Source organism: Hesperophylax consimilis, chromosome 27 (assembly GCF_061612785.1).
Source record: "Hesperophylax consimilis isolate HC1 chromosome 27, BYU_Hcon_1.0, whole genome shotgun sequence".
NCBI lineage: Eukaryota > Metazoa > Arthropoda > Insecta > Trichoptera > Limnephilidae > Hesperophylax > Hesperophylax consimilis.
The window spans coordinates 3,213,943-3,436,488 of NC_142862.1; the positions used below are offsets into that span (position 1 = coordinate 3,213,943).

The 222,546-nt window shown below is 34.8% G+C and overlaps 4 protein-coding genes and 1 non-coding gene across 8 annotated transcripts; 3 read left to right on the forward strand and 2 right to left on the reverse strand.

Moving 5' to 3' along the window:
• The first annotated feature begins 23,117 nt into the window (after window positions 1-23,117).
• On the forward strand, window positions 23,118-29,472 carry LOC149410475 (uncharacterized). Of its 2 annotated transcripts, none has more exons than XM_089648436.1 (3): window positions 23,118-23,419; window positions 24,171-24,310; window positions 26,027-29,472. In XM_089648436.1, the coding sequence occupies exons 1-3, from the start codon at window positions 23,206-23,208 to the stop codon at window positions 28,964-28,966; spliced, it is 3,294 nt and encodes a 1,097-aa protein (XP_089504562.1). In that variant the 5' UTR covers window positions 23,118-23,205; the 3' UTR covers window positions 28,967-29,472. The 2 variants fall into 2 exon arrangements, with proteins under 2 accessions (XP_089504562.1, XP_089504563.1); XM_089648437.1 differs by having other exon boundaries at window positions 26,030-29,472.
• A 3,899-nt stretch (window positions 29,473-33,371) lies between these two features.
• On the forward strand, window positions 33,372-44,552 carry Ufc1 (Ubiquitin-fold modifier conjugating enzyme 1). The gene is made up of 4 exons (XM_089648123.1): window positions 33,372-33,540; window positions 36,202-36,333; window positions 37,501-37,668; window positions 41,671-44,552. Exons 1-4 carry the CDS (start codon window positions 33,418-33,420, stop codon window positions 41,761-41,763), a joined length of 516 nt encoding a protein of 171 aa, XP_089504249.1. The 5' UTR covers window positions 33,372-33,417; the 3' UTR covers window positions 41,764-44,552.
• Window positions 44,553-50,792: 6,240 nt separating this feature from the next.
• Window positions 50,793-201,433, forward strand: LOC149410477 (uncharacterized). 3 transcript variants are annotated; one of them, XM_089647751.1, is made up of 10 exons: window positions 50,793-51,084; window positions 67,190-67,806; window positions 68,974-69,070; window positions 128,738-128,797; window positions 131,074-131,149; window positions 161,689-161,776; window positions 162,232-163,056; window positions 164,556-164,779; window positions 176,152-176,333; window positions 199,962-201,433. In XM_089647751.1, exons 3-9 carry the CDS (start codon window positions 69,059-69,061, stop codon window positions 176,322-176,324), a joined length of 1,458 nt encoding a protein of 485 aa, XP_089503877.1. In that variant the 5' UTR covers window positions 50,793-51,084; window positions 67,190-67,806; window positions 68,974-69,058; the 3' UTR covers window positions 176,325-176,333; window positions 199,962-201,433. The 3 variants fall into 3 exon arrangements, with proteins under 3 accessions (XP_089503877.1, XP_089503876.1, XP_089503875.1); XM_089647750.1 differs by lacking the exon at window positions 50,793-51,084 and adding an exon at window positions 59,856-60,058 and having other exon boundaries at window positions 68,971-69,070; XM_089647749.1 differs by lacking the exon at window positions 50,793-51,084 and adding an exon at window positions 59,856-60,058.
• On the reverse strand, window positions 116,009-116,081 carry TRNAS-UGA (transfer RNA serine (anticodon UGA)). Its single transcript has one exon. It is a non-coding gene; the product is annotated as a tRNA-Ser (tRNA).
• Window positions 201,434-212,211: 10,778 nt separating the features above from the next.
• LOC149410479 (kanadaptin) lies at window positions 212,212-221,991 on the reverse strand. The gene is made up of 9 exons (XM_089647719.1): window positions 221,584-221,991; window positions 221,161-221,293; window positions 220,360-220,552; window positions 218,910-219,057; window positions 218,201-218,372; window positions 214,198-214,346; window positions 213,784-213,944; window positions 213,304-213,486; window positions 212,212-213,016 (listed from the first exon to the last, which is right to left on the reverse strand). The coding sequence occupies exons 1-9, from the start codon at window positions 221,918-221,920 to the stop codon at window positions 212,450-212,452; spliced, it is 2,043 nt and encodes a 680-aa protein (XP_089503845.1). The 5' UTR covers window positions 221,921-221,991; the 3' UTR covers window positions 212,212-212,449.
• Between the last annotated feature and the right edge of the window lie 555 nt (window positions 221,992-222,546).

Sequence of the window (222,546 nt, forward strand, 5' to 3'; positions counted from 1 at the left end):
TACGGTACCTATATGATATTTTGGTCGAAATATAGCTTACAAATCGAGCCGGTAGAGTCGCTCGGTATTTTGATTAGTTATTTTTTTATCAACGATTTGTAATAATGTAGTAAAAAATTACATAAATTTGTTAATTTACCTTTACTTTAATTTACGGTACCTATATGATATTTTGGTCGAAATATAGCTTACAAATCGAGCCGGTAGAGTCGCTCGGTATTTTGATTAATTATTTTTATTTTGAATCATTAAAATTACTAATCAAGGCCGATAACGCCGCGTCGCGCGAAATATCTCTCCTCGCGGTCTAGAGGCAGAGCGTTCGACACTCGTTATGCAGGACCCGGGTTCGAATCCCATATTTGTATAACTTTTAATTTTTTTATCACATGCTACTTATAAATATGTCAATAGACAGAAAAAAAGAGAGAATGAAATGAAAAGAGAGAGAGAAGATTATTAAAAGTTTCACTTCCGTCGTGCGTAGGCTTGCCACACACTGTATTTTTTTTATTAAATATAGATAGTTTGAGGTTAATTACGGAAAGAGGTATTTTTTAAGCGAAACCGCCCATCTTAATTGAGAGATTATTTCTCGTCTTTGAATTGGGGAGTGGCGCCTTTAAAGTTTATAAATATTAAATTAATTGAACTAGATAATAATTAAATAATAATACTAGATGATTAACTTAAATAATGCAATACGATGTTTATTCAAAACTGAATAGAAATATAATATACTTCGGTAAATAACATTATATATACAAATATCAACACCAAACAGAAAGATGATTGCAAACATTCATAATTTTCTAAAAACTTAGTTAAATAACAACACAAATATCATTAGAATAATAAAGATAATTACAAACTTTGAAATAAAACTTAAATAATGTAATAGTTATAAAAAAAAATTGAAAATAGATGCACTTCTTAGGTAGGTAATAACAGAAGGTAGGTGTTGGTTTTAAATTATTGAATACCAAAGACGGAGCTGGCAATATTGTAAGAAATGGCTGCATGGTAAAATGCAACAATAAACACAATCACATATTATTCCTCCAGGGTATTTTTTTTAATTCCTTTATTTTTCCCAATTTTTACATTAATTACATACAATATTATATAATTCAATACGAATAATGGGAACCCACTAAGGCGCAGCCTGTGCGTGGGTAATATATTTAAGTTATTATATTATTGTACCTAGAAATAAACAAACTGTGGGCATATAAAACAAAAACAAGACTACATTTTGTCTAAGCGGTTTGTATAAAAAGTGTTTACAATAGTGTATAGTGAAGTTATATGTGTTTTTAGTGTAATATATGGTTAATATTTTATGAGAAACATAAATTGATACAAATAGCATAACTATATAAAACAAATAATTTAAATACTAATACTATGATTAACATCGAATCCAAATAATAACACCTGATATTGTAAATAAAGCAAAGTTTCAAACATAATGTATGTAGATTGTACATTCGTATATGCATACAATTATTCATGTTTGTTGCAAACCAGTCAAACTCAAAACAGGAAAATAATTTACTCGTAAGGTATATACTAATATTATAAAAGAGAAAAATGTATTTATTTATTGACGCCCTATTGGGCTTGTACATAACAATTACAAAGTTCATTTTTAACAACAGTATAAAACAAACAATAGAAAATCGAAATAAAATATAATGATTTCTCATACATTATTTACATTTAAAAAGTGGTGGACTAATTTGGCTTTAAATGTATTGAAGTTTAAATTAAATATGTCAGCGACATCACTTAATTCATTGCCCAACCTATGTATTCTTTCTAACACAGTATTCGTAGCGAAGTTATTGTTGTAGAATAAAATATTCCGACTAGTATATTTTGGAGGTATATGTAAAGATAGCAAATTTATAGTGTCAGGGCAGTCTAACCTTGAATGAACAATTTTATATAATAAAAGGAGATCAAATATTTTTCGCCTTTCAGATAATTTCGATAAGTTAAGTTTACAGCGTAAATTGACATAATTGATTTCAATAATAGGAATACCAATTTTGAAATTAATAACCGAATAATAGGATGAAACCGGTAGTGGTAAAATAAAAAAGTGGAAATAAGTTAAAAAATGTTTTATTTTCTATTTTAATAATAAAACGTAAAAATTTATTTTGAATTTTTTCAATTTGTAAACAATGAGAGTTGAAATGAGGACACCAAATGGTTGAATTGTATTCAACCTGACTTCTAACCAGAGACGTGTATAGTAATTTTATATTTTCTATGTTATTAAAGTCTTTTTCGATTTAAAGCGATTCTGAGAATAAATCCAAGCATTTGTAATCCCTTACTGGTAATGCTATTAATGTGATTCAAGAAGCGTAATTTGGAGTCAAAGATAACTCCAAGGTCATTGAATTCAAAAACTCTTATTGAATTGGCATTGTTAATTGAGTAGTCGAATAATAAAGGGGTTTTATGGAAACTGATCGTTTGGCATTTGTTGATATTAAGATGTAATTTGTTTACGATGCACCATTCATAAAGTTTATTTAAGTTCATTTGTAGAGTTAAACAATCAGAAGAATTACCGATCGATTTAAACATCTTTAGATCGTCGGCGAATAGAAGAAAGTGAATATTATCGAAAATTAGTGAAATGTCATTAATAAATAGTAGGAAAAGAATTAGTCCTAGGTGGGAACCTTGGGGGACCCCACTTAAGGCAAAAAAAGTGTAAGAAGTTGTGGAGATAATTTTTACAGATAATTTTCTGTACAATAAGTAACTTCTAAGCCATTCGAGAAAGTTGTCGCTTATTCCCAAGTGTTCTAATTTTTCCATTAAAATGCGATGAGAAACAGTATCAAAGGCTTTGCTAAAGTCCGTATAAATTGTTTCAACTTGAAGACCCTTGGACAGTGCATTAGAAATAAAATTTTCGTAAAGCAATAAGTTAGATGACGTAGATCTGTCTGGCATAAAACCATGTTGAAATGTTGATATAATTGGTTTAATTTGATGCATGATTTTACTTAATATAATCTTTTCTAAAAGTTTAGGTAGTGATGAAATAATACATATGGGTCTATAATTTTCAATTTGACATTTATCTCCTTTTTTAAAAATAGGTGTTATAAAGCTACTTTTCCAAATTTCAGGAAAACAACCTGTAGATAAGGATAAATTGAAAATTATAGTAATAGGAAGAGCTAGAACATGAATACCTACAATTTTTAAGTAATATTGAGGGAATCATATCTGGCCCCGAATTCGACCTGGTATCCGGCTGTTTGATAAAAGTCACAACATCATTTACTATCACATGGATGTTATGCAAGTTGTGTGAGCTTTCGGTAAATTGGGGTTTATCAGATAATATGTTGTTATTGACTTCAACATATACACTCTTGAAGAAATCTGCAAATAAATTTACAATATCGTTTTTGTCATGACCCACTTTTTTCCCCTAAAACATTGTACCGGGAAAGTTAGAGTTATTTTTCCGAAAGGAGCGTAATTCCAAAATTTATTAATATTTGTTAAAATAGAATTTTCAACATTGCTGGTGTATTTCTTGAAACATACTTTCGATTTCCTAGTACAATCTCTACGCAGAATGGAGAATGCGATATAATTATCTAGCGTTCTATTTATTTTATAACGTTTGTGGGAAATTTTTTTATCAATTATTTTATAAGCAATAATTATTAGCCTGAAACACTCATCCACATTGAAAAATCTCCTGATAAAAGATACATGACGCCAACGGGACCTGAACCCGTGTCCTTTCGATTTCCGGTCGACAGCTCTGACCACTGAGCTATGGCGGCTTATCTCTTATCCGCGAAATAATTCAACATATACTAGTGTTTCATTCAATAATTACTGCTTATTACATTTTTTCACCTGAAAACAACCAACTTTATTTTATATGAGAAAGGCATTGTAAGTGCTAACTCTCTCACTAGATGGCGTCGAGACAAATTGTCTACATTTTTTGGTGAAAAATACTAGAACTTGTCAAATATTAATTATTATTTTTTTGGAAAACTAATGTTTAAGACAAGATTTTTTATGCATAGCACAAAGGGTAACAATTATTTTATAAGCAATAATTTTTAGCCTGAAACACTCGTTCACATCACTCATCCTACAAAATAAATAAAAACCAGTTTTGTGCTTGAAATCGAACGTTTCTAGACTCCGTTTATCAAGCGATTTTAATGCCTATTACCTACAATATACGGTATACCAAGAATATATACACATTTTTTGCTTGTAGTTTCCTCTTAAAAAGGTCTACAGAAAAGTCCACTATATTTATTTTATTTATTGGATGATTTGAATAGCGCCGCTTTGGTGAGATATTGCCTTAGGGGCGCACATAGATAGATTTTAATGATTTAGGCGGCCAAAATTATTTTTGGGGTTATTTTAGTTCTAAGTTCAATTAAAATAAAGAAAAGGTATATATTTATAAAAACATACATATATTTGTCAGGTTATAAAGAACAGTAATATATAACAGAGCTAAATTCACTAAAAAATGAATGGAAACAGAATTTAATAAGTTTTCTTTAAATATAAAATTACATTAAAAATCGGTATCTTCAGGTCCAGATATCTCTACTGACTCTGTGTTTGGGTCACCAGGTAATAAAAGTTTAACCGTTTCAGGTAGAAATGCGTTACGTGAAGGTTTTCTTATTTGTCTCAAGCAACTAATGAAGGGATCTGAACTTAACAAAAGCCTATAATATACATCTAAGTTACATTCTTCCCTAGAAAACTTTCTGGCAAAGTTTAGCCGGTACGATCGGAAATGCTTGTTCCGGGCTTCTGCAGCTTCTTCCGATAGCTGTCCAATTGGAAGGAGCCCCGAACTTTTTATGATTTGGCTTCCATGTACCAATATCTTGTGCATAGTTGGCGTCATTGGGTGCCAACCATACTGTTCTACGTACAATTTTGCTGTGTCGTACGCATACTTATCATATTTTTCAGCATCAATTTTATGGCCACTAGAAATAGTTTCTAAAATAACCTTGAATCTGTAAATCAGTTCAAAGTTAATACCTGTGATGGCTGAAGCCAATTCGGGGTTTTCAAAAAACCTCCGGCTTGTGTTGCCATCATTGGTGTTGCCAAATTTGGCCTTTGGCATGTCAATAAGCAAACCGGTTTCATTTCGAAACCTCTCCTGAATTTCCAACTTCTTTTGGGCTTCTAATGCCTTGTCTTCTTCGGTTTTTCTTTCCCTGTATTTTTTTACTGGCAGTTTATACGAAAGGTGTATAATGCTTTCGAAAATGCGGATCCGGGCGTGTAATACTGACAAGCCGAATTCCAAAGCTTGAGGGTTTACACTATTTTTCTTCGATAGATCATTAAAGGTTTTCGAAGTAGCTCCACAGTTGTAGCACTGGGATGTTGACTTTGTGTCTGTGGCTGCGTTACACACCTTCCGTCAATCATAGTCATTTTGAGTTGGTGCCCGAACGAAAACTCCTCTTCATTCAATGTAACAACTGTTTTGTTTAGTTGCTTAATGGACTCCTGCACATATTTTATCTCTTCTTTAGTTATGTCCGTTGTTTCTTTTACAAATCGGAATCGAATCGGACGGCAAAACCTTGACGAAGAAGGAGTTGGATTCTGCCAAACAATTTTACTGCCTTCTTTTCCACAAACAATGTGCAAAGGCACAAAAGAACTCATAAAAATGTTGGCATCGGAATCAGTCTCATTATCGTAAATTTGTTTAAATTTGGATTGCTGAGAACCGTCACAACCCCATTTGCAGATTATCATTAACGACTTCCTTTCTTGTTCGTTAAGCCGGATTATCACATCTTCTAGGTATTTTGATAATCGTGTTACGGTTAGATCCATTAGGCACTGTAGATTACTTTCCGCGCAAGTAGCCGTAATTCTTAGGGATTCTTTCGGCGGATAGCACTCTTGTTTTGCTTTCAAAACAAGATCATAGCAAGGAAAATGTTGTGGATTTGTTGCCCTTACTATCTCATACTGTCGACTCGTAAAATTAGCTTCAACGAACATCTTAAGTGCTTGCAGAGGCGTCAATTGAGGTACCTCATCGTTGTTGGTAACTCTACTGTAGGCTTTTCTATATTTACTAGCCCGTGTTGGGGAGTTCGTAATATCTTTAAGCACTTTCGAGGCGGTCCTATGTCCCGTTGTCTGCAACACAGATGTAGCAGCGTGAACAATAACTTCATCACCTGCGGAGGCCCTTATTTCTTCCGTTTTTCTTCTTTTACTACGCTCACTTAGTTCTCCAAAAGACTTGGGTGGTCGACCTTGCGAGGAGGCTGATTCAATGGGAATCTCGAATGTTCCCTCTAACCATGATTGGTTTATTTTCAGGAAAACATCTTGGTGTTTATTTGCCTTTACCCATCGTTGCTTAATTTGTGATTTTACATCAGAAAATCTTTTTTTAAAGTCTTCTTTAGCCTCTTTGTTGTGCCCATAGCGCATAAGGAGAAAATTCTCATAATAGTCAAGTTTTTCATTTAAAGTTGGTAAATTTTGACTCTGTAGTTGGTCAAATATGTATTGACGAGTCACTACTTTAGTACCCGAGGTAGTAGGTAGACCTGAAACAAATAAAAAACAATTTTAATACAAAATATCGCACACTCAATATTTCCCATATTTGACAAAGAGCCTTTCAAAAGGGCTTAGCTCAAAAAAGCGCGATTTCGCGCGGCTATTTCTTATGGAATTAGTTATTTACATATATGCACTATATAGTATAATGAAAATTAATACAGGGACGGACTCATAAGTACATTAAAAAGGCACTCGAATTTAAATATATTAAAAAAAAAAAAAATTGACAGAGTGATGTTTGTCGTTTTAAAAATGAATGACAGAGAATGTTAATTAAATTTTTCTGTAACGAAAACAAATTGTTCTTACCTGTATTATCGTAATCCATCACAGTTAAAACGGAAATATTAGCTTGAAATGAATAATGCACTTTGGAAAGTAATAAGTTTAGGAGAGCGCCGAGAGCCGACACGTACACACTTGTTCACTATCGAATTCCGACTGATCAAAGTCGACTCCCGCGCTTCCAAGGAGGGGGGAGGGGATGTTATATTGTACATAGAACTGTTGACTCGCCATTTAAATAGATACCTTACCATTATATTGATTTAAAAAAAAATACTTTTGGCCGTCTAAATCATTAAAATCTACGTATGTGGGGCGCTTTACAGTTGATGCAGGTATTACAAAAAATATAAATATTACAAAAATAAAGATAAAGTATAGTATTTTTCTTCTAAGGATAGCCCCCTACATCGCCGGGTACACATCAGCTAGTTAGTGACTCAAAATAGTGTTTATTGTTACATTTATTTATTTATTTATTGCATCTCACTATACATAAAACACTTGTTTTTCTCATAAAAATCAACCTCACTAGCACTGAGCCTGTATCGAGGTTAACAATTTACTTTATAGTGAAGCAAACATAAGAGTAATCACACACATAAATTAATTCTACATACAAACACAAAATATTTCAAAATTAAAGAAAAAAATAAGTATTAGATGTGTTACCAGATGGGTAATTTGACAGTATATTGTAACAATATTTGAACCATAACTAATCATTAATCATTATTCAAAAGAAGAAGCAAAGTAGATAATAAAGACAGATAGGGTGACATTCAGTTTTTAGTAAATGGGACTTATATAAAATCTTATTATTTAAGAAAGGACAAGGATGAAAAAATATTAAGACAGTCTGTCAGTACAAAAATCTTAATAAATTTTTTAAATTTAACTAAGGAATTGGTAGACTTAATATGATTTGGAAGAATATTAAACATAAGTGGTGCCTGATATAAATAATTTCTTTGACCAAAAGAAGTTTTAGTATGCACCGCCACAAAGTTCAATGTAGAGCTAATTCTAGTTGTCCGCATTTGTTGTGTTCTTTCAGCAAATTTAAAATTGATAAAAAATCGACAAAGTATTTGAGTGATATATAGCTGTTTTATACACATAACATTACATTCCTTACATTTAAAAATGTATTTGTTTTAAGTTTTTCTGGCAGGTACTTCGTATAAATCAATGTCAATGATTTCTTTATTATTTAATTTCACAATATAATCACAATGAAGCATGATGTTTTAAAAAGTCCGTTTTATTGTAAAAGCATTAATTTTACAATAGTTCTTGCTTCCTGCTGCTAGCCATTAAAATATTTTCACTAGAATTAATTTATGCATAGTAAATAAATCACTTATATATTAAGCTGTCGATAATGGCTCAACAATTCAATAGATGATGACTATGACTATTGCGAAAATCTGCAATTTTGCCCTTGATTAAACTGCGCAGTAAAATGATCTAATATTTGTTTATTATTCTCTTTTAAACCACTGTAGATCTCAAACATAACCTCAAAAATGACATGCAGAAAAAACACCATATTGTCATGTCAAGGCATAAGTAGGTATTTGCTTATTAGTGTGTGTCATAGACGTCCAAATCAATAGACTTGCCCTGACATGAAATCTGAGAATTATCTCGACTAGCTGGAGGCAAACCACGTGGCCATATTTATGGCACAAGGAGGGTTGGAAAATGCTTTGAAAAAACTATGAAATCAATTGTACATTGACCATGCGCAGAAAAGTAAAGTTCGCTAAAGAAAGGCAAATATATGCATCGCTGTCCATAGTGGAACTTTTCTGTGCAAGATCTGAATGTTTTGTCTTAAACGAACCGCCTGACGTAGCAACGCTAAAATTAAGGGCGGTGGGTAAATAAGAACACATTTGTAAAAGTGTCTAACTAAATAGTGTAACAAAATATTCGATTTTGGAAACAAGCCCAAACTTTTGTTTACCCGATTTTGTGATATGTATGTAGTTAAGTTTTTTAGAAAATAATTAATAGGAATAATAGTAATTCGTTTTACTTTCAAGTGATGATGACAAGGCAATTTATTTCTCTCCTTGATTGGATCGTCTATTATTTTGAATATCCATGGTTCGTTTCTATGATGAAATAACTGCAAAGATAAATAGATAGATGTGGATAGTGGGCATGTCTGTGTGACTGAAGTAAGATTTTTCCCCTTACTAATGATAACATTGATAAAACATTTGCAATTACCAACATTCTTTCTTGAATTGATTATCAAATTGATTGTCACTTCTCGCGTATGTGACGCATGTTTGGGGGCGGTGCCTGGAACGTCACGGTGAGACCCAAACGGTCGCACTAGACATATCCAAGGCCTTTGACCGGGTCTGGCTTCGAGGACTTGTCAACAAATCGCCTTCTTACGGACTTCCCGCATCCCTGTGTACGTGGATTGCTGACTTTTTAAGGGATAGGTCGATTCAGGCGGTTGCTGACGGTTTCACCTCTTCCTCACACTTTATAAATGCTGGCGTCCCACAGGGATCGGTTCTGTCTCCGACTTTGTTTTTGTTGCACATCAATGACCTTTTGACATGTGCACCGATTCATTGTTACGCGGATGACAGTACAGTTCATGATGGCTTTTTGTTTGACAAGCCCCCAAAGGGCACACAAACTCCAACGGCTCGGAGGGCTTTGAAGCAGAGAATGGACGGTTATCTCGAGAGTATTTCCTCCTGAGGTAAAAATAATCTCGTCGAATTTAATGTTTCAAAGACCCAATCCTGTCTGATTACGTCTAAAAGGGATCTAAATGATAATCTAGTCTCCTTCAACGGAAGCAATCTTCCGAACAGGCCTTCCATTGATATGCTTGGTGTAACTATAAGTGACCAGCTCAGGTACGGGGGCTCCATCGAAGCCGGAGTAAAGCTGGCCTCTCAGAAGCTCGGCGTACTGTACAGGGCCCGCAAATACTTTAATAGTACACAACTGCTGACCCTGTACAAATCGCAAGTGCGCCCTACTGTCAAATTTGGCGGCCATCTCTGGTCCGGAGCCCCTAAATACCTGAAAAAAACCCTTGACTCTGTGCAAAAACGGGCGGTCCGTTTTGATAGATTCCCCAATCTTAACAAACGAACTGCAATCTTTAGAGCACAGGCGTCGGGTAGGTATGCTGTCCTTATTCTATCGGTATTACAATGGAAGATGCACTGAGGAACTAGCGTCATTGATCCCTTCCGCACCGGTGCATAGTCGGGATACACGCCAAACGCGCGCCCAACATTTGTACACGGTTGACATTTGTCACATGAGAACGGGTCGCTTCTACGATTCGTTCTTGAGTTCAACAGCTCGGCTGTGGAACGAACTGCCGGCCTCTGTGTTTCCTCCCTCTTACAACATGGGACTCTTCAAGACCCATGTTCACTCCTTCCTCTCCACAAAAAGACCCTCCACACAGCATCCCCAAAGATGACATAGGCCCTGAGGGAAATTATTTTCTTCAGGGCCTCCTGTGTGGAGTTAATATTAAAAAAATGGCTTGTCTGGTGCCTACGAGTCGAAAGGTATTTTGTTAAGTGCAGACATCTGTTTTCTTTCAAATCATTATACACGCTGAAGAGAAAAACCGATAGAACGTTGTTGTGGGGATTTCCGGTTTTCCGAAGTCAGATCAATTTTCGCCTACTTCTTTTTCATGAACGCAATGTCAATTTCATTCACCATTAATAATCAAAGCATTGCTTTGATTGGAGTGCCAATATTAGAAAAAAGGCATTATTGATGTTTTTTTGAAAACAGATTTTTTGTATGAAGATTTTCAGTAAATCTGAAACTGAAATTTCCTGAAAATCTTCATAAAAAAAATTTGTAAAATAAAAATCGTTTTCAGCTGCAACAACATCATCAATTCTATTTTTTGTAATATTAGCACTCTAGTCTACCCAAAAGTCACGAGCCGCCACTGTGCGGAATGCTATGGCTAATTAGTGCCTGAAAACTTCAGCCGTTGTCGTTGTGCTCACTTGTTCAAGATACCACACGGCAGTACAGATATTCTATCACAGCATATATCTTTATTTAGTCTTAAAATCTTAATGACAGGGTAAAATGCCAATCGCCTACCGCACACCGACGGATAATATTTTGTAATAACTTACTTGTTTTATGTAAAACTATGTTTTTGTAAATTGTAACGTCTTACCAGATAAACTTTTTGCGTGTAAACACATTATATCATATTTATGTATACAATTATATCCTATTTATATACCGTATTTATATAATTGTATAAATCCATCCTATGTAGTTTCCCCAGAATAGCTACTTATTTCAGAGAAATGTTTTTTTTTGCTCTCAAAGGTATATAAAAAATATAATGTAATGAAGACATACGAACATATTTTTTTAACTCATAAGTTAGATACACATTTTCAGAACAAAAAATTACATACGTAAAAATGTTTAAAAAGGGTAAGATCAGGAAACCCACAAAGGCACTGCCTGTGAGTGGGTAATTTTAAAAATAATAATAATATTTAACTTTTTGAACCAAAATTATTTATATAAACAGTGTGTCAACATCTAAATCATTCAGCCATAATTTTATTTCTTTTACATAGTATGATATTTTATCAGCCATTTGTATTCGGTTTGGTAGAATATTAAGACCTTATACATATTACGCTATATGGGCTGACACACCATGCTATAATCTTCCTCAGTAGAGGGGGTCAGATCAATTGGATGACTGCCGCGGAATATCATTTCTTTTTATGGGATATGTCTCCTTGACTTATGACAGTCGCGTAATTACGGCGTTTCGTAAATTGTTCTGACCCCTTCTCCTACCGTAGGTAGTAATTTTCAAAGAAAGCCTGGCTAGCAGATTACAGCGCATATCGTCGCCACGCCCACACTTATAGCACATCAACTTTTTAGGCGTGACAGGTCTGTATGGGATTGTATGGCGAGCAATATGGAGTCATATAAAACGCTTTGAACTTATAGCGTAATCGCTATAAGTTCAAAACGTTAAATGTACGCGGACAAATAAAACTGCTACTTGTTTGCATTCACCTGGTACTGATTTGGGGGGTGTAAAAAACATTATTAATCCTTATTTACTTGTGACATCGGTTTTCTTTCAGTAGGTAAGTAACTACCATTGATAAATAATAACACAGTGTCTTCCTCGGGAGTCTTCATTACCGCGGTAATATAGATATTATAGACCACACTTCTAGGAAGTATTTCTCTCCAGTGCATGAAATGCATATATTTTATTGCAAGGCAGCCTTAACCTTGTAAAGGAAGATCAAATAGTATTATAATGTATTATGATTAGGTGCTTACCCGTGACAAATTATTCGCGGAATAATAAACTTAAACAATGTTTAGTGTTTATAGGTAAGAGAAGGTACTTTATACAGTGTAGGTAAGCACTTTAAGCGCGGTCAGATTCTCAATGCCAAACATTTGTTTATTAGTAAATCACAGTACCGAGTAAGTAAGATTAATAAATAGGGAAAATTCATTCAAATAATATCTCAAGTGATTATTATTTGCAACTTGAAACAATAACCTTGTCAAAATGAATTCCTTGATGGGACGAACTCCAAAAAGATGACTTCTCATGAGAGCAAAATAAATGGTGTTCCTTGGTAAACTTTGTACAAAAGTAAAATATATTTTTTGGGATAACTTGATTAGTGGAACCTTGAATTGTAATATTTAATCATTTTTGATAATATTGGCGAGTCTCAAACGAAAATTTGAAACAGTAAAATAAGAATAGGTCGCATCTATGAAATGAACTCAGGACCTGTTCTGTTCCCACAAACAGTTCTCCAACCCGTCGTGGAAGGAGATTTTAGAGTATAAGTTATTTATATCAAATCAGGGATTTATTCAATACTTCGTACGTATTACAAGAGTGGCTTGGATGGTCGACCTAACCAAGAGCTGGCTAAATTAGATCTGCAAACACCATGTTTGTCTGTAAGCAGCCTAACTGGCCCTAGCGACTACTGGCTACTAGCTGCCATCTTGCGGATTTCCAAGCAAGCTCTATGAGTGCATTTGTGAAGCTCTTAGCTAACTCACTTCCCAACTCTGTTCCAGGCTCTGTCTCAGAAAAAATATTATTGCTTATATATAAAAAATTAAACCTTGGATCAACGACAACCTGGTGAAATGTTTACATAAGCGCGATAAACTACATAAACAGGCATCAAACTCGCCGAATAACATAAGGCTCCAAAATTACTACAAAAAATACAGGAATATCTGCCGATCGATAGTAAAACGAACCAAAGAAGAATATTATAGACGAAAAATTGAAGAAAACAAAGAAGACCCGAAGGTATTATGGAACGCTGTAAAGGAAATTAACAACACAAATAGGAAACCAGCAGAACAAATCAAACAAATAAAAGTTAATGATACAATAATAAATAACCAGACTGATATTGCTAACACATTAAATAATTACTTTGCAGACATTGGTCAAACATTAGCCCGAAAACTATTGAATAAAATGAACACTGATGAACATACACTTGCTGACAAATACAACACGATTGCCCCAGATATCAATACATTTAGAATTAAAACATTACAAACCAAAGACATAATACATCATATAAACAAACTGAGAAACGATTGTGCGACTGGACTCGACAAACTTGACACGAAACTTATAAAAGAAATAAAATATCAAATTGCTCTTCCCTTCACATACATCTGTAATCTCAGTATCACTAGCGGTATATTCCCCAGCCATTTTAAAAGTGCAAACATAGTGCCTATTTTTAAATCTGGAGACAAAAATAATCCCACAAACTACAGGCCTATCTCACTTTTAAATGTGCTCACTAAAGTACTCGAAAATCTAGTAAAAATCCAACTTGTAGACTACTTAGACAAACATAAAATCTTATCAGAAAACCAGTATGGTTTTCGAAAGAATATGGGAGCACAAGATGCAATATTAAAAGTAACAGAGACCATTCTAAAAAATGTTGACCAAAAAAAAAGTTGCATTGCGGTATTTCTGGATCTGAGCAAAGCTTTTGATACAGTGTCCCACAAAATCCTCCTTAAAAAACTGGAAAACATAGGTATTAAAAATTCAGCTTATAACTGGTTCAAATCATATATAACTGACCGCAGCCACTCACTAAAAGTAGACAATATAACAAGCCAAAATAGATACATAACTTACGGAGTTCCCCAAGGAAGTACATTAGGACCCATCCTGTTCTTACTATATATAAATTCCTTATGTCAGCTTGACATAAGTGGAGATATTATATGCTTTGCGGATGACACTGTTCTTGTTTTTACTTCGGATTCTTGGACAAGTGTATATAAAAATGCAACTGAAGGAATAAACAAGATTAAATATTGGTTGGACAATAATCTGCTGACACTAAATATAGATAAAACAAAGTACATGACATTTAGCATAGATCCCAGACGACAACCAAGACTCGATGAAAACTTAACCATTCATGACTGCACATCTAAAAACAACTGCCTATGCAACCCATTAACACGAACCCAGGTAATTAAATACTTAGGCATTTACATTGACAACTATTTCAGATGGACAGAACAAATAAATAAAACAGCGGGCAAAGTTAGAAAACTGATATATTTCTTTAAGAACATACGAAACATAATGCAAACGAAGACTCTAAAAACAATATATTACGCACTAGCCCAATCAATTATCACTCACGGTATGATTGGTTGGGGTGGTGCTGCTAAAACTAATATGGACCCTCTTGTCAAAGCGCAAAAAGCCTTAATTAAAGTTATCACAAAAAAACCTTACAGATTCTCGACAATACAGTTATTTAAGGACTTCACCGTACTGAACATACAGCAACTATACATAAAAATTATAACTCTATATTACCAAAAAGACAAACTTAACCATCATACTATACAACACAATTACGAAACAAGAAACAGACATCAACACATGACCCCGAAGATAAATACCACCTATGGACAAAGACATTTTCATAATCTGGCCCCAAAAATTTTCAATTTAATGGAAAAAGATATTAAAGACCTGGCAACAAGTGTAAATATAAGACACAAAATCCACACATGGATAGTCAACAAAGGCATTGTATACTGCGGACAGATAACATCTACAATACCATAAATTGTGGCACTCCACGCCTGAATTTTTCTCTTCTGTTCTCACTCATTTATATGTATTTTCATTATTTCTTATGTTTTTCTTTTTCTTTTTAAAATTCTTTTCTTTCTAATTATTATATATCTTTTTTTATTTATATTTTATGTATATCTTTTTATCTACATCTTTGATTCTATGTAAATTCGCATTATCTAAAATTAAATCAAACTCCCGCCACCTCAGAACAGGCTCAGCCTAGTGAGGTGGATTATACCAAAAAAAATGTATGTTAATTTATTGGTTAATAAATAATAAAAAAATAAAAAATAAATATATCTTGAATCTCTTCAAATTATTGATCCGGTTAAAAACGGAATTGCAGGTCGTTTCCTGATAAACTTTTAGTAAATTCGTAATAATATCAGAACACGTGTTCATGCAGCTGCGAACAACACTTTAATTTTACAGAATAAATTTTTAGCAATTTTAACAGCATTTGGTTTCTAAGAACGGGAAATCTGCCTAGCCAGGAACTAATATCGACCGACAATTCATATTAACACTTGAACTTATTTTTAATATACTTATAAAGTTATTGCAGTTTTATTATTTTGTCATTTTTTGCTATTTTTATAATGTAATAAATAAATAAAAAATAATAATGAGGATTTTTTATAATCTTAAACTAATGTTTATAAGACAAGGTTTTATGCATGGCGTAAAGGAAAACAAATAATTATAAGCAATAATTAGTCGCCTGAAATATCAATACAAATTGAAAATATTTCCCGAGTAAAATTAAATGCCGCCATCGGGAACTGAACCCGTACCTTCTGATGTCCGGTCAGGTGTTCTGAACCACAAAGCTATGTCGGCTTGTTTCCAACGCGCCAAATGATTCAACATGTACTAGTACCTCAATCAACAATTTTTTTCACCTGTAAACAACCATCTTTATTTTTGTAGGAAAGGCTTAAGTTCTGACATCGTGACAATACATTGGTATTTTTCTAAAGGCTTAACAGGAAAACCATCAGTTCATTCGTTGGGGGCCTGCAATCCCGTTTTTAACTGGATTGCGAATGATTTGAATAGATCCTTAATAAATTAGCAATATTTTTTATCAATAATTTTTCTTCTTGCACTGGACCCTATCTCTTTCGGTCATATTTAACTATATCAATCTAGAGAGTGTTTTGGATAAATATATACATCTTTATTTTAATGTTCGACATCTATTGACTTCTCCTTCGAATCCTTTTCTGATGTTTTTGTTTCGAGTTTGAAATTCGCTAATATTTAATGTAAAATGTTAGGTAGATACTAGGTAAGTAGGTGGGGGGTGAGTAACAATTTCTTTTCCCATGGTCCTCATGTATAGGTACTTAAGGTCCCGTAGTAAGCCTTCAAAGTTGGTTTGAAAGGGAGACATGTAAATACGAATGTTGGAGGGAGCTCGCTAATATTCAAAAACGATAACAATTTAGCGAAGATGGTGAAAATATTTAATAAAACACGACTCATTTGAAATAGAGCAAAAATTGGTTGCATTTAAAGATACACCGTGAAGTTTTTCATGCCTGTAACCAAAGATATTAGAAGAACGAGATATGCTATGTTGGCCGCCGGACCGTAGCCGGAGTACTACCTAATTAGGGTACTTTGAACGGTATCGGGACGTGTACGCACAGAAATCTGTTCTATGTATTAGTGCGGATACCTTAGCGTAAGCGAAGGTGTGAAGTAGTATTGGTGAACAAAACCGGCGACACTGGGCAAAACAATTCCACTCAGTACGAACTGCTCATAGCACATCTCGTTCTTCTAATATCTTTGCCTGTAACATATTAAATAACAGAACAAAACGTGTTTCTAATAATTTTCGGAGCTTACTTTGCGATTTTTTTCCATCGAGGAAATTTCATATAATTAACGTTTCGGAATAACAAATGTATAGATTTTATCTTAAAAAATTACATACATTTTTATAGAACTTAAAAACTGAAGAGTCAACGAAAAACTTCTTATAAATCGGTAGAAATTGGGTATGCGGGAGTTTAAGCCAGGATCTCACCGGATCTATTCTTCAATCTATTTCATGAAATATCAATAAAATGAACTGGCTTTTTTCTATGGAATAAAAACGCAAAGTTGAAAAGTCTTCAACTTTTGTTCTATAAATAATTGATCACATATTCCGAGCAATGACCTTACAAATTATAACCGATAAGACATATCAATCAAATGAATGCTGGACATTAAACTCATAAAAGATTAATAAAAAAACCAAACCTCCTAGATCACAAGGTCGGGACAATGAATCAAATCAGCCTCCTAAATTGTATGGGAACCTCCAAAAATGTATTTTCATTATATTTATTAAATTAACTTAAACATTTTTAATGTTTCAGTAAATAAGAATTAATTGAATCGAAAAATTAGAACGAATTTTTTGCAGAATCTCATACAAGTTAGGAGGCTGCTTTGAGTGAGTCTCCCGGCCTTGTGATCAGAATTCTGCAAAGGGGGAGTCCTGGAAAGGCACGAATTCCGGTGTCATTTTTATATAGGACGAAAATAGCCGACGTGCCACTTTACTAAAACTAATGACAAAAGTTGACTAATGTCGCTAATTATTTATGAAAAAAATGCGTTCTGCCAACATTTGTATGAGGAGAAGCACCTTGCAGACCTTGAAGATAACCTCCAAAAGCAGTGTCAAATATCTCACCGGCCACTCGAATGAAACCAATGTCAAAATGTTCCCTCTTTAAGAATAAATATATACAGGGTGTATCGGCACGTACCCGACAAACTTTAATCAGCTATTCCTTAGCACATTTGGAGTAAAAAATGTTATAGGCACTTTGCTGTCCGGTAACATTTTTTTAATAAAAACAAAAAATGATTAAAAAAATCCACACTCCGTCACTGTCATTGGCATTGTTTCTCGTGTTCAACAGCTGTTATTAGCAATTGTGTCGAAAAGCGTGTTCGATCTTTCATACACACTAAATAATAATAGCTAAAAATGAGACGAATGGTGCCATGCCATTTCGTTGTGATCGTAAAAGCGCGCTAATGTAGGTACGTACGTATATTATTCAACGAAACTCGAATAAAATATTGCCAGGTGGGTTTTCAAACTTTGACAAAGGATAAAACAGTGGTGACATGTGGTGAAAATATGAATAGTAATTTTTTTATTAAAAAAAATGTTACCGGACAGCAAAGTGCCCATAACATTTTTTACTCCAAATGTGCTAAGAAATAGCTTGTTAAAGTTTGTCGGGTACGTGCCGATACACCCTGTATATATAATAAGAAGCAAACACATTGTGACTTGACATACTAAATTTAAATGGAAACAAATGCGCCACTAACTTGGTACCTTTTGATTCTAGACTATTTAGCACGCGGTCTGTCTCACTTACATATTTGACTGAAATTTTATATCGCCATCCTACTTGAATTTCGTAATCATAGAAAAATATATTTTTTTAAATTGGGCCTATATTTGGATCACAAAACACGCCCACAAGCATTGAGTTTAATAAAAATAGGTTTACATTGCTTGAAAAATCAATGTAAAATATTGTAAATAATTTTACGTGGGTGGGAGGGTGTGGCGGCTGTCGATGTCGCCCGAATCCTTCCGACCGACTCAACAAACGGAGTTGCCGGTGACCGCCCGCTGCCAAAATCAAGTGCTCCTTAAGTTTTTAACATAAAAAAGCCAAATTACACGACTACTAATTATGCTAAAAACTATTTACCCATTAAAGGTTACACCATGGCTTTTTCTTCCTTTTCCAGAATGATTTGTACAACATCTCAGCGTACGTGTAGGCATTATGCAGAGATCATTGGAGATCCGTAGGTACCCGGCGAGCGCTTGTAACTTGAAACCGACTGGAGTCCGTGTTATCTCTATGATGCCAATTGTTGTTGTTGTCCATATTTCGAACGCTTATTACACTTCACATACAAACCTTAATACCCACAAGGCACTTCTTGCATTATTCTTTATTCTATGTCTTGCACCAAGTCAGTCCAAATGAAAGTGTCTGCCGCTCACCTCAAAATTATGCATAGATTTGCTCGATTTTTGTTTTCCTTACCTACTGACCCAATGTTTTCAATAAATAAAACGCTGTCATAAAAATAATCCAGCCCGGCATTGACCTCCTAACACTATCGCCAAATGGCCGTTAATGATTCTCGGGATTATTTCGAAAACCGTAAAGAGGTGCCAATTTTCTTTGTAAATATTTAAATCAAACATTAAAAATCAGGCATCGTTGCGAAAATAGACAATTTTACTTCGGCGCTGCGGATTTCCTTGATATAATATTGTTTTCCGAGAGACATTATAACATCCGTTTAAAATTACCGTCAATGACATCTAGGAACAACATAATTAACTTGACACTCAATCATTTAAATTAATGAACAAAGTAAAAGATGGGACGCCTCAGAAAGACATGGCACAATCAAATACTTGAGTCAACTCATGGTCGGCACAACAGAAAATTTGTTGCCCTTGGAAAATCCCGGGATGTAATTTTTAATTGAGAAATTTGTTTAGACAGAATCAAAAAATGTTCAAACTCTTATCTCAAATGTAGAATAAGCCCTGTTTGTAGAATAAAGTCTCACGGTCTGGTAAGGAATTGATTAAGCCAAGTGCTTTAAGACCCCACGCAGAAAAGTAATGTTAGCTACGGTTTGCAGCGCAGCCATTGTGAGACTTCACTGTGCAGCTTATGCAGGATCTTATCTCAAATGTAGAATAAGCCTTATTTGTAGAATCCGGTAAGAAATCGACATAAACCAAAACCTCCTAGATCACATGGCTAGGACACTCATTCAGAGCAGCCTCTTAACGTTCATCTTTAAATAGTTTAGTAAGTTTCAAAAAATAAATAAAAAACAGTTTTAGGAGGTTATCATACAAGTTAGGAGGCTGATATAGCGGGTTAAGATGTTTCAGTTTTAGTTGAACTTTTATTCGACCTTGTAGAAAGAAGGTACAAACTGGTTAATATGCTTTGAAGGGTCGAGTTGATCAACTAAAATTGAAACTCGTGAACCGCCATTAACCTTACCGACCCATGGGACGACGGGCTAAAAATATTTGTCTTGTATAATATATCTTAGATAAGTACTTTGTCTCTTGTGTGGATATTAACAAATCATAGGTAAGTACTTTATCGCTTATGTAGATATCAACTTATCGTTGGTAAGTACTTTATCGTTTGTGTGGATGTGAATATACCATAGTTAAGGACTTTATGCTTGTGTGGATGTGAATATATAATAGGTAAGGACTTTAATTGCAAGAATCTTCGAAAAGGTAATCTTAAATTTAACGGAAGACAAACTCAATACAGAAGACTCTCAAATGGGCTTCAAAGCTGGATGCTCTACTGATAAGGCCATATATAGCATGAAACAAACAATATAATACTATAAAGCCAGAAAAACAATGGTGTACGCATGCTTCCTAGACTTAAGCAAAGCCTTTGACAGGATTTGTCATAATGCGTTGTGGAAAAAACTGACCGAACGACAAGTTCTACCACAAATTGTCAATATATTGAGAACATGGTACAACCAACAGGAAAACTTTGTCAGATGGAATGAAAGCCTGTCAGAAGCAGCCAAATTAAAGTGCGGCGTTAGACAAGGAGGCTCAATGTCCCCAGTGCTTTTCAACGTGTATATGGATGAACTTAGTAAAACACTAAATACGACAAGAATCGGATGCCATATTGCCGGGGTATGTATGAACAATATTAGCTATGCAGACGACATGGTCATACTAGCTCCATCGATAAGAGCGATGAGAAAACTTCTGGCAATATGCGAAGCTTACGTTGATAGTCATGGGCTGATGTCATCCCTGCTGATGAAATACTGGTCCCGCTGTCATTCCACCCATACGTCTAGGCGGGGCCAACCTGAAAATTTGCAGCGAAATCAAATATTTGGGGCATGTCATCACCGATGACCTAAATGATAAAAAAAGACATAGAACGTCAAAGAAGAGTACCTACTGAGTGTGCGAGCTAACATGCTTGCCAGAAGATTCAACAAATGCAGTCCTCCGGTGAAGAAGCAACTTTTTCAAACATATTGTATGAGCTTCTACACTAGCGAGCTATGGACGATATACACACAAGGCGTCATGAACACACTCCGAGTACCAGTACAACCACGCATACAGAGCCCTATTTGGCCTCCCCTGGCGATGCAGCGCCTCACAGATGTTCACCGAAGGAAGGGTGCATGGGTTCGCTGCTTTGATGCGCCACAGAATAGCCGGGGCGAGTCAGCGCTACCAGAGATCGGACAACACTCTTGTCCAGGCCGTTGCCCAGTGGTAAGGAGCGCCTCTACACCAGAGATGGAGAATTTCACTCAAGCCACCATAGAGTCCTAATGTGCTCATCAATGTATTCATTTTTTTTATTTATTATTTTTTTATTTCTTTATTAATTTTCTTTTTATGTGTTAACTTAAATGTAAACTTTTATGGCAGGTAGAGCATTGCACACACCGCTCTGTCCAGCTGAAATAAACATTATTATTATTTACGCTTGTGTGGATGTAAATATATTATTGTTAAGAACTTTATCGCCTGTGTGGATATTAACATATCATAGGTAAGTACTTTATCGTTTGTGTGGATGTGAATATATCATAGGTAAGGACTTTACGCTTGTGTGGAAGTGAATATATCATTGGCAAGTACATTATCGCTTGTGTGTATGAAGAGATTATTTTTAATTTTTAAATGTTCAAAACACAAAGGTAGGTAGATACCTACATCATTTTTTTTTTAAATATTACAGTACGTAAAGAGTACGTACGCAAAAGTTATGTTGCTTCCTTTTGATAATATTGGAAGCACGTTAAAATCAAGGAATATTGTAATTGTGCTCCTTGCGAAGCTAAAAGTATATATTTAAAAAAATATTTGCCTCAGGATCATTGCCTTTTAAATTTAATAAAATAAAATAAAATAATTTGTTAAGAAGATTATTATCGTTCCCACAATCAATTCCAATTTTGAAAATCAAAGCCAATCCCAGTAGTAGAGTTCATTGAACCTGAGTTACACAAAGCCACCGAAACACACTACCGAAATTATTACAAGCGCAGAACCGTGAAAAATCACGGGCTAGTCTGAATTACGGACACGTCAGTTTCAATTTGAAAATTACAATAATAATTTTCTGTTCATTATTATATTTTATGTAGGTACTATATCGCTTTTCTGAATTCTTCTTATGTTAATAAGTTGTGTAAAAATTTAAAACAGGTTTAATAATAAGGGGGTCGGTGTGTAATTCTGCTTCTGAACTCTGATTTGTTTTAATTGTGTGCACCGCCATCTAAAATAAAGTGACGAACAAAAAAGTACAACAGTAACAGAAAATTATTATTGTAATTTTTAAATTGAAACTGACGTGTCCGTAATTCAGATTAGCCCGTGATTTTTCACGGTTCTGCGCTTGTACTTCTCCGCCTACATATGGACCTACGAAGCGCTGGACATAGCATTAGTGCGATTTTGTTTGAATGGCACTGAAGCCAAATCAAGGGTGAGGGGAAATTGCCTGGCAGCCATCTTGTATGACAAACTTTTGAACTGATTTGTATGCACAGTCGTGATTAATAAACTATTATTATTTTAAGTTTGTGTTATAATGCAGTTAGAACGGCTTATGTTTTAGGCGGTAGATGATGAGACAAGGAAAAATGAACTAGGTTTTGGCATTTTCCATACATCTTCTCCCTCACCCTGCGGCTTCAAATTGTTCCTTAGCCTACCGCTGCAAAAATAACAACAAAAAAGTCAAAACATTCGTTAGAATTACTTTTGTTTCATAAAAAAATACGCTCACGAATATCATGTGTTAAAGACTATAATTGCTTGCGACTTTTTACAAGCATGGTGAGGTTGTAACTTTATATTATGACACCAAAAAAAGGACCTTGACTCCGATATCTGTCAAAACTTGGGCAGATCTGTCATGGCTGTCTATTTGTCTAATATTATCATGTTTACAATCCGCGTATTTTGATAGTTTAAAACCTAATTACGATCTGTATTAGTTATGTCAAATGCATGCGTAGTGGAGGGCTGTGAGAGCTTACGGCTCAGAGATAAGTACCTCTTCTTTAGATTCCCTTCGGCATTTAATACTGAGGGAACTCCGGACCCGATTTTCACCGAAAGGCGAAAGAGATGGATTCTTGCTGTGAACCGAAGCGATATCTTAGAGGAAGATGTACATAATGAACGGATCTGCTCCAAGCACTTCGTCAGAGGTTTGTTATCTCATTTATTTACAGATATAAAGTGATTGATCATTATTTTAAAGGCGAAATGCGTAATACTATGACAGAAGATAATAATACTAATTATATTTTTATTTATGTTTTGTTTTGTCATCAATATGTATATCATTTATTTTTTATTATATTTATTTTTTTATCATTAATTTATAGGGAAAATAATTCCCCTCAGGGCCTATGTCATCTATGAGGGTGCTGTTTAGAGTATCTTTAATAGGAAAGGAAGGGGAAGAAGTTCTGGGAATGAAAAAGGTTTGAAGGTTGAGTAGGAATCTGGGGGTTAGTGTGATTAGGAGATACAAGGTGATGTTCTGAGAGACCTGCTGGAGAGGTCAAAAGGTCTCCCTCAACCAGTCTCTCCCGATCTGACCTGCCACGCAGTTGTTGAGCAGACGCTTTAGTTTAACCCGAGCATCCCTGCTAAGTCACCTGACGTAGCTAACCACTTACGGTGACCTATGGTAGAGGTGCTCGTTATACAATAAATGATTCCCGTACCCGCCTCCCAAATTGAACCCTGCCAAACCTTAATTGAAAACATAATATTAGAAATTTAGTCTAAAGCCAAATACCAGCCTGGTACGAAGGTGAGTTTCATAAAGCCTAAAAGAGATCTTCAGAGAGAAACTGACCAATAAGTATGCAAATTTATCTCTTTTATCTCTGGAGTTAGTCGATACCAACCATACACCAATTAATAAAGTACCTTTTTATAATATTTCAGGTAAGCCCAGTGACTCTGAGGATGTGACCAATGTAGACTGGGTGCCAAGCCTGAGTATGGGGCCGGGGTTCCCGTGTAATGCAAATGTTCACTCCGAAGACAGCATGGACAGCGTAGATATGGCCATCAATATGAGTGCCGTAAGTTCTAACTTACATTGGATTACGATAATATAGTAAACAACCACACTCCTTGCTACATTGATATTCATACATAACCTTCTGTGGTTCTGACTCTTGAAATGGCCTGACTCAAATATTTGGTACACTTGATTGTGCCTCGTCTTCCTCGGGCGTCCCCAACCTCTTCTACCATTCATATTTGCGTCATATGTTTTCCTGACACTCTTTTCTTCATTCATTTGTTCTTCATGCTCAAACCATCCAAGCCTCCCTTTTTTAATCTTACTCATTATGCTTAGATCAACCTTGCATTCTTTGCAAATCTCCACATTTTTCCTACGGTCACACATGGTTTTACCGCACGATAGCATAAGTAAATATGTCTATGTAAAGTTGATTACAAAATATAAATAAACTGAACTTTGCCGCAAGAACACAACTGGGCTCTTGGCTATTTTGACAAGTTCATCAAGAAGCACTTGGCAGCTAGGACTCCCCAGCGGTTGTAGCGCTGATGATGATGATATAGCACTGTCCATTAAATGTGTACTGTGTGTAAAGGGTTGTGATAATGTAAAGAATGTAGTTGGATAATTACGTTAGTATTTATTGAAAGTACGGTACACTATTAGTTATTACAACACGAATTTTATCAGAAGGGTTTTATGAAGAGCTATGAACTGTCAACTACCAAGGCGGACGTGAGAAACAGGAATGGCTGCCGTCGGCTAGAACTGCCGAGAACGCCGTTTTCGGGTGGCGATCCATAAAAATATGTTTCCATTATTAAAAATATAAATAAATATAAAAATTATCATTTAAAGTTATTTGCCAGTTCTTACCTCTACAATGATAAAGTATGTTGAAACCAGTACCTACTCGGTGTTGATGACAATTCGAAATAACGCCAACGGCTGCTATCGTTAGAGATTATCAACTGTTTGAAATGCAATAAATAATCCTAATAATATTAGGGGATCCATTGGGATTGGAATTGTTATAACGGCTGCCAACGATCTAAGATCCAACGAGCCAACAGCTACTTTACTTGCAACCGGGTGAATTGCTTTGACGCTTAGCGCTATGTAATCAGATAGTAAAACCAACAGAGACTAGTAGGAAGGCGGATAACCAAAATCTCATTACGAACCACGCCAAATATCTTTCACAAAGTATAAACTGTTGCACCAAAGTATAAATTGTTAATATATTTGGTGCCAATACTGCTAAAAACAATAGATACAGTAGAATGCATTGAATCATTTTCTCGTATAGGTAATATCATCGCCGTTTGGGCAAAAGTCACCAAACCACATGCACAAGTTTTTAGATATCTAAATTTGAATATTTGAGAAAAAAATCTTATTTGATAGCTTTTAATTCTTTTCTATTATTATGCGTGTAGATAATACTTTAAAATTATCGATACATAAACTGTAAAACCGCATTTTAAAGTTTGTGTAGCTTCTTTTCCTTTCAAAATTGCAGTATTTGAACATTTATTGCAGTATCTGAAAGTTGTGTGGTTTGGTAACTTTTATTTGTGATAGTGTAAATTTTCGTAAATAGCGTTGGGCGTTGATGGCATAAAGCTATTATTTCCAATGGCTACAGTACTAGTTGATACTACCCTAGTTACTGTTGATCCTGAGAACGTTTGCCTCCTTAACACCTACCTTTAACCATAGTCAGTTCATTGCCATATCTATATATAAAAAGAGCTTATTTTTTCAGAAGGAATACAATCAAGACATCCTCCCTGTGGAATTCATCAAAGAAGAACCTCAAGATTACTCGGACCAGGATGAAAGTGAAATAAACGACAATGCTAAAACAAGGAGTGATCTAAACCACAATTCCCCCCACGACCCCAGCCAAACTATTATAAAAGATGAACCAAAAGATGACAGTGACTACACCCAAAATGAAAACAATGCCGGTGTTTTTAAACCATCACAGATATCAAACAAAGAAAATGAAACCATCAACCCAAGCTTTAAGTCTGCAGACATATCATACAGAGAAAATTTGGCTAACAATCTAGTTCCTAACTCTTCAGAAGAAAACTTAACCCAACATTATGCGCCTCCTGATTTTTTAGAACTCACACAAAAAATTAAAGAAGAATTATTAGAACCACCGGCACCTAATACTGCCGGAGACTCGCAAATTTATGATGATACTTTTAATACCAACGCTTTTAACAACTCTTGCAATAAATCCAACGAGGTTCATATTAAAACTGAATGTGAATCTAGCAATGACGCCATGGATCTTTCCACTGTTAAAAAAGAACCACAATCCCTCATATCACCGCCATATTTTAGCATGATACAACAGTACTTACAAAATGACGGATTTCCCAATGTGCCAATTGAAGTTTCAGATGTTAAACATAAAAAGAAACTATCTAAGAAACGAAAGAATAAGAATCGTGAAGATGATGATCCGACTTACTCCTCGTATAAAACTACGACTGTAAAAAAAATCAAGAGAGACAAGAATGCTAAACCTTACGAATGTCCTCAGTGCGATCTCAAATTCAAAATGAGGTCTTATTTAAAGCGACACCAAATATTACACAATGCCGAGAAACTGTTTGAGTGCGACGAGTGTGAATTTAAAACTAAAATGCAGAGGTATCTAACTCAGCATAAGTTAATCCACGATCAGTCCGATAAGAAGCCGTTTGTTTGTGAGGTTTGCGGGTGTGTTTTGAGTTCTGACCGGTCATTGAAGAAGCATAGACAAGGCCATGCCGGTAATAAACCACATGTTTGTGATATTTGCAATTTTGCTAGTCGTTGTGCGGCGTCGTTGAAATTACATCGCTTAATTCACAGTGGAATAAAGCCGTTTTCTTGTCCGCATGAAGGGTGTGCGTTCACGTGTCGCGAGGCCAAGTATCTCAAGAAGCACGAGCTGGTTCATACCGGAGAGAAGCCTATCTCTTGCGATGAGTGTGATTATACCTGCCGCACGTCCGCTAGTCTCAAAATACACAAGCGAAAACATTCTGGAGAAAAGCCATTTGTTTGCGAAATCTGTGCTTTTGCTTGCCGGGAGATGGTCGTACTTAAAAAACACATGATTGTACATACCGGCGAAAAACCGTTCTCTTGTACTGTTTGTCCTTACGTCTGTAGCAGGATGACTAGATTGAGGAATCACATGCTGCTTCATACAGGAGAGAAACCATTCCAGTGCCCGCAATGTCCGTACGCATGTCGAGACTCCAACCAACTCAAGCAGCACTCCATCATCCACACAGATCTAAAACCCTTTGCATGCGACATCTGCGATTTCGCTTGCAGAAGAAAAAAGGTGTTAAAAAAACATAAACTTACCCACGAAGAACAATACGCACACAAATGTAAAAGATGCAAGTTCAGTTGCGAAGACGAGAATGAATTCAAAGTCCACAATGACACCCACGAGGCGGAGTTAATCTACAAATGTATTTATTGTGATTTTAGAAGTGATGACAACCTTAAACTCGAAAAACATCAATCCCGCCATAAAGAATATAAGCCGCAGGTTTGCGAATATTGCCCTTACACGTGTAAACTACCTTCAAATATGAAACTTCACGTCATGACTCATACCGGTGAAAGGCCTTTCGCTTGCAACTTGTGCAACTACCGATGCACCAGAACCAACTCGCTAAAGAGTCACCAACTTACGCACTGCATGGAAAAGCGACTGTCTTGCGCCGAATGTGGATGTCCAACACGCACTCAAAGTCATCTCGATGTTCATAAAAACCAGCATGATCAAGGAGAACCGTTCAGCTGTGAAGATTGCTCAATCGTCGTTGAAAGCGCCGCTGAAATCATCGAACACACTTTCACACACGTTACTGATAAATTATACGCTTGCGATCAATGTGGCCACTCAACCAAAACAGCATCCGGATTAAAAAATCACAAATTGCAGCACATGGCCGACCGTCCTTTCCCCTGTGAAACGTGCGACTACAGGGGAAAGTCTCGTGCCAATCTCCGAAGACACAGCTACATCCACATAGAAGACAAACTCTACAATTGCGATCAGTGTCCTTTCTCTGCCATGCTACCCAGCAAAATGAGCGAGCATTATCGCATACACACGGGGAATCTCAAATACAAATGTAGCGAATGCGGCTACGCATCAAACCTGAAAGTAAAGCTCGAACGGCATGTTTTAATACACACGGGAGAGCGTCCCTTTTGCTGTGATATCTGCCCGTACACCGGGCGATCGCCGGACACTTTACGCACGCATAAACGTACGCACACGGCTGACAAACCTTTCTCCTGCGAACAGTGTGAATTCACGACGAAACACCGCAAAGATTTAGTCAGTCACAACCTTATTCACACTGGCGAGAAGCCGTATTCATGCAACGAATGCTCATTCAAATGTCGTTTGCTCTCTAAGTTAAACATTCACAAGCGCGGTCATTCGGAAAGCAACACTTTGTCGTGTAAATACTGCGATTTTCAATGCAGTCTGCACTATGTTCTGCGGCAGCATATGATCGAGCATTTGGGCGAGCCGATGAAATGTAATTCGTGTGACTATTCGTGCAGGACACGACGCGCCATGAAGAGACATCTTTTGGCCCACGGCAGAGCTAAAGTTGAATCGTTTGTCCGACCTGATATGGAAGAATTTGAAGAAACATACAGCTAGAATATTGCTACCAAATTATTTAGTATAATGTATGCTTATTTATAGTGATATTATAATGTTTACCAGATATATTGATGGCTGGATCGCCGCCTTCTTTATATATTTATTTATTAAAACTCATTTTTGAGGCTTAAGAATCTATTTCTCATTTGTGATATTTTTTGACAAATTATATTTTTTTTTTACATTTTTCATAAAACGGTTCTAACGGACTTTCACTATTGTAAGCTTAACACCTTAACCCCTTGGACTTAGACAAAATAACATCATGTCATTGAATATTCCAGCTTGACATTTAATTTCAAATAGACTCGCTACTTTTTTAAAATATTCAAAAATGAAGTGCAGCAGATGGACATAATATTATGCAATTAAAATTATTATAATTTTGTATAACACAATCTTTTCTAAAGTTTTTAAAATCGCTTACTGATCATTTATTTTGTAAACTATATAATTTACCACATTATACGAAACTAAAAACACATTTATGGGTAAACGTAACATGAGTTGTAATCAATGCGTTCATAGACTGCGTTAATTTAACTATTTTATGAAAAAACTTACGCCCTCCACGGTCGAGGGGTAATGTTCTCGACTAGCAAGCTGGATGTCGCGGGTTCATTTTCGAGCGTGCGTAATCAAATTAATTTAATTTATTTGTGTTATTTCACAAATACTCCACTTAAAATAATATATAGTATATTTGCGGCATGTTCCAGAGTGAAAGACCACCATTCAGAATTTAAACTTTGCTTGAAATGACTTTGGCCGTGTTTGGTGACAAGATTTGAATAGCCAGGTACTTCGCCACCTTCCTCTTTCCCATCTCCTTCCCCTCCCCGCTACCTTCAGCCTCACAACATACCCCAATTGGAGATGCCATAGTCTCGTTGGCTCCAGAAGGACTCCAGTCAGGATTTTTGTGCGGTTTTAAAAAAACACAATGCTTTCAAGAAAGGCATACAAATAAAATATTGTATCGGTGATTTAATCCGACCAAACCCAAAAATTAACGCCTAAAATATATGAATGCATTGATTTAATGTATGTTACGTTTACCCTTAATTTGACAGACGTATTATAAGGATTATTATCACTTCCCTTTCTTTCATTTTATATTTTAAAAAATGGCAAACATTGTTGCATGTAAATTTTTGTACATCTATTTCTTAAAGAAAATCTGAAAAATCCCGTTATAAATGATATGTTTCTTTTTTTTAGTTTATGCAAATAAATTTTTCATCATGTTTTTGATTTACGTAAAACGGTGCTTTTTGTTCACTGGTTTCAAGGTGTTTTGTTCCCATTTTTCAGTTGCAATTAAATCACTTCATTTTAATAAGATATTTAGTAGTTAATATAATATGTAACCTAATGTGTACAGTAGGATTTTAAATTGATTATTTCTTAAAAGTAATAATAATTATTGTATGGCTGTTATAAAATATGATAAATTTAATGTACAATTAAATAATACAGTCAATAGAATAATAGGGTGTACAAATCCAATGTAATAGAGTGTTATAGGTGTCACAAACGAACATTAGTTGAACCCTTCCTTGTTTGATGTTAATAAAAAATTTACACCGGTTGTTTCTTTCGTTTCATAATTGATTGGAAACAACCTTCTGTTAAAGTAATATAAGGCAGCCGACACACGAGAGACTTAAGTTGCGGCAACTATTTCGTCACAGTCGCCGTCGAGCGCACATGGTGAGCAACTATCTTTTCTCGATTTCGACAACTTACCGACGCGATATTTACCGTACTTAAGTATGGGAGGAAATATAGTAGTATGTGTAAAATTTTAACTCGAAACAGTCTACGAAGACTTTAGATATAATCGTACAGCCGTGGAGAAAGTTGCAGTTGCCAGAAGGCTCAACTGAAAAGTCTCCATGGCAACTACATATACCGTAATGGATTTTTACGCCCGCAACTAAAGTCTCTCGTTTGCGGGGGCTCAAACTCTTTCTATTGAATTCTTTCTTTATTTTATGAATTATAGCATCTATAAACTCTTTTTCTCATCTCTTTCAAAGTGGAAAGTGCAATAAACTAAAGTGTAGTTATTATTATGTATGTCATAATAGTGTGGAAGTAATCATTCTGTATGTTAAAAGTACAAAAATATTGTAGTTAATTAATTATTATTACTGACTTATCGAATGTTTAATTTCTGTTATTGTTGAATGAATTTCTTTGTTACCTGTAATCTTACTCCAGATATTTGTAGCATATTTATTAATTTACGGAAGTTACATCACTAGAATAATAATATACTAGAATCTCAAGTGTTGAATAAAAATTATTATTTAATTTTTGTCTTTTCTTCTTAACCCTTACCACTCCTTTTTCGGGTGCCAGCCGACATCACTATTTGTACGCTACAACTCAGTTGTCGGCTGGCGGCTGACAAGATAAGACGTGCGCGCGCGGTGTATTTTCGTGCGCAAAACTTGACACGTGACATTGTTTCTTGTGATTATTCGATAAAAAACATTTAAATTCACGTTTTCATAAGATTTTGACTGTTTTCCGTTTTTTTTTACTATAAAATAACCTCTGCAAATTCACATAACCTAAAATAGCGGGAACTTGGCGTGACATGGCATCTGAATACCAAGTATTTTCGGAAGATGAATTTTATGAAAGTGACAGTGAGTACAAACCTGTTGCTTGTGATTTTGAAGATCCTAATGATGATAGTGTTAACAGCACAGAAGGAGGACGCGAAACAGTGTGGTTATGTGAGACCTGTTCCAGAAAACCTGGTCTCCAACCAGGAGAATGTTTTAAAAAGTACCATACTATGCAAAAATATAAGTAGTCCATAATGTTTTCTGTTAACTGTTTTTTATTTGAAGAATAAATCATAACGAATGAATTTTTAACAATTTTTTTTGTAACTACCTATCAATAAATTAATATTTTGCCACTATTTAAATTAGAGTTGGCTGACAAAAAATATATTTTTTAAATGGAGTGGTAAGGGTTTATACCTTAGTTCTACCCACCGACGTTAGAAGAGATTTATTATTATTTATCCCGTGAGCAATTAGGCCCTATGGCCTAATGAGCCTATGCCTATTGTGCTATCTCCCATTTTACCTCATTCCTTTAACAGTAATCCGGTCTCTTTAATGAAGTTCATCAGGGTTGTCATTGGATATGTGGCTATGTCTTCTGGTTCTACAATGTGTCTTCCCAGGTATCTTAGCCTTGTTCCCAACAGAGCGGGACATTGGCATCAAAGGTGAATTGGAGTCTCTTCATCCTCTTCACATTTCCTGCATCTGTTGGTGTTTTCCACTCCCAACAACTGCATGTGCCTCCTGAGATGGCAGTATCCTGTTAGTAGTCCTACCAGTTCCCTCAGTGAGTTTCTGTCCATATTGAGTAGTTGTCTAGTTCGCCTTGTGTCTGATCCGTTTATGAGTACTTTGGATTGCCTCATTCCGGGTGCCCTTTCCCATTCCTCCCAGTATCGGGATTTGACCCACCTTTCAATATGTATTTTAGAGTGGCAAGCTGCTACTCCTACAGCCGGCTTGGATCCCTCAAGTGGTGCTTTCGCCCCTTTCTTTGCTAGTCCATCAGCCCACTCATTGCCCTCAATTCCTTTATGTCCTGGTACCCAGATCGGGGTTATTTTATTGATGGTAGAAGAGATAGACTTGCCCTAACTTAAAATCAACGTATCATTTCGATAAGCTGGAGACAAACTGTTTGACCATATTTTTGGCATCGTGAGGGTTCGAGAATGATTTGAATAATCTACGACATCAGTAAACATTGACTGCTGAAGAGCACACATTAAAATAACCGGACCCATCGCTGAAAAGTAAAGTTGGCTAAAGAAAGGTAACGGTTCGCAGCGCAGTCCATTGTGAGACATTTCCACATAGGATCTGAATGTGTGTTTAAGAACGAATCGCCTGGTGTAGCCGACACTATAATTGTGTGCCACCGGTAAAATATAACACATTTGTAAAAGTGTAAAACACGTCCACCGTATTCAGATGGTGGGTCGCTTTTCCTTATTTATGCGACTTACTGGACAATCCAAAAAGTAACTTATAAACATTAAAAATTCTACAAATACATACGCCAGCCGAATTGCCAAGCTGAACCTCAACATATGGGAAAAGAACGAAGCAACCGCAATTGGCGCGAAACGCCGCTTGTAGTTGCTTCGTTCCTTTCCCGTAATTCGTGGCTTGGCTCGCGTTTCGGTTTGCAAATGTATACGTACCACACATTTAAAAGGGTTTGTAATCAAATATTAATTGTAAAGGTAGGTACTCGCCTACCCAAATGCGTTCTTGCTTGCTCAGTGGTACCTAAACGCTATTTTCTATATGGCAACATTTTTATTACACGTCAGTGTCAAACTGTCAAAACGCGATTTCTAAATAAATGTCATTTAGCTCTTTAACGTTTACAATATGGTTGACGAAGGTACTAGAAAGTCTCTGAGCGGAATTCCTCTATTAAAAACAAAAGCCGGACCTCGCGACAAGGACCTATGGGTGAATAGGCTAAAGGAGGAATATCAGGCGCTTATAAAGGTTAGAAATACTGTCATCTATTCAGGTTACTTACAAACTTTTACAAATTGCAACGTTCCTTACTCTATTATGCTGTTTGGCTTTTAGTTTTAAACTGTGTAGCGCTACCTCCTTCTTTTTAGACATAGTTTCAGATAGACCTGCAGAGTCCGATGCAATAGCAGAATCTTAAATCATGCCTAATGCCAATATTGACATAATTTCATCAGTGAAACCCATATTGTCATCAACTTCTAATATTTGCATGAATATGAGAAATTCTTCCTAGTTTGATTACAAAGTTACCAAAACCTTTCTTTAATTCGTATAAATGGGTGATTTGAAGTTTTTAAAAGCTTGATTATAGATTCTTCTCCTAGTTTCCTTTACGAAAAAATAATTAACCTCCACACAGGCTTGTCCTAGAGAGGTTAAAAATTCATTAATTTTCTCCTATTCCGCTTCACTCTTAATACGCAATATTTCACTTTCAAATAAATGGATTTAGCTTTATTAATTCAAAACATGATTTATTATGTCGGGGGAGACGGTAATATACGCACTTTTAATTTTAATTTCGTTTATTAAGTCACTTACGCGATATGTCAATTAGAATGCGGCGCCGCCGAAAGCGACTATGTTCATATCAAGAGTTGGATTATATTCATAATATCGTAATTCATACCTACAAAATATTTCATAGATATTGCTGCCAACCAAAAAAATTAGTATTGCCATATTAAATAAATAATATCATCGTGTATAATTAATCCATATTAATATGTAAGTCAATGTATTATTTATAGCAAATAATCAACAGATAATTAAATAAAATAACCCGAATAACAAACAAATAGAATAAAATGTGATTAAACGTATTCCGTTTAGGTTAGGTTAGGTTAGAACATGGAAAATAGGTATTAGAATTAAATCACAAACCAGTCTATACAAACCTAGCGTAGCCCACATACTATTTGAAAACTGGGATGTAACTCTAAAGGGGACCCGAGCAGGCGTTATTAAAGGGGCATTTTTTGCTATAGAAAATCACAGTTAGATTAGGTTAGGTTATATATATATTAATTTAATATTTTCAAGATTTTATTTTCTTTAACTGAATTAGTTAGTAGGTAGGTACTGTACCTAACCCGCGCACTGGCTAGGTAAATAACTAGTTGTGGTATTTTCGGCAAATGTCACATTATTTTGTTTCTTTGAAATCTCGTGTGACATATCGCGTAAGTGACTTAATAAACGAAATTAAAATTAAAAGTGCTTATTTTTCCGTCTCCCCCGACATAATAAATCATGTTTTGAATTAATAAAGCTAAATCCATTTATTTGAAAGTAAAATATTGCGTATTAAGAGTGAAGCGGAATTCGTAACCTTTACCAAAAATTCTAATGCAAAAAAGATACAATGTAAAGAAACAATAAACAATACTTGATTTCAACTTAATAACTACTTGAAAAACAACTATGGGGGAGGGGAAATAGAAAAACATGCACAAGATAGCTTATTAGGTTCTTAGTTATGGTTAATTTAATAATTTATGCGCTTTTCCTAACCTTTAAACTTAATTTACGACAAAATCAGATGATACAAATAAGAAAAAACATGGTGGTTAGACTTGAAATTTTGTACTTTGAGAAAATGAAACTTTAATGCGTCTTTTACCGTCTCCCACCACAATAAATAGTTGTTTCTTGTAGTAATTGCGTTGAAACCAAATGTATAAGATTTGTTAGTTATAATTAATTTGTATGCGGGTTCGAAAACAAATACTTTTCTTCTGTAGTAGAATAAAACAATGCGGGAATGGCGAAACAGCGCGTTATCTTCAACTATAGTCAGCGTCTAGCGTCATTGATCCCTTCGGCACCGGTGCGTAGTCGGGATACACGCCAAACGCGCGCCCAACATTTGTACACAGTTGACACTTGTCACATGAGAACGGGTCGCTTCTACGATTCGTTCTTAAGTTCAACAGCTCGGCTGTGGAACAAACTGCCGGCCTCTGTGTTTCCTCCCTCCTACAACATGGGACTCTTCAAGACCCATGTTCACTCCTTCCTCTCCAAAAAAGGACCCTCCACACAGCATCCCCAAAGATGACATAGGCCCCGAGGGAAATTATTTTCTTCAGGGCCTCCTGTGTGGAGTAAATATAAAAAAAAAAAAAAAAAAAAAAAACTATATTCTGAAGACAAAAATCTTCTAGTTACTCTTAAATATCGCTGAAAGAGATGGCACACCTCGCTATCGGTATCAGGTATTGAGCCTAGGGTTTCATATGGATGTCTGATGGTTCAAGGCCATGCGTCTGCTTTTATAGGCCATCCGTCCATCATTCGGTAGGTAGCGGGGAGCCGGCCACTGATTAGATGATTTATGATTTGCGTACCCAATCAGAGACCTACGATGACTTCCGTAGGATGCTAAATTAGGTGTCAGCATTACAAGTGTTATTTTTAAAAAAATGCGTTTTAAGTGTGAGGCAGAATTTGGCAACTTTGCCGTTATTTCTTTCTTTGACTCAAAACAGGTATTTGAGTTGTACTCGTTTTAAATCTATGTCAGTCAACAGTTTCTGCCTCTACCTAAAATGCTACTAAATTTGTTTTATATAATATGTTTGACAAAGTTAACATTGAAACAATTGCCTTTTTCCTTTTTTCCAGTATGTCCAGAATAACAAGGAAGCTGACAATGACTGGTTCCGCCTGGAGTCAGACAAAACTGGAACTAAATGGTTTGGAAAGTGCTGGTACATCCAAGATCTACTCAAATATGAGTTTGATGTGGAATTTGATGTGAGTGTATTCTTTAATTTCATATTTTAATAAGTGATAGAATAGTCCGAACACATTCCCAATCCTCTACTAGCTAAGTTTCTCCACCAATGCACAAGCAATATTTTCCAGTTATAATGATGGTAGTATGATGAATTTAGAGATTGTCAGATTATTTATATATATAGGTATGCCAAGATGCAAAACAAGCTTGGGTTGCCATGAGGGGTGTTTCATTTATTCATGAATTTTATTGCAAATAATTCTTATATTAGCTGACATGTACCCGGCATTGCCCGGGAACTTATAAATGGTTTGGGGTAAAGTTTTGAGGTTATGAGGCCTTTTTAAGATATGCAATTCTATAATACATTATTTTGATGTATCTCATAAGCATTAGGTTTAGCCAGCATTGGCGATGTAAGCGCCCGAAAATATTTTTTTTACTACTTGATAGTAAACACGACTTTTATCTACTTTCTATAAACATAATATAAATATATTAAATACATAAACCTTCCGGAAGAAATTCTCTAGATGATAGTGAAAACCCTATCAAAATCCGTTGCGTAGTGTAGAAGAACTAAGCGCACACTTTGTTTTACACTTCTTTTATATATTATCAAAATAATATATCAATAAATAACATATAGTTAATTTTATGAAAACCTCATTATTCATCAACGAACATGGCCTTCGACCAAAGCCCGGAGTTATACTGGCTGACCGCTTCTGACGAGTGGCAATGGACAGCGGGTGGCATGCGTAAATTACCTTACTTCTTCGTACAGTTTTGGTAATAGCGAGAGCGAGTGAGATGGCGCAAATCATCCACAAGGTAGTCACTGTGCGAATAGAATGGCGGAAATAGCTGTGGTATGGTTATAGCGCGCAAAAATATTAAATGTGGCAAGGAATTACTACATAATATATATATTTTTTAAATTGCTTAATTCTAGGTCTTTCGTTTTATTTTTATGGTATATTATGTATTTGTAGGTTTTGTAAGAATACAAAAAATACATAAACCATAAGGTCTTTATTTAATACATGAAAGAAAGTCATTTTGGAGATTTTGGTTACGCCTGTTGACAACAGAAAAGTTTTAAAAAAGGCTTAGAAATATTACATAACTTGTAAAAAGCTTATAAAAATGTAAGTAGCTCTATTACATATGCACTCTTTCAGATTCCGGTAACGTATCCCACCACCGCCCCCGAGATAGCGCTGCCGAGCCTGGACGGCAAGACGGCCAAAATGTACCGTGGTGGCAAGATCTGCCTCACCGACCACTTCAAGCCGCTGTGGGCGCGCAATGTGCCTAAGTTCGGGATAGCGCACGCCATGGCGCTGGGGGTTAGTCTAAACACTCCCTATTATATATATGAAACTAAAAAACGCTTAAGAATAATATGTTTTGTGAATTGGTCAGTACTTAGGCCTAGTGGTTTAATCCTTGTCAAATTTTCCCACATTATTGTAAAATCACATAACTTAATTTTTTCTTTCTAGGGAGCTAAAATACAAAACTTCTTAAAGCACCTTATTGTAAGGGAATGTAAGTTTAAATATCTGAAAGAGACAACCGAGTATGAATTAGCGATGAGTCGTACATGAACGAGCCACACAATTGAGCTAGCTCGTTTGATGAGCTATATTCATATGACTCCTGGTAAACTGTACCATGACAAAATTTTTTTTTTTTTTTATTGGCAATTTTTTTGATACATACAGGTACATATATAATCAGAGATGTGCAAAATGGGTACCCAAAACCATTTGAAATGCAAAATGGAAATGGGTCAAAACTTTTCCATTTGAAAATGCAAAATGCAAAATAGTTTTTAGAAAAGCATTTCAAATATAAAATGCAAAATACCTATTTTCAAAATGCATTGAAAATGCAAAATGGTATCTCAGGTCAAACAATTAATATAATTATAGAATTTTTAAACAATTTTGTCATTTAATAATGGACATCAATGTAGAACAAACATATTACATGATGGTAAATCCAAAAACACCACGACTACAGATTATGAAACCACAAAAAATTTGCGCGGGACTAATGTTGCCAACGTAAAAACATAGAAACTGCTATCTAACATTTAATATTACAGCGTCATGGCCGGGGCCCCATGTTCAGTATTTGAATCAGTATTTTTTGTAATGGTATCACTCAATTGCCAGGGCTCCTACCAAGGAGCAACTTGACAAATGTAAATTATCTCTCATAGCGAGGTTGAGGACCGACTGATATTTGGGGCTTATGAAAAAAAGATGAGTGGAGATAGTAGGAAGAATGTTACAAAAAAGCATTTAAAATGGAAAATGCATTGAGAAAAGCATTTAAAATTCAAAATGCAAAATGGTATTTTGAAAAGCATTTAAAATGCAAAATGGAAAATACCCATTTTGCATTTTGCATTTCCATTTGAAATGGATTTATTTGAAATAAAGCACATCTCTGTATATAATTATACAAAACATAAGACAGTAACAAAAAAAAACCCAAAAATGTGAAGCCTGTGCGTGGGCATTATCTGTTATGTATTCAAAACAGTGGCGGTTACATTATCTATGGTTTAAATGAAAAAATAAAGAAAAAATATATACATAGTCAGATTAATTGAACGGGAACTTTTTTTTTCAGGAGATATTTTATAAAAATTGCACCATTCAAATTATTCATGTATTAATTATTATAACATATTCAGAGACGTGAACGGCGTCTGAAAGTCCGACATTCGTCTGACAGTCGTACGATGGACTTGGACATATGCACCTATACCTAGCATCTTATTTTCCTCATGGTACAAGGCGGCATACCGGTACCAGGAGTCGTACGATCATTCATATGCTTACGCTGGGGAGCTGGGAGCCGTATCAGGGGAGCTATACCGGGGGAGACATCCCGGGGGAGCCGTATCTGTGCTCACGACTCCCATTCAATTAAATCGACTCTTTCAGTCGTACGAAAAATATTGAGCTGGTATCAAATCCCGCTCTTAATAATATGAGTCATTACTCATCGCTAGTATGAAAGAGAGAGCATGTCGTTAATAAAAGAGTATGTCTGTTGTGTTCCATCACCTTTATTACCCTACCTCCAAGAGTGTAACTTATACTAACTGAAAGTATTACAAATTATACCAGTTAAACTCTACCCTCTAGGATTATTCCTATCAACATTAACTTTACTGGGTGTTGATCCCAATATCTCAAGACGAACAATCACCACACTTATGTACATACACATTTTACTACATATTGTGAGTATCCGATACTCATGTCGACTCGCCGTCAACAACTTGTTGCGCACAGTCCCTATATGTCGCTACCGATATCAAGAGACCCACGTCGGATACTCATGTTGTCTCATCGTCAACAACTTGTTGCGCACAGTCCCTATATGTCGCTACCGATATCAAGAGACCCGCGTCGGATACTCATGTTGTCTCATCGTCAACAACTTGTTGCGCACAGTCCCTATATGTCGCTACCGATATCAAGAGACCCGCGTCGGATACTCATGTTGTCTCATCGTCAACAACTTGTTGCGCACAGTCCCTATCTGTCGCTACCGATATCAAGAGACCCGCGTCGGATACTCATGTTGTCTCATCGTCAACAACTTGTTGCGCACAGTCCCTATATGTCGCTACCGATATCAAGAGACCCGCGTCGGATACTCATGTTGTCTCATCGTCAACAACTTGTTGCGCACAGTCCCTATATGTCGCTACCGATATCAAGAGACCCGCGTCGGATACTCATGTTGTCTCATCGTCAACAACTTGTTGCGCACAGTCCCTATATGTCGCTACCGATATCAAGAGACCCGCGTCGGATACTCATGTTGTCTCATCGTCAACAACTTGTTGCGCACAGTCCCTATATGTCGCTACCGATATCAAGAGACCCGCGTCGGATACTCATGTTGTCTCATCGTCAACAACTTGTTGCGCACAGTCCCTATATGTCGCTACCGATATCAAGAGACCCGCGTCGGATACTCATGTTGTCTCATCGTCAACAACTTGTTGCGCACAGTCCCTATATGTCGCTACCGATATCAAGAGACCCGCGTCGGATACTCATGTTGTCTCATCGTCAACAACTTGTTGCGCACAGTCCCTATATGTCGCTACCGATATCAAGAGACCCGCGTCGGATACTCATGTTGTCTCATCGTCAACAACTTGTTGCGCACAGTCTGTACATGTCGCTACTGATATCACAAAACCACACCCGTATCGCCAAGAATCGTTGTAGAATTTTCAAAACGTCAAAACCAGATTGTTTTCATAACCACACTCACAACCAAACAGTCGCTTTAGCTGCCCTTGTTTTTTGACTGTTTTCTTTCTAGCATTCATAGCATCTAGAAAAATAATATAAATGACAATTTAATATTAAATGAGCTGGTACAAATACAATAATAAAGTATGTAGCATATATATTTTTATTCAGTAAACCTAGTTTTAACCGACTTCTAGAAATAGGATTCTTATAAAAAAAATTTGGCTCTTAAAAGAAATCTAAATCGTTGTATCGCTGATATTTGGCTCATTTATTTATGTATTTATTCAATTCAATTTGTACAATTTTACATTTTTTCCATCATCAAAGATAGATCCTGCAATGTTTGGTCGGAGTATTGGCACATTGCTAGTCAATCCAAGGGAGCCTGCTATGCCTCAATACAAAGGACTTTCCCATCAAAACCGTGGTTCCAACAACTCCCCCTTTTCCAAAACAGAAATTTTTTCACTTATTCGAGTGAGGATTGGACATTGTTCCGTTCCTTCCCACCTTTTTAAAATTCATGTCCTTGACTCCCCAGATTGTACATTCTGTGGTCTAGAAGTGGGAACTTTAGATCACATATTTTTTGGTTGTCCCTCTCTAAACAAATATCCTCTCTTCTATCAAGCGTTATCTAAATTGCCTCATCTAATTGAACTCTACTCCAATTTTGATTATAATTTTGAAATTTGCCCATTTAAATAAAATTTTAATTCCTCTTTCATTTCTGCATAATTGTGGTGAAAGCCAGAAATAATGGGAAAAAAAATAATAACATTACAGATTAAGGATCTAAGACGTTATAATTGTACTGTTTAAAGATATGTATTTGCAGTGCCAAAAACTTGTAGGTACGTTATTATAGGATATGAAAAACATGTCGATCTTTTTGATCAACTGCTTTTGGTGAGTTCATTAACAAATTGGTGCAGCTCTCTCTACCTTAAAGGAGGTAATGGTGACGTTCTCGAGAGTGAGACTCGGGTACAAAGAATGACTAATGAATTTGGCGACCACTGTTATTATAATATTACGTGTGTTATTTTCCAGTTGGGTCCCTGGCTAGCTGTGGAGGTGCCCAGCATGCTCGAGAAGGGAGTCATCACTTATCAGGAGAAGGGAGAAGTCGATAAACCTAAATAATACTCTACAATATAGGTATAGGTGTATTTATAGCAACATTTTAAGCAGCTTTTTTATGGAGTTACCATAATATCGATAGTGTTTCGGTAAAACCATTCAAGCCACAATTTTTGGGAATGTTATAAATTGTTATTTTCTGTGGTTTCATATAGATCAATCTTCAAAGTAAACATGGTAAAGTATTTTTTGCTAATTAATACTAAAATCTGAATTTATGCGTACAATTTTTTTAGTTTTGTAAACAAATTGTAAACATTCGTTTGTTCAAAATCCTAAATCTCCAAAAGTTCCACACTGATTGCTTTGAAATTTTGACACAACGTTGCAATCGAATATGCATGTATTTCTATATACCTATATTATATAGATGTCATAGGTGACAAGTAAAAACATGGTTTTTTTTTAAAACAGCGCCAAAACAAGCAACTTTCTGCACAGACAGACTGAGCCATAGCAACACGTGGCGGGGTACAGCGAGTTATAAATAGAATTGTTATATTTTATGTCAACATTTTGAGAAACAAATAACCGCTTTCATATAAACTTGAAGATTTTTAATTAGTTTTACGAATTTGTAAATATTTGTTATTATTGTCTCCTGTAAAGTTTTCATTTTGTGGTTTGAAGGGTTTTACCAAACCACAGTTGATATATTATTATTTATCACAGAGTAAGGTAAAACCCATTTTGTATTGGACAATCATTATAATATTGCTCAGAATCTTCTACAGGCAATTTGAAGAAAAATTATTTCATGAATCCCACAGTCGTTTCTAAACAATATTCAGAATAAAGTTTATAATCTTAGCTTTAATCAATGGAGAGATAATCCGTGATCTATTATTCCAACTTGAAAAGAAAACGGTTCTTACCAATTTACATAAGACCTTTCGATTCCCAGGCTTCATAGATTATTTTGTTCAAGAAAGAATTTTTGATATTTAGAAATATTTGATCAATTTTAACCAGAAGTAAGGAAAATCAAACATAATTCAACAATAAATTACAACACACTTGTATTTGTTTGTCTCTTCAATGGCTATAATGATGTTAGAAAATTGCACATGTGTTTCCTGAACACCAGTTGAAAGAAAATGATATTAATTTCATTAGAATAACTTTTGAATAAAGCCATCAATGTAATATTTAATCATTTAAGAAGAATAAAATAGGATTAATATTAATAAATCTAAACGAAACAATGAAACAAAAAATAACAAGGATAATATTGTTAATAAGGAGCTACAGCAAAAATATTATTGCTTAAAAATATAGATCAACAAATGCAGATTCTGACTATATAAGTTTTATTATATGTATTATTATACGCAGAATTTATAAATCGTCATTCAAATACAAATAAAATACCATTGCATTAAAATACACCGTTTGGTTAGTACAACTGAACAGCTGATTGATCACAACCAGTCTACGTGAGTAATATATCTGTGGTCAATAAAATCCATATCATGATTGCCAGTTTGTGGAGAATTCCCCAAATTGTGTGAATTTTTAAGATTTTTCAAGAATTTGGTTTTTTGCAGCTACATAGTACCTTTTTGTGGGGAAAATGCGGGGATTCTTTGCATTTTTTGATTATGCAACCATTAAAAATAATATTTACTATAATTATGAGAACTCACTAAAATATTTCGTTTTTGTTTACACAAATTTAAAAAAAAGTCTGTTTCTAAAGCCTGAACGAAAGAGAAAATACGAAAATGACTGCAAAATGAAAAATAATGGCTAAAATCAATAGAATTTTGCAGGTAAACGTGTGGGGATTTTGTAGGGAATTTTAAAAACTCTTCATCTCTTGTGGGTATTTTAAAACATACATTGGCAACTCTGGTCCACATTCACATTTGTACTAGTGAAAATGTTATAATGTAGGTTTTTAAACACCGGTAAATTGTTCATCAGGTGCGGTCATGAATGTATTTTTGCACGTTGGTTCAATACAATAACATTAGTGTCGAGATACTAACATTTCACCCAGTGTTCTTTGATGTTAAAAGCAGGTAATCTTAAGAATAAAAAACGTCTCGACTCCCATCGAAAAAAAACATAGGATTTTTGAGACTGGTCATCGGTGACATCACGGGTCATGTTCATATCACGGACTCGATGCATTTTCGGGAAACCCAAAAAAGTATAACTTTGAAATTTATTTTAACTATTATAACTAACTATACAAATAACAATATATTTGGTTATTTAAGTTAGAAAGTTATTATTGATTGCAGATTGAAAATGAAATAGAGATAGACAAAAATGTTGTTAAAAAAAAAATCAGGTCACAGTGGCAAAGTGGTTAGCTGTTAGTGGTTAGCTGTAATCACTGAATAGATAATCCTTGTTAGTGTGATCTATTATACCAATTAAAATGAACAGTTTTCGCCAATTTACATCAGACCTTTGATTCCTAGAGAATTTTGATATTTGATCAATTTTAACCAGAAGTAAGGAGTAGAGGCATTGTCCTGGTAAGAGCAACTGTTACCTTTTTATTTATTGTGTCTTTTTCTGTTTCATGTTCCATTTAGATGTATTAGTATTATCTTCTTCAATAATTAAATATAGGATATTAAGTCACAAAAATATTTCATTTGTAATGCTTGGAGAAAAGAGTGATAATGTATGAATAAAATATTAAAGAGTTTTCAGCATTCTTTCTTTGGTTTTCACGTCTTTTTAAAATAGGTCAATTTTCATTATTTACAAATCTTGAGTTTGATAATAATTGTACATAAATAAAGTTATATGTATTGTGTATTTTTTATAATAAAAATCTGAGTTTGTATGTAACTTTTTTTAAATTTGTGTATTTTTTTATTTGTATTTTTGCCCACTGATAATATAATAATGACCCAATTGCTTTACCCTCATAAAATTATTTTTTTTACAAATGACATTTAATTTTCACAAACTCGACATCTCAAACATTTAAAAATGCGAATCTGAGTAAGTAATTTATTTCAACGTTTTTCCATCTCCGTAGATTTATGAAAATATACTTTATTCCCAATCAAATAACATCATAAATACCACAATATATACAAAATGACAATCTAGTCTCCTTCAATTGAAGCAATCTTCCCAAGATGCCTTCCATTGATATTGTATCAGACGTAATCGTGTGACACACAAGACTGTAAATGGGGCCGGTGATCCCAATCTGTGGAGGCGTGAGATGTCTTCCTTCAGTGGCGTGGAGGGGTAGAGCGGGGCGTCTCTGAAGCCGCTGTAGAGCTGGTCCGATTACTTGTCGCTTGTTCTTGATGCTGATTCCGGGTCTGGTCCGAAGGGGTAGGCAGTCCGTGGTCCAGGGTGAGGCGGGGGTCAGAGTGAAAGAAGGCGAGCAGAGTCAGAAGTCGGAGCGAGGTAGAGGGCAGAGCAGAGAGAGAGGTGTAGAGCTGGTGGTGGTTTCTGGAGATCTGCCCTCTGAGGGGGTGTTTCATGTTTTATAGGCCACCGGCGGCCGCGCGACGCTCACACGGGCCCACTTTCTCTTTGATTCCTGGAATCGAGGGCCGCGTTGTGACGCGATCGCAGTGCGCCACCGGTTCTTTATCGCCTCTCGGCCGGTAATTTAGGGCCCGTGGTCGAACGCGACCACGGCCTTTCTTTGTTCAGGCACGATCCTCAGAATCGCGCCTGTGGAACGTTATGACGGCAAACCATCTTGCACGCCATGACGGCGCACGGCCCTTTGCTTCACGGGCCGTGGCCGAACGTTCCCTCTCGTATAGGCACGATTCTCATAACCGTGCCCGAATTAAATGCTATTATGATATCCACTAGCTCTCCCAGTATACTTCTCTGCCCGTGTCCCCTAGCCAAGCTCCGATGTTTCATTTATTGTTTTTACATTTTACATACATAGGGGGTTTACAGTTTAATTTTACATACATTTACATATTTCAATTTAGAATTTTATTTTATAATTTTAACGTGGGTGACTGCGGCCGAGCCCGGAGCAGTACGTCCGTTACAGATATGCTTGTAACGTGTAACTCAAAGTGACCAGCTCTGCCACGGAGGCTCCATCGGAGCCAGAGTCAAATTAGCCTCTCAGAAGCTGGAGGTTATCCACTGTTTTCCCGCCCTGGTATAAATAACAGATGGTTACTTATACCAGGGTCACAAGGACTTTTTTTTTTGGCTAAACAACTCTACATTTATTATAAAAGATTCTAGACCCCCAATAACCCTGCATAGTGGTTAGGCTGCATGATGACTACAATATACACAAAAACATAATTAACATTAATTAAATATGCATAGGTATAATTAAAATAAAATAATAAATATAATAAAAACACATAAATTTGTTTTTGACCACGATAGTTTTATTTTCACTCTACCGGTTTCGGAAGATCCCTTCCTTCGTCAGGAGAATATTTAGAAACTATCGTGGTCAAAAACAAATTTATGTGTTTTTATTATAAATTATGATGAGCCACAAAGTGAATGCTTTTTACAATTAAAATAAAATAAGCCTACAAATAAAAATGGACAAAACAGCTGCTTAAAGACTAGGCCATCTGTAGAGAGAAAACAAAAAAAGAATTAATCATGTTTTCATTGTAGCAATCTACATTTGAAATATACCAATTTGAACATATACAAATTTTACCGGAGAGTATTCCACCCGTCAACTGGCAGTCCCATCGAGAATGTGCATGGCGATCGGTCTGTCGGTAGATAAAGATCGACTACCGCGCCCCTCCGTCGGTTTACCTGATTATGCCCTGACGAAAAAGTACATGGGAAGGTTGTCAGAAGCAAAACGTACTGTGCAGGGCCCGCAGATACTTTAATAATACACAACCGCTGACCCTGTTCAAATCACAAGTGAGCCCCAATTTGGCAGCCAAATCTGGTTGGAGACCCAAAATACCTGAAAAAACCCTCGACTCTGCAGAAACGGGTGGTTTGTGTGATTTATTTCAGTATCTTAACAAACGGACTGCAATCTTTACAGCAAAGGCGTCAGGTAGGTGTGCTGCTCTTGTTCTACCGGTATTACGATGGAAGATGCTTCGAGGAATTAGCGTCTTTGATTCCTTCGGCACCGGACACCAGTGCATAGTTGGAAAACAGGCCAAACGCGCGCCCAACATATCTACAGGGTTGAGATTTGTCACATGAGAACAGGTTGCATCTACGACTCGTTCTTGATTTGAACAGCTCGGATGTGGAAAGTTTTGCTTGCCTCTGTGTTTTCTCCCTAAAAAGACCCTCCATACAGCATCCCCAAAGATGACATATTCCCGGAAGCATAAATAAACCACCCACCCATGAAGGAAATTATTTTCCTCAGAAACTCCTGTGTGGAGTTAATGGAAAAAAATAAAAGCTTCTTGAACGAATTTTTTCACAACCTTCAGTGTTGCCAATTATTGGAAAAAGGGAACACAACAAATATCAAAATAAAGCTGAATAACATGTGTTTTTGATAGCACTATTTACGTAAACTGGTTTATTTATGCGTAAACAACAATGACAGTCGTCTAACGCCTACGCAAAGGAAACTATCAACATGATTTGATGTAAAATTACGACAATTGGCGTAATAATGTACGATTCGCGTTCACCTTTATTGAGTCGATCTCTTGGGACAAAATGTTTTCAAAACGTCCGACAAAAACACAACGTTTTTTGTTTTCCATCGGCCACGGAAAACTGTTTCTATTTTTGTCGGATGTTGGGTGTTTTGAAAACATTTTGCCGCTAGAGACGCGCCTTTACAATAGTGGGTATTACACGTACGCTTCGGAACGACAGAGCGCCGCGTAGAACAATAAATTTAAAAGTAAGGTAACAGCGGAGTCTATTGTAGGACTTTTCTGCATGGCGGCCTGAAGCGGCGCGCGGTACCGTCGTTCCAAAGCTTACGTGTAAAGTGTAATACCCGCTAATTAATACGAGACACGCGGTCTAGTGTGTAGCGATGTCGCAGAAACCAATCCGTGGGACGAATATTACAATAACAGGACCGGCCCTGTGCGGACACAATTGGAGCAGTCCGTTCCGGGCGCTGACTTGCCAAGGAGTCAAGGCGCTGATAATTCCAAACACCTAACACTTCCCCTTGAGGTGTTTACTTGCGCCATGCGCGCCGTTGGGCCCTGACAATCGGTTTAAATTATTATTAATTTATGCCTGTTGTATACTGCATACTCTCAACGGTACTAAACGTGAACCCGGGAGATCAGCGTTGTTATGTCGAACAATAGACACTCCCTTAGTAAAACATTGATTTCGAAAACATTTGGTCAAAATCTCCCTTTCTCCCTGGAACTATCTATTTCTCTCTAGGTTTTGGTATAAAATACTTAACACTGGCAACACTCGCTCGCTTCCTACCGTATCGGTTTTACCCGAATCGAAGGACACGAGCTGAACCATCACCGTGGAGGGAGTAAATATATGGAAGGCTGGGTAGGTAGGTACATACGGGTAAACGCAGCCGCTACACAACCTGTAACAATTCAAGCAAGAACTGCGCGATAAGAGGTAGGTAGCATCCGGCTTCTCTCGTTTCTGTAAGTCTCGTCGAATGTATCAGTGTAGCAAAAAACTACCGTCGGGTTGAATATCTAAAAAGCCTTTGATATGGTTTGGCACCGGGCACTCGTCGGGAAGTTACCATCGTACGGGATCCAATTAACCCTGCATAGTTGCAATGCGGACTTTGCAGGAAGGAAAGGAAAGGAAGAACAATTCAAACCGTAGTTGTCAGCTCTTCCTCTCCACACCAAATCAATGCGGGGGTACCACAAGGATCTGTGCTGTCGCCGACGGTGTTTTCGTTGCACTACAACGATCTCGTTAAATGTGCACCAATTTATTGCTACGCTGACGACAGCACCATTCACTAGGTTATCTTTTCGACAATACCCCTTTCACTTATGATGTCCGTACAGCTCGGGGAGTTTTAAGGCAAAAAGTTGACCACCACGCCGAGAAGGTTCGTGCTTGGGGTAAGGCCTACCTGTTCAGTTTCAATATCTCATAAACTCAAGCGTGTCTGATTTCGGCAAAGAGGGAGATCAATGACTATCTGGTGCAATTTGATGGAAGCACACTCCCCAATAAAGACTCCATTAAAATGTTTCCAGAGTAAGTATATCAGACCGGTTCAAGTATCGGGGCTCTATAAAAGTCCGAATAAATCTGGTTTCCAGGAAACTGGGCGTCTTGTATAGGGACTAGCAGATTCTTCAATGGTAACAAGCTGCTAACCCTATACAAATCTCAAGTACCTACGCCCAACAATTGAATTTAGAAACCACCTCTAGGCTGGAGCATCACAAAACTTGATAAACCTACTTGATTTTGCGCAAAGGAAGGCGGTTCGTCTGATTGACAATCCATTGTTAACAGAACGATTGCCATCTCTTATGCACATATGCAATGCGGGCATGCTGAGTCTGTTCTAAATGTATTTCAATGGAGCCTGCTCTAAGGGGTTAGCAGCATTGATCCCTGGTGAACCGGTGCACGTGCGTGAAACTCGACGTACACGAGGGAAACATTCGTTCACAGTTGATATTGGCTTCTTTGTGTAGATTGTGGAACGAGCTACCGCATCTGTTTATCCTCATTCATATAATCCGGGCCTCTTTAAGACCCGCAGTAATAAATCCCTTTCTACAGCTCCTACCTTAATCCATCTTACAACGCTCCCCAACCGGGTGGCGCCATAGATCCCCTGCCTATACAATGTACAGACAAGGACGCTATTGTGAGGTGTCACATTTAAAAAAATTATCAATCAAGTAGGTAATGCGTTTATTCTCCCTCAATTTTTTTCTTAGAAAGACAAACATTATCGGATAACGAATAACTGAAAACATTTAATTTGGTTGAAGTGGCCTATCGGGTATAATTTTTACGGTCATTGCTTGGGCTACTACTCCCATCATTAAAAGTGGAAAATTTTGCTTGTGTAATGTTGAAAGACTTGGCAAAGGATCCCGTGACGCCTGGATATGAACCCGACGCTTTGGACTACAGGGCCACCAAGCTCCCAAGCGGTCGAATTATACTTGATGATGATATAATATTATCATTAAGTATGTCAGCCAGGCTAATAAGGAGACCGCAATGCCATTAGTAACGAGTATCTTAATGTGTAATTAATTGAGATTAGCGTCGCAAGCGTTTCACTACTATTACGAGTATTTGGAAGCGATCGGTTCGTCGCATCTGTGATGGGATAGGTGATTGGCAATGGAGGTATTGGCAGCTAGCAGCTATATTCTGACAGCTAGTTAAATACTGTCAGCTAGCAGGTCGCAGCTCGCAGTATCAGTGATCGTGGAAAGGCGATACAAGGCTTCTGGCTAAACAGCAAACAGTAATTCACTTGCGCAAGAGAGCAATGGGGTGAATTGAAATTGGCAGGTGAATATATTTATTATGTAGGTAATAACAATCCTTCATATTAAGAAATGCTACAAAGAACCCTGATAATCACTCTCAGAGTGATGCCTCGCTGAATAATTCATTTCAGCTATAATATTACCGAGACAAGGGAGCCAAGTGCTGTCTCTTTACTCTCGTACTGGGCAGTTTTGGCTTAAATTACTATTTACAATCCAAACATTAATCACGAAAATATTTTGGCCACGAAAATCTCAAGTTATATGTAAATAAATTTAAGTGAACTAACACGTCGTGTCATATTCGATTTTTTTTAAATAAAGATGTGAAAAGAAACATATAAATAAGGTTGGAAACAAAATTTCATTGGTCTATTATTCCAGTTTTATTACAATTCCCGAAAATTGATTTTTTGACGTTTCTGAAGACAGTGTATTTATCAAATTATATGGAAAATAAATTAACGTCGCATATTCGCTCCCAATGCCTTCTATTCACCACACTTTGCGGAGCCTGCCTATAATAGTTGTAGCAACTAGCCACGGACAAACGAACGGAGAAATCTAGCCACAATCAAATTGGATTCAATCATTTTAATCAGTAGCATTTTGCCGCCGCGCGCGGTTGGTCGCCTACAATCGATCGTTGTTTTCTTTCTACTCCATTTACGATTATTTCAAGTTCCCGCGTCACCTTATCTCCATTTTGTTTACATCCAAGTGTCAAAACAAATAATAACATTCGATGCAGTGTGTTCCAAAATAAGATAACCTCATATTATTGCGTTTTACCATCTGACGTTTGCGGGGATTTTTTCGGAGGTTTTTTCATCTTTCAAGGCTGTTGCGTGCAATACTGTTTTGTGATGTATACAAATAATAAATAATTATCGTGTCCACCGTTTTTTGAGCCTGGGATAAAATTAAGGTAAATACTAATTTGTTTGTAAGGTTATATTTTTACGGATGTTGGTGATCATGAACCATGGTTGAGCGGAAATGATGAGTTATTATTAGGTACTGTGTGATTTTTTACGTAAACAAAAATTGGTCGTCGACCCAAAATATAGAATATAAACGAGATTTTGGTAATACATATACCAATCCGATTATCAGGTATTCTCACGAATAACGTTAAAAATGTGTGTAAGAGTTAATGTTAGTTTTTCTGATTATGATTATCGTACAAAAAATTATATAATAAAATATGTAATTTAAGTATTTTCGTTCATAATAATTGATTTGAAAAACGATCTAAAACAGCACATTCCGAAACGGTTCCAACTGACATCCTTGTGACGTAAAAACGCCAATGTCAACGCCGCCGAATTCACGAATAAAAATCGTGTCGTTTTGGCGGCAAATCTAAAATGGCATATTTTAAATTGTTATAGAAAATTTATTCAACATAAAACGAAAAACAAAATACCTTAATTTTTGTAGTTTTTTCGAGGGTAAAAAAAAACAGTGAAAATACCCCGTTACGCTGCAAGCTTAAAGCCTGCTACAGACCACGCTATATTTTCGTGGCTTGGCTTAATTCAGCATATCGTTCGCCAAACATTCCCATTGATGGTGTATAGCTAGCGATATGCTGAAATATGCTAAGCCGTGACACGTATAGCGTAATGTGTCGACTACCTAATACGCATTTTTTTCAAATAACACTTGGTTTCAACTTAATTAGTACAAGAAACAAATATTTACATTGGGGGACATGCGCAGAATAGGTTATAAGGTTCTTAGTTTGAGTTATTTAAATATTTTGTGCTAACCTATTTATATTGAAACGGAACCTTTCGCCAAACGTAACTTATTAGTAACAAAATTCAAAATGGTGGCACGAGATGAAGAAAACTTTGACAATTTGAAATTTTACTGAATCTTTTACCATCTTCCCTATACAGGGTGTATCGGCACGTACCCGACAAACTTTAACCAGCTATTCCTTAGCATATTTGGAGTAAAAAATCTTATGTGCACTTTGCTGTCCGGTAACGTTTTTTTTAATAAAAAATTTACTATTCATATTTTCACCACATGTCACCACTGTTTTATCCTTTGTCAAAGTTTGAAAACCCATCTGGCAAATATTTTATTCGAATTCCGTTGAATAATGCACGTGTGTACCTATATTGGCGCACACTTACAATCACAACGAAATGGCACGGCACCATTCGTCTCATTTTTAACTATTATTATTTAGTGTGTATGAAAGAGCGAAGACGCTTTTTGACACACTTGCTAATAATAACAGCTGTTGAACACGAGAAACAATGCCAATGACAGTGACGGAGTGTGGATTATTTTATAATTTGTTTTTAATGGAAAAAAAATGTTACCGGACAGCAAAGTGCCCATAACATTTTTTACTCCAAATGTGCTAAGGAATAGCTGGTTAAAGTTTGTCGGGTTAGTGCCGATACACCCTGTATACGTTATGTCGTTTTTTGTTGTAAGGAAGCTGAAACGTAGTGTTATTAAACAAATGGCGGAATTCTGCAATTTACGTTTTTAAAATATTAATTGGCATTACTTTTGTTTTGAGTTTTTGTGGGAGGTGAAATATTTTTCGTATGATTTTTAGCACAGTTTAGTAAAGAAGCACTCCCCATTCCATACTCCAAAGGATTTGGTACTAAACGTAAATATTTACGCTGTACTAAAGGAATAGGCTTAGAGCGGAGATAACAAGAAGCCACACTTACATAATCCACTGACGGCTAGAATTATTTTTTTAATGATAAAGTAATGTTTATAAGACAAGGTTTTATGCATAGCACAAAGGATAACCAATTATTATAAGCAATAATTAGTCTCCTGAAATATCAATACAAATTGAAAATATCTTCCGAGTAAAAATAAATGTTCCCGTCGCGTCAGCGGCATTTATTTTTACTCGGGAGATTTAATTTTTAGTTTGTAATTATATTTCAGGCGAAATTTTTTTTTTTATATTAAGGAGGCCCTGAAGAAAATAATTTCCCTCAGGGCCTATGTCATCTTTGGGGATGCTGTGTGGAGGGTCTTTTTGTGGAGAGGAAGGAGTGAACATGGGTCTTGAAGAGTCCCAAGTTGAAGGAGGGAGGAAACACAGAGGCCGGCAGTTCGTTCCACAGCCGAGCTGTTGAACCTAAGAACGAATCGTAGAAGCGATCCGTTCTCATGTGACAAATGTCAACCGTGTACAAAAGTTGGGCGAGCGTTTGGCGTGTATCCCGACTACGCACCGGTGCCCAGAGGCGGATTTGCCCTTAGGCCTATGTAGGCCCTGGCCTAGGGCGGCCAGATATTAGGGGCGGCCAATCGTGACAAAAAAGTCACAGATGATAACAAAAAATTACTTCCTAAGTACCTAAATATTCTACGTACGAAATAGCGATATGCAAGAGCGTGTTCACACACAGCACACAGCGCGCCCCCACGCCCCGCAGCCGCCCTCGCCACACCTATCATGCTCCGTCGCTCGCCCGCTCGCGTATTTCCAATCCCTTCAGTTGCGCTAGTGACTGAACCGCGTTAGGTATTGTTATGCATAATAGCGTGTTCACACACAGAGCTATAGCCTATAATATGCGTGGGGTAGCGTATTTCAGCATATCGCTCGCCGTACATTCCAAATTGGAAAGTATAGCGAGCGCATATTATAGCTCTGTGTGAACACGCTCTTAATCACCTTACAAAAGCTATAATAAATAAAAAAAATCAGAGATTATAAAATAATACAATAATAAGATGTTATTTATGCCAATTATGAACTTTCCACTGATGATAATGAATAATAAAGTGTGACATTATAAAGGTATTTTCTTTAAAAAATAAAAATATATATTTTTAGTTAAAATCTATGAAAAAGGGGGGGGGGGTAGAGGAACGTATGAATAGGATTAAGAGGCAAAGGATTTTTATTTCTTTTAAGCATTGTTCTAAAGTAGCCTACGGAGTTCGGATTTGTGACATCTATGGTCAAAATAGAAAAAACTTTATCTTATCACTTTATAATAAATTTAATTTTATTACTCAATTGACAAAACTAAGCCCGTCTGAAGTCGAAGAAAAGGCAAAATCATTAAAAATGATTTATTCTAGTGATTTAGAAGCCCATTTTTCAGAAGAATGTCTCCATTTTCGTGCTCACTGCAGTGTGAAAAATAAGGATCGAAACAATGCTGTCAGTTTGTTAAAATGTTTTTTTTTTTTATGTGACACCTCACAAGAGTGTCCCTGCCTGTGCGGTGTACAGACAGGGGAACTATGTCACCACCCGGTTGGGCGGCGTTGTGAGGCGGAATAAGGTAGGGGCTATAGGAAGGGATTTGTTGATGCGGGCCTTGAAGAGGCTTGGATTATAGGAGGGAGGAAAAGCAAATGCCGGTAGCTCGTTCCACATACGAGCCGACTTACACAAAAACGAGTCGTAAAAACAGCCCGTTCTCATGAAGCCAACGTCAACCGTGAACGGGTGTTCAGTTCGTGTCCGTCGAGTTTCGCGCACGTGCACCGGTGCATCAAGAATCAATGCTGCTAGCTCCTTGGAGCAGGCTCCATTGAAATACCTGTAGAACAGACACAGCATGCCTACATTGCGTCTATGCATTAGAGAAGGCAATCGGTCTGTTAACAACGGATTGTCAATCAGACGGATCGCTCTCCTTTGCACAGACTCAAGCAGGTTTATCAAGTATTTTGGGGCACCAGCCCAAAGGTGGCTCCCAAATTCAATAGTTGGGTGGACTTGAGACTTGTACAGGGTCAGCAGCTGGTCACTGCTGAAGAATCTCCTAGCCCTGTACAAGACGCCCAACTTTTTGGAGGCCTGATTTACTCGGGCTTCTATGGATCCCCGATACTTGAGCTGGTTTGATATAGTAACTCCAAGCATTTCAATGGAGTCTTTATTGGGGAGAGTGCTCCCATCAAATTGCACCAGACAGTCATTGATCTCCCTCTTTGCCGAAATCAGACACGCTTGGGTTTTTGAGACGTTGAAACTGACCAAGTTGGCCTTACCCCAGGCACGAACCATCTCGAGGTGGTGGTCAATTTTTTGCTTCAAAACTTCCCGAGCTGTTCGGACATCATAGGTGGAAGGGGGCCTGTCAAAAATATAACCCTCGTGAACGGTGCTGTCATCAGCGTAGCAGTGAATTGGTGCACATTCAACGAGATCGTTGATGTGCAATAAAAACAGCGTCGGAGACAGCACAGATCCTTGTGGCACCCCCGCATTGATTTGGTGCGGTGAGGAAGAAGAGCCGTCAACCACGGTTTGAATTGTTCTTCCCCTCAGAAAGTCTGCAATCCAACTATGCAGGGTTGGGTGGATCCCATACGATGGTAACTTCCCGATAAGCGCCCGGTGCCAGACTCTGTCAAAGGCTTTGGAGATATCCAACCCAACGGTTTGAGTTTCACCAAAACGTTCCATGTACCGCCCCCAAATATGCGTCACATATCCGAGTAGATCGCCACACGATCGGTTTCGACGAAATCCATATTGTCGATCGCTTAGGATATTGTTATTCTCGAGATATGTGGCAATTTGTTGTTAACCACCCTTTCTAATACCTTCGAGAGTATGGAAGTGATGGCTATGGGGCGGTAGTTAGAAGGGTCGGAGCGGTCTCCCTTTTTTGGGATTGGGTGGACGATTGCCTTTTTCCAAAGATCTGGCACCTTTCCACCTTTGAGAGAGAGCCTAAATAATTTCGCTAGCACTGGAGTCATTTCTGCAGAACACCTCTTGAGGACCAAGGCAGGTATTCCGTCCGGCCCACTGGCTTTGTCGACTTTCAGCTCGTTCAAGACTCGGAGAACCTCTCTGTTCCGGATCTTCGGTTCCTCCATTTGAAAACCGCAGTGCGGAATGGAAGGGGGAGTCTCTCCGTTATCTTGAAGAGTTGAGTTTTCCGCCAAAATTTTGCCTAATAATTCAGCTTTCTCGCGGGCCGAGTTAGCCAGCCGACCATCAGGCTTGGTCAGAGGTGGGAAAGTGGTTCTGCAGAAATTTCTTCCGATCGAGCTAGCGAGTGACCAGAAAGCACGGCTACCAGTGGGGCAGTCAGCCAGCTTTTTCGCAATTCGAACTGAAGATCTTCAAACCATTTATCCAAACGTGGAAATTGCTCTTCGAATGTGTGTGTGTACTCCCGCCAGTAACTGTTCTGGAGAACGATCATTTTCTTGGTTACGACGTGTAAAAAAATATTTACGCACAATAATGGCGGAGCAAAGCCTGACCAATCTTGCTTTGCTTAACATAGAAGCAGATTTTTCAAGGAAATTGGATTGTGAAGATCTAATTAATGATTTTGCTACACTTAAGTGCAGACGAGAATTGTAACTGCCAGATTTTTGTTTTTAGTTCAGTTTTTTTTATGTTAGATAATGCTTTACGTAAATTTTTTTACCAACGTTTTAATTTGTATTTTAAGTTTAGTTATTATATTCGAATATGTACCTTAAGTTGATTTTTATTTAAAAGAGGTGCTGATTTCTTTTATTTGTTTGGAGACTTAATAATAACTTTTTATCCAGCCCGTATCTGGCAACCCTAATTGTAACTGTGAAACACTTATATATTATTGTATGAGAATAAACCTGAAACTAGTTAAATAAATTAAACCTTAAACTGTTTTAAATGTTTTATTCAAATCCTTGAAACCTTAAAAAGTATTACAAACTAGCAGCTATTATAGTTAACTAAATTTCTGAATCGATTTCGATAAAAAGTTGTCAATAAAGTAAATTCATTACCTATGTATGTAGTCTATAGTCTATATCAGGGGTCTCCAAACAACGGCCCGCCAATGTCATCAATCCGGCCTGCGACAATCGACAATTATACAGTAATTGAACTAGCGAATTTAGCAAGCGTATTTTTTTACATTAATTCCACACAGGAGGCTTTGAGGAAAATATTTTCCCTCACGACCTATGTCATCTTAGGTGATGCTGTGTGGAGGGTCTTTTTAAGGAAGGGAAGGATAGGAAGTTCTGAAAAGGAAAATGTATGAGGGGTGGGTAGGAATCTGGGGATTAGTGTGTCCAGGAGTGACTGACGTATGAATACATCCCTCCAACTGCGGGGCAAGGCGATGGGTCAAGATAGTCCGACTGGAAAGGTCAAAAGGCCTCCCTCACCCAGTCTCTCTCGATCCGGCCCGACCCTAGGAACTTACTGAAAAGTTTGGATACTCCTGGTCAATATGATGGGTACTGAGAAAGGGGCGACTACATGGTCTGGGGCCTAGGGCGGCCAACACTGCAAATCCGCCTCTGCCGGTGCCGAAGGGATCAATGACACTAGTTCCTCAGAGCATCTTCCATTGTAATACCGATAGAACAAGGACAGCATACCTACCTGACGCCTGTGCTCTAAAGATTGCAGTCCGTTTGTTAATATTGGGGAATCTATCAAACGGACCGCCCGTTTCTGCACAGAGTCCAGGGTTTTTTCAGGTATTTTGGGGCTCCGGACCAGAGATGGCTGCCAAATTCGACAGTAGGGCGCACTAAATTATTGCTTAAAATAATTGGTTAGCGGCTAGAATGTTTTATATAATAATATTGTATATCCATCGCTTTTTCCTGCAACCTATTATTATTATTTGCATAACTCCCGTAAGCACTCGGGCCATCGGATAGTAATCAGGGGTTCATTCTCCAATCTCCCGTAATTCACTTATTCCCCTGACAATAGTAGACCATTCTTTTAAATAATGTTTATCAGGGTTCTTGTTGGCTTCAATGTCTTCTGGTTCCACAATGATATTCCCCGGGTAACTGACAATTCAGCATTCTTCCAATTATTGCGGAACAATGGCAAAATAATCGAATTAATGGGCGTTTCTTCATTCTCTTCATATTTCCTAAAACTATTGGTGCATCCCACAACATCTTAGTTAATGTATTTTGTTATCTCTAAATAGTATTAAACAAAACACTATTCTCGTCTGTCTGTTTGTGAGTTTAGTTCTTCTAAACTAAGCAACGGATTTTGATAGGGTGTTCACTATCATTTAAAGAATTTATTCCGAAGGGCTTATATAATATAATACATGCATTTTATATTTAGAAAAAATAGAGAAAAGTCGAGCAACTCCGGGTTCACATCAGCTAGTTTTCTAATAATTTCTTAGTTGATATTTCACTGCCTCATTCTCCTCCCTTCCTTTATTAATTGATTGCTAGATTTTACCCGGGACATATTAGAGAGAAATTACTAGGTACACAAAGAATTTTCCCACGGGATGTAATGTTTTTCTGGGATGAAAAGTATCCTATGTCACTTTCCAGTCTTCCAACTATCGTTTTGCAAAACATCACATCGATAGGTCGCTCCATTGTGACGTGAAAGAAGGACAAACAAACAAACCCACATTCTTGCTTATAATATTAGTTAAGAGGATTATTGTACCCTTTGTCATAATTCAGATATTTCAGGAGTGTATATTTGTAACTAAGTTCTTCCCAGCGAATGGCTACTCACGGTTTCATTGAATCGATGAGGTAGGTACTGCGTTATCTCTTATCACGAGATAAATTATCATTACGACCTTCGGCCCTTGAGATAAAGTTTTTGGATTTTTTTGCACACGTGGGGGGTCTATTTAATGAAAGGACGGGGAGAAAGTTCTGCGAGGAAAAAATATGAAAGGTTGGTAGGAATATGAATATGAATCCAACCCTCCCAGTGTGATGCAGTTGGTGGGCGACGCATCCGCTGCCAAGACCTGGCCAATAGTGAACCGTTTGGGATGATAAAATTCCCTGGGCGGCGGTTCCCATATCCGCCTTCCAAATTTAAATTTGACGTATTCGAAATTTTCGCTGTGCATTTATCTTTCTGCGTAATCTGTATATATTGATGGCGTGTGCGATACAGGTGCCTGGTATATTTTATCTTATCAGATGCGTCACGTCCTTGTGCATTGTAAACCTACAGTATAGCTGGATATATCTATTCTACAAAGGTGGGTCATTATCGCGGCTCAGGGGATTTGTTGCTGATGACGATGACCAATAATATACTTCGAGAAGGTAATAGAAAAAAATTATAATACACAATATTATAAAATGTTTTATGTCCGCATTTTAAATAAGAGGGAATCACGTGACAGTGCAGGCTCTCGTTAAGCTTAATACAAAATTCATCAAATTAATAAAGTGGGGGAATTTATTAACAATTCCATTTTAAAAAGCAATACTTAATTAAAATTCATATTATAAACTGTAGCAAGAATGTAAATTCATTTTCTCTTTGACTTTACACGCAAACTTTAAATAAATAAACATACGTACATTCACCGCAAATGTAAATATATATTTTGTTGAACGCTATTAAATTAAATTTAAATATAATTTAGTCCTTTGTAAAGTAGTAATGTTTGCTGCGAAGCAGACATTTGAGAAGCAGATCTCCGGGTATGTGTTTATTTTTTTTTATAACTGACACTAGTAATACAGTTTCATGTAATATTGAAAGTTTGCAATAAGTTTTCTGTCAAAATAGAAATTGAATTCGCTGCTTTCCGCGCGCAGTAACGATCCGGTGCCTACTTACTGGAATCCGCCCGGAATCCGATAAGCCATGAACAGCGAGCGCGTCACGCAACAGCCGAGCAAGTTTAAAAATAAGCCGTAGTCCATAGACAAAACACAAAATCCAACCTGTCACTGTGTCTGCGCTCACGTCTGACAGCTGCTGAACTTTCATTTCGCAGCTTGCTGCAAATTGTAAACATTTCTACATCGAATAATCGCGTTATAATAACGTAGAAATGATCGTTTTAATACAGTGCGTCGTCGGGTTGGCATAAATCGAAAAATACGCGACGTTTATTGGTTATTACGCGTTGTTTTTGTTGTCTCTTTGTGATGGAAAAGTTCGCGTGTTCGAGGTATGTTGTGTTATGTGGCTGGTTATTAATTTGTTTTGATTTAGCTATGGTGTCGTGTCACTGGCGTCCAGCTATGTTCGACGGCGAATCTTGTCAGGGCTGATAAGTGGCGTGATAGTATTTACGGTGCATGCCTCCGTTAGAAACTGAAATAATTATAATTATTGTGAGATTACAATGACAATGATCACGAGCTAGGTGTGGTTTCCATAAAATCTTTTGTACACAACTTTTATTAGATTCAACTCGATTGTTACCAGGATCGAACAAATTGATGTAGTTAAAAACTGCATGTTTGTATTTACAAACATCACAACTTAAATTACGTTTAATTTAATTGCTTTTTAAAATTTTGCAAAAGATTGTAAACTTTACTTTAAAACTTTTTGGATAATATTTTCACATTAATTATTAGTAACATAAGTATCTAATTGCAGTTATTATCAAATTTAATTCATGTTTTCATACTCACACTTAATGGAAACCGTTATTTTACAGAAAATATACATTTTGTTTTGATATCCCTATACCCAAAAAAATCGTATAATACAATACAATAACCACCATACATAACCTATTATTTTAATGATTACCGATGATGCTTCCCTTAGAATAAATGAATAAAGCTAACAATTGCACATTGAAATAAAATATTAACGCCCATCACAAAAAATAATAGCAATAATTCATACTAATTATGAAATTTTAAAATTTTATGAGATTTTTGAAAGCCGATACCAGAAAAGAGTCACGAAATAAGATAAACATTTCGTTTATCTAATCAACGTTCATACAATAGAAAATTATGTCCACCAAATTAATAGATGATAATATATATGTACGTTTGTAGTTTATAAAAGAAGTTACGACATCATATTATTATAATGTCATTATTTAGTTATTTAGAATATTTTTAAGATAACATCCTGAAGGCTCATTCACGTTTGTTGATATTTACATGAGAGAAATGCTGTCATCGAATAGTTATCTAAAAGGGTTTCCGGAAATCATTGATCTGATTTTAAAATTTCCGGAAATCTTTTTTTTAATGCCAAATTAAGATCTTGAAGGCCAATTCATGTTTGTTGATATTTAAGTGGGAGCAAAGCTATAATCGAGTGGGTTTCGAAAGGGATTTTCGGAAACCATTTATCTAAAACTCTAAAGGAATTTCCGGAAACCATTTATCTAAAACTCTAAAGAGGTTTCCGGAAATCATTTATCAAAAATAATATTTCCAGAAATCCGTTTTTTAAATGCTTTAATAAATTAAGATCCTGGAGACCCATTCACGTCTGTTTATTTATTTATTTATGAACGCCCTTTTACGGGGCTTTTACATGAGGATATTAAGAAATGCATTATTTATTGTACATAACTGAATTGCTTCATTAACAACATTTTATATTTGTTTAAACATAAATTGAAGATGTCCACTGACTTGGTATAATTTTATTGATATATATGTGGGAGCAAAGCTCTAATCGAGTGGGTCACTAAAAGGATTTCCGGAAATCATTTAACTAAAACTCTAAAGGGGTTCTGGAAATCATTTATCTAAAATTAAAATTTCCGGAAATACGTTTTTTAATGCTTTAATAAATTAAGCCTTAGCTTGTCAACAATGCGTTTTCCGATTTTTGCTAATGTAATGTGATATTTTTGAATTTTTATCTCGTTTAAATTATATTTTTTTTTATTTTTTATAGTGAATACCTCACAAGAGTCCCAACTGCTCCCGTCTGGAGCCAGTGAGACTATGGCATCCCCAATTGGGGGATGTTGTGAGGCTGAAAGTATGTGGGGAAGGGAAAGAGGAAGGTGGGGAAGTACCTGGCTATTCAGATCTAGTCACTAAACACGGCTAAAGCCATTTGGAGCAACGTTTCAATTCTGAATGGTGGTCTTACACCAGGGCGATACTGGTAGTATCTTCCACTCTGGATATAATGTAAATAGTATATAATTTCATTCAGTCATTTATTACCTCCAAAGCATTTTGAAACAATAACTACATACTTATCTGACGAGTAATAAATATTTTGAAATTATGAATATAAATACAGTTGCGCGCAGACCTGCGAAAAATCACGGGATATTATAATTTCAATTTTGAAAAAACAATTAAAATTATTTTTACATAAAATGTCATATTATTATACGTAGTTAACTACTCTATCTAAGTTAATCTTGACGCAATCAGTTCAATTTTTTTTTTAATTTACACTTAAATTCAAAGCAAATTTGAGTTTATTGAACCAGATTAATACTAATTTCGAATTTTGCGAGCGCAAACATACGCAGACTGATTTTTTTATATATAAAGATAGACTTGCTGTTAGTACCTGGTTATTCAGATCTGGTCACCAAACACTATTTCAAGCAACGTTTCAATTCTGAATGGTGGTCTTACACCAGGGCGATATTGAGAGTATCTTCCACTCTGGAACGTGCCTCAAAAATATTATATGTCAAATAAAATTTACTTGCGCACGCCGGGATTCGAAACCGCGACCTTCAGTTTACTAGTCGAGAGCTTTACCCCTCGACCACGGCGGCCGTCGCCATTGATTACAAAACATCGACTTTTCTCTAGTTTGTATAAATATAATATTGCATGTATTTTATATAATATAAACCTTCTGGAAGAAATTCTCCATCATAACTCAACACAGTGACAATTCAACACACTTTTAAAAAGTGATATAAAGTCATTAGAAACGATGAAATTTTTTTTTAACCTAACCTACTTAACCCAGTTAATAAAGTCTTTGTTTCATCACTTTCCATGACTCTATATAACTTTTTAAAGATGTGATGAATTATCATTGTGATGATTTATCCGGCTTATAGCGACGTTTCGACGACGAAACGAAAAAAATGTTTCCACTTTTTAAACCTTAAATTAGTCCAATTGGACCTTCAACGCTCTAATGCCGAACGACCGGAACTTCCGAATCCGTACCCCGCGCACTGCTACTCGCGTGATAATACGTCCTTTTCCCTTATGTTTAATTTTTTTCTACACAATGTTATTTTACTAATCATGTACGACTACCATAATATGGGCATGAGCCTAGTATGATAGAAAATCTCAAATATTGTAATTTGTAAAATTAATAACCAACTGCCCGGAGCCGTTGGTACTATGACATCCCTCCTATTAGAGGGTTTGAGTTTGAAGTGTGTTTAGAAAGGGAGGGAAATAGGGAAGAGGAATTTATTTATTTATTTTCAGGAACATAAACAGTCTAATATACAATGGAGGATGGAAAAGAAACGAACCAATTATAAATGTTCACAGATGGTTGAATTTGTAATATACAAAGTATCAAATTGAAAAGCCGAACTAAGTAACAAGTATAAAAATGGATGCAGAACAAATGTAATAAACCTATATTATGCGTTATACAAGAATAAATGTGTTTATAAGTATACAGGACGGATAGAGTGGGAGACAGGTTTTGTCTTGTAGCGGGATGGGGGAGAACTTTAACTGAAATTAAAAAAATAATAATTTAGCAATTTAAAAATAAAAAAGGTACTACAGGGTTTTCCAATAAGAGGTGTTATTTTGATATTCAATCGTAAAAGATCAATGGTTTCGTTGCTTGTGTGGCACGTAGCGCCGTCTTGTTGAAAGTAAAAGTTGTCCAGATCAATACCATCCAATTCCGGCCATAAAAAAATCATTAATAATCTCTCGATAGCGCAATCCATTCACCGTAACTGTTGCTCCAGCCTCATTTTCGAAAAAGTAAGGTCCAATGACTCAGCCGGACCACAAACCGCACCAAACAGTCACACGGTGAGGATAAAGAGGCTTTTCAACAATAACTCTTATGTTTTCCGAGCCCCAGATGCGACAATTTTGCTTGTTGACGAAGCCACCGAGGTGGAAATGGGCCTCATCACTCAAGATGATTTGCATTTGATTCACTCAAGTGAATTTTAATGCGTTGTTGAAGCGTGTATCGTTCCATTTTTATTAATGGCGTAGTTTCTACTTGTCAAATGTCAAAAATGACAGCTTCAAAAGTAACATCTACCGAAATAGCGGGCTATTCAAAATAACACCTCTTATTGGAAAACCCTGTATTAATTTAACCATCGTGATTTTGTGCTATTCATACCTAAAATGCGATACAATGAACTTCTGTAACGATAGTAACTAGCGGTGAATATGTCATCATGTATGTCGGGAATTAGGGGCTATTTTAATATGGGAATTGAACAAGCCGACCGTTACAGATTTAATGGCATTTACATACTAACCAAATGAATTTCATATGTTTATCGTCACCTTCAGATTAGATTTATTGTTCCCTTTATCTTTGAAAAAAACATTAGAGAATGTATTTTCACTGATAAAAAGCATCTCAAGGTTTAGTTGCCGTCAGGTAGTAAATTTATAATTTATTTGAATTTTATTATTTTCATTTTTTATTTCTATTCTCGTACATACAGTTTACAGATGTTTATAGTTTGCATTGATAATAATTATCAATAATACAAAATATAATCAGTTACTGTATGTATTATTTTTTTTAAGGCGATGCCATACGTAGTAATGCAAAATCATGTGTTTTTGGTTTGAAAATTTGGTCGCCTAGAAATGTTTCAGATGCTTTAATTAAATACTGCGAGTAGAATACATCTTGGCCTTTGAAATAATCGAGTATCTTTTAGACAAGTCTTTTTATAAGCTCAGAAAAAAATAATGTATAAGGCCTATGAAAAGTGCTTTAATGTTCAAAATCTCCTACTTATGAACCCATTTTCGGTTATGATTTTATTGTATAATATGGCGAATTAAGTTATTTATAAAATATCGAAAAAAAAAAAATATTTATGCCTGAACATCCACAAAATAAAATAAAAGGCACTATTTGGACATGTTTTTTTCTTGCATAAAACAAAACAGGCGGATAGTGTTAAGCGGGAATTTAAACCTTATCACCATCTACGTAAGGGTTGTTATTGATAGCGGCTCAATTTAAAATATTACACGACATAGTGCATCGCCTTAATGTGAATACCGCACATAACCGAGTCACAACTGCTCCCAACCGTCTGGGGCCAGTGAAACTATGGCATCCCCAATTGGAGTATATTTTGAGGCTGAATGTATGGGGAGGGGAATAGGAAGGTGGGGAAATACCTTGCTATTCAGATCTGGTCACCAAACACGGCTAAAAGCCATTTCATGCAACGTTTCAATTCTGAATGGTGGTTTTACAGCAGGGCGATACTGGGAGTATCTTCCACTCTGGAACGTGCCGCAATTGTTTTAATTATATAAATTGTGAAATAATACAAATTAATCACATTAAATTTACTTGCGCATGCTGGGATTTGAACCCGCGACCTTCGACGTGCTAGTCGAGAGTCTTACCCCTCGACCACGGAGACAGTTTTTACGACATATTATTGCAAATATCCAATATACTATTTTTTAGGTTGTCTGTGACGTGCGTTAGTTACGTGAAATCTGATTCAAAACGCCAACGATTTTTTTTTACATTAGCTCCACACATGAGGCCCTGAGAAAATAATTTTCCTCGTGGCCTATGTCATCTTTGGGGATGATGTGTGGAGGGTCTTTTTAAGAAATTCTGGGAAGGTAACAGGTATGATGGATGTTTAGGAATCTGGGGTTCAGCGTGTTCAGGTGTGACTGACGTATGAATGCATTTCTCCCGTTGTGGTGCAGAACGATGTATAATTGGAACTGATTATTTGAACAATGCAGACGAGCGATAAAGTATGTATCTATAATATAATATATTAAACAGAAAATTATTTTAATTGCCATTTCCAAAATTGGAATTGATTTGAAGAAAATTCAGACTGTTCCGTGATTTTTCTATGGCCTGCGCTAGTATTTTAATAATAATTATTAATATGTAAACTATGTAAATTTAATTAAAAATTATTTTGTCAAAGTATTCCTAGTATGCTCTAGACAGCTATTTAAATACTTTATTTATGTATTTATTTATTTATTAATCTTAAGTTAGCTCACATCTTCGTGTGTGCTAATAGTTTTATAAACATATAAACATGTACATTGTTTGGCAAACATAATCTTTCTTTAAATATTTCAATAAAGTCACAAAAAAGAAACATTAATAATTGAGATAGACATATTTTCTTAATTCATTTTTGAACTTATTAATATTTTCTATCACAGCAATTTCCTTCGGGATTTTTTTATAGAGTTGAATGGCCTGGTACATCAGAGATTTTTGGGTGCTTGTTTTTTTTCTTGTTGGCAATCTAATTTGCTTAGAGTTTCTCGTCCCGTGTCCGTGTATCTCGTTATTGTAATTTATTTTTCTTTTCAGTTCCTTAGACATCATCCCTGTGTTAATTTTATGTATAAAAATAAGTACATTCAAATACACAGTTTGCTTCACCGTCAAAATATTCAGCTCCTTTAACATGTCTCTTATCCGTGTGTATATGTTGCGCTTAAGTATTATTCGCATTGCTTTATTTTGCAGTATTTGCATTTTTTTCATTTTCTCTTTATTGCAGAGAAAAAGAATACTTGAACAGTAATTAAAGTGTGGTGATATAATTATTGTATTGTATATTATCTGGCATGTTTCTTTATTTACTTAGAAATAAACGTATATAAGTGTTTTAATTGTCCCCAAAGTAGGCTAATTTTTTCCTTATTTTGGTAGAATCAATCACAAATGTTCTAATATCATATAATATAGCTAGTATTGCCAAAAAAATCACAACACGCAGAACTCAAAACACCCCGATTCCAGACCAAAAAAAGCCTCGAAAGTGTGACAAAATTTTTATTTTGTTCGATTTTTTTTTCTTCCAAGTATCTATTGTAACTTTTTATTTTATTTAACCGCTCTTAAATTAGTCATTATTCATTATGGATGATTGTTATTATCATGTTACCAATAAACGTGTTGTTAATTTTAAACAACTGATTGTTTATCAGATGTGTAAAATTTAAAACAGTTTAATTAGTAAGGGGGGTAATCATATAACTCCGTATTGATTTTCTGTATAAGGTTAACCGCCGGTTTCAAACTGAATTAATAAATAAATTGTTTTTACTAAATAAATTGTTCTTACTAAATAAATTGTTTTCTTTTACAGATGGTGATGCAGACTCAATCCAACATTAAAAATAATATAAATCAATAAGCAATAATAATAATAAATCAAGCAAAATCAACAATTTATAAAATAATATATATTTTTTTATTAAATATAAAAAATCCGTCCCATCAATTTATTGTGATAAAATCTAAAATCAGTTACAGCGTGTAAAGTATATAAATATGTTCTGTTTAACAAAAAATTGGTCCGAAATGGAAATACATTATAAATTAGCCATTTTCCAATTCGAAAGCAAAGCGTCATGAACGAAGTGTTTCGTTAAAAAACGCACATTGTTTGCTGAACCTAGACTATAAAAATAATATGTGATTTACCTTATAAGCCTATTTTTCGGCCAGTAATAGCACCTAAGTAAGAATTAATGTTTATTTATAATAATAATATTAATAAATTTATGTAAATATAAATATTTATATTGAATCGAGTGCGGTTTGTTGTATATCATGCATTGTTAAGTTTACAAAGTGATTGGTCAGTATTTTGAAGATTTAAAAAATAATTATAATATTATAGTAGAATTTAAAATTCAGTGTTGCAATAATAGAAATAATTTACAAGTTCGACTTCATTATTCGAGAACACCGTTTTTCAAGGTAACTATTATAGAAACTGTTTTTTTTCTCCTACTGCATGTTTTTTAACCATCTTGATAATCTCTCTTACTACGTGATTTTTCTCTGTTACTGCATTGTTCATCTTCTTTCTTCTTGATAATTTTCTCTCTTCAAGTCTCTCCTGCTACATGATCATTAAATTCTCTCTTACCACATGTTGAATGTCTCTCCTACTAGTTATACACTCTCTCTCTCTCTTACTACATGTTTATCTTTTCTCTTCGCGTATCCTACTACATGATTATTAAATTCTCTCTTACCACATGGTGAATATCTCCCACTAGTTATTCACCTTTTATCTTGCTACATGTTCATCTTATCTCCTACTTCATGATATTTAAATTCTCTCTTACTACATATTACTTACTACATTGGTTATCTCTCTCACTAGTGTTTCACCTTCTCTTTTGTTGAATATCCCCCTTATTAGTTTTTTTCAATATATGAATATCCCCTACTACCACCACAGAAAGCGGAAAATGTTGCTTGTGTTGTGATGGAGAACTTAGCCAGCCGCGGAATCGAACATACGACGGTTGGGTGGGACCCAAACGCGATGTCAACTCAACCAACGACCGGTCTAAACCACCTTTCTCTATCCACCGCCTCTCTTGCTACATGTTCATATTCTCTCTTACTACGTAATAATTTGCTTTCTTCGAATCTCTCCTACCTACTACATGACCATTGAATTCTCTCTTACCACACGTTGAATATATCTCTTACTAACTATTCAGCTTCTCTCTTACTACATGTTGAATTTCTCTTGCTGTTTGATCAACTCCCCTTTTACTTATTGGCGTATATTTCGTGTTGATCACATATGTCGTCAGACTGTATCGAATTGAAGGATGGAGATATGTAATTTAATTTAATGATGACCTCCTTGGTCGAGGGGTAAGGCTCTCAACTAGCGATCCGGTGGTTGCGGATTCAAATCCCGGCAAGCTGCAAAATAAATTATATATCAATTTCCATTTCCTTCCCCTCTTCACTACCTTCAACCTCACAACATACCCCAACTGGGAATGTCATAGTCTCACTTGTTGCAGACGGTTGAGAACTGTTTTTTTAAATGTAATATAAATATATTTAGGTATTTCTCTTATATTATGTACTATAAAACATTTGTTTTTATTCCAGCAGCACTCAACATTAGTATAATGTTGTTTGAGGTCCTATATCTGAAGGAGCAGCAAATTTAAGAACAGTTTCCTGCAATTTACACTTCATGGTTTACATGGTGAGTTTAATTCGTTATTATTTAATATGTTAGCCTTTTCTAAAACGTTAACCCCTCCAGCTTTTGAGGGTCATTTATGTCCGGGCGTCCATATTTTATAAATGTATTTTTTTCTTTTTTTCTATCATGAGAAAATGCATATTTTTTTGACGTTAGATGGAGAAATAATAATCTTTTCCAGTTTGCCTCAAATTTTTATACTGGAATCCATGAATAAAATAGTTCAAATGAATAATTCATTTTTCACGCCGCTATCGTAACAGTCGGTTTAACTTTAAAAAATGTTTTTTTATTGTATGAACGAGATTAAAGTGTAGGTACAATTTTCTTAAAAAATCGCCAAACAAAACGAGTGTGTTTTCGAAATATCGAGTTCTCTCTATTTTAAAATGTCTCGATGTTGTATTGTGCCTTTATGCTCCTTGAGAACATCTGGACAAGGTTTCTAAGTGATGAACGGTTATAATTTCTCAATGTTGTATTGTGCCTTTTTGCTCCTTAAGAACATCTGGACAAGGTTACTAAGTGATGAACGGTTATAATTTCTCGATGTTGTATTGTGCCTTTTTGCTCCTTAAGAACATCTGGACAAGGTTACTAAGTGATGAACGGTTATAATTTCTCGATGTTGTATTGTGCCTTTTTGCTCCTTAAGAACATCTGGACAAGGTTACTAAGTGATGAACGGTTATAATTTCTCGATGTTGTATTGTGCCTTTTTGCTCCTTAAGAACATCTGGACAAGGTTACTAAGTGATGAACGGTTATAATTTCTCGATGTTGTATTGTGCCTTTTTGCTCCTTAAGAACATCTGGACAAGGTTTCTAAGTGATGAACGGTTATAATTTCTCGATGTTGTATTGTGCCTTTATGCTCCTTGAGAACATCTGGACAAGGTTTCTAAGTGATGAACGGTTATAATTTCTCGATGTTGTATTGTGCCTTTATGCTCCTTGGTACTAAATGTACAACAAAATCCCACTCTCAATCAAAACTCACAACAACAACAAAAAAACTAATTAAGCATCGCGCCTTTTCTCCGCAGGGGTAGGCAGAGAGGACAACCAAAGGACCGCCAAACAATTCGGTTTTGGCACATTCATATTTCGTCTCATACATACTATTCTAGTATTCTGACTCTTTACATGGCCCGACTCAAGTATCTGATTCACTTGGTCGTGCCATGATTTCCTCGGGCGTCCCCGACTTCTGCTACCATTCACATTTGCATCGTATATTCTCCTTACACTCCTTTCTTCGCTCATTCGCTCTACATGCCCAAACCATCTAAGCGTCCCTTTCTTGATCATACTCATTACACTTAAATCAGCCTTGCACTCTTTGCGGATCTCCACATTTCTCACACGATCATACATGGTTTTACCACACATACGCCTTAAGGGATCTCATTTCTACAGCATTCAGTCTACTTTCAACAATATTATAACATTTGGCAACAAGCATAACAAGCTGGATACAAAACATAGGGATATCAGAAGTAGATAATATACTGACACCAAAATACAGACTGAAACTGAATCCACTCAACTGAACAAAAAAAAACTGTGTAATATATTTATAATTATTCCAGAAAAATGATTATTTAATATATTTATCCATACTACTAAATTTTAATAATATGTAAATGAAATCCTCATCAATGTATTATATATATATATATTTTTTTTTTTTTTTTTTTTTTTTTATTAAAACACAAATAACATTGTTTACATCACTTTATTTCGATACAAAATCTCAACATGTTTCATGAACCAAGTTCACTTCATCAGGAGCACAAGTATACTAAAGTTATAATTAAAATTAGGTCTAGAAAGAAGAGGTAGAAGGAGCGGGGAGGGGTAAGAGTGGGGGAGGGTTATTCAAAGTAGGAATTAAAATGTCATTAGACGGGAAAGACCGGGTAATTGGGAAAATATTTAAAATGGGGTTTATAAAAATTTTTTGTTTATTAATAATATCTGCTTTCATATTCACGTGTTTTCTTATTTCTAGGATTTCAAAATTATTGATTTGAGATACCTTGTAACCAGAATGTAGTATTTTAAAACCTGAATTAATATCGAAAGTATGGTCGTTATTTACTAAATGATCCGCAAATTCTGATTCACAGTTTCCCTTTAAAGCCCTAAGATGTTCTTTAATTCTGATCTCAAAGTTTCTATTAGTTTTTCCTATATAAAAGGAATTACAGTCATTACAGTTGAGTTTATAAACACCTGATTTTTTAGTTTGACTATCAATATCTTTATTATTAAGAATATATTTTTTAATTTGTTATTCGTATAAAACGCCTGTTGAATAGTGAAGGGGATGTTTTTATTTATAATTTTGGAAGTATCATTATCTACAAATAGAATTCTACGCCATTGTTTGTTTGTATCTCTATAAATAGGATAAATATAAAGTTTAAAGAATTTATGTTTAATTTTTTTATTTAGTATTTCATCTATCAATTTATTAGGATAGCCGTTATTAGATGCTATTTGTTTTATGATATTTATTATATTTATTAACAATGTTATTTGTGTTTTAATAAAAAATAAATAATGCCATCACAAAGTGAAAAGCAGTTAAAAGAAGTTTTCTTCGAAAAATTATATATATATATATATACACCTTTCAGAAGAAAATGTCTAAATGTTAGTGAAAACGTTATCAAAATCCGTTGGGAAGTTTAAAAGAACTAAGCTCACAAACAGACAGACGAGGATAGTTACTTTATTTTATACTATTTAGGAATGTGATGAATTTGGAATTTGTTAAATTTGTTATAATCGTAAATATGGTCCAATTCGAACAAAGTTTTAATGGCGGTATAAATATAAATAAACACTCTTTCTAAGCTTTAGTTAACCTTACATTTCAACATTTTAGTTCAGTCAATTATTATTTCTGTCGCAAGCCACCAATCTGAAAAAACTGCAAAACTTATTTCTCGTCTTATTCTGTTATGCATAAGAAAATAATCTGAAATAGGCTGCTGTTATAAAAAAACATGTCTTACTTTTTCCAATTCTCAATTCACTTTTTAATAACTCCTTAACACTCCAACCACCGTATTTATCAAAAATTGTTTTTTTTAGATACATTTAAAATACAATGTATTTTTGTTTATTTATTTATTCACGCCATGAAGGCTTTTACATGTATACAATGTTTAAGGTAAGCTGATAAGGAATATAAAATGATGAGTGTATATTACACAGCATAATAGGATATAGTACGAATAATATAAGCAGGTACAATGCTAGTTATCGTTGAGAGTTGTTGTACCATATCACACAGCTTTCATATCATGCAAATGATATCCTACCAGCGACATTTTTTTTACATTAGCTCAACACATGAGGCACTGACGAAAATAATTCCCCTCAGGGCCTATGTAATCTTTGGGGATGTTGTGTAGAGAGTCTTTTTAGGAAAGGAAGGATAGGAAATTTTGGGAAGGAAAAGGTACGAAAGGGTAGGAATCATTAAAGGACAGTGTGTCCAGGAGTGAAGGATGTGTGAATCCACCCCTCTCAGTGCAGTCTCCCCCGATCCGGCCTTCCACGCAGTTGGTTGGCAGACGCATCCGCCGTCAAGATACTGTAAATAATATTTGTCTTAACTCTAACATTGACATTTTTTCGGATTCACAGTCCAAATTCAAACGTGGCATCATGTCAATAATTTAAACTATTCAATGCGCATACACACACACACACACACACACACACACACACACACACACACCCACCCTCACCCTCACACACACACACACACCCTCACACACACACACACACACACACACACACACACACACACACACACACACACACACACACACACACACACACCTATAAACTACACAAGTAACCTGGTAATTAAGGATTAAACATACCACTTAGCAGACATTACAAGGAAACATATCATAACCTAACATAAACACAACATGAAGTATCTTATTCCTGTATATTGTTTTATCTCTGTAAATCATGTACTGTTTGTTTCTATAATATAAAAAAAAATAAGATCCAAAGGTGACTAATGGCAGAGGTGTTGGTTATCCAATAAATGGTTACCCGGGCGGCGGTACCCATACCCACCTCTCAAATTGCTTCTAACTGCCTCGAGCTGTCCAGATTACTGGCCATTTGCAATTATTGACAATCGCATCAATGACGTAAATTGAAAACGTCTCCAGGCCGCTTTAGTCAAAGTGATTTAGTTTAAATAGATTATGTTTATACATATTATCATTTCGAAATAGACATCTCGATTATGCACATCATTACCGCGAAGGCCACACGAACACGCTCTTACTAACTAGGCCTAGCCTTATTAATCAGAAATGAAGATAAATTAAAATTTTCCACGCGTACGCTCTCCAATGCTGATTTAACACGCCTATATAAAATTTGATTGGACGTTTGATTCGAGCTGAAAAAAAATCCATTACTTACAATAATTTAAACGCGATTAAGGTCATGAAAATGACCGCAGGTACTCGACAATCTAGGTACATTAATAATCCTAAACCATGTACTAACTCGAACCTACTAACTTAGGCAGGCACCAGTAATGTAACGGGTATGTGCTGGTTTAATATAGGAATATACTACTTTTAGTTGTACAAATACAAATGAATTCTGTGTAACGGTGCGCTCGCATTTTTAACCCTTTAGGCCTCTGACATATTTACCGTTATATTTCTTTCAAGATGCTGTCAGAAAATCTGAGAAATTTTTGGTGTATTTTCGCTTCTCAATAAACTCAAAATAAATGGGATATCTCTGAATGTATCCGACAACTAAAAGCTGTTTTTGAAAGATGCTGAAATAATTTTTTTAAATATTAAAATTGCAGATAAGAAAAAAAAACATATATTTTAACATACAAATGTATTCTAAACATTATAGCCACCTCAATTTTTATCATTACATCTAAAAAAAATAAAAAATATCATTTTTTTTCTCAAATTGCGTTCGGAATCTTTGGTTTGATAAAGGTGTACATTTTAATTATTCTGTGGTTAACTTTTTTTTATATAAATATAAAGCTTGCCGTTCTTTCATTATTTTTAACATCGTTTAGTTCATATTTCTAACTATGATGGTAAGGGAGACAAAACGATTTCCGTGAAAACATGTGAATTTGAAAAAAGCCAACAAATTGACTCTACGGGTACCAGCAGTTTGTTTCCAAAACCGAACAAATTACCCTGGGGAGTTAAATTGAAAATAATTGTAGCCTTCCTCTTTGGTGGTTTCCAACCTGAATACCACCTTAATCTATCCATTATGGAATAGCTCGGTATCCAAATTAGGCTTTTTCCTACTGTGTATATAATATCAATAGATAAGCCCTCTCATACCTAATTTCTATCTAAAAATAACACCACCTAGGGGTAATTTCATAATACAACCCCTCATCGAAATCCGATGCCTCGCTTCGAATACCTAGATATAAATGCAAGTTCTTTTAAGTATAAAACAGAGCACAAAGTTGTCACTCAAAACCCGTGTTGTAATTTGTTAATTTTATCGGCCAACAGCAAGCCTGAAAGGTATCGCGTCACAAGATATGGAGATGAACTTATCAACCCAACTTGATGTAAACTTGTTTTACAAGCTTCTAAAAATGTACGCGAAACCAACGAAGATAGTTCATCTTGTGGCAAAAGTGTTGTCGTAATTTGTTGGGTGACGTATTTGTTTTGCCAGAAAGAAATTTATCAATTGTTGCTTTAATCGATATGTCGCCTCAAAGCGATGTGTAATATATGTATATTTTTTAATATTCTTATCACTGATTAAATTGTTGATGATAAACTCCTGAAAAGCGTCTACCTAAAATATTGCTAATTGCGTCAAATTCGTGTTTGAAAAATGAACTTCACAAAGCTAGTCTATTGAGCGTAGAGACGAACTTGCTGGAAGACAAATTTACCGCATGCAGACCAGCAAAAGGTAAAACCAATGCTTCATTCGACTGCTAGACAATGCACTTTCTTTTTGATAGATGTTTTCTTAATCCAATATTTTTGGTTTCGGTGTTAATTTTAAGGTTCACTCACCCTATCTAGATAATACTCTGGTCGATGGTCCTAAGATAGTCTGATTACGTTGCTCTAAACTGAGGACTCATGGAAAATCTCATTGTCACTGGCGTGGGAGGTAAGAGAAGTACTGCAAAATGCAGATGCATTGGAGTGACCAAGTATCAGGTATCAGGAGCGTTAGACCGTGAGGAATGTAGGACTCTGGTTCATCAAGGTAATTGAAGCGGGGGTCACGGATCATTTCTGTATAAATTAATACTTTTTAAATGTTTTCATTACTATGTTTAAGACGAGAAATGAAACTAGATTATTCAGAAGGCTCTGAGCATAGCGAAGTCCTGTTTTGAGTCTATTGTATCGGTGTTTATTTGTATGCCTCTCTTGAAAGAATTGAGTTTTTATACGGAATAAACTATTTATTCATATTCACATTGCGTATGTACGGGCGCAAACAATTAATTCGTCTTAATATTTTAAAGCAGAACTTGCGAAAAGTGTATTTTCATTAAATAACTAGATGAGGTTAATTTAATTATTTTACGTAAATACACTTTTTGCAAGTAATGCTTTAAATTTTTTTTTTCTTTATTCATAAAATATATTTGAATACAGTTTTTACATGTTTTTGACTTCCACACTAGACACATGTCCGTATTATAATGATAATATATATTATATTATAATGTACACGTTCATAGATGGCGGTAATTTAATTATTTTAATCCACTTTTTGCAATTAATGTTTTAAATAATATATATTGTATTATAATATACACGTTTATAGATGGCGGTAATTTAATTATTTTTATTAAAATGCTCCTTTTGCAAGTCATTGCAAATACAATATTGTACCGATGATTCAATCCAGTATTGCATTTGTATACATTTCTTGAAATAATGTTTTTAAACGGACAAAACTATTTATTAATCTGAATAAAATAATGTAAATAACGCCATCTATGAACGAGAAGAGTATAATCGTTACTATCGTTCGACCGTTTTATTTTTCCGTTTCAAATTTTAGTTTGAGAATCGCTGATATTATCTTCAATGATTAAATATTACAATTTGAGGTTTTACACATTAAGTTATTCAAAAAAATAAATAGTTCACTCTTTGCCTTTTCAAATGATGATTGTAAATAACTAGCTTTCGTACCCGGATTTGCCCACGTTTTTTCAGTTAATTCTCCAACACCGACATAGACGAGGTTTTTTGCTGAAGTTTTTTTTTCATTTACCGGAACTTACTTAGTTGAACAGTGTTTTAGAATATTTTAGGTGCACTGTTCGTTCAACATTAAGATACGAAATAGACAAGATTCCAGCCAATTCTTGTCATTTTATTTTATTTTTCTGAAATACCGCATTCAGTCTCAACTGCTCCCAACCGTTGGAGCCAGTGAACTATTGCACCCCCAACTGCGGAATGTTGTGGGTCTGAATTAGTGGGGAGGGGAAGGATAAGGGAGAGAGGAAGGTGGGGGAGTACCTGGCTATTCAGGTCTGGTGGCCAAACACGGCTAAAGCCATTTTAAACAACGTTTCAATTCTGAATGGTGGTATTGCACCAGGGCGATACTGAGAGTATCTTCCACTCTGGAACGTGCCGCAAGAACACTATATATAATTTTAAATGAATAAATTGTGAAATAATACAATTTTATCAAATTAAAATTTACTTGCGCACGCCGGGATTTGAACCCGTAACCTTCGGCTTGCTAGTCGAGAGCCTCACCCCTCGACCACGGAGGGCGTCATTCATATTGGGAATATGACAGGAACTGGCGATTGTCCTTGTGACTTGTTGGGATAGTCATGTTTTACATTCGTCTGTTTATCTGAGAAATCAGACACTTTGAAAGGGTTAGGTTGCTTAAAAAACTTAACAACAATTCCCAAATTGAATATTTTTACACTGTTTAGTTAGATCTTTTTACTAGTGTGTTATGTTTACCCACCTCACTCATTTTAAGTGACGCTACGCCAGGCGGTTCGTTTGAAAACGAACATTCAGATCCTGAATAGAAAAGTCTCACAATTTACTGCGCTGCAAACTTTTGCCTTACTTTACTTTTGTCTTTAGGGTCTGGTTATTTCAATGTGCCCTATTCGGTGGTCAACTTATTGTTTATTGTTTATTGTGGTATTTTAAGTAGGTACATAGTTATCTATGTCCTAATACAATCCTTATATACATATAATTATGGTAACACATTTAAAATGAATCAATCACATATTTTCTTAATTTAATTTTAAATGTTTTTATGTTTTCTTCTGATTTTATTTCTTCTGGTAGCTCTCCAAATATCTTCAACGCTCCGTACATCAATGACTTTTGACTCTGTGTTTTTTTCCTGAAGGGGAGTCTCAATTCATTTCTTTTCCTTGTCTCATGTGTGTGTTTGTTCTGCAATTTATCAATTTTTCTCAGGAATTCACTAGACGTATGACCATTGATTATCTTGTAGATTAAAAATATGGTATTAAAGTAAATAATTTGTTTAAATGACAAGATATTTAACTCCTTCAACATGTTCTTAATTTTTGTGTATCTATTTTTCTTCAATATGGTTCTCATTGCTCTATTTTGTAGAATTGTCATTTGTTTCATTAAACCGTCGTTGGATAAGAATAGAATGCTGCTACAGTAATTTATGTGTGGTACAATAATTGCGTTGTACACATTTTTACTGGAAACTGTGTTAAGGAATCTTCTTATTCTTCCCAACAGTGAGATTTTTTAGGCAATCTTTTTAATAATTTGTTTTGTATTTTGAACAAAAGTTAATTTGGAGTCAATTATTACCCCCAAATATTTCATTTCAAATACTTCTTTCAATACTTCACCGTCTATCAATATGTCTTTTTTTGTTTGCGTTACTCGTTTTCCAATGTTCATGAATTTTGTTTTGTTTACATTCAATTTAAGTTTATTTTTCTTCAGCCATATTGATATATTATGTAGGTCTTCATTGAGATGGTTCATTATGAGTTCATAATCTTCTCCTGTTATATAAATCAGTGCGTCGTCTGCAAATAATCTTATTTTACAATGTTTCAATACTTTCACCATATCATTAATGTACATTATAAAAAGAATAGGTCCGAGAACCGACCCTTGTGGTACTCCCAATGTAATCTTTACTGGTTCGGATATTGTCTCACCCACTTTTGTGGTTTGATATCTATTACTTAAATAATCCTTGAACCATTTCAATGCCTTTCCTTTTATTCCATTTTTAGATAGTTTTTTAATAATTATATCTCTATCTATCGTTTCAAAAGCTCTCTGAAAGTCCAGGAAAACTGCGATCACATATTTATTTTTATCTGAGTCTTGTTTCCAGTCCTCCAGAACTAGATTGAGAGCCATTTCACAAGATTGGTTATTTCTAAATCCACACTGTTCTTCACATAATATATTCCATTTTTCTATAAAATCAACAAGTTGTTTTTTTATTATATGTTCAAGTATTTGTTCATACTTAGGGAGCGTGTTCACTGGTCTATATTCTTCACATTTTTTTGTATTTTTTATTTTCGGTATTGGGATGACTCTTGATATTTTCCATGATTGAGGGAACTTTCCTAAGGTGATAGATTCATTTATAAAATTAAGTAAGTAATTCTCAATGATTGGTAATGATTGAATTATTAATTGTATTGTTATTCCATCAGGACTGGGTTTTGATTTCATTTGTTTCAGAATTACTTTTAATTCCTCCTTTGTTATTTTTTTAATTTCCAATTCTATATTTCTTTCTTCAATTTCATCATGAACATTATAAACAATTTTCGGAATACTCTCGTTAATATTTTCAATACTTTTTATAAAATAATTGTTGAATTTATTGGCTATATTTAACCCATCTGTTCCAGGGGGGAATATTATGTCTTCATATGCAATACTGTTATTTTCATTTTTCAGTAACGATTTTATTGTTTTCCACATTTTCTTCTGATCTCCCCTTTCTTCCTCTATTTTAATTCTGTAGTATTCATTTTTTACACTTTTTAATTGAGTGGTATACCTGTTTCTATAGATTTTGAAGTTTTCCCAGTTGTCCGAGCTCCTCGTTATTTTTGCTATTTTATACAATCTGTCTCTTTCCTTTTGCATGCTTCTAAGTTTATTGTTGTACCATTTATTTTTTGATTGGTTCTTAGTTTGTTTTTCTGGTACAATTTTATCAATTGAATATTTTATATTTTTTATGAGTGTTTCTACCTTCATATCAAAATCTAATTCCATTATTCCATTCCAATTTTGTGCTCTGAGTTGTAATCTAAGTTCTTCTTCGTCATATTTTGCATAGTTCCTGTAAACTTTGGTTTTTATAAAATGTTTTTCCGTATTTCTATTTTGCTCTATAATTTGAATTATGGAGTGATCTGTGATTCTGGGTGAATCTAAAAGATTTACCTGTAGTTCAAATACATTTGTTATCACCAGATCAATTAATGTTACTTATGTTGATTGATGTCGTAGTTTATCCAAAGCATTCTCGAACCCCCCTGGTGCCAAACATACGGTCACGTGGTTTGGCTCCATCTCGACCAAATGATACCCAGATTTCGTGTTAGGGTAAGTCTGTTGATTTGAATATCTATGAGTATTACTTATCTAATAATATATACATGTTATACAAATACATTGATACCTGTTTTTAAATAATTATTAATACTCGTATTAAAAAAAGTCATTGTAAATAGTATTTTATCTATATATATCCACTAGGATGTTTTTCCACCTTCTCAAACTACACGACCTCGAACTATCTATGGGCCACTGGAGAGATGAACCGAAAGGAGTGTAAAGTGAGCGTGTCTGATGTGCCCGAAGTAAGGTCAATCTTTCCTCTTTTGGCATAAATTTATCAAACTTTTCCAAATTTGTATCGAAATTCTTTGTTAATAATAATAATTATTATTACTGTTTATTTCAGCTGAACAGAACGGTGAGTGCAATTCTGCATAATATGTCTTCCATATAAAAGCACACATAATAAAAATTTAAAATAAAATTGAAAATAGGGTGTTTGATGCCCGATTGGCATTTAAAATGGACTGTGTGTAAAGAAAAAAGAGATGTTCAATCGATCTTATTATTACCACAAGAAAATACGAGGAGATAGGAAAGGAAGGTGGTTTCTTGAAAATTCCGCGGGTCAATTATAGTTTATGGGTTTTACCATTCATTTTAGATTTTCACAACATGAACTCTGTAAGCCTCCGCATTCCGTATTTTTTACAACGTATTTATCATGTACACTAAGTTTTTAAGTTCCTAAAAAAATATATATATTATTTTTGAAGATATCTATACACTTGTAAAGCCTAAGCGGTAGTTAGTCTGTACAGAGCTTACTTATTTCATACGGATACAATTAAACCACGAGTATTCCACGGTTTTAAGTTAGACAATTTGGGTTTGGGTATTACGTTATTTGTCGAATCACTAATGTATTTGGATATTTTTTTCTTCAAACATTTTGCAACAATTATTGACGTCATTACTTTGATATAATTTACTCCAATTTTATAATTTTAATTTATATTTAACATATCTATACTAATACCTTTTTGAGGAATTATTTTGTTTGATAGGTGGCAATGTTAGATTACAAATAATACAAAGAGAGGCAGGATGTACAAGGGGCTTAAGAGACAAAAATAAGTACAAGGGGCTTAAGAGGCAAAAAGAGGTACAAGGGACTTAAGAGACAAAAAGAGGTACAAGGGGCTTAAGAGACAAAAGAGGTACAAGGGGCTTAAGATTTTGACGGCCGGCATAGTCCAGTGGTAACGCATTGGACTGCCATTCCGAAGGTCGCGGGTTCGAACCCGGCGTGCGCAAATAAATTTTATTTGATTAATTTGTGTTATTTCACAATTAATTAATTAAAATAATATATAGTATATTTGCGGCACGTTCCAGAGTGGAAGATACTACCAGTATCGCCCTGGTGTAAGACCACCATTCAGAATTGAAACGTTGCTCCAAATGGCTTTAGCCGTGTTTAGTGACTAGATCTGAATAGCCAGGTACTTCCCCACCTTCCTCTTTCCCTTCCCCACTTACCTTCAACCTCACAACATCCCCCAATTGGGGATGCCATAGTCTCACTGGCTCCAGACGGGAGCAGTTGGGACTCTTGTGAGGTATTCACTATAAAAAAAAAAAAAGTGTCAATTCAACACACTTTTTAAAAGTGATATAAAACGGCCTATAACCCAACTTAACGTAACCTATTTAACCTAGTGGGATGCCATAGTCTCACTGGCTCCAGACGGGAGCAGTTGGGACTCTTGTGAGGTATTCACTATAAAAATAAAAATAAAGATACAATAAGCGGTATAGGGACTCATTTCTACCGATTTATAACAAGTCATCTGGTGTAAAGATCACAGTTCTAGGTTTTATATTATGTTCAGTGCTATTATCTATGGGTCGCTAATCAATCATCGATCCAAATCATAATGTTCTGTAAATAAATTTATCTCTGACTCTTATTGCATGGACAAATCATGAATCTAGACAGGTTTCTGACCATAGCACATTTTTTTCACCTGTAAATTAATATAATTATATATCGACATACTTAATTTTATAACCGGAGGCGTCGCTACTATAGATAATGGTGTACTGTAAAATGGGATGACGTTGTGAATTTCAACTTTGAAACTAAATTACTTTTTTTAGAAAATCATTCGTGTCGAAAATTGTATTTCGTATGTTTTGCACATGTTTATTAAACTATTGAAAACATGGCGACAAAGTAAGGCAATAATAAAACTCATACTGCAAGTACCATTCTACACAGACTCAAACAAAATCTTCAAAACTCTAGACTCTAGACATGTCAATAAGACAACTTTACGCCAAAACTGCTCTCCTACATCTCATCCATAATAATCTTCATATTACAAATCAACCGAAAGCCATAATAAAAACCAGGTCATCAACAAATAAAACACTGAACATTCCGATAACACACACCACACACGGACAAAGGCACTTTCAATACTACGCAACCAAACTTTTTAACAGTATGCCCATTACTTTGAAACAATTAATGACTACAAATACATCTACAAACTTTGTCAAAAACATATCGTAGCCTGGATAAAAATCAAGATATTCACTTTATTCAAAAGATTATAATTCCAAACCAAACATAACCAAAATATGATAAGTAAAATTAAATAATATACACGTTCTTCAAGAATTATCCAAAAATACATACACTCGCATATAAATGTGTGTTTTCATGTTTCAATATATGTCTGTGAAAAAAAAAAAAAAAAACTTTCTACTACAACACATAAATACCTGTCACACTTAATCACAAACACGTTAACACCTCAGCACAGGTTCTCCTAGTGAGGTGTTCACGTAACATACAATATCACCCACACACAGTTTTACCTATATCAACCTGTGTTCTTTATTTTTTATACGTTTTTTCTGTACTTTTTTCTCTGTACTACAATATAAACCACTGTAATAATTTGTAAAATGTGTATTCAAGAATAGACATAAATAAATAAAGTCGCCTTTCGAAGTGGGGCGACTTGAGTTTCAATTTATTTGAGTTCCACTTTCATTTTAGTGAATGGCATATCTTGCTAGCTGAAACTCCGCAGATAGACTCGTTGTCGATGTCAATTCATTCTATTCTAGCAATCACGCGTAAACACGCGCACAAGTAAGCATTTATCTGAATTGAATGACATTACAGCAGTTAAAATACGAAAATAATGTAGGTTCCACCCAATTGGGATTTGGCGCAGTTGTTAGCGACGTCGACTCCAGTCATTGTGAAGGAAAGTTTAACCCTTAGTCAAACCAAAAACATTAACATATTATGTATTTCTTTGACATTGACACAGACATATGAATATAATAGACGAGAAGTTAAGGACGAGGGGTTGAAACAAGAGTTGCGGGACGCAGAGAGGAAAGCTGACTGTGATTCGTCAATAAATCAATCTGACAGTAAATAGGCATCTCGCATTATAATATCACCATTTAGTTCTTAAAAGTAAAATCTGCTTTTGAATGAATAGCAATTTTTACATGGGAGCGCAAATTACTCGCCACGTTATGAACAAATTTGCGAAGTCCAAATTCGGCAAAATAAATTTCTTCTATTTTCAGAGTCGAATATTTCGTTTACGTATTTAGTTAAGACACTTTTATAAATGTTCATAATTTACTTCCCAGCAACCAACCAGCTTTGTGTTCAGACGTATCTCGATGTGATAGTATATGTTTCTACAACTGATCCATATTATACGATGTGAATATGCTTAAAATAAAGTAAAATAATGCTTATATATGGAATGTAATACGACAATTGGGTTTATTCTCTTTTTCACATCTATTTTTACAAGTTTTCATATCACAAGTCACCATTTTGCCGTGTTATTTCGTAAAATGAACCGATTATGCCTCGACCATAGTTCGCACAAGAATGATGACGTCACGTTTTCTAAATTCACTTGAGGCAAAGATATTAGAAGAACGAGATGTGCTATGCGCAGTTCGTACTGAGTGGAATTGTTTTGCCGAGTGTCGCCGGTTTTGTTCACCAATACTACTGCACACCTTCGCTTGCGCTAAGGTATCCGCACTAATACATAGAACAGATTTCTGTGCGTACACGTCCCGATACCGTTCAAAGTACCCTAATTAGGTAGTACTCCGGCTACGGTCCGGCGGCCAACATAGCATATCTCGTTCTTCTAATATCTTTGACTTGAGGCCATACGCGAGCACAGCCGGCTCCAATGGAACCGGTATGGGGAGTGGGGAATAGTACGCTTTTAATCACTTAGGGCAGGTCTACTAATATTCATATGTCTATGGACATTGACTACTAGCGGCCCAAGAAATGGCGTAACTAGGTTAAAAATGAAAAATTGATGTATTGACTATAAAAACTTATTATATCAAATATGTAATATTCAATCATAAAAATCAATAGCAATAATTATTCAATACAACACTGGTATTTATTGAATTATTTGGCGGTTAAAAATAAGCCGACGTAGCACAGTGGCTTAGTGCACCTGACCAGCAATTAGAAGGGTGCTGGTTCAATTCCAGTCAGCGGCGTTTATTTTTTCAATTCATATTTGTCTTTCAATTAAATGATTGCTTGTAATAATTTGTAAACCTTATCTTGTAAACATAAGTTTATAATTAATAAAAATATATTATACTTTGATTTATTTATTATGTCGTGTCCTGTTATTTAAATTCATATTTTGCTAATTCGTGCTAGTTTTTCTATTTGTAAAACTTATATTATTTTTCTTATTCTTTTCTCCTATAATATTATTCTATACCTTACGATTGAATTATTTTCTCGTTTTTTTTGTTTTACTATTTTGTAACAAACATAAAAAATTGTACGCATATATGTATGTATATACTTACTTTTATGTTTGTTTTATTTACAATATCAGGTATTATTATTTGGATTCAATGTTAATCGTAGTATTAGTAATAATTTTTATATGGTTATATATATATACAGGGTGTATCGGCATGTACCCGACAAACTTTAACCAGCTATTCCTTAGCACATTTGGAGTAAAAAATGTTATGGGCACTTTGCTATCCGGTAACATTTTTTTTCAATTAAAAACAAAAAATTATAAAAAAATCCACACTCCCGTCACTGTCATTGGCATTGTTTCTCGTGTTCAATAAGCTGTTATTAGCAAGTGTGTCAAAAAGCGTCTTCGCTCTTTCATACACACTAAATAATAATAGTTAAAAATGAGACGAATGGTGCCATGCCATTTCGTTGTGATTGTAAAAGCGCGCCAATGTAGGTACGTACGTATATTATTCAACGAAACTCGAATAAAATATTGCCAGATGGGTTTTCAAACTGTGACAAAGGATAAAACAGTGGTGACATGTGGTGAAAATATGAATGATAAATTTTTTATTAAAAAAAAATGTTACCGGACAGCAAAGTGCCCATAACATTTTTTACTCCAAATGTGCTAAGGAGTAGCTGGTTAAAGTTTGTCGGGTACGTGCCGATACACCCTGTATATTATAGCAACGTATCCTGTTATATTTCTTGTAATAAAGTGTCAATTTCCTTGTAAAATTCCAACAATGCGTTGATAATTAATAAATGAAATGTCAAATGCCCCCCCCCCCGATTAAAAAGTCTCCCCAACATTTTAGCCTGTTAGTTCCAATTTTGGTTTTGTTTCGTGCGGATATAGTCCAATCTACAAACCGGCGAATTCTTCTTCGCAAAAATGTTTTATTTTAAATAATGTTCATTCTGTTCAATCCCAAAGGCACTGAAACTTTCGTGATAGATACTCTCAGCATCGCCCCGGTGAAATACCACCATTCAGAATCGAAATATTGCTTCAAATGGATTAGTCATGTTTGGTGACCAGATCTGAATAGCCAGATACTTTCTAAAGTTCCTCTTTCTTATATCATTCCCCTTCAGCCTTATAACATTTTGGATCCCAATTGGGGATGCCTTAGTCCTATTGGCACTGAAAAGTTGGATGAACTTATCCGGTACTGGCTGACGTGTACCCGGCGTTTGTCGACTTTTCTCTAATTTCAATATTGTATATGTATTTTTTTTAATAACCTTTCTTTTGAAATTCTCTAAACGATAGTGAAAATCCTATCAAACTCCGTTGCATAGTTTAAAAGAACTAAGCGCACAAACAGACAAACGCGAATGGTGACTTTGTTTTATAGTATTTAGAGATTAACGTTTGAAATAAATATTAGTGTATATCATCCCCATTTGAGGAATTTTTTGAGACAGAATGAAGTATGGAATGGAAAGGGAAAGGGGGAGAGGAAGATTAGTAAGATCTAGTCAATAAACTTAACTAAAGTCATTACGATCTTTCGAATTTGATTGTTACTATGTCCAAATTATTACATTTCACTCTGAGAGAGTAAAATTTTCTCGGCGTAAAGAGATCTCGTTTTAACTCGAGCGATTTGCTCTGTCTGTCTGTTAATTTATTTGAGTGTTCCGAGTCCGGTCAATACTTTCAAGATGGTAGCCGTGTTGGATAATACATTTTTTCCTCCGCCAGAGTTCGCATGATCGTTCCGAGAGCTTTAAAATCAGAATTATCAACATTACGCGAGGTCTACTGTTCACAGAACTACTGCTTAAGGCGAAGCTTAATGCCAAATCACTATTTTGATTAATCTTTATAACGAATTGATTTACATTATGAATACCAAAAAACATGCTTTAGATAAATTGAAGGTCTTCCTATCGTTTTGCTTGAGTAGAAAACAAATAAAAAATAAATTACTCAGTAAAAAATATAAATGTTAACTACTAAAAAAATATTTTTTCAATAGAAATGTATGATCGCATAAAGGAAACAACTTTTAAAAAAATACAGTATTGTAGCTAAGATTATCTGTGACAGTTTCCCTTGATTAACTATTTTGCTTTCTTATAAAATTATTTACAAAATAAATAATTACCTTTTTTTGCTTGAAATCTGGACTCCGTTTGTCAAGCGATTTTAATACCTATTACCTACAATATAAGGTATACCAAGAATATACACATTTTTAGCTTGTAGCTTCCTCTTAACATTTCGTCTGTCTGTAAATTTGTTTGTGTGTTCCGTGTCCGGTCAGAGATGGTAGCCGTGTTGGAGAGTACTTTTTACTCCGCTAAAGTTCACATGAGCGTCCTGAGAGTTTTCAAATCGGAATAATAAACCTTAAGCGAGATCTACTAGTTCACAGAACTACAAGTTATGTTATTTATTATTAGACTGCATCCGCGTTGTGTGTAGTTATCTAATTTTATGCACAGTATCGAGTCTAGTTGTTTTTAGATTTTGCGTTTTTTTATTTCCATGTTGGGGGTAAACTTACAAGTTTGGTATAGCTTTACTACTGTCGCTGGGAATATTTATAAATACATTTGAATATTTAAAGCTTGCGCTAGTTCCTTATTGTAGTGAATGAATAAGGTTGTACAGTCAGCTTCGTTGTTTTCTAATTTCCCGAATGAACACAGAACGTGGATAGTTACATAAAGTATTGAAAACTGTATGAAAAATATTGTAATAAATGTACGTAATTAAAAAAATAATCCCACAAAGGCGAAGCCTGAGTGTGGGTATTATATGTATTTTTATCTTATTTCCATGGTTTAAGTGGAGATACAATATCAAATATAAATTTAAGTTATTTTAAAAGAGTTACTGTACAGATGCAATATGCAATACAAGAAACTAAAGCATGAAATATGTAAGAGTTTTAAAATAACACAAAAAATAAGGTAAATACATAGACATATGAATATTAGGTAGACCTGCCCTAAGTGATTAAAAGCGTATTATCCCCACTCCCCATACCGGTTCCATTGAGCCGGCTGGGCTCGCGTACGGCCTCAAGTGATATTTGAAAACGTGACGTCATCATTCTTGTGCGAACTATGGTCGAGGCATCATCGGTTCATTTTACGAAATAACACGGCAAAATGTTTACTTGTACTATGAAAACTGGTAAAAATAGATGCGAAAAAAGAGAATAAACCCAATTGTCGTATTACATTCCATATATAAGCATTATTTTATTTTATTTTAAGCATATTCACATCGTATAATATGAATCAGTTGTTACTATCACATCGAGAAACGTCTGGACGCGAAACACAAAGCTGGTTGGTTGCTGGGAAGTAAATTATGAACATTTATAACAGTGTCTTAACTAAATACTCTGAAACTAACTACGACTCTGAATATAGAAGCTGCCTTACTTTGCCGAATTTGGACTTCGCAAATTTGTTCATAACGTGGCGAGTAATTTGCGCTCCCATGTAAAAATGTCTATTCATTCAAAGCAGATTTTACTTTTAAGAAGTAAATGGTGATATTATAATGCGAGATGCCTATTTACTGTCAGATTGATTTATTGACGAATCACAGTCATCTTCACTCCCTTCGTTCTTCAACAGTTGATTTTACCCCTCGCCTTTATCTTCTCGTCTATTAATTCCTATGTCTGTGGGTAAATACTAGTTTTTAAAGAAGACATCTTAAAAAGTGAATTAGCAGACAAAGCATAACAAATCATAAAATATATCAGCTGTTTTGAATGTATGTGAAATAATAAAAAAATAATCTGTCGGATATAAATGCTACAGATAACTTTGCTAAAACTTATAAGAAAAAAATATTTAGTTCAGTCTTTTTTAGCCAAGATTAGATATAGTTTTTTAAAGATTGAAGGTTTACACACGTGGTCCTTTTAAAGGTTGTACATAAAGAATTATACATTTTTGGAGCAATAAAACTAATATGCCTTTGGGCCAACCTGGTTTTGCAGTGAAGCACAGCATATTCACAAGCGCCACGATTTGTCTTTGGCTGGCACGATTTGAATTGAGTTATAAGTGTTGGCGTTGCGATGATATGCGCTGTGATCTGCTAGCCAGGCGATATTTGAATACGGCAGGAAACAGGGTCAGAACAAATTACGGAGCGCCGTAATTACGCGGCTGTCATCTGTCAAAGTGACAGATACCATACAAAGAAATGATATTCGGCGGCAGTTCTCCAATTGACCTACCCCCTCTCTTGAGGAAGATTATGGCGTAATGTGTCAGCCCAACATATAATACGCACATGCCACGCCCAATTTTTGCGTTTTTATACACAATTATACTAATAACTCACTTGGTACCTGTCCGATTAAATTTCATCATCATCATCACTTTTGGCTCTACAAACCCTGGTGGGTCTTGGCCTCCTCAAGAGTCTTCCTCCACACATCTCGGTCCCGCGCCAGCTCTCTCCAGTTTCGAAGCTCCAAGGTAGACAAATCTTTGAGGACGTTGTCGCTCCATCTTAACCTTGGCCTTCCCAGGCTCCTTCTCCCTATCGGTCTTAAGCTCAGCAGGGACTTTGGTTCTTGATGCTCGGTCATTCTCTCCACATGACCTAGCCACCGAAGTCTTCCCAGTTTTATGAACTTTGTGACGTTTAACTCCTTAGACAGAGTATAGAGCTCATTGTTATAACGTCTGCGCCAAAATCCATTTTCTAGAACCGGTCCGAAGATGCGCCTCAAAATTTTCCTTTCAAAAACGTCCAGTGCTCGCTCATTCTTCTTAGTTAGAACCCACGTCTCGGCTGCGTACGTAAACACTGGTCTAATTAGTGTTTTGTACACTAATATGATTATATCACTAATATGATATAATATGATTAAATTTATTTTTACTTAAATTGTGGGTTAAAATTAGGTTCAGATTAGACTAAAAGAAATTAATCTGTTGCGTAATAGTTATTTTTGCGAATACAGGGTCATTCCTAACCCACCCCCAGAGTTGAGGTAGTATATATTATCTCACAACCTGAGGTACGAGGTCTTATTTCAGTTTCAACTTGTGTTATATTTCATTGAAAAAGAAGATAATACTAATAAACCTTAACGAAATATGAAACAGAACAAGACACAGAAAAATAAACAGATAACGGCCGCAACTAGGAATTGAACCTAGGATCTCTTTTCTTACCGGGACAGGCGTCTTAAACCGCTCGACCATTGGGCAAATCAAATACAAATCTTCTTATTCGATAATACAGGGTTTTCCAATAAGAGGTGATATTTTGATATTCAAAGAAACTTTTCCCGTAAAAGATCAATGGTTTCGTTGCTTGTGTGGCACGTAGTGCCGTCTTGTTGAAAGTAAACGTTGTCCAGATCAATACCATCCAATTCCGGCCATAAAAAATGATTAATCATCTCTCGATAGCGCAATCCATTCACCGTAACTGTTGCTCCAGCCTCATTTTATAAAAAGTAAGGTCCAATGACTCCGCCGGACCATAAAGCGCACCAAACAGTCACACGTTGAGGATAGAGAGGCTTTTCAACAATAACTCTTGGGTTTTCCGAGCCCCAAATGCTACAATTTTGCTTCTTGACGAAGCCACCGAGATGGAAATGGGCCTCATCACTCAAGATGATATGCATTTGATTCACTCAAGTGAATTTTAATAATTTCAATGCGTTGTTGAAGCGTGTATCGTTCCATTTTCATTAATGGCATAGTTTCTACTTGTCAAATGTCAAAAAATGACAGCTTCGAAAGTAACATCTACCGAAATAGCGGGCTATTCAAAATAACACCTCTTATTGGAAAACCCTGTATATTACATTGCTGGGTACAATATTCAAAATAAGTTGTTCCTGTGTTATATTTGTTTGTTTATTCAAGCCATTCTGAAATATAGCACTTCTCATCAACTTTCGGAAGCTGTTATAGTTCAGCTTATTACGAATCCAAATGTTCTTGCGTGTTTCTCGTCGCCTGTCAATGTAATATATACATCTCCACAGTGTGTTAGAAGAGAACTGGCGAACTGTTTGTAGAATGTCTGGCCTGACCTTCACCGGGCAGCGAACGCATCCGTTGGTGAGTTACCGAGTGGACCATCCCGAGTGTCAGAAGGTCAGGCGATTGCAATTATGGGAGACAAGGTATTATCATTTGCCCGTTATAAGCCAAGGTGTATTGCGTAAAAGGTGGGAAGGTTTTACATCAATATCCGTTATGACAAAATAATTTTGCATGCATCTATATAATATAATGAAGAGTTTCCTAGTATGGGTTTATTTTGAAACAAATCTACAGTTTTTTTTTTAAACAGTTGAATGCATATTTCAAAGCTCCGTAGCTCGTGATCGAAACAGTGTTGCAGCATGCTGAAGATAGTTGCATTGAAATATAAATTCCATTCTGACAATCCTTCGTAAATTTCATCACGCCTGAGCTCACCGTTGATGTTTTTTGTGCTTCAGATTTTTACCGAACAGATATTCTGCTTTATAGTCATAATAATAATAATGTGTGTAGAGTAATATTTTATTCGAAATAAATAACATTTAAGGTTAAACGTAACGTATGTTATAATCTACGCGTTCATAGCTGGCGCACATTTAACTATTTTATGAAAAAACATTTTTCGCAAGTTATGCCCTTGAAATATTGAGATGAATTATTTGTTTGCGGCCGTACATACGCAATATGAATATGAATAAATAGTTCCGTCCGTATACAACCTCAATTCTTTCAAGAAAGGCATACAAATACAATATTGTATCCGTGATTCAATCCAATATTGTATTTGACCGGTCAGTGGTTGAGTGGGCATAGCGCTTGGGTCTCACCCGAGCGTCGCGTGTTCGATTCCTCGGCTGGCTAAGTCCTCCATCACAACACAAGCAACATTTTCGGCTTTCTGTGGTGGTAGTAGGAGATTTTCAAACATTGTTGGGTTATTCGTAACCTGGGAATGTTTGTCTTTCTTTAAAAAAAAAAAAAAAAAAAAAAAAAAAAAAAAAAAAAAAAAAAAAAAAAAAAAAAAAAATTGTATGTTTTTCTTGAAAGAAATTGTATGTTTTTCTTGAAACTATTTATTCATATTCATATTGCCTATGTACGTGCGCAACAAATAATTCATCTTAATATTTTAAAGTATGACTTGCAATAAAATATTTTTATGAACACGTAGATTATAACGTACGTCCTCCGCATACCCAATTTCTACCGATTTATAATAAGTTATTACTGAAGATAATATCTATACATTTGTTGGTTCCTTGAGAACTCCTCAAAATGACAATTCAACACACCTTTAAAAGGTGATATAAAGAAATTAAAAGTTATTAAACAAAAACTAGTAAAAGTGATGAAACAAAAACTCATTAAAATGACAATTCAATAAATACAGTTTTGTATTTATTTTGCTTATATAATGCACTTACATAATGTTGATTGACTAGATGATCATTTGTGGAAAAGTGAGTGGAAGGGTTAAGTTTTTCCTTTGGGGAAGATTTAACCCGGACAACTAAATCGGAAGTTAAATAGTAGTAGTGAATTGGTCATTAGAATAGAAATTATGAACAAAAACATGATTAATATCACACAACACCAATCAAAATCATACTAATATAGTAGTGAATTGTTCATTAGAATAGAAATTATGAACAAAAATATGATTAACATCACACAACACCAATCAAAATCATACTAATATAGTAGTGAATTGGTCATTAGAATAGAAATTATGAACAAAACATGATTAATATCACACAACACCAATCAAAAACATACTAATATAGTAGTGAATTGTTCATTAGAATAGAAATTATGAACAAAAATATGATTAATATCACACAACACCAATTAAAATCATACGAACATAGTAGTGAATTGGTCATTAGAATATAAATTATACACAAAAACATGACCAATATCACAACACAAATCAAAACTGTAATTGTATACTGGAACTGTTAAACTAACGGGCTTGGCGGATGCGTCAATCAGCCAAAATGCAATGTTGCCAGTTCTTTCGCAGCCAGTTAAAGACTTTTGTATTAGCAACTAGTGAACCCCGCAGTGCTTCAATGGCTTTCTCGGGCGTCTCCGACTTCTTTCACCATGCAATACTGTATACCACAAATTTAGAAAACTACATTATTTATTTATTACAAAATAATACATTGCAATGTATTATTCAGTTATAATGTATTATTCCCAGTGAGTTTACAAAACTCATTTCGGGAACGACAACTTTATATTAAAGACAAGACAACATAGAAACATTAATATAAATAAACGCAGAAGTTATTTTGGAGTTCCAAAGAAAGAATGTGTCAGTCATTAATAAAACTGCTGAGGAAATAGCTTTTAAGAGCTTTTGCCAATGTTTTTTTGTTCGTTGCCGGAAGTTTTAGATAACTTGGTAATGCGTTGTATTGCTTCTGTGCAATGTATTATAAGGAGTTAATTCCAAATTTAGTCGTGTAAGTAGACGACGATAAGTGTATTTGATTTTGTGATTACATCATCTTTAATTCGACTCCGTATCTCATTCCGGTGCAGAGAAATTGCGTTAAGTATTCCTCGAGCGTCCTCGACTTGTTCTACCATTCAAACCACTCCCTAAACACTCCTGGCACTAATAAGAACAATGTTTGAAATTTTTATCGAAATTCGTCGACTACTTTTTTAGTTTTGCGAGTTCAAACAAACGCAAGCTGAATTTTTAGATATTAAGATAATTCTAAATAGAAATTGTACAGTCTTTATACAATGTATAACAAAAACACCGTTTAACGGTTGTGAAGTGATTTTTCATTAGTAAGGGTGAATTTGTTTATTTAATTTAGCAATGTGCGTTTATATTCTAATCCTCTGCCATGCGTATCATGTATGTACGTAGAGATTATAACTAGGTATTACCTTCCATGTAGCAGTCATGTAGCAAAGTTCCCGAACGGTTAGGCACTGGCAGACGTTCACCAGGAGATACGGTTTACTAATGGAAGGTATGTTCTAATTTATCACCTGTTACTTGCCTGGTGTGTGAACACAGAACCCCGGCGGTGGTACACGTCATGTACTCGTACGTATCACTGTTTTGCCGTGAAGGCAACCTTTTACCTTTATTTTGAGTATTTGGGGGTTTACTTTTACGAGGATTGTACCTTATATACCATTCTATCGGAATGGAATTGGAAGCAAGAGTCTCAACTGCTCCTAACCGTCTGGAGCCTGTAAGACTGGCATCCCCAATCTGGGTATGTTGTAAGCCTGGAGGTAGTGAGGTGGGAGAGGAGATGGGGAATAGGAAGGTGAACATATCTTGTCACCAAACACGGCCAAAGCCATTTGAAGCAACGTTTCAATTCTGAATTGTGGTCTTAGGGCGGCTAATGAGAGCATCTTCAACTCTTAGATCAGCAACATCAGCATCTATAGGCAGACTGATGGAACCTAAGCGCAAGCCAAATACTAAGTTTGGTGATCGCGTTTTCGGAGTTGGGCCGAAGGCTTGTGCGCACGCCGGGATTTGAATCCGCGACCTCCGGCTTGCTAGTCGAGAGCCTTATCGCTCAACCACGGAGGAGATTCGGAAAAGTTACCGATAAGTAACAATGCAATTTTTTTCTCTCTCAGCATATCGAACCAAAAAACATTAAAGGTATAATAAAAGTGGACCTACTATAGAGCCTTGGTGTAATCCTGATTCAACCTAATTTTGGCATTTCCCACATTCACCTAAGCAAAATATATTCGTCTTAACTATGAAGCAGAATTTTACTTCGAAGAACTCTGGAATAGTGAGATCTAGAATAAATTCATCATCAATCATGAGTCTGTTTTTATTTTTCGCTGTAGGGCTATCAAAATTATGTGCACCATGTGATTTAAATCTATTTGCGTAATCAATTTTTAAGTCTAAAAACGTACTGTCGAATTCGTCCTAAAAGGTTCGTCTCCCCTTTCACTTTCGCAACGTAACGAATAACGATCCGCATTACCGTAGGACTGGTGATGTCTGTTAGATTCCCACGGTCTCTGAGAGACCTTACCCGGCACCGTCCCGATACCGTGGCCGTACGTATACGGCGTATCACGCCTCTCACCCTAGAGAACTTCTACTGGATAGTGTATATCGGATATAGCGAGTCCGGTTAGGCGGATAACTCTGTTAAAACGGAATATTATTTATGTTGTAATAGTTATTTCTTTCTTTATTGCTTAAAATCGTTACGCGTTTTGTTTTGTTTACTTTTCATTGGTAGCGAAGGAATATTAAGACAAGGTGCCTCTTTTGGTTTTGACCCAAAGTTGGCCTTCGTGAGGTTATCATTTTAACTTATTTTAGTTATGTTTATGCATTGTTTATGAAATAAGTTTTAAAGAGGCACAATGTAGATCCTAGGAAATAAATTGTACAGCGCCCTTGAGGTGATTTTTCACAAAAACGGCGCTATACAAATTATCCAATTATTATTATTATTAATGTAAAGAAATGCTACATATAAGTTATATGAAAGTATCATAAATGGTGTGTAACGAATATTATTTTAACAAGTCCTTCATTAAATTTCTTTTCAAAATTACATATAACCTCGTAGAATCCCTATTGGCCACAATCAATTTCGATATCAATCACCGTCTACTAAGAACCCTGAAACTTTCCATATTCCTTATCAAAGAACCAACTTAACTTTCTCCAAACCTTTTGTGAGAATATGTCGACTGTATAACATCCACTGTAGTGGCAAGATTCGGGACGCATTTAGAGATAGCCCCCAGAATCTTACAAATTTCTTCTATCTCTTGTTTTAACTTGTCTCAAACTTTATTGTCTCTTGTTTAGTTACATATTATTGTACATCGTTATTGGACGGTTGGTATTTGTTATTTCTTTGTATTTTTTTTAATGTTAACCCTCTGTCTGTTCTGTTCACTAACTTTTCGTGTGCCGGCACTAAAATAACGCGATGCGCCAGCTGATTCTATTTTCGTAATATTTACTTGTTTTTTGAAAAATTATGTATTTGTGAATTGTACCTTTTAACCAGATAATGTGTTTACAAATTTGTGAAAATAGAATATAATCTACCATATATAGTTTCCCCAGAATGATTAGTTATATTCGGATAAATGATTTTTACTTTAATGATACGTTAGCTGTACGATACACCAGAGGCAAAATTTACTGTGTTCTTAAAATTAATTAAAAATAACTTGATATAAATCCGCTTATTTAAACTCGCCTAAAAATACTCATTTGAACGCTACTCGTATGTCTACATGATCCATCGTTGATGTGATGTGGAATGACCATGACGTTCTTTATAAAATCTGTGAAGTTAAGAACATGTATATTTTCTAATGCCGAGTTACCTGTCCTTCAATCTGGTTCTCACTCCGCGCGAGACCGTCTATGTTGCGCTAAGTGAACAAGGATGTTTACCCGCCAATTCGCTGTAACGAGGTAGCGTATACTGTGCAGTGTAGTGCGGGTATAGCGAGGGTATAGTGGTAAGCCCGTGCTAGATGGCAGATTTGTATCCGTGACGCCTCTACGTCCGAAACTAGAGCAGCGCCTCGGGACATCTTCTCAGGCCTGAGGATGCTTCAGGGTTGCCACTAATCTTACCTTACGTTTTTGATAATAAAATATAATAACCCCTTGGGCAATTTTCGGAGATATTCTTTACGAATAACAAAGGACCTTAGTTTTTTTGGAAGTTATATCTCCCAACCTGCCACGGTCTCGTAAAAGTTTGATTTAAACAGTGTAAGGTTAGAAATAGAGAATATCGCGCTTTCGGTTTGCATTTAAAAAAAATACCATAAAAGCTCCCGAAAGAATGGAAATAATTCTATGAAACAAAATTTCATTTGAAAAATATTTGTCAAGGTTTGAAATTTTATAAATAAATGTATATATTTTTTTTTCATGAGAAGCAATTACCTTGTGGTTAGACATTATATTTTTAAACAGGACAAACACTAACAACCGTACTACAAAAAACTAGTCTAAATATCAGGTCAGAATAGTGAAAAACTTATTTCCATGGCGTTTGTTTGGTTAAAACAGGCTTAAACCAGGTTCAAGGCCGGCTTTACCACCCCAACTTTCTTCTTTCGGAAGGTTTACATTTATAGAAGGGAGAGAAAAGGATGTTTTGAAATCAAGTCGTAAAAAATATATTTTCGGGCGCTTACATTGCCAACGCTGGCTAAACCTTATGAAATACATCAAAATAATGTTTTACGGAATTGTATATCTTAAAAAGACCTACAGAAAAGTCCTCGACGGTATATGTCTATCTCCTAAGGATACCTCTCGGCAACGCTGGGTACACGTCAGCTAGCAATGAATAAATTGAAAAGAATTACCTACATTATCATCATATTTATTGTAATAGATTAATACTTTTTGTCAGCCCTGTTTTCTCGCGGTCCATCGTCGTACATAAATCCCACCGTCACCCCATAAATATCCGCAAAGCGCCTTTCATATTATCCGGCTGTTCGCTGTCCCGCAAAGTGCCGACTAGCCATCCTTGCACAAACACCGACACGGGCGCACCGACACACAGCCAGTGACATTCACTGTGGCCGTTCTTCGTGTGGATCTAAGTCGTGATCAGAGCGAGGACAAGAGGGAAGAAGATACCTGCTGATGGAGACGAGAGACTAAAGAAGATTGTATGCACTTTGCTCGGTATCCATTCTCCGCTGTTATAATTATAATATTTGGATGATTTATATAGCGCTGTTTTTGTGCAAAGTAACCTCAAAGGCACTGTACAAATATAAGTATATTATATTGAAGATAACATGTTTACATACCTCCATAATTTTTTTGAAGTGAAACTTCTTTAGGCGCGTAATGAATTTTCGGGGACGGAGTAAAACCGAGTCACGATCGAAACGAAAATGCGGGTACCCCCACCACCGATTAAAGTTCATTTGATCTAGTCAAAGTTTTGAAGTAACATATAAATGCTTCTTAGCTCATCCCGACAACTGGCGTTGGTGGTGTAATGGTCAGCATAGTTGCCTTCCAAGCAGTTGATCCGAGTTCGATTCTCGGCCATCGCACATTATTTTTTTGTTTTTAACGCCTTTTTCATTCAATATCTTATTTTTTAGTAGGTCAGAACATTTTTTAAAAGAAAATAATATTGCAAAATAATAAAAACACTTATCTCACTGTGATAAAACATTACTCCGCTAGAGCGCGCTTTGCGTTATTGTGTTGGATTAAAATTATTATCTAATCCGTATATTATGATAATTGTATTACATTTATTTAATTAATTTATTTATTTTGATAATATGTAATAATTTACAGAAAAAAAAATTAAAACTATCTCCCTCTGATAAAATATCCGTTCGCTAGAGCGCACTACGCGATCTTGTGTGGGATTCTATTTCTGTACATTGTACATTATTTTTAAAAATATATTATATTGAAGTGAAACTTCTTTAGGCGCGTAATTCGGGGACGGAGTAAAACCGAGTCAGGATCGACACGAAAATGCGGGTACCCCCACCACCGCTCACCGTTCACTGTCCCTCTCTCACCATATGCGCTTGTTGAGGTGGGGGAGCCGCTCACGAACGTTCTCTCTCTTCTCTTCTTTCCTCTCTCTCAGACACCAGCGAACTGCGCCACGCCAAGCATCAGCTGCTTGGTTAGTATACTGCGTCGTGAGTGTAATACGAGTGAAATACGTAATTGATTGTGGTTCATACGGTTTAACAAAAGAAGTTTCACTTCTGTCTTGCGTAGGCTTGACACACCCACTTTTTTTTTTGACGTATGCGATTACGTCAAGTGACGTCACACCCAATACAATAAATTATTCATAACTAGCTGTTCCCCGCCACGCGTTGCTATGGCTCAGTCTATCTTTGCACATAGATGAACAATAGCGCGTGTTGCTTTTACGTTTTTTTTAAAGCTTGATTTTACCTTTCGCAGGTGACATCTATATAATATATGGGAATATACAAAATTCGCGTATTCGAATGCAACGCTGTGTCAAAATTTCAAAGCAGTCGGTGAAGAAATTTCGGGTATTTAAGATTTTGAACAAACGAACATTTACATTTTTATTTATATAGATTCACATGGCGGTGCTACAGTACTGCCGTGCATTTCAATTAAATTAAATTATTTTCTATTAAATTCATGTACCGTGATGTCACACGCTTTTCAGCTAACTGCAAATATCAAAGTTTTGGCAGCTTCTATCTTCGGTACTATTTGGTATTTTCCAAAAATTATAAGTGTTATGTCGTCAACATGTTCTAAATAATTGATCGTCGGTCTTTAAATTACTTTGTACTTTTCGTTTCCGTTTCAAGATGGTGGTTTTTTCAATAGTTCAGTAAAAAATATGTTCTCAAACCAGAAATCGTGTTTATTTGGATTTTTTTATTCGCATTTTTCTATAATACGGTACCTACCTACATGAAGAAAGTTTAAAAAAAGAATAATTGTAATTTAGATATTGATTTTTCTTTGAACAAATTGTATAATTCCTTATTTGAAATAATAAAAAAATATTTAATTCTATATATATTATGGTTTCTGATCAAGAAGAGAGATGTGTATTTACCTACTTATAAATCTCATGATTTCAAAATAAATTTTGGTATTGATTTATTAAATAAGAGAAAATCAAAAACGTATTTATTTAACATAAGGTGTACTATTCACAGAACCACTAGTAAAGTAAATAACTTGAAATTTCATTGCAGGAGACTACCTTATTGGTGTAGGCAAGGGTTTAAAATCACCTCCATTTGTAATTTGGGAGGCGGGTTTGGGTACCGCCGCCTCGGCTTCCATTTATTGAATAACCAACACCTCTGCCATAGGTCACCTCAAGTGGCAAGCAACGGCCGATGATTTAGCAGGAGTGCCCGGGTTAATCGGGTGAGGTGTGTTCAGGATACGCCTGTCCACCAGTTGCGTAATATGCCAGATCGGGAGAGGATATATTCATACTTCCGTCACTCCTGGACACGCTGATCGCTAGATTCCCTCCCAACCCTCATACCTTTTACCTCCCCAAAACTTCCTCTCTTAAAAAAGACCCTCAACACAGCATCCCAAAAGAGTGTGGGGTTAATGTAAAAAATGTATTTTTTTAATTTATTTATGTCTATTCGTGTATTGAAACATGAAAACACACATTTATATGTGCGTGTATGTATTTTTGGATAATTCTTGAAGAACGTGTAAAATATTTAATTTTACTTATCATATTTTGGTTATGTTTGGTTTGGAATTATAATCTTTTGAATAAAGTGAATATCTTGATTTTTTATCCAGGCTACGATATGTTTTTTGAGAAAGTTTGTAGATGTATTTGTAGTCATTAGTTGTTTCAAAGTAATGGGCATACTGTTAAAAAGTTTGGTTGCGTAGTATTGAAAGTGTCTTTGTCCGTGTGTGGTGTGTGTTATCGGAATGTTCAGTGTTTTATTTGTTGATGACCTGGTTTTTATTATGGCTTTTGGTTGATTTGTAATATGAAGATTATTATGGATGAGATGTAGGAGAGCAGTTTTGGCGTAAAATTGTCTTATTGACATGACGTCTAGAGTTTTGAAGATTTTGTTTGAGTCTGTGTAGAATGGTACTTGTATGTATGTATAAAATGTTCTACGACTTGGAGCTAGGTCGGTCCCATTATTGCGCGTCTTGCCGAAAGTGTAGAGCAGGCATTATAATTGACATTTAGATAATCTGCATACCGGTTAAAATGCATCCCGGTTTACGTATTCCTTTAAACCGGGATTTAACTGTATTATTTCTAGTAGCGTTGGGAATTTCCATACCGTATTACCATACGTCTCTAACTGCACTTGATATCTTCCATCTATCTCAACACTCTCTTTGCAGGTAAGCGGTAGTGATGGGCATTATAAGAATATTCGAAACTTTATTTAATCGAATGATTTTTCGAATCAATCGCATGAAGGTGCAATTATAATAAGGATTCAACAACGTAATACTAGAAGTCAGGATTTATTTCAGTACAGAAATTCTGGGACTAACTACCATATGTATTCCTCTTTGCCCAGAATACTAATGAAGGGTAACAATTATGCCAAGTCAGTGGACATCTTCAATTTATCTTTAAACAAATATAAAATGTTGTTAATGAAGCAATTCAGTTATGAACAACAGATAATGTATATTTCTTAATATTCATATGTAAAAGCCCCGATAAATGGGCGTTAATTAATAAATAAATAATTACATAAAACAAGCATGAAACGCCAAAAGTACTTTTAATTATTAAATTAAACGAACGCTTTGTTTTAAAGCACTAATTCATTAACTGGCTTAACCTTCAAGTTTGATAAATTTATGGTCCTATCGGTTGTAAAACTTTTTGAAAAAAATTAGGATTTTAAATTGTACTTTTCTAATATAGGATTAAGGCGATGCCATACGTAGTAATGCAAAATCATGTGTTTTTGGTTTGTAAATTTGGTCGCCTAGAAATGTTTCAGATGCTTTCATTAAATACCGCGAGTAGAATACATCTTGGCCTTTGAAATAATCGAGTATTTTTTTAGATAAGTCGTTTTATAAGCTCAGAAAAAAATAATGTATAAGGCCTATGAAAACTGCTTTAAAGTTCGAAATCTCCTACTTACGAACCCATTTTCGGTTATAATTTTATTGTATTATTTGGCAAATTAAGTTACATATTTATAAAATGATCGAAAAAAAAAGTTTTTTTCTTGCATAAATCAAAACAGGCGGATGGTGTTAAGTCGGAATTTAAACCTTATCGCCATCTACGTAAGGGTTGTTATTGATAGAGGCTCAATTTAAAATATTACACGACGTAGTACATCGCCTTAAATTACAAATTGCGTTGATTTTTAAGAATATTTATTTCGGTTATTTTTTTATTTAGTTATAAAATTACATTTTTATATCTAGTATAAATCTGGTATTAACGCCGTCTTCATTGCTAAATTGTGTAATATTGTATGGACAGAGCCATTTTTATGGCTAAGCCAAGCGAAACTTGTAAATAAATGTAAATATGTAAATATTATTATATTAAACTATCGTTTTCGAAGTGGATATCTCGATGTTGTCCATCACTAGCTGAGAATTAATTTAGTTCAGAATTTCCGATACAATCTCTTCTAGTAAATCAATACTGCCCGGGTCGTCACTAATTCATTTATTTATCTTAAGTTATCTTTTATTCCATCTTGCATTATTATGTTAATAAACTAGTTTTTACCCGTGAAAAATTACGGGATGTAACTTTACTTGCAAAGTTATGCTTCTCTAATCTCTAAATAGTATAAAATAAAGTAGCTTTTCGCGTCTGTCTGTTTGTACGCTTACTTCATCTAAACTACGCACCGTATTTTAATAAGGTTTTCACTATCACTTCAAAATTTCTTCCGGAGGGTTTATATACGACGGACACGAACTGAACACCCGTTCACGGTTGACGTTGGCATCATGAGAACGGGCCGTTTTTACGACTCGTTTTTGTATAAGTCGGCTCGTATGTGGAACGAGCTACCGGCATTTGTTTTTCCTCCCTCCTATAATCCGAGCCTCTTCAAGGCCCGCATTAACAAATCCCTTCCTACAGCCCCTACCTTATTCCACCTCACAACGCCGCCCAACCGGGTGGTGACATAGTTCCCCGGTCTGTACACTGCACAGGCAGGGACACTCTTGTGAGGTGTCACATAAAAAAAAAATATTTATATATAATAATAATATAATATAATAATAATAATAATATAGTAATTTTTTTTTCCCATTTGATCTCTGATGAGTTGACATGTTGTTGTTCTTGTATTGTTTTGTATTTATTTTGCTTATATAATGCACTTACATAATGTTGATTGACTAGATCAGCGATTCTTAACCTCGGGTCGCGACCCAAATTTGGGTCGCGAGAGGTTTTGGGTTGGGTCGCGGAAATCGCGTATTGATATCCCGATCGATGTCACTAAACTAGTATAGTCACAATTATTACTACTCTCAGAACAAGGACATCTATTGTTCACAATCGCGACATGTTAGTTCTGTTTTAATGGGCGGAAGGGCGCGGGGCGCAAAGCGAGGAGTGCGCGCCATCGCCACCGCTCGGCTCACGCAGTCGGCATCGCTCGGTTCGGCTCGGTCACCACCCGCGCCGCCCGCCGCACCGCGCTGGTCGGTCGGTCTCGTCTCATCTCGGTCAGTTTGCTAGCGAGTTTGTTTACGATTGCACGCTCGTTCTCATACTGTTTTACGTGAATAACGTTTATACTTGACTACAATACACTCTTTGTTGACAACTACAAAGTGCTACAAAATTGTGATAATCAATTGTGGAAGATTAAAAGTGCAACTCGCGATTGCTGTTATCGAAAGAAGGTAAAATATTTTTTTCCAATAAATGACATTGTTAGCCTACAATTCGCCGATGAACGAATAGAATAGTATATTTCTATAATTTGTCGTTTTGTTTCAGTAAGTCTTTCGAATTGTGGACAGTCATGGCGAAACGGATGTTAACATACACGCAAGAATTTTTAGCCTTAGGATTTATTGAAATAAAAGATCGCTCTGGTGTGCCACGTCCACAATGCGTGGTTTGTACGCAACTTCTTTCAAATGAATCGCTAAAAATAAACAAATTGAAGAGACATCTCGAAAAAGTCCATCCAACGTACGCAAATAAACCGCTTGCTTTTTGGAAAGAAAAAGAAACACAAACAAAGCGCATGAGACTTGATGCACCATCAAGTTCAGCAACAGTTTCGTTAGAAAAAACTACCTACGCTTCTTTCGAAGTAGCTTTAAAAGTAGCTCAATGTAAAAAACCCCATAGTATTGCTGAGCAGTTGATTAAACCAGCTGCAATAGCCATGGCAAGAACTGTCTGTGGAGATGAAATTGCGAAGAAGCTGGAAATGGTGCCAATTTCAAACGATACTGTGAAAAAGAGAATAGATTTAATGTCATCAGATATTTTAGAACAATTAATAACGGATCTCAAAAAAGCCATCAAATTTTCAATTCAAATCGACGAATCAGTTGATATTGAAGATTTCCCACAGCTGTTGGTGTACGTAAGATACAGAACTCCACAAAATTTCAATGAAGAGTTCCTGCTTTGTGAAAAGCTCTCTGAAACTACAACTGGGGCTGATATATTTCTTTTAATAGACAAGTTCTTTGTGGAACACCAATTACTGTGGGACAATTGTCTCGCAGTCTGTACAGATGGAGCACCGGCAATGATAGGGAGTCGCATCGGGTTTTGTGCCAAAGTCAAGGAACGAAATCCAGAGGTTGTTTTAATACACTGCTTTTTACATCGAGAAAACTTGGCTACACGTGATATGCAGCCAGATCTACATCAGGTGTTACAGGACGTAATACAAATTATAAATTTCATAAAGGCACGCGCTATGAACTCTCGGATATTTCGACTGATGTGCGAAGAAATGGGTTCAGAACACCAGAATTTATTATACCATTCGGATATTCGCTGGCTATCCCGCGGAAAGATTCTAGCTAGAGTTCTTTCTCTTAAAACAGAAATAGAAATATTTTTGACAGATAAAAGACACGAATGTGCTGATCGCTTCAGTGACAACAAATGGATGGCTAAATTGGCATATTTGGGTGATATTTTCCACCACTTGAATCAGTTGAACACAGAAATGCAAGGTCAAAATCGCACTGTAGTAGACATTTATGAAAAAATTACTGTTTTTAAAAACAAAACAAAACTTTGGCAAAATAAAATTGCTCAATGTCAATTGGCAGCGTTTCCAACATTAAACTTGTTTTTGGAAGATCTTAATCTTAATGGCAACCGTATTTTCGTGGAGACCATGCCTATTTTTTTAGAACATTTGAGAAGACTTGAAAATGAAATGGAAAGATATATTCCACAAAATGTCCATATCGTGAAATACAGTTGGGTAAGAAATCCATTTGAAGTAGATGTAATGGGCGTTGAAAACGATTCAGCTGGATTACAAGAAGAATTGCTCGAAATGCAAGGTGATGCACTTTTAAAAGAGAGATTTGCCAGAACGAGTCTCACAAAATTTTGGGCACAATTATCTGGGAAGCCTGTTCTGAGCAATGAAGCTGAAAAAGCCCTGCTACCTTTCCCAACTACTTATTTATGTGAAGCAGGATTTTCATGCCTTGCTGTTATGAAGAATAAGTACAGGAATAGGTTGGATCCTCAGCATGACATGCGGTGTGCACTTTCTATAAACATAACTCCACGTATACATGATCTTTGTTCAAAAATACAACACCAGGGTAGTCACTGATTATTTTGCTGTAAATTTTTTAACTGTTTTAATGCTGGTCTGATTTTAATACAGAACATTTAAATAAATTTGTTTATTTCTAATTTTACCAATACATCGTATAAATTTTATAGTATAAAATTACATAACCTGTCAATGGAAAAAAAATAAAAAATTAGATTAGGGTCGCGTACTTCAAATATATTCGTACCTTGGGTCGCCAGCCAAAAAGGTTAAGAACCACTGGACTAGATGATCATTTGTGGAAAAGTGAGTGGAAGGGTTAAGTTTTTCCTTTGGGGAAGATTTAACCCGGACAACTAAATCGTAAGTTTAATAAAATAATAATAAATATTTAAAGAAGAGTATATCAGATAACGCATTAAATAAACTGCCAGTAAGCCATAGGATATTTAGGTAAATAAATAGGATTTAAAAAAAAATTATTTGAGGACCCCAGTAACCAAGGTAAACAACAATATTTGACATTCATTTGAAAAAAATAAAAATATATTTTTATGTTGATAACGTTTTTCTGGAATATAATATATCATAGATTCGTAATGTTGAAAGGTAGTTGAATTAGAAATTATAGATTTGTTATGTCGAAAGGTAGTTTGATTAGAATATTTAATTTGGTCACATTGAAAATTATTTATTGATTTGGTTACTGGAATGTAGTAGTAAAGATACAATCATCTCCAAGTTGTTTTGCAAAATGACAACAATGTCATTTGCAACCAACGTAGATGAACAGGGGATTATTATGTCATCTGTACAGATGAACATGGATAGTCTAAGACCCCAAAAAACAAAAGCAGGTATTCCTAGACAGCGTATGAAATCGACGAACGATGTCAATATGTTCATTGTTCGTTCATATTTTTATGTAACCAAAGTAGAAACAGATATGTTGTTATATAGGAAAAAATTACATTTACTTTTCTCACAAAATTATCCGATTGCCCAAGTAAGCGAACAAAGATTAGCAGACCAAAAGCGAGCTATTTTCAAAAATAATTTAATTTCTGTAGTCACATTAGAACAGATTAAAAGAGAAGTAGCAGATAGATTGCAAAGGGGAAATAATTTAGAACAAATTAACACAAGTAACAATGTCATATCAGATGCATTGAATGTAGATAGTTTGGATAATATTCTAGTCGAAATGTCCAATGATATTACAGTAGATTCAAATAACTTAGCCGTTATTTATAATCTTAGGGAAATCAACATTGCAAATTTAAACTTTGTTGATGAAAATGTAGTAGAATTAGCTAACTTACTTCATAATAATATAAACAGATATATAGATGTAGAGCCAACAGTTAGACCAAAATTACCGAAATTGCATACGTCAAAGAAATTATCTAAATTAATTTTTCGACCGGTCAGTGGTTGAGTGGGCATAGCGCTTGGGTCTCACCCGAGCGTCGCGTGTTCGATTCCTCGGCTGGCTAAGTCCTCCATCACAACACAAGCAATATTTTCGGCTTTCTGTGGTGGTAGTAGGAGATTTTCAAACATTGTTGGGTTATTCGTAACCTGGGAATGTTTGTCTTTCTTTTAAAAAAAAAAAAAAAAAAAAAAGAATTAAATAACATAATTTTACCAAAAATCATATTTGACGAAATTAGTTTTTTAGATCTTCATACAATAGTATACGCTAGTGCGATTACTGTTTGTAATAAGTTAGGAATTAAATTATCATCCTCTGACGATAGATCATATAGTTATAGTAAACCAGAATGGCAGATCAGATTAGAAAATGATGTAGTATTTTTAAGAAGTAACATAGCTAGAGTAATAGAATATAAAAATGGAAATAGAAGTAGGAAAATTTTGAGACATGTAGATGAAATTGGTAGAAAATTTGGTTATAACATTGATAGTCATAATAATGAAAATATAATCAATGATTTATTGGATTTATTAAAACAAAAATTAGGCGTAAAAGCTAGTAGATTAAAAAGATATAATTATACGTATAATAAAAAAAATAATAATAGATTATTTCAGAAAAATGAAAAAATATTTTATTCCAAACTTGACGATAAACAAAATATTATTTCGAATAATAATATTCCGTTACCATCTGAATCAGATATGCGCGATTTTTGGACTAAAATTTGGAGTAAAGATATAAAACATAACGAGTCAACTCCATGGATAGAAAATGAAGAACTCAATTTTTCAGGTATTGAACAAATGAGTTTTTCTAATATATCGGTTGAATTGTTAACCAAAATTATTAAAAATACTCATAATTGGAAAGCCACGGGTTGCGATTGGATACATAATTTTTGGTACAAACGTCTGACTACTTTACATCCTCTTTTGGCAAAAAATCTTTCAAAATTTGTCAGTCAACCTCAAAATTTTCCAAATTTTCTAACTAAGGGTATTACTTATATGTTACCCAAAAGCGAAAATATTAATAATCCTTCTCAGTACAGACCAGTGGCGGTTTTCTCTAAAGTGCGTTTGTGCGGCGAACCCCCATTAAAAAGATGAGAAAATAAAACAAACTTGTTTTATAATAATATAAGCACATTATAGATAGCACGCTATTAAAATTTCGCCTTCAAAACCCGCGCCACCGAAAAATACGATACATATTCCAAATTTTGTGCGAGTTGAAATCCGCGCCAAACTCTTCATACAAAAGAATTTTAGCCGGTACAGATCCCTATGACGGTGACATATACAAAATTTGGTCTTTCTTTGCAAAAGTAAGACAAATTGTGTGCGCCGAACACGCGTTGTGTTATCACGTGACCTCCGAACATTGACGAATGTAACCGAAGAAACCCGAGAACTTCGCGGTCGACGTTTGACCTTTAGGGAAGCAAGTGTTATTTTTTATGTTATATTATGGTATTTAACTTTGTAGTCATTTTTGTACATATTTTTGTTTTCTTGTTTCTGCATTTCTCCAACCGTTTGCTTATGGCATTTGCAAATCTACTACCTATTGAAGTAGACTTAGTAAATTTATTTCGTGCCACCTTTATTTGTTTTTTTTTTATGTTTTAAATATCTATTATATGTATATTCTACGAAATTATTCTTCTCGAAAAACAATAATAATTAGCAACATACATTGAGTGCTATAAAAACATTAAACAATTTAATTCCTATAAAACTTTTCTCATTATCTAATATTTGTGTCTAGTGAAGTGATTTAAAAACAATAATATGTAGGTACCCCTCCCACTAACTTTATTTAAGTTGTGTGACTGCTGCCGTATTCGACTATTTGACGAAGGACAACAGTAAGTAAATTTTAATTAGATATGTTTATCTTCTCTTGAATTTCTGAACCCCCTGTTAAAAAGACCACGAACCGCCACTGGTACAGACCCATTACATGTTTACCGACAATATACAAAATTTTAACCTCTTGTTTAACAGATTTAATATATACTCATTTAGATGAAAAAAATATTTTATCTGAACAACAAAAAGGTTGTCGCAGAAAACATATGGGATGTAAAGAACAATTAGTTATCGATTCTGTAATTCTAAAACAGATTCAAACTCGAAAACGTAATTTACATACTTGCTATATAGACTACCAAAAGGCTTTCGATAGTGTCCCGCACTCGTGGCTGATCAGAGTATTAAAAATATATAAAATTAACCCCATTATTATTAGCTTTTTGGAAAATATTATGTCCTTTTGGAATACCAATTTACTTATCAATTTAAAAGGTAAGAAAATAGTAATACCGGGCATTTCAATTAAAAGAGGGATTTTTCAAGGAGACTCATTGAGTCCTCTTTGGTTTTGCTTAGCATTGAATCCTCTATCTAAAATGTTAATTAAAAGCAAGTTTGGAATAAAAGTTAAGGGTAATACAAGGGAGAGTAGTACAATTTCGCATTTATTATTTATGAATGATATAAAATTATTTTCGAATTCTGAACAAAATTTAGAGAAAATGATCGAGGTAGTTAAAAACTTTTCAGATGATATCAAAATGACATTTGGTTTAGATAAATGTAGAACGATCCATATAGAGAAAGGCAAAATTGTAGATGGGGACGAGAGTATATTTAGAAATTTCCAAATTACTAGTATGAAAAGGGATGAGGTTTATAAGTATTTAGGATACCCACAATCAAATAGATTAGACCATAGTAGTATTAAAAATGATATTAGGATTAAATTTCAAACTAGGATAAGGAAAATTTTAAAATGCAATCTATCTGCTAAAAATTTAGTAAAAGCAATAAATACTTGGGCAATACCTCTATTAACGTACTCATTTGGCATAATTAAATGGTCTAATACAGATTTAGATAACTTAGAAAGATTAATTAGAACTACGCTAACAAAGTTTAATTGCCATCATCCAAATTCAGCTATAGAACGAGTTAATTTACCTAGAAATTTAGGAGGTAGAGGTATAGTCAAAATAACTTCTTTGAAACATAATCAGGTAGAAATGCTAAGAACTTTTTTCCATAGGAAAGCTCATAGCTCAGAAATGCACAAAATAATTTGCAAGGCAGATAGAAATATTACACCTTTAAATTTATACGATGAGAATGCCAACATTTTTATAAATCCCAACCAGGAATTATTAGATTCTTGGTCAAATAAAATTTTACACGCAAAACACTTCAATTATCTCAACCAAACGTATGTTGACAAAATTAAGTCAAACAAATGGTTGAGTATTGGAGAGTTGAGCGCAGAAATAGAAGGATTTATGCTTGCAATTCAGGATAGAGTCATTAATACTAAAAATTATAGAAAGCATATAATCAAAGATACAAATCAAATTGATGATTTGTGTAGAAAATGTTTGGCTTTTCCGGAAACTATAGAACATATTATATCGGGATGTTCTATATTAGCACCGTCCGAGTATACATTTAGGCACAATCAAGTTTTAAAAATAATTCACCAAAATTTGGTAATTAAACATAACTTGATTGACTGCCGTAATGTAGTACCATATTATGAATACGAACCAAATTCATTTTTAGAAAACGAATTTTATAAAATATATTATGATAAAACTATACTAACAGACCGAGCGATTAGTCATAATAGACCCGATATAGTTTTACATGACAAAATTAAAAAAATAACTTATATCATTGATGTTGCTATTCCAAATTCCTGTAATATTCAAAAATCTGTTAGTGAAAAAATAAGAAAATACACAGATTTAGGAAATGAAATAAAAAGAATTTGGCATTCTCAGACTATAAAAATATTACCATTCGTTATTTCGGCTACTGGCATTATACCTAGCTCTCTAATTAAAAATTTAGGCGTATTAGATCTATCAAAAAATTTATATATAAAGATGCAAAAGTCGGTCATTTTGAATACATGTAGGATAACAAAAGATTTTTTAAATATTTATGTTGAGGGATCAGTAGGATTTATAGGCCCTGTTAGAAGTTCTACCGAGCCGAACCCTCTGATATGAAAATATCGGGAGACGGTGAATTTTTTTTCCCATTTGATATCTGGTGATTTGACGTGTTGTTGTTCTTGTATTGTTTTGTATTTATTTTACTTATATAATGCACTTACATAGTGTTGATTGACTAGCTGATCATTTGTGGAAAAGTGAGTGGAAGGGTTAAGTTTTTCCTTTGGGGAAGACTTAACCCGGACAACTAAATCGGAAGTTTAAAAAAAAAAAAATAATAATAATATAATATAATAATATAATATAATAAATTATATACACGCAAGTATATATATATATATATATATATATATATATATATATATACAGGGTTTTCAAATAAGAGGTGTTATTTTGAATAGCCCGCTATTTCGGTAGATGTTACTTTTGAACCCGTCTTTTTTTGACATTTGACGTTTAGAAACTACGCCATTTATAAAAATGGAACGATACACACTTCAACAACGCATTGAAATTATTAAAATTCACTTGAGTGAATCAAAAATCATCTTGAGTGATGAGGCCCATTTCCACCTCGGTGGCTTCGTCAACAAGCAAAATTGTCGCATCTGGGGCTCGGAAAACCCAAGAGTTATTGTTGAAAAGCCTCTCTATCCTCAAGGTGTGACTGTTTGGTGCGGTTTATGGTCCGGCGGAGTCATTGGACCTTACTTTTTCGAAAATGAGGCTGGAGCAACAGTTACGGTGAATGGATTGCGCTATCGAGAGATGATTAATGATTTTTTATGTCCGGAATTGGATGGTCTTGATCTGGACAACGTTTACTTTCAAGAAGACGGCGCTACGTTCCACACAAGCAACGAAACCATAGATCTTTTACGATTGAATATCAAAATAACACCTCTTATTGGAAAACCCTGTACTACGCTAGCCGAAATCCTTGACGTTGCCCGGGTTTTACGCAGAGTTTTTCAAAATCGGATGTAGACAGTAATAATTTTCCTCTTATTTTGAACGTCAAATGTAAAAAAATTCAAGTAGTTGGATATTCCATGCAGTTTTGCCAATTTCTTAACGCTAGAGCTCACCGTTTAATAGTTTTTGTACAGCAGAAATGAATGAGATTAGTCTTAACTTAGATCCCGTGTAATTTTTAGGGGCATGTATGAAACACCCAGCATAGCCCGGGCTTTATTCTGATTTAAGGGGTGTGAAAAGGTGATGGGGTGGTTTCCGGAAATCTCGTATAGACTGACCTTCATCTTGTTTTGAAAGTCGAGTGTGCAAAATTTCATCAATCTCGGAATATAGCTGTAGATTTGAACAAAAAACAAAGTCACGCGACTACAGACACTCTTCCTTGTACCTAATTTACTATATATAGATATTTTAAACCTGCACAATAATACACTGTTACTAAAGTATACAAGAACCTTACAATGTATTTATAATTATATTTCTAGACTAGTGGAGTAAGATTACTATTGATTTCATCGATTTGGTTCCCACATAAATTAGTATCGATTTAACTAAAGGCTAAATTGGTATGGCCCACGGCGATTCTAAAAATATTACCTCGGTCAGTTTCAATCTCACAAATTGGTTCGGAAAGTCGTAACTTATTACGATAAGATACAGTACCTACACTTACTCCACTTTCAAACAATTCATTTTATAATTCCCAACCTTTCCAAAGTTTCCTTCAACCTCTCAATACCCCGAATAAGGAACTCCAGTCCCCTTTTATCTTTTTTTATAATTAACTAGCTATACCCCGCGTTGCTGTGGATCAGTCTGGCTGTGCAGATAGAATTAAAATATCGTGTGTTTCTTCTAAGTCCAACAAATGGCGCTGTTTAAAAAACACGCGCGTATTCGAATGCAACGATGTGTCAAAATTTCAAAGCAATCTGTGAAGAACTTTAGGAGATTTAAGATTTTAAACAATTGAACATTTATATTTTATTTATATAAATGACCTTAAATTTCAGTTTTTTTTATTGTTAAGTTTTAATTTTTCTGGTTTCCGAAATCGCACCAAATCTGTGGATCTGACGTGTGACGTCATCAGTGACCCGTCTCAAAAGGCATACCCACTTTTAACATAGAAGAACAGTAGGTACAATGCTAGCATCTCGTCATTAATGTTATTGTATTGGACCAATGTGCAAAAATTAGTCCATGACCGCACCTGATTAACATTTTAACGATGTTTAAAATCCTGCATTGCTACGAAAGAAACAAGCATTGTAGACCATGGATATATTACTCACGTAGACTGGTTGTGACGTCATAAACAGCAGATTCAGTCGTACCGACGATTCAAAAAATGTATGTATAATAATATGTAATAAAACTTATATACATTTAAGAAGCAGCGTTTATTGATCTACATACATGTTTTTTAAGCCAATATTATTTAAACTGGAGGTTTTGGAGGTCATACAACAATACTAAACCCACTGGATCTGTGTAATTAATTCATTATTGGCCACTGATATAATGTGTATGGTAATTGTAATTGTTATATTTCCCTCGGGGCATATGTCATATTTGGGGTTGCTGCGTGGAGGGTATTTTCGAGGAGAGGAAGGAGTGAACATGAGTCTGGAAGAGACCAGTGTTGTAGGAAGGAGGAAACAGAATTCCCACCTGACGCATGTGCTCTAACGATTGTAATCCGTTCGTTGAAATAGAGGAATCTATCAAACGGTTCTACAACAACTAAAAAACTAACTAACCAACAAAAACAGTGACAAATCGGCAAAAGTGATAAATTTATATTAGTTAAAATACATTTTGTTATACGAGACAAGTTCGGTAAGCTACTAGCAGGTCCACGGTGGATGTCTTGGCACACTGGGGGCTAAAGCTCTCAGACATAATGAATGTTTGTCTAATAAAGTCCGCATTTATGTTGATTGCTTGCTGGGCTGTTGTGCCGTGTAAACCGTTTTCAAAAATGAACTTCCGCGTGAAAGATTATTTAGGTACCACGTTCCACTGCTCCGGTGAAAGACAACACAGGAAAAGTCATAAACCACCTTACTTCGTTATATACGTAATACTTCTACTTGTTGTAAAATCACTTTCAGTGATGCGCAACCTTTTAGCAAGAGGGGAAATTTTCATATTTATTTTTATTAATTTTTTTACGGTAGCTCCACACAAGATGCCCTGAGGAAAATTATTCCCCTCAGGGAAGATGTCATCTTTGGGGATGCTGTGTGAAGGGTCTTTTTAATGAAGGAAGTTGCAGGAAGGAAAAAGGTAGGTACGAGGGGTGGATAGGAATCTGAGGGTCAGTGTGTCCAGGAGTGTCAAACTTTTATTATTTAATTTTTTATATGTGACACCTCACAAGAATACCCCTGACTGTAAAATGTAAAGAGGGTGGCTATGTCGCCACGGTGGGGCAGCGTTGTGAGGCTAAGATCAGAGCTCTAGGGAGGGATTTATTAATGCGGATCTTGAAGAGACTCAGATTAATTCAATTTAATAAGCGAATCCTTTAATTCGCGAGAACTAAGGTAAGTCGAGGTTGAATTACCACTACCAGGACGTTTATGACAATTATTTACGAAACGCATTATCCAAGCGACAACGCGTTGCAATTTATAAAATTAAGAATATTTACTAATAATTGAATCAGGTACTATTTGAAATGATACAAACGTTTTAAGGTTGCATGTTTTGATTTCTTGTATTTCTTCGACAGATTGATTGTATACACGGCCAGAGTGCTTTTGGTTGATGAAGCCATTGTGGTCCTGTAAACCACAAACGGTGTGATATAATGTCTGCTGGGAAAAACCCTCTTGAACCAGAATCGGCACAATTTTCCTCCGAGACAACATGCTTCCAAACAGTATTTGGTGTGTTTTCCAGTAAATAATAAAATATAAACAATGATTGCAAAAAATAATAGTAGATATACAGAAAACAGTGTACCAGTTAGATAACAATGAAAAATAAGTATTTTAGTTTCCGGAAATTGAAAATAACGCATTTTAATAGCGAGTTGTATATCTCTGTAGTGCCTTAAACCCGTTGGAATAGCGGTAAACTGGGTTGAGAGTATTCAGAACCTTTGTGAATGCTGCACGCTGGTTTATCTATTTCCTACCTATTTCACTAAAATGGGGTCAGGAACACAGGACATAATATAATAATTATCAGTAGATGTAAACGAGATATAAGCAACCTGGGATCTTACATACGCACGCATAATAGTTATGAAAACAAATTATTATTTAGGTGTTCACGTCAGACGAACGCAACACAGAATTTGCACAAAATCATTTTGTTCACTCCCAGGGTTGGTGTCAAAAATCAATTGAAAACGCTGAGGTAAGAATAATTGAGCTGCTGGGGTGTAAACTATGTTAACTGACAAAAATCAATTGAAAACAGTGCGGTAAGAACAATTGAGCTGCTGAGGTGTGAAATATGTTAACTGACAAAAATCAATTGAAAACACTGCGGTAAGAATAATTGAGCTGCTGGGGGGTAGACTATGTTAACTGACAAAAATCAATTGAAAACACTGCGGTAAGAATAATTGAGTTGCTGGGGTGTAGACTATGTTAACTGACAAAAACCAATTGAAAACACTGCGGTAAGAATAATTGAGTTGCTGGGGTGTAGACTATGTTAACTGACAAAAACCAATTGAAAACACTGCGGTAAGAATACTGGGTATCATTTCGACGAACTGAAGGCAAACCACGTGACAATATTTTTGAAACCAGGGGGCTTCGAGAATGCTTTGAATAAACTACGACATCAGTCGTACATTGGCCGCCGAAGAGCGCATATCGAAATAACCGTACCCTGCGCAGAAAAGTAAAGTTCGCTAAAGCATGGCAAATGTTTGCAGCAAAGTACTTTGTGGGACCTTTCTATGTAGGATCTGAAAGTTCGTTTTTAAAAGAACCACCTGGCGTAGCAACGCTAAAAACGAGTGAGGTGGAAAAATTATTAAAAAGACATTTGTTAAAGTGTCTAAATAAATATTCAATTTTGGAAACAAGCCCGAACTTCAGTTTGCCCGATGTGTGATTTATAGTTTTTAACGCAATAAGCAATTTGCGCTCCATTGTAAAAAGGACTACTAATTCGAAGCAGCTTTTATAGTATACTGTCAGATTCATTTACTGACAAATCACATAAAAGGGAGAGGATCACGTGGCCCACCGCGCTCCTCGCACTTGGTTTGTTCCATTTTTTTCCGGCTGGTCTATAAATTTGAATGCTATGGGCGCCAAAAAAGTGTATATCATTCTAATTGTAAATATACTCGAATTATTAGTTTTTTTACATCATCATTAATAGTTATTTGTCTACCGATACAGATTATAATTGACATTCAAATACATACTACATTTGTGATAAATACAATAACAGCTTTCTTAATAATATGTCTATCAACTGTCAAATTTACAATCACTCTAATCGTTTTTAGTAAAATAAAACAACTCAAAGCGGGACTGACCTTTTATAATAAATAATTATCATATTATTATGATGTCTGTAATCGCTACTGTATTATTTTAGTTGATTTTTTTTTAGATTGACATACAATAAAGAAATTTTATTTTTGGTTTTAATCCTACAGTTGTACTTAACAGTCTAAATGCATGGTAAAGAAGTCAAATGTCGTATAACGAAACATTGATTTTGAGATAACATAAATTTGATAATAAATTATTATAAGCAATAATTAGTCGCCTGTAATATCAATACAAATTGAAAATATCTCCCGAGTAAAAATAAATGCTGCCGACGGGAATTGAACCCGCGCCTTCTGATGTCAGGTCAGACGCTCTGGACCACTGAGCCACTTCAGCTTATTTCCAACGCGCCAAATAATTCAATATGTAATAGTACTTCAATCAACAATTACTGCTTATTTTATTTTTAAAGTTGGTTGTATACAGGTGAAAAAAATACTTAATCAAGTGAGACTTACAACTAAGATTAATAGCTAATGACTTGCAACTAAGACTTATGACTAGTGGCTCAACTAAGATTAATAGCAAGTGTATTGGAACTAAGATTAATAGCTAATGACTTACATCTAAGACTTATGACTAGTGGCTCAACTAAGATTAATAGCAAGTGTATTGGAACTAAGATTAATAGCTAATACAACTAAGACTTATGACTAGTGGCTCAACTAAGATTAATAGCAAGTGTATTGGAACTAAGATTAATAGCAAGTGTATTGGAACTAAGATTAATAGCTTATACAACTAAGACTTATGACTAGTGGCTCAACTAAGATTAATAGCTAGTGTATTGAAACTAAGATTAAAAGCTAATGACTTAACTAAGATCCATAGCCAATGACTTACAACTAAGACTTAAGACTAGTGGCTCAACTAAGATTAATAGCGAGTCTCTTACAACTAAGATTAACGGCTAATGACGTTCAACTAAGCCTTATGGCTAGTGACTCAACTAAGATTAATAGCTAATGAATTACAACTAAGACTTATGACAACAGCTCAACTAAGATTAATAGCTAGTGTCTTACAACTAAGATTAACAGCTAATGACTTGCAACTAAGACTTATGACTAGTGGCTCAACTAAGATTAATAGCTAGTGTCTTACAACTAAGATTTATGACTAGTGGCTCACTTAAGATTAATAGCTAGTGTATTAAAACTAAGATTAATAGCCAATGACTTACAACTAAGACTTATGACAACAGCTCAACTAAGATTAATAGCTAGTGTCTTACAACTAAGATTAACGGCTAATGATTTATAACTAAGACTTATGACTAGTGGCTTGACCAAGATTAATAGCTAGACTCTTACAACTAAGACTTATAACTAATGATTTACAACTAAGACTTATGACTAGTGGCTTAACTAAGATTAATAAATAGCTAGTGACTTATAACCAGTTACTATACTATACATATTTTTATTACAGCGTGGGTATTTACACAATACTGCCATCATGTGACTTATAACTATAGCTAAAAACTAGAGATTTTCGACTTACACACATTGCTTTTACAAATACATATTGTTATGATTACCGCCCGTGCTCTCAGGCTTATAAATAGTTATTGCATCAAAGTGGGTAGTCAAGGAGAACAATAAATCCCTTGGACTATGTAATGAAATACTGCTAAAGATGGAGCCATTTCAATCCGAATACCGGTCCTGAAAACTGATCACAGGGCCACACATTAAAAGCATAATGTATGTCCACTTCCTTGTACAAATATAATAATAATAATTAGGCATCATATTTATTATCACCTGCTATTACTATTAGTATCGCCCTGTTCCCCTCGCCGCCACGTGACTCGACAGCCGGATGAGGTCTGCCTCTATCTATCTATCTGTCTATCTGCGATTGAAAAATCAAGGCCAGCCGGTGTTCATTAATAATGTATCAACTATTATATTCTGCAGTTAGTCTTGAATTCTCTCTACAATTTTTTTACTGGACGATTTCTGTTGTAACTCAGGGTTTGTCTTACTAACTCTTTATTTGTGATAGATATCTATTATTAGATACATTAACTAACTGTATTCAAACCGAAATAAAACTCGATAAATATATTTATCACATTATTGCCATTTACAGAACACACGAATCAATTATTGCACTATTCTTATTATTAACATTGGGCAATATGAACCAAACACAACCATTATCTCCATCTACTTACGTCAAACAACATAAATTACCATATTATTATTGTTTAATCTTCCTCTTTGCAATTGTAACTATATGCCTAGTACTCAATGATCTTAAGATACATAATAAATATCAAATAAAATGGTTTTAAACGCATATACTAAATGGTTGATTGGCTCAGGTAGGGAGGAGTCTGAAAAACTATTATATAATGTCACTTAAAACTATTCATGTTTTCCTACGTCATATTTAGTAAAAACTTAATACAAGACTGAAAAAACTATTATATAATGTCACTTAAAACTATACATGTTTTCCTATGTCATATTTAGTAAAAACTTAATACAAGACTGAAAAACTATTATATAATGTCACTTAAAACTATACATGTTTAACTATTAATGTCACTTTTAGTAAAAACTTAATATAAGACTGAAAAACTATTATATAATGTCACTTAAAACTATACATGTTTACCTATTAATGTCACATTTAGTAAAAACTTAAGTATAGGTACTTAATTTTAAAAAAATTACATTTGGTTCCTTAGAACAGGCAATCTGCCTAGCTAGGAACTAAATTCGACCTAACAAAAGTAATAACACTTGTACCTACTCATTTTAAATATATGCTCTCATAATGCTATGTTATTACTGTTATGTCTGCTTTAAATGTATCTAATGTAAAAATAAATAAATAAATAAAATTTGGGAGGCGGGTGTGGGTACCGCCGCCCCAGGAACCGTCAGTTGGATAACCAACACCTCTGCCATAGCTCACCCCAAGTGGTTCGTAGTGTTTGGTGATTTAGCAGAGGTGCCCGGGTTCATGGGGTGATGTTTGTTCGGGTTTCGCGGCAGATGCGTCTGCCCACCAACTGCGTGGCAGGCCGGATCGGAGTTACTGGTTGGGGGAGACCTTTTGACCTCTCCATAAGGACTCTCACGGAACATCGCCTTGTGCCGTATTGGGAGGGATGGATTCATTCGACCGTCACTCCTGGACACTCGGGACTTCCAGATTCCTAAACAACCCTCATACCTTTTTCTTCCCAGAACTTCATCTCCTTCCTTTCCTCAAAGAGCCTCCACACGGCATCACCAAAGATGTCATTGGCCCTGTAAGGAATTATTTTCTTAAGGTTTCCAGATTTCCATATTCGACTGTTTTATCACTTTGCTGTAAATAAAATATTAGTCATTTTTTTTATTTTTTTTATTTGGTACAATATTTTTTACAATTCAAGTTTTCCAGTAATTTAGGCCTCACTGGGGGTGGCTTGCCCGTGCTGAGGCCTTCATTTTATAATATGAAAATATAAACTACATAATACATTTAATGAGAAAAATTATACATTTAAAATTAAAAATACATAATAATATATTTAAAATAAAAAAAATGTAGTTTAGTGGTGTTTTAATGTATAATTGGCGTATATCTAGTACGTCACAGCTGTTGAATATTTGGTCTGTATCAGTCAGTCTATGTTTTTTTAGTATTACCTTTAAGATCGTTTTCTGTGCGGTTTCTATGTAATTGATAGCCGAGTTTGTGGCTCCTCCTTTCAGAATATATCTGAACAGGTACTCAACGCAGGTGTCCTTGTCTGGATATATATAATAAGATACGATAATTATAAGAAAGCATTAGACACAAACCTGTGTGTCTTTTTTATTTACATCAATTAATTAATTCGTCGTTACGCATTACGTGGCCTAGTTATTCTGCGTTTCTTCTCGCTGACATCAGATCATCAAACATCTAATCCTGACTCTGCAAGCCGTAACGAAAGAGTACAGTCTCCATCGTAAACCTAACCTCATTTCGTAATCCCTACGATGACACGATTCTCTACGCTCTACTATTATATATTATCTTCCTACCTATGTACTCCTGATCGCATTGCCAATCTAATGAGCGACTGAACCTTACTAAGTGTGGGAATCAAACCTTGGTAACCTGGTCCTTTTACAGCTTGACATACAGGGTTTTCCAATAAGAGGTGTTATTTTGAATAGCCGGCTATTTCGGTAGATGTTACTTTTGAATTTGCTGTCATTTTTTGACATTTAACAAGTAGAAACTACGCCATTAATAAAAATTGAACGATACACGCTTCAACAACGCATTGAAATTATTAAAATTCACTTGAGTGAATCAAATGCAAATCATCTTGAGTGATGAGGCCCATTTCCACCTTGGTGGCCTCGGTGGCTCGACAAGCAAAATTGTCGCATCTGGGGCTCGGAAAACCCAAGAGTTATTGTTGAAAAGCCTCTCTATCCTCAACTGTTTGGTGCGGTTTATGGTCCGGCGGAGTCATTGGACCTTACTTTTTCGAAAATGAGGCTGGAGCAACAGTTACGCGAATGGATTGCGCTATTGAGAGATGATTAATGATTTTTTATGGCCGGAATTGGATGGTATTGATCTGGACAACCTTTACTTTCAACAAGACGGCGCTACGTGCCACACAAGCAACGAAACTATTGATCTTTTACGATTGAATATCAAAATAACACCTCTTATTGGAAAACCCTTTAGTTAACTCTGCAGGCATAAGGGAAACTAACTCGATACTCTACATTACGTCATAGCAGTACTGAAATAAATGTTCCCATTTCCTTTTGTTTAAGGTTAAACGTAACGTACGTTAAAATCCACGCATTCATAGATAAATTTAGTTATTTTATCGAAATACACTTTTTGCAAGTTATGCTTTACAATATTAGGAAGAATTATTTGTTTGCGCCCGTACATACGCAATATGAATAAATAGTTTTTGTATCGTTGATTCAATACAATATTGTATTTGTATGTCTTTCATGAAAGAATTGAGTTTTTATACGCACAAAACTATTTATTCACTAATAACTACATATTGTTTTGTGTAAGGGCGCAACAAAACAAATAATTTGCTTTATACTTTAAAGCATAACGAATTGGTGTATATTATGAATACCACAAAATATGATTTATATAAATTGAAGGTTTTCCTGTCGTTTCGCTTGAGCAGAATACTAATAAAATAATAAATTACTCAATAAAAATATAAATGGAAACTACTAATTTTTTTTCAAAAAATGTACGAACGCGTAAAGGAAACAACTTTTAAAAAATACAGTATCATAGCTAAGATTAACTGTGACAGTTTCACTTGATTAACTTTTTTGCTTTCTTATAAAATTATTTACAAAATAAATAAAAACCAGTTTTGTGCTTGAAATCGAACGTTTCTAGACTGCGTTTGTCAAGCGATTTTAATGCCTACTACCTACAATATAACAAGAATATACATATTTTGGCTTGTAGCTTCCTCTCAAGACGCAATAGCATATATTATCATCTGAATACATTTATAAATAATATCGCATGTTTTAGCCCTCTCACCCAAATGTGTCGACTATATAAATGTATAATAGTTATCAAAATGTTTTCAACAAGGTTTTTTTCTTATTTTTATCCCTCCACGCAGAAAGTCCTAAATTATTTCCCTCAAAGCCTACTAGATATGCTGTGTGGAGGGTATTTATGAGAATAGAAAGAGGTTAACCCTTGTCTTGAAGAGATCCATGTTGTGGGAGAAAAGAAACACGAATGACAGAAAAGAGCATAGACTTCGGTTTAAAGACAAGTTGAAGTTTTTTAAATGTGAGTTTAACAGAGACCAAAGCTCGGAGCCGGTGGGACTATGGCAACTCAATTTATGGTGGAACTTATTGAAAGGGAAGGGAAAGGAGATGGGTAAAATATGGTTGTGAAGTACCTGGCGATTCATATTAGGTCACTGAACACGGCTAAATACATTTCAAGTAACGTTTCGAAAGTCCTTAATCAGGGCGATACTACGAGTATTTACCACCGTGGTTGTATTGTCAGCTTCGCTATAAATAATTCATTATTAATATAATATGTAAATAATTCATACTGGTTTTTTTTAATAAGCATTTAAATTTATACTGTAAAAATAATGATAGTGTTTTATTACATGATTTTTTTGTGACAAATAGACATAATGATATCCTGACTGGGATCTCCCGTGCTGAGAATTTCATGTACATATTATTAAAATTTAGTAGTATAAATAATATAAAGTAATTATAAATATATTAAATAGTGTTTTTTTTTTCTAAAATAATTATAAATATATATAAAATCGTGTTTTTTGTTCAGTTGAGTGGTGTCAGTTTCAGTCTGTATTTGGTGTCAGTATATTATCTATTTATGATTTCCCTATGTTTTGTGTCCAGTTTTTCATTTGAAATTTAAATGCTATAATATTGTTGTGAGTTTTGAATGAGAGTGGGATTTTTTTGTAGAGCTTAGTACCATAGTATACGAAGCTTTTTTGCCCAAATGTATTCTGATGAAAAGTAATGACTTAAAATTAAGATTTATTTTTCACCCTTAAGATCTTCAGCGTTGGTCCCTACCTACTGCAAAGTTGAGTGTATCGGTCTGTACCCCTGTTATGTTACAGCGTGACATTCGTCTTGACTCTTGACGGCCTGGGAGTCTACTTCAACCTCGAGGAACCTACTCGCATTAGCTTTCCTACCAGCGCAAAGCCAATTAGGCCGAGTGTTGTGAAATTTAGTAGTACCCACCTATCTTTCATAGATACGTAATAAAAGCCACGTTTATTATATTATGAAATAGGAAAAGCAATGATTTTATAGACATGGTTACTTATAATATTTATTTATTTAATATCCACAGTATAAATATACCATAAACAACAATTGCATGTCACAGTATGCAAGCATTAGCAAGTGCTGGAAATATATATATTTTTAAATAGCAATTAACTGTGGCATTTGATCGTAAAATGACTACAGAAAGTATAATATTAATACAAGCTTTAGAAGGATATAAAAGTAGGCGATACAAGTACATGATATATAAATATAATAAACAAGTTCATGATAAATAAATATAATATACAAGTATATGATATATTAATATAATATAAATATAATATACAAGTACGTGATATATAAATATAATATGCAAGTACATGATATGTAAATATATTTTACAAGTACATGATATATAAATATAATAAACAAGTACATGATAATTAAATATAATATACAAATACATGATTTATTAATATAATATACAATTACATGATATATAAATATAATATACAAGTACGTGATATATAAATATAATATGCAAGTACATGATATGTAAATATATTTTACAAGTACATGACATATAAATATAATAAAGTGTAAGTAGATTTGGGGTAAATTAATATTTCATTGAAGAAGATAAGACTTATAAATCTAAAAAGGGCAGGAAACAGAACAAGACACAGAAAATAAAAATATATCACGGTAACAATTAGGAATTGAACCCAGGATCTCTCGTCTTACCGGGACAGGCGTCTTCAACAACTTGACCATTGAGACCCAATTATTAAACGTCATATTTGTCGATCTCATATTTCACATTCAGAATTAACAATATCATCTTGCAACTAAATTCTCCCATACTTTTGGCCGCTACCTTTTTAAATGATCACAACGTTCTAATTAATTGGTTTGTAACCTAGATAGTGTATCGGATATATTAACCGGACCTATTAACATTTGTTTAGTGGTCGAGTGGTTAAGATGCTGTCCCGGTAAGAAAAAAGACCCTTGGTTCGATTCTTAGTTGTGACCGTTATCTTTTTTTATTTTCTGTGTCTTGTTCTGTTTCATGTTTCGCTTAGGCTTATTAATTTTTTTTTAATTGATATATTACATGAAGGGGTATAACCTTTAAGAAAACGTTGTTCCTAAATTAATATTGATTGAAAAGACATGATAGTATAGCATTCTTGTACCTAAATTCCGTGCAGTTAAATAGATCCACCACATCTTAGTATATATTACTAACTTCATGTAATCTAGATACAATCAAGCTTTTTAAATGTTCAGTCCTGGTATTGTTATTTTAAACATGATTTTGGAAAGAATATCTCTCGTAGGTATATGAAATTCAATGAGGTTAAGTAAATACATGCTTTCTATACTACCATTTACAATTTTTCACATAATTCGAATGTATTTCTTCTGTGTATAGGTAAATACTATTTACCCGTGAAAAAAAGCGGAATGTAACTCTACTTGCCACGATACGTATGTGTAATAACTGAGAAATTAGTTTCTACAGAATCAATCAATCTTAAAAATCTTTATAAATAAAAATGTTCATTGTTTTTAATGATAAACTAATGTTTTTAAGGGACAAGGTTTTTTATTCATAGCACAAAGGATAATACATTATTTTTTAAGGCGATGCCATACGTAGTAATGCAAAATCATGTGTTTTTGGTTTGAAAATTTGGTCGCTTAGAAATGTTTCAGATGCTTTAATTAAATACTGTGAGTAGAATACATCTTGGCCTTTGAAATAATCGAGTATTTTTTAGATAAGTCTTTTTATAAGCCCAGAAAAAAATAATGTAAGGGCCTATGAAAACTCCTTTAAGTTCAAAATCTCCTACTTACGAACCCATTTTCGGTTATGATTTTATTGTATAGTGTGGCGAATTAAGTTATTTATAAAATGATCAAAAAGAAATAAATATTTATGCCGGAACATCCACAAAATAAAATAAAAGGCACTTTTTGGCCATGTTTTTTACTTGCATAAATCAAAACAAGCGGATGGTGTTAAGCGGGAATTTAAACCTTATAGCCATCTACGTAAGGGTTGTTATTGATAGCGGCTCAATTTAAAATATTACACGACATAGTGCATCGCCTTAAGCAATCATTTTAGCCTGAAACACTAAGTTTGGTGGAGTTATTGCAGGATATAGTTTTTTTTTTGTCTTATGCGTTACGGCAGTTTTGACGGAACACGACAATATAGACAGCCAACAGGCAGTAATAGGCAGTTTTTCTTGCTCGAATACCAGCTCCTTAACCCTTCAGGCCTCTGGCACATTAAGCGTTATATTTTGTAAAGATGCTCTCTGAGAATTTGTGTGTATTTCCGCTCTCAATAAAATCCAAATAAATGGAATAATTCTGAACGTATCGGAAAACTAAAATCTGTTTTTTAAAGGTGATGAAATACACTATTACTAAATTTTATTACTACAAATAAACACATAATTCTTTTAATATTAAAATTTTGAGATCAAAAATATTTTTTCTTAGTGACTCTCTAACGTTTTTTCGTCTAAGAAAATAATAAATATTTTATTATAAACATCTCTGCCACCTCAATTTTTTTGTTTCATATTTAAAAAAAAGAAAAAAAAATCTTCTTAAATTGGGTTGGAACCTTTCGTTTCACAAAGGTGTACATTTTAAATATTCTGTGGTTAACTTCTATATTTGACTACTAGCTGTACCCCGCGTGTAACTGTGACTCAGCCTGTCTGTGCATATAGATAAACAATAGCGTGTGTTGCTTTTACGTCCAACAGATGGCGCTGTTTTAAAAATAAATAAAAAATTATCTGTCACAGGTGTCAAAAATATGTTTTTACCTGTCACAGGTGACATCTATATAATAAAGGTATATAATATATACCGGTGCATTCACCCAAATTTGCAGTTATTGAAGTCACCACATTATTGAGCGAAAACTTCCTAATACAAGGTATGTTCAAAGGTACTAGGAACTAACACGAAAAATTCTGCCTCAACACAGGCTAGCCTAGTGAGGCGGTATTTGAGAAACCTCAACTAACTATACTTTTATTTTCTTTTTACCTTTACAATATTATGTTTGTAAATTTTTAAAATTAAAAATAATTTATTTATAAATTTTGTAAATTCTAAATAAAGATATTAATATTGTTATTATACGCGTATTCGAATGCAAAGTTGTGTCAAAATTTCAAAGCAATCGGTGAGGAATTTTCAGAGATTTAAGATTTTGAACAAACGAACATTTACATTTTTAAATACATATATAAAGCTTGTTTTTTTTCTCTTTACTACACCGTTTATTTCATATTTCTATCTATGGCGGTAAGAGAGGTAGTCACAACAATTTCTATGATACCAGATGAGCTGTTCCTAAAAGCGAACAAATTGACTCCACGGATTATCTGTTTGTTCTCAAATCCGAACAAATTAGCCTGACGAGTTAACAAGTATCAATCTATTTTTAATCGCAATAAATTCGATAAAGTATACACTGTTTGTGGTGTAATTTGTCAATACGTATAATTATTAGGGACATTACTGTCGCGGTAGATACATGAATCAATATATCAGTGTTGGTGGAACCGGATTCGCCGTGGATAGGTAATTTAATGGGTGGTAATTAAAAGTGAGTATTTAATTGTATGGAGTTACTATTATATCATATTGATTCAATTTAATAACAGGCCTAACGCCAACGTCGTAAATATTCTGAAAGGATGTTTGATTCCGTTTGTTCTGGTAAGGGAACGTTTAACTTGGATTGACATTTAAATTATTTATTACCTTATCTAGTTTTACTGCATTGTTTTGCCCTTCAACTTACCAGAATTCAACACTCGTTTTTTTAAATATTTTTATTCTAGATAAAAGAAAATTACATTTTTCACTTATTTAACTAGAAATAACGAATACATTACACATAAATATATTACACAACGATATTATTCACTTTCATTGTTGTGTTGATTGAGCATAAAACTGAACAAATTTTTTTTAAATGTGGAGGCAATTATATATGTTGCTTCCCTCGTAACCAATGGATTGCTTGCCATAATGTGTATGGTGTTTAAATGTATTTTATCGTGTTGCCGTGTAAAGTGTGTGTGTACTTGGGACGTTTTAATGAGTTCTGTATTTGTATGTATGAGTTTATTATTTATTTTGTAAATAAGGAGACATGTACTATATTCATATAATTTTCTTAATTTTAATAGTTTTGTTTCCATAGGTATATAATTTTTTTGTTGATGTTCTAGGTTTGAAATGAAATAGCTTTTTGATTACTTTGTTTTGTGTTACCTGTAGTTCATTTATATATAAATTTAAATTTTAAAATATTTTAAATATTTATATACTAACAGAATGATAAAAATTAAACATATTGATAGAAATAAGAAATCAGTAAGTGTACAGCAGACAGAGGATTAAGATTAAGAAAATTAAAAAGTAATAACAAAGTACTTATACCAACTGTCCAATGACGGTATATAACAGTATTTTATATCAAATTATCTGCATAAGCGTAAGTATATAATATTCGTTTCAAGCTGTTAATTAATACCTCCCTAACTGAGAAAAACTCGTGTTTGAGTAAAGAGGGAGTGTCGTCTTTAAAATTAAATAATTTTACGAATACTTCCATACAAATAGACTTTAAATTATGAACATATGTGTATAGAATAATATATAAATATTGTAAAAATAAAAGATTTTTTTAACAGTGATTTTTTATACAATAATATACCACACAGCCAAATTAGTTTGAGGTAAAGTGTATTTTAAGTTTATTTTAAAAATTTAAATAATTTCTTTTAGTTTGTATTTCTTAAGGGAGTTTGTCAAAATATTTAATGACTGGGTATGTGTAATGGTGTTGTATCGTTGTTGTATTGAGTTTAGGGATTATTATTTGTCCCGTGGTTCTCGATCAGGGTATCTATTCCAGAGTCTCTACCACGAATTACTCGCTATGCGCCATCTACGAACGAAAATCCCTACGACTTTTGTCATAAGTTCTATATTTATACATTCTTGAGTGTCGCACGGTTGAAGAGATGACTGTGTTGGCAACCCTGTGAATATTGTCTATGTTTCTGATGTGTTTGAGGTTTCTATGGAGTTAATTTGAAATGTCAAAAACAAACCGTTGCCGCGTCGTTCTGTAAACGTTTTTATTTGCTACCGCACTTTTTTCTGAAATGAATGGCGGTAGTGGATACATATCGAAATGCCAGAAAAATGGTTAAAACAACTTTGCAGAACTAAACGAAACCGATACCAACTTATTATAATAATTTGATGAAATTTTGCACACTTGGCCTTCAAAACAAGAGAAAGGCCATTGTCTCCGTGAGATTTCGAAAAACCACCCTTTCCCATCCCTTAAAACAGAATTTTATTACTTGGTGATGAAATTTTGCACACTTGACGTTCAAATTAAGAGGAAAATTACTGTCTACATCTGATTTCGAAAACTCTTTAGCTAGTATTATATGAAATCACTTGAAAAGTGACTTACTCTAGTCGGCCGTGAAAAAATAGCAATGTTACAATTGAAATTCACAAAACCTATGTCAGGTTTCAAACTTTCTAATTCTTAGTCGCCGGTTCCTGAAGGCTACACCAAAACTAAATTCCGAAAACCACATTAATTTTAACTAATTACTGAAATATGGTACATGTTAAAAAATGATAGCATTCCAACATCCTGATAAAATATTCAGAATATATCGAGAACACGTGTTCTTTTCCTATTAAATATCATGACGGAATGCGACAATGTTCCGCCGTCCTCATAAAACATTAGTTTTTGACTGATACGTTAGGAATTCTGTCAATTCTTTCGTTGAAGGCCTGCAGTCCCATTTTTGACAGGAAAAGGAATAATTTAACCAGAGTTTTAGAGTTTTCTCCGTGTACATAGATAAATACAAAATGCGGTAACAATGTACACATCTGCCCTGATGCGATACGCATCTGATCTCCGAAACTTTGACTTAAGAAGGAGTTAGCACAACACGGCATAATAACCCAACAATCAATCACGATATTAGCTATGATTGTGTGTTTGGAGTTCTTCCTTAATTCAATGGACTTATTTTCAATACGTATTATTTCTTCATGTTTCTAATTCATTATGTATGCAGTATAAATTAATGTGTGTGTTTTTGTTTGTTCCAGGATGGGTGTGAGTTCCTGCGAGGGAAGGCTGGCAGCGCCATGCTACCCTCCACCAGAGAGGTAAGCCTAAATCTATTTTTCTAAAAAAAAAGATTTTATTTTATTTCGAGACGAATGAAATTTTGCACACTTTATCTTCATAACAAGATAAAGGTAAATTGTCCACACGAAATTTATAAAAACCACCCCATTCCCTTTCCCCACCCCTTGAAGCAGAATAAAACGTAGGGTGCATAAAATTTTAACATAATATTCCCAAACATTACATTGATAAAACTGTCGCAATGTAAAATTTGCGAAACTGTCTAGAATTTTAAATGATAACTGTGAAAAAAATGGATTGGCACCATGTCGTCAGTTCCGTATATTCAATTGGATTGGCACCATGTCGTCAGTTCCATAAATTCAATTGGATTGGCACCATGTCGTCAGTTCCATAAATTCAATTGGATTGGCACCATGTCGTCAGTTCCATAAATTCTATTGGATTGGCACCATGTCGTCAGTTCCGTAAATTCAATTGGATTGGCACCATGTCGTCAGTTCCATAAATTCAATTGGATTGGCACCATGTCGTCAGTTCCATAAATTCAATTGGATTGGCACCATGTCGTCAGTCCCATAAATTCAATTGGATTGGCACCATGTCGTCAGTTCCATAAATTCAATTGGATTGGCACCATGTCGTCAGTTCCATAAATTCAATTGGATTGGCACCATGTCGTCAGTTCCGTAAATTCAATTGGATTGGCACCATGTCGTCAGTTCCATAAATTCAATTGGATTGGCACCATGTCGTCAGTTCTATAAATTTAATTGATCAGTAATAGAGATGGTATCCTAAAAAAAGTATTTTGAATTCGGTCGAACATGGCTAGGACCCTACGTAGGTAAGTAATAAATGGTGTAATTCGTTGTTTCGATTGTGAGCAAGAAATAGTCTCGGGTTTGGCATGTGCTTTAGCGTTAATGTCTTTACGTACAAAATTTAGTTTACCCGTAAGGCTGGCCGCATACATACGTTTTCCGTATTCGATTTACGAATTCGTTTTCCGTATTCGGAATTCCGCGAGACTAGCGCAAACGTTCGTTTTTCTTCACCCACCCCCCCACGAAATTTTTATTTTCACGTAAAAACATCAATTGTAAACATGTCCCACCTAACAGCAAATTCGGCTACTTTACGCTACCTTATGTATGAGAAACGGCGATATTAGGTCAAGATCCGTTGGCAACACTGTATTACGAACGGAAATTTCCGTGCGTTAGCGTCGGCACAAACAAACTGTATGCAATAGCTGCGTTCCACATGACGTCATTAGGTTTTTTCCATCCGGCTTCTCCGAATGCGCCGGCTCGCATTCGGAACGTGCGTAAGGAATTTGTTCCGTTTGGAACTAAAACGAACGTGTGCGGAAGTTAATGTATTTTCTACTGATTCCGTGCATTCGGATGTCCGAATACGGAAAACGAATTCGGAAATCGAATACGAAAAACGTATGTATGCGGCCAGCCTTAAGCTTGCTCAAAGTTACAATCGCAAAATGGCTGCGTCTTAAATCTTTTAACTGTGCGCTTGCTTATATGATGCTCACTTGGTTCTTATTCAATTATTGTGATACCTGGCACACCGTCAGTAATATTTTTCAGACGTCGTTAATCTTTTTTTGCATAACAAACTAACTAACCAGCCTCAGTATAATCAATTCTTTAGTGTAACACAAACCTTTTTTTGTTAATGTGACATCTCACAAAAGACACCGCACCTGTCTGTACAGTGTAAAGGCAGGGGAAATATGTCGCTACCCAGTTGGGCAGCGTTGCGAGGCGGGTTAAAGTAGGGACTGTAGGAAAGGATTTGTTAATGCGGGTCTTGAAGAATCCCGGTGCCCACATGGCATCTGTGCATCAGAGATGGCAATCGGTCTGTTAACAATCTTTTATCTCATTTGCACAGAATAAAGTGGGTTTATCAAGTATTGTGGGAGGCTCCAGCTTGGTGGCTCCCAAATTCAATTGCTAGGCGTACTTGCTATTTGTATAGGGTTAGCAGCTTGTTATAATTGAAGAACCAGCTAGCCCCTGTACAAGACGCCAAGTTTCTTGGTAGCCAGATTTTCCCGATCTTGTATTATTGATACTAGAGCAGATCTGATATGCTCACTCCAAGCATTTCAATTGAGTCTTTTTTGGGGAGGGTGCTTCCATCCAAGCCGGGTGGTGACATAGCTCTTCTGCCCTTACACTGTACAGACAGGGACGCTATTGTAAGGTATCACACTTTATTATTATAATTATTTAAAAAATAATTTAACGGCTGTTATTGTTTGTTTTAGGCTAGCGGCCCCCCCGAGCAGCAAGAGCCCGTGGACCTGAGCGTCAGACCCAAGGCGAGGAGACGACAGAATAGCGGTAGGTTTATGATCTACTTCCTCGTACAATTCAATGTCCATGGTTTGGGCATGTAGAGCTAATGAGCGAAGGAGTGTAAGGAGAATATATGACGCAAATGTGAATGGTAGCAGAAGTCGGGGACGTCCGAGGAAGACATGGCACGATCAATTGAATCAGATACTTGAGTGGGGTCCTGTGAAGAGTCAGAATAATAGAAGAGTATGAGATGATCTATGGATGTGAATGAGGCAAGGAATGCGTGCCAAGACGGAGTTGTTTGGCGGTCCGTCCTCTCTTTGTCGTCTGATTCTTCTTCGGCTTCCATTTCAACCGATGATTTTTTGTAGCTATCTTTGTTATTGGTATGGATAAAAAAAATTAATAAAAACCGAAATGATTGAAAATGCTGATATGTTGTTAGGTATACCCATTTTTGTACTATCTATGATCTTTATCGTAATTTTTTATTTCGTTAATTTTATTGATTTTTACATTTATTTTTTATGTGAATACTGCATAAGAGTCCTTGCTGCTTCCAACCGTCTGGAGCCAGTGAGAATAGCGAATTCGGGTATGTTGTGAGACTTGAGGTAGTGGGGAGGGGTATGAGATGGGAAAGAGGAAGTTGGGAAGTCTCTAGCTACTTAGATATGATCACCAAACACAGCTAAAGCCATTTGAAGCAATGTTTCAATTCTGAATGGTGGTCTTACACCAGGACGATACTGAGAGAATCTTATTAAATTTAAAAAAATCAAATAGTGGTGTCGGAACTTAATCCCTTCGGCACACCGGTAAGAAATATTTTACTTGGGGTGGTTTTTCAATCGTATCGTATAATACGAGAAACCGTCGCTATCACAAGTCATGCTTGCCTTCTTTCCTCCCTCCTACAACATGTGTCTCTCAAAGATCCAGGTTCACTCATTCCTCACCTTAAAAATAGTATCCATAAAGAATCCCATAAGAAATCATTGACTGCAATTTCGCTCGGAGCCTGCTGTTGAGCTACTGAAAAAATGAGGAAAACGCGCGTCCAACGTGCTTTGACGTTTCCCGCGGAAGATATAACTTTTTTCAGAATCTTTATAATTCTTAGTTAATTCAACCACCTCACAGCTTAAAGTTGTGTTTCTTTAAGTTTAAATTTTTAAAAAATTGGATAAACAATCACGTGGAAAACTTAAGTTTTTAAATATTTCACCTGTCCGAATTTTAACCCTTCCAGCGTTTGAGGGTCATGTACGACCGGGAATATAATACACAGAAAACATTGCAAACTGAACAAACTTGATGAATGTACTGAAGGGTTAATCGAAACTTTCAGAATTCTCTTTAGTTCTCCTTTTTGGGCCGTTTTGAGCACCTAATTTATTTATTCATTTGATATTATTGAAACAAACATTGGTTACACTGATAAAACCGTTTTAGATATTAAATATTTCATGTATATTTAGTAATTGCCGGGTGACGTGTGTAGTGCATATGTGTGTGTGTACCGTGTATGTGTAAGTGTGTGTATATGTTTGCACATTGAACTGTTTATATTTATATCATTGACACGATGCTCCTTTTAAATTAGGACAGTGAATCCAAAAAAATGTCGATGTAAGATTTGAGACAAATCTTATTTAATGTATGAAGAGCACGGTTAATTGGGGAATTAGAAGCTGCATTTGTTTTGTCATAAAGCGAGTGGAATAGCGCTGTACGTCTCAAAGGTATGTTAAAATTAATAAGGGACAGAAGTTCGGCACTGTCGATGTTATTGTTTAAAATTCTATCTATGTATATTCTATGGTACCAAACGGGATGAAATTTTGAAATAAAGATAAGAATCATGATCTTAATCGAATTCACTCACAAAATCTGCTAAAGTTGTTTTTTTAGAAAAATCATCATTTTTATGGGCACTAATTTCAGACTTGGGTTCGAACTTTAGAAGCAGCTTTTTCAGGCTCTATGGTTCCAAACGGGCTGAAATTTTGGAATCTTGTTTAAACTCATAGTCCAAAACGAAATCAGTCACAAAATCTGCATAAATTTGTTTTTTTGAAAAATCATCATTCTAATGGACATTAATTTCAGACTTGGGTTCGAACTTTAAAAGGCATTTTTTCAGGCTCTAAAACTAGCTGTACCCCGCCATGCGTTGCTGTATCTCAGTATGTCTTTCCAGATAGTGAAACAATAGCGCGTGTTGTTTTTTACGTCCAACATATGGCGCTGTTTTTTTTTAAGCGTGTTTTTACCTATTAAAGGGGTATATGTATATATAATTTAGGTATATATAAAGACACGCGTATTCGAATGCAAAGTAGTGACAAAATTTCAAAGCAATTGATGAAGAACTTTCGGAGATTTAAGATTTTGAACAAACGAACATTTATATTTTTAGATAGATAGATATATGTTAAGTCATTTACTACTTGATAAATATTAAAAAAATACTGAATTTCTTAGGCTTATTTGTTGAGCTTGGCGGATAAAACCTAATACATTCAAGCTGTCAAACACATTTGTAAGAAAAATCTCTTATACCACTATAGCACTGCGAGTGAGGAATTTCTATAAATCAATGCATTCAAGATTTCCAATCTCTTCTTCAGTCAGTTGATCTGTCAGCAATCTGTCAGCGGGGAAGAGGAAAAAAAGCGGTTATTGCGGAGTGTGCCTATAATATTCCATATTCGTTGCCGTGTTGACAGAAGAAAGTTAGGAGCAGGTAGGTAGGGTAGTGGTAGGTCAATCAATACACCTACTTTTAGCGTTTGGTCATCAAAAAGTATACTAATTCATATCAGCACTTCTTAAATTTAGTCATTTTGACATTATTGGATTTACTTTATTCGAAATCTGTCTTATACCGAGGGACGAATTACACTTAGGAGAGTGAATTCCGATCAAAACCTTATACTGTAGTACCACCAGCATAAAATTTTCCTTTCCTAAACACGCTAATTAAAGAACATAAATATGTACAGGGTTTTCCAATAAGAGGTGTTATTTTGAATAGCCCGCTATTTCGGTAGATGTTACTTTTGAAGCTGTCATTTTTTGACATTTGACAAGTAGAAACTACGCCATTAATAAAAATGGAACGATACACGCTTCAACAACGCATTGAAATTATTAAAATTCACTTGAGTGAATCAAATGCAAATCATCTTGAGTGATGAGGCCCATTTCCACCTCGGTGGCTTCGTCAACAAGCAAAATTGTCGCATCTGGGGCTCGGAAAACCCAAGAGTTATTGTTAAAAAAGCCTCTCTATCCTCAACGTGTGACTGTTTGGTGCGGTTTATGGTCCGGCGGAGTCATTGGCCCTTACTTTTTCGAAAATGAGGCTGGAGCAACAGTTACGGTGAATGGATTGCGCTATCGAGAGATGATTAATGATTTTTTTATGGCCGGAATTGGATGGTATTGATCTGGACAACGTTTACTTTCAACAAGACGGCGCTACGTGCCACACAAGCAACGAAACCATTGATCTTTTACGATCGAATATCAAAATAACACCTCTTATTGGAAAACCCTGTATTATTAAAATAAATACCGAAAAGTCCAATTTTCCAATTATTTCCTGTGCGTGCGAACCGTATCTAAACTTCTCTAATAAACAATAAACAGTGTTAATCTCAAGTATGGTACTGTGTATTATCTGCCTGTACAAAACATAAATAAATAAGAATTATAACATATGTACATTCTAGCATCTCGTTCATCAATCAAATTCATTATACATATAGCTTTGTATTAGTGATCGACGAACCGGAGGATGCAATCTATTAGACATCAATTGATAATAGTTTGACTAGTCTATAGCTAGTAATAACATAGATCACTGTAGAAATGTATTATATATTTCTACAGCGCCCTTGAGGTGATTTTGCACAAAAACGGCGATATACAAATAATGAAAATATTATTATTTTGAATTAGAATAATTATTGAAGACCGCTCAGGCCACGATGAGCTGCATCTCCCCACATTTTGCTGTATCTCCCCACATTGCGCCGTATCTCCCCACATTGTGCTGGATTTCCCCAAATTGTGCTGTATCTCCCCGCATTGTGCTGTATCTCCCCACACTGTGCTGTATCACCCCACATTGTTCTGTATCTCTCCATATTGTGCTGGATTTCCCCAAATTGTGCTGTATCTCCCCGCATTGTGCTGTATCTTCCCACATTGTGCTGTATCACCCCACATTGTTCTGTATCTCTCCATATTGTGCTGTATCTCCCCACATTGTGCTGTATCTCCCCACATTGTGCTGTATCTCCCCACATTATGCTGTATTTCCCCACATTGTGCTGTATCTCTCACAACAAATAGTGTCACGTCCTCTTAAAACTCATTCCGTCTATTATCCACTCGAGCTATTTTTGGCACACTATGCCAAGTTTCCAAAAAAGTTTTGAGCGATCGCTTGCCATAATGTACCAAATTTATAGATAAAAATATGTGATAAATTGTAAAATCTGGGTGGATTCGTTGACTTTAATCTGCAGTAAGCAGTTTCCATATTAATATTTGGAGGAATGGTATTAATGAAATAATATGGTAGATGTATGTACATGACACCAAGTGAATATGGTCGGACATTAAATAAAAGCAGATTTAGAAAGAGAGAAGAACAACCCTCCACACAGCATCCCCAAAGATGGCATAGGCCGTGCGTAAATTGTTTTCATCAGGGCCTCCAGTTCATGTAAAAAAAAACGAAAAATTTGCATGCGTCGCATTTCCCCCTAATTTTAAATATGCAAAGCGAATGTGAATAACACGAAAATCTTCATTCCAAATTGAATAATTACTCGTCTTCTTTAATCTATTTACTGTTATTTTTTTTTACTTTTTCACAATTTCGCCTGCGGTGCTTATCTCATATCTAGATGATATACTATAGTTTATTATTTTGTATTACATAATGATATTAAGTCTACCAATTCCTTATTTAAATTCAAAATGTTAATTAAGACGTTTGTATTGGCAGACGATTGTCTTAATATTTTTCATTATTGTGCTTTCTTAAATAACAATATTTTATAAAATTTCACCCTAGCTGTCTTTTCTTATCTAGTTGTTTCTTCTTGGGAATAATGATAATTAAGTAGTTATGGTTCAAATATTATTACAATAAGTCAAATTACAATTGTCAAATTACCCATCTGGTAACTCATCAAATGCATTTTTTTTCCTTCTTTTTGAAACATTTTATATTTGTGTGTAGTATTACTTTATGTTTGTGATAACTCTATGTTTGCTTCACTCAAATGTAAATTGTTAACCTTGATACAGGCTTAGTCCTAGTGAGGTTATTTTTTATGAGGAAAAACGTGATTTATGTTGATGGAATAAATAAATAAATATTATTTCCACCTTAAAAATGCACTCAGTTGTCAGGTGCACCAGAATACACAACCTCAAACTTCGAAAAGTCCCCTAGCAACGCCGGGTAACGTCAGCTAGTTATATTATAATTTAAATCAACCAAAAGACAGAATTTAAAAGGTGCGCCGAAATAATCTAACACCTTCTATAAAAACAACACCTTTGTTTGTTAAATTGATAAAATCTACAATGCCATAAAATAATTTAAATGACTATTCTGAAATGAAACATTTTTTCTCATGCATGTTTTTTTCCTAACTAGAATGTGTTATGTATGACCATTATGATAAAGGTTTTTTTCAACGCGCTATTTTTCGATTATCAATTATTATTTATGATCGATTACAAGTATTCAATGACTATCGAAACACCCGATTATGATCGGAAGTAAAAACTTGATCGATTGTCGAGCTGTCAGGACAACAAAGAAATGTATTTTTTGATTGTGATCGGGAATTTGGTAATATGTACTTGTATAGTCATTTATCGAGCTGGTGTTGAGCGCAATTGTTTCCACAGTATCATGGTCAATACAATATTGTTATAAAAGCTTTAAAAAATCAATAGTATTAAATACGTGCTTAATTTTACATGGTGTTTGTGAGCTCGTGGTGTAACGGGAGACCTATAAAACTAGGCTAGCGTAAATTTCTTACTTGAATTTTAAGGGAAATTAGGGGTAAACGTAACGTACGTTATATATAATTTACGCGATGGTGTTAACTAACTAACTAACCAGCACGCCATTTCCCCGCAGGGGTAGGAACCGAGGACGGACCGCCAAACAACTTGGTCTTGGCACACACTCCTTGCCTCATTCACATGCATATATACTCTTCTATTATTCTGACTCTTGACATGGCCCGACTCAACTAACTGATTCACTTGGTTGTATCATTTCTTCCTCGGGCGTCCACGACTTCTGCTACCATTTACATTTGCATCATATATTCCCCTTATACTCCTTTCTTCGTACATCCGCTCTATATGCCCAAACCATCTAAGCTTCCCTGTCTTGATCTTACTCATTACGCTATATTACGCGATGGTTTTAATTTATTTGTTTTATGAAAGTACACTTTTCGAAAGTTATGATTTAAAATATTAAAATGGATTATTTGTTTGCGCCGGTACATACGCAATATGAATATGAATACATAGTTTTGTCCGTATAAATTCTCAATTCTTTAAAAAAAGGCATACAAATATAATATTGGATTGAATCACCGGTACACTATTGAATTTGTATGCCTGTCTTGAAAGTTAAATTAACAATTAACTTAAAATTCTAAAGCATAACTTGCAAACAGTGTATCATCCGAAACTGCTTACGAATTACAGCTTCATATGGATGTGAAAATGGACTGTTAATAATTTATACGAAACGTAATTCATTGGTGTTTGCTGGAATTGGATGATTTCAATATATGTAGGAATGAACAAGGTATGGAAGGGAGGAAAACGGGAGGACCAATCACTTACCACTGTATCTCTACGAAGGAGCACATAACACAATCACAATATAGTGAGATCCGCCGCGATACCACGATGTAATTATCGCCACATCAAAACGAATGTGTACTTAAAACGATATTCTGCCTTTGTAAGATAGTCAACTTCCCTTCTTTTTACTGTTCAACGATATTATTTATATACATGAAAAACACCAACAAGGTATTCCAAAGTAGTCCTTCTTCTGTTTTCAAAACAACTGCCTCGAATTCACACTATTTTCTTACCCTTGTTCCAAATTTCAAATACTTTTCCAGCAAGCTGATGGTTAGGGAGAGGTAGGAACTGGATAAATGACATTCCGGTAGGAACTAAGCATATTCTCATTTCAAAACATGACAAGCGCTATCTATGAAGGAGCACACAACACAATCACAATATAGTGAGTTCCATCGCGATACCCCATGGTAATTATTGCTACAACTAAACGAATGAGTACTTAAAACGATATTATGCCTTTGTAAGATAGTCAACTTCCTTTCTTTTTACTGTTCAACGAGATTATTTATATACACGAAGAACACCAACAAGGTATTCCAAAGTATTCCCAATCCTTTTTCTGTTTTCAAAACCACTTCTACGAATTTGCACTATTTTCTTACCCTTGTTCCAAATTTGAAATACTTTTCCAGCAAGGTGATGGTTGGGGAGAGGTAGGAACCTGAATAAATGACATCCCGGTAGAAACTAAGCATGTTCTCATTTCAAAACAAAGCAAGCGCTATTTATGAATGAGCAGATTTTGAATTGTTTTAAGCATACTCTTAAAAGTGTTTTTGATCGTTAGGCCACTATTTAAAAAAATGTATTTATGGCAACATCTTTTTTCCTTGTGATATGAAAACCCTTTGCGGTTGTAACCTGAATTATTTTTTCTAACAAAAGTGTGAATGTGTCACTGCTTAGTATTATTTCAAATTAAATTTATTTCGTAACTGGGTAGGTACTTATTTGAGAGTTTGCATATGATTCTCCATGGATTAAATCTGTTAAAATCACATAAAACCGACCACTAAGATAAGTGAGGTTTTATTACACAGGTGGCTGTGATTAATGTATTTTCTGAATCCTAATTCTTGACGACCGTGTAATGTTGGCACCGCGATGTGTCCAACAGCTTACAAGGTTCTTTTAGTTTGTAAGACTCGGATTAAACCTTAGCCTGACGTGTTAGGTAATCGTTACTGCGAATGCATTTCCTAGAATTGCATGGACGTAAAAGTTATTTTAATTAACACCATTATATTGCTATGCACACCATTACAGTATTTTGAGAAAGTCAGGCTCGAAATAATATTCAATTTTTTTATTGATTTCATTAAGTAGTGTTTCAAAAAATAAATTATGGCTTGTTCCGCAATATAGTGCCGATGATTTGAATACTCTTACGAGCAAATAAGTTCATAAATGTAAATTATTATATTAATGATTGTACAGTTCAGGATAGTTATCAACGGAAGTGTTATTTTTAAAAAGAACCGTTGAATTTTTTCAATGAACAATTTCTCGAAATTCAAAAAATTTACAGACCCCATATAGTTATCAGTAAGATAAATATTTTTTTTATTTTTCCGTTGTATTTTCCGACCAATTTTTCCAGAATTTTTTTAAAGGAACTTAAAAAAATAAAGTGCAGTATATTTTTGCACATATTCTAATGATTGTTGTACATACATCCAAAGGGGTCAAACTCTACTATCAAGTTTACTGAATTGGGCAAAGCCATCTAAAAGCACCCTGCAGGGCCTAGCGGCTTTTTATCTGTTAGTAATATTTATTATACTGCTTGCTAAGCGCCATTCGTCGCGGAAACCTTTACTGCGGATATGCGAGACCATTCAAGGCGTTCCTTCAAGCAGCGATTGCTTGTGCTTTATATATATTTTAAGGTTAGGTTATTTATAGATGTAAGCCCCGATTATTCCTAGTGTGCCACAGCAAAGCGAAAGCTATTTTATACTACCCTAGCTGACGTGTACCCGGCGTGGCGGGGGGTTGTCCTTAGAAGATAGACATATACCACCTGAGACTTTTTTGTAGGCCTTTTTAAGTTATACAATTTCGTAGTACATTATTTTGATGTATCTCATAAGGTTTAGCCAGCGTTAGCAATGTAGTGCTCGAAAAAATATTTTGACGACTTGATTATAAAACATCGACTCTTCTCTACTTTCTATAAATACAATATGCATGTTTTATATTCGAGTATGTAAACCTTCCGGGAAAAAATCTCTAAATGATAGTGAAATATACGTTGCGCAGTTTAGAGGAACTAAGCGTACAAACAGACAGACGCGGATAGCGACTTTATTTTATACTATTTACGGCCGTTGTTCCCAATCCTACTGATCAACAGTTGAACCGAAATTTTGGCTCAACACTACTCATACGCACAACTACGCCTCTTTCCAACGGAAAAGTGACGACTGAGCGATCACCCAATTTGAGGAAGCCAAACTACTGGATTTAGTCTGGCTCAGTAAATGAATCGTTATAAAAAGTGTCGACAGAGTGAAAAATATTCGCGACCCCAAGACACGGTGGCATTAAAGTCAAACTAACACTTTATTTTGAACACATTACATAAGTATGTTTAAAAAATATAAAATATCGGTTAATGTATTATAGTATTTAAAAAATATATACATTTATAATAAATACAATAATTAATTCGTCAATATTAATTTAAAATTCAAAGTTTTTACTTTGATGTCATTTTATTGTCTATGAAAGTGGGCAGGGCTACTTAAGATAATCAACCATAAAGATGTTTGGAAAGAGGCGAATTGAACGTTACTGTACAAATCACTTGGCTGATCGGAGCCCGAGATTGATCGTTCCGAAAGTTGGGAACAACGGCCGTAGAGATTTAAAATCAGGAAGGTAATATTTCCATTAACAGTTCTAGTTAAAGTTTGGGAGAGATGTTTTACTTACTATCCCTTAGCATGATATTTCAAAACAGGATCCAACTGAAGTCTAACTTGCATTCTTAGATAATTATAAGCAATAATTAGTCGCCTGAAATATTAATACAAATTGAAAATATCTCCTGAGTAACAATAAATGCCGCCAACGGGAATTGAACCCGTGCCTTCTCATGTCCGGTCAGGTGCTCTGAAACCACTGAGCTATGTCGTCTTATTTCCAACCCGCAATGATTCAGTATGTACTAGTACCTCAATCAACAATTAATGCTTATTATATTTTTCCACCTGTAAACAACCAACTTTTATTTTTGTAGGAAAGGCTTTGTTAGTGCTAAATTTCTCATTATATAAGAAAGAAAAAGTTAAGGCGACATAAGTTATGCCTACGGATGTATTTATATTTATATTTAAGATTAATGAAAACAGGACCTTACCGTTAAAATATTTGATGTAAAACGGTTCGAAAATTTTATAAAACTTTTTTCAACTATAAAATTAACAGTAAGCACCAGGTTTTATTTTTCTAAACGATGAATTTGTAACTTCCTGAGATATTCCTATAGAAACATCTGAGATTTTTGTTGTACATTCATCAGAAATAATGAAGATAAACCCTACGGAAAGATCGATTTTCTAGGCCTGCTGGATACAAATTCGACCGTTACGCCGCGCCGGGCTACGCACAAAATATTTTTTGACACGACTTCATCACTTATGTTGTTAAGACTCCAACTTTATTTTAGAAATTTGTTAGGGCAAATTCAACCGTAGGTCTGTCCAATACACCAAGGCCGAGCGTCGCATATTTTTGTGCACGGCTTCTTCACTTACGTCGTTAAGATTCCGACTTTATTTTATTCACCCGAAATAAATCACACTCAATGTTCACTTCTTCGGTTTAATTATTTAGTAATAAACCCGCTACCGCTATTTCATGTTCTTGGTCAGTGGAAAACAGAATAATTTTGGAAATCCAATCCGAAATTAAAATTAATTAAAATGTCTTCTACAAGTTTCCGATTTTGTGAATTTGCATACGGCGTCAGTGAGATGTCGGAGGATGGTAGGTACGAGTACCTGTCGAGTAGACAGGGTGACCTCGCGAGAAGATGCTGTGACAGATGGAGGTCGCTAGAACTGACCCGTCTCATCCCAACGGAGCTGCGATATCGCACACTGGGAAATTGCAAAATCACTGCTGTACCGTAATAGGCGACGTTTCAATCAATGGCGATGGCGCTGTTTAAAAAATATATATTTTTACCTGTCACGGGTGACATCTACATATATAACATTGGTATATAAAAACACACGCGTATTCGAATGCAGTCGAAATCGGCGAAGAACTTTCGGAGATTCATGATTTTGAACAAACGAACATTAGCAGGCAATACTAAAAATTGATAACGTAAATAATAACGTGTAATATTAGATGAAAAATTAAAATTTGATGAACACTTAGAACGGGTTGTTTCGGAGAATTTGAACAATTCATCAAATTTCAACGTTCATTTTCGGGTTCTGTGGAAGTCCTATTCAAGTTCTGTTACTATATCATTGTAGGCTAGGTGCTTGACAAAACTGAAATAAAAACAGAACTTGAAAAAATCTTTCACAGAGCTTGAAAATGAACGTTGAAATTTTATGAATTGTTCAAATTCTCCGACACAACCCGTCCTTAGAATACATAACAAAGAAAATTGCTAAAAAAGTTGGATTCCTAAAAAGGATCAGAAATAACTTTGATCTAAAGACAGCGCGCCTTGTTTACAATTCTATTGTTACTCCGCATTTAAATTATTGTTCTAGTGTTTTATTCTTATGTAACGAAGCCCAAAATAATAAACTACAGGTTATACAAAATAGGGGGATGAGGATGATTTTAAAGTGCAACATTTTTACTAAATTTAAATATGATGACAACCAAACAGCATATAATATATAAAACGTTAACAATGATGTATAAGCTTCAACATAATATGCTCCCAAATTATCTGCAAAGAAATGTTATGTACCATGAACATGTTCACAATTATTCCACGAGAAGACGCAGAGATTTTAGGCTTCCCAAAACTAAACTTTCATGCACACAAAACAGCGCGTTTTATAAAGGGCAAAAACTTTATAATAACCTACCAAATGTCATAAAGGAAGCCCCAAGCCTTAGCACTTTTCCTAGGACATGTGCTTTGTATATAAAAAATAATTTTTGATTGTTGAACATACTCACCAATATTATTTTAGTCACCTAGATATCTTATATAATGTAATTTTGTGTATTTATCTTTTTCTCTTAAAATGTAATTGTTATTTTTTATATTTTCCTACTAGATGTATGAAAAAATTTGCGTACATCTAAATAAAGATACAAAAACAAACAAACATTTGTATATATGTAGATAGATTTCTATTTTCTTTCATATAGTTAACATAATAAGTATCAGTTTTCAAAAATCTGTTTATATTCAGTATCTGTATGGGTAGTAGTGTTTTGTGAACACCTCAATAGGAGAACCTGTGCTGAGGTGTTGGCATGTTTTATATAAATTGTTATTATGTCAAATATACAGGGTGTCCGGAGGTAAAGTGCAGAAACTTCGTAAGGTAATTCTACATTATGGTAGGTGGTGATAATCTGGCGTTTAAATAGCACAGACCATCAGGGAATATTTTAAATCCCTATGAAAAAAATGGATTGATCAATGAATTCACTCTGCAGGAGAAGACAACTTATAACCAGCCACCAAATACATATAAACAGAAAGACTCAGCAGAGAATCCCACTTGCAATGAGTTTTGCTCCTTGATCTTCAATCAGCACAATAATATATTTGAGTTAGCACTATGGGTTTATAATATGTCACCAGCTCTCAAGAGAGTAGAATTATTAATGATGAATCAGCACATTGTAATAATACGCACTGAACATTATTGTCAAAAAATATTTCAAAGATTTTAGTCTTCAATAGACCTCTTTTGACAAATGATACAAACTGGATGAATCCATCTGATCAATGCAAAGGTGTCGGTAATCCGCTATCACACCTGCAGAGCAAAATCCATCCAAAAATGACCAGAGATGTTACTTTTTTGTCCATTATATATATTAAAAATCAATTAATTCATTTATGTTTATATTTTAAAAATTAATTCACACTAATTTTAAATTAAATTTTAAATCGACTGCTTCTCCAGTAGGAGAAAATAAAAAAATATATTTTTTTTTGGAAATACTTTTGTTTTTTGTCTCATTTAAACATATTTTTACATACAAACAATTCAACTTATTTACATTAAAACGTTGAAATTTCTAAATAACTTATTTATCTTTTTTACTTGTATTTTCATGTAGAATCACCTCTTGAAGTTAGTGCACTCTACTGCCGGATATCGTATATAAATCAAAACACGTCCATGAGATTCTCACGGAGGCTACTGTGGCCATGTTGTAAATATACCAAAACTCAAAAAGGTACTCTTATGCGATATTCACAAAAAGAAGACAGCAACAACTGACCGGTCAGTGGCTGAGTTTGCATCGCGTTTGGGTTCCACCCATGCGTCGTGAGTTCAATTCCTCGGCTAGCTAAGTCATCACGACGCAAGCAACATTTTCCGCTTACTGTGATGATAGTAGGAGATTTTCAAATGCTTCCAAGATGGTCCGAATTATTCTGTTTTCAAAACTTTGTCATAAATTTAGATATTTTTTATTCTTATCTTGTTTCATTACTTATTAGTGGTACGGTTACAAAGAGAAAATCCATAATTGGTTTTGTTTTGGCTATACTACACATGTACAACCTGATAAAATATAAACAGTTTTCCAGCGAGGTGATGATGCTTGGTGAAAGGTAGGAACTGGATAAAATCACATTCCGGTAGGAACCAAGCATATTCTCATTTCAAGACCGAACAGTTACCTTTCTTAATTTTCTGTATCTTTTTATGGTTTATGTTTTGTTAAGATTTGCTAATAGGTGTCTATTACTAGTGTTTAATTATTTTTGTTTTCATTCAATAAAATTTTCCAATAAATTAAGTTTAATAATCTCTAAATATAACTAAACAAAGTCGCTATCCGCGTATATCTGTTTGTGCGCTTAGTTCTTATAACCTAACAACGGATTTAAATAGGGATCTTACTATTATATAGAGAACTTTTTCCGGAATGTCTGTATATATAATACATGCATATTATATTTATAGAAAGTAGAGAAAATTCGATGTTTTGTAAACAAGACGTAAAAAAAAATATTTTCGGGCGCTTACATTGCTGACGCTGGCTAAACCTTATGAGATACATCAGAATAATGTACTACGGTATTAGGAATTTTTTTCATTATTAAATTGGAGGTTTGATGATTTACAAACCCCCCACTACTTCCATTTCTACCCACGCCTGTCTTTCTATACCTGATAATTTAGTATTTAATGTCCCGATGAAGAGAACATCGTTCTCGAAACAAATTGATTTTAAAAAAATAAAGATTATCGTGATAAAAACAAAGTGTTTTTAATTATTTCATTAATAAAATGGTGCCACAAAGTGAATTTGCAAAATTTCAAGATCTTATTCATTATTTTTACATTAGCTTTTAGGTTTAACACACATACGCCTCAGGGACTCATTTCTTCAGCATTCAGTCTACTTTCGTCCTTCCTCTGCTAGTTCCATGCCTCACTACCATGTTCAATTCCTCGGCTGGCTAAGTCCTCCATCATGACACAAGCAAAAAAAATTCCGCTTTCTGTGGTGGTAGTGGAAGATTTTTAAATATTGTCAGGTTGTTCGTAACCCGGCAATGTTTGTCTTTGTTTTTGAAAAAAGGAAAAGAATAAGGTATGTCGTTTTTTAAGTAAACTCACTGTAATCATTTTAATTTGACTGAGAAAATTTTTATTAGTACTTTGGTAAAAGACCGATTGTTTGTATTTACTGTATGTCAGTAATCGGGTCGAACAACGCCGTCTTAATGCTCGTCCACAAATAAGTTACCAAGTGAAGTGTGACCCAAAAAGGTATCCGTGACCCAAAAGGTTCATTTTGTGGAGAGAACATCCGACATACCTCGGGGAGAAAAGCGTCATCATCCGAAGCGGGAAAAAACTATGAAGGAACAAACCCACAACAAGAAGTGACACGAGCTTTTGGAACGAGAAAAGTTCAACACTCTCTATGTATCACGTTATAAAATAACAGGCCAGATATCTTGTAAATCTTGGAAACGACAAGGGGTTAATATTGTATAAGTTAGCCTTTTTTTATTGAAGATCTTTTTCCCATAGATTATCTGGTCAGCCGTGCGGAAAGTTGTAGCAAATTCAAACTCCGTTTTATGGTATTTTGTTTTTTTATTTTTTTTTATTTATTGTTTTTGTGTTTAGTTCGTAGAACTCCATTTAATTTTTTATAAATTTAATTTAGATTAAATTTGATAATATTATTATTATTAAGTTCTGCAAGTGTTTTAGTTTTTTATTATTGTGACAGCTGTTTCGGCTTACAAGGCCATTTTCAAACTGTGGTTAGTCCACATTGAGACGACGTATTTATACTATTTCAAATGTAAATTTTGAAGGTGCATACATTGATTTATTACTGGTTAAACCGATGACATGATCTATTGTTGGTTAAACCAATCTATGTTTTCCCCTCAGTAAATGGTAATGAGTTCTTAATTATTTACTAATGACTTTATTGCTATGAATTATTTGGGTGCATTATACTGCTTGGGTTTTGTGAAAATACTGAGAAGTGGTGAGTAAATTATTTTCCGTACTTTATTAATTAGTGTTAAATTTGGGTCATTCGTTCGTTTATTGATTTCTAATTGTTCAAGTAAATTTAATCTAATGCCCTTTTTTCTATATGCAATGGTTTAGGACCCTTGTTGTTAAGTGGGGTATGATTATTCACCAAGAGATGTTCTGCGAATTTTGAGGATGTGTTTTTATTATTATAACATCGTATATGTTCTTTGAATCTAGTTGAGAATGCCCTCCCCGTTTGTCCGACGTAAGTGGCGTTACAATCGGCGTGGTCACATTTTAATTCATATATGCCACTGTTATTGAGTATAGGGATTTTACTTTTAGAGTTTTTAAGGCTAGTTCCTAAATTATTGTTTGTTCGAAAAGCTATATTTAAACCACATTTTTTAATTTCTTTTGCAATTTTTTCAGATATTAGGCCGAGGAATTCGAGACATGCAAATTTTTCTATATTTTTGCTATTTACCGGATATATTAAATTGATTTTATTTTTATATTACCGGTGTACTACGGAATTGTATACAGGCCTATAGAAAAGTCCTGGGTGGTATATGTCTATTTCCTAAGGATCACTCCCAGCAACGTCGGGTAAACGTCAGATAGTTTTAAATAATTTAATCCAGTTGAAGAATGAAGTGAACTCAATTAAATGAATAAATATGTGGGGTTTCATGCTAATAATGGTCCGTGGCCCATCTCCCTTGTTTCTATTATCTCTTTAGTCATGTGCTCCATAAAACGGTTATGCACCAATATATTACGGAAAAGGTTACAAATTTGAGGTACATGTAAGTATAAAAAGGTCGTGGGAGCAGTTATACTACAGGGTTTTCCAATAAGAGGTGTTATTTTGATATTCAATCGTAAAAGATCAATGGTTTCGTTGCTTGTGTGGCATGTAGCGCCGTCTTGTTGAAAGTAAACGTTGTCCAGATCAATACCATCCAATTCCGGCCATAAAAAATCATTAATCATCTCTCGATAGCGCAATCCATTCACCGTAACTGTTGCTCCAGCCTCATTTTCGAAAAAGCGCACCAATCACACGTTGAGGATAGAGAGAGGCTTTTCAACAATAACTCTTGGGTTTTCCGAGCCCCAGATGCGACAATTTTGCTTGTTGACGAAGCCACCTAGGTGGAAATGGGCCTCATCACTCAAGATGATTTGCATTTGATTCACTCAAGTGAATTTTAATAATTTCAATGCATTGTTGAAGCGTGTATCTTTCCATTTTTATTAATGGCGTAGTTTCTACTTGTCAAATGACAGCTTCAAAAGTAACATCTACCGAAATAGCGGGCTATTCAAAATAACACCTCTTATTGGAAAACCCTGTATTTTGTGACATACGTCAAAAGATAGTTGCTGAACTGTCTGTAAGTGACGGTGTAAATTTTTGATGGTCAATACAGAAGCTTTAAGGCGAAGCTTAATGCCAAATCACTATCTTTATAACGAATTGGTGTACATTATGAATACCAAAAAAACGCTTTAAATAAATTGAAGGTTTTCCTATCGTTTCGCCTGAGTAGAATGCAAATAAAAAAATGAATTACTCAATAAAAAATATAAATATAAAAAAAAATATTTAATAGAAATTTATGATCGCATAAAGGAAACAATTTTTAAAAAATACAGTATTATAGCTAAAATTATCCGTGTCAGTTTCACTTGATTAACTTTTTTGCTTTCTTATAAAATTATTTACAAAATAAATAAAAACCAGTTTTCTGCTTGAAGTCGAAAGTTTCTAGACTCCGTTTGTCTTGCGATTTTAATGCCTATTACCTACAATATAAGGTATACCAAGAATATACACATTTTTGGCTTGTAGCTTCCTCCTAAGCAGTTGAGTCACTCTGTTGATTTGAGAGTTCTGATAGGCAGAAGTCCTCGCTTTTGGAGCATAAAAAAGTGCATAGGATCTCCCACGAGTATACTTGCTAGGCATATATAAGTTAACCTCTTTCAACACAGGCGGATTAATTATAGTTTAGATTAGCTTTAAAAACTTTCTTCGGGCTTTTAAGGTGTTAAAATCGATAATTCTTCTTAAGAACAAGTAGGTATAGATAATATGTATATTCTCTCATATACAGGTAACGCATAAACCACTTTTGTACTTTTTCTATTTCCAGCATATGGTTTTGTTCAAAAGGAGCCCAAATAATGGAGCTATATTCCAGGATGCTGCGAACAAGTGCTTCTAATGTTTCTCCGATTCAAGTCCATCCTTTCTTTGATCTATGATTACACCCATGAAGTTCCCATCAATCCGCAATGTCACCCGCTGTTTTAATAATTGTATTACACAACCTGATTATAATTAAATTTTCCATTCGATCTACCATATCTTTTTGCTTCTAGTTTAATTTATACCGTTATTGGAATGATTGCGATATTCGGTAAACTGTGCCAGCCCTGTTGAGCAAATAACAGTACCCGTCTCATTTTCCGTATAACACTCTGGTCCGAGTGGAGGACACAGGGCTGTGCTAAATGGTTCAGATTTTTTTTTCGTTTTTATGATATTTTATTAGCAGGCTTAAGATAATAAGCTAATTTGTTGTTATAATTACTTCGTGCCACTCATAAAGGCTTGGCATTATTGCTTAAATGGTTTTAAGCAATGTTAATATGAATCAATCAGACGATATTTCGGACAAATTAAAGCATTTGGTGTTTAGGCAATTTTACAACGTTCGGCGTTTGGTGTAAATTATGTGTCAAACAACTTTAGAGGTTTGGTGTTAGATGGCGCTAAACGTTTGAAGTTTGACAAAGTTTAAGTGTAGATTTGATTTCAGATATATCTTTCTACATTACTGAGACATAAGACTCTAATAAGGGAGGTTTGCTCGACGCTCACATTTTAATTATTTCTGATGAACGTATTACTAAAATTTCAATTGTTTCTAGAGGGATTCCTACGGATTTAAGATATTTATTTTATGTAAAACGGTTTGAAAATTTTATAAAACGTTTTTCAGCTATAAAATTAGCGGTAAGCACCAAATTTTATTTTTCTAGATTGAATTAGTAACTTACCAAGGGATCCCTCTAGAAACATTTGAGATTTTAGTAATGTGTTTATCAGAAATTATTAAAATAAACCACACGGAAAGAAATTGATTTTCTAGGCCTGCCAGGCCAAAGTCGAACGTAGGTCCGTCCAATAAAAGAGATAATGACAGTAAAAAAATTAAGTAAACATTGGTAAAATGTATGTACCATAAATATTATACAATTATCCCATGAAGTTGAACAAAGTGCAATCCATAATTCGAATAGATGTCCTGCAGTACTGTCGCACGTTTCCCGTGATGTCATACGCTTTTCCTTTGGCACATAAATTATATCAACATTTTGACGGCTCATATACTTTTCGTTATTTACAAAAAATTCTAAATTAATATGATACATTTGTGAACAATTTTCAACAAATTTCACTTTAGGAAACAACCTCATAAATGTGATATAATATTCTTCATTAAATTATTAGTTCATGTTTATTATACGAAATTTAAATCTTGAACCACCCTGACCCAAAAGCCTCTCAAATTTTATCAGGACAACTATTACAAAATTACCTACTTAATCTTCCTTACAGCAGAGAAAGTATTAATAAATTCATGTTTGCACAGCCCTGTCAGACGTCGAACCGGTATAATAAAGTAACATAGCAGTTGGCAGGTAGAGATAGTGGCGGTGCGACAGTTAGTTGTTGGCGCCACGAGGCCTCTGCGTAACCCGGCGTGACCTCGGAGTCCGGTATTATATGGGCGTGCACTTACTCATCTTCTCTGGCAAGGTCACTAAGTAAACATTAACAAAACACAAAATATTAACATAACAGAACATCTACGAAACAGAACATTATGCAAAATAGAACATCGAACAAACAGAACATTGACAAAACAGAACATAGACAAAATATTAACATAACAGAATATTGGCAAAAAATAACATAGACAAAATATGAACATAACAGAACATTGACAAAATATTGACATAACAGAACATTTACGAAACAGAACATTATTCAAAATAGAACATCAATAAAACAGAACATTGACAAAACAGAACATCGATAAAATATTAACATAACAAGACAAAATATTAACATATTAGAACATTGACAAAAAGAATATATACAAAATATGAACATAACAGAACATTGACAAAATATGAACACAACAGAACATTGACAAAACAGAACATTTTGCAAAATAGAACATTGACAAAACAGAACATTGATATAATAGAACATTGACTTAATATAACATTGACAAAATAGAACATTAACGTATGGAACATCAACAAAACAGAAAATTGACGTAACAGAACATCAAAAAAACATATTATTGATAAACAACACATTGGCAAAACAGAATATTGATCAAACAAAACATTGACTTATCAAAACATTGACAATTCAGAACATTAGCAATATAGATCATTGACAAATCTGAACATTGATAAAACAGAACATTGGCAGGACTGAATATCGAAGTTAAAGTGAAAAAAAATAAAAACACACTTAACCTAATCGAACCTCGACTAATCTATTTTTTATAATTTTTTAAAAACATTTTGAGTACCGCTCAAGAGTGTCAAAAGCTTCCACCTGGAGTCTGTGAGACTATGACAACCGCAATTATTGGAGTATGATGTGAGGCTGAAGGTACTGGGCAAGAGAAGGACAAGTTGAGAGGAAGGCGGGGTAGCACCTGGCTATTCAGATCTGATCACAAAATACGGTTAAAACAATTTCAACCACCGCTTCGATTCTGAAGTCTTATACCAGGGCGACACTGAGAGTATCTTCCGCTCTGGAACGTCGTAAATATACTATATATTATTTTTAGTTAATAAATTGTGAAGTAACACAGATTCAAATGAAATTTATTTACTTGCGCACGCTGGAATTTGACCCCCGACCTTAGACGAGGATCGTTACCACTCAACCATGGAAGCCGCCAAATGTTCTGTTTTATCCGGTTACTCTCATCTTCACTGGCGAGGTCATTGCTTGCTCCGGTGGGGACTTGTTTTATAGTTTACACACTTAATTATCTGGATTCTCCATATAATGCATGATAGAGTGGAGGGCCTTGGTTTTAAGGAAATTACTGTCCCTTTTTTCATTAATATTATTGAAAAACCTTGCTTCAACGTAATTTTTTTACTACAGGGTTTTCCAATAAGAGGTGTTATTTTGATATTCAATCGTAAAAGATCAATGGTTTCGTTGTTTGTGTGGCACGTAGCGCCGTCTTGTTGAAAGTAAACGTTGTCCAGGTCAACACCATCCAATTCCGGTCATAAAAAATCATTAATCATCTCTCGATAGCGCAATCCATTCACCGTAACTGTTGCTCCAGCCACATTTTCGAAAAAGTAAGGTCCAATGACTCCGCCGGACCATAAACCGCACCAAACAGTCACACGTTGAGGATAGGGAGACTTTTCAACAATAACTCTTGGGTTTTCCGAGCCCCAGATGCGAAAATTTTGCTTGTTGACGAAGCCACTGAGGTGGAAATGGGTCTCATCACCCAAGATGATTTGCATTTGATTCACTCAAGTGAATTTTAATAATTTCAATGCGTTGTTTAAGCGTGTATCGTTCCAATTTTATTGATGGCGTACTTTCTACTTGTCAAATGTCAAAAAATAACAGCTTCAAAAGTAACATCTACCGAAATAGCGGGCTATTCAAAATAACACCTCTTATTGGAAAACCTTGTATTTTTATTTCTTGCTAGAGCAATCCCGATGAGTTACGAAACTCATTGTAGGACGAGAGGGACTTACAATACATAGGTGGAAGTTAATAGGTACAGTTTTACATGGTATTTTGATATCAAAATTATAAGTTTTAACTACGAAACAGTACAAAAATAGAAAAATATCGTAATTATTAAGTGTCACATGCAAAAGAGTACACAAATTTAAAAAGGGAGGTTAAGAAGAACAAACAAGAAGAAACAAAAAAGGAAACAGACAGAAGGTACTTACCCACTAATACATTGGTAAAAATAGATTATGCTCGATTACAAATACAGAGGATAGAAAAGAAGAGAGAAAGAAAACAATACGACAAGAATTACGTATTTTGCTGGCTGTTTTTATATATATATCTGGAAGAGAGTTATAGAGTGTGTAGGCAATATAGTAGAGAGATTTTATTCCACATTTCGTAGCATGTATTAGAGGAATGCTGATTTTATTGTTATTCGGAGTATTGTGGTTAAATATTTAAGTTAATTAATTTTAAAGTATGCATATCTCCTGAGATAAAATACCACGAGGTTCTCACATAAGAGAAACAAATCCAAATTAACCACTTGAACGCCAGCGTATCCTTAAGGATACGTTTAAAAAATCATATCTATTCTAGCTAGGTTTAACTAGCTATTCTGGGGAATTTACGTATGGTAGATAATACACTATTTTTATATCTAAATGGTATAAAACAAAGCAGCTATATGCGTCTGTTTGTTTGTGCGCTTAATTCTTCTAAACTACGCAACGGATTTTGGTATGGTTTTCACTATCATTTAGAGAATTTCTTCCGGAAGGTTTATAGATATCATACATGCATAATATATTTATGGAAAGTAGAGAAAACTCGAGCACTGCTGTTTACACGTTAGCTAATCAATATGTAAACACATTATCTGATAAGACAGCACAAACGAAACACATCATTTGCGTTTGCAATAAACATGAATTCTAACTTTGATTTATTTGTACAAAATTGCTGCAAAATAATGTTCCTACCAATATAATAACGCATATATAGATTTCCGTAGTAAAAATAATCCTTTCTTATTTGCTTACTCTATAGTACTATGTCTATTACATAGTAATTAAAACTATTTGAAAGTAAAACAAATGAAGAAACTCGGATTTGAAGCATTATTTTGAAATCACCCTTCATTTAACCCGGTGTAATTTCTGCTCTGCAGGGTTAAAACATCTGTTATTCAACCCTAAACACCAGAAAAAACTTTAACCCTAAAATAGCCGAAAATTTTTTTTTTTTGTTTTTTTTTTTTTGAAAATGCTCAAATCAAAAAACTTTATGTTTTTTTGGGTTCCCCATGTGGTGTAGATTCTCCAGTTTCCCGCTTGTACTACGAGTTTCCGGACACCGTGTATAGTAATATAAGGAAGTATGGAACAATACAGTAGAATATAAAAATTGTATGAAAGTATAGAACATAAATAACGTGAAAATAGTATGAAAGTTGAACATAAATAATGTAAATGACTATATAGTAATATAAGGAAGTATGGAAGAATAGAGTAGAATATAAAAATAGTATGAAAGTATAGAACATAAATAACGTTATAATAGCATAATATTTTTTAGTTGTTGAAAGTAAAGTGTTTACATTTTTAGATACATAATTCAATAGTATATTAGGGAAATCTGTAATTGGTTTCTCAGTTAGGTAAATTACACATGTATTAATGAACCACATTGTAAACTGTTGATTTCCCTAAAGTAAAATAGATACACGAAAAAGAATATAAAAAGTATGTAGTTATAAAATGTATGAAATCAAACATAGTAAGACGGCCGGCATAGTCCAGTGGTAACGCATTGGACTGCCATTACGAAGGTCGCGGGTTCGAACCCGGCGTGCGCAAATAAATTTTATTTGATTAATTTGTGTTATTTCACAATTAATTCATTAAAATAATATATAATATATAGTATATTTGCGGCACGTTCCAGAGTGGAAGATACTACCAGTATCGCCCTGGTGTAAGACCACCATTCAGAATTGAAACGTTGCTCCAAATGGCTTTAGCCGTGTTTAGTGACTAGATCTGAATAGCCAGGTACTTCCCCACCTTCCTCTTTCCCTTCCCCACTTACCTTCAGCCTCACAACATCCCCCAATTGGGGATGCCATAGTCTCACTGGCTCCAGACGGGAGCAGTTGGGACTCTTGTGAGGTATTCAGTATAAAAAAAAAAAAAAAAATAGTTGGGTACTTTGATCTTCAGTAATAATTTATAGGAATTTGATTAAAAAAAAAAAAAAAAAAAATCAACTTCAAACTCGATTTACTCGATAACGAAAGCTCAAATAAAAAAAATATATACTACAAAATCGACTCCAAATGTGATGTAGATTCACCAGTTTCCCGCTTGTACTACGAGTTTCCGGACACCCTGTATAGTCATTTACATTATTTTATGTTCTTAAATATTCTTTAATAATATGTTATTTTATATTCTTTTATATTCTCTCACATTCTTTATGTTAATGTATAGAAAATCGACCACCATAACACGGGCATGTGCCTAGCATGGTGGTCGAAAAACCATCAATGCATGTAACAAACAATTTAATGAATAAAGAAACATAAAAAAAAATATAAGTTATGACGAAAATAGAATCACATGGCGCTCGGCGAAAAATTTACGTCGTAACAACAAGAGTTCAGACGAAAATATAAATAATATATCTCGTAACTATGTGTATAAATCAGAATGTCGTCTGTTTGTTTGGCCAAACTCTGGCGTCGTGAAATTTGCAACAGGTTTTCCTGTAAGTTTTTAGATTCTCACGGCCAAAAGCATTTTTGTTGTTTGTTTTTGGGGTGTTATGCCGTGTTGCGCTAACTCCTTCTTTAGCCGACGTTTCGGACAGCGTTGCAGTGTCCATCTGCCCTGATGATGGACACTGCAACGCTGTCCGAAACGTCGGCTAAAGAAGGAGTTAGCGCAACACGGCATAACACCCCAAAAACAAACAACAAAAACAGGTTTTCCTGTCTGAAATTTTTATTTCGATGCAATTGTTTTCAGCTCGCCACGTAGTTTCTGTGTAGGTTTGAAATATCAGTTTAACTCTGAAATAAGTCTCGAAGCAACATTTTGTTTGCTTGGCTAATATCTGAATTAGTTAAAAATCTTGAACGGTGAGCTCTGGTGTCATGAATGTTTTCACACGTTGTCCTGTTTGGAATTCCTTGTGTCAATGCTATTATCTTCAGCTCGCACCGTAATTGCCACTGAGCGCTATGTGGCTATTAAATATCAACTTTTCTGAGAAACAGTTAGACTATACCATATTTTTTCAACATGAAACAAGTCGGAACTCGATCAAAGTTGTTACTTGAGTTTGTTTTTTACTAACCCTTGAAATGCCGACCTTCCGCGATCCTGTACTCTGTACTCCTTAGCGTACCAGGGGTAAAATGTTGTTAAAAACGGGACTGCAGGCCTTTAGCGAATGAATTGACAGATTTCCTAACAAACTATCAGTAAAACACGAATGTGTTTTAAGGATGTGTGATTTTATTAGGAAATGGCCTGCCATAACATTTTTGACACGATTTTAATAAATCGGCCATACTCGTTTTTCTCCATGTACGCCGGCTGATGCTATTTTCTTAATAACTTACTGGTTATTCACAAAAAGATGTTTTTTTTTTAATTGTAAGCTCCAATGTAAATGTAAATTATCCATCTATTATTATTTTTCATTTGTTTATAAATTAATTTAAAAAATATATATCTGTCCTTTGTATTTTCCTCAATATAGCTATTTTTCTCTCTAATATTATCAAAAACTAAATGATAACGAAATACGAAAATATTCTTGGGTTTTATTATATTTTCCATAAAGCGAAATAAGTGATCTTCACTGTGAAAAATAAGTTATCTGGTACTTTCCTATAAATAAATATAGTACCAATGGCTTTGAAAATCGGAAATATTTTTCAATCTCACCAATATAAAATTTCAAAGCTAAAATTAATATATTTGCACTAATGTATTTCATTGCAAAGCGAATAAAAAATATTTGTGTATGCCTTTTCGTTACAAAATACAATAAAACCGAGGAATGACCATCGAACAACTTACGAATGCACGGTGGATTCGTTGGCACACTATAATTACAAACGTCAGAAATATACGGTGGATTCGTTGGCACGCTACAGGTACAAACTTCAGAAATCTACGGTGGATTCGTTGGTACACTACAGGTACAAACGTCAGTAATCCACGGTGGATTCGTTGGCACACTACAGGTACAAACGTCTGTAATCCACGGTGGATTCGTTGGCACACTACAGGTACAAACGTCAGTAATCTACAGTGGATTCATTGGCACACTACGGGTACAAACGTCAGTAATCTACAGTGGATTCGTTGGCACACTACGGGTACAAACGTCAGTAATCTACAGTGAATTCTTTGGCACACTACGGGTACAAACGTCAGTAATCTACGGTGGATTCGTTGGCACACTATAATTACAAACGTCAGAAATATGTGGATTCGTTGGCACGCTACAGGTACAAACGTCAGAAATCTACGGTGGATTCGTTGGCACACTACGGGTACAAACGTCAGTAATCCACGGTGGATTCGTTGGCACACTACGGGTACAAACGTCAGAAATCTACGGTGGATTCGTTGGCACACTGCAGGTACAAACGTTAGAAATCCACGGTGGATTTCTCGGCACATGAAAGGTTAAAACTCTAAAGAATTTTACAAAAAAACCGTTTCATAAAATTTTGGCGCCCGACAAACTAACGGTTTGCTGCATTATTGTTAAGATTACATCTCACATGTACGTACTTACATTATTCAACTTGATTGCACTAGCAAGTGGGTGTGACGTGTAATATATATACTTTGATACTATGTAGGTACATAGTAGATATCCGCAAGCGGCGAAACACGCCACGGTCAAAGTGACACAAACCAGAATCAAATTATATATTGATGCATTTTAAAAATGTGCATTATGTGATATATCGGTTTGCCGGTAAGCTTGGCATTTTTTACAGTATATCAAAGACTTTATGGAGGCTGCTAGTTTTGAATTTCTTTTTTTAAAGAAATATAAACATTCCCGGGTTTCGAATAACCTGACAATATTTGAAAATCTCCTACTACCACCACAGTAGGCTGAAAATGTTGCTTTTGTTGTGATGGAGGACTTAGCCAGCCGAGGAATTGAACACGCTACGCCTGGGTGGGACCCAAACGCGATGTCAACTCGGCCACCGACCGGTCAATTGAAACCCACATTATAATATACACATGTCTAAGCTGTTAATAGAATACGAAACAAATTCTTACGTTTTATTAATTTTAAAATGGGTATTCCAGCAATTATGTTGAACCACAACACTCTGTTAAATTATATGAATATGCTCAAATTGTCAGACAGAAGAATTTTCACTGACTTGGTAAATTCTGGGACTAACTACCATATGTATTCCTCTTTGTCCAGAATATTAATGGAGGGAAACAAATATACCAAGTCAGTGGACATCTTTAATTTATCTTTAAACAAAAAATATAAAATGTTATTAATGAAGAAATTCAGTTATGTATAGTAAATAATGTTTATTTCCTAATTTTGTTATTTAAAAGCCCCGAAAAAAGGCGTTAATTAATAAATGATTATATTACTTAAGTCCCGCATACCCAATTTCTACCGATTTATAACTAGTTAACTCTTCAAGTTTTTAAGTTCAAAAAATATATTATTTTTGAAGATAATATATATACATTTGTCATGCCGAAACGTTAATTATGTGAAATTCCCTCGATAGAAAAAAACCGCAAAGTAAGCTTCGAAAATTATTAAAAACACGTTTTTTCTATTATTTAATATGTTATAGGCGTGAAAAAATTCACAGTGCATCTTTAAATGCAACTAAAGCATTTGTCGAGAGATTTTTACTCTATTTCAAACGAGTCGTGTTTTATTAAATATTTTCGCTAAATTATCATCGTTTTTAATATGAGCGCACTCTCTCTAACATTCGTATGTAAATATCTCCCTTTCAAACCATTTGCTTCTTCTTTTGAACACTTACTATGGATTGATGGTGTTGTCCACTATCTTTTATCGTTCGTAAGGTATATTTTTCTAATAGCGGCGACAAGTTTTTCTCAAAGCAAAAGCATTGATTACTGGCTGGTATTTTACGGTGCGTTGGATAAATTCTCTAGCCTACAGTTAATAATGTGAAATCCTTTCAAGCAACATGGGCAGGCCGATAGGTAAGGTTATCGATAAGAGATCAAATAATATTAAACCTAACAGAAAATGGACTTTTTCATCTTCTTCTTCTTTCGTATGGTGGATGGGTCAGAGTGGAACGTCTGGGTGAATGAGCCAGTCTAGAGCCTCGGGCTTCGCCCTGTGGACCTCATAAATCCCGCCGGGGAATGAATGCAGCGGGCATTCTTTAAATCGTAATCGATCTAATTAAATTGGTTGAACCAATGACCAAATAAAATACAATGGGTTGAAAACTATTAGATATTCCCAGCCTCTAGAACTGTGATCTATACCTACCCATCGAAAAGTTCGAAAAAATCTAACTAAAAGGAAATAAAACTGATAGATATTGCTAATTTGCATAACACCTTTCGACTCCACAAATAATTTCCAAAGTTGCTTTCAAATCATAAAAAATCGATTTATTTTATGTATGCATAATCTAATAAAAATGTGTGTTGCTCATTTATTAAGAATCTCTTCAAATTATTGGTAATCCGATTGAAAAAGGGATTGCAGGCCTAATGAAAAAATTAACAGGTTTCCTGATAAACTTTTAGTAAATTACGAATATATTATTACGATGTCGGAAAATATGTTCATGAAATTCCGATTTCCTCATATATTATAAGTGCATGTGCATTCTTAACCCCTTCATCCCCAGCATTCCGTACAACAAATTAGCCATACTCATTTTTCTCCGCGCACAGTATATCATTTTAAATAAAAATAAATCAATTATTTGTAAGCAAAACCTAGATATAAACCTTTCGATAAAAACAAAAATAAAATAAAAAATGGTTCGACTGACGGTTGACGTCTCTACCAACCTCGCCAAATGCCAATCGGGTAGGACCAACATTTATTTCTTATGTTAACTAGTGTAATGTCATTCGATCTCAGAGAAATGCTTTGATGTCCACGTTTTTGTGTAGGTACATGATTGCCACCAAAATGTATTTTCATCGACAACGAATCTATGTTTCAGTTAGATCGAATATCAGGAAGTGGGTTAATTTCCGCTTCCAAGATTTGCATTCATTCATTACCGAAAACAAAAGTGAACTTCAAATAGATATTTAAAAAAGAACATTTTAGTTTGGTCGGGTGGGTAAGTTGGCCTCGGACAAATAGCCAATAGCCAGTAAACTAAATATAATAATTTGAAAATCTTTTTCGGTTACAATATAAATAATTTCGTTTTTTTAATCTTTGTACTCTGCACGTCACGAGCCGCCACTGATAGCATTTTTTTTAAATTCCTGATACAATGGCGACGTCTTGTCAGCATCTTAGCTATTTCACCGGGTCGTTCTTTCTTGGGTAGATGTGGATTTTTGACATATTTCAAAACTACTTCTTACATTAGTTTTATTCATTGTTCGAACTCTAGATGAGATTTTGTAACAGTATTAAATTAGAATTACCCAATCCACGGCTTCTTAAACTTTTTACCTTCTCTACTTTACGAATAAATGTTTTTTAAGACTAAACTGATAGTGGGCTATCCGTGTATCTAAAGAAATTTCAATTTTCCTCTTCTTTATTAGTGAAATTGACGGTACATTTTTTCCACATTTTTAAATTTGAAAAATCTTTCTTTCTCCTGAGTTTATCAATTTCAGTTAGGGGGCCGCTTGAAGCCTATTCCCCTACTTCTCGACGAGCAAGCAGAAAGTAGAATACGACATACTGTCACTAGGTTGTCCTTCATACGTTCGATTTTTGAGTAGAAATAATAAAAGAAAAGAAACTCCATCAGATTTGGTTTTTGCTCGAGAATAATTTGTGCACTTCTCAAAAGCACAGCAAGGCATTTTTTTTCATAAAAAAGAGACTAGAGTGACGTGTTGAAAAGCTGGTGACAGCTTTTCTGACCGATGGAGTTATGTGCGATACTAAATGCAGTAAATCTCAAGTATTTCCACTGGACCTAGTTCAGTGAAACCACAACCGTTGTCTCGGTAACCTATCTTTTATTTTTATTCATCTAAGGTTTCACCATGATTATGAAATTCAAATAGGATGGAGATCTACGATGAACCAAAGGGTAATTAAGTCGTGGCGATACGCACTTCTAGTTTTTTTTAATTTATTTTTTATTATTGTACAACAGAATATATATTCCAATTACAGTACAATTTTACATGGTCATATCAGCATACACTCCCCTCGTCATGCTATGCTTTGCCAGGACGTCGGTTGTTGTGGTCTGGTACATATAGATCATAGCTTCCCAAGAGGAATGGGTTATCGATAAAATTTTTCAAAATTTTGAAAGACATTGCATTTTGCTAGAATCGCTTTTCGCCTAGTTTCCAGACTCACAGAATTAGTTTCCTCAAGTAAGTCGATATGGTGCATGAACCTAGGATAGGTTCCATGCGTCCGCATATAGACATACCTGAGGATTTTTTTATGGATTTGCTCTAACATATATATATTTTTTTTATTTTATTTTTTTTTTTATTAAAGATCAAAATAATATACAAAAATCAAAAAGTCCCAATAAACTACTTTAAAGTAGTTTGTCATTGGGTGCTTTTAACTTAAACAGATTATATCAAATGTATACATTCATATCATGAGAGGTGTAATACAATAAAAATAAAAACAAAAAACAATTTAAAGCGTATGCAGTTAGAAATAGTTTGTATTAGAGTCTAATACAAACTATTTCTTTCAGCTAGCCAATTTTTCAACAAAAAATTTCTTTTTATATTTGTACATTTTTTGATTTCAATTTTTTTTATCAATGTACTTCTGGTGGTACGGTTATTATTACGGTTTTTCTTCTTTATTCGACAGTTGCGCCGAATCTTTAACCTCCACAAAAGCATTATTAAATAAACTGACAATGTATTTTTGTTTTATTGCAGAGTCCACGAGACGAGCCCCCGGAGGTCCCCGTCTGACTCTGGACCAGCAAGCCACCCTGCTGGCCCTTCAGACCTTCAAAGACGAACTGTAAGTCTTTTTCTATTTTTTAATAAATACAACTATTCCCAAATTACCGTTAAACTTATTGTAGATCAGATATGAGCGCATCAGCAGAATGCTTCCTGATCATCAAATAATAATAATAAAATTACAGATATTCTGATAATGTTTGAATTCCTCCTACTGCCTATAATGGCCGAAAAATGTGATTTTTTTCAAACATATCTGTTTGCTTGCGGATAGGCGTCTTAACCATTTTTAATTCTGAATTTTAAATATAGGATTGACAAATAAGGCGTTTAATAAATAGATCTTAATGGTCGAGTGGTTTATACGCCTGTACCGGTAAGACAAAAGATCATGGGTTCTTTTAAATGATGAGATTAACTCCTTCGACATTTTCTTGACTTTCGTATATCTCTAATTTTATGACTAAAGGTATTAAATTAAATTTATTCTAATTCCGCAAATCTTGCAAACAGGTTCCTCAGAGCGCACGCCCAACAGCAGAGGCGCCACGTGACATCCAGGAGCCGACCCCCTGCTCACCTCTCCACCCCCGCCCCCGGCTTCAACAACAGCCACAACAACATCAACCACAATAACAACAACACCACCACAGGCAACAAGAACTGCCAAGAAGCCGTACTGTCAAGAAAGAGGCCATCCTTATCTCCCATCAGACAAAAGAACAAATCCTATCACCCTGATGCAGTCACCATCCCAACAGCAGCCACCAGCTTCCGAGACGTCAGAAAGACAATGAACCATGAAACTTACAACCAATCTGTTACTGTTAAAGCTGAAAATCATAGATTTCTGGCACCGCCAGATTTGTTGATAGTCAAACGCGAAAAGATTGAAAGAACTTGCGAAAAGTTGGACCACAGCAACAATTCTGTTGCGGAAAGTGACTCTGAAAAGATGAATACTAATTTTGAAGACTCGAGAAAGGCAACAGTGAAAGCAGATGGAAGCGTTTCTTATGTAACGCATGGAAAAAACTCCGCATTAGACAATGTAGACAGTAAATTTTTTAAAAGCCTCCAAAAGAATTTGGCTAATTTTGAAACGGCTTCGAAGAAGGAGTATTTGGAAGATGTCGTTAAAACTGAAAGGTTTTCGCCTGATTTGGTTGCAAAAGATGGTCATCTTTCACAAGATGCTAATACAGAAAGGCAGGCAGATGTGAAACAAGTTATTGCGGAGGATAGAATAGAGGCTGTGGTTAAAAGCGCAGGAGTGTTCAATATTCCGAGCAGTGATGCCACAAGGCTTGCGAAACACCTCAAGGAAGCGGCCTACAGGTACGGTACACTTATTTTAGCTGTAAAATTATTTTATTACCGAATTGAAAGTGAACAGGTGAGATTATATATTGCAAGTGTCGTGGCGACTGACCAGCCTGGGAAATAGTCCACGGCTGTTGTAAGAGATGATCCTGCAAAACTCTGCGTAAATTAAAACTTTCTACTCAAAAGATGTAAGTTTGGATCTTCTTTTTCAAATTGTCCCATAATTTAGTATTAATGATGGTGATTATTATTGTCACTTTACCGAAATACGATAACTCCGGGGAATTAATCGACGGCCTCCGTGGGCGAAGGGTAAGGCTCTCGACTAGCAAGCTGGAGGTCGCGGGATCAAATCTCGGCCTGCGCAATTAAATTTTGTGTGTGTTATTTCACAATTTACTCATTTAAAATAATCTATAGTGTACTTGAAAATAAGCGGAAGATACTCTCTGAGAAATGGCTTTAGCCGTGTTTGGTGACCAGATCTGAATAGCCAGATACTTTCCCCACATTCCTCTTCCCCATCTCCTTTCCCTCTCCATACTTTCAGCCATACTAAATATCCGATATGGGGATGCAATCATCTCACTGGCCCCAGACGGTTGGGAACAGTTGGAACTAATTAAAACTAATTACATTTTTTTATTATTCTTTATTATATATTTAATATATAATAGTATATTCAGGCCAATGTATTAGCCCTTTTGACGACATCACTCAGTTTGATATCATATTATTATTTCCGTTGAAAAAGAATTGTCATTGAGATAGTGACGTTTCTTTGGCCAAACTGTACAATTCCTAATTTGAAATAAAACATGTTACATAAAATATGTGGTTTATAACTAGTAGGTATTGAAATACCTACTTACAAATCTAATGATTTCAGAGGAAAAATTTGGTTTTGATATATAATAAAAGAAAATTAGTAACATTCATTTTTGGACGCGATGTCTACTGTTCACAGAACTACTGGTTTAATATGTACGTTTGGGGTAAAACATCTCACACATCAGCAATAATAACAACTATGAATAACAATCGCCCCCATTTGTAAACTATCGTTGCTCGATGGCACTGACTTGGTCACGTGACACATCAAAATCCGTCGCGCGCTAAGGCCTGTTCTGTAGTCGGCCCTGGTAAGGCACTTATGAGATGTTTCACATGTAATTAATTTATAAATAGCACATGTTCATCGAGACACTATATAAGTTACAAACCAATTCTTTAGAACTTTGTAATCATTAAAAAATAGGGGAAAAATTAGTTAATTCTTTATTTGAAATATGAGATTGACAAAAATTATGTATTATAATTAGATCCCAATGGTCGAGTGGTTAAAAACATTGTCAGACAGATATCATGTGTTCGATTCTCAGTTGAGACCGTTATCTTTTTTTTTTAATTTCTAAATCTTGTCCTGTTTCATATTTTGTTTAGATTTATCAATATTATCTTAAAAAATTTCAAAAAAAAAAGTGAATCTAACTCTCGTATTTGCTCCCAAGGTTGCAAAAGGAACATCGCACCCGTCCGGCCGGGCACAGCACCCCGCCCGGTGTAAGCGCGGGCGCGTTGTTACCCGCGCTGGATGGGCCCGAGGAGCGGCGGCTGGCAGAAGCTAAGGCCGTGGCTCGTGCGCGTCGCAAACTGCACACATGTGACGTGGACGGCTGCAGAAAGGTCTACACCAAGAGCTCGCATCTCAAAGCGCACAAGAGGACGCATACGGGTTAGTTACTTTTTATCATCTTCTTCCACTTGTCTTTTACGGGGATCGCGCGAGAACAATACAGAAGACAATATGCTATTGTCTTGTCCCTGCACCGTGAACAGCTTCGGCAGCGCAGGGCAGGACAATGGGACAATATAACAAGAACAATTCTACAGCGGAACACTGCGAAAATGGATACACGACGATACATGCCTTTTATACCAAGATGTTCTGTAGTGTTACATTTAAGCGGTATTATTATATATATATTTTTTTATTTAATATTTGAAAAAATATATTTTTTTTACATAGATAAATACAGGATATTTACAAGATATAAAACAATAGAAATTAAAGTAGCCTTTCCTCACCATAAAGAGACAATGCTTTGGTGTTTGGTGAGGGAATTCTAATGTTAGTATTAAGGTAAATAAACAACACAAGATTTAAACAATATTACTTCTAGATGTAAGTAGTGAACGTATTTTGGACTTCCTGAATGTTTTCGATATTTTTTAAATTTAATGGAAGGTTATTAAAATAAATTATGCCTAGATAAAGATAGGTATTTTGAATGAGCTTAGTGTTAAATTTTGGGATTTTAATAGTTTTCTGGTATCTTGCTGATGTATTGAATTCCATGTTATTAGTATTTGACTGTATTTCTTTGCAAATTTGAAGTATTGAATATTTTTGATACATTTTGTCTACTGTATATTAAACTGGATATTGTCCTACTGTCTTGTCAAAACTTCGTTATGTATTTATTAATTTTCGGGAAATCGACAGTTTTCATAAGTATTATATAGCCAAAGTAAAACCATTTATGGATTTCCTCCTTGTGACTTTACCTCTACTGAGACAGCATAATAAGGAAAAAGTCAATTAAATTTGTAAGAAAGGAATATGAATTCAAAAATTTATGCATAACAAAAGATTATATAAAACGAAAAATTTACAAAACAAAACATTTTTCAATACATTTATAGCCATGGAGAGAGGTTGTAGATATAAATCAAATCATAATAGAAATATAAATAATAGAGACATAACATTATTCAGAAACCATCACGGAAATATTATTTTATGGACCTCTTGTATTTGGTAAGTTCGCAACTGAAAATATCCACCTTGGATAATACAAGGTGGATATTTTATTTTATTTCATCTTCCACGTGTATTTTACCGGTTATTATACTCGTATTAAACTTAATATTGTCCTACTGTCTTGTCAAAACGCTTTAACACGCGGACAACGCCGCAGTTTAGTAGTTTTTTAACAGTAACATTGTTGTATACAGTAGTGGATGGTGGAAGAATTCAGAGATGCCCGAGAAAGACATTAGCAATAGCGAAGCATTTCAGGGCCACTAGTATTCAATAAAAAAGATAATATAAACTAATAAAATAAAATCGTATAAATAATAATGTTAATGTTCATTTGTTCAAATTCTTGAACCTCCGAAAGTTCTTCACTTATTGCTTTGAAATTTTAACTCAACGTTGCATTCGAAAACGCGTGTATTTTTATTTACCTATAACATATAGATGTCACATGTGACAGCTAAAAACATGTTTTTTGACACCTGTGACAGGAACCAAATATTATATTATGTTAATGTCACCTGTGAGAGGTAAAAACATGCATTAAAAAAACAGCGCCATCTGTTGGACGTAAAAGCAAGACGCGATTTTTTTTCTATCTGCACAGACAGACTGAGCCATAGCAACACGTGGCGGGGAACAGCTAGTACAATAATAATAATGAAAAAAGGCAAATATAATGTACATATACAACCGTACCTCATTATATTTGTACCTCAAGTACGGATGTATATAATGAAGTGTGTATTGTAATGGTATTGTCTATTATTATTGCCACTACGCCCATAGTTTGTATAGTACCTTCATCACGTAAAATTGGTAATACGTCGTCACGCCCGTGATGGCGATGGGTACGTAGTTCGTATGTTTGTAAGTATCGTGTGTTTGTAAGGCAAAGTGTTTGTATTTTTCCAGTGACTGCGCCAGTTTGTTTGCTGTGGCAATCGTCCTTGAGATGGATATACTCAATGGAACGGCATTCACGACAAGCCAACATTACTTTCGGACACCCCGGTTTCTAACGGGTGGCCCAAAAGTTTTGCATTAATTAAAAAAACCCTCAAAAATCTATTTCAACATATGAATCCTATAATTTCTATACCCGCTATATCCGATTTTTTGACAAAATGATCTGAGTATGACATCTTGTTCACATTTTTGCGAGCAACAAGAGGAGCCTAAAATTGAGTTTCAAAACCCTCCTTATTGCGACCAAAAACCATGTTAAAACTGCGAGTGAGAAACCAAATCCGCTATATCATACAGAAAGTTACTATCAAAACCCGCTATATCGGATTCAACGAATCACAAGCAGTTATTTTGCCAAAATACAATATGGCCGCCGCTCTGACGCCACGCTCGTGTGTCAAAATGATCTACGCGTGAGTTTCTAAACCCGCCATGTCGGCTCAGTTGACTTTCAAAATCACGAAGTGAGTATCAAAATCCGCTATATCCATTTTATTTATCGAAATTACTTAATTATTGCTAGACATATATAGAAAAATAAATGCTTTTCGAAATTTTATTACTCCAATTCATTATATAAAAAATTGTAATGCATTTATTTATGTACGCTAGAGAAGTGACAGTTTTTTGCGGTTTTCTCCAAATCAATGAAAGGTGATATAGCGGGTATAGAAATTACACGACTCATATGACCTCTGGTTGTAAAAGATTATTCTTTGGAAATTGATACGCAGTACCTTATTTTGTTTAAGTATATTTTATTTAGTTATAAAATTTTACATCTTTTATCTAATATATTATTTTCTTGGACTACTGTAATATTATTAATTTGGAAAAGTAGCTTTATAACACCTATTTTTAAAAAAGGAGATAAATGTCAAATTGAAAATTATAGACCCATATGTATTATGTCATCACTACTTAAACTTTTAGAAAAGATTATATTAAGTAAAATCATCCATCAAATTAAACCAATTATATCAACTTTTCAACATGGTTTTATGCCAGACAGATCTACGTCATCTAACTTATTGCTTTACAAAAATTTTATTTCTAATGCATTGTCCAAGGGTCTTCAAGTTGATACAATTTATACTGACTTTAGCAAAGCCTTTGATACTGTTTCTCATCGCATTTTAATGGAAAAATTAGAACACTTGGGAATAAGCGGCAACTTTCTCGAATGGCTTAGAAGTTACTTATCATACAGAAAATTATCTGTAAAAATTACCTCCATAACTTCTTACACTTTTTTTGCCTTAAGTGGGGTCCCCCAAGGTTCCCACCTAGGACCAATTCTTTTCCTACTATTTATTAATGACATTTCACTAATTTTCGATAATATTCACTTTCTTCTATTCGCCGACGATCTAAAGATGTTTAAATCTATCGGTAATTCTTCTGATTGTTTAACTCTACAAATGAACTTAAATAAACTTTATGAATGGTGCATCGTATACAAATTACATCTTAAAATCAACAAATGCCAAACGATCAGTTTCCATAGATCTAAAACCCCTTTATTATTCGACTACTCAATTAAAAATGCCAATCTAAAAAGAGTTTTTGAATTCAATGACCTTGGAGTTATCTTTGACTCCAAATTACGCTTCTTGAATCACATTAATAGCATTACCAGTAAGGGATTACAAATGCTTGGATTTATTCTCAGAATCGCTAAAGACTTTAATAACATAAAAACTATAAAATTACTATACACGTCTCTGGTTAGAAGTCAGGTTGAATACAATGCAACCATTTGGTGTCCTCATTTCAACTCTCATTGTTTACAAATTGAAAAAATTCAAAATAAATTTTTACGTTTTATTAATTTCAAAATTGGTATTCCTATTATTGAAATCAATTATGTCAATTTACGCAGTAAACTTAACTTATCGAAATTATCTGAAAGGCGAAAAATATTTGGTCTTCTTATATTATATAAAATTGTTCATTCAAGGTTAGACTGCCCTGACACTATAAACTTGCTATCTTTACATATACCTCCAAAATATACTAGACGGAATATTTTATTCTACAACAATAACTTCGCTACGAATTCTGTGTTAGAAAGAATACATAGGTTGGGCAATGAACTATGTGATGTCGCTGACATATTTAATTTAAACTTCAATACATTTAAAGCCAAATTAGTCCACCACTTTTTAAATGTAAATAATGTATGAGAAATCATTATATTTTATTTCGATTTTGTATTGTTTGTTTTATACTGTTGCTAAAAATGAAATTTGTAATTTTTATGTACTTAAAAGCCCAATAGGGCGTCAATAAATAAATAAATTATTTACTACTTACATACTAAAATTTGGGCTTCACAACATTGAGACATAATCCAAGAAAAACTGCTTTTAGCTTCCTTTACAATTACCGGGAGTTCATTGAACATTTTTAAACCTTTATAATAAATATTGTTTTGTGTTCCCGACAAATTTGTTTTAGGAAGCCTAAAAACGTTCCAGTTTACTCGTAGGATATAAGAGATTGCCATACACTTAAAAGATTGAGTTGGCATTGCATGGTTTTTATCCTGGTGTACCTGCTACAACACAGTATTGACCTCATACTTCTGTTCTAAATTATTTCCATTCTCTTAATTTGGGTTTTGTTACTCAGAAAGATTACACTTGTGAAGTAATTCAGATGGGATGGGATTAAAATGGGGTTTAACTATCGAACTGGATAGTGGAAAACGGTACTCATAATCGCTGCGGACGCGTATTCAGATTTATATCGGATGGACTCTTCATATAGCGTCAGGATAGCCCGAATTTGTTGACGTTTTTTCGCGAAGTTTGACAAATATCGATATATCGCATAGTGAAAATGTAAAAAAGCAGTAATGCCCATTTGCAGCACTATCGGAAGGATATTTTAAATCGATATATTGATTTACCAAATTAAATACGGGACGCATAATCAAATTGGCCGGACTTGCAAATAAAAAAGGCCGGGTCAATGTCATCTGAAGAAACGTGAATTTAGCAACAAAACGCGAAATACGAAATATGTTTTATTTTGCGAAGTTAAACACAAATATTTAAATTTTTTACAATCATTCTCTACATAACTTATTTTACCACATTATATGATAAAACCATTACCGAAAAAGGAGTAGTAAATTGGAGGTTTTGAACTTTAAAGCAGTTTTTTAGGTCTGATACTTTATTTTTTTCTTAGCTATATAAACACTTTAAAAAGTGCTCGATTATTTCAAAGGCCAAGATGTGTTATACTTAAGTGTATTAAATAATTTAACCATTTAAAATATTTCTTTTTTTTTTACTTCTTTGTGTGTAAATTCAAAAACATAATAATTATATATCGTAATGTTCTTAACCACCCTGTAGTAAATCCAATTGTTTCGCAAGTGTCCAAACGGATTCACGCACGCTCCTCTATGCCTTATAAAAATACATCGCGTGTAATTTATACATGCCCGTACTCGCGTGTGTCAGTGTGTGTGTGTGTGTAAAGGTGTGAGCGTAAAGGTGTGCACGTGACAGAGCACACACACACAAGCACACGACTCCATCTTCTGACCCGTCCTCTGCTGACCTACATAGGAGAGGCTGGGAGGGACTGTTAACTGACAAACTGCGGCCCGATTTGGTCCAGCACGAATTGAATCAAGTTCATGCCACACATTATCGAATTAAATTTATTACGATTCTATGACAAAACAGAACATATAAAATAATGGGAAGGTATAAAAAAACAACCTAACTTAACCTATTCTTTTATCTTGTTCTGTTTTGTAACTGTTTGTTATATCCGGCTACCGCTCGATTGTTTACATAATAATTACAAAAATCATTTTATTAAATTAGTAAATCAAATCTAATAATAATTATTAGATATAAGTACAAAACTTTAATTTGGATTTGACGCCTTAATACCCTACCAAATCTTAATAATTAATTTTTAATCATAGGGTATATATAGCAAATATCTAGTACGGATATATGCTATTTTATTTACATATTTGTGTTTTAATTTATAAAATAGGGCTGTTAAGGAATACAAATTTTCATGATTTCGATGAAAATTCGGCAATTATTTGTGAGTTAAGTAATGATAATTATTTAAAAATATAATTTTGATCAACTATACAAATGTAATGAAATACAAAATAAAATAAATTAAAATCATTTATTAAGCAACGCTTCTTTACTAAGTTTTAATTTGTAACTTTTACTAACACAGAAGGTAGTTAATTTTTTTTTAATAATTATAATTAAGGCGATGCCATACGTAGTAATGCAAAATCATGTGTTTTTGGTTTGAAAATTTGGCCGTTTAGAAATGTTTCAGATGCTTTAATTAAATACTGTGAGTAGAATACATCTTGGCCTTTTAAATAATCGAGTATTTTTTAGATAAGTCTTTTTATAAGCCCAGAAAAAAATAATGTAAAGGCCTATGAAAACTGCTTTAAAGTTCAAAATATCCTACTTACGAACCCATTTTCGGTTAAGATTTTATTGTATAATGTGGCAAATTAAGTTGTTTATAAAATGATCGAAAAAAAGATAAATATGTATGCCTGAACATCCACAAAGTAAAATAAAAGGCACTTTTTGGCCATGTTTTTTTCTTGCATAAATCAAAACAGGCGGATGGTGTTAAGCGTGAATTTAAACCTTATTGCCATCTACGTAAAGGTCTTTATTGATAACGGCTCAATTTAAAATATTACACGACGTAGTGCATCGCCTTTACTCACAAAAAATGAAAAATTCGCCTCTAAAATCACGAATAATGTTTTTTTCATGGCTTATATAATATAGAAATAGTACATATCCATACTAAATATTATTTACAATATCTTTGGATTTAAAAAAATATGGTTTCTCAGTTTAGTTGTGTATTTTTGCATCAAATTCGATTTTTAAGTTTCGTTTGAAAAAGGTTGTGCAGCCGTTCCTCTTAAGAATAAAATATTATTTTATGAAATAGAGAACATAAACATATAAACGAAATTTTTTAGTTTTGAGTTGACATCGCGTTTGGGTGCCACCCAGGCGTGTGTTCAGTTCCTCGGCTGGCTCCTAGTCCTCCATCACAATACAAGCGCAATAATTTTCAAATATTGTCAAGTTATTCGTAACTTGGGAATTTTTAGTCTTTCTTTTAAAATTAAAAAGAAAATAAAAATTGGCATTATTAATAAAAAAGTATTTTAGTAAAAAAAAAATATTACGCTTTAAGTTTCGCTGTATGAGCGTTAAATACAGTTTTGCGTATTCTCCGTCCTAGGTTTAGTTGAAAATATATCAACGTAAAAAAAATATTATATAATGTGGGTTGTAGTTGAGCTGCCCTGCTTCAACTTTCGCAAGTTGTGCCCATCTTCACTTCGGCCGATCGTTACCGTTCCTAGGGTGACCAGCTGTTGCTCACTTGCCTTGGTACTGATTTAAAATATTATGTAATAATAATTGGAGAATTTATATAGCGCCGTTTTTTTTTAAAATTATCTCAAGAGCCGCTGTACGATTTACTACAAGTTCTTAGGCTCGGTCTAATTTTATAATTTACAAACGGATACAGAAAAACATACCTGGCAGGTCACTTCAGATAAACACACTTTTATTAAAAAGTTTATGACTTCGCACGGAGTGGACCAAAGATATTAGAAGAACGAGATATGCTATGTTGGGCCGTAGGCGGAGTACTACCTAATTAGGGTACTTTGAATACTATCGGGACGTGTACGCACAGAAATCTGTTCTATGTATTAGTGCGGATACCTTAGCGTAAGCGAAGGTGTGCAGTAGTATTGGTGAACAAAACCGGCGACACTGGACAAAACAATTCCTCACAGTATGAACTGCTCATAGCACGTCTCGTTCTTCTAATATCTTTGGAGTGGACACTATAGTAAAAACACTGGACATTGGTTTTACATTTGCTATTTTACTGTCCATTACTTATGATATTACACTTATTAGAAGATTGGTGGCAAAGGTAGATTTGATGTTTCTTTTAAAGGACTGAAGAATTTAGGACCTTTAGGAGTGGAGAATTTTTATGAAATGACCTTAAAAAGCTGACAAATTCTTAGTTTCTTTTTTACACATTTAGTTATTTACAACTAGCTGACGTGTAACCGTCGTTCCTGGGGATTATCCTTAGGAGATAGACATATACCATCATGGACTTCTCTGTAGACCTTTTTAAGATGTACAATTCTGTAGTACATTATTTTGATGTATCTTTTATAAGGTTAAGCCAGCGTTAGTAATGTAAGCGCCCGATAATATTTTTTTTTCGACTTGATTACAAGACATCGACTTTTCTGTTCTTTCTATAAATATAATATGCATGTATTATGTACAAAAACCTTCCGGAATAACTTCTCCAGATGATAGTGGAAACCCTATAAAAATCCGTTGCGTAGTTTAGAAGAACTAAGCACACAAACAGACTATTTAGATGTCGCGAACTCAAGGAGAAAGAATTCTGATTTTATGGATATGACTGTCTAAAAAGGTGAGTTTTAAGTTTAGCTCTTAATTCTGTCGAGTAATGTGATCATTCTTAAATCCTGTGGTATTCTATTCCAGGATTTAGGGTCTAAAATATTTTTATTTCATTAACCATTTATGTCATTTTAATATACGATTTCGACACCCCAAATTTGCCAATTTACAATTTCATATATTTATCCAAAGCCTTTACCTGTTAAACTATCTACACTTATCTTACCTTTTGATCACAACATAACACAACTCAATACATGCTGTTTCACTGAAATATTTTCTATTGACCTTATCAAGACATGTCCAAGCCGAATGTCCGGCAAGTATGGTCAGAATTGTCACCCCACGCAGGCCACTTACAATATGGCCCGTTGCCTCTCCCAAAGGTTGGTTGCAACACACTCTGCAGAGAAGAGGCCTTGTTGCGCAACTTGAGTGTTGCCTAGGCGCGGCCAAACACACACACACTTAATAAAATTCACACCAATAAACATTAATACATATATCATGCTTACTGCACACTTTATGTGTCATGTTTATCATGCATTTAAATGGTCAAGGAAGGAGAGATTTTTCCAGTCCTGCCAAATTTAATATCCTGTTGCGCCAAGAGGTATATTATAAAACATCTTGGAAATTTAAGACATTTTAAAACTTTATTACTTTTGTATAACTGTCTAGGTTACAAACAAGTTCATTAGTGATTATTCAAAAAGGTAGCTGTCAAAAACATGATTTGTAAGATAATATTGTTAACTCCGAATTTAAAATATGAAATTTACAAATATGAAGTTTAATAGTAATTTAAGTCCCAATGGTCGAGTGGCTACAGACACTGTCCTGGAGTCCTACTCTGTATCTTTCGAAACTCTCCTGCCGCCGGTTTAGCCACGTCACAAACCCGTATTAACCCCTCCCTTACGGTGTTCAAAAATTCCTCGTCCTCCGGTGCTATACACTCGGTAAATATTTATATATTGTAATTACCTAATGCAATACTTAAATGATTGCGGACGAATGCCAAAAATTTTTAACCCTGTGTTTAGTATATTTACAGAGATATTTTATTAATTAGAGACAATGTTCACTCAGTTGACAGTACCGGCAAGGACAGGTTAAACCACGAACTTACTGGTTTGTTAACCCGAAAGATACAGAGTAGGCCCCCTAGTAAGATAGAGAGATCCTGGGTTCGATTCCTAGTTGTAACCGTTATCTCTTTATTTTCTGTGTCTTGTTCTCTTTCACGTTTCGTTTGGATTTGTTATTATATTTATTTATTTATTTATTATTATTCTTCAATAAGATATTTCAAAAGCTCACACAGTGAAGAGCTAGTCCCGGGGAGGAATTTTCAATCCTCAGTCAAACCAAAAAATAATGAATTTTTCGATATTGGCTATTAGCCGGCCCAAGAGATGGCGCAACTAGAATTGATAATAGATGTATTATGGTAAAAAAAACATTTTTTTACTGGTTGGTTTTCTTGAATAAGGCCATTCCTCCACAAGTAAACTGCTGTGTCTTATAAAATATCTTGTTTGACGTAGGATTTAACTTTCCTCTCCTGAAACTAGGGTCTACCGCGCTAACAACTGCGCCAAATCCCGATTGCGTAGGACCGATATTTATTTCATATATTAACTGCTGTAATGTCATACAATTTTAGAAAAATGCGTATATGTCCGCGTGTGTATGCGTGATTGCCACCAAGTTGATAGAATGTATTGTTATCGACAACGAATCTATTTGCCGAGTTTCAGCTCGATCGGATGTCGGGAAGTGGGTTAATTTTTACTGCCAAGATTTGTATTCATTTATTTATTCACATAAACAAAAGTTATATTCAAATTGTTATATTTTAACCCTTAAATGTATGATTTATTAAATTTTCTGGAAAAAAATATATTTTGTAGATATTTACATGCATATGCAAGGATATATAAAGAATTTATTTTATTTGTAATTTTTTAATGATATTTGATTAAAAAAAATTGTTGCAAATTTACAACACCATGTATTTAATAAAAAATAATATGAACAAATTACGTATGAAAAAAAAATAAAAAACCTAAAAAAAATTCTCAAAACTAATAAGTGTACCGGAAAAATACGAGTTATTACATATAAGTATTGTATTATTGTATCTACTTACCTAAGAAAATCAAAATAATAACAGCAAAACCAAACTGTAATTCTAACCTCCAACCAATTTTCGAGAATCTTCACTTTGTTGAAGAAAAAGTGACATTTGACATTCGCGAAAGAAAAAAAAGGTGATGCCACTCGATAAAATATATTACCGTGAACTTGATAATTCTAAAACGGCATGCATTAAGTATACACCAAAGAGTTAAAGGTGGTTTGAACGGTATGTTGCAGTTTTACAACAGTATGCATTTAAGGGTTAAAAATAGAATAGACGGGAAGATGTATTTTTAAGTATTTTTTTAAATATAGCAATGCGCCTTTGTGGAATAAACTCGGACATAATGTTATTCCACATCTGCCATGTTTCCGTATTATAAGTCGTCTATATTTCTTATAAGTCATCAGATTTTCAACTTTTCCGTTCTATCAAACAATCTAATCTAATCCTCCTAATCCTATAAGAGTTGACTTCTTCCTCCCAAACCCACGAATTTCTTATTACTTAGAGCACCCACCACTTTCCTAAGCCCTTAGAAGAACCAGTTAGATCCCTCTATCGGTTCTCAGGCCAAAACCATCAATCAAAAGTTTCTGTTCTACTCCATACTTTCTTTGATGTATGTCTATGCCGTCTTATTAATTTGTGTATGGTTAATTCCCCAGGGGAGAAGCCGTACGAGTGCCGGTGGGAGGGGTGTTCCTGGAGGTTCGCGCGCTCGGATGAGCTGACGCGCCACACGCGCAAACACACCGGCCAGCGCCCCTTCTCGTGCCAGCTCTGCAGCCGGAGCTTCTCGCGCAGTGACCACCTCGGCCTGCACATGAAGAGGCACTAGCACTGACAGGTAAACAACCAACAAATCAACCGATCAACCAACCAACCAATAAACCAACCAATCAATTAACTACTCTGCTGCTTCGGTTAGAGGTTCATTTTAGAAGCTGACGCTGACAGGCTGAGTGCCAACGGAAGGGGTGTTCCTGGAAGTTAAGGTTAAAACCCGATTCTGACACTAACAACATACAACTTTAGGTACACGTACCTGCAGGACAGCCAATCCTGGTTCTAAATTAGAAAAAAATACCGTAATCGCGGGTTTAAGAAAAGCACAGCACCGGGATTACGGTGCCGACAAAGGTCCGGGATTCCCGGGATCCCGGTTCTCGAGACCCCGGGATTGAAAGCTCTAGTTCTAATGCGCTTAGGGACAATTTTTATGGTTATTCACCAAATAACTGCTTTTTCTGCCGCAGAACTATGAAAATTAATTAAAAATTAGCTTCCTTTTTTACTCTCTCATCATCAGGGCGATTAATATTCTAGTCCTTCATCTTCGTTCCTGTCCTTGTGGTGTTAATCTCGGACTTGTTGTTTTTTTCAGCATTTACTGTGTTTCCCTTTGATCTCTAAACTTGAGGCAATTAAAATTAGTTTCTCCGTTTTTTCGTTCCGCGTCCTTTTCCAACGAACCTTCGCAGTTGTCCATTTCGACTTATTCTCTTTTCGGCTTGACTGAGTTTGTTTTGTATATCCTCAGTTTTTATCGTTCATAGCATGTTGATGGTTTTAAAATCTCTTAATTCACCTATGGTACAAATGGTATTGACTATAAGTTTGTAATTTATGTGAATTTTGAGCGTAACAATGGAGGAATCAACTCAACAGTGTGCAAATAAACTATTTTATCCAGATTCGTTATTGTAACAAGGTGTACCAGATAGAACCAGGGATTCTTCAGCTTATTTAGAGTCAAATTTTTACGACATCGTGTGTGGTATCCGGTGAACTTTTGTATAATTAAAAACAACAAAAATTACTTCTTTCTCATCCCTTAACCGCTCGTATTTTGTGTAGTAACTCATGAATTGGGCAGCCACCTCTGGTCTGGATCCTTAAAATACCTGAAAAACCCTTGAGCAGAAACGGGCGGTCCGTATGATAGATTGCGCGGCCTTTTTCACACCAAACATAAATTTGGATTTGAGTTCAAAATACCCAACCAAACTGATAAAATCATAGACATATGAATATTAGTAGACCTGCCCTAAGTGATTAAAAGCGTATTATTCCCCACTCCCCATACCGGTTCCATTGGAGCCGGCTGGGCTCGCGTATGGCCTCAAGTGAAATTTGAAAACGTGACGTCATCATTCTTGTGCGAACTATGGTCGAGGCATCATCGGTTCATTTTACGAAATAACACGGCAAAATGGTGGCTTGTGGTATGAAAACTTGTAAAAATAGATGTGAAAAAGAGAATAAACCCGATTGTCGTGTTACATTCCATATATAAGCATTATTTTACTTTATTTTAAGCATATTCACATCGTATAATATGGATCAGTTGTAGAAACATATACTATCACATCGAGATACGTCTGGACGCGAAACACAAAGCTGGTTGGTTGCTGGGAAGTAAATTATGAACATTTATAAAAGTGTCTTAACTAAATACGTAAACGAAATATTCGACTCTGAAAATAGAAGAAATTTATTTTGCCGAATTTGGACTTCGCAAATTTGTTCATAACGTGGCGAGTAATTTGCGCTCCCATGTAAAAATATCTATTCATTCAAAAACAGATTTTACTTTTAAGAACTAAATGGTGATATTATAATGCGATATGCCTATATACTGTCAGATTGATTTATTGACGAATCACAGTCAGCTTTACCCCCTTCGTTCTTCAACAGTTGATTTTACCCCTCATCTTTAATTTCTAGTCTATATATTCATATGTCTGTGGATAAAATAATGAAAATGGTGTAGAAAAATCTAGTACAGATATGTGCTACTTTATGTATTTGTGTTTCTAATTATAAAATACTAGCTGACGTCTACCCGGCGTTGCTCGGCGACTTATTTTTATTTTTTTATTTTGTAAGAAACAAACAGCTTTTATGTAATATACAATGATATATATATATATATATATATATATATATATATATACATACAAGTTAACTGAATTCAAGCCACAGAAGTTTCTTGTGTTAAAGTGCATTAGAAATGAAGTGTTAGTACCTTAAAATTAATTTGGTGTTAAAGGAAGGGGAGAGGAAGAGGAAAATAGGAAGAGGATAGGAGATGCTGCCGATACATTCCATACTCTCATATTAATAATCGATCGTACGCATTACTTCACTTATAAATGATTTTGTGTAAGTTTTTAGGTTGTGATATTAATGTTGATGTATCTCATAAGGTTTAGCCAGCGTTAGCAATGTAGGCAAGCGAAAATCTTATTTTTTACTGCTTGATGACAAAACTTCGGCTTTTCTCTACTTTCTGTAAATATAGCTTGTATTACATATATATATAAACCTTCAAGAAGAAATTCTCTAAATGATAGTGAAAACCCTACCAACCTAAGCGCACAAACAGACAGTGGAGAATTACGCTTTATTTTATACTATTTAGAGATGGGCAATTAAAGAAATCAATTTTTAACTATTTTAGAGGCAATTTTGGCAATTATTTGTAAGAATCTCTTACAAATAATTCGTAACCTGTTTAAAAACGGGACTCCAGGCTCTTAACAACTGAATTGATAGGTTTCATGTAAACTTTTAGTAAAGATGGAATGTATTTATGCGCCCTCGGAACACGTATTCATAAAAATATATTAACGTCATTATATATTAACGGGGCAAACTCAGGTGCATGAACACGTGCTCCGACATATTCGGAAAGTACTAACATTTTATAAGAAAATGGCCTGCTGCCCCGTTTTTAACAAGGTTTGAAGCAGTACTGATTATTCTCCATGTGAGAACTTGTCGCTTCTACGATTCGTTATTGAGTTCAACAGCTTAGCTGTGGAACGATTTGTCGGCCTCTGTGTTACTTCCCTCTTGCGAAATGGGTCTCTTCAAGACTCTCCTAAAAAATAATTCATTAAAAAAATGAAGTTACATAAATCTAAAGTTAATTTATTATACTGGCCCTCAATTTAGGTACGTAATACCTGTTCCCGTTATTCTATGTTCTATACGCTACAGGGTATAATAGTCTACAGTCCATGGGGCTAGTCTATTGTAGGGTATAGATCTGTAGTTATCTTTTATCCAATCTGTTGAAGGTTGCTATCATTTATAGTAGGAATCCTTGTAAAGTGTGAGGCCTGCTTCTATTCGCTCATGTACAAAGTACGGACAAACGGCAACTGCGTGTACAGGGTGTCTTGTAGTCAACACACAAAACGCATCGAGAACTGAGCAAACATTATGTTGTGTTCGTACAAACAGGTCTCCAACTCGTCTTGGAAGAAGTTAACAAATAAGGTGGTTCTTTTAGATTAATCGGGGATTTATTAATACTCCGCGTATTATAAAGGTGACTCGATAGTCGACCTAACTAGTAACTGGCTAATTGGAATCTGAAACAGTAAGTTTCTCTGAGAGCCTTACCACTGGCCCTGGCGACTACTGGCCACTGGCTCCATCGTGCGGACTTCCACGCAAGCTCTATGCACTGCCCTCTGTGCGTGCATCTATGAAGCTTTTACTTCCCAACACATTACCTTATATTTAATGAAAATACTTTGTTTACACCACTATTTAATTAAAAAGGAACGGCATGTTTCAAAACCGATTTATAAGATCCTGACGAAGAAACCATTGGTTTTGAAACATGTCGATCCTTTTTGACTAAATAGTGGTTGATTGGTTACTTATTGAAGAACACTGCCTTACTGGCCTGATTTTTATACCTTCGACTCGTTGTCCTAGATCAGTGGTGGGGAACCTTTTGGCTATTTTCAGCCATTTGGATGTTGGTAGATTTTAATTTTGCTGCCGGGGGATATATTATAACCTCATTTTATCAAGTACCAATTTTATATTTATATCACATCTGACTGCATTCGGAACGCGAGAATCGTTTCCCTTGAGTTGCGTGTACAGATGAGTCTACAAATCGAGTTTTAAGTTGCGTTCAAAACACAAAACTGGTTTTAACTTAGAAGTGATTCTGTATAATAGGAATTTTGCAGCGTTTAGTGTGAAACTAGAATACAAACTCCATTCGAAACATGCGAACGGTTTCCTTTGAAATGCGTACTCCGCAACTGGAATTTTAATATTCTGAAGACAAAACTTATTTTATCTAAAGATTGAATCACTGTGCGAGTCCCCACCTTTGATTGAAATTACACCCTTGAAAATGGTTTCCTCCAATAGGCCACTTGCATCATATTTTTTAATTTTTTTTCCGGTTAAGGAAAATATTCTAAGACATTCTGTATTATTATTATTTTTTAATCGTATTTTTGAAACCCGGGGGATTTTTTGAAAATTTCAATCCGAAAAATCAGACCTTTTTTTATAAACCGGAAAGACGGGACATAATTTTATAGGTGAGAAAAAACAATGATTACATAGCCGAAAATCATTTTTAAAAAAAAGATCGTTTTCCACACGAATGACACAGCAAAATAACGAGGCATACCAAAAATATTACATCTCATAAATATTTTTTTCCTTGATCCATCTTATTGATCATAAATCATTATAATGTACAACGTCTATATTAATAAATCCAATTTAATATACTCGTACTTGTAAATTTTAATAATAATAAGAATATTATAAAATTTGATTTTGATAAAATCAGCACCATAACCATTATACCTCTAAAACACGTACCGACATCTAAATTGTACGGGGTTCTCTTCACATCTGTCAAAAATTCAAACCAAATGAAAAGTTCGCAGAGAACAAACAATAAATCTAGAGAACGAATTCAATAATTCGCCTGAAATCAAAGTGATGCCATATAAAAAAATTAAATCAGTGTGGAATTTTACAAAATTAATAGGAACATTTTCAGTAGACGGGACATTTTCATGTAGTGACGACACGAGCCCAAATAATGGATTTATTTATTTAAAAATAAAAATAAATGTACATTTCTACAAAATTTTACTAACATTTTCGTAATCTTAGTAAAAAGATCTATCCACACGATTTTTTCCAAGTCGTTATGAAATCCATGCAAGTGGCCTATTTTTGCATCACACAGTTCGCATATTGGATTTTATAACTGCACTTCGAACATGAAAGTTTTTTTGCAGGCCGTCAGCAGGCCGCACCAAAAATGTTTGCGGGCCGCATTAAAAAGACTCGCGGGCCGCAGGTTCCCCACCCCTGTCCTATACAGTGAATATACCTGTGTACAAATATTTGGACCTTTCTGTATGTTCATATGCATTAATGTAAAAGCGAATAAATAATATTTTGAAGTTATTTTAATATATCTTAAAATTGTTCACTTTATTTCAACAATTTTTTTGTGATTCGCACAAGAATCCCAACTGCTCCCAACCTTTTGAAGCCAGTGAGAATATGGCATCCCCAATTGGGGTATATTGTGAGGCTAAAGGTAATGGATATGAGAAGAAGATGAGGATCTGGTCGCCAAACACGGCCAAAGCCATTTCAAGCAACTTTCTAATTCTGAATGGTGTTCTTACACCAGGGCGATACTGAAAGTATCTTTCACTCTGGAACTTGCCGCAGATATTCTAAATGATTGAATTGTGAAGTAATTATATTGATATTGTTATTATTTCTTTTACTTCTTTGATTATTTATTTTATTTCTTTGAGTTTATAGTAATCAACACAAATTTGATTTTGAATTCGTTATGATGTTGGCCCAAGGTACGATAAAAGCACACTGTGATGACGAATTTCGTTATTGAAATATAAAATTACCCCTCGACTACCAAACGCCTTGTAGGAACTGTACTCGCTCAATAGACTGAATTGTACCTGCACTAGAATAACAAGACAATGATCGCGCATTAACAGTACATTACCTGGTACTTAGAAATATTATATCGTATAGACATTCGAGTTTGAACGAACTTTTAACTAAGATTATATAAGTATGGGATGTGTTACATTGATCGCTGGAAAATCCATGTTTCGGTGTTCCATAATATTCACCCTAAAATTACCAATAATTTGAAGAGATTCTTAATCAATTAGCAATTTATTATTCAATTTCATGTACCTACCATTAAATCAAGGTCCTCTAGTATGTATTATTGTGACAATTATACCACAATCTCAGGATATAACTCAGTTATAAATGGATCGCACACACTTGGGAACTTTTATGCTAATATCGCAGATACTTTTAATATTCCCCTTGTAAAGTATAAAGCCGCACTAATAACACATTTTAACGCCACTTATTTTAATGAGGTCACTACATAACAGGCTATTGTCATTGCTTCTTTCTTTACTGTTATTTTATTTGTTATGTTTTTACTAAATTTAATTCTTTAATTTTTCTCATCAAAATTTAATACTGCACTATGTATATGTAAAAAAATAAAATAAAAAATTTGGATGTAAATGGCACTTGTGCCGTACATTCTAAATAAATAAATAGTCATTTTTCTCCGTGTACAATATGAGTGTATTAGAGACCCACGTTCGCTCCTTCTTTTCCTCAAAAAGATCCACTACACAGCATCCCCAAAGATGACATAGGCCCTTAGGGAAATTATTTTGCCTCAGGGTCTCCTGAGTGTAGTTAATATTTAAAAAAAATAGTAACATGGATCGTGATGGATTTTCCCACTAGCGATTTATATAGGTATTAGGTACTCTTAGTATCGCCCTGGATAAAGACCACCATTTTAATCGGAACGTTGCAAACCAGATCTGATGTACTTATTTATACTTCCAAACTTTTTTCTTCTCATCTCATTCCTTTCCCCACTGATTTTAGCCTCGCAATATACCCAAATGCCGATGCCACAGTCCCGGTGCATCCGGGAAGTTGGGACTATTTTATAGAAGCCACATTTAAAAAACGCCTCTGTGGTTGTAACTGTAAACCGCCACATTATTAAATAAATTTCATTGTTTAACTGCATCCTCCGCAGGTATAATATTTAGTATAACATACAACATGCACGCCTCTGTTTAGTTAGAATAATGGTTCTGCGTTATAACAGTGTAGTTGTTACAGCGGTGGAGTTAGTAGCAGTTTTTTATCCGGCCTGTTCATAAATTAGTACTACAATCAACTTACAAGCTTTTTGACAAGGGCTCCGAGTAAGCTGAGTTAATTAATTACATTCTGTACGATTTCATTTTATAACTAGCCCAGACCCACAACAGAAAAATCATGGGATATTATAATTGTAGGACTAGTGAAGCTGAAAATATGTCTGAAACATGAAATTTTAACACATCTCTTAAAAATTTAAACAAAAGAAATACAAATTAAAAATATTTAATTGATTTTTTTTACGCTTATCTGAATAGTTTCCACACGGAGAAAAATGACCATCGCTAATTTATTAAGAATCTCTTAAAATTATTGATGATTCCGGTTGAAAACGGGACTGAAGGCCTTACGAATGCAGTTGTCGTGACATATATTATGACGAAAAATATTCGGATTTTCTTTAACACGTGTTCCGACATCATGATAAAATATCCATAATGTACTAAAAGCTTATGAGGAAACTTGTCGATTTGATCCCGTTTTAACCGGAATTATCAATAATTTGATTAGATTCTTAACAAATTGGCAATATTCATTTTTCTTCGTGCAGTCCTAGAGTTCATTGAACCCGAGTTACACCAAAACCTTATTTTGGTTACAGAGACATTTTTTAATATGGTAGAACTGCTGAATTTCTTTGCCAATATTGTTTTTATAGTATTTTTTCAAAATTCATCTGTAATAAGCATAGAATAAATAAGAAAACTAGAAGTGACTTCTACAAATTTGAATGGAAACAAATGTGTCACTGACTTAGTACCTTTGGTTCTGGGCCGTTTAGCACGCAATCTCTCCCTCTTACACTTGCCTGAAATTTTATATCATCATCCCATTTGAATATCGTCATGATGAAATACAGTTTTGTACCGAAATATAGGCTCAAATTGGGTTTAAATTTAAATCATGAATACGCCCACAAGGCAGGTCTTGTGTTATTCTTCATTATGTGGTAATAAGGAACACCAGTCCTTTTTATTTATTTTTAAGGTTAGTTTCTTATTAAAATAATTTTCAAAGTTTTAATTTTTCAAAGGCCTGTCAAAATGCACCAAATCTATGGCGTGTCAGTTGTGACGTCACAGGGAACGATTTTTTTTCGTTTTTTCATGACAGGTCAGTAGTCAGTACTCATTACAGAATTTTCTATGTTAGAATCGGCGGCATTTATTTTTTCTCGGAAGGTTTTTTCAATTTATATTTCTGTTTCCGGATAGTAATTATTGCTTATAAAATTAGTTATATTTGTAATATTTGTTTTTTTTTATAGTAATTAATTATAAGTTGGAACGAAGAGTTATTTCCATAATTTTTGCGTATTAAGATTGAAGGGAAGTACGAGAATTTTACTCGATATTTTTGTAAGCATTATGCTACCGATTAGATTAATCTGATAACAAAGTATAAATCAAGATATTATTTACGATTTCGTCCTTACTAGAAGCCCAGTAGCCCAGCTCTATTCTCTACCCATAGAGAATGGCATTGGCTTAGATCGCTTGGAGGGAGTCGTTGTATTTGTGCCTTTCTCACACGAGCTTCCAGGCACAGCGAGATGTCGATTTGTCCAGACTCCCGGGTAAAAATACTGCTCTGCTCTGTGCAGCCGTACGCGTTGATTGTATCGGCTCGAGATGTACGCTGGACATTATTGTACAGCGTAAGATTGTGCATGGCGAGTTATGGAGGCAGGGTTGTATTTAGGACGTTATTAAATTTATTGTTACTATTCTATTATCAATCCACCAATCTACACAATAGAATATTACATACTAGCTGACGTGTACCTGACGTTGGTCGACTTTCTCTACGTATACTATAAATATAACATGCATGTGTTAAACATGTAAACCTTCCGGAATAAATTCTCTAAATGATAGTGAAAACTCTATCTAAATCCATTGCGTAGTTTATATGAGCTAAGCGCACAAACAGACAGACGGCGGATAGCGACTTAGTTTTATAATATTTAGAGATTTCGCCTTAAACCAAGTTGGTCATTGTCCATTTACCAATTTTCACGAAACAGTGGTATATTTTTTACCTTGTAACCAAGATTATGTAACATGTTTAACTTGAACCGAGGTGATGTTCAGTGTCCATTTACTAATTTTCACGGAAGAATATTATTTTTATCGAAGGAAGCAAACACTTTGTGATGTGACATTATATATTAAATGAAAAAATACACTTTGTTGAACACCACTTTTATTATGAATTTATATGAACAGCCAACCAGGTTTCGCTTAGCTCAAGCTTCGTCAGGGCTTATTATATCAACTGTTGATATAATAAGCCCTGACGAAGCTTGAGCTAAGCGAAACCTGGTTGGCTGTTAATATTAATTCATAATAAAAGTGGTGTTTTACAAAGTTTATTTTTTCATTTAATATAATATTATTTTTACTCGTAATGAGATTCTCAAAATCCATTTGACGAAAGCTTCAACAAATTTAACATCTTGTCACTTAAACAGTTCTATTTTAAAACAATACTCCTTTACATTCATATTAGAAACACTAGATACAACATAATATATCCAACAAGCAACTACAACATACAACATTTGAGTAAAAAAGCTTCCTATACTACAAGGTGCTAAAACTCTACACCAAAATCTTACTCTCATTCACAAAACTAATAGAAGAGGGAGGCCTTTTGACCTCTCCAGCCGGACTCTTTCGACCCATCCTCCTGGACATATTTTCTTCTCAGAACTTCTTATTCTTCATTTCCCTAAAAATACCCATCACACAGCATCCCACAAAGATGACATTGGCCTTAAAAGATTTTTTTCCTCAAAGTCTCCCGTGCGGAGCTAATATATTTTTTTTAAATGGCAGGTGCATGAACACGTGTTCCGTTAAAATATGTATTTACTAAAAGTTTATCAAGAAACGGCCTGCAATCCCGGTTTTAATCGGATTACCAATAATTTTAAGAGATTCTTGATAAATAACAATACTCATTTTTCTCCGTTTAGAACAAAAATATGTGACGCAGAGTACCGTGTTACAAAGAAATTCGTGACTATTTTGTTTACCAGTTCTTCCCTGGCATCGATAAAAACGATTCTTACGTTATTTTAAGCGTATTAATGTAGGTAACTTAAATTGTACATACTAAACTTGTATCTATGAAAGACCATGGGAAAACTTTATCCTCAGTATGGATTTAATATTAACAATCAATCACAAAAATTGACTTTTGATTCTGAAAATGGTATGAATATTATTACATGGTATGAATATTTTGATTTGAGAGGCGGGTTTGGGTACTGAGAGAAATTTACTTTTCAAATGAAAAACGTTAGTATACTTGAAAAAAAAACTGTCAAAAATTTAAACAAAAGAAATACACATTTTCAATGTAACTTACTAACTAATTAACCACCCGCGGTTTCCACGCAAGGGTAGGCAAAGGGGACGGACCCCCAAACAAATCGGTCTTGGCTCACACTCCTTGTCTCATTCACATTCATACATCGTCTCATACATACTCTTCTATTATTATCCCGATTGAAGTATTTGGTTCACTTGATTGTGCCATGTCCTCCTCGGGCATCACCGACTTCTTCTTTTCAAATGTATTAGAATTATTTTAATGAATTAATTAAAATAAAATCATTTTGTTACCTGCTTTATCTCTTGTCTGAATTATTCCATCAATCAGTTCCAAATTTAAAAAAAAGTTCATTGAATGTGAATAATTTCACGCAGGATTATTTCACAGACAAAAAACCGAAATTAGTATGTGTGATAGGTAGGTACTTAAAAAATTAACTAAATTACCTAAAATCATTAGGTACCTAAAATATTAACTAAAATCTAAGTTACCTAAATAATTAACTAAAGGTACCAGAAAATCAATTAAAAACCTAAGATAGGTACCTAAAAAAAACTAAAAACGTATGATACCTAAAAATTAAATGATTACCTTAGGTACCTAAAATATTAACTAAAATCTAAGTTACCTAAATAATTAACTAGAAACCTAAAGTACCTGAAAATCAATTAAAAACCTAAGGTAGGTACAGGTACCTACCTAAAAAAACTAAAAACGTATGGTACCTAAAAATTAACTGGTAATTTTTGGATAGGGCCTGACACGCTTATTACGAATATTTTTTAGAAAAAAACTTTATATTCGCCTTAATTACTATAAAAGAAAACTTTTTGCATTTCGGGCGGCGGAAAATTATGAATTTAAATTTTCAATTGCGTTAACCAAAATTCACTTCGCGAATCGATGCGGCGGCAATCAGCTGCCATTAGGTACGTCACTGTTATGTTGGTATCCCTGATACATTGATTTGTATCACAAACCATGTTACACAAACCTAGCGTAGCCGGTAAACTAGTTGAAAACTGGGATGTTTTTCTTGCCTTGACGCGAGCAGGCGTTATTAAGGGGCACTTTCCTTTGTATCACAAACCATATTACACAAACCTCGGCATCCCACGAAGATAGCAACGGTCGTATTTAGCTCTTGTTAATGCATCAGTGATACCAACATAACAGTGCGTTCCTAATGGCGTCGCGTTGTCGCCACATCGATTCGCGAAGTGAATTTTGGTTTTATGCAATTGAAAATCAAAATGCATAATTTTCCGCCGCCCGAAATGCAAAAAGTTTTCTTTTATAGTAATTAAGGCGAATATAAAGTTTTTTTCTAAAAATTATTCGTAATAAGCGTGTCAGGCCCTATCCAAAATTTACCAATTAACTGATAACCTAAGATACCTAAAATATTAATTGAAACCTAAGCTACCTAAAAAATTACTGGAAACCTAAGGTACCTAAAAAAATCAATTAAAAACCTAAATTACCCAAAAAAAATAATTGATGCCGAAAATCGGCATCTTTATCAGTACCTAATTTATCGTTTGACTGAATCCTTCACACAATCAGTTCCAATTACTGACTCTTAAATTCAAAAGATTTGAGTTCATTTAATGAAATCTCACGGGGACGCACAGACAACCGAAATTATTAGTACATTTGATGTTGTCGATATTCCAAAGCAATATTTTACAAGAATGCAGGTTAGTATTTTTCGATAATTGCTTTTCAAAAATAGGCAGGTTAAATAGGTTTGGTGTTCGATATAATTGATTATCTTTGAACTGTCGGTTTTGACGTTTCGATTGATTTTTACACTTCCGTAGTTTGTAGCTAATTTTAAACGATTTAATTACATAGGTGCCTACCCATATTTGAAATAATGATCTTTCAAATATTATTTTTTATTTGACTTGACAACCCGGAAAACGTGTATGATATCGCTGAAGGTAAATTATATTTGCCAAAAGTATGCTTAATGGGAGATACATAATATCTTCCTGGTTTAAATGTTTATTTAAAACATTTATTTAACACTCTTTTTATTGATTACGCTGAAAATTTCAAAGTTTGTTCTTATTAGTGTCAGGAGTGTTTAGAGAATGATAGAGGAAGTAGGGGACGCCCGAGCAATACTTAACTCAATATCTGGGATTTTTTAACGGCTCTGATCGTCGAATTATTGTGACGGTCGCACCAACAAATAGAAAAGTACTTACTTAATGGAAAATTTCCCATGCTTAGTTAAGACAAAGATCCAAAGAAATACCTACCTATTAATCAAGCACTATATCGGACCTTTACCTGCATTAAATTGAAATAATAATTATTGTAGATTGTCCATTAGGAAGGGTACCTGCACAATAATAATATATCACGCCGGGGTACCTACCGATCGTGATATTCGAATAATTATGTTCGATTTTCGTAGCGCAATTTCAGGAGATAATATCGATCGCTTGACAGCTGATGGAAATTGGCGGCAAAAAGCATTTATCACTACTAGATCGCTGGAACTTCTATGGAGGATGATTTATGTCGGTAACAAGGGAAACTGTACGCAGTTCTGTTTACAAGGCAATCGTTACAGGGCAAATATCTTGCTAATGCACGAGACATATCGAACATTTATCGAATTACTACCCGTATTAAATAAATTCCAACAATATTTCGCTATTTTTTCGTGCCGTTTCATTATAACACCGTTTTATTAGAAGACTAGCTGTACCACGCCACGCTTTGCTGTGGCTCAGTATGTCTGTGCAGAAAGAGAAACAATAGCGCGTGTGCTTTTGCGTCCAATATTTACGTCCGAATTGCGCTGTTTTTCAAAAAAGCATGTTTTTACATGTTACAGGTGATATAAATATAATATAGGTACATAAAAACACACGCGTATGCGATTTCAACGTTGTGTCAAAATTTCAAAACAATCGACGAAGAACTTTCGGAGACTTAAGAGATTTTGAACAAACGAACATTTTTTATTTATATAGATAGATAATAGATAATATTAGTTACTACCCGGCTTCGCTCGTGTTTCAATCCTCCAGTGCTTCAATTGGAAAATATAAAACACACACTATGGCATATTGTCGTATTTAGTATTCTAGTAATAATTTTAAAATCCCTTATTTTTCACTGACAAACACTATTCGAACAATTGAATTTTGTTGATTTCTACTGTTTTTTCTATCAAACAATATCAATACCATTCACACAATGAAATGAAAAAAAAAACAGCTAATTAGAAGCAAATATTATATCCGGAATACCGAATTTTGACTTCGACGTAAGTTTCGGAACCGTAAGAAACCGTGTTTATATTGAATGAAAAAATATCCCAAAGGTTTTTTCTTCATATTTAGGTGCGTTCCGGGATTTGCACATTAGGGACACCGTTCTGTGTTACTATTGGCGGGATTTTTTTACTATGGATTCGTGCCGCACTGTTTGTTTTTACGACCAAATACTATGGAGTACCTAGTGATGCGCTATTCAAACTCTAGTAATGTTATAATCCAAGTGAATCTTGTTCGCCATAGATTTTCCTAATCAGTTCACTGTACAACTTAATTAGAGAAAACCGTTACTGTATTTAGGTAAACTTCACAGGTATCTAAATTAAGTTCAAATTTAGGTAAACTTAATGTTTAGGTTAACTCATTGTTTAACTTTGAGCTTTAAATTGAGGCAAACTTCTTGTTTAGCTTGGCTTTAAATTGAGGTAAACTTCATGTTTAGGTTAACTCATTGTTTAACTTAGATTTAAATTGAGAAAAACTTCATGTTTAGTTTAGTTTTAAATTGAGGTCAACTCTAGTTTAGGTTAACTTATTGTTTAGCTTAGCTTTAAATTGAGGTAAACTTCATAAGTAGGTATCTAAATAAACTTCAAATTTAGATAACTTCTTGTTTAGGTTTACTTCATGTCTAGCTTAGCTTTAAATTGAGGTAAACTTCATGCTTAAGTAAACATCATATTTAGTCTAACTTCATGATTAAATCTATCTTACAGTTCTATTTATGAAAGGCGGCAAGCCATTTATCAGCATCTCGGAATGATTAATGTTTCAATTTAGGAGCTGAACAGGGAAACATACTGCCGATGTGCCCCTATTGGCCGTTGATCATATTGGTAACAAACACGTCCGACTGGTGATTGCCACCTTTTTAGGAAAATGCCCATTTACGGTGCAATCAACCTGACAACCCGCGGAACCTAACCACTAATTCACTTTCTTCCTGGAAGCCGTTGAAGCAAACAAAATATCTATACATTTTGTATTATTATTTAAAAGTTGAACGCTATCAAGCATCTTTGAGTGGATTAAAAAAGATCGCTTATAATGTCATCGTGATTATATTAATATAATATAGAATTAGGTGAAATATCTCAAAATTGGGCTTAGTTAGCTTCTGTTTCCTTTGCCCCAAACAGCGTTTATCACATTCGTTTTGCCTAGATTATTTATATTCTCTCAGTAACCTGGTGAAGGACCACCGTTCAGAAATCTAATCGTTCGGTGGAATGGCTTTAGCCGTGTTTAATTATTAAAAATGAATAACCGGGTACCTACATCCCAACCTTCCTCTACCCAGTAACTTTCCCTCCCCCCCCCCCCACTCCCTCCAACCTCACAACATACACGAATTTGTGGATGCCATAGTCATAACCTAATACAATTTGTGAATACCATTGTCCTAACCTAATACAATTTGTGAATACCATTGTCCTAACCTAATACAATTTGTGTATACCGTAATCCTAACCTAATATAATTCGTGGATGCCGTAATCTTAACCTACTACAATTTGTGGATACCAAAGTCCTAACCTAATACAATTTGTAGATACCAAAGTCCCAACCCAATACACTTTGTGGATTCCAAAGTCGTAACCTAATACAATTGGTGGATACCAAAGACCTAACCTAATACAATTTGTGAATATCGTAATCCTAACCTCATATAATTCGTTGATGCCGTAATCTTAACCTACTACAATTTGTAGATACCAAAGTCCCAACCCAATACACTTTGTGGATTCCAAAGTCGTAACCCAATACAATGTGTGGATTCCATAATCCTAACCTAATACAATTTGTGAATACCATAGACCTAACCTAATACAATTTGTGGATACCGTAAGCCTAACCTAATATAATTCGTGGATTCCGGAATCTTAACCTACTACAAATTGTGGATACCAAAGTCCTAACCTAATACAATTTGTATATACTTAAATCCCAACCCAATACACTTTGTGGATTCCAAAGTCCTAACCTAATACAATGTGTGGATTCTATAGTCCTAATCTAACACAATTTATGAATTTGTGATTGCAATAGTACTAATCTAATTCAATTTGTGGATGCCATAATCCTAACCTAATACAATTTGTGGATGCCATAGTTGTAATACAATAGAAAATTTTCAGTTAGAATTCTTTTGAGGTAATCACTCAATCATAATTTTTTTTTAAACTACGAATTTCTCTTTTTTTGTTATTTTTGTTACGAATTTCTCTGTATAAAACCACATCCCACTCTTTAAAACGGTAACCAGATAAATCTGAACCATGACCACATAGTACATTATGAAATAATAGATTAGGTTAGGTGTGTGTTTTTTCCTAATTGTTCTTTTTTGTCATGGAACCCTTTAAAACACAGCCTTCGACGAATCCAATCCTCCAGTACCTACCCGTACTTGTCTACCTGTGTGTTTTACCTGTTTAATTGACTGCACTTACCATCGTGTCCACACCGTAGAATTCTTGTCATCCGCATCTACAATCTGCTTTATCAAGTCATATCGCGGCGATAAGGTCTGTTTGAACATGATAAACCTGCGAACTGTGTGAGAAGTAATATCTACCTACCGAGATCGCGAGATAAGAGCCTTAGAACTAGGATGGTGTGGATGTCGGATTTTACCTTGTGCAGACTTATTTTCAGAAAAAAATATGTATAATGATGAAAATAGGATAAAGGTGAAAACTTCGTCACGATTATTTCAATTATAATACAGTCGATTTCACTTCATTGGAACGCCGGTTTATCGGGACAGTCGGTTATTTAGGCCAAGACACAAGGAACAGGTTACAAATACAGAAACTGATATTAATTTACTTGGGTTATCTGGGATATCGTTCCGATCTGTCGTCGATGAAAAACATGTCTCAGTAAAAAAGATGTAGTTATGAAGTTCGGCAGTAATTCGGTAGAGTTCGCCTACGCCGTCTCTTCGCCGTCCGCCGACATTCGTCAACGTAAAGTAGTTGAGTTCGCAGTGCACAGAAGCGTGTGTAAGGACGTCAAAATAGCGAGAAAAAACTTTACGCTTTCGAGTAAAATCGATTTGGTGATTTTGATTGATCGTTTTTATGAATGTATATTGTTTTCCTGTCCATAAAAATTATAATATTTATCCATAATTTTTTTGCCTATATTTGGTTATTTTTTTATTTATTATATATTTTGTTTTAATTTAAAAATAGTTTGAAAACACATTCGGGAGAACTCGAAGAAATTTATGTATAACTTTGCTTATTGGACAAAATGTTTGGGGCCCGGTGTGTCTCAATTAAGCGAAATGTGTCCCAACTAAGCGAAAACAAATGTTCATACGTATTATTATTCATTATATACAATCTATGTACATTGTGCATCGATTTTGTTAAATGATTAATGAATGATAAATGGGATAAATTAACTGTACTAATGTGTTCCATAAATGATATATAGATAATGGTGTTTCCTGTGCTAAGGTATTCACGTGTTTTTGATAAAGTATTTTTGTGAATTGATTATAGTATTACGTTAAAGAATATTATACCCGGCGTATCCGGGTTCTTTGTAAGATATACAATTCCGTAGTTCATTATTTTGATGTATCTCATAAGGTTTAGCCAGCTTTAGCAATGTAAGCGCCCGAAAATATTTTTTTGACGACTGCATTACAAAAAAACGATTTTACTCTGCTTTCTATAAATATAATATGCATGTATTATATATGGATACATTTCGGAGATGTTCTCTAAATGATAGTGAAAACCCTATCTAAATCCGTTGCGTAGTTTAAAAGATCTAAGCGCACAAACAGACAGACGCGGATAGCAACTTTATTTTATTATATTTGGAGAAGATTATTGAACTGTAAACTGGGATCAGCACGGGTAAAGCACCCAGTGAGTCCCACATTATCAAATAATGTTTTGAAATATGTAAAGTCATTTCAATTCTGTTAAGTATCCCTGTCAAAATCCGTTGCGTAGTTTAGAATAACTAAACGCACAAACAGACAGACGCGGATAGCGACTTTGTTTTTACTACAGGATTTTCCAATAAGAGGTGTTATTTTGATATTCAATCGTAAAAGATCAATGGTTTCGTTGCTTGTGTGGCACGTAACGCCGTCTTGTTGAAAGTAAACGTTGTCCAGATCAATACCATCCAATTCCGGCCATAAAAAATCATTAATCATATCTCGATAGCGCAATCCATTCACCGTAACTGTTGCTCCAGCCTCATTTTCGAAAAAGTAAGGTCCAATGACTCCGCCGGACCATAAAACGGGCCAAACAGTCACACGTTGAGGATAGAGAGGCTTTTCAACAATAACTCTTGGGTTTTCCGAGCCCCAGATGCGACAATTTTGCTTGTTGACGAAGCCACCGAGGTGGAAATGGGCCTCATCACTCAAGATGATTTGCATTTGATTCACTCAAGTGAATTTTAATAATTTCAATGCGTTGTTGAAGCGTGTATCGTTCCATTTTTATTAATGGCGTAGTTTCTACTTGTCAAATGACAGCTTCAAAAGTAACATCTACCGAAATAGCGGGCTATTCAAAATAACACCTCTTATTGGAAAACCCTGTATTTTCCTAGGCTTCATAACTTTTCCACAATCCGAAAGAACTGTAAAAGTTATAACGCATTATCTCGTATGCCAGAAGGTTATTCGATAGCCCGTTCTACCAATGCTGCTGAATGCTGACCCTAATCCCAAGACAGCAGCGGGGATTGGACAAGCAGTCGGCTGCTTACTACTCAACCCTACAAGGCAATATTCTCGGCCAGGTGTCACGAATCTAAATTATTATTGAAATTCTTCAACACGGGACACTACATGTCGTGTTCTGTGTTACATAAGTCGGGTCTCCTGCGACAAAATATTTTCAAAACATTGGCTCGGGGCCAAAATGTTTTTTGTTTTCCATCGGCTACAGAAAACAAAAACATTGTGGCCAGTAGCGGCTAGCGCTAAGGAGCGAGCGGTGGAGCTACGCATAATAATTACCAACCAATAATAATACCACCAAAAATCAAAGCAAATAACACTAATTTATTTTTTATTTTAGCCATTTGTACGTACATCGAAGTTTACAAATGTCCTATTAGTTATTAATAACATACATTAATCATTAATTTTTTTACTATTTATTTATTAGTCGTCTAATATTTTAAATCGAGCCGCTATCAATAACAACCCTTACGTAGATGGCGATAAGGTTTAAATTCCCACCCGCCTGTTTTGATTCATGCAAGAAAAAAACATGGCCAAGAAGTGCCTTTTATTTTATTTTGTGGATGTTCAGGCATAAATATTTAATTTTTTTTCGATCATTTTATAAATAACTTAATTTGCCACATTATACAATAAAATCATAACCGAAAATGGGTTCGTAAGTAGGATATTTTGAACTTTATAGCAGTTTTCATAGGCCTTTACATTATTTTTTTCTGGGCTTATAAAAAGACTTATCTAAAAAAATACTCGATTATTTTAAAGGCCAAGATGTATTCTACTCGCCGTATTTAATTAAAGCATCTGAAACATTTCTAGGCGACCAAATTTTCAAACCAAAAACACATGATTTTGCATTATTACGTATGGCATCGCCTTAACATGGCAATCCAGCTTGAATCTATCAATTTGTGCAGACTTTATGGTTTCAGGCATCGCATTATAATATTATTGTATTCATTTGTACAGAAAACTATTTTGCGTATAGGCTTTTTTGGTCCAATTTTTGGGGTAATATGCCGTGTGGCGCCACCTCCTCCTTTAGCTTTTAGTTTCGGACAGCATTACAGTGTTAATCATCATAGCAGATGTGTAAAAAAATAATCTGATAAAATCTGAATGGAATTTTACAAATCTGCCCTGATGATGGACACTGAAATGCTTTCCGAAACATTGGCTAAAGAAGACGGTAGCGCAATACGGCACAATACCCCAAAAATAAACCAAAAGTTTTTTTAAAACCCTTTCGATGTCGAAAAATGTGATTTAGATTCATTTATCCACTTATATTGCAAGTTTTCGGACAATGTGTACAGCCAAGATATTGGAGATTTTTTGCTGTCTAGCTAAATTTTGTAATTGTGTCTAGGATGAACGAAGTTTTTTTTTTTTTTTAATAGTGAATACCTCACAAGAGTCCCAACTGCTCCCGTCTGGAGCCAGTGAGACTATGGCATCCCCCATTGGGGGATGTTGTGAGGCTGAAGGTAAGTGGGGAAGGGAAAGAGGAAGGTGGGGAAGTACCTGGCTATTCAGATCTAGTCACTAAACACGGCTAAAGCCATTTGGAGCAACGTTTCAATTCTGAATGGTGGTCTTACACCAGGGCGATACTGGTAGTATCTTCCACTCTGGAACGTGCCGCAAATATACTATATATTATATTAATTAATTAATTGTGAAATAACACAAATTAATTAAATAAAATTTATTTGCGCACGCCGGGTTCGAACCCGCGACCTTCGGAATGGCATTCCAATGCGTTACCACTGGACTATGCCGGCCGTCAAATGTATAGTATGTATGAAGAATGAGTAAATGAAGAAGTTTAAAGTAATGGTGTTTGAAAGAGAGAATACGAAAACAGTTTGCAATATTTTTTTTTTTTTTTTTTTTTTTTTTAATTGTACAACAGAACATTCGTTCCAGTTACAGTACAATTTTACAAACAGTATAATTTTACATCATATCAGCATTTGGGTAAGTGACTCTTCAATAATTGTTTTAGGTCGTTTAAAGAACAGTCATTTACATCCAAATTCTTTGCTAGTTCGTTCAACAGCACCACTCCCCTCGTCATGCTATGCTTTGCCAGGACGTCGGTTTTGCCTTTTGGTACTCTAAATAAGTCATGGTATCGACTTCGGCTGTAGTGGTCTGGTACATATAAATCATAGCATCCCAAGAGGAATGGGCTATCAATAAAATTGTTCCAAATTTTGAAAGATATAGTGGCTAGGCTTGCTTTCCGCCTAGTTTCCAGACTCACAGAATTGGTTTCCTATATATAGTTGTGAATGAGGAATACTTGGAGCAGGTGGATGATTTTGTGTATTTGGGAAGTATGTTTACGAAAGATGGGAAGGCTCTTAGAGATATTGAAAGAAGGGTACTTGCAGGTAACTCCATTAATGGAGGACTGAACGCAGTTGGCGCTAACAAAAATTTGTCCAAAGAAGCGAAGCTAACAGTCCACAATGGAGTGCAGGTACCTACCCTGATGTATGGAAGTGAGGCATGGCATTGGCAGAGAAAGGATTAAAGTAGACTGAATGCTGTAGAAATGATATCCCTGAGGCGTATGTGTGGTAAAACCATGTAAGATCGTGTGAGAAATGTTGAGATCCGCAACGAGTGCAAGGCTGATGTAAGCGTAATGAGTAAGATTAAGACTATTATTAATTTGACGCTTGCTTCCCTAGGAAACCTCCCAACAGAGGTGGACGTAGATATCCGAAGTGGTTCACTAGAGATACCATCAGGAGCATTGAGAAAAAACATGCTCACCATAAAAAATGGAAAGCTACTGGTGACCAAAATGAGTATGAAATGTTCAGTAATCTCAGAGCAGTTGTTAGAAGAAATGTTCATATAGCATTCCGAACGTATGTCGACTCAATAGAGAGTGATATCAAGCATGATCCCAAGGCATTTTGGGACTACGTAAAATCACTGCGCAAGGATGGTGGTATAACAGACATCATGATGCATGGTGATCGGGAAGTTAGAGGAGCGGATGTAGCCAATGCATTTGCAACCCATTTCCAATCAGTGTACAGTAATGAGCCTCCATTACTAAATCCCATTTCTGCTTCCAAGTTGAATGTGAAGGGAGCCCAAAACATTGATATAAGTCATATAGACGAATCAGATGTTAAATCTTCAATTAATAACATGAAACATACACATTCACTTGGGCCAGACTTTCTTCCAGTATTTTTTTTAAAAGGATGTGTTGAATTTTTAAAAATGCCACTAAGTTTTATATTCAACCTATCTTTAGATACTGGTATATTTCCTGATTCCTGGAAAGTCTCAAAAATTTGTCCCATTTTCAAAAGTGGATCAAAGACATCTGTCGAAAATTTCAGGCCAGTGGCAATACTTTCCGCCCCGGCTAAGTTATTCGAATCGATAATTCATAAACATGTGCTGTTTCAAGTAGAGCCTTTCTTAATATCGGAACAGCATGGGTTTAGAAAAGGTCGATCAACAGATACTAACCTACTGGTACTCACAGATTATGTTTCCAAATCTTTAGATAAGGGCTACCAAGTAGATTGCTCATATAATGATTTCTCGAAGGCATTTGATACCGTAAACCATGACATATTATTAAATAAATTGTCAACTATAGGTTTTTCTTTACGGTTTCTCATATTCTTTGCAAGCTATTTTACTGGAAGAAAGCAATTTGTATCTCATGGAATATTCATGTCAAAATTATTCCTTGTACTCTCAGGCGTTCCACAGGGCTCTAATTTAGGACCGCTCCTCTTTCTAATTTTTATTAACGATATTACAGAAAATATTCTGCATTCCAGGTCACTTCTTTTTGCTGATGACCTAAAACTATTCTTGGAAATTAAAACTTTAGAAGACTGCATTCGACTCCAATCGGACATTAATAGAATTGTTGACTGGAGTAAACGGAATCGGATCGAATTCAATATTTCTAAATGTTTCATTCTTTCTTTCACAAGGGCACGTCATACTTGGTTTTACCGGTATACCATGAATGCCCGAAGTTTAAAACGTGTCTCCACTATGAAAGATCTTGGCATCATGTTTGATAGTAGGCTGACATTTCATGCTCATATCGAAATGACGTGTAGTGCTTCACTGAAAATGCTGGGCTTCGTCCTACGCACTGCGATGAATTTTAGAGACACCCGGGTTCTCCAAGTGCTATACATTGCGTTGGTTAGGAGTAGGCTTGAGAGTGGGTCGGTGGTTTGGAGCCCACATCAGGTGAAGTATTCCCTCATGTTGGAGAGAGTGCAGAAGAAATTTCTGAGATTCCTCTACCTGAGGGAGTATGGCTACTACCCGTGGCTCTATCCTACTGACTTTCTCTTGGGCATGCTCGGTATGAACCATCTACGGGTCAGAAGAGATGTGCATATTGTATCACACTTCTTCAAACTGATTCGTGGATGGTTGGTAAATCCGACTATCATGGAGAGTATTAGTCTCTATGTTCCTGATGGTTATCTCCGTCACCGACAGCATAGACTGTTTTATCTCCCGGCCTGCAGGACTAACTTGCCAATGGTCATGCCGGTGGGGAGAGCAGTCTTGCTGTTGAACAGAATTAATTCGGATATCGACATATTTAGCATCGGTGAAGCTGCCTTTAAAAGGCAAGCTCTATTGATGCTGGTATAGTTTATACACCGCTAACTATTATGTAATACCATTTTACAAATATACTTAAAAACGAAATAAAATGTAATTTTGTAATGTTTTTAAAGGAATAAACAAATTGAATTGAATTGAAAAGAGAGGGAGGCTTAGATGATTTGAGCATGTAGAGCGAATGAGCAAAGAAAGGAGTGTAAGGAGAATATATGATGCAAATGAGGATGGTAACAGAAGTCGGGGACGCCCGAGGAAGACATGGCACAGTCAAGTGAATTAGATATTGAGTCGGGCCATGTCAAGAGTCAGAATAATAGAACAGTATGTATGAGACGATGTGTGAATGTGAATGAGGCAAGGAGTGTGTGCCAACACAGTTAGTTAGTTATATTTGATTTAATGTTATTAATTTTTCTTTTCTATTTTTTCAGATCTCGGTGATAAAACTCTCACACAACATTCCTGAAAACTGCTGAAAATGGATGAACCTTTGTACTGCTCCTATAAAACAGTATTGAAAAAATTAATATTAAAAGAAAAAATAATTACATCCAATAACCTACCTAAACAAATAATAGGTAACAAACTTGATCAAATTCAGTTTCATTGTTTTCTCCCACCTTGTACTGTAGGGGCATGCAGAGAGAATATACTGCCACATAGTACTTTCCTGTCACAATATCTTTACTGTATTGTTGTAACATCATCCAAAACTAAAGCAGAGATAATCTATACAAACGCAATCTTCTAAAAGATAAGCATTATAATGTTATTTTATATAAACATACGCCAGTATATTATAATTAAAAATATTTTATAAACAGTAATAAACATATGCCAGTATATAATTACAAATATTTTAAAATAGTATTAGAGGAATTTGTATATTACATTTTTATACATTTTAAATAATAATATTACATTTTAATATTGTATTATTATAATCTGAATGGAATTTCTTACGTGGGCATTGATATAATAATATAATTATAGATAATAATTTAATTTAAAAAATTTACGATGAACATACCTTTAATTTTATAAGATGTTATAATATATACAAATGTTCTAAAAATAGAGATAAATAATTAGTTTTTAATGATACGCCGAAATAATGTCAATATTTCTTTGTAAAAATTTCTGTTAGTGCATTATTTATCTTAACTTTATGACCCTAAGACCAAGTCTTAAATAGTGTGAATGTTTCAGAAGAAAAACAATTTTCAAAATTATTTTGATTGGTAAAAATACAAAATTAATAATATTATTTGGTAGATTCTGGAAAATCATTTTAAAAAGGACATGTTTGAATGTATTTGTGACTCTTACCCTGCAAATGCCCAAATATACTGGATCAACTCCATTTAAAGATACTGGATCAACTCTATTTAAAGATACTGAATCAACTCCACAGTTTTTGATCCATCACTGCCACACAACACACCAACGATCTCTTTAAAATGATTTGCCTGTACCATAAAAAATAGAAAAGTAACGCACTTATGAGGTCTTTAATAAGGTTATTAGGGGTGTGAAAATTATATTCAATAACATACTATGCATTGTATGTTTGACTTTTGTAATATTTTATTGAATAAAGGCAACAAATTGGCTAAATGTCTAAAATTACACATGTTCCTAAAATTGAAATGGTTTGTAATGTGCAAATATAAAGTATAATATTATTATTATCTGCAAATTAGCAAACTTAGAAGTTCGTAAATTATCCTGGAAAATTAATGTTTTTAAGGTTCCTACCTATCAACCAATTAATTAATATCAATTTTTGTGTAGGTATAATTTTTGACAAAAAAACAAATTGATTTCATAATAATGTCTTGTAAGTTACAAATGATTGTCTTACATTGTATGTATTGAAATGGCTTACCTTTTCAATACTATTTGTCACATACATTTTCGTATATTTACTAAATGATGAAGTACATAGGTAATGTAAAATATATTATATACATTTATGAAGCGTTCAGTGTGATTACAGACACCCTATTATTCTCTGTACTACATTATTATATAGCGCGAATGTAAACAATCCTTTTTTTTATATATCATTGAAATGAATATTAATTGATCATGTTCATTTTTTTCTGTCTTTGTGTTGATCAATTAAATGTTTTTGCATATTGTCTGCTTTCAGGCAAAACTCGCTATACTACAATTTGAAAGTTTGAAGATGGTTTTATATTATAGATTTGTATGTTATAAAAATGTATCCAACTTTGATTTTAAGGGTTAGTTTTGTTATTTACAGATAAGGTTACCGATAGTGCAATGTGCAATAACATAACTTTCTAATATTGTTATCTTGACGATAATATGATGCCAACGAGCAGTACTACTTTCTTGAGGTTAGGCACTATGCGATGCTGCCGATAGCGCTATCAGATACAAAAATAATTTGTCATGATTCCGGATGCTTATTATTTTCTAGAATATGTATAGAATTTGTGACAATTTTCTTGACTTAAAGTAATTCGCATTATGCATTACGCGATGTTTTGTCATTATTAAATGAATTATGCTATGAACATTTTATATGATACGTAATGTATCGAGTTTACGTTTGCAGACGTCAGTCCCGAAAACGTTGCCTTTGGCTTATCCCATAGATAGGGATTTTCATCTGATAGCCGTTGCTACGACTTTTACAACCAATTTTTAATTTGTCTTTGATCTGAAAACTTTCAAATTGCAAACTTTGATGTCTGTACTTTGTAGTAGGCGACTTTTGCTTGAACACTGATGATATTATATGTATCTGAATTCATGTGATGAATATCTTGCAATATATAAATAATCTCTGAAAGAGTGTGTAATGACAAGGTGTGATCTACGAATCCTATTTCATGTAATAGTTTTATTTGTATATTTCGATTGCTGCTCGTTCCAACGCATTGCAATAATCATTAAACAGCTATTATTGATAGATATTCTCTAGTTGATAAAATAGTTATAATACATTATGATAATAGCAGCGGCGTTAAGTCATGAAGTCATTTTAAATAATCGTCTGTTATTCTTTTTAACTACATTGTTAGTATTTCAATTATTTCATGAGCCTTTTGGCGTCCCGCTTTCAATATAGACTTCCCTCAAGTATCCTCCAGTTTTGTGGCAACTCTCGCTCATCCGAAGCTGACAGCTTTTGATAGGTTATCAACCCAACTTACCTGTGGGCGATATTTATTTTGATTCCCCATCTGATAATATCGATTTTCTAACAATCGTGTCAATTGCCCAAGGATGATTGTGACAGTAAAGTTAACAACCTTTCACTTATCGGCATTGATTTTTGGGTTATTATTCTGTGTTGCGCTTCCACCTTCTTTACCAAATGTTTCCGACAGTGTTAGTGTCCATCATCAGGGCAGGTGTGATTGATCCTTCCACTTGCTCCTTATCACTGTATAGCTCTTTCTGTCGCGCAGGAACATGGCTCTTTTCACAGTTCTTTGTTGTCGATCATTATTGTCACAACGTTATTCGAGAAGTGGTAGTACTAGTAGTACACTGACATTTATTGAATACACGGGCCACAAAGGTATTTCACCACCTCTGATTACTCTTCGAGTAACGTGTATTATCTCTGTATAAACGCCTGTTTTTACTGGTATATTAATTCTATGCTTAAAGTTACTTGACGGGTAGTTACTTAGCTGTACACTAGCTGAGTCCTAACTACTCCTAACCGTCTGGAGCCAATGAGACCATGTCACCAAACGCGGCCAAAGCCATTTCAAGCGACGTTTCAGTTCGGAATGGTGGGCGATACTGAGAATATCTTCCACTCTTTTATGTATTTTGCTTTGAGAAGAAGTCCATGACTTAGCGCCTCTACTTGTCTTATGGATATGGAATAACCTATGGGTGCTATGACTTGTGTCGTATTGATGAATAAAGTTTCCAAAAAATATTTGCCAGTTTTTTTTATAATGTTAAATTTCTATAGCTCCTAGCTATGAGAAACTAATTTTAGTCCAACATTAGCTGCAATATTAGACGTAAGCCTTAATAATAAAGAGTATTTTTTACATCTACATATTATAAATAAATAAATAATGATTATTAATTACATATAGAAAAGTTCATAAATTCTCTGTGTAACTTTGTTTGAAATTATATACATATATACGATCTCCTAAAAATCTATGTAAAAAATACTAAAAATGGATTTTTATTATTTTGTTGTTGGTTAATTTATGGATGGTTATTATTGATTAAATAATGGATAGATAATTAATTAAACTTTGACGTCAAAGTGCCTAGATAAATTTATTAACATATTTTTATATTAAGTTTAAATTTATGATATTTGCGAAAATGTTCCTGTTTTTAAAAGTTTTTTGAACTCACTTGTTTCTGTATTCTATTTTTTATTGTTTTAAATACTATTCAGCCTTAAAGGCAGTATAAAATGATGTTAACCCCTTGGATACACATTAGCTTGAAGCTTTTAGTCAGTACCCACTGCAGGATTCAAACTCTTTCAATTTTAAGCACTTTAACCATCTGAATTTTGGAAAATTGATTTTTCGCTGTCATTTTGTTTTATAATATAATATAAATCTTGGTGCTATAATGGTTTAGCTTAAACATTGTATAAAAATTGCACTGTTTATATGAAAAGTAATGTTCTATTCTAAAATTGAAATATAAATATTAAAAAAATTTGAAGCACAGCTCAAAAAAGACATTAAATTAACAGCTATTAGAAAAACTTCTGAAAAAAAAAAAATTTAGGTACCTACTAAAAGAATGTTAACCCGTGGTGGATTATAAAAAATTCTTGTATAAAATTTTAAATCAATTTATATAATATATTTTTTTCAATGAGATTAAACTATTCTTATAATATTTTCTTTATTATTATATTATATTTTGATATAACATTATTATGTCTCAAACATTCCATCTGAATTTATATTTTAAGTAAATAAATTGTTATTTATAGATAAAAGTACCTATTGGAAGATTATTATTAATTTATTTTTTTAAGTTGAGTATTTAATGCCTACGAAGACGATCTTTAATGCAAGACATTTTTTCAGTACAATGTGAATGATAAATTATTATAATTGAAAAATAAAACAAATCTAAAATCATGCATGGGAGAATATCTTGAAGAAAAGGTTTCTTTTTTTTCTAATACAATAGAATCTAACTAATCGAACCTAATGATACTGAATCACTGAAATATGTGGACATCTGTAAATTTACCCAATTGACAATTGCTTTTTCACAATCAAACCATTTTTAAAAACGGTATCCCAACTCAAACAAAATTATTCATAAACTGATCGTTCCTCTGACTCTGAAAACCTTTTCCCCCCCTTGGGGCCTATGTCATCTTTGGAGATGCTCTTTTTAATCAAAGAGAGGAGTGATTCTGGGTCTTAAAGCAATCTGTTTTGTAGGAGGGAACACAAGAACAAGTCATACCCTTTTTGTGTGGCAAGTGTCAACCGAGTACAAATAGTCGCTCTAGTTCACTTTTATCCAATAGACCAAAACGTAAATCGGGCGAAATAGCGCTAAAAGTTTTTTTTACGAAAAACGCACATAAAATGAAATTAGCTCAATTCTAAGCTTACTAAAATGATTTAAAGTGACAGAAATTATTATTTTGAAGTAAAATTCGTTCCAAATGTTTAAAATTACACAGAAAACACGTTTTTAATTTGGATGTAGGTCAAAGTGTTGGATAAACACTCTCGGAATGTTGTTTAATTTTGGTGGACTTAAGACGAACTGCGTCTTAAAAACACATTCAAAATATTTATTTTTTCACTTGTGTCGTATAAATAAATGCTTTCTGAGAACAACTGCATACTTAACACAATTTCACCAAAAAATGGTCTGTTGGACAAAAACGAACTAGAGCGACGAAATGGCACTATTTCTTTGGAGAGCACCTTTTAAAATACAAAAATAAGTGCCAGATTACTAAGATTCTACTGCATGTATTTTCAAAATTGTATTGTTTTTTTGCCAGTACATAATTAGAAGCTATGTATATATTTTTTGAGAACAAAATGCATGTATAGCTTAAGCAAAAAAAAAATGTATGTCAATACAAATGTATGTAATATTACAATTAGTTTTAATGTAACTTAATATCAGGGCATTCTATGATAAACCAGTTTACAATAACTATTGAAGTTGGCCAGTATTTACAATATTTCTCTGTAAATATATATTTTACGCAATACAATAATAATATATTATTATGCGATAAATATATTATGTTGTGTGTAATAATGTCACTATATACCTAATTGCAACAGTTATTATGCAAACCAATAAAATATTATTGTTACAAATGAATTTATAACATTATTTTAATTATCGATTATTATTTCTGTGGTCACAAACCGATTGCTCCTAAAATAGTGTCTTCGCAATTTAACAGATTTTAAAATTTTAATGAATTGATTGTTACTAATATGTTTTATAATTCAATTTTAGTATTTAATTCATTCAATTGAGTCAATTCAGTTATTTGAGTTGATTCAGTCAATTCAGTTATTTTAATCAATTAATTTAATTGAGTTAATTCATTTCAATGATTTAATTCGGTTATTTGGGTGTATTCATTCAATTGAGTCAATTTAGTTATTTGAGTCAATCCATTTAATTGATCAAATTCAGTAAATTTGAATTTATTCATTCAATTGAGGTAATTCAGATATTTTCATTTTAATATTCATTCAATTCAGTCATTTGAATCGATTCATTCAATTGAATGAATTAAGTTATTTAAATTGTTTTATTCAATTCAGTTATTTGAGTCGATTTATTCAATTGAGTCAATCCACTTAATTGATCAAACTCAGTTATTTGAGTGTATTCATTCAATTGAGTCAATTCAGTTATTTGAGTCGATTCATTAAATCACATTTGTTAATTCAATTGAGTAGTCATTTGAGTCGATTCATTCCAACATTTAATTCATTCAGATGACTAGCTCGAAAACAAACCTGAAATTGTTTTACTTACTCTTTTGGAGTTGTCTTTAAAATATGATTGTTTTATTTATCGTTCGACCATGTATTGTTGCCAGTAATACAAATAAATATTTTATTTAATATTCAAATTAACATTATGATATATATGTCCTTTCATTATGCCCGAGTCGGTAAAACACACTGTGGTATTCAAACCTGTCATGAGTGAATTCTCGTGCCGTTTTCTATCGAAATTATTGACTCCCTATGATACTCCAATATATAAAAAAACATATAAATTTTGAATAAAAATCCTTACAACTTTTTTGTTTTTCTGTAAACCTACCAATACTGTTTTAAATAATGTTTTTTAAATTGGAATATCTAACGATAAAATTCGGGGACTTTGGAACACATGCTTAACTACAAAAAACTGGGGTTATGAGTAATGCCAGTATCATATTTATTAGTGACATAAAGCTTTATCTCGTACATACAGCCATTTAAGAGATACAGTTGGGCATTTGAACATTCCAATCTTTATTTGCGTTTATCTGTGTGTTTGTAGATAGGCCCCTGTGATCCTAAACCCCCGAATTTGTATTAAACAAAGTTAAGAAACTGCCGTTTTTTTCAAAGAATTCTTCGTAGATATGTTTCAATAAGTTTGAGGATATTGATATAATGTACTAAATCACCACCATCTTTATTAATAGAGGCCATGCTGTAGAAACTGCGGTAACTGTTAAAGAGACCTGTTTTCATACATCTTGATCTGGGTTGTCAACTGTCAGTGCAGTTTCTAGAGCATGGCCTGTATTAATAAAGATGGCGGTGACTAAATAAATCCCAAATTATAACATTTTGCATGTGCATGAGACTCTAAGGCCATTCTTCCACAGAAACAAGTATCCGATACTGATGTTGTGTATTTACATCAAGGACAACTTGTCACACACAGTCCGTATACGTCTCTATATACCGTATTCCTCTCGAAACGTCAAAACTAGCTTTAATAATCTCACTCACAACTGCTGCAGCTGTCATTTTCTGTTGGCTGTTTTATACGTAGCATTGCTCTAAAGCACACGGATCATGGGGCTCTTGGTGCCGTCCCTGGCTGTAGTTGTTTGATACAAACAACTTATAGCATTCCAGGAGGTATGGACTATCTATTAAATTTTTAATAATTTTATACGCCGTTACTGCAAGGGCCCCAATGCTCCTCGAATGTAGACTTTGATATCGCGTTTCAGCAAGCAAATCTTAATCCTTTATTTAGTCGACCAAATGATAACGACTTCGACCAGCTGGTTGCGGAGACTAGCATCACTGACGAGTTTACAAAATGTGAGCAACGTTTGCCTGTGTACAAACCTTTGCAGATGTATGGCAGTGGTCACCAAGGTACTTGAATCCTCAGGTATCGGATACTTGTGTATCCCTGTGGAAGAAGAATAGTAAATAGGACTGAAGAGATAAACTGATAGAAGTGTGTTGTGTGCGTGCCCGAAGAAACCTCAACTTTTCGTTACTTGTGATGAAATTGATCCAAACATTATTAAATATCGAAATTCCTTCGTGAGCAGATAATTAATTTCACTGGCTTCAAAGCCTGAGAATCGAAGATTCTCACGTAAATTGGTGATATCAGTTTATTCGGCGGCGGACATATAAAATCTAATCATTGAAGACAATATAAACCACTCTCAAATGAAAAATGTGAAGCAGAAAAGATAGAAAGAGATTCACTCCATCTGGGAATTGAACCCAAGTCTGCCTTGTCGAAGAAGTGCTCTGACCACTGGGCTAAGTCAACCATATCAACTTCCATCATTTTTATCTGCATCATACTTCAACTGAGAGCGACCAACACTATCTTCATTTTCTAAACACATATTTATTTGGCTGCTAACTTTGTGTATGATTCTCTATTGCATTTAACCTTAAGGGTAAATGTAACATACATTATAACCTATGCCTTCGTAGATGGCGTTAATTTAATTATTTTATCAAAATACACGTTTTGCAAGTTATGCTTTAAAACATTACAACGTATTATTTGCTTGCGCCCGTACATACGCGATATAAATAAATAGTTTTGTCCGTATAAAAACTCAATTCTTTTAAGCAAGTCATACAATATATAATAATGGATTTAATCTCCGATAGAATATTGTATTTGTGTTGCTTTCTTGAAAGAATTTAGTTTTTGTATGGACAAAACTATATATTCATATATCGTACGTACGCGCGCAAATGAATAATTAAATTAGCGCCATCTATGAACACGTATTTTATAATGTGTGTTATGTTTAACCTTAAGCATCTGATGATGTAATTACAAAAATATTTTTTCATTATTACCTTCGGTAATGAGTTGTGGGATCACTTGTCTATTGTATCTATCATAATAACTAACCGCTATTTTTTTTACTTTTTCACTCCTATTTCAAAAATCTATATTGGATCTCTATAAATTAACTATACATAACATTTTTGTCGCAAATTTAATTGAGTTACTTTTTTAAGATTATTCCTATATTATGTTTTATTTGTGGATGCGCTTGCAATATAATTATAATTTTAGTAATACATATAATCATTATAAAATAATAGAATGCGTAAAAAACACCCTGTTTATTGAAACTTTATTTACATTCCATTTTTTTTTACTTTGATCTTCATATACAGGGTGTCCGGGTGTAAAGTGCACAAGCTTCGGGAGGTGATTCAACGTGATGGTAGAAGTAAAAAAGATAAAAAACTTTTTTCGAAATTCTATATTTTTCCCAAAATTACCTTAAAATAAATTTCAAAAAAATTATTTTTTCTTTTTTACTTGCACCCGGATCTTGTTCAGACATTAATTTTCCATTTGAAAAATATCCTTCAAAATTCAAATTAAGAATCTGAAAATTTTAAATAAATCAAAACACATAGATCTCTTTTGCAATAAAATAATAATATTATGTAATGCATATATTGTAGTTTATTTCACAGTTGTATTATCAAAAGTGTTATTTTAATAAAGACATTAAGAGTGTATACTGTTAAAATGTAATATAAAATGATAAATCTCATTATTTTCGGTAACATGTCTTTTATTAACCCATTGGCCTCCGAATTGTTTTGTACCGAAGTTTTAAATCTGCAGTGGTGTACTAAATCTTACATAACTTTTAAACTAAACATACAAACGAAACAATTTTTTAAAATTTACTCGTTCATTGAATTAAGGTATGCAAAAAATATATGCAGTTTTTTAAAAAATAATAATAATATGATTAAACGAGGATATAAAAATATTTTTTTTCATAAAACCCATTTTTTTTTCTTTTTTTTATAATTGGATTAAGAAAAGTTTTACATTAATCATACTTATGACCATAATATATTTTATTTCAATTTGGGCTGATGTTAGCCGCCCACCACGCATTTTACGAACAAGCTTGTCAATTCCCGAACCACACGCTATTTAAAAAAAAATTCAATGACGCTGAAATATAACAAAATTTCAATCGTAAATATCAGGAAAAAACTGTACCAACGGAGTCCTGCCAATTACTACGAAATGAATGCTGAATTATCTACAGAGCGATTGGCATTTAAAATTTTAAACACAGATGTCAATAATGTATCCCTTTTTCGTTTTTAAGCCGACGACACCAGACCCGCCAGGATGGCGTCGTTTGAGGCCGATGGGTTAATAATGTTTTAAGAAATCACCCAAAATCAAAACAGTAAAACATTTTCAACATAATCTAAGAAAAAAGTAAAAATAAGGTATATAGTGTACTATAACACATCTGTTTTTAAAGCGTCATAAAAACTTTAAAAAAAAATTGTTTTGACTAAGTATTGAATCTTTCTACTCAGGAACTGGAGTCGACAACTCTATAGGACTGACATTTATTTTGTATTTATACATACTGTAATGTCATCCGATTTCAGATAAATGAATATATGACCACATGTGTGTATGTGATTGCCACCAAAAGTTGATAGAATGCATTTTTATGGACAACAAGTCTATATGCAAAGTTTCAGCTCAATCGAATGTCGGGAAGTATGTTAGTTTCCTTTTTCAAGATTTGCATTCATTAATTCATTCAGTCCCAAAAACAAAAGTATTCAAAAATTAAAAAAGGATTTATTATTTAACCTATTTTTCTACTACGTAATATTTACATTTTGAGAATGTATGATTTTAAAATCAAAATTCTTTACTTAAATAATATTTAAAAACTAAATAATGTCATCAGAACATTTTACTTAAAAATACAAACTATTTGCTGTGCCGCTAGGGGATATAGCAGGATAGAATGTCAAACGTCACAACTTAACTACATAACAAGATATTCCTAAACCACATAACTGACATAGACTACCAGTTTCATCAAGTTGGTTCTATGTCATCTTCAATTTCATATTTTTGCTGCTTGGTTCATCAAAAAATTAAACCAAAAAACCCTAAGGTTTGAAACTTTTGTTTAAAAGGTATCGAATTCAGTACGTCCGACTGCTGGTCAAAGATCCTACCCATCGGGCTGTCGTGTTGGCATCCACTATAACATTACATTCAAAAGGTGACGGTATTTAACGATCAGGGTCTATTTATGCAGATCCCGTCTATTCAGTGTTTGTTTTCCTATACTATGATGGTTAATGACTCATTTTATTAAGAGTGGGAGCCACGGTATCAGCTCAATATTTTCGTACGGCTGAAAGAGTCGACGACTCAATTGAACGGGAGCTGTGAGCTCAGAGGTTTTGCGCTCGCCCGATACAGCTCCCCTGATATGGCTCCCAGCTTCCAGCGTATGAATGAATACGAATGATCGTACCGACAGATAATCGGACTGTCAGACGCCATTCACGTGTCCGAGTATGTAATAACAATTAATACTTGGATAATTTTAATAACCCTATTTTTCTAAAATATTTCTCGATAAAAAAAAGTTACCGTTCAATTGAACCGTGGTACGGTTTACCGGGAGTCGTACGAATACGGCTCGTCAAAAAGAGCTAGCTCAATTGTGCGGCTTGTTCATGAACGATTCATCGCTAATATGTATGTCATGTTTTCACCTCGTGTGTATCTCAGTTTAACAGTGATATCGACTGATTTCAGTGATAAGGTATCATCTCGAGGAAGTGGTGAACCGAGTAGAGCAAAGAAAAAAAAACAGTTCAAACTATAAAGAAAATCAGCGTCTAGCGATTTTCTTGAAAAGAAAATTGATTCTGATCTATATCCCGTTACCCTTCATTCCTTTACCAAATTCAACATTGAAGTCAACCTCCTCAATTATGTCAAAATATGACTTACAAAGTCATGCAAAATTGTATAATAGCATCGCAAAATTAAAAAATTATATTATATATAATTTCATTAAGTATCACACCTCCTCAGAGCTATAGGACTATATTACAAACATAATAGCTGAAGCACCCGGCATTGCCCGGGCTCTATTCTGCTTTAACGGGTGGCAAAACGGAGATGGATGTGGTTTTCAGAAATCTCATTGTTTAATATCTCATCAATCTCGGAATAAAACTAAAAAAACAAACACAGTCACTCTTCATTGTATAATATCGTCCTCTTACTCCCATCTCTATACGAACTTTTAAGTTGAGTACAACCTTCAATAAAGCACACAAACAATACAGAAAATTTCAAACCATTGTTTTTTTTTTACTTATAAAGTACATTTTTCTTCCTCCTGTAAAAATTACTTTTTGGCAGACATGAGGTCTTGGCAGTAAGTGAACAATATAGATAATGTCGAAATAAGATGTCCCCCTACAAATCGTGTGAAATTAATTGATTTGAACAGATGGTACTTTTAAATATTAACAAAATAGTATAGATTCCCACTGGGCCTGTTCTGAAGAGGGACTTAAGTAGATCAGTACGAATTGGACTAGCGAACTACCAAACTATAAATCGATCTTTAATATTCCCCACTTTCATCTGTAATTTCCGGCAGATCTCTGTCCGTGTCCTGTTCGTAATAGCTGTCCGGGATGACATAGTTAGAAGGAGGTCGCATGGGTCCGTACGTCTTACCACCCTTATCTTTTGACTCACCAGACGCTTTAATTTTATTTTTACTATTTTCACCTTTAACGGCAGCCGAACCTTTGGAATCTTCAATTTTACCTGTGCTTTCAGAGCTTAACCTAACTTCTGATGGAGACACATCTCCATTATTAGTTAGTCTTTCATTTTTATCTCCGTAATTAGAAGGAATTTCTTCATCGGAATCGATTTCTTCGACAAATTCCCCCTCGTCGTTTGTGGATTCCGTTGGTTTTGCGACTTTGTAAGGAGTCTTCTCGCGGTTCTTCAGTTTTATTCTCTTGCCTATGATGATGGACGTGCTGGTCTTTTTGACTATGGGTGTGGTAGAAGTTTCCGGAGACGTCTGCACGACTAGGGCTGGAAGGTCGGCGGGTTTGGCGAACTCGGCGAGACGCTCGGTTTTGGCCAGATCAAGTTTTAGTTTTTGAATCTCCATCTGCAAAATTTAATATAGTGTTATGGTTCAATCATTTACAAGAGAAGTGAAGAAGCACATAGTAATTATTTATTTATGCCCAAATTGAGCTTTTATATGTTTACCACTTTTATCAGCACAGTATTCTCCACATATTACAAACATGGCAAAGAAGATATGACACCAAAATTGTTAAAACAGCCAAAAATAACTGACTGCAGTGGAGAATTGGCCAAAATGGACCAGAATAGTTAAATGGACTAGAATTTTTAAAACGGCAAAGCAAAAAAAACTTTTTAATCACAAACCTTGGTCTTGGAGATCTCAGCTTTATCCGCCGCGCTCTGTCTACCCAGTCCCCGCATGAACTGGTCCAGCGCATCCTCGTCCTCTTTGTCTGCAATCTCCGGAGGGCAGCCCTGGGCGCGTAGCACCGCCAGGCGCGCATCCAGCACGCCAATGTCCTTCTTCAGAGCTGTGCATTTCTCCACCTAGAATATGGTCATTAAAAGGTCCTTCAAGAGATAGGAAAACAATTTGTATCAATTCTATTACATAAATAGTCAATTGCCAGGATTCTCTTTCTGTGTCGCTGTCACAGACCTGTGCCAAAATGGGATCTAAAGGACTATGGATTGAACAGAACACATCGTAGAAGAATGTCCCCTTCATCACTTTCCCTATGTCATTTCTGTGATGAACCAAATGACTCCTGATCCCGTCGACTGGCTGAATATCCTCATTCCACCATACGAAGAACTGGGACTCTTACTGAATGGGACACTTACCAGCTCGGTGTAGGTGAGCGCCTTGCTAGTGTCCCCCTTCTGGCGGCGCCCCTCTCTCTTCCTCTCCACGCTGCCTGTCCTATCCAGGAAGGTGTCCTCGTCTGAGTCGTAGTAATCGTCCTCCGTCCCCGTCCACTTCTTCTCCTTGCGCTTGCGGGACTCTACAAAATACCAACAATTCATTAGATTGTAACAAAAATGCCAAACTTCGGCTAACTATGGTGTTAAACTCTACTAACAAAATCCCACTCTCATTCAAAAATGAAGGATAATTGAGCATAAAAGAAACATTTTTGTAGATAATGAGAACTACAATTTAGAAAAAAAAACTGCCAAAGAGGTGAAGATCCGCTGCATTAGACAAGTCCATTATGGAAACCGATACATAATAATAAATAACATGAACACGCTCACCGTGTTTAGCCTGCCTGAGCAGCCCGTGGCGGTCGATGATGCGACATGCTTCCAGTGCGCACTGCACCACTGCGTCTTTCTTCTTTCCTTTGTGGATGACCTCCGCTACTACAGGGCGTCCGCGTGCATCCTCGAGGGGTAGCTCCACTCTGAAATGAAAACATTTTATTGCAACGAAAATAAGATTCTAAACCGCAACAACAAGGTTCAGTTTACCAGTTAATTTAGTTAAAAGAACATGGTGAATAAAAACCCATCAGGAAGTGGTGAAGCATAATTAGTTAAGAAGAATCAAGATTCCGATGTATCTTCGATGAAGCAAAGAAACATTTGAGAAATTACAAATTGAATACTAGATTAAAAAAAAAAAACTCAGTCTTGGTACATGATACCCAGTGGTATCACGAAGGCTTGTAAACGAGCGGGATAAATTGCCTATTATTGCCTACTGCCGAACAATAGTCTTGTGTTAGCCATCAATACTGGCATATCGCGCCAAGAATGCCGTAATGTTTACATTCACAACTAACAGTAAAAACAATATCCTGCAATAACTCCACTAAACTTCTACATATAAACTTGGAAGCAAAATTGCCAAATTATTTATTAATATTAATTGCGTTCGAATTTATGACAGTTTTGATAGCGGGTAGGTGGCGAACAGGGAAACAAGGAAATAAATTTGGCCCGGCAATATAGTCATTATATCGGTAGCCGAGCGAACTCACCGTTAAGACTGGGTATTGCGTCGACAATAATACGTCGCCCCAGTGCTTAATTGTCCAAACGACCATTTTAGCGAAAATGAGTTTTTAACGCAATATTGTTAAGGATCAAATTACGCGTCGTTCGATGAAGAAAAAATAGTTTTATCAGCCTGCTACAATTAATTATAAGCATTTTAAAATGTCAATGTCCACAACAATATTCTAAAAGTGAGTCCTTGTTTGGCCAATCTCCTTATTAGGCCAACCTCCTAGAGTCGAGAATTAAAATTGCGTGCTAGTTTGTTCAAACTCCACCAACCGACCAATTACAGCACGATGCGAGGATCACGTGATGCCGCCATCTTATGTTTTTACATTTCAACGGTGTTTGTTTTATGGTGTCACGCGGAAGTAAAAAAGCATTTAAATATATACCAAGGAGTTTTTGATTGATAAAACAACAGGAAAATGTCAATTACTAATTACAAAAGTGCATACATACGCAGCAGTGCGGAAATAGAGCGGTAAGTGTTAGTTTTAAAGATCTCTATCAATACCAAATTTGTTTTGTTTTTTACATTGCAATGAACTTTGTAATACAGCGTGTTCACTTTTCTGTTTTCGCTCAGACTCTACTTTTTGCAAGTTTTTGCTGTCAAAATTGGTTTTTTGACTGACGATTCATATTAAACTAGTTAGATTAGTATTTCAATTCGAAATTTTCAGTATATCCGTATTTGTATGTAGCCGTTTGAGATTTACAAATTGATCTATAGTGATTAGGCAGTTTGTTGAAATAAATTATAGTTATATAATAAATTATAATTCTGATTTTTTCCTCATTTGTGTGTTTTGGGGTTTTGATTACGATTCTGAGTATTACCAACAAAAACGGTAGGATTTTAATTTTTAGCCAAAAAAACATGTACCTACCTATAGGTATATTATTCACTGAAATAATTTGCATAAATTTCATATAATTTAAGTGATTTAGTGTTTTGGCCACCCGTACTGTTTAGGCGCAATTCTATGGGAGCACTCTCCCCAATAAAGACTCCATTGAAATGCTTGGAGTTAGTATATCAGACCGGCTCAAGTATCGGGGATCCATAGAAGCCCGAGTAAATCAGGCTTCCAAGAAGCTGGACGTCTTGTACACGGCTGGGATATCCTTCAACAGTGACCAGCTGCTGACCCTGTACAAGTCTCAAGTCCGCCCAACAGTTGAATTTGGGAGCCACCTCTGGGCTGGTGCCCCAAAATACTTAATTAACCTACTTGAATCTGTGCAAAGGAGGGCGATCCGTCTGATTGACAATCCGTTGTTAACAGACCGATTGCCTTCTCTATTGCATAGACGCAATGTGGGCATGCTGTGTCTGTTCTACAGGTATTTCAATGGGCCTGCTCCAAGGAGCTAGCAGCATTGATCCCTGATGCACCGGTGCACGTGTGCGAAACTCGACGGACACGAGCGGAACACCCGTTTACGGTTGACGTTAGCTTCATGAGAACGGGTCGTTTTTACGACTCGTTTTTTGTAAGTCGGCTCGTATGTGGAAAGAGCTACCGGCATCTCTCTCCTATAATCCGAGCCTCTTCAAGGCCCGCATTAATAAATCCCTTCATACAGCCCCTACCTTAACCCGCCTCACAACGCCGCCCAACTGGGTGGTTACATAGTTCCCCTGTCTGTACATTGGCACGGACGCTCTTGTGAGGTGTCACATAAAAAAAAATCTGATCGTAAGAGATTCAGCCTACTGCGGTCATCTTCAGACTAGTACAGATATTCCTTAAACTGTGCTTTATTTACATTAAATTTAGGGAGGGGGATTAAAAGGGGTGGAATGCAATGATTTTATTCAAATTATATGGATATCACATTTTCGTTGCTATGTCGTAACAACGAAGATGGAAGTCTAAAGATGGTTGATAGGCTAAACCCGGTCACGGTCAGAAATAAAAAATAGTTGGACATTGTTTAATATATTATTATCATGGAAGTAAATTATTATAATGGAACTGTCGAGTACCTGGCACGCGTTTCAATGCCACTCAAAGAAAGATTTGTCCCGCATCCCACGAACCCTCCCCCCTCACGGATTACCCTCACCCTTCCCTCTTTCAGTCCATACTGCTAAGCTACAAGAAATAATGCTCACACTTTTATAACAACTCGATCGCCACCTATTATACAATCTGAATGCAAATTTCATAACGCCAGAGTTCACCTTTATGTATGGAAACCTTCGCCGGCGTGCGAAAAGCAACTCACCAAAGTTTCATCGCAATCGGATGAATGATATAGGAAATAATAAGAGAATCTTTATACAAATTTCACAACGCCATAGTTCAATATAATATAGGGAAACCTTCGCGGGCATGCGCACAACTCAAAATTACAAATTTTTATCGCAGTCGGTAGAGTGGTATGGGAAATAAGATGTGAATTTGTATATAAATTTCATAACGCCAGAGCTAACTTTTATGTATAGAAAAGGTGTAGGAAATAAGAAGGAACAAACAAAGAAAAAATCACTATTATAAATATATATATTCCACCACGAATTGTCAGTATCCAAAATAGAAATATTAAAAATAAACTCACCTGTATATAACTAAAGGTGGTCGTTTGAACAAACAAGCACGGAAAGTTCTACGCAAAAGTTGCCCTATCTCCAATTCCAGTTTGTTCAATCTCCTTTTACAAAATTTTGGTGGTGCGTTTTTGTTCAATCTCCATTTTAAAATGTAAAAAAAAGTATCAAAAACTATCCTTAGTCAATTTACAAAGAATTACTTAAACTGATCAGACCTTTAGCTTGACGGAAATATCTTCATCTTAAACACCTGTCATAATGTTTCATTGAAATAATCAAAGAAAACCTCCTCCTGTAAAATTTGCAAATGGTCGTTTGGACAATTAAGCACTGAGGTGACGAATAGGTAATACATAACAATCTTGCGCAATCTTTACTGACAATATGGAAATCTTGGCAAAAATACCTAGGCAGCAAGAAATCGTAGTAAAAAGTTGTTCATTTACGATAGACTTTAGAAGGCCTTAAAAATTATCTATGTGATATGTATCTGATGTGTGTATAATTCTACTGAATTGTTCTGGCTGCAGTCTGCATAATGATGGTTGCCCTGTCATAGAATAGAATAAGAAAGGTTAGATTAGATATTTGAAGATTGCCCTGATGATAGGATAGGGAACCAGAAGAAGAAAAATTAGGTTACTTCTTCCACTTTCTAGCCCCACCGCAAAAAGTAAGGTTATGTTGCAGTACCTGCAGACGAACTGCCCCACGCCCCTCTCCTGGCAGTCGTATTCCACAGTGCACCCCTCGCGTTCCAGATAGCCCCGCAGCGTCTTCTTGGGGTCCTCCAGGTACAGCTCCTCATTGCTGGCCACCGCAAACGGGTTCTCCGAGAGGTCTGTCTCATCTTCAGCATCCTCGGCTGACAAAGAAACCAACGTGCAATGTTTTACATGAAAGTAGTGCATGTTTAAAATAATGCAATGACGGAAGAATTTGTAAGAAACCACTAAGTAATGCTGGCTTCTTCTGCATGGGATTTGTTGAAGATCAAAGAAACAAGAAACATTTTAATAACATTCTACACAAATTTTAATGATCGCTTAAACAGGAATTTCATCTGATCTATTCTTTGATGTATTACATAGAATCTATCAAATAGATCCGTGAGAACAGTCTATGGAAAAGAATAGGCGTCTGCGGCTTTTCAGACTTCAACTCCAATTTCCAATATCACTTGCACTCAACCAGCCTTATGAGATGGAACCGCCGAATGAACTTTGACTTTTTTGACAACTTCAGGAACCGATAAATTTCTTTGCTGGAGACCCAACTTTAAAGATTCCAGAAATCCGAAAATTCATTAAACTGAACTGGCTCGGTTTTTAATTGTTTGGATAATAGAGACTACGGTATATCAAATACACCATATTGATTATCCATAACCTCTTCCTCTTACCCATGCCCCAAGAGATGCCATCATCTTCCTTGCCGTCCGAATTCCCGGCCTGCCTCTCCTTAATCATCTCTAGTCTTCTTGCTAACCTCAATTGCTTCATCTCCGTCAGGGATAGCTCCGACTCGGCTTCTTTGTCTTCCTCTGGACCCTGGAAGATGAAGAAGAAGGGTTACTGGTATTGTTGCAAATTACTCTATTATATTATAATGCCTACAAACTACCATTTTCACCTGACTGAAGCCACCGCTCAGCCGGCCGTCCTTCCTTTCCTTAATGGCCCCTGTTGACGACCCCGCAAATCTTCGATTTAGAGGGGTCCATGCCAAATCTGTGCAAATCCTATGCAATTTGGGTGGCGCGGTCAGTCGGGTTGGATATTCCAACACGTCAAAATGTTGGATATTCACCACTCCACGCCACAGTGATATCATCGACCAGACTGATCGGTCCAAGCCAATACCTTTTCGTGAATATTGAAATCGCGCCCCAAATACACGTCAGTCTTCTCGGAGAGGTTGTATGTGTCAATTTTTATTAATTTCACATTGTTTTTACATATCAACCATTTGGAAACCAAAAGTTCTTAGTCCACAAAAATGCAACAATAACTTTTTGATGAAGATTGGGTGCTTTTTCCTCCATTCTTTGATTTTGTCCATATTTTTATACCAAATAAAACAACAACAACTATTTATTTTTCGGATACGGTCACATCTAGGTCCTAGATGTGACCGTATCCTTTTCTGATTTTTCTGTTTCAGATTTTCGTTTAGAAATCGCTAATATTGTCTTCAATAATTAAACAACAACTATGCCCACAACCACTATCGCTGCTCAAACTTTAAAATAGCTTTCATGAACAATTTATCTCCAATGATTTTGTCCTCCATTTGTCGATATTTTATATTCATATTATACTGCAATGTAAATGAATAAATAAATTGAAAGATAGGGGTGGGAAAAAAAAAATTAAGTGAATACCGCACAAGAATCTCAACTGCTACCAACCGTCTGGAGCCAGTGAGGCTATGGCATTCCCAATTGGCACGGGACGCTGTTGGCACGAACTTGCTGGAAGGCAAATTTGCTCAATGCAGACCAAATAAAGGTAAAAAGCAATGCATCTTGCTATCTTTTGACTATGAGACAATGAACTTTCTTTTTTAATGAGTTTGGTTTCGACATCAATAATTTTAGGTACACCCCACAGTTCAGAACCAGTGAGAGTGAATATTTTGTGAACTCGGAGTGAATAAAATGCCTACAGAATCAGCTTCGTTCCGGTTAGAATGAAACGCTTCTAGTTGGAAGCTCCTGACTATTCAAATCTAGATAAAAGTAACTGGATAAAGAACCGTTTTCACATCGCTCTCCAATAACTTGAATCAGTGACAGCCCATTTCATGTACCAATAATCTCAGGCGTTATTATTTGTTTTTAGACAGCTCACCTGGAGAATGTATTGGCGTGTGCTGCAGCCCAGTTTGAGCATGTGGCCAACCATGACGCGTGCGTAGTGATTCGCCTTCAGCCGTGTTTTGTTGACGAAGGTGCCGTGCGAGCTGCCCATGTCGTACAGGTAGAACCCTCGAGGCCGGTCGTCCTCTGTGTCACGAGCTTTGTATTGCAACACGGCATGGTGTCTGGAAAATTACAATTTTATTTAACGATGGTTGCACAATTGTCTACAATTTTCTTTCAGAATCTTGATAATACCTGGTAATACTACGCCCCAGACCAGGGGCTTAGCTATAGCTATCACATCGGGGGAGGTTCCATGGGGGGATTGGGGGATATTTTTTATAAAGTTTCTTGGGACCTCTGCTTTTTAGTGTGATGTCTGTATATTTTATTTAACCACTTAATGCTAGGGTTTTTTAATAAAAAGTATTTTTTTTAAATCAGCTTTTTTTTAAATGTTTTATTCAAAGTTTATACATTTTTCAATTAAAATATAAACAAGAACGAAATAAGCAGCTCAAAAACACGACAGATGCAGTTAAGCTGCAAGCAAATTCAAACTGAGTAAAATAACTTTCACGAACGTTACTCGTGTTGGCTAGAAATAGAATGCTGCCGAAGTCGAAACCAGCGAGCCAGCAGAAATTGGAACTCGTTTAAAATAATGAAGCGGTTAATTTATGTATTTTTAACAATAATACTAGTTACACAGAAAAATAATGAAGGTTTTTTTTTGTAACCCTCTCACTGGGTTATCAAATATTGATGCTGGGGTAATAGAGATAATTACCTGGATATAGTAGGATGGGCCATGACAATGTCATTCATACACAGGCGCCCAAATACGTGAAAAGGCTTTAGTGTCAGGTCAATTGTCTCCAGGATGGTGCCACTCTTCAGTACCTCCAGGCAATAGCCAGATTCTGAAAAAACAAAAATTAATAAAACTTTCGTACTTCTGAAGAAAAATTTTCTTTTAGGATCGCTGGCCACAGTTAATACGAACTTTTTTTGAAATAGCACTTTAATTCATTCAACTTAATTACTAGAAAACAAACTATTTACAACCGGGGAAATGGAAAATACTGGGTTAAAGTTCCATTATTTTTATGTTTCAAAATGTCATGCCATCTGACAGTTCGACCATGTTTTTTTTCTTTGACCAATACCTAAAAAGAACTAAACTAAAAGTTTACCATAACTTTAACATTACCAGGTGGAGGAAGTCCTGACCATTTCGGTTCTTTGTATGGAAGAGGGATACTCTTTTCTTTCATCAATAGAGCTGGAGTCAAATTCTTAATCTTGTCCTTAGATCTATTGTCAGAAGAAACTTGTGGACTTTTTGCAACTGGTTGAGAGCCGCTGAATCCGCTGGATCCGACGGCCTGTGGAGTTTCCCGCGCCTCCGGTGTCACCAATTTACGCGGCAGCCTTCCAATTTTGCCAACAAATATCGGTTTTTTAAATTCCACGAATTCTTCCGGCGGTTTCGCCTCGAAAACTTCATCGGGAGCATCTTTCTCCTCAACTTTTTCAATTTTTTCCATCTTTTTGCTTCGATAACCTATTTTATTTTACTGTCAAACAAGTCAATTCAAGACCGTCAGCTTTGCTTTATCTGTGGCGAATAATACATTTTTTGTCATTTTTGTGACATTTGACAGGCGTGATTGTAGACAAACATGAAGATAGGCATGAAAAATATTTGGGAAGCATAAATATTAAAAAATGTAGTGAAAACAATAAATTTCTTTAATTAATGGGTGATTTATTCGATTTTTTTTAGTATTGTTTTTTTAATTATAATTTTACTATTTCACCGCTCTACTAATACGCACAGATTATTTAAATAATACTTCAACTCAACTAAATTACTAATTTATTGACCTAAGGAAGATTGACATAAAAATTGTGTATTTAAATTTCATGACAAAGTGTAATTTCTACAATATGTACGTAACAGTGATGCGGCGGAGATGTAAAATTTTAACGTTATTTTAATGATTAGATAGTGTCAAAACCAATAGTTTTATGTTGTATTAATGTAAACCAATTTTCAAAAGAAATTGAGGCTGTAAACGTTAAGCAAAATAGTTGTTACTTTATTTAGGCACTTAAGTAATTAGATTAAAATGTGCAAAAAGATTTTTTGGTAAATCCCTGTAAAAGAAAT

Bases quoted from the DNA above. Each gene is read 5' to 3' on its own strand.
- Ufc1 (XM_089648123.1), top strand. From the start codon at position 33,418: ATGGTTGACGAAGGTACTAGAAAGTCTCTGAGCGGAATTCCTCTATTA. The intron at 33,541-36,201 runs GTTAGAAATACT...CCTTTTTTCCAG, and splicing joins AATATCAGGCGCTTATAAAG to TATGTCCAGAATAACAAGGA. The intron at 37,669-41,670 runs GTTAGTCTAAAC...GTTATTTTCCAG, and splicing joins CGCACGCCATGGCGCTGGGG to TTGGGTCCCTGGCTAGCTGT.
- LOC149410479 (XM_089647719.1), bottom strand. From the start codon at position 221,920: ATGGAAAAAATTGAAAAAGTTGAGGAGAAAGATGCTCCCGATGAAGTT. The intron at 221,294-221,583 runs GTAATGTTAAAG...TTGTTTTTTCAG, and splicing joins GTCAGGACTTCCTCCACCTG to AATCTGGCTATTGCCTGGAG. The intron at 214,347-218,200 runs GTACTGCAACAT...TTTTCATTTCAG, and splicing joins GTGGGGCAGTTCGTCTGCAG to AGTGGAGCTACCCCTCGAGG.
- LOC149410477 (XM_089647751.1), top strand. The intron at 128,798-131,073 runs GTAAGCCTAAAT...TGTTTGTTTTAG, and splicing joins TGCTACCCTCCACCAGAGAG to GCTAGCGGCCCCCCCGAGCA. The intron at 131,150-161,688 runs GTAGGTTTATGA...GTTTTATTGCAG, and splicing joins GAGGAGACGACAGAATAGCG to AGTCCACGAGACGAGCCCCC.
- LOC149410475 (XM_089648436.1), top strand. From the start codon at position 23,206: ATGTCAAATGCATGCGTAGTGGAGGGCTGTGAGAGCTTACGGCTCAGA. The intron at 23,420-24,170 runs GTTTGTTATCTC...ATAATATTTCAG, and splicing joins CTCCAAGCACTTCGTCAGAG to GTAAGCCCAGTGACTCTGAG. The intron at 24,311-26,026 runs GTAAGTTCTAAC...TTATTTTTTCAG, and splicing joins TGGCCATCAATATGAGTGCC to AAGGAATACAATCAAGACAT.